This window comes from Ursus americanus, chromosome 21, assembly GCF_024610735.1.
Source record: "Ursus americanus isolate L20-20 chromosome 21, mUrsAme1.1.p, whole genome shotgun sequence".
Classification (NCBI taxonomy): domain Eukaryota; kingdom Metazoa; phylum Chordata; class Mammalia; order Carnivora; family Ursidae; genus Ursus; species Ursus americanus.
In genome coordinates this window covers 58,086,112-58,349,775 of record NC_142147.1, presented here as the reverse complement: position 1 = coordinate 58,349,775, position 263,664 = coordinate 58,086,112, and the positions used below count along the sequence as shown (strand labels likewise).

Genomic DNA, 263,664 nt, shown 5'->3' with positions numbered 1-263,664 from the left:
CTTTGGGACCATGAAAGTCTTGTTAGGCCCAGCGAATTGGGGCAGGTCGGCATCAGCCTCCACACCTGCACCCCCAGGCCCTGGCTGATGTAGGAAAGACATTAGGGTTCAAAGCTGATGGCCAAGAAAGAATTCTTGAGATGTCTTTGGTGCAAAAGGTGGTTTTATTAAAGTGCAGGGACAGGACCCGTGGGCAGAAAGAGCTGTACTGGGGTCATGAGGAGTGGCTGATTATGTATTTTCAAGTTGGGAAGGGGTTAGGGGTAGTGTAAGTCTCTAAGGAATTTGGAAACAAGGTTTCCAGGACCTTGAGGGGGCTAGCTATTGTTGGGAAAAGTCATTTATTACCGTCTAATAAAACCTGAGTCATGAGACCCTTCAGGTGTCTTATCGGTGGGCCATATTCTTGGGGGATGATTGCCAACATGTATCTTGCGGGGTAGAGATAAAGGAAGTTTCCGAAGGAATTTTTATATGTTAAAGTAGACTTACAGGATCCTGGGTGTCGGGCTAGGATTGCCTTTTGCCCTTCGCAAAGTATTAACATGGAGGCAGTTGAGTCCCTAGAGGAATGTCACTCTGCCTGTTTCAAGGACTTGTCAGTGGGTTATAGATAGTAAGGAAATTTAATAATTTTTCTTCTGCCTTTCCCTCATCATTGGGCTCCCCCAGCGACTCCTAGACCCTGCAGGGCTTGCTGCAGCCAGCCACCCAGGGCAGTTCCGGGGAAGGTACCGCACAACCTGCACTCCCAGGCCCTAACCCCTACCCCCCACCCCAGTCATCTCCCTCTCACACTGCAGGGCTTGCTAGGCCCAGTGGCAGGCCATGGCAACTGCACACACCCACACCCCACGGGCCCTGACCACCCCTAGTGTCTTCTGGACCCTGCAAGGCTTGCTGGAGCTGGTGGGCCAGGGCAAAGCCAGGGCTGGTCTGAGTCAGGCACCACACACACCACACCATGCCGGACCAGGTGACCCCAGGAGTATCCAGAACCTCACCAGGCTTTCTGGGCGGGGTGGCCTGGGCCAGGTCCAGGGCAGGTCTGGGTCAAGACCCAGACACCCTGACTCTGCAGGCCTAGGTCAGGCATAACATCTCCTGGACCCTGCAGGAATTGCTGGGCTGAGTGACTGGGGCAGGTCAGGGTCAGGCCCCACAGCCCAGCACATGCTGGCCTCGCTCACCCCCAGATCGTGGGGGACTAGGTGGGCCCAGAGGCTGGGGACTGAATCAGGTGAGGCCGCTACATTAGCACTACGCCAGCCCTCACCACCCCAGTGTCTTCTGGGACCTGCAGGGCTGGCTGGGCCTGGAAAATGGGGGAAGGTCCAAGTCAGGCCCCACAACAGAGCATAGCATTATGCTGGCCCTGGCCCTCTAGCTTCTCCTGGCTATGGCAGGGCTTTCTGGAGCTTATGGACCGAGATCAGTCTGGGTCAGGCCGCACAAACCCAGTACCATGCCAGCCCTGGTCCTCCGACATCTCCTGGAACCTTTAGCACTGGCTGGGTCTGGAGGTTCGGGGCTGCTCTGGGTAAGGACCCAAATGTCCCACACCTAGAGGCCCTAGCCAGCCTGGCATCTCCTGGAATCTGCAGGGCTTGCTGGACCTGGTCTGGGGTAGATCCTGTCAGCTGCGATCACTGCGCTTCCTGCTGGCCCTGCAAGGTCCTCCTTCCACAGCACAGCAGCCAGGCCCGGGTGTCCCTGAGTTCTGTGCTCACCTGCACCTCATCTGTACCTGGTCCATCTGTTCTTGGAGCGGTCTGGGAGGCCACCTTAGGGCACATGTGGCCCTGCAGGAGCCAGGGCTGGTGGGGAACAGCAGGGTGGCGGGCTAGTGGGGTTCTGCTCAGGAAACGGGAGTCTGAGGGGCCAGGAGCACCCTTTCTAGGAAGTGAGTACAGGGGACATCTCCCACACCCTGCAGGGCACAGGGACGGAGTTCGGCATTTACAGTGTTGGCAGGTGACGGAGTCAAGTGTGGACGATTCAGGGACAGGCTCAGAGCAGGACGCTCAGTCTGCCCATGCCTGGAAAGCAGGACAGAGATGGGGCTCTTCAGAGAGGATGGGCAAGAGCAGCCACATGGCTGGGGCAGAGGGGGCGTGGGAGACACAGGATCGCAAGCCGGCGAAGGCTGATCTGTGTAGGCCTAGAGGGGTTTGGACTCTACTGGGGGGTAATGAGGAGGCTGAGGAAGGGAGTGCATGGCCCCAGTTCCTGGCACCAGAACTGCACTATGACTTTTGTGGGTCCTTTCCTCCTTTAAAAAAAAAATTTTTTTTTTAAAGATTTTATTTATTTATTCGACAGAGATAGAGACAGCCAGCGAGAGAGGGAACACAAGCAGGGGGAGTGGGAGAGGAAGAAGCAGGCTCATAGCGGAGGAGCCTGATGTGGGGCTCGATCCCATAACGCCGGGATCACGCCCTGAGCCGAAGGCAGACGCTTAACCTCTGTGCCACCCAGGCGCCCCCCCAAAAAATTTTTTTAAATTTATTTTTAAAGATTTTATTTATTTATTTTTGGGGGGAGAGAGACAATGCAAACATGAGCGGGGGGGGGGGAAGCGCAGAGGGAGAAGCAGACTCCCCACTGAGCCGGGAGCCTGATGCAGGGCTCGATCCCAGGACCTTGAGATCATGACCTGAGCTGATGACAGATAAGCTTAGCTGACTGAGCCACCCAGGCGCCCCCCTCCGCATGACTTGCCTGGAGGTGGGAGATAGGCTCAGGGAGTCAGATCATCCCTTTGCAAGTCCTGAGGAGACCCACTGGCTGTCTGAGGGGAGGTTGTGGAGGGGGGAGGTGAGCACCTACGTTCTTTATGTAGATGCCTCAGAAAGACTGATGGCCCCACTGAACACAGTGTTACCAGTCCTGCCACCATCAGACCCACTGGGGGGCATATTTCATTTGCTGAATCTGTGGGTGCCTCCCCAATCTGACTTCATGGTAACCAAGGTGTTTTTCTGGTGAAAGGAGCCTTGTCTTCTTGCGTGTGTGGGAAGGACACTGGGACTGCTTGCCTGGGCTGCTCCCGGACACAGACTGGTCACTGACAACACCCTCTGCTCACCCATCCTCTGCTTGCAGCACAACTTCCAGGATCCAGCCAGATCCCCCGAGAGGGACACCCCCCCACTACTGTTTTGAGCGCAGCCCCTGTCCTTACAGTTTGTAGACCAAAGAGGTGAGGACTGGCAGAGGCTGAATTCAGAGAGGCCAGCAATGCACCTCTAGCCTCCAGATTCCTGGCCTGTTGGCTTCTGTGGAACTGTTGGGCTATAAAGGATGGAGAGATGCAGGTCTCCTCTGGATATGGTCCAATGAATCCTCACCTAGCAAAGACCCATGCGCCTGGGCCCCAGATGGAGAAACAGAGTGTGGCCTGCCCCCAAAAGCCTGTGGTACCTCTCTTCATCATTGTCTCTCCCCAGCACTGCCGTCTTGACTTCAGTTGATGTTGATGGGTTTTGCCTGTTTTTTTAACTCCTGTAAGTGGAATCGCACAGTGAATGTTCTTTTTTGTCTCATGTTTCCCTACACGTGACGTTTGTGAGATTCGTCCTGATGGTCGTGTGTGGCTGTGGCTCTCTGGGTCTCGCGCCTGGTAGGATCCCGTGTGCGGGCATATCACGACTTCTGTTCAGGGGCAGTAATGAACAGTGCTGCTGTGAACGTCGCTGTCCGTGTCTCTTGGGGACAAGCAAGTGCATTTCTGTCAGGCATGGCATCATCATGCCACGGCGGGAGGGGCACCTGCGTGGCTTTGGTAGACTACACGTGTTGGCAACCCTGACTACTCTCTGTGTTAGCTTCCTGTTTGCTGCCGTAACAAATTACCACAATCTTAGTGGCTTCAAACCACACACATTTATTATCTCACAGTTTCTATTGGTCAAGAGTCTGTGTACAGCACGCCTCAGCTGGGTCCTCTGCTTAGGGTCTTGCAGGCTAAAATGAGGGTGTCTGGAGGGCTGTGTCTTTGCTGATGGCTCTAGGGGAAGAATCTGCTTCCCAGTTCCTTCGGGTTCTTGGTAGAATTCAGCTCCTTGTAGTTGTAGGATCGAGGACCCCACTTCCTCTGGGTTGTCAGTCAGAAGGTCATTTCTAGCTTCTAGAGACTGTCCCATTCTCTGCCTCAGGAACTCCCTCCGCTGTCAAAGTCAACAGTGCTTCAGATCTCTCCCACCTTTTTCAGTCATGTTTCTCTGCTCTCTCTTTCTTCCTTCTTTTCCCACGTTTAAGGGCTCATGCGATAGCTTTGAATTCATCTGGACTGTCCAGGATAATCTCCCCATCTCAAAATCCTTAATTGAATTACATCTGAGAAGTCTCTCTTGCCATGTGAGGTAACAGATTCACAAGTTCTAAGGATTGGGGTCTGGACGTTTTTGGGGGAAAGCGGCATTATTCTGCCTCCTCCCATGCCCGTTCTCACCAGACATTTTGGGGGGAGTGTGGTGCCCTTTCATTGTGGTTCAGAATAGTGATTTAAAGTAATCTTCTAAGGAAGAGTGGCAGGACTGGTAAGCATTGCCATATTAGTCAGCTGGGGCCACCATAACAAAGTACCACAGACTGAGGGACTCACACAACAGAGATTTACTTTCTTACATTTCTGGAGGCTGGAAGATCAAGGTGTCAGCAGAGTTGGTTTCTTCTGAGGCCTCTCTCCTTTGCTTGTAGATGGCCACCTTCTCCCTGTGTCCTCACGTGGTCATCCCTCTGTGTGTACCTGTGTCCTAAACTCCTCTTCATGTAAGGACACCAGTCACATTGGATTAGGGCCCACCCTGATAACCTCATTTTATCCTAATTACCTTTCTAAAGGCCGTGTCTCCAAATATAGACACATTCTGAGGTACTGGGGGTTAGGAGCTCAACATACAAAATTGGGGGGAACCCAATTCAGCCCCAGACTACTGCTAGTAAGAACGGTTACTGCTACTGCTTAAAAAAAATTAACCATAAAAAATTAACCATTTAAAAAAACCCATAAAAAGGTATTTAGGGTGTGCATTTTCCCTTATGCCTCAGAGGCTGATGTGGCCCATCTGGACACTGGTGACTGCAAATAATTCACGAGTCAGTCAATGAAGGGTCAAATGTATAACATGGTGAGTATAGTTGATAACACTGTATAGCTGAAATTTCCCAAGACAGTAGAACTTAAATGTTCTTACAAAAAAAGAAAAAAGAAAAGGGAAAAAAAAGGAAAAAAAAAGAAAGAAAAAAAAAAGAAAATACGTGTGGGGATGGATATGTTAATTAACTCAGTGGGTGGAACCCTTTCACAATGTATATGTGTATCAAATCATCACGATGTACACTTCAAATATCTTAAATTTAATTTGTCAACTATTCTTCAGTAAAGCTAAAAGAAAGAAGAATAAATGAGTGAATTGATAAATGGGATATGTGGAATGGTCATGGGATCCCTCCTCTGTGTATCTGGCTTCTCTTTGGCCTTCCTGGCCAGGGGTTTGCTTGATGCCTTTGATGAGACCAAGTTCTTCACCTTCAGCATGCTGCTTTTCTGCAGCATCTGGAAGGCCTTCTCGCCCCTGTACCACAGCACCCGGGGAAGGCCACTGTGCCTGTGGGGATCTTGTCCATCCTGGCCCCAACTGCAGGGCTGCTGGCTGGCATCTTCATTCCCAAGTGCTGCATCATCCTGTGGAAACCCGAACAGAATGTTCTAGCCTGGTTAAGGCATGGATGCTGGGCTCAGTGGAAAAGGCACGGTGAGGAACCCCGGAGCGAGCATCTCCCAGGTCCAGGCCACAGAGCCTCATGAGCCTCAGAAGTCAGTCCTCACTGAAGACGCTGGTACCACAGGATTTGGGCTCATTATTTTTCCGTGGCTGGAAAGAAGCAATCGAGAGATGAAGTACATAGAGCAAAACATGAATGACTGCTAGATCAAGATGATGGGTATGGGGATGGTCATGGACTATTCTCTCTGTAGGCATTGCTCAAGATCCTCACAAATAAAAGGGCTTCAGGGCACCCAGCCGGCTCCGTCGGAAGAGCATGTGACTCTTGATCTCAGGGATGTGAGTTTGCGCTCCATGTTAGGTGTAGAGATTACTTAAATAAATAAACTTAAATAAACAAATAAACTCAAAAAATAAAAATAAAAAACTTTGGAAAAGGCCCATGATGCAATAGCAACAACAACAACAACAACAACACTATTGAAGATAACAAGTACTGGTGAGGAAGTTGAAGCCCTCGTCCACGGTTGGTGGGAATGTAAAATGGAAAACAGTCTGACAGTTCTCCAGAAGGTTAAACATAGAATGACCATATGACCCGGTAATTCCACTCTTAGATAGATACACAAGGGCAATGAAAATATATGTCTATGGAAAAACTTGTGCACAAACGTTAAAAGCAGCCAAAAAATGGAAACAACTCAAATGCCCTTCAACTGACGAGTGGACAGAATATGCCATATCAATGCAATGGAATGTGATTTGGGAATGCGGAATTAAGTTACTGAAACTACGACATGGATGAACCTTGAAATATTATTCTGAGTGCAAGAAGCCTGTCACAAAAGAGCATATATTGTGTGCCTTCATTTATATGAAATGTCCAAAATAGGCTAATGCTTAGATACAGACAGTCAGTGGTGGTTGCCTTGGGCTGGGGGAGGATGGATTGGTAGGTGAAGGGTCAGAAGTGTGGTGCTTTTGGAGGGGAAGAAATATTCTAACGCTGATTTTCGTGAGGTTGCACAAATATGTAAATATGCTAAAAATCACTGAATTCTACACTGTAAATATGTATGTGAATGATATGTGCATTCATGGTATGTGAATGATAATTCGATAAAGCTGTTACCAAAAAACAAGAAAGGAAATTAATATGTTACAAAGCATAGCTCTTTGTTATATCCTGCTTTAAAAAAAAAGACTATTTTTATTTTTTAAAAAGATGTATTTATTGGGACGCCTGGGTGGCTCAGGTTATGATCTCAGGGTCCTAGGATTGAGCCCCACATCCGGCTCCCTGCTCAGCTGTTTCTCCCTCTCCTCCACACTCATGCTCTCTGTTGCTATCTCTGTCTCTCTCAAATTTTTTTTTTAAGATTTTATTTATTCATTTATTTGACAGAGATAGAGACAGCCAGCGAGAGAGGGAACACAAGCAGGGGGAGTGGGAGAGGAAGAAGCAGGCTCATAGCGGAGGAGCCTGATGTGGGGCTCGATCCCATAACGCCGGGATCATGCCCTGAGCCGAAGGCAGACGCCCAACCGCTGTGCCACCCAGGCGCCCCTCAAATAAATTTTTTAAAAATTTATTTATTTGAGAGAGAGAAAAAGAGAGAGAGTGAGTGCGAGTGGGGGTAGGGGCAGAGGGAGAGGGAAAGAGAGAAACACAAGCAGACTCCCCGCTGAGCCTGGAGCTAGAATCAGACTCCATCTCACAACCCTGAGGTCGACCTGAGCCAAAACCAAGAGTCAGTGGCTTAACCGACTGAGCCACTCAGGCATCCCTCAAACTACTTAAAACCGTGGAGATAATTTTAAGTTGGAAGACTGAATATTCATTAGTGCGAAAGTTGTTGTTTTCTCTAAAATTTTGATAATGGAATTTTAATTGTTAGAAAATGGTCCTTATCTTTACATTACATATCATAGTTAAAATAGGACACCAAAACACTGTTTGAGATTTGCTTTCAAATGACACAAAATGGCAGAGTGGCTGGGGAGTGGGGTGGAGACTGTCACGGGTTTTTGGGGTGCCTGGGTGGTGCAATCGCTTAACGTGGCCCTCATGGTTTCAGCTCACGTCGTGATCTCAGGGTCTTGTGATAGAGCCCCCAGTTGGGCTCCCGCTCCGTGTGGATGCTTGGGATTCTCTCTCTCCCTCTCCATTTGACCTTCCCCTCGTTCGCTCTTTCTTTCTCCAAAATAAACAAATAAATATTTTTTAAAAAGAGAGGTTTTGAAAATTCCTTAAAGAACCACCAAGAAGAGCATAGAGAACATGGATTGGTGAATCTGCCCTGTGTAGAAAATGGCTGTGACGTGAAAAGTGCGTGGAAAACAGCTTCCACAAGATGGGCCAGGGCTCAGATTGGCCTGGAAGAAATGCCCACCTCGACTTCACACATGCCAGCCGGGAGAGCCGAGTGCCGGTCTGTCTACAAGAAAAGGTGACCCAAGGCTCTGTCTGCACCTCCCTTCCGAAACCTAGGTTTCGCTCTCAGAAGTTTGACAATTCCAGTTGTCCCGAACAGGAAAGTTTCTCCACATTTTAGTTCTCCAAACAGAGAACAAAACCACCTCCAGGATTTTCTCATTTTCCGTTATTGTCAAGGAAACATAAACGGGGTGAAAATCTCGGTTATGACAACATCGTGTTTTAGGTAAGACCAAACATTCCATTTTATGGAAGAAGTATCTGATGATTTATGAGGGATGCCTGCCTTCATTACCTACCCGATGAACGGAAACACCGGGGCACCGACATAACATTTGAATACATGTCTTTGTCTCACATAAAAAGGACATCAAGACACTTCTTTTTACTTCGTCCCCAAGAAGGTGTATTTGTGAAGACAAAGTCTTTGACAGCTGGAGCTGAGGGCTGGCGGCCCCCAGACACTCCCAACCCCGCGCTGCCACAGAGCCTTCTGAGAGCTGTAGTCTAAGCCTGAGGGCAGGACCAGGCTAGGGAGTGAGACTATGGACTACAACTCCCAGAAGGCCACGCTCCTGGGTGACACCTACTTTCCGGCATCGCCCGCAAGTTCCTTCCTCGGGAGGAGGACCCGCCCCGCGGAGCCTCTGGGAGATGTAGTACAGGCCCAGGGTGTCCACGTCCGCCATCTGGTGGACAAAGCTAGTGTAACTATAAATTCCCTATAATTTTGGAATTCTCCGGCTTCTTGGGACTCTCCGGAGCCGCCGATTGAGCGCTTCTGGAGTTTGGGAACCTGACCAACGGTAGCTTCCGGGAATTACGGTTAGAGAAATCTGTTTCATTGCCGACTGGGCCCGACCGGGGAGCCTAAACTCCTAGGCCGGGAAGGCCCCGTTCCCCAGCCCAGGCCCAGTCATGCATGCCCATTGGGCGGACACCGCCACCGCCGCGCCTTCTGGGAAACGTAGTCTGACTCTCTGGGCGCGGAGTTGTGTCGACGGCTGGACTAGGGCTAGGGCTCCCGCGGCAGAACTACAACTCCCGGAATGCCGTTGCGGCGAGGTCCGGCGCGCCGGGTCCCGGGCCGAGTACTCCCATTGGTCAGGGGCTGCAGCGCGGGGTTTTCTGGTCGTGGTAGTTTCGCCTCGCCACGGCGCCGACGTCGCGCTGAGAGGCTGCGAGGCTGCGCTGGGCGGACCGCTCGGGTTTCTTCCGTGGTGTGGGGCCTCCCCGAGCGGTCTATCCGGAGCCCCCAGCCAGTGGGCGCCGGAGGGAGCGGGTGGGGCTGCCGGTGGCTGCTTGAGGACCTCGGAGTCGGAAGAAGCGATGGCCGCGGGGCCCCTGGCAGACCACCCCCCGGTGAGTGGCCGCGCGCCCACCCTTTGCGGGCGGGGTCTGGACCCTGCTTTCGAGGCTTGGGTGGGAGTTGGTGCCCCAGCCCGTCGTTCTGAACGAACGAGGCGGAAAACCTCAGTAATCCTGAAGTCCTGAGGTATATCCGCGAAGTCCCGTAACCCGTAGAGATGGAAACAAAACCTCCCAGCAAGAAAGTTACAGACCCAGATTCCAGATGGCTTTAGCTACCACACATTTAAGGGACAAACTGTATCTGTCTTTCCATCATCTGGAATGATTGTCTAAAAGAGAGAACATCTCTCAGTTCGTTTTTATGAAGCCACCATAACCATGATTCCAAGACGTGTAAACTCTGAGCTCAGGGTCCTCATTTGAAAAAACAAAAACCACCCCAGGAAGTGGGAACTGCTTCCTGAGACTCTTGTGAGGATTAAGAAAATTTCCATTAGGTAAAGTGCTCACTTAATAAGTACAGCGCCCAGCGTGGAAAGAGAACCCTTGGCAAACGTTAGCATTTTTATCAGCAAATATTAACGTTATCATTTTTATGTACCTGGTGGTATAAAAAAAAGGAAGGGGAACCCTAAAGGGAACTGTTCATTTGGTCTTGTAGAAGATCACAAGTTGATCAAGAAATGGGTGAGATATGTAGGGGGTAAACGTTTTAGTATAATGGGGGCTCACCTCTGAAATGGCTGATGCAGACACCTGATGCCCGGCAGGAAGGCTCAGGTATATCCCTCAGAAGCCAGAACGCTTTCAGGACATCTCCTGTACACCTGGGTGCATCTTCACATTCCCACATAGCCCCTCCCTGCTGTCTGGGAACTTTGCAGGGGTAAGGGTCGTGGCTCAGCAGACATGTGGGTGACATTTCAGGGGCAGGTAACCTTCGATGATGTGGCAGTGGACTTCACCCAGGAGGAGTGGGGCCTGCTGGGCCCTGCCCAGCGGACTCTGTACCATGACGTGATGCTGGAGACCTTAAGACACCTGGTCACTGTGGGTGAGGCTGTTCCCCATGTCAACTTCTATTTGCCTGGGGTCTTGGCAGAGTGGGTTTGATTTAGCTGGGAGTGTGAGTCACTGGGGGATTTCTCCTCATCAGACCTCACAGCCTGAGAGACTGCCTGGTTCATTTTGTAGAGCATGTGACTCTTGATCTTGGGATTGTGAGTTCAAGCCCCATGTTGGGCATAGAGCTTACTTAAAAATAAATAAAACAAAATGTTGTCACAAAATGCATATGAAAAAAACCCAAACCTCACAGCTTGATCACTCATTTACACAGGACCTTGGAACCCCACGCCAGATATTGTTGCCCACCTGGAACTCAGAATAGACCAATGGATGATGGGCAGAGGGCTCACCCAAGATTCCTGCCTAGGTGAGATGGGGAAATTTTCTTTACAGTCAGTGTTTATTTATATGTTCCTTCATATCTTCCTTTTCTAGTGCTTTTCATTACCTTTGGCATTTCCATAAATCCATCTGGGATCATTTTCCTTTTCTTAGAGTTCCCTTTATCATTTCTTTTAGAATGACAAAATGCCCTCATTTTGTATTTGCCTGAAAATGTCTTTATTTCATCTTCATTTTGGAAAGATACTGTAAACAGAGAATTTTAGGTTGTCAGGTTTTTTGTTTTTTGTTCTTTTTCTTTTTCTCAGCACTTTAAAGACACCACACAGTTGTCTTCTAGACTCCATGGTTTCTGTTGAGAAGTCAGCCTCCATCTTATTATTGTTACTTTGAAGAAAATGGGTATTTTTTTATTTTTTTGCCAACAATACTTTATTTTATTTTATTTATTTATTTTTTAAAGATTTTATTTATTTATTTGACAGAGATAGAGGCAGCCAGCGAGAGAGGGAACACAAGGAGGGGGAGTGGGAGAGGAAGAAGCAGGCTCATAGCGGAGGAGCCTGATGTGGGGCTCGATCCCATAACGCCGGGATCACGCCCTGAGCCGAAGGCAGACGATTAACCGCTGTGCCACCCAGGAGCCCCAACAATGGTTTAACTTGTTTTCCTTTTCTCTGGCTTTTTGAGGCAGAAGCTTAGGTCATTGATTTTAATGCTTTTTTCCTTTCTAATGTTTGCATTTATAGCTTTACATTTTCCTTCAAGTCTTATTTCAGCCGCCTCCTGCACTTTTTCACATGTATTTTCATTATTGTTCAGTTCATTATTCTTTTTGTTTTCCAAATGTCTTGAACTGAATTGTAATGAAAACACAACATATGAAAGTGATTTCTTCTTTGATTTGTGAAGTAAATTGTTCAATTTCTAAATATGAGGGGATTTCTGTTATTGATGTCTAGATTATTTCCATTGTGGTTGAAGAACATACTCTGTATGAATTCAGTCCTTTTAAATTTATTGAGAAATGTTTTTACGATACAGCATGTGGTCTTTTTGGTGAATGTGTATTCTGCTACTGTTGGGTGTGGTGTTTGATAAAGATCTGTCATCACTTTAAAGTCTTGAATCCTTCTAGACTTCTGTCATTCTGGCCTGCTGGATGAGGCTCCCACTTGTGTTTCAGTTCTCTCTGAAAGGCAAGCACCGTTTACCAACTGTTGTTTAGAGAGCAGAGAGGGTTTAACAGGGAACAAATGAATGAAATCAGAACTGATGGTTTAGTTCTTACATCTCTGGGTATGGTGCTTTAAGCCCACACTGCCTGTGAACTTTCACCTTTTTGGGGGTGAGTCTTTAATATGTACCCAGTGAAAAGTTACATTTTAAAAGTGGGAATTGAGTCTCATGTATATCTTCCCCCCAGAGACCATCATTTAGAATGGTTTTACTAGCTTTATTTATAACATTGAAGTATGTAATGAAGTGCTAAGAAGTTTGATATCAGATGTCAAAATCATAAGATTTTCTCTACAGATTGTTGCCCTTGAACACTAAACACCTAGGATGGTACCTTTGACCAGTCTAGATAAACTCTCTGTTCTTATCTCTTCGAATGTGTCCTCTGCTGCTTTGATCTCTCATGTAACTCCAGCTACACATTAGTCCTTTTGTCAGATGTTCTGTTTTAAAATTCTTTTCTTTCCCTTTGTATCATCATATAATTTCTGCTTTCCTACCTTTGAATTCACAGATTCTTCTTCCATGTCCAGTCTGCTGTTAAGTCTATTCATGGTTTATTTCAGCTACTGTATTTTTATTTAATTCCAGAATGGGATTTTCACTTGGTTCTTTTTTCAAATTTTCCATGAAATTCTGTGTTTTGATAGGTTGGTTTTTTTTCTCTAGTCAGTGTAAGTGAAATTTTATTGAGGCCCCAGGGCCATGGGGCTTGGGCAGGAGGCCACCCTGCAAAGAAAGGAAGAGCTGATGGAGGGGCTTTATTGACCTTTTTCTGGGGGTGCAGATGGTTGGTTTGGCCACACGTCTGGTGGGAGCACAACACTCACTGCAGTTGTATTTCTGGGCAAGCTGGCAGAGGGAGGGCTGGGTGATGCCACCTCCAGGCCAAGCGCCAAGTGCTGGGTCTCTTCCTGGATATTGTAGTCTGAGAGAGTGCAGCCATCCTCCAGCTGTTTGCCCCCCAAAACAGACACTGCTGGTCAGGTGGGATGCCCTCATTGTCTTGGCTTTGACATTCTCAGTGGCATCACTGGGCTTGAGTTTGAGGGTAATGGCCTTGCTTGTCAGGGTCTCCATGAAGATCTACTTCTCTGTGTTTGCTGCTTGGCCACCAAGTTGAAGAGAAAGAGCCATAATGGTTACTTTTAAATCTTTTCCTGCTACTTCTAATGTTTGGTATATCTGTTTCCGTTGACTATTTTTTTCTTGATTATGAGTCACATTTTCCTATTCCTTTACATGTCTAGTCAGTTTTTGTCTACTGGTGCAGATGCTGCAGATGAGGCATTGGAGAGACTATGGATTCTTATCTTCTACTAAGAGTATGAGGTTTTTTTCCTGATAGGCAGTTAAATTACTACAAATCACCCTAATCCTGATGAGCCTCAGTTTTAGGATTTATTAAGGTGATATAACTTCGGTTTTGCTTTAATCCTTGGATGTAGTCCTTATCCTTAGGGCATGGTGTTTCCTCCTAAGGTACAACTTTCTAGAGTCTCACCTGAATGCCTCAGGTGCTTACTGGGTCAGAGCTAATGTCTCCCAACACTGGGTGACTTCTGAAACCTCTGCTCAGCCCTGTAACAGCTGTTCTTTGTCAGGTTTTAGCCTTCTGTGCATTTGCAGCTGGACTCCAGTCAAGGACTCAAGGAGGAACCCTCTGTAGGTTTCCAGACCCCTTTTTGCTCTGCATGACCTTGCAAAGCCCTCCTCACCTTCAATTCCGTAGCCTCCGCCCATGTCAGAAACATAAGGCCTACCCCCCCGATGGGGGCAGGCTGCTAGGGAGCATGATCAGGTACCCTGTTTGTCCACCTCACAGACACGTCCCAAGCATCCCCGGTGCTCCAGGGATGTGCTGATCACTCTTTTTTGTTTGTCTGTCTGTGGAGTCCTCTTGTTCTCTGTGTACAATTTGGGCACTGGAGACACACTGTGAACGGGACGGGCAAGGTTCCCACCACTGTGGAGCCTAAAGCCTCTAGTGTATAATGTCTGGGGAGGGGCAGACAATAAAGAACAAAAAGAACAAGGTGATGTTGACTAATGCTAAACAGTGGTATGAGGGAAATAAAATAGGACAGTGAGGTGGAAAGTGATGAGGGACCCATGCAGGCTGGGAGGTTGGGAAGGGTCTCTCAGAGGAGGTGACCTGGGACTTGAGAACTGCATGATGAAAAGGGGAAGGGTTGCTGAAGCTGAAGACTTTGGAGACCAAAGGAAGGTCCTCAAGCAGAGGAACTCTGTGCTGTTGGTGGAAATGGTCTTGCTTAGGGAGAACTAAAGAAACCCAGAATGAGAAGGATCGAGGATAACTGAGGTAGTCTGACCCAGCTTCTGGATGCTTTGGAAGACTGGATCAAAAGAAGTGTTCTTGGTGTCATGAAACTGGTTTGTTGGGAAGGTTAATTTGGTATTGATTACAGGCAGAAAAGACGTTAAGTGGAGAAATGGATCCGAATTCTGGGATGTCCAAGCATAAATGACAGGCAGCTGTCCTGAACATCTTATCTCCAGGAATGTCTGCCTGTTCCATGACCTGTCTCCTAATGGTGTCCCCTCTGCCTGTTGTGCTGATCACTCTTTAGGTTGGTCAGTCTTCCTGTGGGTTCTTTGTGTTCTGTGTGTACCCTCCGCGGCTTCTCTTCTCAAAGTTCCGTCTTTTTTTTTTTTTTTGGTTGGTACTTTAAAACGTCTACACATGATGTGCACATCTTGTTGCTTTTATCTCAACATTCTCACACTAGGAGTTTTCTTCTGAGCACCCAAATTATTTTTAATTTCCTTCTAGAATGGGAGAAGAGACCTAAAAGCCAGCAGTTGCCACCAACAGAGGCCTTTTCTGGGAAGAAGTTACCCAGCAGCATGAACCTGACAAGATCCGCAGTGGATGATTGCTGGTGTTCTACCATAGCAGACGACTGGGAATCCGGGGATGAGTCAGAGAAGCAGGAGATGCACGGTCACAGTTTGGGGCCAGTGGAACATAAACAAGGGCAAGTAGTGACCCGGGATGGGGATTGGGGAAATGCTGAGGTGGTGGGAGAATGCAGCTTCAATTCAGACTTTGTTTCTTCACAGAGATTTCTTGTCAAAGAATATTTCCATCAAATTGACTCAATTCAAAGCTTACAGCATAATTTTATTTTAAAAAATCCTCAGGAAATCTTGGTAGGGAAGAAACCTTGTAAAGGCAATCCATGTGGAAAAGCCTTGGAAAAACTGTCTAAGTTGAACGAGCATGGAAAATATACCAACCAGAGCATACACCTTTCTACACATGAGATAATTAATGTAGGAGAGAAAGTCTATGGATGTAAAGAAACTGGAGATTTTTTTACCTATAGTTCACCCCTCTCTCAGGCCATGAGAACTCATACTAAGGAGAAACCCTATGAATGTAATGAATGTGGGAAAGCCTTTAAGAAACTTTCATCTCTTTCTTACCATCTGAGAAATCATGATAGAGAGAGAGCCTATGAATGTAATGAATGTGGGAAGTCTTTCTGGCAGAGCCTTCACCTCATTTTACACCAGAGAACTCACACTGGTGAGAAACCTTATGAATGTAATAAATGTGGAAAATCTTTTAGCCAAAATTCTCACCTTAATGTACACCGGAGAATTCATACTGGAGAGAAACCCTATAAATGTGATGAATGTGGAAAATCCTTCAGTGGAAGGTCTAATCTTAATGTGCATAAGAGAACACATACTGGAGAAAAACCCTATACGTGTACTGAATGTGGGAAAGCCTTTAGTGATCGCTCCTCGTATACACAACACGAAAGGACGCACACTGGAGAGAAACCATACAAATGTGATGAATGTGGAAAAGCCTTTAGTCACAGCTCTCACCTTACAGTTCACAAGAGAATCCATACTGGTGAGAAGCCATATAAATGTAATGAATGTGGGAAAACTTTCAGTTTTCATTTATCCTTCACTCAACATAAGAGAACACACACTGGAGAGAAACCATATAAATGTCATCGATGTGGGAAAGCTTTCAATCAAGGTTCTAATTTTATTGGGCACCAAAGAACTCATACCAGAGAGAAAAAACTACATATTTCATTTTAATATATAAAAACTGTACACATACATTTACATTTTGTGGTTTTTTGACGCATTTCCAGAGAAGGGCTGAATATGCGTAGCATTTGGTACCTAGGAAAATTTTTTAATTAGTGTGATCAAAACTCTCTTTGGTAACATTAATTAATGTGATTGCCCAGTGTGGGAAGGGCTATTGCCCAGAAGTCAAAATAGGTTGATGATATTTGACTGAATGACTGATGAACCATTCCAAAGAGCCAGAGTGCCATTATTTGCTTCATTGTTCTCCCAGTGCTAGAAAATTAGGCTGCTTCTAGTTTGTTTCAGGAATTCATTATAAACTATAATTAGGAACACTGTGTAGAAACATGGAAAATGCCTATAATACAGTTGACCCTTGAACAACACAGTTTTAAACTGTGCACGTCCACTTATACGTGGATTTTTTCAATAAATATAGTACAGTATTGTAAATTTATAATTCTTCCTTATGATTTTCTTTTCTCTAGCTTACTTTATTATAGGAATACAGTATATAATATATAAAATATGTGTTTATCAACTGACTTTTTATTCTCAGTAAGATTGCCAGTCAACAGGAGGCTATTGGTCAAGTTCTTGGAGAGTCAGGGCATCAGCACTCCCAACCCCCACATTGTTCAAGGGTCAACTGTAGTGAAATGTGAACTGTTGTGACTGCGTTGCCCTATATATGCGTTTGGAGAAGGGCTTAGAAGAAAACAGAGATGAACATAGCTAATCAATAAAAGTCGTTGGATACCGTGTGGCTTTCCTTTTCTTTTTATATTCAAAACTTTCCTTTTCTTTTTATGTTCAAAACAATGTTATGGGGCGCCTGGTGGCTCAGTTGGTTGAGCATCCACGACTCTTGGTTTCGGTCAGGTCATGATCTCAGGGTCATGAGATCGAGCCCTGTGTCGGGTCCCACAAGATTCTCTCCCTCTCCTTCTGCCCCTCCCTCTGCTCACACGTTCTCTTTCTTTCCCAAATAAATAAGTCTTTTTTTAAAAAACTGCTACAGTTTTACAGTAAATAAAAAGACAAAGAGGAGTGGGGCACCTGGGTGGCACAGTCAGTTAAAGCGTCGACGCTCAGCTTTGGCTTGGGTCGTGATCTCAGGGTTGTGAGATTGAGTCCCAGGACGGGCTCTGCACTGATACACAACTGTTCCAGAACATGTAGAAAGCTGAATATTTACCTCTCTTGTGATACCGGTTTGTTGAAACTCAAAGAAAGAACAATTAAAGGCCAATATCTCTCAGGACTATTAATGCAAAATTTCCAGATCAGATCCTGCCAGTAAAGACAGTATAGCTAGTACATTTGAATTCAGGAACATTCACTCCAGGAATCAGCCTACTGAGTATTAGGAAATATATAACTGTAATACCCCATTTTTAATCAATCAATGGAGAAACCCAGTCATCTCAATGATTAATGAGGAAGAAGTTGATAAAATTTAATATTTAAAGATGAAGGGGAAAAAACCTGGTTAACAGGAAAAAAATATTTTTATTGTATGATATCAGACTGAAATGGTGACACTACCACTGAGGTTGGCAAACTATGGCCCACAGGCCAAATCTGGCCCATGTGTTTTTGTAAATAGTCTTATTGGAACACAGCCACACCCACTCATTCCCATATGTCTGTGGCTGCTTTAACACTGACGTGGAACTGAGTAGTTGTGTAAGAGATTGCATCGCCTGAAAAGGCAAAATATTTACCAGAAAAGCCTTGCCAGTCCCAGATGTAGAGCCATCTCCATTCCATTCAGGGAGCACCAAGGCAAGGTTGCTCACTAGTCCTTTGTATGAACAGGAAATTCACAGAAGGAATACAAATGGACAATAAATACATTAAAAAAGTACATGAGTTCATCAGTCATCAAAGAGATGCAAATAAAAATGATGAAAATTAATACTGAGCAGCTGTTATGAGGTGGGCAGTACCCCAAGCATGCAGTCTACATTATCTCATTTAATACAAAGATCCTGGTGAGGCAAGTTCTATTATTTCCATATTATAGATGCAGAAAACACAGTCTAGAGAGGCTAACTGGAAGGTAAAGATGGACAAAGATTTAAAAAGACTATGTTGGAGGGGCGCCTGGGTAGCGCAGTCGTTAAGCGTCTGCCTTCGGCTCAGCGTCATCCCGGCGTTCTGGGATCGAGTCCCACATCGCGCTCCTCCTCTGGGAGCCTGCTTCTTCCTCTCCCACTCCCCCTGCTGTGTTCCCTCTCTCGCTGGCTGTCGCTCTGTCACATAAATAAATAAAATCTTAAAAAAATAAAAAATAAAAAGACTAAGTTGGAGGGGCGCCTGGGTGGCTCAGCCGGTTCAGTGTCCTTTTTTTTTTTTCCCCAAGATTTTATTTATTAGAGAGAGCATGGGAGAAAGAGCATGAACAGAGAGATCAGGAGCAGGGAGATCAGCAGAGGGAGAGGGAGAAGCAGGCTCCCTGCTCAGCAGGGAGCCCAATATGGGGCCCGATCCCAGGACCCTGACATCATAACCTGAGCTGAAGGCAGATGCTTAACCGACTGAGCCACCCAGGGGCCCCAGTGTCTGACTCTTGATTTTGGCTCAGGTCATGATCTCAGGGTTGTGAGATCAAGTCCCATGTTGGGCTCTATGCTCAGTGCAGAGTCGGCTTGAGATTCTCTTCTCCCACTGCTCCCACCCCCGCTCATGTTCTCTGTCTCTGTCACTCTAATAAATAAATTAAATCTTCAAAAAAAAAATAGTATGAAATTGGGGTGTCTGCCTAGCTCAGTCAGTAGAGCATGGGACTCTTGATCTTGGGGTCATGAGTTCAAACCCCGTGTTGGGGATAGAGTTTACTTAAGGAAAAAAAAAAGGAAACTAAAAAAGTAGTAGGAATTGGATTCTGTTATTCAGCACGCATGGATGCTTCCACAGGTGCACCCTCTTTGTAGGACAGTTAGGTTGGAAGCGTCCAAACGCAAAGTGTGTTCATGAGTTGATTCAGCAATCTCACCTTTGCAATTTATCCATGGCAATAACTACGATGAGATTATAGTCATATATTTTGTGCATTTTTGTGTCTGTTGCTTTCCCTTAGCAAAAAATTTTTGAGACTTATCTATGTCATTACATGGATCGGTAATTTTTTTTTTATTGCTGGGTAGTATTTATTCCATTGGATGAATATAGCACAATTTACCCATTCTCAGATTGATGGAAATCTGGAATGTTCCCAGTTTTTGGTTACTATGAGTAAAGGTGCTATGAACATTCTTATCAAGGTTGTTTTGTTTTTATGGGTATATGCTTTCATTTCTCTTGGAGAAATTCCTAGAGGTGACATGGCTGAGTTATGGAATAGATGTATGCTCAGCTTTTTAAGAAACTGTCAGTTCTATAAAGTGGTTGAAATACTTTATGCATGTACTGGCCATGTATTAGAATTCCTGCTGTTCCACATCCTCACCAAATTCTGGCATTGTCTTTTTCATTTTGGCCATTCTAGTGAGTGAGGGTTTTTTATTTATATGTTTATGTATTTATGTATGTATGTATTTATTTTTAAAGATTTTATTTATTTATTTATTTGACAGACAGTGAGAGAGGGAACACCAGCAAGGGGAGTGTGAGAGGGAGAAGCAGAATTCCCGCTGAGCAGGGAGCCCGATGTGGGGCTCGATCCCAGGACCCTGGGATCATGACCTGAGCTGAAGGCAGATGCTTAATGGCTAAGCCACCCAGGCACTCCAGGGTTGTTCTTTTTTTTTTTTTTTTTTAAAGATTTATTTATTTTAGAGAGAGCACATGAGCAGGGGGGTAGGAGAGGCAGAGGGGGAGAAAGAGAGAGGTGTCCCCTCAGATTCCCCACAGAGTGCAGAGGCAGTTGCAGGGCTCAATCCCACAACCCTGAGATTATGACTTGAGCCAAAACCAAGAGTCGCTCAACTGAGTGAGCCACCCAGGGCCCCTCTAGTGAGTGTTCAGTGATATCTCATTCTGGTGTGATGACTAATGGCAGTTAACACTTTTTCATGTGCTTATTGGCTGCTTGGCATTGTTTAGTCAAGCCTCTTGCCCGTTTTTTGTTAGGCTGTTTGTCTTTATTATTGAGTTGTAGGAGTTGTGTATATATTCTGGATACAAATCCTTTGTTAAATGTATATGTTGCAATATTTTATAAACAAAATTTTAGCAAATGGAATCCAATAACATAATAATAAAATAATAGAAATTTAAAAAGTCATGACCAAGTGGGTTTATCTAAAAAATGCACGGTTGGTTTAACCAAAATCAATAAATGTACTTAAGTGTATTAAGAAGCTAAAAAAAAGTATATGATTATCTCAATACATGCAGAAAAAAACTGACAAAATCCAATAGTCATTCCTGATTTAAAAAACAAACAACTCTCACCAAACCTGGAATAGAAGGCAATGTCCTCAACCTGACAAGGGACATCTACATCCAGAGCTAATATCATACTTACTGGTAAAAAACTGAATGCTTTACCCCTAAGATTAGAACAAGGCAAGGATGTCTGATCTCATCACTTCTATTCAACATTGTAATGGAGGTTCTGGCCAAGGCAGTTGGCAAGAAAATGGAATAAAATAAATCTAGATTGGGAAAGACATTTTATTTTTATTTTTAAAGAAAGATTTATACATTTGAGAGCGAGAGAGAATGATTTGACTCGGGAGAGGGAGAATCTCAAGCCAACCCCCACTGAGTGCGGAGCCCAGTGAGGGGCTCGATCCCAGGACTCCCGAGATCACGACCTGAGCAGAAATCAAGAGCCAGACACTCAACTGACTGAGCCATCCAGTTGTCCCGGAAAAGACATTTTAAACAATCCTTCTTTGCTTCAAAAGATACCATAAAGTAGGGGCGCCTGGGTGGCACAGCGGTTAAGCGTCTGCCTTCGGCTCAGGGCGTGATCCTGGAGTTCTGGGATCGAGCCCCACGTCAGGCTCTTCCGCTATGAGCCTGCTTCTTCCTCTCCCACTCCCCCTGCTTGTGTTCCCTCTCTCGCTGGCTGTCTCTCTCTCTGTCAAATAAATAAATAAAATCTAAAAAAAAAAAAAAAAAAAAGATACCATAAAGTAAAAGGTAAGTCACAACTTGGAAAGGATACATTCCTAATAAAAGATTAATGTCAAATTTCTGTGAAGAACTTTTATAAACCAGTAAGAAAAAGACTACCTGAGAGAAAAATGTATGAAGTAAGAAGTTAATTCAAAGAGAGAACACACAAATGGCTAACACTGTGAAAAGATTTTGAATCTCACCAATAAGAGAAGAGCAAACATCTCACAATGAAATACCATTTTCTACCCATGAATTGGCAAAAATGTAAAAAGCTGACATTAACAAGCATTGGTGAGTATGTGGAGCAAGTGGAACTCCTAACCGTTGCTTGGGGGCGTATGAAAAGGTGCAATCGTTTTGGAAACATCTATCAGTGTTGGATATAAATATTCATTGCTATGGCCCGTCAGTACCCTGCGTCTGTCCATAAGGAGACCTGTATATGAGTGCTTTCACAGGGTTTCACTGAATTCCTTAGAACTTTATTATATTTTACATGTTTTTCTTAAAAGAAAAATGAGCAGACCTTTACCATTAAATCCCTGGGATGAGAAAAATTGCAGGCTGAATGCTGTGCTGGTGGCAGAAGCAGCAAGGAAGAGCTGTGAGAGGGGAAGCTTCTGCATGGCCACTGACGCAGAGAGGCATGCTGACTTCCATGTGGAGGTCTCACGGTCCCACAGAATGTTGAACTTAATAACTCCTGGGCTCCTAGCTGGTGACTATGAGTTAATCCTACGATTTGAGAGCATAGGTAACTTCAAGTCTAAATTGCACTAGTTATTTTACTATTGGTGATCCTATGGTTGTACGCTCATAAAAGGTCTTCTTTGTTCCAAGAAATGTGCCCTGGACTCCCCTTCCTTTACCTTTCATTCTCATCATCCGGCTGTGAGGAAATGGAACCAGCCAGAGCCCTTCAGGTGGCATGGGGTGACCACTCTTTAGGCATCTCCCAGAGGAAAGGCATGCCCCAGGAGAACCTGGATTCTCCTACTACTCTGATCTCTTCCCATTCAGAAGCCTGTGGCAGCTCAGAAATAGCTCAGACCCCCATAGTAGGGGCATCCAAGATGGCTGTGCTGCCCAGCCTTTGCCACCTCATAACATGGAGAGAACGGAGCGCCACACAGCACACTGGGGTAAATGGAGTGGGAGAGGGCTTGGGTCAGAGAAAGTAGTACCCTCCCACACCTATAACCCATTCTCTACCCAAAAAGGCCCTTGGTGAACAGCTGTGCCTTGAGGAGCCTGCCTTGCTCTGGGTATTACAGGCTGGACTGCAGCTCATGAAACAAAACCTTCAATCTACTACCTGTTGCCTCTACTTTTAAAATACTAACCTCTGCAACCGGACACTGATCACTCTGATCTAAGCGCCCATCATTTCCCACCTCGATTACTGCATTGGTTTCAGGGGTCACCCTGCTCCTTCCCTCACCCTCTTAGTCTATTCTCCACACAGAAACCTAAGTGACCTTTTGGTGAGGTCCGAACTCATCAGTGCTCTGCTCGAACCATGCGAAAACTTTCCATTTCACTCGAAGCCAGAGTCAGAGCCATCACGATGCCCATAAGGCTGTCTGCAATCAGGCCCCTCACTGCCCCTCTCTGACCAATGTGCTGTTCCCCCAACTGAGCAGTCTAAACTAGGGTGGACAAATGCACAGGCAAGATGAATCAGGAACAAGAAGGAAAAGGTGTGGAGCCAGGGAAGGTCGGGGTGAGGGTCACCTCAAACTCAGGTGGGAAGGAAGTTCCAAAAGGCTGTCGATGGGCTTGGGGATTCCAGGTTCAGCTAGAGCTGGAGGCTGGGAGTTGTGACTCAGGAATCCTTCCTGAGCTGGGTGAGGAGCCCTTTCGTCATCCTGGTCCATGCTCTTGAATAGTGGTTTGAATAACAGCCGCCAGGCAGAAATTTCATTTACCACGTTCCCTGCTCTAGTCTTAAACGGCTTGCAATAAATGCTCACTCCAGGAAATATTACAACATAGGTCGATGGCGATTTAGGCTCCCATAAAGCTTCGCCATCTAGAAAGAGATCTGGGAACAATTCCTTATGTTCTAAACTCTAGGGCTTCATACATATGCGAGGAGAAGCTTCAAACTAGCCTCCTCATCTAGAAAGGGAGATCAGAACAGGCACTTCCTTAGAGTATTGTAAATGTTAAATGAAAGGACCCCTTGAAAGCGTTCAGATCTGCGTATGGGACGCAGAAAACGATGAGACTTGGTCAAGTTCGCATCGCTAACGGCAGTTACCGTGAGCCCCCATTTCACAGATAGGCAAACTAAGGCTCACGGGGTCGCGACCTACCCAGGCCTTCCGGAGTTGAGCGGTGGCGGAGAGGGTGGTCTAGGCCCGGGACAGCACCTTCCGGCTCGCCGGGGGCTGGGATACTAGTCGCCCAAGTCCCGGACGCCGCGGGGGCGGGACTCGAGGCGGAGTTGCTCCCGGTACTTGCCATGGCGACGCTTCCGGACCAGCCGGAAGCGTACTGCCCGGAACTACAACTCCCAGGAGCCCGTGCGGCGCGTCCTGGTTGACGCCGGGGGAGCGGTCGCCATTGTCCGCCGCCGAGGTGAGGCGGTCGCCCAGGCGGTGGTCGTGTTGCCGCTACAGCCACCGAGGACTAGGAGGGTCGGGAAAACGAGCGGGAAGACGCGGCGCCTGCCAACGGGGTCGGCGCGGCACCACAACGGGTCCCGCGCCTGCCCTTTTCGCGCTGGCTTCGCGCCCCGGTTTCCCTTGGTTCTCCCACCCTCCTGCCTCCCGCCTCCGGGCTCGCGGCCGCGCTGGGCCGGCTGGGCGGGCCCGGGGGAACCCTGCACGTCGGGCCTGGCGCCGGATCGCGGCGGCCGGCCCGGCACGCCTTTGTCTCCCCCGCCGCGCGCGAGGATCCCAAGTGCACCGCTGGGCCGAACCTTGGAGCGGAACAAAGCCGGACGCCCCCGGCCGAGCGACCCCGAGCTTGTTAAGTCGCTTGCCGAGAGCGGCGGGGACGGGCTCGCAGGGGTGGGAGGCCGGGAGCCGCGAACCAGGTAAGGCCGTCCGCTCGCTGGTACGGGCTCCTGAGCATCACATCCGCCCCGGGGGTTGCAGAGGAAATCGGGCGGGAGGCCAGGCAGCCGGTGATGAGGACGCCTCTGACGCCGTTAATGGGAATGAACACCTTTCTTTCCCCAGCGAGTGTTTCTCGTCTCCGCGGGTTCACCGGAGGCGCAGAAGGACGGCGTCGAACGTGGGAGGGGAACAGGCCTCGGTTCCTTTAAGCTTGCAGTGACGGCTGACTTTGTTAAGTTGCAAACAACGGTGCAGAATAGTTTGCCTACTTTGAGTTTTGGCACAGATCCCGGTGTTCCTGGGGCCCAGTAGGCGTCCTGGTGCTTTATACACACTCTCAGGAATCCGCAGAGCTCTGCCAGTTGGCCTTGGAACCCTCAGGGAGGTCTCGGGACTTGCACAAAGACTTGGAACTTAGGGAGTTTGTGGTCTGGGCTCCACACCAGGAAACAGACAGGTTGGGCCTGGTAGGTTTCTTGCTTCCCTCCCTCCTTTCCTTTTAGATAAAATTTGCATAACATAAAATTAACCATTTTAGACTACGATTCAGTGGTTTTTGTTGTATATTTACAGAGTTGTGAAATAAAAAAACTATCTAATTGCAGAACATTTTCATCACCTCCCAAAAGAAATCCCTGCGCCCGTTAAGCGGTCAGTTGGCATTCCTCCCTCCCCGCCAGCTCTAGGCAGCCGCTGTTTTACTGGGCGGTGCCAGTAGATTTTACAGTAATTTTTTAAATCACTGAAAAGTTACCTTGAAGCTGTCACTGGCTGTTTCAGGAGCCATTGACAAATTTCCACGCTGTCATCCTGGATTGTGCTCTTTTTTCAGCTGATTCAACTCACTCTTCATTCTTTTGTTTTTGACATGTAAATTGTTTTCTTACAATGCTCCCCAGAAGTCTTCTCTTGCTTCTGTGGATGGGCTGCCTTTGTTTCCTGTGGATCTTCTCCAGAGAAAGGACCACTTTTGTGTTTTCCATTTTTGTCATTAGGTTTGTACTGCAATTGCATTGCGTGAGTCACCAGAATCCCGTGCACCTGGGCAGGCACCTGGTCGATTGATCCTGTGGGATGGCAGCCATCAACCCGTGGGCTTCGTGGGGTGAGTCCAAATTCTGTTTCTTCTGGGCTGCCTCAGCAGCAGTCTGCTGCAGCCAAGGGTCAAAGCTGGGCAAGGGCTGAGGGTTTTGGGGGATTGGAGGGGGTCTCTTGGTCTTGGATAGAACTAGAACTGAGTGACATTTAAAAAGAAAAAACAAGTTGGTTGTTGGTGGAAAGGGAAACTTGTTGGTGTAATTTTTGTATATCTTATAGTCCTAAAATGTCTCATTAGTTCTAAGAGATTTTCTGGTGATTTGTGGGATTTCTTAGGCAGCCATACATCCAGTCAATTTCTCTACCACTGCCATATTTTACCTTTATTTTTGTTTCTGGTTTTTATAGCATTGGCATGTAATTTAAGAACAGTGTTGAATAGTGTGATGTCAGTGGTACACTATCTTTTGTGAGGTTTCATATACCTATCAATAAAGACATCGAAGGAGTGTCTTACTACTTACATTTTTACAAAATTAGGTAATGTTAAACATTTTATCAGGTATCTCCTTAGCTGTTTAAGGGTTTCTGTTAATTGTTCTGTGGTTACATCACATCAAATTTTCTGATAGTGATTTACCTATGCATTTCTGGTATAAATCTAACTTATTATGGTTGGAATTTGTCACATGCCCTTGGGCTCTGTTTATGGAACTTTGTTACACCATTAGTGAGGCAGATGGGCTTTTCCCATTTTGTTGCCTTTAGTCACTAGGATTGTTGTCAGTGCCTTTCCTTTACTTGTCCTAACCTGATCTGGTGCAGGTGTCCTTACAGACCAGTCCTGGGAAATGGCGGCTGTTGACCCATGGGCCTCCTGGGGTGAGTCAAGAGCCTGTGTCCCCATTGGCCATGTTGGCTGCTATGTCCTGGCTTCTCCCAGCACTGACCTTCCTTGGCCAGGAATCAGAGCTGGGGAGCCAGGTGGGGGTTTAGGGCATGGGGGTTTTGGGGGACTCTGGTCCACATCTGTCTCTGTGCAGAGCTGGAACAGGGAAGGATCAGAACATGCCACTGGGAGATAAAGTGATGGTGACACTTCCAGGACAGAGTGCATGAGAATAAATGTGTGGCCATTTGTGGCTCAGGCCCAGAAAGGATGGGAATGGCACTACTTCTCAGAGATAGTACCTCAGACCAAAGGAGGGCAGTGCAGGGTTCATGTTTAGGCACATTCCTAATCTTCTCTGAGCCCCATTTCCTTCAACTATAAAAGTAGAAGGTGAGTCTTTTCCTTTGCCCAACAGAGAGGGCCAGGAACTGGCTCTCCCTGAGCCTGCCCCCCAAGGAGGAAGGACTCATGTGGGCATACTTCTGGCAGGGAGAGCTGCCTCCGTGACTTTGTTTTCCTCCCCAGCTCTGTGTCCTCAGGACTCGGCCTGGCATGTGGAAGAAAACTCTGAAGAGGAGAAGAGGGCCACTGGGCTTCCGACAGCCCAGATCCAGGTGAGGTGGGCTTCTGCTTTTTCCAGAAGGGCTGTCCTGTTCCCTAAGGTGTCTGGGCTGTCCCCCGCCATCTTAGTCTTTGTGTTCCTCACTTTATAACAGCTAGAGTTTGGGTAGAGAAGGAATCAGCCAGAAGTTTATTGCTTTCTGAGCATTCAGGAAGAATTTAAACAGTTTTCTATGATTTGGAGCCACATTATTAACCAGGCTATTCACATTCCTGAGCCCCAGCTGTGCTTTATGTTGTTTTGGGGGGTGGGGGCAACCCCTTTGACTGGCAGCGCCTCCTTCCTCCTCCCACTGTACCTCATGTATTCAGTGCCTGATTCAATTTGATGCTGTCCTGTGAGCGCTGTGCTTGCTGGGAGGGGAACATGGACAAGTTCAAGCCTTGGTCCTGAGGAATTCTCAGTCCCTTATTTTCCAAGATGGTTCACTCAGCTACGAGACCTCATGGCCTGCTGGTGCTGTACATGTGGTTCAGGACATGAGCCTGAGATGCTTAGGGAGGCCCCAAGCCTTAGAGGAGCCGAGGCCAGCTAATGCCTTGGGAAGTGGGTTGGTCTGCATAGAGTCATTGGGGCACAGAGCAGCTGGAGTCCTTCTGCTGTGTGGAGAGAGGCTGCCCGGGAGACATGACACACTTGCATCAAAAGGTGAAAGGGGTTCATCAACCTGGTAAGCAGGGGTCTGGCCTTTTATGGCACCACTGGTGTGTGTTGGGTGTGGGGTCAGGGGTACTGCATGACCAGCAACTGGGTGAAGGCTGACCCCAATTAGAATTTAGGACGGAAAGGCTAGGATGAACTCTACCGGGCCCTGAATGCCTGCTGCAGAGCCAGGGCTCCATCCTGGCCGTAATAAAGAGCCTCATTAAGTGTTGGGAGCAGGAGGCGCCAGTGTCTAAAATGTGGCTGGAAGGATGTCCCTGGCAGGAGTGTGGGGAGAAAGGGGGCTGTGGGAAGCAGGCTTGCATTTCAAGTGACAGTATGACCACGGCCTAGAAGACCTTAGAGGTGTAAGAGAGTCAAAACATTAGAACTTTGTGACTGTAAGGGCGTAAGGATGGCTCCTGAGAGAAATAGGTCAGCAGAGTTGATAGGGAAAGGTGGCAGGAAGTAGGATAGCAGAGTAGATGATATTGGAAAGATGTCATCTCCCTTATCTCCTGCCCAGCCTCTTCATTAGAGGCAGCCACTTACAAACAAACTTTTTTATAACAACATTATTAAAGTATTATTCAAATACCATAGGTTCACCCTTTTAAAGTGTATAGTTCTGTGATTTTTCATATATTCACAGAATTGGACAACTATTACCAATATCTACTTCTAGATCATTTTCATCACCCCTGAAAGAAATCCTGTACCCATTAGTAGTCACTCCCTGTTCCCACCACCCTCAACCCCTGGCAACTACTAATTTACTTTCTTTATCTATTTATTTGTGTATTCTGGACATTTGACATAAAAGGTATCATACAGTATATGGCCTTTCATGTCCGGTTTCTGTTTTTAAGGATCTTTTATATTGTAGTACATATCAACATTTTATTTCTTTTTATGATTCAGAGGCAGCCATTTTTAACTTACTGTTTTTGGTTCCTTAGGGTTATCTCCATATTTCTAAAGGAGAGATTTTCATCCTGATTCATGAATTTTATATTTACCCTTTTGACTCCCTACTATGAAAGATGAAGAAAAATAGTTTCATTACTATATTTAGATTTTTCTTTTCTAGTTAAAATAATGGATCAAGCAAATATGAGATACTGAGATATAAAAATATTAATATAATTTCAACTTTATGCCATCCCCCAAATTAAAAAAAATTGTAATGGAATCTCCCACAGTTTCAAAGCTGACTGGCGAAGTGCATCACAAGCTTGCTGCTCCCACATGGCAGCATGCTGTCCCGGGGAGGCAGACGGGCCTGAACCACGTCATGCAGAGTGGTGGTTGTCTGGCATCAGAACGTGGGTGACTGTGATGTTCACTGCTGCTATGATATGTAGTCCTTTTTAGATTCTGTAACAGAATCAGCAGTGAGGCTAGGCTGAAAGATGGGCCCCGAATCAGTCACTTGGTAACAGAAGTTAGTTGTAATAAAATGCTGTGAAGAAGCCTTAATAACCACTGGGCTGCACTCTGCTGTTAAGTTATGTGAGGGTTTCTGAGAATTATTAGGGTTAATGCTGAGAAAATAAAGTGGAGAATTAAAATGACAACACCCTCCAATGTCTGAAGAGTTGTGATTTCTGAGAACATGCTCCTGGCCCCTCCCCACACTCACTTCGGATTTTTCCCTGTGGGAAACTCAAGACTTGAATCGTGAGTTTCGTATTAAGCGAGGTCTTCAGGAACGCTAACAGGAGCTCCGTATCCCTCTATTGTTCCTTCCAAACTAAATACTTAAATAAAGCATTCACCTGGTGAAAACGTCAAATGCTGTCATCCCTTGTTATCTGAATAGTCCATTTTGGGGAACATATTGGATAGTGAAGTTTCAACTAGTGGGAGCCCAGATCCCATTATTTTGAAGAACAGGGAAAATAATAATATCCCATCTAAAAAAAACTCCAGCCAGCCTCCTCAAATATGGAAACTCTCAAACCCCTGTGTAACAATCCATCAGTGCTTTCTGCATGATAAACATGCATGTAAACAACAATAATCTATACTCTGCACTCATCTCTGGTTGTCTTGAGGACGTGCACGTAGTTGTTTTCCTTCCCTGCAAAGATCTTGCGATAGAATATTAATGAAATTCTGAAGATGCCAAAGAACCCATCTGAATTTCCCCAGATTCCATGAATGGGCCATCCGTCCATGCTTTCAGATAATGCAGGAGCTGAGACCCATCTCAGCACCCTTGGCATCTTCCCTCAAACCCTCCCATGGTTTAGATGTGCGGCTGGTTAGCAGATGCCATAAAGTGCTTTAGAGAGCCCCGGTAAGTGCTCGTACGTATGTACAAGGTGAAATGTGCAAGAATGATTACAGGAAATTTGGGTGAGACATTTTCAAGTCATCCTAGCAGGTGTTTGTAAAGTACGAGTTCAGGTAAGGGTTACCTGGGAATGGAACAGCTCACTCCTTCCTGTCCTAGCTTCTAGGGTCCCTCTTGTCCCCACAGCTGGTGAGCCTGGGTCCTGACTTCCCCATCTCTTCTTTCTGTTTCACATCCAGTCTTGGTTTTGCATTTTCGGCATCTTCAAGGCCTCCATGAACTGCGGGCCCCAACGTGGAGACATTCAGCTGGGGGTGTTTTTTTCTTCCTGTTTGGCAGTCCATGATTCCTTCCACTTTGGTAACATCTACAAATCTGGAAATACTTTTTTTTTTTTTTTTTAAGATTTTATTTATTTATTTGACAGAGATAGAGACAGCCAGCGAGAGAGGGAACACAAGCAGGGGGAGTGGGAGAGGAAGAAGCAGGCTCGTAGCGGAGGAGCCTGATGTGGGGCTCGATCCCATAACGCCGAGATCACGCCCTGAGCCGAAGGCAGGACGCTTAACCGCTCTGCCACCCAGGCGCCCCTGGAAATACTTTTTTGTTTAAAGTTTTGTTTGGACAAATCCCATAATTATAGAAAAGTATGAAAAGTAATCAAACATGGTCTCCATTACTCTGAACAATTAATGTTTTGTCATACTTGCTTAGTTTTCTTTTTACACAGTGTCCTGTCACATTCTCTTCCCATGCTTATGCAGAATAACTGCTTATGGTGTGTATGCAGCTAATTTATTTTCATACTCATACATAGATAATCTATTTCTATAGATACACATAGATAGTAATATTCTGTTCTTTAAAGATTTTTTTAAGTCCTCTCTGTACCCAACGTGGGGCTCAAACTCACAGCTCTGGGATCAGGAGTCTCATGCTCTATTGACTGAGTCAGCCAGGTGCCCCTGTTCTATTTTTTTTTAAAGCAGTCTTTTCCTACCTGTAGTTTTTCTGCACCTTTCTTTGCTTATTGAAGGCCAACTCTAAGGTCCATCCATGTGATAGATAAGTTCATTCCTTTTGCCCTCTGTTCATCCTTTTCATGCATGGGCTTAGAAGTTCCCTGCCCCCGCCATTTTTGCTATTCCAGGAAAAGCCGTGTGAACATTCTTGTAATTTCACTTTGTGCACACATATATTTGTTAATGTAGACATATTCCTAGAAGCAGAATTACGTTTAGTTTTAGGGTGCTTATGTGTTTTCAAGATGACTGTTGCTGCCACGTGGCTGTTTGAAGGTACAAAGCCTCTTGTCACCGCTCTGGAAGAGTGCCTGTTACCTTTCATTTTTGCTGCCACTTGGCACTGGCAGGTCTTATAGTTCTTGCTTATCTCAAGACCAAAAAGGTATATTGTATTACTTTGCATTTCCTTGATTGCTAGTGAGATTGAGTATCTTTTCGTACCGTTACTGATCATCTATATTTCTTCTCTTTCTCATTCCTGGATTTGTGTAGTCTCTGACCTGTTGATGTGTAGGCATTTTACATGCATTCTGGATGCCGATTCTTTACCTTACATGAATTGTCTTTTCCCAGTCTGTAGCTTGTCTTCACTTTGTGGTGTCTTACCAGTCAGATGTTTTCCAGGATATTTTTGTCAAACATATCTGTTTTTGTTTATGGCTAGTATGTTTATGTCTTGTTTTAAGAACTCTTGTATTAAAAAAAACAAACAAAAAAAACCTGTCCTATTCCTTTATATTTGTTCTGTTTCTGAGGCCTTCTATTACGTGGTGGGCCGTCCGAAGCTAGTGCTGTGTCTTTATGTTCAGTGAATCCTTGTTCTTTCAGAGCCCCTCTGGTATCGTCCTGTCCTGTTTTATAGTGAAGTCTCCAATCAGAGAAATGGAATTGCAGTTCACTGAAAGTTGGGTGTAGCTGCTGCCTGTATTCTGTTCTCCTTTTGGCCCCTGAGTTCGGTCTTTCCTATGCTGCACAGGTTCCTCATGTATCCAGGACTCCTCCGGTCTTGTGTTTGCCAGGAAAGAGTGGTGAGGCTATCTTTGAGCATCCTGCTTTGCTGTGGCTGAGCAGGTCTGGTTCCTGATTTGCCTCCCTTTGTATGTGTGTGTCTGTGTTATCTGCCTCCCGACAAGTCGCACTCTAAGCTCCGTGGTCCTGGTTGGGCCAGGACCATCAAGTTGGTTTTGCTTCTGGTTTCCTGGGTATGCAGCTGGCTGTCAGGTCACAGACCTCCCTACCCTGTCCCCTGTGGAAGATACCTCAACTCCGGGGTTGCTGCTCATGGAAGCAGCCTTAGAACCTCATACATTCTTGTGTGTGGGAAGGATCTAGGCAGTGTTGCCCAAGTGTAGGTGCAGGGTAGTTGGTGGTCATGCTGCCCACAAGGTTGAGTGGCCAATTGGGAGGTGGGACAACTGGCAAAGCTCTCCTGAATACAGACTCACCTCATCACCTGTTTTCAGCCTGGCTCTCACTCTGCCTTCAATGTATCATTTAAGCTCAGGGCCCAAAGCCTCTCTTGGGAACTTCTTCCACTGTAGCCCCTTAATAACCTGTAGGGCTGTTTCCTTGGTCTGCCACACTTTTATCTGTTCCCCATCTTGCAGCAATGTGTGGAACATCACTAATGGCCTCTTCTGGATATTTCCCATTCTTACAAAACTGGGGGATTTTTAAACCGTAAGGTGGAATCTGGATCTTGTGTTAGTTCCTATTACCATTGTAACAAATTACTCCAAACTTAATGGCTTAGAACAATATACATTTATTCTCTTGTTCTAGAGGCCAGAAGTCTAAAAGGGATCTGTAGGCTCTTGGCAATTGGCCAGCTCCATCTTCCCATTGATTCCTCTTCTTTGGCATATATTATCTCTTCTCCCCTTCAGATGTCAATAAATGATAACATTTTTCAAAGACAGAAAAAAAGGCAGGGGGAGGGGTCTGTAGGGCTGTGTTCCCTTTGGAAGGTCCAGGGGAGAATCTGTTTCCTTGCTTTATCCAGCTTCTGGAGGTGACCTGCATTTCTTGGCTCACGGTCCCCACCTCTGTCTTCACCGTGCATCACTCCAGCCTCTGCCTCCGACGTCCCATCTCCTGAGTTGACTCAGAGCCTCCTCCCTCCTTCACTTATAGGGACCTTTGTGATTACACTGAGCCCACCTGGATGATCCCAGATAATCTCCCCAAATCAAAATCCTTAACGTAATCACATCTCTGCAAAGTCCCTTTGTCATATTAAGATAACAGTCATAGGTTCTGGGGTTCAGGATGTGAACATCTCTCGGTGGAGGGCATTATTACAAACACCCGTGTTCAGTAACAACAGCCATCAGCCTTCAGTTTTCTGCCTTCTCATCTATCCTGACGCTTTTTGAAAACTGGACTATCTTTCAGCAAATCTGAGCAGTTCTGTCATTTTGCTTATAAACACGTGTATATTTCTAAAAGATACATAATTTTTAGAAAATAATGCCTTTATCACTACCTTTATCACACCCAATAAAATTAACAGTAATTCCTTATTATTCGCTAATATCCAGGCAGTGTTCAGTTTTTTCCACTTGTCCCCAGGATACCTTTTACGGTTGGTTTGTTCAAATGAGAATCCAAAAAAGGACCACACACTATGTGTGCTTCATATGCTGAAGAAACTAGGTCACTTGTCGTGTTGGTTTGTCTGATTTTGCTCTCTTGATGTCATTGGGTGAGTTCCTCTTCCCTTTGTCTCCTGTAAACTGATGATTGGACTGGAGGGCTCGGTAGATTCAGGTCCCAGATTTTGGGCAAGAGTACATCATTGGTGGTGCTGAGTCCTTCCTACTGTGTTGCATTAGTGGCACAGGATGTCTCGTGCTCCCGTTTTCGGATGATGTGATGTATTAGGCTAACAATAGCTGCCTCTCCATTAGTCTTCATGTTATTTAGGCATGTTCCCTGTCTGCCTTTCATGTGTGATTTAGCGGTCGTCATTGATGATTGTCAACGTCCACTATTTGATGAAAGGTTGCAGAATTACTCCCTGATAATTTCAGTCCTTCAGTGTCTGTTAGATATAGTTCTTCTGTTCCTTTTTAAATTTGTGCACCGGGATTCCTTTAGGGTCTTGGGAGGGGTGGTTAGCTTGGTGGTTGACTTGTGGCTCAGTTCACCAGCTTGATAACTGCCAGGGCGTGGCTTTGAACCTTGTGAAGTGTAGGTGAACTTGGAAGCCATCAAGTAGATGCCACCCTCTGGGGAGATGAGGTAGTATGAGGGGAGCACAGCAGGAGCATCCTGGTCAGAAAGCCTGGCCTCCCAGCTGTTGCCCTGGGTGTGATTGCTCTGTGAGACGACACTGAGCTTATGATTTCAGCTCATTTAGGCTTTGTGCACGTCTCTGTCCAAATGTTACAGTTAAAAAGTTTGTTACGTGAAACATAAAAGCATCACCCATCAAGGAAACTGAGGCCTAGGCAGGTCTGTAGAAGAAAACCAAGGTATTGGCCCTGATGAGTCCAAGGTTAGGCATAGTTTCACTGAGAGAGGTTGTGCTCAGCAGTTTTATGTGCATTGTGGAGTAATGGAATCACTGCAGCAGAATCAGTTCTGTGTTTTAAGCCAAGCATCGTATGAAGGTGGAAGGGGAGCAGTTGAGACTGACAGTAAAAGTTGATACGCTGAAGACCCAGTCACAACAGCCGACCCTGATCAGAGATAACAAGCTCAGTTTGTGAGCCTTGACTAGCAGGAGCAGAAAGGCAGGCCATGGGAAAGGCAATGGTAGAGGCTCACAGGACACTCAGTGGAAATTCACGGACACAGAGGTAGATCAGAAAGCCAGTTTCCAGATGGAAAGGAGGACCTAGAAGCTGTCAGGGCCTGTGGGGATTCTAACATACTACCCATGATGGACAGCTCACTCCCGCTACCACCACAAGGGAGGGCATACTCCATTGTACCCTGGACTTGCCAAGATAACTGAAGCTCACGTTGATTTGCTTAAGAGCCCTGTGAGGGGGCGCCTGGGTGGCTCAGTCCTGGTATCAAGTCCTGTGTCAGGCTCCCTGCTAAGTGGGGAGTCTGCTTCTCTCTTTCCCCCTTCCTCCCCCCCCACCCCCGCCCCATTCGTGCTCCTTCACTTGCACACGTGCATGCGCGCTCGCTCTCTCTCAAATAAATAAAATCTTAAAAAGAGAGCACTGTGAGGGATTTGTTCGTTGCAGAAGTCAAACTTAGGTTATAATTTATCTTCCTCTCTAGAGCATTCCTGCTTCTATTTTTCCTGAAAAGCTCAGTTGGAACATTTTAAAACTCAAGTGCTTTTTTTTTTTTTTTAGAAGATTTTATTTATCTGACAGAGAGCACAACCAGGGGCAGTAACAGAGGGAGAGGGAGAAGCAGACTCCCCTCTCGGGGAAGCCCGACGCAGGACTTGATCCCAGGATCCCGGGATTATGACCGGAGCTGAAGGCAGAGGCTTAACTGAGCCACCAGGTGCCCCAAAACTCAGGTGCTTTTTGACGGCGGCTGGAGCTGATTCATTTTGGCCTGGGCTGCTCTGCTCAAACCTGTCTCACTCTTAGCTCCAGTCCTTGGGACAGAGAAGACCTGGGAATGGAATCCTCCCAGTAGTGGCCAGGAAGACGGCCTGTGAATATTTCGATCATCCATCCAGGTCCTAGACCCACATGCTGAGCAGACTCCAACCCAGTGCTTGTAGTCTGCTTTCTTCCTGGTCCTGGCCTTAAGTATCTTCATCTCCAGAGAAGAAGGCAGGCATTGCCCTGGTGGGAATCCCATCCGTACTGGCCAGTATTACTAGAATTGGGTAAGAGCCTTAGGAGAGGCCTGCTCATCTTTGTTGTGGTTATTATGGGGCCACATACCTTAAGAGTACATTGCAAATACAGGGCCCTTGGGTGGCTCCCAGTGGGACCTAACCCAAATCAGTTATAGTACTGAATATATCCAGGACAGTTCCTCTGTATCCTGTCTCTTCCCCAGTGCAGTCAGCCTCACTGCATCCCCAGAGACCACAGGAGGGTGTGGCAGCAGGCTGAGGAGGAACGTCTGTACTCTTTTAGGAACCAGTGACCTTCAAGGATGTGGCTGTGGACTTCACCCAAGAGGAGTGGGGACAGCTGGACCCTGTTCAGAGGACCCTCTACCGTGATGTGATGCTGGAGACCTATGGGCATCTGCTGTCTGTGGGTAAGGTGGAGCTGCCTGAGTAAATAAAGCTGTTTCCATTGCAATACTTTTTTTTTTTTTAAGCTTTTATTTATTCATTTGACAGAGAGTGAGCACAAGCAGGGGTGGTGGCAGGCAGTGGGAGATGGAGAAGCAGAAGAAAGGGGCAGCAGAGAATATGAGAAGTATCAGGAGAGTAGATGGCTGAGCAGGGAGCCCAATGCGGGACTTGATCCCAGGACCCTGGGATCATGACCTGAGCCAAAGGCAGATGCTTAACTGATTGAGCCACCCAGGCGCCCTCATTGCAATACTTTCTGCTACTCTGTGTTTAAAAGCTCACAGGATGTAACTGTGGTAATGAATATTAACTAGGATTATTATTATTTCACAATGTATACAAATATTGAATCATGTATACCTGAAACTGATATTATGTAATATGTCAATTATTTCTCAATTTACAAAGAAATTAGCAATGCTTAACACCACCACCACCAACCGATAACACTCTTTGGTAAATCTTAAAAAAAAAAAAAAGACCTCATGGGTATCTCAGAAGGACTGAGATGATCTTGAGCCTGATGTTCAAGGACTAATTCCTAATGCCTATAAAGCATGAAGTGGGAGAGACTGTGTTTATTCTGCCCGAGTGAGAACTCGGGGAAGAATAGGCAAGGGCAGTTTACAAAGCTATGTTTTTCCTCCATGCATAGGGAATCAGATTGCCAAGCCGGAGGTCATCTCTCTGTTGGAGCAAGGAGAGGAGCCATGGTCAGTGGAACAAGCATATCCTCAAAGCACTTGTCCAGGTGAGAGCAGGCCCAAGGGGGAGCAAGGAACTTTCCTCCAAGCCCTCCTTTGTTTGGAAAATGGGCTGAGGCCACGATGAGGTACCTTTCTCAGACGTTCACAGTTCCCTCCAAGGAGCTTTATCCCATGCATTGACTTTTTTGCAGCTGTTGATTCAGAGCAAAGGTGGCCACCTTATTAAGAAGGTAACAGTTTTTATGCGCTGTAGTTTCCCTTCCTTGCCATCCGCTCTCCTGATAATTCTCATGTCCTCTGCTGCCCCTGTCTTGGTGATTTCTCATTCACTTACCTGCTTTTTAAGTTGCTCTCCTTTCCTTTATTGCCAAACTCGTAGCGAGGAGCCACAGACTCTTCTTCTTCTTCTTTTTTTTAAAGGTTTTTATATAGGTAATCTAGTCACATGACTCAAAAAACCCAGAGCTACATAAAAGGAGTAAGCTGAAAAATCTCATTTACTTTTGCTGCTGTTATCTATATTATTCTTCTCACACCCCCTACACACACAGGGCACACACAAAGGTAACCACTTTTTTACTATAAAGTTCTGAGCTATTTTCTTAGTGGTTGCCCTGGGGATTATAATTAACATCTGAATTTATAACTCTGTAGTTTGGAATAATACCATTAATTTTAGAGTGTACAAAAACTTTTCTTCTGTATATCTCCATTCTCCCCCTTTTATGCTGTTATTGTCACAAATTACATGTATATATCATGTGTCCATCAACATAGACTTATAGTTATTGCTTTGTTTTTGTCTTTTAAATAAGATGGGAAAAAAGTTACAAACAAAAAATGCATTTGTAACGTCTAGTTATATTTACCTATGTAGTTACCTTTATTGGTGCCCTATATTTTGACTTACTGTCTAGTGTCCTTTCATTTCAACATAAAGGACTCCCATTTCTTTTAGGGCAGGTTTGCTAGCCACAGACTCTCTCAGATGATGTTTATCTGGGAGTGCTTTCCTTTCCTCTTCATTTTGGAAGGAAGGTTTTGCCAGATACAGAATTCTTAGTTTACAGGGTTTTTTTTTTTTCTAGTCTCCTTGGTTTTTGAAGAGGAATAAACTGTTAATCATAGGAGAATCCCTTGTATGTGAAGAGTTTCTTCTCTCTTCCTGCTTTCAGGATCCTCTCTTTGGCTTTTAATAGTTTAATTATGATGGGTGTTCTAGATTCCCAGGAATATATTAGAACTTTGCAAAGCCCTGTGAACCTCTTATTCCACAGCTTTTTAAGAATCTTTTTGGTTTTGTGTATTGTTTGCCTCAGCTATTTTCCGTCATCTCAGGCAGTAGTGACTTTTTTAATACATTGCCTGTTTAACAAATACCTGCTCCTTAGAGGCTTCTAGCCCCTGACAACCTTTCAAGGGAGGTCTTCCAGGAACCACCAAATAGGTCAAATAATGACTGTTCTTTGGGAATGAGGCTTTGGGAAACCTCCACCTTCATTCTGTTTCCTCTAGTACCAGAAATATGGACTGTAATTTTCCAAGGTTGCTACTGAGCTGGGGAGCCAGAGATGGGACTAGGGTAACTTACAATGCCACAAAGCTCACTGTTATAAAAATTCAGCTGTTTTTCTTGAATAAACTCTTCCCTTGGCTTCTTCAAGACTTTGGTTAATTTATAGAATTCTGAGGAAATTGATTCTGACAGTTTTTGCCAGTGTTGTTGCTCTTAGGGAATGGCGAAATTTCAGAGGCCCTTATTTTGCCATTTTTACTGACATCTTGCCCCAGATAATCAGTTTTAATAATTTCTATTGTATTTTTCCAGTTTTTTAATGCAACTACAAGCATATAGGGATATGATTATTTTCACCTTTACAAAAGTAGATTATGTATCTTGGTGTTTTCAATTTAACAGTGTGCCGTAGCCTGCTCTTAAGTCCTGAAGGTGGATGTCTTCCCATCCATTCTAATGAACTGGGGTTTTTTTTGAGTCTCATCAGTTGCCCCCATTCAGATCCGAAACCTTCCATCAAGGGTTCATGAATTCTGGTAGCTTTCACTCTGCTATTCTTGGCGCCGACTATTCTGAGTTACTGTCCTGAGCCACCATCCTGAGCCCGGTGGTTCCACCACCTCCATCCTCACACTTCTACCATCTTGAAACCACCTCAAATATCTCCTTAATCTCAGTAAATCAGGAATCTCATCTCTTCCTTATAGATGATGTTTCCCCCTCTTCTTGATGCGTATCCCTGGCACCAGCCTTCTGTGAGTCCCCTAAGCTGGAAATTGAGAAGTCATCCTGACTTCCCACTCTTTCCTCTCTAAGAAGTAATCTCTCTTCTACCTCCTACGATTTGCTGCCTCTGCAGTGTCAGCCAGCTTCTACCAACATCACTCTCAGATTCCTTACAAAATTCCAGCTCAAGTTAATAAGTAAATTCTTTTTTTTTTTTTTTTAAGATTTTATTTATTTCTTCGACAGAGATAGAGACAGCCAGCGAGAGAGGGAACACAAGCAGGGGGAGTGGGAGAGGAAGAAGCAGGCTCATAGCGGAGGAGCCTGATGTGGGGCTCGATCCCATAACGCCGGGATCACTCCCTGAGCCGAAGGCAGACGCTTAACCGCTGTGCCACCCAGGCGCCCCTAATGAGTAAATTCTTATTAGTTACCTCAGATGTTATTTCTAGATTTATCTCCTTGAAATCTTCCATTATGAGGTCTCTGTCAGTAAATCTATAGTGATTAGAGTAGCTTTTTAAATAACTGACTAGATTTCAAGACTGTCCAATTTTTTCCTATTACTTTTCTCATTTTCTGACTAGCTCATGCCGTATAAGAGCAGGCTGTCTGTATTCAAATGAGGCTTGAAGACCAAGTTATGTCATTTCTCTTGTGTGAAACCTTCCTGGGTTGTTTCTGTTAGTGCTGATCTCCTTTTCCAGCCTCCCACCCACCCAGCTTCTACGTCTCTCCAGTCTCTCAATAATGCACTGTGTGTATTGTCCATAACTGTTTGGTATGTCCTCTCATCACAGAGATTCTAACTTTCAGGTTAGACTATACTTGTTGTTTTGTCTCTGGTTCTGGATGCTCAGGCCACAAGTGCAGAATATAAAGTTGGACAAGAATTGTTCATTTGGTCAGCTACCATTTCTTAAAGTTTCTTTTGGAAGAATTCAAAAGCTATATGATGATCATTCCCTAACTTCTAGGAGCTAAGCTTGAAATTGGTAATAAATGCCAGTTCCTGAGCAGAGTAGAGCCCCTTTTGTAATGGACTAGGATAGTAAAAGGAAGGAAATGGTGTATAGGGAAGAGAGAAGAAAAACCTAGAGAAAGAGGACAAGGGTCTAGGTTGTGTCAGGTGTCTGTGACTTTAGACCCTGTGGTAGGGTGAATAATGACAACCCCACCACTCCTACCCGCAAAAAGATGTCCACATTTTAAACTTATGAATATGGTACTTCGTATGGCAAAAGCACTTCTCAGATGTGAGTACATTTGGAGATGGAGAGATTATCTTGTATTATCTGAGTGGGCCCATGGTAATCGTAAGGTCCTTGTAAGAGTGAGGCGGGAGTGTCAGAGACACAGAAAGAAGATGTGATGATGGAAACAGAAGATAGAATGATGGGCTTTGAAGATGGAGGAAGGAGCTGTAAGCCAAAGAATGCAGGCAGCGTCTAAAAGCAGGAAAAGGCAATGATGAGGATTCTCTCCTAGAGCTTTTAGAGGGAAGCTACCCTGATTTTAGCCCAGTAGAAGCCATTTTGGACTTTTGACTTCCAGAGCTGTAAAGTAATAAGGTTGTGTTATTTTAGGCTGCAACATGTGTGGTAATTCGTTATAGCAACAATAGGAAACTAATACAAACTCCTTCAGTTGGAGGACTGTTACCTCAGCAATGATGATGGGTGGCTTTCTTATATTGAATTTCCCAAACATTTCACCGGATTCACAATCTCCTGGAACCATTAGAAACAGCCTCTAAGGATAGCACAGAGTCAGCATTTAAGTACAGATTATATCAGGCTATACCTCCCTTGTCTTCGTTGTAATATGTTGCCTTTCAAGTCTGTCTCTTGTGTCATTCCCCTACAAATGATTCTGTAGTTATTAGAAGAGTTGTAACTGTAGGAGTATCCTTAAAGCATGGTGATTTTTGAGCTGATGAATTTTGACTGAACTGAATAGGAAACAATATGATAGTTTATTATCATAGATAACATCCTTGCTTAAAACTTTTGTTGGTGGTACTTTCTCTTAACCCCACCCCCTCCTTTTGCGGGGGGCAGGTGTCAAAATAAGGGAGGAGTCAGGATATTATAACACAGAAATGAATTAGGACACTTTAATCATTTAAACATTAGTTAAAGGCCTGGATACTTATTTATTTTTTAAGCAAGTTATTTCTTATTTTTTCAACATGATAGTATTCATTGTGTCCTTTGTCAGGGATCCCCCAGACTATCCTTAGGTTCAGTGATTCCCTAGAAGTACTCAGAGAACTCAAAAATCATTATATTCAGAGTAATGGTTTATTACAGTGAAAGGATACAAAGCAACATCAGCAAAGGGAAAAGGCCCATGAAGCACGTCCGGAGAAAACCAAGTGCAAGCTTTCAGTAGTCATTTTCCAGTGGAGTTGCAAAGGACACATTTACTTCCTTCAGCAGTGAGTTGTGACAACATGTCTGAAGTGTCATCTACTTGAGAAGCTTGCTTGAGCCTAGGAGTGCCGGGTGTTTGCTGGGGATTGAACATGTGGGTATAAAATGCCTGCATAACTGACAGCAGTCACTGAAGCTCCAGGTCCCCGGAAGGACAGCAGGTGTTCACCAAAAATGACATTTGTACAAACTATTTAGAGATATTGAGACGGTGTGCTCCAAGACCTCAAGCATGCAAAACACTCTTAGACCATTCTGAGATCTCAGTTCCTGGTAGTTGGCCAAAGGCTAGTCATGAAACAGGCCTCTGTGGGATTGTGTAGAGTGTGAACAACTCAGGCACGCAGTTAACTTTTTTTTTTTTTAAGTTTTTATTTATTAGAGAGAGACAGAGCTAGTGAGAGAGAGCAGGAGTGGGGATGAGAGGGAGAAGCAGGTTCCCTGCTGACCAGGGAGCCCAACGAGGGGCTCGATCCCAGAACCCTGAGATCATGACCTGAGGCAAAAGCAGGTGCTTCACTGACCTGGTCACCCAGGTGCCCCATGCAGTTAACTCTTTACCACAAGGTCTTCCTTTCCATGGGAAAATACCCCTAAATGGCTTTTACTGGCATCTAGTACACACTTACTCTGGTTAACATTCTTTTTTTTGTTTACTTTTTACTATTCTCTTCCCTATTACAGTCTTTCTTTGTGTGTTACCAATCTATTTGAAAATAAGTCCACGTTTGCCTTTTCAATTATATGGACAGTAAATCTCACGTTTTCCATTCTGTTTTTAGAAGTTTTTTCTCTGTGTTCTCATGGCTTTTTTTCTGATTATTTCAGAGTGGATGAGAAATCTTGAAAGCAAAGCATTGATCCCAACACAAAGCATTTTTGAGGAAGAACAATCCCATAGCGTGAAGTTGGAAAGATACATATGGGATGATCCTTGGTTCTCCAGGTTAGAAGTCTTGGGATGTAAAGACCAATTAGAAATGTATCACATGAACCAGAGTACAGCTATGAGGCAAATGGTCTTCATGCAAAAGCAAGTACTGTCTCAAAGAGGTTCTGAATTCTGTGGACTTGGAGCAGAGTATAGCCAGAACTTAAACTTTGTTCCATCGCAGAGAGTTTCTCAAATAGAACATTTCTATAAGCCTGATACAAATGGTGAAAGCTGGCGGTGTAACTCAGCCATAATGTATGCAGATAAGATTACCTGTGGAGATCACGGTTATGACAAAGCCTTCCACCAGTCCATACAACCTATTCAGCCTGAAAGGATGCAAACTGGAGATAATCTTCTTAGATGTACTGATGCTGTTAAATCTTTCAATCATATACTACATTTTGGTGATCATAAGGGAATGCATACAGGAGAAAGACTCTATGAATATAAGGAATGCCATCAAATCTTTAACCAGAGCCCATCATTTAATGAACATCCACGACTTCATATTGGAGAAAACCAGTATGATTACAAAGAATATGAGAATATCTTTTATTTCTCATCATTTATGGAACATCAAAAAATTGGTACTGTAGAGAAAGCGTATAAATACAATGAATGGGAGAAAGTCTTCGGGTATGACTCATTCCTTACTCAGCATACAAGCACTTACACCTCAGAGAAACCCTATGAATATAATGAATGTGGGACATCTTTCATCTGGAGCTCTTACCTTATCCAGCATAAGAAAACTCATACTGGAGAGAAACCCTATGAATGTGATAAATGTGGAAAAGTGTTTAGGAATCGCTCAGCCCTTACTAAACATGAACGGACTCACACTGGAATAAAGCCCTACGAATGTAATAAATGTGGAAAAGCCTTCAGCTGGAATTCTCATCTAATTGTACATAAAAGAATTCATACGGGAGAGAAACCTTATGTGTGTAATGAATGTGGGAAATCTTTCAACTGGAACTCCCATCTTATTGGACATCAGAGAACTCATACCGGAGAGAAACCTTTTGAATGTACTGAATGTGGGAAATCTTTTAGCTGGAGCTCCCATCTTATTGCCCATATGAGAATGCATACTGGAGAGAAGCCCTTTAAATGTGATGAATGTGAAAAAGCCTTCAGGGATTACTCAGCCCTTAGTAAACATGAAAGAACTCACTCTGGAGCAAAACCATATAAATGTACAGAATGTGGAAAATCCTTCAGCTGGAGCTCCCATCTTATTGCCCATCAGAGAACTCACACAGGAGAGAAACCCTATAACTGTCAGGAATGTGGCAAAGCATTCAGAGAACGCTCAGCCCTCACTAAACATGAAATAATTCATTCTGGAATCAAGCCTTATGAATGTAATAAATGTGGAAAATCCTGCAGCCAGATGGCTCACCTTGTTAGACATCAAAGGACTCATACTGGAGAAAAGCCCTATGAGTGTAATAAATGTGGAAAATCCTTCAGCCAGAGCTGTCACCTTGTTGCTCATCGGAGAATTCACACTGGTGAGAAACCCTATAAATGTAATCAGTGTGAAAGATCTTTTAACTGTAGCTCTCACCTTATTGCACACCGGAGAACTCATACTGGAGAGAAACCATATAGATGTAATGAATGTGGGAAAGCATTTAATGAGAGTTCTTCCCTCATTGTACATCTCAGAAACCATACTGGAGAAAAACCCTACAAATGTAATCATTGTGAGAAAGCTTTCTGTAAGAATTCTTCTCTTATAATTCATCAGAGAATGCATAGTGGAGAGAAACGCTTTATATGCAATGACTGTGGAAAAGCCTTTAGTGGTCACTCAGCCCTGCTTCAACATCAGAGGAATCATAGTGAAGAGAAACTGTGAATTGAATTGATAGATTTTTCTTTTATTGTACATTTGGTAATGCAGCGAAAAAGGAAAAAAAAAAACCTATAAATCAAGAGGGGAAATTTTTTAGTAAGAATTCAGGAAGACTTATTATTCAATAGAAAATAACTTCTTAGAAGAAACCTATGAATGAAAAGACTGGAAAAAGCTTTCAGCAGTTATGTAGCCTTTATTTAATGTCAGATAATTACAGTGATGAAAACTCCAAACTCCCCTAGTGGTCCACCAGGAATGCTACTTAAGGAACATGAATGTAGGGAATGAGACAACTTTTCGTAAGAGATCTCAACTATTTTTGGATCAAAGTGCATTGTTAAGGGGAAAAGCTCATTCTGGGAAAAGTTTTTCAACTTAAAATACACTGTTTTGCATCAAGCTGGAATGATGGATGGGAAGCTTTATAGTAACATCTTGTGCATAATTGTGGAAATACAGATTTTGCTGTTATAAAGGGAGGAGGTGGGTGCCCTTTAAGGAACAGAATATCAAATACTAAATCTGAATTTAAGAAAAAAAATGTGTTGAATGGGATATTTACTGTTGATCAAGATTAACCTTAGAAGAGATTAGTAAATGAGATTACTAATGATGGAAAGATTGTTACCTAGAAGTATGAGACTGATGTTGGAACAAGAGGTGACAGTTTATGTCCCAGTGTGTTAGTGTCCATAGTTTACTCATGATTGCATTGTTGGACAATTCATTTGTAATTTGTTTTAGGCAATCACTATAAGTTATAACTGTGGACACTGCATCAATATACATAATGTGAAGGAATGAAAAGGACACAAAATCGTACATACATAGCTATTATAACATCTAAAAAATGTATATGGGTAAAGACTGGAAGGACCCATGGAGAAATTAACCTGGTTAATTTAAGATTTTTTTAAAGTTTTACAAACACAGCACTTACCACGTGCTAGGCTTTGTTTTAAATGCTTTTGAAATATTAACTTGTTCAGTCTCCTTAATTCTATGAGATAGGTACCATTATTATCCCAGTTTTATAAATGGAGAAACGGGCAGAGATGTTGAGAAACCTACCTAAGGACACACAGCTATTAAGAAATGGAACTGAGATTGTTTGGCTCCAGAGTCATGTTTTTAACTATATGTTATGCTGCCTCTCCAGTGATTTTTTTTCCCCTAATTTTTTTCTTTTGTTCAGTTTTCCAATGTAGATATTTAATAATAAAAATCCAGAAATTCCAAAACAATGAGAAATAAAGTTACCTGGCTCTCTGTCCTGAATGATTTCTGGCAACATGAGAGCTAAACTCCCTTTGGAATATGAAATCTGAATTGGACATTCAGAATCACTGCATTTTCTGGGACCTGGGTTCCCTAAGATTTCACTACCCACAACCCTGAGGATTACAGCACAACAATGGCTGGAAGACTCACTGGAGGTTTGGGCAATGCTGAGGAATGCCCCTTGATGTGTTTAGAATGGCCCTTATGGGACAGAGCAAGAGACACTACTGCACATGGGAGCACTATTTCTCAAGGTCTCCCTCAAATTCAGTTTGTGCTTTCTTCTCTAGCTGAGAAGATTGCTTGATAGTAGGGGGGCTTCAAAGGGAAGGGAGCTCACCAATTCATCAGAGTGAACAAGTCTCTCTGCTCCTAGTGAAAGGGAGGCAAGATGGATAAGAGGATTTAGGTGACTTCTCTCCAATGCATAAATATTTCCTGTATTTCCCTAAAGAAGGGCTATAATTAGAGGGCAACAATTCTTGGATATGTTTCAAGGGTATTGGTTAGAAATCTAGGATACAAAAGGTTCATCTAGTTCTTGCAGGGCCCATGACTTCCCATTGGTTGAGAAGGTGGTCTACTGGTGTGGGGAGGCTGTGTTCACCATCTGACTCCTGTAGCTGGAACTCACATAGGTGTGTAACATCTGATTCCTTACCTTTCAGGGCTTAATGCATAGTGGCCACCCAATAAATGTTGCAGGAGTAAATAAACTGAACGGATTTCTCATGTGATTTGTGCAAAGACCTTTAGAGAGAATAGAATTAGCAACATCTCTGTAAGAGAAAGCGGTATGTATCGAGTCATATTGTCACTATATGGATATAGTATTCTAATAGCCGATGTAATACACTTTGAGCAAATCCAGTTTCTCTGATTTAGGGACTCTAAAGGATCTCATAATTCATACACAAGATTATACAAGCATCCTGACAAATTTTTCTTTATTACCCAGTTTAAGATCCTTTAAAACAAATTTCTAAAAGTGCCTCTTGTGGCCCAGCCCACCTCACAAGTCAAGAGAAAGTCCCAGACTTCTGCTTCCTCCTGGAAGGATCCTCCACATTCCTACCACCTGTCATACAGCCTTATGTGCACAGTGTGCCTTGGATGTTCAGGACTCCCAGGCCCCCTCACGTCCCTTATTCTAACCCATATATGGCTCAGTTCATTGCCCTTCGGGCCCCATCTTCAACTCCTCACCAACTCTGGAACCTTCTGGGCCCAGGTGGAACTCTTACTCGGCCATGAGCTCTCCCTTTTCACCTCCTGCTGTGATTGAAGCTTGCGTCTCCTATGCACAGTGTCTCTTATGATGGCTCCAGGGGTGGCTCCTTTCCCTCCCACTTCTCTCATTTGCTGCTTCTGGATCGTTCCTCCCTTCTCTCTAAGACTTACCTTTGACTCTTGGGACGTGAGACCATCACTCCTGCTTCCCTTCATTGCAGTCATCTAATGGGTCACTCATCCACATATTAACAATTTCAGCACCTGCCTTACTGCATCTAGAACCACTTCCATCATAATACTTCCTGTATTGTCCATCATCCATCTCAATGGTCTTCTCAAGTGCTGACCTCAGTTCTTTGACCCCTCTGCTCATGGTTTTGTTAACCACTAGGACTATTCCATTACTAGTGACTGGAACACCTCCACCTTCTGTTTCTTAAGCTGGTTGGCTATTTAGTATCAAGCTTCCAGCAATCCCCTGACTTAACCTTGCCTCATGCTCACTGCCAGCAGATGACTTTGCCCCCTATTTCCCTGAGAGAACAAGCAATCAGCAGAAGCGTGCCATAACATCTACCTACCTTCCACAGCGTCCATGCTCTCCCACAGGTACCTATATACAAACTGACTGGGTTGGCTCCAGAGCCTGTCTCCGTACTAGTCAAGGGAATTGCTCCAGCAAAGTTTCCCCTATCTCATGTATCATCAGGTTTTCCCTATGTACTGAATTATTCCCACCAACATGCAAACATGCTTTAAAAAAAAAAAAGGAAAACCTCTCAATACCACATTCCCTTCTAGCTCCTGCATAATTTCTGTGTTTTGTTGTGGAAAGCAAAATTTTTCAAGAGTCTCTACTTTCCATTCTTTCTCGAACCCTCTCCAAAGCTACCTCACTGCCAGATGACCTCCACATTGCTAAACCTAGTGGTCAATTCTGTTTTTTCTCCCTTGAAATAGTAGCATTATCAATAATGGATCATTTCCTCCTTAAAACATGTTTTTCAGCAGGCTTTCCAGAGTTCCCTCCTGATTCTGGCCTTCATTTCAGGCCCCCTTGGCTGTTTTCTCTCCACTTCCCTTACCTCTTATTGTCAGGGTGCCCTGTTTTCTACCGGTTTACACCTCTGATGGTCTCATCCAGTCTTGAGGCTTCAAACACCACTGGTATGCTGAGGACTTTATTTTGGGGGCTGCAATTTGATGAGTGTTGAAAATGTATACACCCTTGTAACCACTACTACAATCAAAACAGAGTGTTTTCACTTTTCCAGAAAGTTCCTTCATGTCTCTACAGTTCATCTCCACCCATCCTCCCTCCCCCAAGCCCTCGGCAACCACCTATCTGCTCTGTCACTACATATTAGAATTGTCTTTTAGACTTTCACATAAATGGAATCACACCGTAGTCTATTCATATACTTACCTTTGTGTCTGGATTTTTTTGCTCAACAAAAGGGTTTTTTTTTTTTTGGAGGCTCACCCATGTTGTAGCATATATCGGTAGTTTACTCCTTTTTTTTTTTTTTTTTTTTTTTTTTTTTTTTTTTGCTGAATAGCATTCCATTATGTGGGTGTGCTACCATTACTTATCCTATTCACCTGTTGATGAACGTTAAGTTGTCTCCAGGTCTTGGCTATTGTAAATATAGCTGCTATAGACATTCTTCTACAAGGCTTTTGTTTATGCAAGTTTTCATTTATCTTGGGTAAAAACCTAGGAGTGGAAGAGCTGAGTTTTGTGTTAAGTATATGTTTAACTTAATAAGAAACTGTCTGAGACTTTTAATCTGATGTCTTGAATGTTTAACATTCTGGGAAATTTATGTCTTTTTATCATATCCATTTTTTAAATTTTTATTTATTTTTATTTTTTTTGTTTTTATATACTTCTTAAAAGATTTATTTATTTATGTATTTGACAGAGAGAGAGGCAGCCAGAGAGGGAACACAAGCAGGGGGAGTGAGAGAGGGAGAAGCAGGCTTCCTGCTGAGCAGGGAGCCCCAAGTGGGGCATGATCCCAGGACCCTGGGATCATGACCTAAGGCAGACGCTTAATGACTGAGCCACTCAGTCGCCCCATGATATCCATTTTTTTTTAAAAGAACGAGAACATTTTTGCACAAGGAGGGTATTAACATAGGGAGAAGAAAATAGGGATTGCGAAGAGCATCACAAGAGATGAGAGGTCAGTTTTTAAAAGCCTATGATATGCTTAAATCTGAGACCAATGAATAAAGCCTTACTTTTGTTTCAGTGACAAATGGTAACAGAAATGAAAGAAGCAGAATGATGATCGTGAGGCTTGCACAAGGATTGGTAAATACAGAGAACAACAAGGAATGATCCAGGCCAGTCTACCACATTCAGGCTCTTTCTGCCTGGATTTCTGTTAAACTTCCTTGATTCAGACCTTTCTGGAGCACCTGGGTGGCTCAGTTGGTCAAGCATTTGCATTTGGCTCAGGTCATAATCTCAGGGTCCTGAGATTGAGCCCCATGTTGGACTCCCCGCTCAGTGGTTAAGTCTGCTTCTCTCTTCCCGTTTGTACTTTTTCTCTTGTTCTTTGTCTCTCAAAGAAATATAATTTAAAAAATATGTTATGGGGTGCCTGGGAGGGTCAGTTGATTAAGCATCGAGCCCCTCATCAGCGGGGAGTCTTCTTCTCCTTTTGCCTCTTATCCCGCTCCTGCTCTCTCTCTCAAATAAATAAAAAATCTTTTAAAAAATCTTATTTAAAAAAAGACTCTTCTACCACATAGCGCACAGTGGGCTTTGTTTTTCTGGACTTACACTGTTCTTTTTATACATCTTTTATATGTCCTTGACGGTTATATAGAGGCACAGTCATTTATACCCACTCATGTCACTAATCCACCAGGTGCTCTGCTCACCAGCTCTAGGCCACTTCTTTGGAAAGCAATCAAGTATTCCCAGACAAATCCATCTTCTGATTCTATGCCTCTGTATTTCCTTTCTAAGCTTTTAATATTTCTTTATTTCTCTCTTTTTTATTTTCCTTGTTTACCAGGGAGTAACTGCCCCCCTTCTCATTTATGACTAAAAGAAGAAAGAACTAGGAGGCAATAAAGAATCCCACAGATTGTAAAATTTGACAAATGTTTTAGTTCTTTCCAAGGTCAAATCCTATGTTTCTGATTTTATCTTGAGTAACCTTGCATATACATGGTGTTATGTCTCTAGTAAAAACAAGGTAAACCCTGATAGTAATTGTAATAGTTATTATTAGCATAGACCAATATACAAATATGAAATTTTGTAATATGTAATAGTACAGTAAAAGAATTTTGAGTGACATATTCTTGGACATGTGCTAAACACTTATGGAAATTTATGTCTTTATTTTTTAATATTTTATCCTTTTGATTTAAAATGTTCCTCATTTAGGACTCCTGTTATTCAAATGTTAGCATGCTTATGTCTGTTGTCCATTTCCTTAGCCTTTCTTTTATGTTCTCTACTTTTCCTTCCTTTTTTCAGGACATTTCCTCAGTTTGCTCTTCCAGTTTGCTAATTTCTTTATCAGCTGCCCATTTTGCTATTTATTTCCTCTACATGTCTTCATTTCAACAATTGTTTTACATACTTAATATTTGGTTCTTTTTTATGTGTTAATATTCTCATTTCCTATTGCTAATGCCATGCCTTATCTCTTTAAATGTATTTGATAGACTAATTTAAAATTTTGGTCCATCTGTTCTAATATATCTGCTTCTCATGGAATCTGTAATGCAGTGTGTGTTTTCTCTTGGAATTGTTATGCTCAGAAAATTGCTTATTACTTTGGCCAGTAAGTGTATTTCTTTGGGGGTCATTGGTTATTCCATCAGTTGTTCTGTGTACATGTGACGGGATCAGACTGGTCCCTATAAATAGTTCAGGGGTGGGGGGAATGGATCCTGGGAGCAGAGGTTGAGGCATCAGAAAGCTAGTCAACGTTTCCTTACCTCACAAGATAACTCTTTGGAATGTGATTCGCTATCCCCAAGCTTTGAGGAGGCAGGGTGGAGAAGCACTTGCCCGAGGTAATGTGGTCTTTGCCTGTTTCTCAGCTACTCATAAGCACATGCTACTGCTTTGCCTTGATTCTACTCCTCAGGGAGCCTGCCAGAGGTTAGGTTTACTGCAGCTGTGGGCACAGGCACTGTTCCAAGGCAAAGGCAGGGAAAAAGCAAGAGCAAACTCCAGAAGTTCCTTTTGTTTTATTCTCACAGCTCAGCTATCTGTCTCCTGCTCTAGCCACCCAGCCCAGCATACTAGTTCAAATCAGGTATCAGTCCGGGTCTTTCTAGCAGTTTGATATCTCTCATCTTTTGCCTCTTAAGTTATTCCTGGGTTTATCTCAGGTAGGTGCCTGTGGGGCATGTAGGGACTAGAATTGGAATCCCAGTTGTGAATCTTTGAATGGATTGTCTCAACATGAGGTCTGTGGAAAGATACTGGAGACCACGTCCCATTATACCTTCTGTTACTCTCTCAACTTCTCCATAGGAGCAGCACACAGCACAGCACAGGCAAGTCCAAGGCCAAGATGTTCTGTTTAAAATGGCAGAGCCCCCCCCCCCTCCATTCTTGATTTCCTTACCCTGCTCTACTCTTCTAGTCTAAATATTCATAACATCTGTCAAGTTCAAGCACGCTGTAAAACCAACTTGTTATGTTTCTTTTTATTGCCTGTATCACTCGTAACAAGATACAAACTCCAATAGGTCATGGTTTTTCACTTGTTCAGTGTTCAATACCCAGGACCTGGAACAGTGTCTGGCACACAGCAAGTTCTCAACAAATGTCTGTTGAATGAAAGGCCAAACCAGCATTACGGTTCTTTCCAAACTCAACTCTCTAAACACCCTCCCATGTTATTATGACAATAAGAGCGTCCTAACAGAGTCCAGGGAAGACAACCCAGGCCAAAGGGAAGAACTTGGGGGTGTGGATTTATTAGAGCATATAGAGGGAATAATGGGTGAGATTGAGTTGGATTTTGAGTAACTGGAAGAATAAACCTCACTGCTTAAGAACTTCCTGGGTACTGTACTTGCCCTGGTCTATTTACTGGATGTTATAATTGTCCAGTGTACTAGTAAACCAGCTGGACTGGGAGGCTGTGAGCTTATTCCTTTGGAACTTGGTGAAAACGGGCAGGGACTGCCATGTGGCTCAATGGATTTTCCAGTGCTTTAGCACTGTCAGGGAGTACAAAGACCCCAGAGGGCAGGGAGGAGATCTTTCACATGCATTATATGTAAATGTATGTAAGCAAGTCTTTTAAGGTCGTGATATAAATAGCCCAGTTAAAAACACCCTAACTCTGGACATCCTTATTTCCAATACATTGATACCCAAAACCATGTGTGAAAGCCGTGTTTCTGTATTGGAAGGATATTCTAGGGGCTTTGGGAACCCCCAAGCAGCTTTAAAGGAAGGAGAGAATGATTTTGTATTTACAAAGCCCCCTCTGGGTACTGTGTGGGGGTAACGGACTAATGGAGACAACAGTATGACAGGAAGGCAAGCGTGAGGGCTGCGGTGGCTCCAACCAACGTGGGCAGAGGCTGTGGAGAGAAGCGATGAAATACTTCCACCTGCGTATTCACACAAGGACCTCAAAGCGCGATAAACACAAACCAACCACATCGTGGTGAAAGTACTGAAGGCCAAGAGAAGCTCAAAAGCAGCCAAAGATCGCGGTCATGGCCAAGAAGCTTGGATCCGATTTATATTACTGGCAATAATAATTTGAACTCTCAACCTTACGCAAACCGCCAAGGCAACCGGAGGACAACAGGAGTAGGGAGAAGCCGCAGGGGACCCTATCCTTGTAAGTAGGGCCTGGGTGAGCTTCGCGCATGCTGGTTGGTTCAGCCTCCAGGCATGGCACCGAGTAGGCAGATGGTGGAGCTGAAGACCGAGAGAGCTCCAGAGAGACAACCCGACAGACTGCACGCGCGTTCCCCTCACACCCGGAGCCGGCAGCTGAACAGTCGGCGGGGTCGCTTGGCCACTGGAGCAGAATCTCCTGGCCTGACCTGCAGCAACCGCTTTACGGCCGGGTCTCCTGCAGACCCCGCTCCAGCCTCCTCGCGGCTCCCGGAACCGCCCCTGCCTTTCCCGCCTAGACGTTGCGCTCTCTCGACCCGTCGCCCTCCTCTGCCACGAGAGGGATTCGGGCGCCGACCCCCGACTCCCAGTTCACTTTGGGACAGGGCGCGGGGCGCAGGTGCCCAGAAGGCGCCTGGCAACAAGGGTATCCCTGGTGCCGCCGTCTGCTCCCACAGGAGCAGAGTGGGCGCTGCCTGCGGCCGCAGATTTTTGGTTACCTAGGAGACACGGCGGGGCCGCGCGGCCTTCTGGGACGTGTAGTCCACCAGGTCAGGCTCTGGAGGCTCGAACTACAACGCCCGGAAGGCACAGCGCCCTGCTCCGCCCCTGAAGTGCGCGGTGAACTCCCAGGGCTGCAGGAGTTATAACCTGGTGGCGTGAAAAGGTCTCTGGCTGTTGGGCCGCGCTCAAAACTGCCAGATGGGGCCCTCGACATCCCTGCGAGGACTAGCCGGGGGGCGGTTTGCAAATATTGGAACAACAGGTGTGTTTATATACCAGCCGCAGATGGGGTATGTAAAGGGGGAATTCCGTTTTTGAAAATTGCGTTTTAATGTTGAGGGGAAAATGAAAAGAACTGAAACCTATGGCAATAAATTTACATATATTGTCGAGAGGTATTAATGAAAATGTGAATGATTAAGAGATACAAGTGCTTCTTGCATGAGTAGATCCAGTATTGTAGAAATGTGAGTTTTCACTAAATCTGCAAACTTAAGAACATCCAAACTAATTATCCAAAATAATAGCTTTTAAAAAGGAATGAGTTATCAAGCCATGGAAAAACATGGAAGAACCTCAAATACATATTACTAAGTGAAAGAAGCCGATCTGAAAAGGCTTCATGCTATATGATTCCAACTATATGACATTTTGGAAAAGGCAAAATTATGGAAACAGTAAAGATTGGTGATTGCCAGGAAGAGGTTGGAGGGAGAGATGAATAGGTGGTGGAGTATAAAGGATTTTTTTTTTTTTAAGATTTTATTTATTTATTTAACAGAGATAGCCAGCGAGAGAGGGAACACAAGCAGGGGGAGTGGGAGAGGAAGAAGCAGGCTCATAGTGGAGGAGCCTGATGTGGGGCTCGATCCCATAACACCGGGATCACGCCCTGAGCCGAAGGCAGGCGCCTAACCGCTGTGCCACCCAGGCGCCCCGTATAAAGGATTTTTAGGGCGGTGCAGCTATGCTGTATAATACTAAAAGGCTGAATACATGTCATGATATATTTGTCAAAACCCATAGAATTATAACACCAGAAGTGAACTGCACCCCATGAGGGGCTGCTCAGCGTGGGCACCTAGAGACGGAGCTCAGCCAAGCAGGTGGGGAGCACAAGGGTGAGTATCCATGGGAAAGTACCTTTATTGGGGGTCAGGATGGAGTACACAAGAATAGGTGGGAAAGGATGTCACTGATACATTTGAATGTTGATAGATTACATTTAGGGGAGGGCAAAGGGGAACTTGTGGCAGGGACCAGTCTTATCACTTAGGTGACATGGTCACCTGGGTGGGGTGTTTACAGCCCTTTTGTGTGGGTGTTGAGGCAGCAGAAAAATATAAAGTTTTAAAATTCACAATACAACAAAATGGGTGAAGGGGGTAAAAAGGTATAAACTTCTAGTTATAAAATAAATAAGTCATGGGGATGTAATGTACGGCATAGTGATGAAAGTTAATATTGTATTGCATATTTAATGCTATAGTTGCTAAAAAAGTGGATCTTAAAGTTCCCATCACAAGAAAAAAAATTTTTGTTAACTGTATGATGATAGATGTTAACTAGACTTATTGTGGTGATCATTTTGCAATATCTGCAAATATCAAGTCATTGTACACCTGAACTAATACAACGTTATGTCAATTAGAACTCAGAAAATTACAATACGATCTACTTTGTGGTGTCCCAATATCATTAACGATACTAATTGGGATAGACAACGCTTGCCACCTGGGTTAAAGGTGATTGGGATTGCTTGACTTAGCCACCAAAGGCAAACTTTGATAAAGGGAAAAACTAGGAAGAGTCCTATTAGGCATATGACAAGGGTCTGGGACCCAGTTCTCAACCAGGCACCCCACTTTGTGGGAGAAAGCCAAGAGAACATGTTGGGCACTCTGGATTTAAGGGAATCTGTTGGAAGGTTTTGGTTATGTTATGAAAGACTTTTATCTCTTGGCCTAATCTTTATAGCTTGGCCTGATCGACACATCTGTCAGTATCATTAACCCAGAGTGGTATTCTGATGGATGGTACGATTCATCCAGCTGGGCTGGGTGCATGGAATATATGAGCCAATTCAAGAACAAGTCTTGAAGAGCCAGGTATTCAGAGACCTAAGAGAAAGGAGTGGGCAAGGCAGCAGTAACCATTGGGAAGTTGATATTCTAAAAATCAACTCCAGAGAAAGCAGTGTCCATGGGGATCCTGACAGTTCAAAATCAGTGCCCATAGGGAAATTGGCAGTCCAAAAACCAGTCCAAAGGGGCACCTGGGTGACTCAGTCAGTTAAGCATCCAACTCTTGATCTTGGCTCGGGTCTTGATCTCAGGGTCATGAGTTCAGACCACGTGTTGGGCTCCACGCTGGGCATGGAACCTCCCTAACAGCAGCAACAACAACAACAACAACAAACTCCAAAGAGACACAGCAGATGAACTTGTTCAGATGGATCTGAACGGCAATTCTGAGATTGTAGGACTTATAGAAAGAGAATGGGAGCCAAGTTCTTATATGGATCATCCCCCAGGCATAGCTGGATGGAAGGAAGACAGGAATGGGAATTAGGGTGTTGTGAGAATAAAGTAAGAAGCTGGCGATAGTCCACTGCATGGTATATCTAGAGGGTCTTAGCCTTGTCATCTCACAAACAGTCAGAAAGGATAGCTGGGAGACGGGGTACCTGGGCGGCGTAGTTGGTTAAGCATCTGACTTTTGGTTTCCACTCAGGTTGTGATTGCAGGGTCATGAGTGATTTCAGCCCAAGTTGGGCTACGTGCTTAGCAGTGACTGCTTAAGACTCTTCCTCCCTTTTCTTCTGCCCCTCCCCCTCCTCTCTAAAATAAATTAATAAATCGAAAGAAAGGAAAGAAAGAGAGAGAGAAAGAAAGAAAGAAAAGAAAGAAAGAAAGAAAAAGAAAGACAGGATAACTGGCCTTTGGGTACAGTGCAGGTGGAGCTAGTTTCTAATCCCAGGGGGCTTTACAAGCATCGTGTAAGATCTGGTCAGCTATTGTTATTGGTAGGGGTGACTCAAAGCCTGCCTTGGGTATTTTGAGAACTACTGGATGTACAAAGGACAAGTACAAGGGACCACCTTCTTCTATGCTATCTATTTTTAATTCCATTTCCACATTTTGAGATGATTCAATTAATCTCCTTTAAAAAAAACTTCTGGAGGGAGCCAAAGGGGTCTAGGGTTCTGAACAGCACCCAGAGGGTGGAGGTGTACTGAATTGCTTTTTTGCAAATACTCTCCTATATTACGACAAGAACTAATAATGTTGAGTGCCAGCACTATTTTTGAGCTTTGCGTGGATTACATTATTCAGATATTGCTGTAACCCTGTGAGGTAGGTGCTGTTTCTTTCTCCTATTTTTACAGAAGAGGAAACTGAAACCCAAAGGGCTTAAGTAACCTGATCAAGCAGAAATGTCAAGAAAGCCAGAGACTAGGACTAGAATGCGGGCTTCTGACTACAGAGCCCTACTGTGTTCTCTGTTTGCCTCTTATGTGTCCCATTGAATTATAATTGATCTTTGCTGCCTCCTCACTGGTCTGTACACTCCCTAAGGGCAGGGCCCCGGCTTTATTATCTATGCCCACAGATGATCATCCTTCTCCCACGCCCCATCCCGTTAGTATCCCCATTGGTTGACTTGGTTCCGTGGAGGAAGTCCACGTGGCAACGTGAGCTGACCTCACACTGGCGGCTCCAAGTCAGAACCCAAACATTCTGTAGGGAGCAGAGTTTCTTAGTTCTGCATAAATATAGGGCAGATACTGCACTATAGCTAATATATCCTTTCATCCATATGATAAAAGACTAACAGTTTTGGAGTGATGGACAAGATTCAAAGTTCTTTCACCTTTCTAGTTTTGTTTTTAATGGAATGCCCACTTCTTTTATGCTTGCCTTATGGAGGTGAGTTCCAACCAGCTGAACTAGCAACAGACTAAATGGGTAGCTTCAAACACTGTTTTTACTTGGTTCAGGGGAAATAAAAAGGGTTAATTACATTTCACTGCTACAAGTTTTCTTTTCAAGGCTACAAACAGTCACAAACATCCACAAATGTCACTAAGCAGGAAGGTGTTTTCTCAAGACTCAGAGGTAAGTCTTTCGTTGAAATGAGAACTATAGTCTGGGGTCCTCCTAGTTACTATATGAATGTGTCTTTTCTTGTGTATTTGTTAGTAGCATGCTCCATACAATAATATAATTAGATAAACATTGCTTGGAAATTAGTCTGATGTTATTCTCTCTCTGTAAGCTGTGCTTTCTTTTTAGGGATTACTGTGCTTCTCTTTCATTTCACTTAGCACACACAGAAACTCTGACTGCCTCAGGATCATTTGAATGTGTCTGTATGACTTAATTGTAATTTGGGGCACGTTTTGGCGGTAGACCACAGGAATCCAGATACAGATGCGTTGCAAGTGTAAAATGTTCTTTATAATCATCTGTCTTCTATGCTTTGATCTAAAATCTGTTTATCTCAAAACAGAGAAACTGACCCTGACAATTGGTGAAGTCAGGCAGTAACTCTTCGTGAAGATGTGTGGTACTTATAAACAGTCTCTATTCTGTACAAGGGAAATACGATCTGCACAATATAATAGCATCTAATTTCCGTAGGAGGAAAGGATATTGCCGTGGGGCCCTCCCTGGCACTGGCTGTCTGACCTTCTGATGATAGCACAGGCCCCTTCAAATCTGTCAGGTCCTCAACCAGCTCATGTGACTGCAAAAACAGACCGGAAGCCAAATGTGTTATGTTCTTAACACCATATTCGTGAAAGGAAACACTGGATGCAAACAGAACAAATTGCAAATCAAGCCACATATTTCTATGAGGCATTGTAATACATTTATTCACAGCATTTTCCTTCTTAGCTGTTAAGTCCCCTTGTCTAATACCAAGTTATCTCTTTATTTTCTTTAATCTGTTAAACTTGTCTCTTCTGTCTAATCCCTTTGAACGGCCTTCTAGCTCCAAGACCTACCACGCGCAAGCAATTCCCAGGGCATAATGGTAAGTCAAGGGATCTGGGAGGGTGGCTGGGATTCAGGACATTCCCAAAGCTGTCGTGGTGTATGGCTCCCGAGGGCACCCCACAGTGGTCATCACTAGTCTGTACAGCCCTTTCTGCAAATTAGAAAATGGAGTGCCCTCTGGATGGTTGGTTTAGTCATGATGCTACTCAGAGCAGATTAGAAAATAGCACAGATGTCAAAGCATCAGAGAAATACAGAAAATCTTAAAAACAATTAATACATGTAGCCATCCCAAATACATTATTAATTTTTCTAAAGCTCAGCTATGAATATCTCACTTGCCTGTTTACCCCCCTACCGCCAAAGCCCAGAGATTGAATTCTTGCCAAGGTATCAGGACACCTGCATTCTGATCTTTACTTTGAAACTAACTTGGGTTATGAGCTTGCATTAGAGGTTTGCTGAGACCTCTGCTGCGCCTGAGCTTTGGGTCCCAAGTGCAGGTTCCAATATGGAGATAGAGGACAGAATTGTTTTAGATCATTGCAAGACTCCCAATTTTCTCTGTAATCCTCAGTTCTTGGTTATATGGAAAGATGTCTAACTCATAATAAGGGAAATACTCATTGCAGATTTCAGCTATCATGTTGAAAGTGGACAAAATGTTTCATTAAAAAAACTGGTAAAGGAGTTGGGAAATATAATCGCTCGCTTTTTTATTTTATTTTTTTAAGTAGGCTCCACGCCCAGTGTGGAGCCCAACGCAGGGCTTCAACTCACAACCCTGAGATCAAGACCTGAGCCGAAATCGAGTCAGACTCTTAACCGACTGAGTCACCCAGGTGCCCCTAATCTCACATTTTTTAAATTGAAGTATAATTAACGTATAATATCCTACTAGTTTCAAGTGTATATAATCTCATATCTTGTGTGTAGGCGAGGAATGAGAGCAACTTCTATAGAGGGCAATTGGCAATGCTTATAAATACAAAAAGGACGTATTTATTTTTGGGCTCGGAGTATTGAAATATACCTGGAATTTATTTTAATCAGGTATGATAAGACATACAGACACAGAAATGATTGTTCATGAAGGAAGCACGTTATACTCACAGATCCCTAGAAGCAGGAAGCAGGGGGACAAGAGGAAAGAGCATGGCCCAGAGTCTTTATTGGTGTTTTCATGGGAAGGAATGGGTGAAGTGGGGTAGTTACACAGAGAAGTGGATAGTTGGAATGACTTTAATGGGCTCTGGGCTATCGGAGTGGTTCCTACTTGTCCAGCACCTGGCCCTGGGATGATTTAGGGCAGAGGGAACATTGGCTTGGTGTGTGAGAGTTAGCTGGGGCTGTGGGCTCTGGATTGGTTGGTTTATGTCAAAGGCATGCTTGCAGGGGAGTTGTCCACGAACTGTTGGAAATAGCTAACCCTAGAAGGGACAGTCTGTCCAGGATCAAAACCTCAAATGGGAGAGCATCGAAAATACAGAAAATAGGAAAGCCTGGCTGGCTCAGTTGGTGGAGCATGCAACTCTTGGTCTCGGGGTTGTGAGTTTGAGCCCCATGTTGGGTGCAGAGATTACTTAAAAATAAAATACCTTTACAAAATACAGAAAATAAAAAATATCGTCCATACACCCAGAAATTTCATTTCTAGGAAACTTTATTAAATAATATGTTTCTCGGGGTGCCTGGGTGGTGCAGTTGGTTAAGCATCTGACTCTTGGTTTCGGCTCAGGTTGTGATCTCAGGGTCTTGAGATCCGAGCCCTGCTTTGGGCTCTGCACTCAGCAGGCAGCCTGCTGGAGATTCTCTCTCTCCCTCTACCCCTACCGCTTGTGCTCTTTCTTTCTCCTTCTAAGATAAATAAATAAATCTTGAAAAAAAATATGTTTCTCATTTCCCTAACCCACCTACTTTCCTGTTCTGCTTGGTGACGTTCGCATTTATTTTCTTGCTCTGCAAACCTCCCAACATGTTTACCTCAGCCTCACCCTCAGGGGATAACCTTGTTTCCTCCATCACTGGCAAAATACAAGCAGTCAAAAGAGAGTATCTGCATCCTCCTCCCCATCTACCTGCAATTGCACCCTTCTTCTCTGCCTTCCTTCCTTTCCAGGCCAAGGATGGCCCCAGCTGGCGCGCCAGCATCCGTGTCCACCAACTGGCACAGGCACAGTCGGCAATTCTCTCCTCATTTCCTGTAGTATCACAATTTTAAGTGTCACTCCCATTCTCCTATGAATGTGCTGTCAATTCTCCCATCTTAGAAAGCAAAACCCATCTCTTGATCCCTTAGCCCTTCTGGGAGCTGCCCCCATGTCTCCCCTCTCCAAAACCAAGTTCCTCAAAAGAGTTTTTAAAACTCACTATCTCTTAGGGGCGCCTGCGTGGCTCAGTCGTTAAGCGTCTGCCTTTGGCTCAGGGCGTGATCCCAGGGTCCTGGGATCAAGCACCTCATCGAACTCCATGCTCTGCTGGAAGCCTGCTTCTTCCTCTCCCTCTCCCCCTGCTTGTGTTTCCTCGCTGGCTGTCTCTCTCTCTGTCAAATAAATAAATAAACATCTAAAAAAAAATAAAATAAAACTCACTTTCTCCAATTCCTTCCCTTCTGTTCTCTTGAACTGTTTCAGTCACTGTTGTCGCCACCACATCACTAGCACTGCCTTCATCGATTTCTCCAATGACCTTCCCGTGGCCAAACCCAGCGGCCAGTTTTTAGTACTCACTATATTGAAACCATCTGTAATCCATTTTTTCTCCTTGCCCCAGTATTTCATTGTGAAAACCTGAAAGCTTACAGAAGGGTAGAGAAAACTGTAGAGTGAACACCCATATTCCCCATGCCTGCTGTCTACAATTAAGTATTTTACACCGCTAGCCTTTTCGTAGTCCAAGTTCTTTTTGTCATGCTCGCCTGACCTTTCATTGATAGGTGAACCTCAGGGCATTTTTAGTTCACTTGCTGAACTCTTTCTGTGACAGAGAGTGAGGGAAAGCCAAGTGCAGGACGAAGAGTAATCACCTCAATTTGTCAGATTTTCCAAGTGGCTGAATAATGTACTTGCTTTGCCAGTTGCTCTTTTGTTCAATTTGTGTGAATGATAACTCTGGTTATTATTATTTTTTAATTTCAGGTAATAGGAAGGGTGATACACCTAACCCTATTAAGAACAACCGGAGTTTTATAGCACATTCAACACCCATGAACACCGACACCTGGAATGCAGGTTCGTGGAATGGCATTCTCAATTTCTCTCTAACACCCTTTCAGCACCACACTGCACACCCTGAAACCATCAGTGCGACACCTGAATCATCAAACTAAAGCCACTCTCCTTTCAGCTACAGGATGGCAGGTGCTGCTAGACTGAGTCAGGGATCCTGTATTTCTACAAAGTAAAAGAGGGTTTTGACAAAGGGCAAGAAGCAGAGGAAGCAAATGGAGTTAGGGATGACTTTATGTGGGAATTCAAATTATATTTGTTCACACAGGCTGTGCAATCTAGCCTCCATATTTTTAAAAATTAAGGATGCTATTTTTTAATGCTATTTTTTCTGATTTTGTCTCCCTTCCCCCTTTGAAATAACAATATGATTAACAAATATATTAACTGATAGACACAAGTGAAATGAAATTTTATGAGAACTTTTCTTTCCACTTTCAGCACTGATTTCACATAGACCTGCTCTTGTTCAAGTAATTGTAATTGCGTGTGTAGCCTTTACCATTGCCCTCATATGTGGAATCGCTATTTTCTATGTGATATAGTAAGTATATACTAAGTAACATTTACCATCCTCAACTAAGACATAACAAACTAACTAGATTATTATTTAGTAATGATAATGATGATGATGATGATTCTTATAATCACTAAATTAGTATATATAGTCATTCTAAATCTCCACACCAGTGGTTTTCAGAATATGGACTGTACTCATGTTGGGTCAAAATGTAAATGAAAAAAAAGAAATAGGACAGAATACAATTTTGTAGACTAGAAAATATTAAAAAGCATTACATTTGTTAATGTAAATGCTGATTTTTGACTTTTCAGACAGATAAATACACAGTTATGAGGTAAAATGTATTTCCTATTGTGGATCGTGGTCAAAAATGTTTGAAAGCCACTGTCTGAGATGCTGGCATCCTCCCAAAATGTAGTGTTCTAAAGTGATCTTGAGGCATCTGAATCAGCAAAGAAGCAGTCAAACTCTCAGTCTTTGCAGATGACCTGATACTGTATGTGGAAAACCCAAAAGACTCCACCCCAAAATTGCTAGAACTCATACAGAAATTCAGTAAAGTGGCAGGACATAAAATCAATTTGCAAAAATCAGTTGCATTTCTATACACTAACAATGAGACAGAAGAAAGAGAAATTAAGGAGTCGATCCCATTTACAACCGCACCCAAAACCGTAAGATATCTAGGAATAAACCTAACCAAAGAGGCAAAGGATCTGTACTCAGAAAACTATAGAATGCTCATGAAAGAAATTGAGGAAGACACAAAGAAATGGAAAAATGTCCCATGCTCATGGATTGGAAGAACAAATATTGTTAACAGGTCTATGCTACCTAGAGCAATCTACACATTTAATGCAATCCCTATCAAAATACCATCAACTTTTTTCACAGAACTGGAAAAAATAATCCTAAAATTTTTATGGAACCAGAAGAGACCCCGAATAGCCAAAGGAACGTTGAAAAAGAAAACCAAAGCTGGTGGCATCACAATTCCGGACTTCAAGCTCTATTACAAAGTTGTAATCATCAAGACAGTATGGTACTGGCACAAAAACAGACATATAGATCAATGGAACAGAATAGAGAACCCAGAAATGGACCCTCAACTCTATGGTCGACTAATCTTCGACAAAGCAAGAAAGAATATCCAATGGAAAAAAGACAGTCCCTTCAATAAATGGTGTTGGAAAAACTGGACAGCCACTTGCAGAAGAATGAAACTGAACCATTTCCTTCCACCATACAGAAAAATAGACTCAAAATGGATGAAAGACCTCAATGTGAGACAGGAATCCATCAAAATCCTTGAGGAGAACACAAGCAGCAACCTCTTCAACCTCGGCTGCACCAACTTCCGGCTAGACACATCTTCAAAGGCATGGGAAACAAAGGCAAAAATGAACTGGTGGGACTTCATCAAGATAAAAATCTTTTGCACAGCAAACAGTCAACAAAACCAAAAGACAGCCGACAGAATGGGAGGAGATATTTGCAAATGACATATCAGATAAAGGGCTTCAGAATCTATAAGGAACTTATCAAACTCAATACCCAAAGAACAAATAATCTAATCGAGAAATGGGCAGAAGACAAGAACAGGCATTTCTCCAAAGAAGACATCCAAATGGCCAACAGACACATGAAAAAGTGCTCAACATTACTCTACATCAGGGAAATAGAAATCAAAATCACAGAGAGATACCACCTCACACCAGTTAGAATGCTAAAATTAACAAATCAGGAACGACAGATGTTGGCGAGGATTCGGAGAAAGGGGAGCCCTCCTACACTGTTGGTGGGAATGCAAGCTGGTGTAGCCGCTGTGGAAAACAGTATGGAGGTTCCTCAAAAAGTTGGAAGTAGAGCTACCCTACAACCCAGCAATTGCACTACTGGGTATTTACCCCAAAGATGCTCATGTAGTGATCCGAAGGGGCACCTGCACCCCAATGTTTATAGCAGTGATGTCCCCAATAGCCAAACTGGAAAGAGTCCAGATGTCCATCGACAGATGAATGGATACAGAAGATGTGGTATGTAGATACAATGGAATATCACACAGCCATAAAAAATGAAATCTTGCCATTCACAAGGACGTGGATGGAACTAGAGGGTATTATGCTAAGCGAAATAAGTCAATCGGAGAAAGACAATTATCATATGATCTCACTGATATGTGTAATTTAAGAAATAAGGCAGAGAATCATAGGGGAAGAGAGGAAAAAATGAAACAAGACAAAACCAGAGAGGGAGACAAACCATAAGAGACTCTTAGGAAACAAACTGAGGGTTACTAGAGGGGAAGAGGGGAGGATGGGGTAACTGGGTGATAGACATTGGGGAAAGTTATGTGTTATAATGAGCACTGGGTGTTATATAAGACTGATGAATCACAGACCTGTACCCTTGAAACAAATAATATGTTATATGTTAATTAATTCAAATTTTTTTAAAAAGTGAACTTGATACTTTGGCAGGAATCTTAGTGCAAAGCAGAAAATTGTGACTGCTCTCTTTTCACTAGACACTGTTATTATCTGGGAAAACTGTAGCATTGGGGAAGATACTTCATCTTGTTTGCACAAATAACTGTGGTCAAGCTCTTTCAAATGATATGATCATATGTTGAATTAGTATTAGACAGAAGTGCAGACTGTGACATCATGCTACTCTGACCAGAATGCTATACTGATTTCTTCTCCAGGATTCAGTGCCAGGATTCTGTTATATCCCATCAGAAACAGCTTGAGGAAGTAATAAATTATTTGCTCTATTGGACTTGAGTATAAACACAAAGCATATGTTGCCACATATGGGATGTTTTTTAAGGTAGCCATTTTAGGACCACCTTCAAGTATGTCCAATGAAGGCAAATAAGATTAAAGGTAGGGGCGCCTGGGTGGCACAGCGGTTAAGCGTCTGTCTTCGGCTCAGGGTGTGATCCCGGCGTTCTGGGATCGAGCCCCATGTCAGGCTCCTTTGCTATGTGCCTGCTTCTTCCTGCCTTCCTGTCATACTGTTGTCTCCATTAGTCCGTTACCCCCACACAGTACCCAGAGGGGGCTTTGTAAATACAAAATCATTCTCTCCTTCCTGGTTAAAGCTGCTTGGGGGTTCCCAAAGCCCCTAGAATATCCTTCCAATACAGAAACGCGGCTTTCACACATGGTTTTGGGTATCAATGTATTGGAAATGAGAATGTCCAGAGTTAGAGTGTTTGTAACTGGGCTATTTATATCATGACCTTAAAAGACTTGCTTACATACATTTACATATAATGCATGTGAAAGATCTCCTCCCTGCCATTTAAAAATACATAAAAACATGGGGCACCTGGGTGGCACATTTGCTTGGGCCTTCGACTCATGGTTTTGGCTGGGGTCGTAATCTTGGGGTCATGGGATCAAGCCCTGCCGGGAGCTCCACACTCAGTGTGGAGTCTGCTTGGGGCTCTCCCTCTGTCTCCCTCTGCCCTTCCTCACTCCACCCCCTCTCTGAAATAAATAAATAAATCTTAAAAAATGTTTTTAAAGATTTTATTTATCTGAGAGAGAGAGAGAGAGCAAGAGAGAACACAAGCAGGCGGGGGGTGGGCAGAGGGAGAGGGAGAAGCAGACTCCCCACTAAGCAGGGAACCTGACAAGGGGTCAATCCCAGGACCCATGAGAACATGACCTGAACCAAAGGCAGATGCTGCATCGAGCCACCCAGGCACCCCTAAATGAATAAATCTTTTTAAAAATACATAAAAGCATGTATATAGGGATTCACCTTTTTCTTTTGACTCAGGTTCCCATATGGTTCATTACAGCACTGTTGGATCCTATGTTTATTTGAAATTGTGATATTTGGTTTACCATGGATTTTTCCCATTCATTTCAGCTTGGTAAAATATTGAGCTAAAATATTTATCATTACTGAATTTTTTTGGTATGCCCTTAAATTTTGCAATTGTAATCAAGACATTGGGACAAGACCAGGATTTGGGTAATTACTGTTAATAATGTTTAGGATCAGGCCAGTTCTTCCTAATTACATACATCAACCAGTTGAGAAGGTATGTATGTTAGGGAAAAGGAAAGCATTCTGTTACCCCTTTTCACATCAAACAGAGATAGCTGCTTAAAAATCCACTTCCAGGGCTGCATCTGGGGTGGGGTGAGCAAGGCACTCATCTCAGGTGCAAAATTTAAGAGGGTGCCCAAAAACTCAGTCATCAAGATGAATAATATTTTAATGCAGTGTTTTATAAAATCTAAATTTATTTCAAAAAATATCCACGATGAACAAAATACCAACATTTTACATACAGGATCAGTAACAGTGTTGGGCCAAGCCATATCAGAGAGTGAGCAAAAGGAAGAATCAGTAATACCTATATGGACTTTATTTAAAATATTGATACTTTGTTAATCATAGATTTCTTGGCATTCATTTTTCTTTTGTAAAATGTTGCATTAAGGGGCACCTGGGTGGCTCAGTCGTTAGGCGTCTGCCTTCGGCTCAGGGCGTGATCCTGGAGTTCTGGGATTGAGCCCCATGTCGGGCTCTTCCACTGGGAGCCTGCTTCTTCCTCTCCCACTCCCCCTGCTTGTGTTCCCTCTCTCGCTGGCTGTCTCTATCTCTGTCAAATGAATAAATAAAATCTTAAAAAAAATAAAATAAAATTGCATTAAGATATTATTTAGCTTAAAAAGAAGATATTATTATACTATTTTGAGTTCCTTATTCACCTCACCTAGTCGTGGCCCTGAGCCACATTTGGCATTGTTACTCCTCTTCTGCCATCAGCACACACTAGAGATCAATCTGTTTTTTGCCTTCCTCCCCTGCCTACCACCATGTATCAGTGACTGCTTTTCAGTTAAAAGTCACAGGATTAATGATTTCCCATGAAAATTGTGCTCTCAAATTCATCTACATTTATTCTCCAGTCGGCTGGTCCAGGCTGAGGAAAGACAGCAACTGGTGTGGCTTTATAACAATGTCAGGATACCATTCCTGGGAGACGACGTCAATGACCAGGACTCTGAGGAAGACAGCCTGGATGAGTCCACCTGCCTACTTCCAGAGAATGAGAAGGAGCTGGAAAAGTTCATTCACTCAGGTAAATGACCAGTTTATCTTGTCAGATGTGAAGTCACATGAAAGCTGAGCTGGCCATGATGGTGTGGTTTTCAAAGGCAAAGCTAAGAGGGATTTAATGGAGTTTGAGGTAATAAAGGTGAATATTTACAGCCACATCTACAGAAATAAACTGTTCTCATCAAATTATACAGAGGGGCGAACAGCCATGAGTTGCTTGGAATTGTGGGGCAATTCCAAGGACCAAAAACAGAGTTCAGGCAACAAAACTTTCCCCAGACTAAACACTTCCCTTAAACACACTTAGCAGTGAGGCATTATTCCTGAGTCTAGAACACAGATAGACAGATGTCCCTCTTGCCCAGTCTGCCTCCATCTGATGTGGGAACGGCCCACAGAACAAACCCTTGTATGAGAGATGCTCACCATACCTGCAAACCTTTGTGAGGGGAAGGCAGCATATGTGTTCATATAAACCTGATTTTGTAGAAGTTCTGAGATACCCACTTAAAAAAAATTGTAGAGCAAAAATATGTAGAGTGCAGTGTCTGATTCGACCATATCAGTCTTCTCTCGTATGGATTCTCCTTTCACCCCCAGACACAGACAGTCAGAGACAGGCTGGAAGGCCGGGAGTACAGTGATCAGTGATGCTTACTGACGCAAATGCCCTTGTTTACCCTTAGGAAATACTTTTTCAATGTCTTTTCCTTATGTTAAAGTATTGTGTTTCTGCATTCTTTTTTTTTAAAGTTTCTATTTAAATCCATTTAGTTAACATACAGTGTAATATTAGTTTCAGATGTACCGTATTAGTGATTCATCACTTCCATACATCACCCAGTGCTCATCACAAGTGCCCTTCTTAATCCCCATCAGCTTCTTCTCCGCATCCCTCCACCCACCTCCCTTCTGGTAGCCATCACTTTATTCTTTATGGTTAAGAGTCTGTTTCTTGGATTGCCTCTCTCTTTTTTCCCCTTTGCTCATTTGTTTCTTAAATTACACATATGAGTGAAATCATCTGGTATTTGTCTTTCTCTGACTGACTTAATTCATTTAGCGTAATATTCTCTAGCTCCAACCATGTCATTGCTAATGGCAAGATTTCATTCTTTTTTATGGCTGAGTAATATTCCATCGTGTATATACGCCACATCTTCTTTATCCATTCATCAGCTGACATTCTTTTTTTTTAAACTGAGCATTTATAAAGCTTGTATATAAGAAGTGGGAAAATAATTTTATTTTGAGGGGGTAAATAATTTTAAAATTCAACTTTCACCATCTTTTTCAGACAAATAACATTTATTATATCTTGAAAATTCTACTGTTTGTACCTTTATTTTTCCATACTTTCCCCCTCACCTCTTTTGTCTCTATTCCTCATTTATTAGTATCTCAATAACATTATATCTATATTTTAGTTATTAGATCCAAAAGAAGAAAGCATATGGAAAACAGGAGCTTGAAGAAAGAACAAATTTTATTAACGGAAGCAAAAATAGGGAATTCAATGGACAGTATATTCTCAGAGGATCTGTGAGAGCAAACGAAAGAGAAGCAGGACACGCTAGCCAGCGTGGAGCCAGCAGTTGCCGGGACAACCCATGACTGGGGACTTTAGTATGACTTACTCCTGGAGAGCTCTGTTCAGAGCACTCTAAGGAAGAAAACTAGAAGCATATAACAAAAAATAAATCCATATGTGCAATGATTCTGGCTTCTTAGGTCTCATAGTCCATTAGTTATTATAACTTAATTGGAAAAGAAAAAAATTCAACTTCGTGAATACCAAAGAGAGACTTAGGATTTTTTCTCTTTAAAACTTTATTTATTTATTTATTTATTTATTTATTTATTTATTTATTTATATTTTTTAGGGTTTTCTTTCCTTGCTCCTAACGAAAAGCACAAATAATTTCTTTGGGCAGTCTCTCAGACGAAACTAAGGAATTGCTTTCATGATACAAAAGTTTTCCGGGGATATTATCTATCAATTCCAGTACCTTGTCTCCATTTTCCTCACAAGGAAGCTGAGAATATCAAAATAGATATGACACTGGATTAAGATGCAATCATCCCTGTTTTTAAGGAGCTGAGACCTGGTGAGGAAAAAGGGCCTGCAGACAAGGAGCTGTAAAGCATGGCCAGTTGTGGTGGATGCTATAAGCTGGGAGCTGCTGAGAGCTATGGAAATACAGGAGTCAAGGCTGAATCCAAATGGATCAGTGCTTTGGAAAACGGTCTGATGGTTCCTCAGAAAGTTAAATACAGAGTCACTACATGTGACTAGCAATTCCACTCTTAGGGTTAGGTCCGAGAGAACTGAAAACACACATACACAGAAAAACCTGCACATAAATGTTCACAGCAGCATTACTCATAAGAGCAAAAAGGTGGAAACAACCCAGCTGTCCATCAACTGACAAAAAGATAAGTAAAATGGGGGTCTCTCCATACAATGGAATATTCTTCAGCCATAAGAAAGAAATACCAATACATCTACAGCATAGAAAAACCTTGAAAACATTATGCAAAATGAAATAAGTTAGATGCAAAGGGCATGGATTTTCTGATTTCATTTATCCAAAATGCCCCAAATAATCAAATCCATAGAGGCAGAAAGTAGATAAGTGGTTCCAGGAACTGGGTGAGGGGAGAAAGGGAAGGACTGCTGATGGGTGTGGGGTTTCTTTTTGGGGTAATGAAAATGTTTAAAAATTAGATAGTTGTGATGGTTCTACAACCTGGTGAATATACTAAAAAAAGAAAAAAACACCACGGGATCATACTCTTTAAAAGAGTAAATGTTCTGGTATGTGAAATAGATCTCAAACAAACCGTTAAAAAAAAAAAAGATCCTGTCTAATTTAAGCCAGACCCAGGCTTCCTGACTCTTCCTTTCAGTTTCCATCTTTCCTAAATTAAAAAAATTATAACAACAACAACAAAAATTATAATAGCATGACAAAGGAATAGGGGGGTATATACTAGAAATTGGGACAGTCCAAAGTATCTTTCAGCCAACAGTTTGCCCCTGCCTGGGTGGTGCAGCCAGGAAATAGTTATGTGTGGGATGGGTGGCCCAGGCAACAGCAGGGCAGAGCTGGCCAGTGCGCTGCATGGACTCACAGCCCCCAGATCCTGCATGGGCCTTCAGTGTCCCTCACTGCAACTTCGTATCCTTGGGCAAGACATACACCCAGCCCCTCTGAGATAAAATCCTGTTAGGGAGAAAGACTGCTATCTTAGTCAGCTCAGGCTGCCCTAAAAAAAAAAAAAATGCTATTGACGAGGTGGCTTAAACAACAAATATTTGTTTCCCACTGTCCTAGAAGCTAGAAGTCCAAGATCAAGGTGCTAGCATGGTTGAGGTCTCCTGCAGGCCCTATTCCTGGTTTCCTCACATGGTGGAGAGAGAGGGAGAGAAGAAACAAGCTGTCTCCTGTTTCTGATTATAAGGGCACTGGTCCCATTCATGAGGGTTCCACCCTCATGGCCTGATTATTTCCCCAAGGCCTCACCTCCAAATGCCATCACTTTGGGGATTAGGGCTTCAGTGTGGAAGATGGGGGAGTCACAAAGAGTCTATAGCAATTGCTTTTTTAAAAAATTCTTTTAAAAGATTTTATTTATTTCAGAGAGAGAGGGCATGTGCAAGCATCAGTGGTGGTGGGGGGGGGAGGGGGAGAGGGAGAAGCGGACTTCCTGCCAAGCCAGGAGCCTGATGTGGGGCTTGATCCTGGGACCCGGAGATCATGACCTGAGCCGAAGGCAGATGCTCAACTGACTGAGCCCCCCAGGCATCCCATATTTTACCATTTGTATACTTCATTGCTTCAGAATATATTTGAAAGCTTACATTCCTATTGCTATCTGGTGCCACGTCCCCCATAATCAAGGATCGAAATATACACATGACCCTTTAAATGAGCTCTATATTCTGTTCTGTTACACTTTTTACCTAAATTCTATGCCCCTATAACAATATCACAGTGCTTTTTACTGCTCTTTCAGAGAAATTACTACAGATTTATTTAGATTATCTTTGTATATGATCATTTGCCATATGATTTTTAAAAAGATTATATACTTACCTATTTTAGAGAGAAAGCGTGCACATGGGGGGAGGGGCAGACGGAGAGGGAGAGAGAGACTCTTAAGCAGACTCAGAGCTGAGCGCAGAGCCCAACAGGGAGGCCCAATCGCATGACCTTGAGATCACAACCACAGCCAAAACCAAGAGTCAGACACTCAGCGGACTGAGCCACCCAGGTGCTCCCCATATAATTTTTTTTTTTAAGATTTTTTATTTATTTATTTAACACAGATAGAGACAGCCAGCGAGAGAGGGAACACAAGCAGGGGGAGTGGGAGAGGAAGAAGCAGGCTCATAGCAGAGGAGCCTGATGTGGGGCTCGATCCCATAACGCCGGGATCACGCCCTGAGCCAAAGGCAGACGCCCAACCGCTGTGCCGCCCAGGCACCCCTGTAACCATGATTTTTCTAAATGGATTTAGAATTACATGCTCTTAATTATTTGATCTTATATTTGCATTTTTTCTCTTGGGATGAAAACTTTGGTTCTCAATAGCATTGACATTTGAAAATAGCAGTGCCATTTGTTTACTAATAATGTGATCATAGAAAACAGTTTGAATATTTTCTTTCTTTTTTTTTTCTTTAGATATAATCCACTAGTGATGTAGAGTCAGTTGTTTATATTTTTAAATCTAATGAGTCTCTCTCTCGGTGTGGAAATGTCACTAACTTTCCAAGTACTCAGAGTATTAAAAAATATTACTTTTGTTTTAATGTTGTTGATTAAATACTATTTTTAATTAGATGAAATGTTTACATTTGTTGAAATGTCAAAGCAATAACATAACATTAATTCAAATAATTGTAGTGTCACCATGATCATGTCTGCTCTTATATGAAAATATGTCAATAACTATTTCCTGTCTTATTTATTAAAAAAATAGATGTATGTTTAAATTCCTCTGCATTTTTTAAACAGACTTTCTTTTTTGGAACAGTTTAGGTTCACACAAAATTGAGCAGAAATTGAGATTTTTTTGCTACACCCCTTCACCTGCACATTCTTGTCTCCCCCATTATCCATATCCACCACAAGAATGCTACATTGTTACAGTTAATAAACCTACACTGACGCATCATTATCATCCAGACCTCAGCTTCTGTTTATTTCTTGATAATTCTGTCTGCTCTAAATGTTCTCCTGAGCTCTCCCGACATGCTGGTATTGCTTAACGTTCTCAAGAATGAAAAAGATTCACACTTTGGAGATGAAACCTTCAGAATGACCATTTTAGTCCTGTGCTAAGTTTCTGTTCTCAGACATTTTTGCTAAGACTTCTCTGAGGTCTTACCTTTTTTCACCACCCATGATGTTTCATCAAGCTATTTGTGCCACCACTTTTGAATCACTACTAAATCTTTAGTTCTTTGTGATTTGCATTTTACAACTTCTGAGTTAATATCAATTACCATGGATGTCAGTCCCTGCAATCACAAAAAAAATAATAATTTCCCAGCAAAGAGATGAAATCACGGATTTAAGATATTCCCAGTGTCTCAGTGTTCGGAGCAACCTTTATGTATGTGTTCCACGTTTGAAAACTGCAGCCATTGCTCTGTACCAAACATCATGGTTTTTTGGTTCTCTTTTTGACATTGATATCAGATTCCTAAAGGAATTGAATATATGTCAGAATATAAAGGGAAAGAGGGGTGCCTAGCTGGCTCAGTCAGTAGAGTATGCAACTCTTGATCTTGAGGTCATGTGTTTGAGCCCCATATTGGGGGAGTAGAGTTTACTTAAAAAAATAATAATAAAGTGAGGGTTTTCAACACATGGAAGTGTTGTTCAATGAATTGTACACGATTAACTCCAAAGGCAGGAGAGACGTTTTCTGTGGGAACTACAGAGGTCCATTTTTGTACTTCTACTTCAGGGTGGCCCAGCATCCCTCCTCTATCTTTCTTGTCCTGGCACTATCAGGATTATTTTTTCTCTTGTTCCTGACCAAATATACACAAAGGTGACCGACAAAAATGATTCTAAAGCTTCAGAGCGACGTAGTTGAGCTGCAGTGGGTACTGTTCATTACCGTTAAACAAAATTCAACTGAGTAAATTTTTTCAAAATCTTACTGCCTTTGCTTGGCAATTTATGAATTGGGGAGCATCCAATCTAGCAGATAGTAAAGAGCCCTGAGAGCTGTACAAAATGAACGATTTGTATACGCTTATTTGTATACTCTGAGAAGAGAGCAGGAACAGAGAAGTCATACTAGGCATTTGCTGATTGATGTGGGAAACAAAGGCAGAAGAAAAATGTCCTTACTACTTAACAGCCCACTGACAAGTTCCTTGAAACAGGCAAAGTGGCCATCCTCTGGGAGCTCAGCTGCCTTGATGTTGACACTTTGCTAAGACCAAAAGGCCATCTTATCTTGACTCCTTCAGATCCTGTGAGTCTGCTTTAAACATACAGGAATTCCTTTGGAAACTTTCTTTATCTTTACCCCCACCCCCAAGATGTATGTTAGCAATCATACTCCAAGCATATGGCCCACTGATAGACATCTGAAGGGTCTTATGACTAAGTTTTTAAACAGTAATAAGTGACCTTTTCCTAACAATGGCTAGCCCCCTCAGGGTCCTGGAAACCTTGTTTCCAAAATACCTTGGAGGTTTGTGCTATCCATAACCCCCTCCCAGTTTGAAAGTATATAATCGCCCACCCCTCACAACCCCAGTGCAGCTCCTTCTGCCCACTGGTCCTGCCCCTGTGCTTTAATAAAACCGTCTTTTTGCACTGAAGGTGTTCAAGAGTTCTTTCTTGACCTTTTGCTCCAAATCCCATTTCCAGACTGATTGTTTAAGGCAAGGTTACTTTCCTTAAATGGAGCAAAGAAAAGTCTTGGAGTGGGGTCAGGTAATGTGCAGGACAGGCAAGTGCTAATTGGTTGACCTAAGTGTCTGGTAAAGGTAAACATAGAAATTTAGTTATATTTTGGTTTGCGGACATGGGGCTTAGCATGAGTGACGTCATTTTGGGTGCAGCTGGATTACTTTAACGTTAGATTCAGATTCCAGTGAACGCATTTTGTGTCTGAATGGCTCTATGGAATTATATATACATTTGGATTTGTAACCTTTTAGAGCATCTAGCAATATTTTTAGCCATTAGAACATGCTGAGCTTCTGGGAATCATAAATCCTGTCTCCAAACACTTGGCTGATTAGTTGTAAACAGTACTCCACAGAAATCCGGTATAGCCCGTTTGGTAAGGTGCAAAGCTTCTCCTCTGCTCTTTAACCAGTAGTCAGCCTCTCCAAGTTCCTGGTGACTTCCTCCAACGGATCAGAATTCGGTTAGGAACCAACCTGCTCGGGCGCCTGTGTATCCAAGGAACTAGATTACCCAGAATGCTCAGCGCGGAGCGGCAGCGACGGTGCCCAGTGAAATCTCAGGAAATAGGCGGTTCCGTGGGAGGCATGACTCGTAGGGGCGGGACTTCCTGTGTTCTCCTCTCGGCGGTCTTTTTGACTGCTGTGGGAGGGGGTTTCTGTGGTGATGTCCTGCGGAGCGCCGGCTGGGGACTGAGGTGACTAACGGAGAAGGCACGAGGGGACGCACTATCCTCGTCGCACACACTTGAGTCCGGGTGTCCGCTCCTGGTCGCGCTGCTGGCCCACCGACAAGGTAAACGTTCGTCCCCTCGCCCTCCCCGAAGTCCCCGCACCCAGACCCGAGAGGCCCGAGCGCGGAACGCCTGCTCGCGTCCCTGGGCCCTAGGCCCTTGTGTCCGGGACAGGGAGGCGCCGGCGGGCGGGGGCCCGTGTGTGAGCGCCGGCGTGCTGGCTGCGGGAGCGGGCTCCGGGCTGAGGGGCCGGCTGGGGCAGAGGCTGGAGGGGGCCTGAGACGGGAGGATTCTGCCCTCAGAGAGCGTGAGGTGGAGTCACGCCCAGACTGGTTAGCCAAGGTGAGGTGTGGTACCTTCAGGTGAGGACTCTAGACTCCAAGGAGAGTTTTGGCCCAAAGAGGGACACGATCTCCATTAGGGTTTCGAAACTCCCCCAAGGAGTTCAAAGGAAGAGCAGATTGGAAGAGGGTGATGAGTTCACTGAGGTCACTGCTGGTAAGAGGAGATACTGAGCACTGAGGCCCAGGAGTGAGACAGCTAGCCTTAGGTCACCTGGCACCGGGGCTAGGAAAGGCAACAGAGAGGCATGGATCATTTCTCTAAGACCTGCCTCTTTGCACATGTTCCCATGAGTGCAGAAGCTCTTATGGAACCCACACAGATGGTCCTAGGCCCCCACCCCATGTTTTCTGGATTGTGGTGTTGTGGGACGCTTAGTGCTATTCCTCCAGTCCTCGAGTCTGGGGACACTGGAGAAGTCCCAAGCCCAGGGTCCTAAGTCTATTGCAGGCAGTATATAGGGGTATTCCCATTACTGGGACCTGATGTGAACAGGTGTGGTAAGTGAATCTAGGAGCTGCTACCAGGATGTGCGTATGCTTAGAGGTAAAACTGATCAGAATGGGGAAGTGATATCAAGATCTTAACTGACTCCATCTGGGTGCAGAGTCAACAGTCGACTTGAGAGAGGGGGAAGGAAGATCAGGGTGAAGCTACTATCATAGGCTAGGTGAGAGTTCATGGACAGAGTTGTGACTTATGAGTTGTGGTTGGAATGTGGCTGCCTGTTTTAAAGGGTAAGTAGATTTTCTAATGTGGAGGGTGAGGGAATGAAACAGAATAATCAGTGATGACCCTAGGGTGTTTGGTCTTAGCAACTGTGGGGATGAAAGTTGCATCATTTGAGATGAGCTACTTGGTAATGGGTATAATATTTCCTGGGGATATAAGGAGGTTTGTTTTGACCATGTTAAGAGTCTAAGATATGTCAGAGACCACAAAATGGAGCCCTAAAATGGGCAACTGGACACACAGGTTGAGAAATCTGGGAAGGAATTCAGATTGGATACATCTAAAATGAGGTAGATATTTTGAAGACCAAGGTGAGTGAGCTGTGGTCACATTTAAGAGAGGCAAACTTCAGGTTATGGTGACAATGCTATTAGGAGGTAAGGAAGGAGAGGGGGGAGCTAAGAACTGGGTCTTTTGCTTGGGTACCAGGGTGATGGTGTTGGGTTTCATATCTACAGGTAAGGGAGATAAGTGACCATGAAGGCAGAGTCTATCAGACAGGATAGTCTGGCAGGTGGTGAAGGCTTCCAAGGGAAAAGTGGACATGAGATGGAGGCAGAGGCAAGGGGTAACCGAGGCAAATTATACTCAGTCTGGAACAGGTGCTTATTTGGACTTTATGGACTCACCAAGATTTTGTTATGATTCTGGTGGAGCCTGGTCTGTTTTCATTCAGCCTGGTATACGGTGAGGAGCAAATGTGGTCATCAGTGGGAATCACTAGGCCTGAGGGGGTTGGTCAGTGGGGCTGGCTTGGAACGGGGATTGGATGGATAGAGGAAAGTTGTATTTGCTGAGGGCACAGCAAGTGCAGCAGAAGTGGAATAGGACCTTGAATGTCTGAGATCCACACTTGTTTCTGAGTGACTAAGTCTGAGGCAAGGTATGTAGCTAGACTGTCAGAATGATTTGGGGCTGCCATTGCTAATGCAAACCATGGGAAGTCTATTGTAATATTGGATCCTGTTTGAATTTGTCTAGCATACTCTGAGTCAGAGGTCATCCTGTGGTGGGAACAGTTGCTATGACAATCTTTCGTGCTTCTAGAGCAACATGATCTTGTTCTCTTGTTCACGGGGGTATTGCATCTTGCTCAGCACTGGTGAGGGATATCTGTTCCCAAGTCCAGCAGTGGAGCCACAGGCCCTGATGTCCTGAATTCCTTAGGGTAGTGTCACTGGTTTTAAGATTATAGGGGCACTCATACTTGTTACAGAAACACTGGATTTCTGTGAAGTAGAGGGAGAGACTGCAACAAATTGGTTGAAATGCACTCTTTATTTAAGGGTGTCCACAATGTTTAGTCACTGTGGCTATGAAGGATGAGCAGGCACACAAATTCTCAGGACCTCCAGAACTGTACATCTTGTGTGTCTGAGGCTTGTCAGAGAAAATAATCTAAAGGTTTTGTGGATTTCTGTAGCCTCTCTGGGCTTTTCACCTAAAGACCACTGCAGTACAAGTAGATGATGAGCATGAGGAGGAGGGAAATCTTTTAGTTTAGCTCTGTGGCCTTTGTGACCAGCCTGCATTCCTGTTGAATCTGGTGGAAATGGCCTTCATTGCTCACCAGTATTTGTTACTGCTGAGGCAAGGTGCCCCTTCCGGGGTGTGCAGAGACAAATGGAGTCAATACATGTTGCCAAGCTTGATTTTTCCAAAAACAGAAGAAATTCCAGATTTTTATTGGGAATCACGATTTAAAGCTTTAAGAAAGTACAAATGATGGGCAATAAACTGTATATATTTAAATCGTAAAACTTCGTAAGCTTTGATATTAGTATAGACTACTGAAACCTTTATTACGATCGTGATAATGAACCTATTCATCACCCCCATATTTACTTCATGCCCTTTTATAATCTCTTTTCTTCTGCTCTCCAGTTAGCTATTGATTTAGCTTCCTTTACAGTAGAGTTAATTTTTTTCTAAGAATTTATATCATTGAAGTCATAAAGTGTTTACTGTTTTTCCTGTGGGTACCCTCATGCAGTATATTCATTTTTAGATTCATTATTGTTGCTTATATGAGTAGTTCATGCTTTTTATATTGCTGAAAAAGATAGTGTTCTGTGGATATACCATTAAGTGTTTATTTGTTAATCTGCTTATGGATATTTGAGTTGTTTCCAGTTTTTGGCTGTTGCAAATAATACTGCTACATAGATTTTAATGCAGTTTTTCATATGCATGTTATTTAGGTTGTGTTAATATCTTGGGTTCCAATACCTGAATCACAGGGTAGATGAATGTATAACTTTTTAAGAAACCTCAAACTGTGATCTATAATGGTTTTTCCCTTATGTATTCCTACCAGCAGTGTATGAGTTGAAGTTTTTCCATATCCTAACCAATAGTGGGTATGGTTAGTCTTCTAAAATTTTAACCCTTTTGAATAAACGTGTAGCGGTATCTCACTGTGATTTTAGTTGCATTTCTCTGCTATTTCACCATGGTGAGCATTTTTTTTTTCCCATTTATTTGCCACCTCTATGTCTTCTTTGGTAAAACATCTATTCATACCTTTTGCTTTTGTTTTGTTTTGCTGTTTTGTGTAATCTCTGCCCCCAACATGGGGCTTGAACTCACAACCCCAAGATCAAGAGTCACATGCTCCACCAGCCTGCCAGGCATTCCCATCTCTTGTTTATGTTTTAAAGGAATTTTGGCTATTTCTCTTTCTGTTTAACAAATAAGAGAGTGAAACAACAAAATTTATGTTAAAAATTTCATTCTTCAGTGATGTGACTTGTTTGCTGTCAGCCATTATCATTTTTGAATAGCAGGAGAATATTTCCAAAATGTTCTTTGTGCTGTACACAACACAGTGACCGCATATAGCATGTACTTTTAAGTTTTATCTGCATTACTAATATGTTCTCCATCACTTTCTTAGGTATAGATATTCAATACAATAAATCAAGCCGTGATTTGTAGTGTTTGCTTTTTCAGTTTTCCTGGTGTAAATACTACCAGCATGACCAATTTAAAACTGTCAGTGGAAAGGGCAGTTGGGAAAATGGAATTGGGGAGAGGTGCCAGTAGCACAGTTGTATTCTATGTCTACCATATGATAGAATAGCTGCAATTAACACAAGAACATACAAATAATAAAAAGTAGTGTAATGATTAGGAAGTCAGAAGTTTTTATATTTGATTTTAAAACAGGGTAGGTATATTGACTTAAACTGCATGTAATTAAAATGTATATTTTTATCTTTGGATTCATGCTTACACCCTGAAACCAAAAGTTTCCTCCTGCCTTTTAAAATTCATCCTTCTCAACATAGAAAATTACTGATACAATGACATAGTCTATCTTTTGTTATGGCTACTTTCAAATATATGCAAGGGCACCTGGCAGGCTCAGAGCATGCAATCTTGATCTCGGTTTGGCTATGAGTTCAAGCCACAAGTTGGGTGTACAGTGTACATTAAAACACACACACACACACACACACACACACACACAGGAAAAGACAAATGTTATGAAGCCAGATGAACCCTTCTCCAGTTTTCCACCATTATTTATCACTTCATGGCTGTTCTTGTTTTATCTATCCCTGTGTACACAAGTGGGTTAGTTTACATATATTTCCAGACATTGTTATCATTTAATGCATAATCTCTTCAGAACGCATTTTAGAAATGTTAGGTCTCCTTTATAACCCAATAGTTACCAAAATATAAATATTTTGTCGATGTTCGGTTGTCTCAAAATGTGTTTGTTTTTTCTTTTTGTTTTTTAAAGATTTTATTCATTCGACAGAGAGAGAACAAGCAGTGGGAGCAGTAGAAGGAGAGGGAGAAGCAGGCTCCCCGCCGACCAGGGAGTCCAATGTGGGGCTCGATCCTAGGACCCTGGAATCATGACCTAGGCCGAAGGCAGACACTTAACCATCTGAGCCACCCAGGTGCTCCTAAAATGTGTTTAAGTCAGATTAATTGCAATCAGAATCTAAAATACATCCTTACAGCTTTCAGTAGCTGTGTCTCATAAGTCTCTTAGCATGCAAGTTCTGCTTACCTTTTTGAATTCTTATTTATCTGTTGATGTTGCTGGGTCATTTGTTCATTACAATTTGGTATGTTCTAGGTGTGGTCGATGGAGTGTGCTTATCACGGCTTATGGAGTCAGTTGGACACCATCCAACTGATCACCCTCGCCCATAATCTGCTCACTAGATAGCGATGAGGTGGGTGATGGGGTTCGTCACTGTAGACATGTGTGATGGTGACTTTTGGGGATATAAAGCAGAACCTTCTCCCACCCACAGATCCTCTCCACAGAAAGAGTAGAGACAGAAAACACTATTAGCGAATAAGCATATTAAACCAGATGAGACATGCATCACATGCCATTTACTATGAAACTGCAAAGACTAAAAAAATACCTCACTTCCCCATATAGCCAAACAGACACAACCCGTTACATACATGTTTTTATGGTAAACAATAGTCCTCAAGAAAGACAACTTGACGGCACTATTTGCCGTGCAGAGTTTCTTCTACCTTGACAATTGAGGCGACTTTCTGTGTTAGCTTATTGGGAAAGGAATTGAGGAAAACAAACCTCATCCTAATAACAGGAGGTGGTTTTGTAAGTTGGAGCAAGGTGTCCACTAAGAGGAGGCTTCCACTCTCCCAGGGTAGGGGATTATCAGAAACTAATAGTCCCTAAGGAGCTGTCTTCCTTGATGTTTTCATTTTGAAGGTATGGCTTCTGGGTTCTTGAGAAAGACATTTCTGGGTCCTAAAGCTGGAGAAGAGTGGGTGGAAAGCACTATTTAGGGACGCCTGGGTGGCTCAGTTGGTTAAGCGTCTGCCTTCAGCTCGGGTCATGATCCCAGGGTCCTGGGATCAAGTCCCACATTGGGTTCCCTGCTCAGGGGGGAGCCTGCCTCTCCCTCTGCCTGCAGCTCTCCCTGCTTGTGCTCTCAATCTGATAAATAAAATAAAATAAAATAAAATAAAAACAATAAAATAAAATAAAGGCCTATCTGGTCTTGAAAGGCATGCATTTTAAAGAGATTAGCATAATACCCTCTAGTTCCAGCCATGTCATTGTGAATGGCAAGATTTCTTTTTTTGATGGCTGCGTAATATTCCACTGTATGTATACACCACATCTTCTTTATCCATTCATCTGTTGATGGACATCTGGGCTTTTCCATAGTTTGGCTATTATGGACATTGCTGCTATAAACATTGGGGTGCAGGTGCCCCTTCAGATCACTACATTTGTATCTTTGGGGTAAATACCCAGGAGTGAATTGGGTCATAGGGCAGCTCTATTTTCAACTTCGAAAAAACATTTGAACAATATTCTGGAATGACTCCTGAGAATTTTCAGAATCATCCAAGTGATTCACTCTCACATTCAGCCTTTCTAGAAGGTCTGGGTTAAGAGCTGGCTTTACTAGTAGAGCAATATGACTTAGGATGGTCAACATTACCTACTAATGCCCTTGTTTCCCTCATGGATCAACTTTCTAAGGCTTTGCGAAAGAAAGAAAAGGAAAAAGCAGCTAAAGTTATGAATTTACAATTAAGACAGCTGAATGGTCCCACAAAAATGCCTTTCCAAAAACTCACTCAAAAGCAAAATGACTGTCTATTATTGTAAAATAACCTGGACATTTCAAATTAGACTGTCACAAATTTAAGTGGGACATCAAACAGCATAATAATAATAATAATAATAATAATAATAATAATAAAGAATAAGGATGCTCCAAGGGAAATGAGGACATCTCCTTCCTCCTCACTGATAACTTTAGAAGTTGACATCACTGTTGGAGGGAAAACTTCAAAAGCCCTACTACATCTTGGGGCTATATTATCTGTTCCCAGCTTACCTTTTTCCATTGCTCTCTCCCTTGGAGTAAAAATTCATTTTTACAAAATTAATTTGGTAGGGGTTTCAGGGGCACCTGGCTGGCTTAGTTGGTACAGCTTATGACTCTTGACCTCCTGGTTGTGAGTTTGAGCCCTACTCTGGGTGTAGAGATTAAAAAAAAAATTGTGGTGGTTTCACATCTGCCAGTTTGAGTATTTAAAAGAGAATCAATGATTTTACAGTTAGGAAATATTACAGGAAATTGTGTCTTTTTGCTGACCAGTTTTGCTCCAATTCATCTTAAAGGGTAAGATCTTTTAGAAACATATAATGCTCATATCACCTTTTCTCTAAAAAGGCAAAATGTTTTTGGGTTTAGAAGATATACATGAAGACCACAATTTGGTCTGAAAACCTAGTGATTATAAAACAAGTAGTCCAAACAAACCAACAGGAAGATAACCATTTATTATTACAAATCCTGAAAGAATTATAGTCCTCTCCTTCTGATATTGAGAAAAGTAAATCAACTCGTTTTAAGGTCACAGTTGATAACATTAAATCATTACCTAATATTCAACAGTATCCACTGAAATCAGAAGCATTAAGTGGAATAGGACCAATTATCCAGTATACCTAGAAAAGGGGCTCATAATTCCTTGTACTAGCCCTTGTAACACACCTATTTTACCAGTAAAAAGGCCAGTTGGAATAGGTTGGAGAGTCATTCAAGACCTGACAGCTATAAATAATATTGTGGTGCCTCAACATCCGGTGGTTCCAAATCCACATACTTTGCTCTCCTCAGTGCCAGCCAATATGCATTACTTTTCAGTGTGTAGCGCCTTCTACACGATTTCCTGTAGACGAAGGTAGTCAGTATCTTTTTTGCTTTTACATGGGAAGGCTGACCACATACATGGACAGTCATACCTCAAGGTTATGCTGAGAGTCCTACTTTCTTTTCTCATAGTCTCAGGGCTGATCTAGCTGATGTTGAATTCCCTAATGGTCCTACCTTAATTCAATGTGTAGATGACATGCTTCTGTGTTACAAAGCTAAATTAGACTCCCAAAAGGACACTATTAAAGCAATTGGCTGCTAAGGGACATAAAGTCCCTCCCCTTCCCCCTTCCTTTTCCTTTCTTTCCCTTCCTTTTAAAGGGCCTCTATTAGGGAAAACTTTTCAAAAAGTATTCCTTTAATGGGGCACCTGGGTGGCACAGTCAGTTGAGCGTCTGGCTCTGGTCATGATCTCAGGGTCGTGAATTTGCTTGCGTTTCTCTCTCCCTCTCCCCCTCCCACCTTTGTGCTCTCTCTCTCTCTAAAATAAATAAATCTTAAAAAAAAAGAGAAGAATTTCCTAACTCATATTTAACCCATGTTATATATAACACTCAACAGATTGACTATTGTGTCTCTACAAACCTTGATGATAATGTATTAAGAAAGGTTTCCAGGGGGCGCCTGGGTGGCACAGCGGTTAAGCGTCTGCCTTCGGCTCAGGGCGTGATCCCGGCGATCTGGGATCGAGCCCCACATCAGGCTCTTCCGCTATGAGCCTGCTTCTTCCTCTCCCACTCCCCCTGCTTGTGTTCCCTCTCTCACTGGCTGTCTCTATCTCTGTCAAATAAATAAATAAAATCTTAAAAAAATTAAAAAAAAAAAAAAAGCATTTAAAAAAAAAAAAAAAAAGGAAGGTTTCCAGGTACAATGGAAGAATCTTAGCAGCTTGTCTAAGATGCCAAAATATCCAGTATACTCACGAACCATATTTTTGTGGATGGAATGGTCTAAGATAAGAAAAAACATTGAGTATCTATCAAAGATGGTACATTAGGAGTAACATGATTGCATTCAGCCACCTCATAACTCTAACTTTGGCATACAGCCCAGGTGATTATGGGAAGCCTTATGGCATACTCAGACTAATTTACACTAGTTCTTACTACTATTCACTTAACACTTATCTGGGGAAACCCACAGTTTTGGATTCAAAATATTTATCCTAATTATTACTAAGGCTGTTAGTTTACAATGGAAACAACACATCTGGTGGATGAATCAACATAAGCCCCAAAGAAATAAGGGTATTGTATGATCAGACCCGGGTATGCTCAGTCAGGCCAAGTTTGCCTTTAATGAAGAAAGACATGCCAAAGAGAAAAACACTTGTACAAAAAGGAAAATTAAGATTTTTTTTTTTTCAGGAAGAAAGTAAAGGATGGAAATCTGCTTGGCCCAATAATCGAGCATTAATAAAACGGCTAAATCAAACTCCATATATTATGACCCAAAATGCTCATATCCCACAATGGGAAAGAGCATGTACTTTAATCCTACAAAGACTCCTCGACACCCTAATCCAAATGGAATCAGAGGTAGCCATGGGTTATTGGCATTCTTTATTAACTGCAGAAACCCCAAATTTACATTTATGGAAATTATATAGCTCTCCTAATGTACAGAAAATCATTAAAGACTCCTTTAACTTAGATAAATGTTTAATTACTGCCTTGGTACCCAAATTTATGGCCAGCCAGTCTTATGGCATTGTTCAGTTAGTGGGAATGAGGCATGTAGAATAGGGAAATGTTGGTTAACTGGAAAAGGAAGAAGGATAAGAAAGAGTGTGACCACTCTCTAGCTAGCTCTGGTTTCTTATGCCCACAAGCATCCTGTCATTGCTCAAGCCCATGGCCTGCATGTGCATACGGACCCACTTAGCTTGGAAATGACTGAGAATGAACCCTCCATTGCGGGCACTAGAGGACTCCTACCAGATCTTGATTATATATGGAGTATCCACAACAGAAAAAGCAGACTGCACCTGCAATTAATAACTAGCATAGAGCATGCACAATGGTATGCGGAGTTCTCAGAAATCCCTGCTTAATCCCCAGAACCCCACATGAATATTCTCTGCCCAAATTATGCCTCTTCATAAAAAGCAGAACCCCGCATCTATCCTGCACAATTCAGATCCTCTATCTGCCTGTGCCTGCACTCCCCCTCCCTTCAAGTGTGTTCTTTTGCTTTGCAATAGCTGTTTCTGCGATACTTTACTCTGGTTCTTGAATTCTTTCATGCAGGGAAGTCAAGAACCTGGCACCTACTGGTGGTTGAGGTCTCAGGGCCAAGAACTCCCCCGGTATCCAGCATCAGGAAAAGGAACTATTATAAATACCACCAGGATTCTTCCAGATGGAGGAAGATAAGCCTTATTAGCCAGTGATTTTTTAAAAAAAAAATATTTATTTATTTGAGAGAGAACACAAACGGGGGGGCAGCAGGCAGAGAGAGAGAGGGAGAAGCAGGCTCCCCAGTGAGCAGGGAGCCTGATGTGGGGCTCAGTCTCAGTCCCCTGAGATCATGACCTGAGCCAAAGGCAGCCGCTTAACCACTGAGCCACCCTGGTGCCCCTAGTGAGTGATTCTTACGGATTCCAGTATCTATTGACATCTGTGAATTCATGCAAAATACGTGGTTATGCCCTAAACAATAGTGGTATCTCCTGAATTTGGTCCATCTTGGCCTATGTAGCTACACCTATACAAACTAACACCTGGAAATGGGAAAAATAAGATTTTGTTGGGAAGGTTCACAAAACAACTTTCTAATGCTTGATTTATTTTGTAACCATAGGACTTTTCATCATAACTCTATTGGTATGTGGTGTAATACTAGCTTTGCAACTCAAATTAGAATTGCCTAATGTTAACAAAAATTATGCTAATGTTGATACTGATGACCAAATGTTTTGAGAGTCAGAGTAACAACCATCACAAGATGTAATATCTATGGAAGCTGGTTGGCCAGAGAAATCATTACATATAATAACAAAACTTAATTGCCATTTCCATTTTATTTTTATTTTCTTTAAAGATTTATGAGAGAGAGTGAGCATGCATGCCTGCGCAGAGGGGAGGGTCGGAAGAAGAGGGAGAGAGACACTCAAGCAGACCCCCTGCTGAGCACAGAGCCTCATGTGGGGCTTGATCTCACAACCCTGAGATCATGACCTGAGCTGAAATCCAGATTCGGATGCTTAGGCGACTGAGGCACCCAGGCACCCAAAACAATTCTTTTCTTATATTGCAGTTCTTTCTGATCAGTTTGTGTTAACACAGGCTAGACCAGATCTAGATCTAGCCTCTCCTAAAGCCTTCATCTGTCACACAGGGCGCTCCAGATACACTTGGATCTCCAGGCTGTGTTGCAGTATCATCACATACTGGTCACATTTGATTCTTGAAATGTTTGATTCCAGACTGTGGAGCTGTGTGCTTGGAAAACACACTGTATGTGTTTCCAGGAATGTCATGTAAAAAGACAAATACAAATGAAGAGTCTTAATTCTCTCTGTTGAAAATGAGGTGTTTCTACTCCCCTCCCTGTTCTCATTGACCTTAGAAAACGTGTAATTCTCCATCTCTTTTTTGACAGATAGGTCTCTCCTTTTTTTTTTTTTTTCACCTTTATGAACAGGAATGTCTTTCTCAAATATCCGGGATCCACCTCTTAAAATAAAAACATATTGAGAGCTTTCTTTTTGAAAAGCATATATCAAAGGAGATGGCACAGGCCCTGTGGCAAGGTTAGGAGCCTCTTCTTGGTGGATACCTTGTTCCAGTTTACAAAACTACATCCCATCGTAAACATATGAGATATCTGGGGGCGCCTGGGTGGCACAGCAGTTAAGTGTCTGCCTTCGGCTCAGGGCGTGATCCCGGCGTTATGGGATCGAGCCCCACATCAGGCTCCTCTGCTCTGAGCCTGCTTCTTCCTCTCCCAGTCCCCCTGCTTGTGTTCCCTCTCTCGCTGGCTGTCTCTATCTCTGTCGAATAAATAAATAAAATCTTTAAAAAAAAAAGATATGAGATATCTGTTTTACCTCTTAGTAAACGCAGTTAGCTAAAACAGTCAACCCCATTTGGGAAGAACCATGGGTGATAAGTGGTACCATCCAATTCTCTTTTTTGACTAGCTGGTTTTTGGTTCTTTGTTTTTTTTCAGGGCTAATTTCCTTACTTTTAGACTAGACCTACTTTTGATGCTTTTAAGAAATGAGATGGAAATTTCAGAAACTAAGAGATAAACCTGTCAAAGGGTTATTCTGCCTCTTTACTCTGTCCAAACCATATTTAAAATTATTCAAATATAAACAATATAGTTTCAGTCTTGGGCAGCTATGGAAGTGTGATGCTGGACTCTCCCTTCATGCAGGATCCTGCTGTAAGGAGTGTAGTTGGCCAACAGCCCCCAGCTACTCTCCCCTGGGGATCCACTGTAGTATTCCAGAAACTACTGGGTGGGCTGCTCTCAGCCAGTGAATAAGCATGGTGTGAATATTAGAGATGACGGCTAGTTATTGTTTATCTTCAAAATGTGTATGTAACGGGATGTAATTGCTTAGCTAAATAAGGGGTTTGTCGGGGCGCCTGGGTGGCTCAGTGATTAAGTGTCTGCCTTTGGCTCAGGGCTTGATCCCAGGGTCTTGGGATCGAGCCCCGCATCGGTCTCCCTGGTCTGCTGGGAACCTGCTTCTTCCTCTCCCACTCCCCCTGCTTGTGTTCCCTTTCTCGATGGCTATCTCTCTCTCTGTCAAATAAATAAATAATCTTAGAAAAAAAATTAGGGGTTTTTCTGCCTTTGCAATTCTGTAAAACATTGCCCATGATGTGCATATGATTTTTATTTAATGCTTATTCAGCCTTGAAGTGTTTTCTGTCTCTCCTGTGTCTGGAGAATATCTGTAGGTGGGAGAAGATTCTGTTTTATGTCCCCAACAGTCACCATCACATATGTCTGCAGAGGCAAACCTCATGACCTGTCTCAATACTATCTAGTTGGACAGTGTCAGAGACTCAACAAGTCTTATCTAGAAAGTGGCAACTCTAATGAGCAAATGTCTCAGCAAATTCAATGAACAAATGAGTAAGGGTAAGTCAGACATAGATAGGGGCTAATAGACACAACTACAGAAAGTAGTCAAGATACATTTTGCTCCTGGTTGCAGTAAATCTGCCTTAAGCACATTTTGAGAATACTGATTGGTAATGTAATTGCCATACTTTAAAGTGTTTTTATTTTGTGTGATAGTTATTTGGGTCATGAAGAAGCCCTCAAATTTTAAAAATGCAGTCTGAAGAGATTTTATATTAAAAGGTATGTCAGAGATTAAAAGTGTAAAAGTACACCCACTAGGGGCACTTGGTTGGCTCAGTTGGTAAAGCATGTGACTCATAATCTTGGGGTCATGAGTTCAAGCCCCATGTTGGGCATAGAGGTTTCTTTAAAAAATTTATAAGTACACCCACTAGTGTCCATGGGGTAAATGAAACAAGAGTGGCCATGAAGTGATAAGTAATGGTGGAGGATTGGAGAAGGGTCCATCTGGCTTCACAACATAGTCTTTTCCATTTTTGTAAAGACCAAAAAACAGCCATAACAAAAGATATGTTATTGTATCAGTAATTTTATATGTTGAGAAGTTAAAAAGAATAATAGGGGAGAAATGGGGGTAATAGGAAACATTTTTTTTTAAAGATTTTATTTATTTATTTGCGCTACCCAGGCGCCCCGGTAATAGGAAACTTTTGGTATCAGGTATAAGCATGTAGCAAAATATTAAAATGTACATTTGAAATATGTGCAGCTTTTTAAATGCAGTTGTACTGAAATGAAAGTGCTTAAAAAGGTATAAAAACTTCCACCTTCCTAGTCACTCCGCTACATTTTTTTCTGTGTTCTTGAGGTTACTTGTGGCTACTGGATTGCTATGGTGGAAATAAAATATATTGGTGGAACTCTGAACTCCATGTTCAGTGATGTCACACTGGCAGTTTTAAGTCGGCTATGCTGGGAATATTCATATTGGGGAAATTGCAAACACTACAGATCATGGCTTGATTTATTTTATTGTTGAATATCTAGACTTAAGTGATAGAGAATATGTTAATGCGGGTTAAACTATAAAGTATATGCTGTATGTGGCCACTGCATTGTGTACAGCACAAGAAGATTTAGGAAATAGTCTTCTGGTATTTAAAAAGAATTATTTCTTACTGCAAAAAAGCCACATCACTAAAGAACAAATAAAGTTCTGAATAAGTCTTTGTTGTTTCATTATCTTATTTGTAAAGGCAAATGCATCTTAAAAACTTGGCAAAAGTATGAAAAGACATTTTTACCAAAAGAGACATACAGTTGGCAAAGAAACAAATGAAAAAATGCCCAACATCAAAAAATATCTGAGAACTGCAATTTAAGGGGGGCCTGGGTGTCTCAGTTTAGCATCTGCCTTTGGCTCAGGCCGTGATCCCAGGGTCCTGGGATTGAGCCAGTCTTCTCCCTCTCCCCCCTGCTCGTGCTCTCTCCTGCTCTCTCTCAAATAAATAAAATCTTTGTTAAAAAAAAAAAAGAAAAGAAAGAAAGGAAAAAAAAAAGAAAAGCAATTTAAAACCACAGTGAGATACTGCTATACAATTATTAGAAGAGTTAAAGGTTTAAAAAGATTAACCATACCCACTACTGCCAAGTATATGGCAGAATTGGCGGTCCCAAACACTGCTGTCAGGAATTCAAAAGGAAACAAACATTTTAGATCGCAGTATGGAGTTCATTAAAAAGTTATATATCCATTAGCCGTGTAACTTAGACATTTCACTCCAAAGTATTGAGAAGAAAAATGAAACATATCCATATGATTTAAACCTCTGTAGCAGTTTTACTTGCAATATCAAAAACTGGAAACAATTCATACAGATAAATGAGTAAACAAATAGTAATATATCTACAGAACATCAGTACTCAGCAATATAAAAAGAATGAACTACTCATATAAGCATCATTGATGAATCTAAAAAAAAAAAATGTCACTGAAGGCACCCTAAGGGAAAAAATAAATACCTAATGACCTTAAGTATATGAAGTTCCAGACAATGCAAACTAATGTATTCCAATGAATGGTAAATCAATATTTGGCTACAGGGCACAGTGACACCATTAAAGAATGTGAGGTAAACATGGGGGTGATGGATAACTTCATTATAAACATGATGATGGGGGCACCTGGGTGGCTCAGACAGTGAAGCGTCTGGCTCTGGATTTTGCCTCAGGTCGTGATCTCAGGGTCCTAAGATTGAGCCCTGCATCGGGCTCCACGCTGAGTGTGAAGCCTGCTTAAGATATTCTCTCTCCCTCTTCCCCTCACCTGTTCGTGCTTTCTCTTTCTCAAAAAAACCCCAAAAAACCATGATGATGGTTTCAAGCCTTTATATAAATGTCAAAACTTATCAAATTGTATGTTAAATATATGTATACCTTATTAAAAATTTAAAAATATAATTCAAAGTAAAAAATTTGAATTTCCTGGGGCGCCTGGGTGGCACAGCGGTTAAGCGTCTGCCTTCGGCTCAGGGCGTGATCCCGGCGTTGTGGGATCGAGCCCCACATCAGGCTCCTCCGCCGTGAGCCTGCTTCTTCCTCTCCCACTCCCCCTGCTTGTGTTCCCTGTCTCGCTGCCTGTCTCTATCTCTGTCAAATAAATAAATAAAATCTTTAAAAAAAATTTTGAATTTCCTGTTTTTAGGAAATCCCCTACATTGACTTTACCATATCTCCTTATGCTCTGGGAAGGGCTCCTTGCCTCAGTGGTCAAAAATTAAGTGCATAATGAAGACTTTCCACCAGATTCAATAGGAATACTGGCTGGGTCATAAGGTTCCCATAATTTGAAGAAGATATCCCTTCTCTGGGTCCTCATTTTTTTCTCTGCACAGAAATGGCCTTGAGGACAGTCAAGAGAGGCTACAAGAATCCACAAAACTTTGATTATTTTATCTCATGCCTAATGCTTTATGATTCATAGTTCAGGTCTAGGAATTTTTGTAGCTACTAATACTTGACAGCCACAGTGATTGGAACATTGTGGGTACTCGTTTAAAAGTGGCACATTCTGAGCAGTTTATTAGTCTCCTGCTGCTGTTAATCTCGTGGGTTTTTGTTGTTGTTCTGTTTTGTTTCTTTAGTAATCTCAATACCCTGGGGCTCAAACTCAAGACCCTGAGATCCCGAGTCACATGCTTTTGTGACTGAGCCAGCTCGGTGCCCCTAATCTAGTGTTTCTGTGGCAATTATAATTTCCCCTTCAGTCTTACAACCATCAGGGCCCATAGCCCCATTGCAGGACCTGGGAGGTTTTCCTCACCAGTGCTGACCACAAGGCAACATCCCCTGTGAATAAGAATTTCATGGTGCTCTCAGAAGCACCAAAATGTCATGAGAACTGCTCCCTTCTGAGGTTGACCTTGGAACCCAGAAAATACTACATCATTTAAACTACAAATTGGGACCCGACTGCCTGTAGTCTTTCATTGGAGGCCTTGGGCAGCAATGCAAACAAGGGCAAAACTGGAGAACTACTCTCTGCCATCACACTGTCCCCTCAGAGGCACACAAAGCTTGGTATCCCAACAAAACAACTTTACAAAGTTGTTTGTAAAACGCAACTGTTTTTCAAATCATCCCATAGAGTGAACAGAACACCTAGATTAAAGGTGGTGTAACCACTAAGGCCTCTATCATCAATCATACAAAGCAGAGCATAGGGAGGCAAGTTTCTCCTGGATTGGCGACTTGATGGCTGGGAAGTTCCATCACAGCAATCACTTCAAACCAATACCCCTGGAAAAAGACCATACTATCAAGTCAAGAGCATAGCCCACTGGACCAAAAATGGGACAGGTACAAGGCATAGCACATCAAAGAGAAAAAAGAAAGGAGTATTCAGACTTCTTAGTAATCTCTGCTGTGAATGGAAAACACCAAGGTTCCCTTGCCTGAACTCACTGGATTGGATGAATGCTGAACTACGGGCGCCTGCCAGGTAGTAGAGGTAAAATGGCTTCTTCTGCAGAAATTACCAGTGGCATAAATCTGGAAGGGCCATGGGCAGGTTAAAAAATGCAATGCAGCTCCAACATACTTGGTATTTTTATATATGTTTGAATGAGGTTCAGTTCAGACAGCATCATCATTAGGGGTCTCCCCAAGTTTTGATATATGGAACAAGTAAATTGTATATCCCTGCAAATGAAAGATATTTTTACCTATGTTAAATTCGTGGTATCCAAAGAGTGAAGGCTTTGGGCTTCTGGCTGTCTCACATTCATTGTATTCGTAAGACCTTGATGCAGTGTGAACTCTCATGTTTCATGAGGCTGGAGTTTTTAGTAGGGGATTTCCCACATACAGTGCACTCTTTTCTTCAGAGTAAGCATTTTGGTATTTTAAGAGCCTGAGCTGTAGTTCTAGAATTGCACGCATTCCTCAACTTATATGGTCATTTTCCAGTGTGAATTTTCTGATGTGTGGTGAGGGTAGAGCTTTGGCTAAAGGATTTCCCACATTCCCCACACTCATAAGGCTTTTCTCCAGTGTGAACTCTCTGGTGTGTAATGAAATTAGACATATATCTAAATGATTTCTCACATTCACTGCACCGATAAGCCTTTTCCCTAGTGTGAATTCTCTGGTGTTGAAGGAGCACAAAATTTTGACGAAATGATTTCCCACAATCACTGCATTCATAAGGACTTTCTCTGGTGTGAGCTTTCTGATGTGTGATGAGGTTGGATATATGTCTAAATGATTTCTCACATTCATTGCACTGATAAGGTTTTTCTCCAGTGTGAACCTTCCTGATGTTGATGGAGCACCACATTTTGGCAAAATAATTTCCCACATTCACTGCATTCGTAAGGCCTTTTCCCAGTGTGAACTCTGATGCTGAAGGAGTGCAGAGCTTTTCTTAAAGGATTTCCCACACTGACTGCATTCATAAGGCCTTTCTCCAGTGTGAACTCTCTGATGTGTAATGAGGTTGAACATATATCTAAAGGATTTCCCACATTCACTACATTCATAAGGCCTTTCTGCAGTGTGAACTCTCCTGTGTTGAAGGAGTGCAGAGCTTTGGCAGAAAGATTTCCTACACTGACTGCACTCATAAGGCCTTACTTCAGTGTGAATTCTCTGATGTTGAATGAGATTACAGTTTTGGCTAAAAGATTTCCCACATTCACTGCACATATAACATCTTTCTCCAGGGTAGACTGTCTGATGCTGAACGAATGTGTATTTGCAGCTGAAGGTTTTTGTGCAGTCTCCCCTGTTGTAATGAGTATTTTTCCTTGGAAAGGCATCCCCACACTTGGTTCCACTATTTGACTTCTCCCTGGTGTGTGTGGCCTGTTGATGATGAAATTCTGAGTTGTCCAGGAAGTCTTTCCCAACCTCCCCAAGGGTGAAGGGCTTCCCTGACACACAGGATTTGCAGTTGTTCACAAATAAGGCTCTCCTTACATCTCTTCTCAATAGTTTCTCTCCAGTGCCCTGCTTTTGGTGCTGATAAAGGTTTGCTCTGAAATAAAATAGTTTCTCACATGCCCCATACATGCATAATTTCTGCCTGGGATGTGTTCCCTGGTGCGCAGCCAAAAGAAAAATGTCACTCAAGCTCAAGTCACACATCTCATAGGGGTTGGCCTTCAGGAAGAAAGACCTGCATTGACAGTCCTGATCTGTGATCCCCCTCGAACTGAAATATGCTGCTCAGAAAGTGCTTGCTCATCCTCTGCTCCATCCCAGCAACCTAAAAGCAGAGAAATGCTGGTGAAGTACATGTTGACTTTGTGTAGGGACACAGCACTATTACAAATGTATGTCTGACAAACCCAAGAATGCGTCCATGGGATTATCTGTAGGACGAGGGGTTGGGTTCACACTGAGGATGGGGCTGCTTAGCAGTATTGGCCAATTGAAGATGACAGAATGGGGGAGGTCACAAGATGAAGGGCAAAATCATGGGATGTGACACAAAGAGAACAGGCGGGATCTACACCTCATTCCTCTGCAAACAACTTTCAGCAGCAATTGGTGGCATGAGTGCTATGTTGAATGTTATGTCCAGGCCCTTGAAAATCCAACTGCAACAGAGTTGCTGTTGTTCAGAGATTGAGAATGTGCCTACCTCATGACACAAATGTATAGGCCAGTGTCTACAACACTGCAGAGGACCAGTGTGCAAAAGCACTGAGATGTGGAGTCCAGAGAGGTGAGGATTATCCCTGAGCAGAAGAGACAAGTAGTAGGGGCGCCTGGGTGGCACAGAGCTTAAGCGTCTGCCTTCGGCTCAGGGCGTGATCCCGGCGTTGTGGGATCGAGCCCCACATCAGGCTCCTCCGCTATGAGCCTGCTTCTTCCTCTCCTACTCCCCCTGCTTGTGTTCCCTCTCTCACTGGCTGTCTCTATCTCTGTCAAATAAATAAATAAAATCTTAAAAAAAAAAAAAAAAGAAGTGACAAGTAGTAGAGTTGACAAAGTGTGTTAAGTGTGAAGAATGGGTAAAAACGGGCAAAAATGAGGTGTGGGTGCCACTGTGACTGGCACCAAAAGATAAGCAAATAGGTCTCTGGTATGATTTGTACACAGCCCTGGTATCATGCCCTCCCCCAGGTGCCACTTCTTAGGACCAGGCTATGTTTGAGTTTGTCTTGCTTCAGTTGGATTCCTTTCCATCCTGTGAACCTCTCCATACTCCTTAATGAGCAACTACACAGAGCTTGGATGATTCAAATACTAAGGTAAAGACAGGACAGATAAGCAGCTCTCACTGGCCAAAAATAACTCAGCACATGAAGGGAAACTAAATATTACAAAAAGAACCTGAAGAATAGCCCATGGTCCACATAAATAATGAACCAAGTCAACAATCACAATTTCTGGCACAAGGAAGAATGAAGAAATGTTAGCTAGTGGAATGAAGTAGAACCAAGGTACCTTGGACCTGGAAAATTCACCTGGTGATGGAGAGGGCAAGCAAGATGGAATCCATGACTACAAGTCTTCTGATTCTGGATCCATCCCTTCCAGGCTAGGAGTAACAGGTGTTGGGCCTACTCAAGGAAGGAGAGGACAGTGTTCACCAACCACAGCACCTATTCAGAGAACTGGGGAAGGAAGCAGTGCCCAGAGTCCTGATGTGAAAAGGTCTGACATGCCAATGGATAAAGGGGAAGAGCAGAGACTAGTTCATGGCACAGGGGTACATTTGAGGGCCTTACCCAGTGAGACCACAAGTTCCAAGTTCTCCAGCATCACATCATGGTACAGGTGTCTCTGAGCCTCAGTAAGGAGACTCCATTCTTCCCAGAAATACACAGCCACATCCTCAAAGGTCACACTGACCTGTCATGATTGGGAGAAATGAAACCGCAAATAGCCACTTTCTCGAAGACCTATAGGCCACCCTCGCACGTGGCTATACCATGCCCATCCTCCCAGTTCCTCAACTCAGAGTAGAAACTATGTGGTGCTAATGGTGCTGTTGTCTCCTTATGGGGGCCATTAATTATTAGGCCCAGCCATCAGCAATAAGAAGCAGGTAGGCAAACAGATATCTAAACTGTGAACCTGGCACAGAGGCATTCAACACCCCTGCCAGGCAATTTTCCTGGTATGGCCAAGGTCATGTACGCCCCCAATACCAGGACCCTGGGGCCCTCAGACATACCGTCTCTCCATGTCCACATCACTCTAGACTGCACATCCCTCACATCTCCTGTACCACCTCACCATCCCTCTGCTTAACAATCTGCCTGGCCTCCACACATGTTCAAGTATTTTGATCACCTCCTTTTCACTTCACTGGTGAGGGTGGGATTCCTATTTACAGTTATGGGAATGGCCAGACACACAAGAATAATGAACAGAGGTGACTAGCAGCATATTATTAACCGTACATTGTCACAGCCTGGGATAGGAGGCCACCACACACTACATAGGGCTACGTGGGGTTACACTCTGGAAAACACTGAACGACCAGCAGCTGTTGGATTCAAGTTTTGTACTGTCAAGAGGGTAGGTGCCCCCTGGTTCCTACAGGAGGATACAATTCTCTTTTCTGAATAACCAGAACGAGCAGAGAAGGAAGTGAAACCCACTACAAGGAGATAAGCAGGAACTACTCCTGGTCCCTTTTATAAAGAGGATTCGATTAGAAGACCTTATATGCAGGGCACCTGGGTGATTCAGTTAAGCATCCAACTCTTGATCTCAGCTCATGTCTTTTTTTTTTAATTAATTAATTAATTAATTAATTAATTTATTTGACAGAGAGAGAGAGACAGCCAGCGAGAGAGGGAACACAAGCAGGGGGAGTGGGAGAGGAAGAAGCAGGCTCATAGCGGAGGAGCCTGATGTGGGGCTCGATCCCACAACGCCGGGATCATGCCCTGAGCCGAAGGCAGACGCCCAACCGCTGTGCCACCCAGGCGCCCCTCAGCTCATGTCTTGATATTAGGGTTATGAGTTGAAGCCCAGCATCGGGCACCATGCTGGGTGTGGAGCCTACTGCAAACAACAAAACAAAACAAAACACAAAACAAAACAAAACAAAAAAACAACAAAAAATACAAAACCTTATCTGCAGGAGCATAGTGAATTGGGGAACTGGTGCTTAGGCCATTTGAGGTTGTCGTGGTCTCAACATGTGTTAAGGTAGCAAATAACATTGGGACTTAATTTCAGGCCTTATACCACATTTAGCAAACAGCATCCAGAGTGTGGTTGTCAAATTCATACAGGATCCAACAGTAACCTAGACTTCCCATGGCTCTTGTTAGTGATGCCAATGCCAAAGTCTTCATTGAAGGCCTCCCTGCTTGGCTCCATTCCTTGCCTCAGTGTTGGCAACAAGAATCATGTGTTGATTTCAGATAGCTACAACCCTCTTCCACTTCTGTACTGCACTCGCTGTTCCCTTACCAGTCAACATTCCTCTTCCTCTGTCCAGTTGAACTTCGTTCAAGGTCAGGCCATTGGTGGCCCACCTGAGGCCTATTGACTCTAACAGATGACAACATTTGCCCCTGATTTCATCGTCTAGATTGAATGAAACACGCCAGAGCACACCAAATTCGCCAAAAATTCCTGGAGAGGCCACAGAGCAGCAAATGAGCGCCAACTCCAACCTGACGGTCATCTTGCCTCAATTACTCCTAGGCCTTCCATGCCCATTTTTCCCTTGGGAGCCTTGGTCACCTGCCATACTATCCTGTCCCCAACACATCCTCCCTTCATGGCCAGAATTCAACAACTTTTCCTAAGCCACCACTCTGATCCATTAACCATCCCTTGGACTATGGCAATAGCCTCTGCTTTTCCCTTCCTCCTCCCATATCCCCAGTCTGTTCTGTACTCAACAACCTGTTAAGACCTTGGTAATATGGCCTCTTCCTCCTCTGATCCAAACCTCCCACCACCTCAAGATAGACAAACATCTTTTCAGGTAACCATTCTTAACCTGACTATTGTCCTTTGTTTTTTTTTTTTTTTTTTTTTTAATCTCATCTAAAAGAAAGGAGACCTGTGGTTTCCTGACCACCACCAACTCACTTTTACCTGTAAGCCTTTGGAAATCTTGGAACCAGTTCCCAGGAGAACCCTCCACACCTGTTTATACTGGTTGCCAGTAATGGGAATACCTCTACATAAAGTGGACATGGACATACCCCAGGGCTTGGGGTTTCAGCAAGGTACTGACTTAAGGACTGGATGAGGAATAGCAGCACTAAGTCCTCTGACACCACAATCCAGAGAAAATGGGGGTAGAGGCTGGGCCCTCCGATCTGTTTGGGTTCCATAAGAGCCGCAGTCACAGGAACATGTGCAAAGAGACAAGCTTTAGAGAAACAGGTTCATGGGGGGGGGGGTTCAATGGGTTCATGCTTCCCTGTATTCTTCCCTAGCCCTAGAGCTGGGTGACCTAAGGGTAACCGTCACACTCCTGGGCCACAGTGTCACCTCTTAACAGCAGTGACCTCAATGAACTCATCACCCTCCTCTAATCTACCCTTTCTTTGAACTCCTTGGGAGAGTTTTAATTTTTAAAAATTTATTTATTTGAGAGAGACAAAATGAGTGGGAGGGGAAGAGGGAGAAGAAGAAAGACTCTCAAGCTGACTCCGTGCTGAGCAGAGAGCCCCACTCAGGGCTCCATCTCATGACCCCAAGATCAGGGCCTGAGCCAAAACCAAGAGTCGGAGTCTTAACTAACTGTGCCACCCAGGCACTCCTCCTTGGGGAAGTTTTAAAACCCTAATGGAGAATGTGTCCCTCCTTTGGCCAAAACTTTCCTTGGTGTCTAGAGTCCTCACATAAAGGAACACACCTCGGCCAGCAGTTCCAGGTGTGACTCTCCCTCACGCTCTCTGTTCCCTGAGAGCATAATCCTCATGCCTCAAGCCCCCCTCTAGCCTCTGCACCAGCCAGCCCCTTAGCCTGGAGCCCACTCCTTCACACCAGCATGCCTAGCGCTCACACACGGGGGTGGGGGGTGCCCACTGGTGCCTACCTATGATGTGGGAAACAAAGGCAGAAGAAAAATTAATTTCCCTACTATCTACATACACCCCATTGATAAGTCCTTGAAATGGGCAGAATACAGTTCCTCTAGGAATTCAACTGCCTCAATGTTAATACCTTGCTAAGGGCAACAGGTAGCTTTAGCCCAACCCTAGGATCCTGTAAGTCTACACATAAAAATTCCTTTGTAAACTTCATCTCTACCCTCCCCCCCCGCCAAGATACACATTGGCAATCATCCCCTAAGTATATGAGCCACTGATATACATCTGAAGGGTCTCATGACTCAAGTTTTATTCGACAGTAAAATAACCCTTTCCCAACAATAGCTAGCCCCTTTAAGGTCCTGGAAACCTTGCTTCCAAAATTCCTTAGAGACTTACACTGCCTTGAACCCCCTCCCAACTGGAAAGTTCGTAATAGGCCATTCCTCACAACACAGTGCAGCTCTTTCTGCCCACGTGTCCTTTCCCCATGCTTTAATACAACCACCTTTTTGCACCAAAGACATCTCAAGAATTCATTCTTGGCCCCAGGTTTAAATCCTAACATCTTTCCTACATCACCTGTCCAGGACACCGGTGCCTGGGCGGCAGGGACTCAAGCAGGCGCCCCCTGGTCGGTCCTTTAGGGTCTGTGTAGGGGGAGAACTTGGGGGTACGATGGTTTACCTGAGCCAGGTCCCTGGGTGCCCCAGCCCCCATCGGACTGCGTGGACTGAGGGGACACCCAGGCTGGGATCCCTAACCCGTCCCGTCCCCCGCCCCGTGGGGGCAGCCTAGGCGGCAGTGGCGTTGCCCAACCGTGGATCCACCTCTCTGCCTTATGGACCGTTCCCTCTCGTTCTCACCCCTACATCCCTTGCGTGTGTAGACTGCACTGAAACAGACCCATGAGCAACCAAAACTACCGTCATGCGGAGGACACTGGAAGTCACGCCCTGACCGTTTGTGCTCAAAAGGAAACGCCTATTATCAATGCCTTCATTGGCTCAGCCACGCTGTGTTCGTGGCATGACTTGCCGGGAAATGTAGTTTTCCCAGTGCACCACCGAAGTTGCAAATTCCGCACCTGACTCCGGGAGAAAAGACCTAGATCGTCCTAAGGGGCACTGGGAAATGGCATGCCTCTGTCTAAAGGAAATTATGAAAATGGCTTGAAAAAGAAAAGCTATCCAACACTTACCTCCCTTTGGTGTATAGACTGCACTTCAGGGTAAAAAAGTAGGAAATTAGGAAATTTTCTTTAGATATGATTTCTAGGTAAGAAATGCATAAGTCCTGATAAAATTAGGTAGACTGTGGACCTGTCTCAAGAGCTTATGAAATAATGGATTTAACCAAAGATCAGGCAATTGCTTTAACCAAAAAACTTATAACAACACCTGACACAATAGATAATAGTCCAGTTGGCAAACCTGATAGTAGATAAAGAAACCTATTAACAGTTGGACCCACTGTGAAAAGTTAACAGCAGGAGTCAAAGACACTCAGACTTCAGAGCATTTGTTTGTGATACAATCAGAAGTCTCAACCCTGCCTATGGCGCACTGTGGCCAGAGTTAATCTGAATTTGACTGATGCCTGTGGTTCTAATTATACATTAATTGGAAGCAATGTGATGATGAGATAGGGAAGCTGAAGGGACCTGATAAAGGACTGCTTTTTGCTCCTTTTCCTGCTTCTGTTGTTGCTAGGACTTGCATCCCACTCTACACATGCCTTGTAGTACCTATAATGTAGGTCCTCCTTGTAAAGGTCAAGGAGTTAATGATTCCTTTGAGTCTTCCGGCACAATAGATAACATCTAAGGAGTGACTGGTCGGGGTCATCATGTGTTTTCCAAAACCATTAACTCCACACATTGACACCAAGACGCCTGGCTCCAGGGTATAACTGACTTAGGGAGGACACCTGAGCACTCATCCTTCTTTTGATCAGTTCCTGGACACCTAATACTACATGATAAATCATTATAGAGCATTCAGATGTCTCCTTAACTGTGCATTTCATTTCAATTTTTATAATATTTTATAATGAACAGAAGCCCTTCAATTTAATGTAGTTGAATTTATTTTGATGTATCTTTATGATGATGCGTTTTATATCTGCTTTGACAAAATCTGCTCTGTATATTTAACAAAGGGAATTTCTTCCATGATCTTCGTTTTTCTTTTTTCTTTTTTCTCTTAGGGAGAGAGAGAGAGAGAGAGAGAGAGAGAATGTGCAGGAGGTGCAGGGGCAGAGGGACAGAGAGAGAATCTTAAGCAGGCTCCACGCCCAGAGCGGAGCCTGATGTGGAGCTGTATCTCACGACCCTGAGATCATGACCTGAGCCAAAATCAAGAGTAAGATGCTTAGCTTCTGAGCCACCCAGGCATCCTACTTCCATGACCTTTTAAGAGCTGTAATTCTTGTTGTACCATAAAGCCTTATCCACCTGAAATTAATATTTGTGTGTGTTTTGAAGTGGAAGTCTAAATTAGTATTTTACCAATTGGGTATCCCATTGGTAATATGGGATAATATATTTAACAGCTACTATTTATTTATATTTACAGACAATATATTTAACAGCTACTATTAGGACAACTATATCCATAAGCATAAACAGAAGTTGAACCTTTGGAAGTCTTACACAATTGCAACAAATAGTGAATTTAACTTGATATCTGTGGTAGGTTGAAAAAGGCTCCCTTGTAGGGCAAAAGAAATTTTGCAGATGTGATTTTTTTTTCAGATGTGATTAAGATAAAAGTTTTTCGATGGGATGATAATTTGGGATGGATTAATCTGGGTGAGCTCTAAACATAATCACAAAGTTGGGGACAGAGGAACATTTGACTATGGAAGAGGAGAAGGCAATGTGATAAGGAAGGCAGGTTATTCTGATGCAAGGAATATGGACAGCCACCAGGAGCTGGAAAAGGCAAAGAAAAAAATCTCCCCTGGAACCACTCTGCCCACACCTTGATTTTAGTCTCATAAGATTCATTTCAGACTCCTGGCTTCCAGAACTGTGAGAGAATAAATTTCTGTTGTTTTAAAGCAATAAATTTGTTACAGCAGCAATAGGAAATATCTAATGCAAAAAAAGGTAAACCTCTTATTTGCCTGCAACAGGAAGCCGTATTTATAAGACACGGTCTCCACGAACAAAGGATGGAGCTAATCTTTTTTATTTTTTAAGATTTTATTTGTTTGAGAGAGAGAGAATGCATAAGCCGGCGGCAGGGGAGGGTTGGGGGGGGGGCTTGGCAGAGGGAGAGGGACAAGCCGACTTTGCACTGAGCTGGGAGCCTGACAGGGCTCAACCCCATGCCACTGAGATCGTGACCTGAGCTGAAGTCAAAAGCTCAACTGACTGAGCCACCCAGGCGTCCCATGATGGAGCTAGTCTTATGTAGGATATTAGGAAGTTTGGTATTTAGTGAATGCTGGACTTTCAGAAATGGGAGTGTTTAGGGCTGGACAGATTTTTGGCTCTGTTATCACTGGAGTACCTTCACTGTTCAGAAGCTCACTGTCAGAAACTTGGCCATTGGAGTGAGGCACTTAGCTGATTGGCTTTTGGCTAGGAGCCTGAGACTGTCCCTGCTTGGCTGTCTTTCTGGACTGGGATTTATAACTGGTTGATTGATTTTCAGAAGTTCAGTAAAGATACTAATTGTCTCGCTTTCAGAAATGTGCTACTGGGGGCGCCTGGGTGGCTCAGTTGTTAAGCGTCTGCCTTCGGCTCAGGGCGTGATCCCGGCGTTATGGGGTCGAGCCCCACATCAGGCTCCTCAGCTGGGAGCCTGCTTCTTCCTCTCCCACTCCCCCTGCCTGTGTTCCCTCTCTCGCTGGCTGTCTCTCTCTCTCTGTCAAATAAATAAATAAAATCTTTAAAAAAAAAAAAAAAGAAGGAGGGGCGCCTGGGTGGCACAGCGGTTAAGCGTCTGCCTTCGGCTCAGGGCGTGATCCCGGCGTTATGGGATTGAGCCCCGCATCAGGCTTCTCCCCTATGAGCCTGCTTCTTCCTCTCCCACTCCCCCTGCTTGTGTTCCCTCTCTCGCTGGCTGTCTCTATCTCCGTCAAATAAATAAATAAAATCTTAAAAAAAAAAAAAAAAAAAGAAATGTGCTACTGGAACAAGGCTGACTCCAGTGGGCTGATATTCAGAGCCATGTGTATTGATGCATAGGTATCTCAAATGAACTGTGAGTAGTTGTTAAAAGTCGTTTTGTTTAAAGGATGGTCTTTCCTTTCTTTTTTTAATAAAGATTTTATTTATTTGTTTGTTTGTTTATTTATTAGAGAGCATGTGTGAGAAAGTGCAGACGGTGGAAGGGGCAGAGGGAGTGGGAGAAACCCACGCCCCGCTGAGCAGGGAGCCCAACACCAGGCTCAAGCCCAGGACCCATGAGATCATGGCCTAAGCCAAAGGCAAATGCTTCACTGACTGAGCCACCCAGGTGCCCCACTTTTTCTTTTCTTGAATTTGAAAAATAAGAATTTCAAATTCTAAATGCCATCTATTGATCTTCCCTTAGCCTATCTTGCAGGACAAATCATAAGGAATTGTCTCTTCGTTTTTTGTTTTTTAAGTAAGCTCTGCACCCATTGTGGGCTTGAAATCATGATCCTGAGATCAAGAGTCACGTGCTCTACAGACTGAGCCAGGCAGGTGCTCCAGGAATTGTCTTGATCTTTATTTGTAGAGATATGATTTTCAACTAGTGTTGTCATTTATTTTAAGATTTTATTTATTTGTTTATTTATTTGACAGAGAGAGAGCACATGCAGGGAGAGCGGAAGGCAGAGGGAGAGGGAGAAGGAGGCTTCCTGCTGAGCAGATAGCCCAACGTGGGGCTCGATCCCAGGCCCCTGGGTTCATGACCTGAGCCGAAGGCAGATGCTTAACCGACTGAGCCACCCAGGCACCTCAATAGTGTTGTGACTTAACTGAGTGTAGTGTCAATTACAGTGGTGGGAAAATAGATCTAACTGCTGAATTTTGGTAGTTTATTGAGAAAAGCTGAATATAAAACACTTCAGGCATCCTGACAGTGTCAATGAAGAATGCAGAACAAAAATCATTAAAGGTAGGACATGTCCTATATCATAGAGAACTCCTGGAAACCCCTATCATGATGTGCCTCATGCAATTAAGACAGTGCCTAAAACCTAGTAGTTGCTCATTGAACATATATATGAGAGCATTGAATTTCCCTGACAACAAGTTTTGCTATTGATTTTTACCATTCTGACCTTGTCTAAATACCCTCTTTATCTCTTCCTCCAATTGCTCCATGTTTCCAGGAATGGAAAAAGAGAAGAAGCAGCAGGAGGACGGGGACAGGGAGGAGGAGCAGGAGGGCCTGTAGACAAAGCTTTGACTGTGGTCAAGATTCCAATACAGCTATGTGCTGAGCTTCATTCTTTCATTTCTCATACTTCAGGACTCAGAAATTTTTTCAATGATAATCTCAACTCTCTGCTGAAACCTACCTAAAATAACACGTGAGGGGCACCTGGGCGGCTCAGCCAGTTAAGCGTCTGCCTTCAGCTCAAGTCATGATTTTGGGGTCCTGGGAGTGAACCCTGCACTCAGCATGGAGTCGGCTTGTCCCTCTCCCTCTGTTCCTCCTCCTGCTCTCTCACTCTATCTCTCATATAAGTAAATAAAATCCTTTTTTTTTTTTAAAGTCAGGAACCCGCTTTGTGTTTGAGCAGCAATCTTTTTTTTTTTTTTTTTAAGATTTATTTATTTATTAGAGAAAGAGTGCTAGAGAGAAAGCACAAGTGGGGGGCAGATGGAGAGGGAGGAGCAGATTCCTCCTTAAGCAGGGAGCCTGATGCAGGGCTGGATCCCAGGACCCGGGGATCACCACCTAAGCCCAAGGCAGACACCCAACCAACTGAGCCATCCTGGCACCACAAATAAAATCTTTAATAAAAAAATAAAATAACACGACATGACCTCATGGTGTCTCAAACATTTGACAATGACAGACACTGTACAGGAGAAAATGGCATTCAAATGGTTGTGATCCTTTTCAGAGAGGTCTCAGATCTTAAAAGTAATTCTACCTATCTTAGGATATGGAATAAGAAATATTATCTGGGAAAAAAAGTGCCCCTTGCTGGGTTGATACAGTTACTGATTATACAAGCAGGAGAAAAGTTTGAGGAAATTTGTCCACTGACTTCATGGGTGCTCAACATCCTTTTTTTCCCTTCCACTCCATAGCCTTGTCTGGAGTCTTTTCTCTCTTGTCCCTAACCAGAACTGAAGTTTGCAAAACTGATCTTAAAACGCGTTCAATATGTTATTTAAAAACCAGCAAGGTAATTGTTATTAGCTCCCAGATACGAGTGGACTTAATGGTGGTGTGTGTCCATTTGATTTTGTAGCTTTGGGGAACATGTGAAATAGTACAATGTCTACAAACATATCTGTGATTGGTCCACAGTACACTTCACGAAATCTGGATGCGGGTCTCTAAGGAGGAGAGAAGTCCCACCGAATCCTCGAGGAGTAGGGCGTACCACTGACCACGCCCTTCGCCGTGGTCCCTTGCTTTTCCCAGGAACCTCCGCGCAGGGCCACTTACCGGTACCTATAGCTCATAAAGAACTACATTACCCAGAAGCTTAAGCGCCGCAGTCCAATGAAGGCCCAGGAGGGGGGCGTTTCCATGAGTGCGAAAGGCGGCTGGGCGGGACTTCCGGCATCCTCCTTGCATTGGCCAGGATCTACGCAAGCCGGAGCTTTTGATTGCTTGCTTAGGCCGGAGGTGGGCGGGGTGGGGGTCGTCTCCGTTTCACTGAGGCTAGTCGGAGGCTCGGTGTTGGCGGCGCGCACCGTGGCCCAGCGGCTGGGGCGAGACTTGGGACGGCCGTGTTTGCGTCTCCGACCTAGACCTGGACCTCTCCGGGCCCCCGCTCCTCCCACCGAATCCGATGGCGGCGGCCGCGCCCACGGACCCGGCTCAGGTAAACGCTCGTCCCCCCGCCCTCCCCACATCCAAACCCTAAAGGCTTGAGCCAGGCCCGGGTGCTCCGGACACGGAGGCGCCGGCGGGCGGGGTCCCGGTGAGTGAGGGGCCGGCTGGTGCAAAGGCTGGAGGGGCGCCTGAGGCGGGGGATTCTGACCTCAGGGGACAGAGAGCGTGAGGCGGCGGCACGCCTTTCCTGAGAAGTTGTACTCGCATTATGAGGACTCTGGGAGCTATAGGGGTTTTGAATAGAAGAAGGACTTGATATGAGTGGGGACTAAAAAGATAGCCACATTTTTCCGCAGAGCAAAACAGATTAGTTGGGGGCGTGGTATACGAATGTGGATTCTTGGAGACCATTAAGTAGGCTAGTGCAGCGGACTCCCAAAAATGTTCTGATGGTGGGTGAACCAGAGTAGTGCCAGAAGACAGGGAAGAAGTGGTCAGATTCTGGATAGATTTTAAAGATATAACCAACCGTAGTTACTGCTGCATCCCATGTGGGTGTGATTGAGAGTAAAGAGTGAAAAACCAAGTCTTTAATTTTTGCTCTTCCGTTTTTCATGGACGTCTTGAAAATGGAAATCGGGAAGTCGATGTAGGGAGGTTTCAGAGGGATAATAAGTTGAGTTTTGGACATGGTTGATTCTGAGATGTCTCGGGATAGAAGTGTCACATGGGGATCTGGGATGGAAGGTAGAGGGTTCAGGGAGAACCGGCTGAGTTGGAGATATCCACAGGGTGAGAATAGTGGTCTGGACTAGGTCAGGGCCTGGAGATCAGATTTAGGGGTAGCAGTTATTTTATTTTATTTTAATTTTTAAAGATTTTAAATCTCTACACCCAACATAGGGCTGGAGCTTACAACCCCAAGATCAAGAGCCCTGTGCTCCACTGACTGAGCCAGCCAGGTGCCCCATAAGTATGTTATTTTAAATGGCCCCTGGTGTGAAAGGGGAGGACTGTTGTGGGGCGGAGGGGGGGCGGTAGGGGAGAAAGCGTGGGCATTCCTGGCACTTCCCACCAGAAAGATGGAGTCCTGGCATTTGAAAGGATTCTGCCCAGTGTCTGCATGAAGAGAAGGCTGTAGGGCATGAGGATCCTGGTATGGGATGGTGACCCACCAAGGTCGGGGTGCTGTAAAATCGCTACTGTCTGATGACCTCACCTTCACTTTTGAACACCCTGGCCTAAGGGAAACACACGTTGAAAAGCTCCTCCAGTGCTAAGAGTGATTCCACTTCACTCAGTCTTAACAAGACAAAATACCTCAAATACCATATGATAGATTGTCCCAGCCTCTTTATGTTTTTGACTTAAATTTTCCATGGACAAACTCTTTGGGGGCATATTGCCTCACAGGAAGTTCCTACCAAAGCATTCCTCATATTATAAGTTGTTACAACATAAGAGGTGTTTCTGCTCACATGCCCTATATGTGATTTTTATGAGTGTAGTGGAAGCAAAACTGTAACCATCTTAGCTTGGATTCTTTTTCTTTTAATGGAAGTATAATTGACACACAAAGTTACATTAGTTTCAGCGTATAAGACAGGTTTACATATTATTGGCTGGGACTCAAGAAACTAACAAGAGAAAGATAGTTTATTGATGTATGCAACACAGATGGGAGAAACCTAAATCAAAAGTAACTCAAAATGGTGGCTCAGAATTCCAGTTGATAGAGCATTTTCAACAAAGAACAATAAGTTTATCGAGAAATGACAGGAAGAAAAGTTGTGTTAGATTTCCAAAGGTAGGAGACTGTGGGAAGGTAAACACATGGGAGGAAACTGATGTGTGATTTGTTTGCAGATTCCTTTGGTGCCAGTCTTTGGTCTGGTAAGGATCTATCTCCAGTAAATGGAGAATTTATATCCTGCTTTTGGGAAGAAAAGGGAGATTTTTTCTGTGTTTGCTGTTTCATGATTGTCTTCAGCTCAAAATAATTTTTTTGTCAGAGATTCATATTTTGGGATATAGATTCTGGTTTCCTTCTTGAACTGCAAAACAGCCAGTGAAAAAAGTTTGGAATATCTAAATTCCTAGATTATTCTCACTTTGTATCCCCTGTCAGATTGATTTCATGAGAGAATTAAGCATTTATGTCCTGAAGAATCCATTATAGTTAATGAGTTGATTTTTCTTCCATGCATTTAGACTGCTCCTAGGCATGTACCTTCCATGTTGTTGTTGCTGTTTTTAAGGTTTATTTATTTATTTGTCAGAGAGAGCGCACAAGCATGGTGAGCAGCAGGCAGAGGGAGAAGCAGGCTCCCCACTGAGCAAGGAGCCCAGGTGCGATTCAGTCCCAGGACCCTGGGATCTTGACCTGAGCCCAAGGTAGATGCTTAACTGAGCCACTCAGGCCTCCCCTTCCATGCTCCCCCCCCTCCATGGGGTTTTTAAGACAGTATTCACTGAAATTATTTTATGTAGGAACCAATTCTCTTATGGAGCCCTATTTGTGAAACTCTGTGTAAGATTATGACCACACCAATTCCAGTGTGTAGGGGTGGGTTTACCCCACACCAGGTCGCAATTCTCTGACCCACCTGGGTATCCTACAGTTCAGTTCAAATCTGACACTATTTACCGGGAAATACCATCAGATCTCACAGGTTAAGTGTTTAGTCCTGTAAGACTGTCTGCCCTTCCCCCTTCAGACACCAGTCACACATCCATGTTGTCACCTATGTTTCTGACCAACTGGCTATAGATTGGAGGTTCTAATGACGCCCCTCCTTGGTTTTGATTAATTTACTAGAGTGGCTCACAGAACTCAGGGAAACCTTTTACTTAATAGATTAATGATATATTATAAAAGAATATAATTCAGAAACAGCCATATGAAGAGATGCATAAGGCAAGGTATGGGGAAAGGGCACAGAGCTTCCATGCTCTTTCCTAATGCACTGCTCTCCCTGAATCTCTACTCATTCACCAACCAGAAGCTCTTTGAACCCTTTGGGGGTGGTTTTGGGGCTTTATGGAAGCTGTATTATATGGGCACGATTGATTAAATCATCAGCTGTTAGTGATTGATTGAACTCAGTCCCTAACCATTCAGCTCTCTCCAGAGGTCAGGGGGTAGGACTAATAGTTTCAACCCTCCAATCACATGGTTGATTCTCCTGGCAACCAACCCTCCTCCTTAAATGCCTTCCTAAAGTCACCTCATTAACAAAAGAAAAGACATCTTTTCCTCATCACTTAGGAAATACCAGCAGTTTTGGGAGCTCTGTGCCAGAAACAGGGACGAAGATCAAATATGTATTTCTTGTCACTATCTTGTATATCTTGTATATCTTGTCACAGTGTATGTCACTATCACACTGACCTAGTAAATAAATATATACCTATGTCCATTGAGAATTCAGAAAACTTTTAACCTGTATTTAATCTGATTTATTTTTGCCTTAGTGAATGTAAGTGTTTAAATGTTCAGTGATGTAAAACCAAGGTGAATGTCTTGTGAACGTTACATTCTTTTTTGAATATTGTATTCTTAATATCACCTGTATGCTTATTTTTTGTTTGATTTATCTCTTTCTGAGAGGATAGGCAAGAGCAAGTAATTTACACATTTGTACCCACAATTCTGTTCAGTTTTTTACTTTAAATGTTTTATATAGTGTAATTATAAAGAGAGATTGTCAGACTGTGTTAAATACATAGGCAAAGTCTGTGCAGTCTGTAATAAATGAGCCTTCATTACAAAAATAGAGAAAAGCTAAAAGGAATGGAATGAAATAAGACACAAATACTAATAAGAGGGTTGGAGTGATTATATTAATATAAGAAATTGTCAGCTTCAGAGAAAGTAGTATTACCAAAGATAACATAGGGACATTTAAAATATTAGATAAGTAATTTAATCAAGAAGATGTAAGAATGCTAAATGTATTTGTACATAAGAATAAGCCTTCAAAAACTCTTTAAAATTTTTATTTTTAATTTTCCTGAAGATTCATTTATTTATTTGAGAGATAAGTGAAAGAGAAACCACATACAAGTGGGAGGGGCGAGAGGGAGAGGGAGAGAGAATCTCAAGCAGACTCTGTGCTGAGTGCGGAGCCTGACATGGAGCTCGATACCTTGACCTCAAGGTCACAACCTGAGTGACTATAGGAGGGAGGGACACTGCAGGCACAGAGAAGGAAGAGGAGCAGACCCCACACCAGGTACCCTGGACACCAGGAACCCACAGTAGGAAAACTAATACCCATAATATTTGGCTTTGAAAACCAGAAAGGCTTAACTTCTTGAATTCTTAAAATCAGGAATGCTTAACACCTAAAACTTTAAAACTCAGTGGCCTTGGAGGGAGATAGGAAACAGTCCCTGACCTTAAAGAGACAGCATAAAAACAGCCCCACTGAGATACAGCATAGAAGCAGCAGCTTGAAAAATGCTTGATGGAAACTGAAAGGAGATTTATTTGCTTGTTTCAGAACATGTGCTGGAGGGGCAGGGATTTTAAGGAGACTTCTCCAAGAATAAAGGAGTTGTCAGATGCCATTTCCTTCCCCTGCACCCCTAGGCTAGATACATGGACACCTGCAGGAACTACCGCAGAATGAACTCTCTTCATTTACTTGCCACTGGCACACCCCACCGTCTCTAATCCAGCCTTACTGGAGTCCGTCCAAAGTGACTGTATGTCCCCTGCCATAGCAGACCAGTGAAAACCTTGCTAGTACCATGGGTGTCATGCTCTCCTGTGGACCCCACTCTGCAGGAGTTCTCCAGTGTGACTTCAGGTCCTCTCCCAGAAGCAGAACATCACGTACCTTGCTAACATGCTCGTGTTCTCCAGCAGACCTACCCCTCCAACACCCCTTCTGCAGCACTCTGTCAAAAGAGGCGCTACGAGCATGGCAGTGTGCAAGGAGTCTGGACAGGGGCCAGCACTACTGCAAAGTGACTTCAGTCCTGGGGAGAAGGGAAGATAACCACACACAACAGTTTGACTGCAGCCCCAGCACTGGGTTGGGAGCAGACATTGGGCTAATTGCAGGCTATGCCCACCAGCGAAGTCCTCTCAGGACAACACAGAGTGCCCTGCTGTTCAGTGTGACTGCAGCTCTGTCAAATGCCTGGTCTGACTCAACTCAAGCCCAGGGGTGGCCCCCGACTGCCCCATTAACAATACAGGTACCAAACCCTGCCCACAACAGGCAGAGCGCCATTGCAAATTACTGAACTGAAGGCAAAAGTGGCTCAGCCATAACAGTAGGGTGCACATAACACACATAGGGGACACCGCTGTAGCACCAGGTTCTGGTGAAAAGGCAACATTGCACTGCAGGACACTACAGAGCCTTTTCTTCATAAGGAATAAACGACCACTGAACCAGCCCTACAAGAAATGTTAAAAGGGACTCTTTAAGTGGAAAGGAAAGACTAAACAGGAGTAAGAAAAGTAGGAAGATCAAACACAGTAAAATTAAGTATATCTATAAAAATTGCTGAAGGGATTCACAAAAGGATGTAAAGTACAACACCACAGACTTAAAATGTGGGGTGGGGGAAGAGGATTAAAGAATGGGTTCACACTTGTGACTGTCAGCTTAATATAGACTGTTATATGCATAAGATATTATATACAAACCTAATGGAAACCACAAATCAAAAACCAGTAATAGATATGCAAAAAAAGGAAGGGGGGAGAAATCTGAGTATATCACTAAGGATAGCCAGAAAACAATGAGAGCAGAAAGCAAGGGAAGAAAGGAACAGAGAAGAACTGCAAAAATAATCACAAGACAAGTAACAAAATGGCAGTAAGTACATACCTATCAACAATTACTTTGAATGTAAATAGACCAAATGCTTCAGTCAAAAGACATAGGATGATGGAGTGGGTAAAAAAGCAAGACCCATCTATATACTGCCTACAAGAGACTTACTTATGACCCAAAAATACATGCAGATTGAAAGGGAAGGGATGGAAAAGCACTCATGATGTAAATGGAAATGAAAAGAAAGCCAGGGTACCAATACTTATGTCGGACAAAATAGGCTTTAAAACAAAGACTGTAATGAAACAAAGCAGGGCATTGTATAATTATAAAGAGAACAATCCAACAAGATATAATAATTTTAATTATTTATGAACCCAACATGTTAACACCCAAATACATAAAGCAGCCAATAGCAAACATGAAGGGAGTAATTGATAGTAATACAATAATAGTAGGGGACTTTAACACCCTAATTACATTGATGGACAGATCATCCAAACGGTCAGCAAGGAACCAGTGACTTTGAATGACATGTTGGACCAGATGTATCTAACATATATTCAGAACATCCCATCCTGAAACAACGGAATATACATTCTTCTCAAGTGCGTGTTGAACGCTATCCAGAATAGATGATGTTAGGCCACAAAGCAAGTCTCAACAAATTCAGAAAGTCATACCATGCATCTTTTCTGACCACAATGCTATGAAACTAGGAATAAACCACAAGAAAATATCTGTAAAGAACACAAATATGAGAACACAAATACAGAAAAAGTCTGTAAAGCCACAAATGAGTGGCTCAGATGGTTGAGCGTCTGCCTTCAGCTCAGGTCATGATCTCCAGGTCCTGGGAATGAGTCCCATGTCGGGCTCCCAGCTCAACGGGGAATCTGCTTCTTCCTTTCCCTCTGCCTCTCCCCCTGCTTGTGCTCTCTCTCTCAAATGAATAAATAAAATCTTAAAACAAAAACAAAAAACCCCACAAATACATGGAGGTTAAATAACATCCTACTAAGTGATGAATCAGTCAACCAAGAAATCAAAGAAGAAATAACAAAATACATGGAGACAAATGAAAATGAAAATGCAATGGTCCAAAATCTTTGGGATGCAGCAAAAGCTGTCCTAATTGGGAATTTTATAACAATACAGGCCTACCTCAAGCAGCAAGAAAAATCTCAAACAACCTAACCTTACACCTAAAGGAGCTAGAAAAAGAAGAACAAACAAAACCCCAAACCAGTATAAGGAAAGAAATGATAAAAATTAGAGCAGGAATACAATAGAAACTAAAAATACAACAGGTCAATGAAACCAGGAGCTGCTTTGAAAAGATGAACAGAACTGATAAACCTTTAGCCACACTCATCAAAAATTAAATTAAAAATTAAAAAGAGGGGTGCTTGGGTGGTTCAGTCAGTTGAGCATGTGCCTTCAGCTCAGGTCATGATCCCAGGGTCCTGGAATAGAGTTTCACCTCTGGCTCCCTGCTCACCAGGGAGTCTGCTTCTCTCGCTCCCTCTGGCCCTTCCCCCTGCTCGTGCTCTTTCTCTCTCTCAAATAAATAAAATATTCAAAAAAATTAAAAAGAGAGGACTCAAACAGAATAAAAAATGAAAGAGGAGAAATAACCAATGCCACAGAAATACAAAGATTATAGGAATATTATGTAACATTATATGCCAACAAATTGGATAATCTAGAGGAAATGGATAAATTACTAGAATCATATAACCTCCCAAAACTGAATCAGGAAGAAATAGAAAATTTGAACTCACTGATTACCAGCAATGAAATTGAATCAGTAATAAAAAATCTCCCAACAGGGGCGCCTGGGAGCCTCAGTCATTTAAACGTCTGCCTTCAGCTCGAGTCATGATCCTGGAATCCCAGGTTCGGGCCGCGTGTTGGGCTCCTTGCTCAGCAGGGAAGCCTGCCTCTCCCTCTCACTCTACCTGCTGTTCCCCCTGCTTGTGCTCTTTCTCTCCCTCTGTCAAATAAATAAATAAACATTTTTAAAAAATCTCCCAACAAACAAAAGTCTGGGGCCAGATGGCTTCACAGGTGAATTCTACCAAACATTGAAAGAAGAGTTAATACTTACTCTTCTTAAACTATTCAAAAAAATAGAAGAGGAAGGAAAGCTTCCAAATTCATTTTATGAGGCTAGTATTATTCTGGTACCCAAACCAGATAAAGACACTACAAAGAAAGAGAACTGCAGGCCAATATCTCTAAACATAGGTGCAAAATTTCTCAAGCAAATACTAGTAAACTGTATCCAACCAAACATTTAAAAAAATCATTCACTACAATCAAGTGGGACTTACTCCTGGGATGCAAGGCGGTTCAATATTCGCAAATCAATCAGTGTGATATAACAAGAGAAAGGATAAAAACCACATGGTCCTTTGAATAGATACAGAAAAAGCTTTTGACAAAATGCAACATCCACTCGATAAAAACCCTCAACAAAGTAGGTTTAGAGGAAATATACCTCAACATGATAAAGACCATATATGAAAAACCCATAGCTAACATAGTTAGTGTGAAAAACTGGCAGCTTTCCCCCTAAGATCAGGAGCAAGACAAGGATGTCACCACTTTTATTTAACGTATTACTGGAAGTCCTAACCAAAGCAATCAGACAACAAAAAGAAATGAAAGGCAGTCAAATTGGTAAGGAAGAAGTAAAACTTGCATTATTTGCAGAGGATATGATACTCTATATAGAAAACCCAGAAGGCTTGTCCAAAAAACTACTAGAATTGACAAATGAATTCACTAACGTCACAGGATACAAATCTATTACATTCTTATACACTAATAATGAAGTGCCATAAAGAGAAATTAAGAAAACAGTCCCATTTATAATTGCACCAAAAATAATAAAATGCCTAGGGATCTACTTAACCAAGGAGGTGAAAGACCTGTACTATGAAAACTATAAAACACTGATGAAAGTGAAGATGACTTGGGGCGCCTGGGTGGCACAGCGGTTAAGCGTTTGCCTTCGGCTCAGGGCGTGATCCCGGCGTTATGGGATCGAGCCCCACATCAGGCTCCTCCGCTATGAGCCTGCTTCTTCCTCTCCCATTCCCCCTGCTTGTGTTCCCTCTCTCGCTGACTGTCTCTATCTCTGTTGAATAAATAAATAAAATCTTAAAAAAAAAAAAAAAGAAAGTGAAGATGACTGAAACAAATAGGAAGATGTTCCATGCTCATGGGTTGGGAGAGTAAATATTGTTAAAATCTCCCTATTACCTAAAGCAATGTACACATTTAATGCAATCCCTGTTAAAATAACAACAGCATATTTCACAGAACTAAAACAAACAAACCTAAAATTTGTATGATACGGAACTACAAAAGACCCCGAGTAGCCAAAGCAATCTTGAGAAAGAAGAACAAAACTGGAGGTATCACGATCCCAGATTTCAAGATATACTACAGAGCTCTAGTAATCAAAACATTATGTTACTGGAGGAAAACAGACACATAGGTTAATAGAACAGAACAGAGAGCTCAGAAATAAACCCACTACTATATGGTCAATTAATCTTCAACAAAGGAAGCAAAAATATCTAAATAGAGGGGCGCCTGGGTAGCGCAGTCGTTAAGCATCTGCCTTCGGCTCAGGCCGTGATCCCGGCGTTCTGGGATCGAGTCCCGCATCAGGCTCCTCTGCTGGGAGCCTGCTTCTTCCTCTCCCACTCCCCTGCTGTGTTCCCTCTCTCGCTGGCTGTCTCTGTCACATAAATAAATAAAAAAAATCTTTTAAAAAAATCTAAATAGAAAGTCTCTTCAATAAATGGTGTTTGGAAAACTGGACAGCTATATGCAAAACAATGAAACTATCATTTTCCTACACCATACACTAAAATAAACTCAAAATGGGTGAAAGACCTAAACAGAAGACCTGAAACCATAAAAATCCTGGAACAGAACACAGGCAGTAATTTCTCTGATGGGTCATAGCAACATTTTTCTAGATATGTCTCCTAATGCAAGGGAAACAAAAGTAAAATATTGGGACTGCATCCAAATAAAAAGTTTTTGAAGAGCAGGGGAAATGATGAACCAAACAAAAAGACCACCTACTGAATGGGAGAAAATATTTAAAAATGGTATATCCAATAAAATATCCAATAAAAAATATAAATAATAATATATATATAAAGAACTAACACAACTCAACACCAGAAATCAATTAATTTAGTTAAAAAACGGGCAGAAGACATGAACAGATGTTTCTCCAAAAAAGACATCCAAATGGTCAACAGACCCATCAAAAGATGCTCAACATCACTCATCATCAGGGAAATGAAAATCAAAACCACAATGAGCTTTCACATCTGTCAGAGTGGCTAAATTCAAAAACACAAGAAACAACAAGTGTTGGTGAGGATGTGGAAGAAAAGGATCCCTTGTGCACCGTCGGTGGGAATGCAGCTGGCAAAGTGATAAATATATATCTCCAAAGGAATATTATTCAGCCATAAAATAGACTGAAACTTTGCCACACGTGATAATGTGTTTGGATCTTGAGGTATAATGCTAAATGATATTGGTCAGAGAAACACGAATGCCATATGATTTCAATCATATATGGAATTTAAGAAAGAAAACAGACAAATGTGAAAAAATGAAACAGGAAACAAGACTCTTAAATATAGAGAACAAATGTGATTACCAGATGGGAGGTGGGTGGGGGATGGGTGGAAAAGCTGAAGGGGATTAAGAGTACACTTATGATGGGTACTGAGTAATGTGTAGAATTGTTGAATCACTATATTGTCCACATGAAACTAATACAACACTTTGTTAATTGTACTGGAATTCAGAAAAAAAAAAAAGTTGAGAGAGGATATCTCCAATGTCTAAAATGGTGAAGGGATCAAAACGTAGTCCATACAAAGAAATAGTATTAATTGGAGCAAGAAATAAGACTCTAGGCGCGCCTGGGTGGCTCAGTCGTTAAGCGTCTGCCTTTGGTTCAGGGCGTGATCCCAGGGTCCTGGGATCGATCCCCGCATCAGGCTCCTCTGCTGGGAGCCTTCTTCTTCCTCTCCCATTCCCCCTGCTTGTGTTCCCCCTCTTGCTGGCTGGCTATCTCTCCGTGAAATAAATAAATAAAATCTTAATAAAGAAAGAAAGAAAGAAAGAGAGAGAGGGAGGGAGGGAGAGAGAGAGAGAGAGAAAGAAAGAAAGAAAGAAGCCTCTAGTCTAAGGGGGAACCCTTGGTGGCTATGAGACCTATGAAAAGATACAAACACATTTAAGTTTAGGAATTCATACCAAGTACAACTGTCTTTACCGAACACATAATAAAATGTAAAGACAATTCTAAGTCATCTGAAAATTTTACTAGAATTAATCTCACAAATATAGACACAAATAGCACTAAGACTATATTAATAATATTCAGCAGTGTATAAAATGTACTGTATACTATAACCAAGAGAGATGTATTCCAGTGATCCCAGGTTGCTTTAATATTAAAAAAACAAAGAATGTTATCTAACATATTAACAGCTTAATGAAGAAAAAGTATCAATTTGTGCAGAAAAATCACTAGCATGAGTGAATGTAACAGTGCTATGCGTAGGTTCTTTCCCTTGACGTATATGTATAAATACACATGTGGGAGGTAGATATAGATGTGAGTGAACTGTAGTCTATATGTCAGCAACGTGTAGAACACAACAATTGAATGATAAAATTTTTACAGATCAATTCTATGGCATCAAATAATAAAATTCTTAGGAATGAATATGATGAAATATGTTTAAGTTCTTTCATTAACATTCATTTCCAAATATTTTATTGAAAACTACAAAAGTTGTCTGAATATTACTGAAAACTTCATTGTTGAAACCTACAAACACTTCTGCTCAGAGAAATTAAATGTGTCCTAAATAAATGCTATTTTCCATAGAATTGGGTGGTTTCACTTTTTCTCCCCAGAAGTGTACAGTACCCTCCTTTGGTCTTCAGTGTTAAAGGATATTGTTCTATTGGACACAGAACCTGGTGAGCGTGAGTCAGTAATTCATCTGAGCTTCCATTGACTAGAGAGGTCCGTCTGAGGCCCAGTTTACCTCAGGACAATTGGAGAGGTTTGAGGGGTGAGTTAATGGTTCCCACAGGTGATGAGCACCTGGAACCTTCTGAATCAGGAGTGTAGGTTAAGAGGATGTGGGTGGTCAGGAGTCACTTTCCTCCATTGTGAAGGGTTTAAAGTAGTGTTGGGAGATTGACCAGAGGATAGCATGTAGTTCCGGGCAATAACCCCAACCCCCCCGTGTTTTAGATACTATTATTTCCCCCATGTCAGCAATGAGGAAATGGAGGCTTAGAGAGGTGAGGCTTCCTGTCCACGGAACCATAATCAGTAATGGGATTATTTGCTTCATACCCAGGTAGCTTCTCTCTAGAGCTCAGGCCCTGAAATCAGATGCCATCTGCTAGATTCCATTGCCAATTTGAACCCAAACACCATGTGATTGGTTATAATTCAAGTTTAGCATTTATGAATTTGAACATAAGATCTAGAAGAAATGTGCTACAGAATTTGAATTAATGTCCACCTTTGGCTACCATTTAGTCCAAAGGAAAAAAATATTTCCTGAATTGTAAATCTTGAATCATCTTGCTTAGAAAAACATCCTTTGTGTACTGGGCTACCTGAAATGTGTAACAGCATCAAAAATAATTTTGAATGTCACAGATTGTACACACGGTGCCATCCTGTAAAATTTTTAATCATTCCTGTTAAGTCTACTTGTTGGTCTGGGGTATGTGTATTTGCATTTTGATAGATACTGTCTTTAACTCTGCAAATAGGCAATCTGGACTCACCTTTCATCACATGGGTACATGAGAGCCTGTTTTGTGGTGATGAGGTTCGTATCCAGGACTAACTGTGCACCTTGCTCCATTTTTAGTGCTTTATAGATAACATCACCAAGATGTAGGTACCATTTTTTCTTGCCATTTTAGTGAATGGAGCGTTTGTGCGAGGATCATTTAAATAATCGTCACAGAGTTCTGCCAGGGAGGTTTTGTCTTCATTTTTCATTTTATATCATGGAGGTGAAATGGGACATATTCTCCTCATGCCCCAAATTAGGAGGGGTGAGGCGCACCTGGGTGGCTCAGTGGGTTAAGTGTCTGACTCTTGGTTTTGCCTCAGGTCGTGATCTCTGGGTCTTGGGATTGAGCCCTGGGTTGGGCTCCATGTTCAGTGGGGAGTCTGCTTGTGGATTCTCTCTTTTTCTCTCTCTCAAATAAATAAATAAATAAATAAATAAATAAATCTTTTAAAAAATTAGGAGGGGTGAGGCTGGGATATACAAATCCTGAACCTCCAAAATAGCCAGAGATAGTTTGTTCATGCTTAAGACATGGGCCACCTGCTGGAGACTTGAAGAGGAGGTGTGGAGTGCAAAATGTGGCTTGGGAACAACTGGCAGGCTCAGCATACCTTAGGCTTTCAATAAATGCTTCCTTTGCCTTTCACCTGCTGACCACCCTGGCTTCTTTTCTGAGCCCTGTGGAGTGGTGGTTACAACAATACCCAGAAGGCTTTGTGTCGTGAGGTGGCAGCTCCCAGCCAATGATGGCCTGGAGAGGGGGTCTTTTCCTGCCAGTGCTTCAGTCACAGCAGGACTCCTAAGAGTCATTGTCTTCGTGGTGGCCGTGTTGTTTTGTTTTGTTTGTTTGTTTTCAGAGAGGACTCTGTATTGGAAGGCAGGTGGGCCATCCTGGGAGACTTGCTCAAAGAGTTAAGGCAGGATTCCCACAGGCAGAGGGGACAGCCCACTGCTGGAAACTGTAGTTATTTTGAGATTATGGACCCCCCCCCCCCCCGGGGAAAGGGCAGGATACAAATTAAGTCAAATGGTGTGAAAACCTGTGTGCCAGAACTAGAGAGAATCTAAATTCTGTCTCCCTAGCATGACCAAAGCTGTATCGGGAATGTGCACAGAGGACCTTTGAGCTGTGGAAGAAAGTCATGGGCACTTATTGGATATGCTTAGCTGCAAAAATGATCCACTTTGGGCAACCCCAGGAGACCCCAGCAACTCTACAGCCTTTATCCCAACACATAGTCAGTAAAACAGTTGTGAGCTGCACTTAGCTGTGTAGCCAGCCTCGGCACCAGTTACCCAAACTGCTTCCAAATCTGTTCCCATCCTGGGAAGAAGGATTCAAGAAAGGGGTTTTAAAATATGTTACTTTTTCTAAAATCAATATCCTAATAACTTGGCTAATCCTGTGCAGCTGGTGGCACGGAGGCACCCTTCTGGCCCCTGGCCCTACAGGTCAGGTGCAAAGGCCAGTGGGCTGATACTGGCCAACCACACAAAAGTTAGTGATTAAGAGACAGCAGTGTCAAGGTATCGTCCTACCCCTACCCCCACCAGAGGTCACATGCTGGAAAAATTCCATCTTGACCACACTTTCTTATAGAACCTGATGTCCTCAGATTTAGGAGGGGGTCCTGAAATTTCTTGGTTGGCTCCAGGGATGGGTGATGCTGTTGATGTGAAGGCCACTGATGGCATTCAGAAAGACGAGGAAGGAGGTGGTGAACTTGCACCAAAACATCAGGGTGAAGCCAGTGGATCTAGAGGATCTTTTCTTGTCCTTGTGCTGTAAGATTAATAAACCCCTATGTGGTATGTTGGTTTCTAGGGGTATAGAGTGACTGAGGGGAGCACTAGCATCTCCATCTCCAGCCTTTGTGCTCCTGTTTTATCCACAGGCTTCAGTGAGGACTGCTGAGGTTATGGCTGTGTGCTCACCTTCCCCCAAATGGGATATGTCTTCCTTTATTCCATCCCTAAAATTGTGTCTGTGGGCCCTGAGGACATGGGCTCAATCCAAGCAAGCAGTTACGTGGAAAGATTCCCCAAGAGGACCCAGAGAAATAAACCCATCCTAGGCAGATGGAGGTGCTTGGAGGCGCGGCTGAGCTGTGTTCAACACACCACAGGTCTCATTCCTTTCTGGTAGAGACAGCAGAGGGACAGGATTCAAGCCTAAAATGGTCAGCTCAGCCTCTGTTCTGAGGGTGGTGGGAGCCATAGGGAATTTGGAGCGGTCGCAGCAGGTCCCCTCACTGTGGAGTGGAGAAGATCGTAGAGGGCTGGGGTGCTGGTGGAGGCGGTGTGGAAAAAAAAGAGCCCCCCCCCCCAAATGAGAACAAGCAAAAGCTGTTCAGAGCTTGCTGGCAGCATCACTTGCGTTTGGCTGAGGCTTGAAGACAGGCAAGGGAGCGGGAAAGCTGATTGGAAGCAGGTGCAAAAGTTAGGAAAGATGGCGGGTTTTTCTGAGTCTTGACCCTCTTGGTCCAGTTGCTGCAGTGGTTGTGGTTTGGCTTCTGCTAGTGGTTGCAGAGGTAGTGGGTCAGAAAACTTATGTATGTATGTTTGTATTCATTCATTCATTTATTTTTTAAATACTTTATTTATTTTAATATTTTTAGTTGAAGTACAGTGTTAAAGTACAGTTGACATACTAGTTTCAAGTGTACAGTATGGTATTAACCATAAAAATAAAACTGCCAGTTATTGTGCCAGCAAGAGATGGGTTTATTTGGGAATCGCAAGAGAACTGCAGTCTGGGCCAAGCAAGCTGTGGCAAAACTATAGGCAAGTCTCCCAAAGGAGAGGAATACGCTTATTAGGGGAAAGTGGGAAGTTGGGAACGTTCTTATAAACAAAATGTCCACCTAAGTAAACTGGGAGTTTGAGGTATAGTTGCTTCTCATTGGCTGGGCTGAGAGCTGTGATCCTCTCTCATTGGCTGTGCTGTTGGGGCGTGTGTGAAGAAAGCCTTTCCTCCTTGTGGGTTAGGATAGTAGTTCCATGCGCAAGATCTGTCTCTTCCCGTATTTGCAGATGACTGTCAGTGGTAGAGCATGTGAAAGGTCCCCTTCCCACACCTGCCAAGTCCATTTTAGTGAGGTTTCCCTGTATTAATTTTCACAATAGTGATTTTGACAGTTAAATACATTATGAAATGCTCAGCAAGATAAGTGTAGTCACCATACAAAATTATTACAATATTATTGACTATATTTCTTGTGTTATACTTTTCATCCTCATGACTTATTTCTTTTATAACTGGAAGAATTTTATATTTATATATGGTCACGCCACAGAACCAAGGAGGAGGCTATGACTATAGTGCCAGTGAGTATTGATGAGGTGTGTCGGAGTGATTGCTGTGAAGGAGGCAGAACAGCTTGTGTTTTCTGTTACTTTACTCGGGCCTGTTTTTTTTGCCGAAGTGCATCGTGAGAGGGAAGGTGGGGAGGCAGAGATGACTCAAAGTTGTGAACATGCTGCGGCCGCCAACTGAACCGGGGACGTCAGTTGTCAAGTGGATGTTCAGGGGATTAGGTGGAGATAAGAAGGGCACAGCATGTGTATAACAGATAAAATAATCACCTCCCAAAGCCGTCCATGTTCTAATCCCTTGAACCTCTGGATATGGTACCTCACATGGCAAAAGGGACTTTATGTGTGTAATTAAATTGAGTATATGGACAACATGGAGAGATTATCCAGTGGGCCCAGTGTAGTCGCAGGGGGATAGAGTCAAAGAAGATTTCAGGAAGTAGACAGAGGTCAGAGTGATAATAATTGCTGGCTTTGAAGATGGAGGAAGGGGCAGAGAGTCAAGGAATACACGATGTCTTCAGAAATTGGGAAAGGTGAGGAAACAGATTCTTTTGTAGAACTGCCCGAAGGAACACAATCCTGATGACATCTTGATTTTGTCCTAGTGAAGCCCATTTTGGATTTATAATCTTTACAACTGTAAGAAGAAAAATTTGTGTTGACTTAAGCCGCAAAGCCGGTAACGATTTGTTACAGCAGCTGTAGGAAACTAATCCAGTGTGCAGCAGAGAACTGGAAGAAGGCTGAGGGTACCTGAAATATGCATGTAGTCCTGGGTGCCTGAGTTTGAAGAAAAGGTCCAGATTGGGAGGCCTTCAAGCAGGAATGGGGGCTTTCCTTTGGCAGTTGGGGCCACTGGAGGTTTGGGGCGGGATAGGATCCTGGTTGTATTGCCAAGCGGTCTCTGCATGCTGTGTGCAGAGCGACATGGGAGGAGTCTGGTGTGCTGTCTGTGGTGTGGGTGAGAAGAGCTGTGGTGGGTAGCTGAAGCTGTGAGGGAGGGGTGGCCTGAGAAGTGATGTGCACAAGAGGCGTGAGTGGGAACTGATGGTCCTGCAGGCCCATTACTGGGGGCTTCCATGAGAACAGTGAGCCCACGCATGATTTAGGGTACCCCCGGGGGATTGGCTGGCAAGTGGGAAAGTGGGTGAGCATGACATTGTTGTGGGTAGAAAGAGTGGGGATACTCTGTTAAGAGACTTTTCCCGGACCTTGCTGGCCATGTCATTGCAGGTCTGTGTGATCTCTGAGGACGTGTTCGTGTGCTTCTCCCGGGAAGAATGGATGCTCCTTGATGATTCTCAGAGACTTTTATATCAGGATGTGATGCTGGAGAACTTTGCACTTTTAGCCTCACTGGGTAAGGTCTGCATGCCATTCCCATCTGCTTTCTCTTTTTCTCCAGGGGCTGCTCTGTCCTTCCCATGGTCAGATCATGGGCACTGCCTCCTTGCCAGGTTTCCTGGAGTAGGTGCTGTGGATGCCCGGTTTGCGATGTATGGAGTGTTCTTATCTCTGAGTCAGCTAGTCCTCAAGCCATGCAGCGAAGGGTTTGGGAGTCACAAGGTGTGGTTTGCCAGTGGATCCCATGGTCTTGGTCATTTGCGGGGCTGGTGAATCTGTCCAGAATTATGGCACCTCTGTGCCTAAGGTTCTGCTTCCTTTCTCTAGGGAACATTTTCTGGGGCTTAATTGTACCAGGAGTTACAGGCACTCACATAGTTCCTACTTATGGGGACCTGTGTGCAGTTCCTTCAAAACCTTCCTTCAAGGTTTTTTAAAAAAATGTTTAAAGATTTTATTTATTCATTTTAGACAGAGAGAGAACATGAGCAAGGTGAGGGGCAGAAGGAGAGGGAGAGGATCCCAAGCAGAGTCCACGCTGAGTGCAGAGCCCAGCTTGGGGCTCGATCCCATGACCCTGAGATCGTGACCTGAGCTGAAACCAAGAGTCAGACACTCAACCAACTGAGCCACCCAGGCACTCTCCCCCCTCCCCAAGGTTTTTGTTTTGTTTTGTTTTTAACTTAAAGAGTGTCATAGGATGCGTTGCTCTGGACAGTAGTGGCTGTTCACCTGTCCTGTGTCTCTCTTAGGAATTACATCCTCCAGATCACACTTAGTCACCCAACTGGAGCAAAGGGAAGATCCCCGGATGCCTGATCAGGTGGATACAACCCCAGCCACAGAAAGAGAGGCTCAGAAGGGACTTGGACCTGGTGAGTGCATGTGAGGGAAGGGCATGATATCAAGGTTGGGCTCAAAACTAGCAGTACTAACTTTTCACACCAGTGTTCGGCATCAAGCCTGGTGGCTCCACAGTATTTCTCCCCATCCTTCCCCATTCTTGACATTGCAGCTTATCTACTGTCGGACTTCTAGCCCCTTGCCATCTTCTATCTGCCCTGATCCCAGGCTACCCCCCTGCTGGGTCTGCATTGTTCTACAGAATTGGCCTACACTTAACGTGTCGGGAGATGCACACATACCCTTAAATAATCCTTGAGCACCAGCTGTACACTTGTAAGTGGATCTTCCTGGGCCTGCATGGGCCCTTCTGCACAGCACCCACCTGTCTGACAGCCAGATTTCTACTGGAAGCCATTTGGTGTACTCCATCCACATATCGTTGTCTTCAGGAGGCTCCCTTCATTCAGTGACCTTCAGAGACCCAGTTCTGCATTGCAACCCCTTCCTCAGCCTGTCCCTACCTCTCTTGTCCTGTGAACTGTCCCACTGAGGTACTCCCAGGTGTGTCGTACACACAATAACACTAGGGTCGCCCCTCCCCGGAAGCCTAACATGCATGTCAACAGTACTTCTCTGCTTTCAGGTTGTTGGTGTGCAGTGGAGGATGAGGCTACGTTCTCTGAGCAGAGTGTTTCTTTAGAAGGAGTGTCACAGGTCAGGACTCCGGTGGCAGGTCTGAAGCCCCAGCCATGTGACATATCTGGCTCAATATTGAAAGAAATCTTACACCTCACTGAATACCAGGGGGGAGAAGCCAGGCTGGAACCACACACGGGTGGGGCCTGTTGGAAGCACTTCTGGCTCAGTGCAAATGTCCATCAGCACCACGTTGCAGAGAAATCCTTCAGAAGAGATGAGGGCAGGGACTCTGTGAAAAGCTGCAGATTCTATGTGCCAGAAAAGACGTATTCATACAGTGAGCGTAGAATGGACTTTCCAGCCACCTCTGACCTTCTTCAGCACCAGGTCCCCCACATTAGGATGAAGCCCCACAAGACCCCCAGGCTTGGGGAAGCCCTTCGCCCTGGACAGCGGCATCACAAGTGCATTGAATGTGGGAAATTGTTTACCCGCAAAGACACACTTACTCGGCACCAGAGAATCCATACTGGCGAAAGGCCTTATGAGTGCAACAAATGTGGGAAATTCTTTAGTCAAAGCTGTGACCTTTTTAAACATGAGACCGTACACACTGGAGAAAGACCTTACGAGTGCAGCGAATGTGGGAAATTCTTTAGACAAATCTCTGGCCTGATTGAACACAGGCGAGTTCACACTGGTGAAAGACTCTATCAGTGCAGTAATTGTGGAAAATTCTTTAGTAGTAAGTCTAACCTCATTAGACACCAAGAAGTTCACACAGGAGCAAGGCCTTATGTATGTAGCACATGTGGGAAAGAGTTCAGCCGCAAACACACACTTGTTCTGCACCAGAGGACTCACACTGGAGAAAGGCCTTATGAGTGCAGTGAATGTGGGAAGGCCTTTAGCCAAAGTTCCCACCTTAATGTACACTGGAGAATTCATAGCAGTGATTACGAGTGCAGCAGGTGTGGGAAGGCCTTTAGCTGCATCTCTAAACTCATTCAGCACCAGAAAGTTCACTCTGGAGAAAATCCTTTTGAGTGCAGCAGATGTGGGAAAGCCTTTACCCAAAGGCCAAATCTTATTCGGCACTGGAAAGTTCATACTGGAGAACGGCCTTACGTGTGCAGCAAATGTGGGAAAGAGTTTAACCGCAAACACACACTTGTTCTCCACCAGAAGATTCATACTGGAGAAAAGCCTTAATACCACAGCAGATGTGGGAAATCCTTTAGCCAAGGGCCCCAACTTATTGTCCATTTGAGAATTCCTAGCAGTGATTATGAGCACAGCAGACATCGGAAAGCCTTTACCCAAGGACCAAACTTTATTCAGCACTGGAAAATCCATACTGGACAGAGGCCTCAGCAGTACAGGGAATGTGCTGTCTCCTTGTTCAGCCTAACAGCTCTCCCCAGAGTGAAGCTGTGAGGGTAGGCTTTGTGACGGAGCCATCATTCAGAAGTGGTACCTCACACATCTGAACATCTGTACTAAGGAGGTTCCTTGTGAGTGCCTGGTATGTCAGGTGCTGTCAGGAGCTGTGTTGCACATTGTAAATTGCCAAGTCCCTTTGCCAGTGGCAAAAGCTGTCCCACTATTACCATCTCTCAGAGTCCCACAGTGCGTGTTAGTCACTCCAGCACGCTTAGGCAGGCAGACCTGTGCTGTCTCCACAGTCCCTAGAAGGAGCCATGATTGGACTCTGTGGCCCATGGGGGGCCTTGTTTCCTCCCTTTTGTCTTGGTGAGGCATGGAAAAAATCACACAAGATGGGTTTTCCAGGTAACTTGCAAAGGTTTATCTTGATGGACTTTTTCGTCTTGTGTGATGCTCGTTGCGGATGTGTGCAATCTCAGCCTCCAGCCCTGGAATCACATGCCTCACATCACTCATGTTTATACAGTAATAAAGGGCTTATTCTTTGAGCTACTTTTATTTTTTTTTAAGATTTTGTTTATTTATTAGAGAGCCCGAGTGGGGTTGAGGGGGGTGGGCAGAGGGAGAGGGAGAAGCAGGCTCCCTGTTCACCTGATGTGGGGCTCGATCTCAGGGTCCCGGGATCATGACCTGAGCCAAAGGCAGATGCTTAACCAACCGAGCCACCCAGGTGCCCCTCTTTGAGCTACTTTTAATCTGGAGGGTTCTGCTCATTGTGTGGAGTGTGTTGAGGACACAGTTTTGTTCTGCCAACATAAAAGGATAAAGTTTGTGGGAATCCCCTCTTTTCCATGTCTCAGAGGGGACATGGTGAGGGCAGAGAAAAGCTCTCACTCCAGGTTTGGCCTAATTTGCATTGCTACCCAAGGTCCTCTAGGAAAGACTTAGGAGCTCTCTGAGCCCTGTCATGGCAACTTGGGTGTTAGTTTAATTTGTGGGTCCATAAGTAACTCTGTGGAGAGCTGGTTGTGACAACCTCCAGTGCATCTGGAAGCAGAATGAGTTTGGTCCCTTGTCCCTGTGGAATGTTTCATACCCCAAGCACTATTAAGAGGAGACTGGCCTCTGGTACCTGGCAAGGAGCCTGAGTTCAGAATTCAGTAGGAGGTGTCACTGGCTGGAAGACCTACAGGAGCCAGGTGGGAACTATAAGGGACGTAGAAACAACGTGTGATTAATACGGAGTTACAGAGATTGCAGCGACTAGAAGGATGCCCCACGAAAGGTACCTGCTCATAGTATTCCCATATTCTGGTGGAGCAGCATGAGAAGAGTACAGAAATTTTCAGGACTTCCAGAGCTGTTTCCTGTGGCCAAGATCACGTGTAGGACAAATAACCTAAATATTTTGTGGATTCCCTTAGACTCTAGATGCCTCAGGTTGGAACTGTTGCTGCGCCAGCAGGAAAATGGATTGAGGGAAGGGAGGTCTAGGATTCCAGGGATGTGGCTTTTGTGACTTATCCAATATTCTTTTTTTTTTTTTTTTAAGATTTTATTTATTTGTCAGAGAGAGCACAAGCAGGGGGAGTGGCAGGCAGAGGGAGAAGCAGGTTCCCTGCTGAGCAAGGAGTCTGATGAGGGACTCGATCCTAGGACCCTGGGATCACGACCTGAGCTGAAGGCAGACGCTCAACTGACTGAGTCACCCAGGCGTCCCGACTTACTCAGTGTTCTTGGTGACTCACAGAAACAGCTTTCCTGAGTTGCCAGTTTATGCTGCCAGAGGCGGGACTACTCCCAAGGCACGAGAGAGAGATGATGGAGTAAATAGGGTTGCCCATAGGATTTAATTTGTCTTTTTCCTATTTTCTTTTTTTTTTTTTAAAGATTTTATTTATTTTATTTGACAGAGAGACAGCCAGCGAGAAAGGGAACACAAGCAGGGGGAGTGGGAGAGGAAGAAGCAGGCTCATAGTGGAGGAGCCTGATGTGGGGCTCGATCCCATAACGCCGGGATCACGCCCTGAGCTGAAGGCAGACGCTTAACCGCTGTGCCACCCAGGCGCCCCTGTCTTTTTCCTATTTTCTTAAGGTAGACTATGTTATTTATTTGAGAACTCCCTTTTAATGTAGTCATTTTTTAAGTTTCCCTATAATTACTATGTTAGCAGAATTCCCCACATTTTGATACATTGTGCATTTGTTTCATCTAAGATAGAATTAGTTTAAAATTGGACTGAAAAAGTTCTAACTTTATTTCTAGGGACTTCTGAGTATCTATCTTTGACAATCTGCTAAGATAAGGGCCATGGGATTTATTATGTATTGTTTAATATCCAAAAATTTTCTGACCACACCTAGTCCCAGTTTGGTTGCTCATGGTTTCCAATTGACATAATGGTTAGATAGTCTGGCTTGACTGTGTTACCAGAAAGGCACAAAAACTCCTGCTGGAGTCTTCTGATTCTCTGGAAGCCAGGTTCTTCATTCACATATTTGTGGCTTAATCTGGGAGTGAATCACAAGAGTGTGTGAATAAGAATCTGGGAAACCGCGTGGATCTTTGACCCCCAATATGGCCCTGCATTTCTTTCTCTTGCTATGTTATATCCTTTGCTTTTAAGAAAACCTCATGTGAGTATGTTCTGTGGAGTCTTGCAAATATTTTCACTTACAATACTTGTGAAGTGTTTGTAGTTGGTGATGAGGATGGGATATTTAACATGACCCCTGATCATAATTTAAATAATAATGACTAAGAGGGGAGCGCCTGCCTGGCTCAGTTGGTAGAGCATGTGATTCTTGATCTCAGGATTGTGAGTTCAAGCGCTGCATTGAGTGTGGAGCCTACTTAAAAAAAAAAAAAAAAAAAAAGACTTACTGCACAGGAAGAAAGATGACAGAGGCTGATGAAGAAGGATTTTCGTTCACAGGCTGGTTTCCAGGCCACCCCTGGGTTGCGTATGCACAAGTGCCGCTCTCAGAAACCGGAGGAAAAACATAAGTGAGAACTGGAGTCTGTAGGTCCGTGCTAAATGGATCGCAAATCAAATACGAACTGAGGGGATGCCAGCCAAGAATGTGGTTCCTTGGCTGCCCCCCGCCTTTTCTGGCAAAGATAAAGGCATCCGAGAAGCAGCTAGAGGCTCTTAAAGCTGTAGATTACAGCCTGTGGTTCAGTATGATACCATACCTTCTATCGCTATCCCTCTGAGCCAGCTGATTGACATGATAAAAGGGGAGACGGTATGATGTGAGGCATGATGTTACGCATCTCTGTTCAGCTCTCTTGAGTGGGGTTTAATGCTGGGGGAAAGGTAAGGATGATTCAGAAGAAAGATAACTATAAATAAAAGAGATGGGAGAAATCTCAGAATAAATCAGATAAAAATGTTCAGGTGGTTGATTAAAAGTGATGTTTTTAAACTTTTTTTTTTAAGATTTTATTTATTTATTTGACAGGGAAAGAAAGAGAGGGAGAAGCAGGCTCCCTGCTGAGCAGAGAGCCCAATGTGGGTGTCCATCCCAGGACCCTGAGATCACGACCTGGGCCGAAGGCAGATGCTTAACCGACTGAGCCACCAAGGCACCCCAAAGAGTGACATCTTTAAAAAGGAGAAGGTAGATAGAATAGTTACTAAAATTTTGATGGATCACTAAGAAATTGGTAATCTGTTCAAAGAACTGGAACAAATTCAATTTATCTTAGTCACAATAAACTTCTAAAATATTAAGATTATAAAGAAGAGGCATAATCTCAGAACCTGTTCTTATTATAACCAGGCAGGGAAATGCAGAGGATTATGACTGAATGATGGGCAGGCCAGGGTCTCGTGACCTTCCAGCAGGGGCCCCAAGTCTACTTTCATTGGTATTGGTAACACGGCCTGAGGGCAGTAAAAAATACACAGTTGCTAGGCTTGATGATCTATGTGTTGTTATAACTTCCAATGAAAAGTGAGAGGGAACTATTACAGGACTGTGATGCTGTTGTAGAAGGCTTACAGGTGAAAGCATCGCCCACAAAGGAATTCTGGACAGAAACCATGTGTGGTTGTTGCCTCCCCCTGACCATAGTGCGTTACTGGAATGGATGTGATGTTATATAAATCTACTTAGTCCTTTTTTTTTTTTAAGTAAGCTCTACGTCCAACGTGGGACTTGAACTCAGGACCCCAAAGATCAAGAGTCACATTCTCTACTGACTGAGACAGCCAGGTGCCCCTAGTTAAGGATCTTCGATTTTTTTTTTAATTTAAAAAATATTCTAAAGCTTTTATTTATTTATTTATTTATTTATTTATTTATTTATTTATTTATTTATTTAAGTAATCTCTACACCCAACATGAGGGCTCAAACTCAGTACCCTGTCATCAAGAGTTGCATGCTCTTCCAACTGAGCCATCCAGGCACCCCGGGATCTTTTAGATGCAGCTGTGTTAGTGTTTACAAAATCCCAGTTAATGGTCTCATGGTATGTAAGAAAAGCTGATGGATCAGAGAGGTTAACTATAGATTTTGGAGGACTTGATAGTTTTAACCCCCACCCTGGACCCCAAATCATCAGCTGTATCTGATACGCTATCTGCAGTTGAAGTTATGCTACACGCTCAGAGATACCAGTATTTTGTTCTGGATTTGGCTAATGCCTTCTTTTCCAGTGGGAAGCCAAAGCATTCATTAGAGATAGACCCAGTATGCAGATACTGTGCCCTCACAAGAAGATTTCAATAATCTGGCTGACACTTGGCCCTTGATTTAAACTCCATTCCATGATGGTGTCTACTGTATGGGCAAAGGCCCCTTTTGGAGGGGAAGGCCAAGAAAAGACTACTCTAAATCTGACTTATTTTGTAATGATCTTTGTCTAATTCATAATTTAATTGTTATTTGGTGTAATACTGGTATAACTGATAAGATTAATTTAATGGATTCTAACAAAATCTGTGGTAATATGGATAGAGATTATAAAGCATATTGGGAAACTGAATTAAAACCTCTATGGATGCTCTCTCAACAGAATATGTTTGGTCAAAAGGGGGACTAGAATTAGTTAAAAATAATATAATTTCAGGGGCGCCTGGGTGGCTCAGTCGTTAAGCGCCTGCCTTCGGCTCAGGGCGTGTTCCCAGCGTTCTGGGATCGAGCCCCGCATCGGGCTCCCTGCTCCGCTGGGAGCCTGCTTCTTCCTCTTCCACTCCCCCTGCTTGTGTCCCCTCTCTCGCTGGCTGTCTCTCTCTGTCAAATAAATAAATAAAATCTTTAAAAATATATATATAATTTCAAATTTAATTAACCTGATACCTTTAATTAATTTATTACAATTTTTTAAAATTGAAATACAGTGTAATTAATGTACAGTGTTTTATTAGTGTTAGGTGTACAGCATATTGAACGATTCTGTACATTACTCAGTGTTCATCATGATGAGTGTACTCTTAATCCCGTTCACCTTTTTCACCCACCCCCCCTCCTCCCCTCTGGTAACCATCAGTGTGTTGACTATATTATTGTTTTGTTTCTTAAATTCCACATATGAGTGAAATCAGATGGTATTTGTCTTTCTCTGACTGACTTATTTCACTTAGCTTAACACCCTCTAGGTCCATCTGTGTTGTTGCAAATGGCAAGATTTCATTCTTTTAATGGGTGAGTAATATTTCATTGTGTATATATACCACATCTTCTTTATCCATTCATCTATCAATGGACAGATGTTGCTTCCATAATTTGGCTATTGTAAATATGCTGCAATAAACATAGGGTGCATATATCTTTTGAATTAGGGTTTTCCTATTCTCTAGGTAAATACCCGGTGGTGGAATTAAACTGGATCATATGGTAATTCTGTTTTTATACTGATACCTTTCTTAAAGTTCAAATCTTGGTGATGGAGAGGTAAAATAGTTACCAATCTTGTACATGATTACAAATACCTTTGTTGCTGGGATATTTTGTTTTTGAAATTTTCTTTAAACCAGTAGCCACACCTAGGGTGCCTGGTTGGCTCAGTTGGTTAAGCATCTGCCTTCAGCTCAGGTCACGATCCCAGGGTCCTGGAATCAAGCCCCGCGTTGGTCTCCCTGCTCAGTGGGGATTCTGTTTCTCCCTCTCCTCCCCCTCTTGCTATCTCTGTCACTATCTCTGTCTCACTCTCTCTCAAGTAAATAAAATCTTAAAAAACCCAATAGCCACACCTCATATGATGCACACATACTTAATATTTTGGCAGCTGTCTTTTTGCGGTGATGTAGGCAAAGGACTAAGAATGTGTGATTTATAATTAAAAACACTTAACCAAGAGGGGATAACTATGGAGGATAGAGATCATTTTATTCTTATCTCTGCGGACATCTGCATATCTAGTTTGACTCTTCACCAAGATAAAGGCAGTGGGAATACAACGTGCTCCTTAACGTCTTAAATTCTCCCAAGGTTGGTTTCTTTCCTGATGGCTTTCACCTGGCTCATGTCATGGAACCAGGGGGCCTTAAAGTTCCTGCTGAGAACTTATGCTTCCAGCTCTCCTAAAGTCAAGCTGCATCATCACACAGATCTAAGTGGTTCAATCCATACATGAGGCATGTCTGGTTGTGAATAAGGATCCTGAGGGTCTTCTGCCCAGATATGTCTTTAACCCTCAATGCTGGAATGCTCTTTATCCAACTGTATCCTATAGTCTGCATTTAAATAAAAGCCCCAAGGAGAGTGCTCTCAGAGCCTCACAATTCCAAAGATAGGTGTGATATCTCTATAGGTATGATCATAGTTAAAGAAATCAAAGTATATAGAAATTTATACGTGTGTACATCTCCTAGCCTCCCCCAACTCTGACAATCAATGACTTACCAGTAGTAGAGAACACAGCTGGTGCTCAATTGTTTATTTACAAATACCATTTTCTAATGAAAGGAACCAGAATCCTTGGAGAAGCTGATTCCAAGCTGGGACAGAAAAGGTGCAACATGTGCCTGAAAATATTCTTGCATTTGGAAACAAGGAAATTCTCAAAGAATAATTTTCACACACACACACACACACACACACACACACACACACACACACACACACAGGCTGTAGCTCAGGTATTCCCATCACCCAAATCTGGGCCAAATTTAGCATCAAATTAAATATTGGTAGTAATGAAAAACCATTGACTCTATTAAGAATCAGAGTCCAATTTCTTTCTCAGGCAGTGATTAATAAAAGGTCCCGGTTTCCTTCCTGCACTCCAAAACTAGAAAATGAAGCAAAATATATGATTCAGTTCAAGATGTCTCCAAAACTCCCCTCAGGTTCAGTATTTCACTAGAAGAATGCACAGAACTCAGCAATGTTGTTATGTTCATGGTTACAGTGTATTACAGCAAAAGATTCAGATTAAAACCAGCAGTAGAAGAAGGCGCATAGGGCAGGGTCTAGGAGAGACCAGGCACTGACCTTCTAGTTGTCCTGTCCAGTGGAGTCCTGTGGACGGTACTGATTTCCCTCAGCAACTACGTATGACAATACACATGGAGTGTTGCCTACCAGGGAAGCTCACGCAAACTTTGGTGTCCAGAATTTTCATCGAGGGTTGGTAATGCAGACAAGTCTGTCCTTGTTGCTGACCTTAGTCTCTAGCTCCTCTGGAGGTAGAGCTGATACCTGTGGGCCAAGTTACCACCCATGTGGTCATGTGATCATAGGATCCAGGAGCTCCACATGTGTTTCCAAAATTGGCCCTAGGGGAAAAGAGGCTACCTGCTTGTGAATACAAAGAGTACCTCCTTGGATTCCCCCGGTAGCATATTCCGGCACAAATCATTTCCATGTTATTAGGGAACACGTGGCACTGCCTTCCTTATTAGAGTGTTTCTCTAACATCACCTGAATCATTATGGGTATTTCAGGTGTCAGATTACTTTATGTTTTTCAGTCTTATAAGCAGTTTCAAATCCCAATAGCCAGCTAGTAATTGTATCTTAAATGGAAATTTTCTGGTCCAACATCCTAGCAGTTCCCCCTGGGTAGCATTCGGAGGCTTTTGCCATAGGTAGGCCCCAGTCTGGATTCCACATAAGTCTATCATAGAAAGAATCATAGAGCTATTGTATGCTCTCAGCAGCGCTCCAGCTTCTTCCATGCCATTCAAGTGCTAATCTCTTTGTCCACCAGCTATTTATCTTAACAACCTGTATGGGCTCAGGTAATCTTACTGGTACTCATTTGGCATGTGCAGCCTATATTGTTTGAAGGGCAAATTTACATGCTTCCATTTTATAGTACCAAATAAGGGAAGGTAGGAGTCATTGTTCCCACATGGATATTTCATTGTCCCAGCACCAATTATTGAAAAAAAATTCTGTACCTACTGCACTTCAGTATAGTCCCTTTCACAAGCAAATGGCGGTATAGGGATATTATTTTATTCTATTTCTCTATTTGTCTATCTGTGCCACAAGCTGTCGCAATCTGTGTAGTCTTACAATGAAATGGTGCGATCTGGTTGGGTAAAGCCTACTAATTTTTTCTTCTTCCAAATTGTCTTGACAGTTTTTGGCCTTTTGATGTCCCTGTAATTTTAGAGTCAGTTTGTCAATTTTCTTCTCTATCTTCCTCACGCATGCACACAGACACACACACAGAGACACACAACTTGTTGGATTTTCCTTGGGATTGTGCTGAATTTATAAAGCAATTTGGAAAGTCCTTGAAACCACCATGAAACATGTATATTACATTTTGAAGTGTTTGTTCAGAGTGTATTCCTCCCACTCTGGTGGGTTGTGTCTTATTAAGTTGTATTCTAAAAATTCTAAATTTCCTTGTGAAATTTTTGAACAAATCTATAATGTACAAATTTTAGGTCCATATTCACTCTGACACACTTCTCACCTATTCACATCTACCTCCCCAACTGGAAAGAACAAAGCAACACTGCTGCCAATTCCTGAAGGAAAAAAAAAAATCACTTTCCCGCAAGATGAGATCATTGGGTTCAGACAACCCTTTATTTCAGGGTTCAGATTCTCCCCTTGCATATTTGTTCCAGCTGAAAATGGCAATGTGTGTTTGGTACCAAAAATACTATCAGTTAAGTTGCACTATGTTTGGGATGATGTCAGACTCCTAAAAGGAATTAAGTACATCTGAGAATATGGAGTAAGAAATATATGGATAAAAGTGTTCCTCGATAGATGCAACACAATCACTATACAGGCAAGAGAAGTTTAGTGTGGAACCAGAGGCTGACCGCATCATAGAGCACTTCATTCGGGGTGGCCTACCATCCCTTGTCCTTCTTCAATGTCATGGACCTGTACGGGGTGTGAAAGAGGAAACCACAGGCCCCAAATGGAGTAGCTTCTGCTCCATCATGTCACCAGACCAGGGCATAATACCTAAGCCCAGTGCACTTTCAACCTCCCCCAGAAATGTAGTTTCCGAGCTCAGTCAGGGATTTTCTGGTCAGCACCAAAAAGGGAATTTACCACATCGATAGGCCCTCTCCATCCTCCAAAGAAAGATAAGGGATTTTCCTAATAAGACTCTTTTGTCCCCACAATAAGTTGACCTCATCTGACGTAATCCTTTTTTCTGTTTATGATATTCTTGTCCTACCTCTAAAAACCTTTCCTTTTTTGTAGCGCTTTGGAGCTGCCCTCGAATTGCTAGAATCTAGGATGCTGCCCAATTCACAAGGCGATGGATAAAGCTATCAGATTTTTACAATGTACCTTTACAATATACTGTTGTTTAACAGGGACTTTTTTGTATTCTTCCTAACCAAGTCCAAAACTGACTCTAATGTTTCAGGGTGCAAATATTTGAGGAGCAACAATATCTTTCCACCTATGCACAGACCCATTTCTTTCTGAAGTGCTGTACGAAATGATATGTCATTTACCTTAGTAAAAGGATTTGAGAACATCTAAAATAATGGATTTCTTTGGAAGCTGACTGACCTTCATGGAATCTAAAAGTATGGCTCTTCTCCGCCTTTAACAAGGAGCTAAGCCGGTCCCTCTGGGTAGAAGCAGCACCTTCCAGCAGCCCTCAGGGTGCCACGTGACCAAAGCTCAGGCACTCGCAGGTGGCGGGGGTTAGAGGACCCGGTTTCTGAGACCAATAGAGCTCTGCGAGCCACACCCCCCGGAAGAGCCTCGGTACCAGGACGCAGCGCTGGGCCAATGAGGTAACAGGACACGGCCTTCCTAGGCGAGCGCATCCGCTGGGGGCGGGACTTCCGCTCTCATCCCCCGCTGGCGGTCTTTAGCCTCAGGTTAGGTCTGTTTATCCTCTAAGGTTCCGTACCGCGGGTTTCGGACCGGGGTGACTGACGGTGAGGACGCGAGGGGAGGCGCTGTCCTCGCCGCACACCGTTGAGTACGGGTGTCCGTTCCCTTCCGGCCCCGCTGCCGGCCCACCGAATCCGATGGCGGCGGCCGCTCCCAGGGACCCGGCTCAGGTAAACGCTCGCTCCCCGCCCTCCCCGTCGTCCCCCCACGCAGACCCGAAAGGCCCGAGGCGGGGCACCTGCTCGCGTCCCTGCGGCCCAGGCCCCGGTGTCCGGCACAGGGAGGCGCCGGAGGGCGGGGGCCCGTGTGTGAGCGCCGGCGTGCTGGCTGCGGGACGGGCTCCGGGCTGAGGGGCCGGCTGGGGCAGAGGCTGGAGGCGGTCTGCGCCAGCAGCGGGGAACAGCACGTCTTCCTGCCTTCTGTCAGGAGCAAGATGCGGCGCGGCCAGTGAGGCCTGTCCCCTCGCTGCCTGAGCAGTCCGTGTCTCATGGCGGTAACGAGAGGTGGTCTAAGCCAGGTGTCAATAGGCTTTCCCTGGCCGCAGAGACGAGAACCCGCGGCGGGGGTGAGCGAGGAGGCAGGGAGCGCAGGAGGAGGGAGTTGCAGTGGTCGCTGGTATTGTCCACGGACTGCTGCCGTGTGCACCTTGGATGCTGGAGAACTGGTTGACTACTGGTCTGCTTTTTGAGAAGGTCTAAGGCAAATTGTAGGTGTTGCAGGTGGAAGGAGAATGGGGGGAGTGAGGGAAAACCCCAGGGCTGTTGGTCTGTGAACCTTAAAAATTGCTCTTTTACCCGCAGAAGTGGGTTTATATGGAAAGGAAAGTGAACTACAATTCGGAGCAAACAAGCTGAGCCAAAACAGTAGGCCAATGTGGAGAACAAAAGAAAGGTTGTCTTTTTAAAGGGGAAAGGGGTGAAGTTGGGAAGGCTGTTGTTATAAACTACAAGTCCACTGGAGTAAGGTGGGAGTTGTGGCTTCTCATTGGCTGAGCTGTTGCGTGGGGTGATAGGAAAGACTGGCTTTTTGGGTTTGGGGTAGTGAACTGGTATCCCATATAAGGTCAAGTCTGTTTCTCCTCTTTGGTCTGCAGTTATATGTGGTAGTGTTTCAGAGCTCCTCCCAAGCCTGCAACCTCCACATACCATTTTAATGAGATTTACCATTTTAGTGAGATTTACCATTGTTAATTTCACAGGTCCTAGCAGCCAAAGAGATGGAAGCTCCCATCATCCGGATGGAAGTTACCAGTAGATTGATTGTCCTTTGGGATACCTAAGTTGTTTTGACATTGCTTGCAATGTCTGATGTCTCAGAGAAGTGTGATTGATGGCATCAAGTGGGCAGCTGGACGGGAAATGTTGGGAAACTGGGGGAAAGATTCATGATGGAGAATTTGAAAAGTGATGGCTATTGTGTGGACCAGGGTGGAGATTTGGATCACATTTAGGTTGGGAATGTAGTGTATCCTGGCAATGCTACCAGTAGGTGAGAGGCTCCTAGTAAAGTGTGCTGAAGAGTGGTTTTCTTGCATAGCACATGGTTGGGGTTGCTGGACATTTCCAACACAGGTGAAATAGAATCATCTGGCAGATACATGGATAAGCCTTCCATGGGATGGTGGGACAAGAGATAGCTAGGACACCTAGGAGTAATTTTGCCATGATAACTGAAGTTGGGGCTGCTCTTTATTCAGTGGTGTACAGCTTTCCAGAATTTTGTGGTGAGTTTTTACCGTGCGTGGGGTGTTTCAAAGTCTTGTTGGTAATTAAGGTCTGGACAAATGCGGTCATTTGTGGTTCACTGTGCCTGGCAGGGAGACCTTTAGTGCTGGGGTTCTCACAAAGGTTCGGTGGAGAGTGGTGGGTTCTGATTGTTGAGGGACAGTATGGATGGCACAGAAGTAGAAGAGGGTCTGTGAGTATCCTAAGTTGACATGTGGTTTGGAGTATCTGTTAACGAAGCGAGGATTAGAGGCAGGTGAAGAAGGCTTCTCAGCAGCGTTTGAGGGTTTCCCTCAGTTGGGATTCGTGAGAGTACTGGGGTGGTAGTGGAACCTGTTTGAGTTTGTCAAACATCCTTTGGATGTCATGTGACAAGAATGTGAGTCAAGGGAGAATCCTTTGGTGTGGGGCAGGAAAGTGTGGGAGTTCATCTGTGGGGTCTGAAGACATGAGAGAGGTACAGTCTACAGAATCCCGTACACATGGAGAGGAAGTGGGAGCTAAGGGCCGCAGGGCTCTGGTATTGAAGACTTCCTGGTAAAGCAGGGCCTACAGTTGTCTGTTTTGAGGGCACAATCTGGGAGACTCCCCGGGAATATCGTGTCAGAGAGATGGGACCTTGCAGCCCAGACCTGGAGCTTAGATTGCATCTGTGTGTCCCCCTGCTTGTTACTGCTGAGGACTGAACACGGATTGATGGGAAGGTGAGAGGAGCATGGTGTTAGTGGCACCAGGACCTGGTATTTATTCTGAGGTGGGGAGCTGGGGTGGCAGGGGAGACTGGGGTGGTTGTGTTGGGGTTGGATTGTGGGTTATCATAGAATGTTCATGGTTCCAACTTTTCCTTTCATGGTAGTGTGGTGTGACCTTTGAGGACGTTGCCGTGTACTTCTCCTGGAAGGAATGGAGGCTTCTTGATGAGGCTCAGAGACGGCTGTACCACCGTGTGATGCTGGAGAACTTTACACTTATATCCTCACTGGGTAAGGGCCTCAGCCTCCCCTTGACCTAAAACAGACTCTGTATTCTGTGTCCCCCTTTTATTTTCCACAGTATGTTTGTCCTTCTGTCATGTGTTCTGTGGGCACTACTTGCTTCCCCAGCTCTGGGTAGTTGCTGTTGCTTATGTTGCCGCCTCTGAGTTGTTGGCGTGTCATTTTCTCAGCCCTAGAGCCCCAGCACCCTCTGTGCGGAACCCTGACACGTTAAGATGGGAGGTCAGTAGTCATGCAGTGAGGCTGATGGATTGCACCATGCTTGCCCTCTACCTGGATTGGGTCTGTGTGTCCAGACCATGCCTTTTCGATGGTCCAGGATGTGATCCCTTCCTTCAGCTGGCATTTCCTTGTGCCTGCCTGTGCCTCAATTTGCAGGTGTTGGCATGGCCACTATGTAGATACATCATGGGCTACTTCTCAAGACCTTCCTGTATGGTTCTTTTAGTAGTATTTTACATCTCTTCTTCCACCTTGCCCCCTTCCTTCTGCTTTGTTGAGGTATGATTGACAAATGAAATTATATTATTGAAAGTATATTACATGATGACTTGATATACAGTATGAAATTATTACGTAAATGAAAGTAATCAACACACCTATCAGTTGATATAATTACCTTTTTCTTGGTGGTGAGAAAGCTTAATATCCACTCTCTTACCAAATTTCAAGTATACAATACAGTATTAACAACTACTCAACATGCTGTACATTAGATCCTCAGAATTTACTCATCTTGTAAGTGAAAGTGTGTACCCCTGACCATCTTTCCATTTCCCCCAGTCCTGAGCTTCTGGTATTCTACTTTCTGTTTCTGATGTTTTTGTTTGTTTGTTTGTTTTCAAGAATATCCATAGATGTGATACCATACACTGTTTGTCTTTTCTGTGTGGTTTGACTTAGCATAGTATTTTCTAGATTCATCTATGTCATTCATGCAAGGGGCGGTTTTGCTTTCTTTTTTATGGCTGAATATTCCTGCATGTGTGTGTGTGCTAAATGTTCTTTGTCACTGGAAACACTCAGGCACACTTACTGATGTTTCCATATATTTGCTATTGTGAATAATACCTCAGTGGATATGTGTGTGGAGATACTTTATGGAGATACTGATTTTGTGTCCTTGGGATACATACCTGGAAATGGCAATGGTGGGACCATATGGTAGCTTTTTTGTTTGTTTGTTTAATTTAAATTTTGTAGGTTAACATACAGTGCGGTAATGGTTTCTGGAGTAGAATTCCATGATTCATCATGTACATACAGCACCCAGTGCTCATCATAGCAAGTGCCCTCTTTAATACCCATCACCCATTTAGCCCATCGCCGACCTGTCTCCCTCCATCAACTCTCAATTTGTTCTCTGTCGTTAAGAGGCACTTACAGTTTGTTTCCCTCTCTCCTTATTTCTGTTCCCCCCTCCCATATGTTCATCTCTTTTCTTTCCTAAATTCACATATGAGTGAGTGGGATCATATGGTATTTGTCTTTCTTTGATTGACTTATTGCACTTAGCGTAATATACTCTAGTTCCATCCACATAGTTGCAAATGGCAAGATTTCATTCTTTTTGAAGGCTGAATAATGTTCCTGTGTGTGTGTGTGTGTGTGTGTGTGTGTGTGTGTGTGTGTATACACATATACAAACCACATCTTCTTTATTCATTCATTGGGCTTTCTTCTTATTTGGTTATTGTTGATGCTGCTATAAACATTGGGGTGCATATATCCCTTCTTATCTGTTTTTTTGTATCTTTCGGGTAAATACCTAGTAGTGCAATTGCCGGATTGTAGGGTAGCTCTATTTTTAACTTTGTGAAGAGACTTCATAGTGTTCTCCAGAATGGCTGCACTATTTTGCATTTCTGCCAACAGTCCAGGAGTGTTCCCCGTTTTCCACATCCTCGCCAACACCTGTTGTTTCCTGTATTGTTTTTTTAAAACATTTTTTTAAAGATTTTATTTATTTGTTTGAAGGAGAAACAGAGATAGCGAGAGAGCAGGACCAGGGAGGAGAGGGAGAAGCAGGCTCCCCGCTGAGCAGGGAGCCTAATCCGGGGCTAGATCCCAGGACCCTGAGATCATGATCTGAGCTGAAGGCAGAGGCTTAACCTACTGAGCCACCCAGGCGCCCCTCCTGTGTTGTTAATTTTAACCATTCTCTCAGGTGTGAGATGGTATCTCATCATGGTTTTGATTTGTATTTCCCTGATGTTGAGTGATATTAAGCATATTTTCATACATCTCTTAGCCATCTGGATGTCTTCTTTGGAAATATGTGTATTCATGTCTTCTGCCCGATTCTTAATTGGATTATTTGTTTTGGTGTGTTGAGTTTGGTCAGAGTTCTTTGTAGGTTTTGGATACTAAGCCTTTATCAGATATGTTGTTTGCAAATATCTTTTTCCATTCTGTAGGCTGCCTTTTAGTTTTGTCAATTGTTTCCTTCGCTGCACAGAAGCTTTTTATCTTGGTGAAGTCCCAGTAGTTCATTTTTGCTTTTGTTTGCCTTGGGTCCGGCAACGTGTTTAATAAGTTGTTACAGCCAAGGTCTAAGAGATGTCTGCCTGTGTTCTCCTCTAGGATTTTGATGGTTTCCTATCTCACACTTAGGTCTTCACCCAACACCATTTGTTGAAGAGATTGTCTTTTTTCCATTGGATATTCTTTCCTTCTTTTGGGAGATTAGTTGACCATAGAGTTGTGGGTCCATTTCTGGGTTCTCTATTGATCTATGTGTCTGTTTTTGTGCCAGTACCATGCTGTCTCAATGACTACAGCTTTGTAATATAGCTTGAGATCTGGAATTGTGACGCCTCCAGTTTTGTATTTCTTTTCAGAATTGCTTTGGTTATTTAGGGAATTTTGTGGTTCCATCCAAATTTTAGGATTGTTTGTTCTAGTTTTGTGAAACGTGCTGGTGGTATTTTGATAGGTATTGCATTGAATTTGTAGATTGTTTTGAGTAGTAGAGACATTTTAACCATGTTTGTTCTTCCAGTCCATGAGCTTGGAATATTTTACATTGCTTTGTGTCCTCTTCAGTTTCTTTTCTTTTTCTTTCTTTCTTTCTTTCTTTCTTTCTTTCTTTCTTTCTTTCTTTCTTTTTTCTTTCTTTCTTTCTTTCTTTCTTTCTTTCTTTCTTTCTTTCTTCCTTCCTTCCTTCCTTCCTTCCTTCCTTCCTTCCTTCCTTCCTTTTTTTTTTTTTAAGATTTTATTTATTTATTTAACAGAGAGAGAGACAGCCGGCAAGAGAGGGAACACAAGCAGGGGGAGTGGGAGAGGAAGAAGCAGGCTCCCAGCAGAGGAGCCTGATGTGGGGCTCGATCCCAGAAAGCCGGGATCACGCCCTGGACCGAAGGCACAGACGCTTAATGACTGAGCCACCCAGGCGCCCCTCCTCTTCAGTTTCTTTCATGAGTGTCCTGTAGTTGATAGTTTTCAGAGTAAGATCTTTTACCTCTTTGGTTAGGTTTATTCCTGGGTATCTTATGGTTTTTGGTGCAATTGCAAATAGGGTTAATTCCTTGATTTCTTTTTCTGTTGCTTCGTTACTGGTGTATAGAAGTGCAACAGATTTCTACACATCGCTTTTGTATCCTGCAACTTTGCTGAATTCATGTATTGGTTCTAGCAATTTTTTGGTGGAATCTTCCAGGTTTTCTACAGAATATCATGTCTGCAAATCGTGAGATTTTGACTTCTTCCTTGCCAGTTGGGATGCCTTTTATTTCTTTTTGTTTTCTGATTGCTAAGGCTAAGACTTCCAGTACTATGTTTGATGCTAGTGAGAGTAGACATCCCTGTCTTGTTCCTGACTATAGAAGAAGAGCTCTCCGTTTTCCCCATTGAGGGTGATATTAGCTGTGGGTCTTTCATATATGGCCTTTTTGATGTTGATGTATGTTCCCTCCATCCCTACTTTGTTGAGGGTTTTTATCAAGAAAGGATGCTCTATTTTGTTAAATGCTTTTTCTGCATCTGTGGAGAGGACCATATAGTTCTTATCCTTTCTTTTACTCATGTGGTCTATCACGTTGATTTGAAGTTGTCAAACCACCCACGCAACCCAGGAAGAAATCCCACTTGATTTTGGTGAATAATTCTTTTAATGTACTGTTGGATTTGATTTGCTGGTGTTTTATTTTATTTTTTATTTATTTTTTAAAAGATATTTATTTATTTGAGAGAGAGAGAGAGCACACGCATGAGCAAGGGTAGGGACAGAGGCAGAGGGAGAAGCAGACTCTCCACCGAGCAGAGAGCCTGATGCAGGGCTCCATACCAGGATCCCCAGGATCACGACCTGAGCTGAAGGCAGACGTTTAACTGATGGAGCCATGCAGGCGCCCCTGATTTGCTAGTATTTTATTCAGAATGTTTGCATTCCTGTTCATCATGATACTAGCCTGTAATTCTCCTTTTTAGTGGGGTCTTTGTCTAATGTTGGTATGAGAGTAATGCTGGCTTTGTAGCATGAGTTTGGAAATTTTCCTTCCATTTCTATTTTTTGGAAAAGTTTGAGAAGAATAGGTATTAACTCTTCTTAAAATGTCCGGTAGAATTCCCATGGGTATCCATCCAGCCCTAGACTTTTGTTTGTTGGGAGATTTTTGATTACTGAGTCAATTTCTTTGTTGGTTATGGGTCTGTTCATATTTGCCATTTATTCCTGTTTTTTAATTTGGATAGTTTGTAGGATTACAGGTATTTGTCCATTTCTTCCAGGTTTCCCAGTTTGTTGACATATAATTTTTCATAGTATTCTCTTATAATTGTTGTATTTCTTCGGTGTTGGTTGTGATCTCTCCTCTCTCATTCATGATTTTATCTATTTGGGTCCCTTCTGTTTTCTTTTTGATAAGTCTGGCTAGGGGTTTATCAATTTTATTAATTCTTTCAAAGACCCAGTTTTTAGTTTCATTAATCCATTCTTTTTTTTTTTTTTTAAGATTTTATTTATTTATTTGACAGAGATAGAGACAGGCAGCGAAAGAGGGAACACAAGCAGGGGGAGTGGGAGAGGAAGAAGCAGGCTCATAGCGGAGGAGCCTGATGTGGGGCTCGATCCCATAACGCCGGGATCACGCCCTGAGCTGAAGGCAGGACGCTTAACTGCTGTGCCACCCAGGCGCCCCCATTAATCCATTCTTTTAGGGAGTTTTAGTTTGTTTGTTTCCCCCATTGTTAATTTCTGCTCCAATCTTTATTATTTCCCTTCTTCTGCTGGCTTTAGGCTTTGTTTGCTGTTCCTTTGCTAGCACCTTTAGGTGAAAGGTTACTTTGTGTATTTGAGACTTTTCTTGCTTCTTGAGGAGGACCTGTATTTGCAATATACTTCCCTCTTAATGACTGCCTTTGCTGCATCCCAGAGGTTTTGGACTGTCATGTTTTCATTTTCACATGTTTCCATGTATTTTTTCAAAATTTCTTCTTTAATATCCTGGTTGTCCCATTCATTCTTTAGTAGGATGTTCTTTGACCTCCGTGTATTTTGGTCTTTCCAAATTTTTTCTTGTCGTTGACTTCAAGTTTCATAACATTGTGGTTTGAATATATGCATGGTATGATACCAGTTTTTCGTAGCAGTTGAGGCCTGATTCGTGACCCAGTATATGATCTCTTCTGGAGAATGTTCCATGTACACTCGAAAAGAATGTGTATTCTGCTGCTTTAGGAGGAAATGTGAATATATCTGTTAAGTCCATCTGGTCCAATGTGTCATTAAGAGCCATTGTTTCCTTTTATATTATCTTAGATGATCTGCCCATTGCTGTAAGTGGGGTGTTAAAGTCCCCTACCATTATTGTGTTATTATGAATGAGTTTCTTTATGTTTATTATTAATTGATTTATGTATTTGGGTGCTCCTAAGCTGGGGACATAAGTACTTTCAGTTGTTAGATCTTGACGGATAGACCCCTTAATTGTGATGTAATGCCTTTCTTCATCTTTTGTTACAGCGTTTGGTATAAAATCTACTTTTTCCAAGTGTGAGTCTAAGTATGGGTACTCCAGCTTGCTTTCTTTTCTTTTCTTTTCTTTCTTTTTTTTTTTTTTTTGTTTGTTTGTTTGTTTTTAAGATTTTATTTATTCATTTGACAGAGAGGGAGAGAACATGAGCAGGGGGAGCAGCAGAGGGAGAGAGAGAAGCAGGCTCTCCACTGAGCAGGCGGCCTGATGTCGGGCTCAATTTTAGGACCCTGGCATCATGACCTGAGCCAAAGGCAGACAATCAACTGAGCCACCCAGGTGCCCTCCTCTGGCTTTGTTTTGACTTCCATTAGCATGATAGATGGTTCTCAATGCCTTTACTTTCAATCTGCAGGTGTCTTTAGGTCTAAAATGAGTCTCTTATAGGCAGGATATAGATGGATCTTGTTTTTTAAACCATACTGATACCTTACATCTTTTCATTGGAGCACTTAGTCCTTTTAAATTTAGAGTGATTATTGAATGATATGAATTTAGTGCCATGGTGTGATCTGTAGAGTTGGTGTTTCTGGTGATATTCTCTGGTCCTTTCTGGTCTTTGTTGCTTTTGGTCTTTTTTTCTTTTTTCCTCCACTCAAAGAATCCCCCTTAAAATTTCTTGTAGGGCTGGTTTAGTGGTTATGAACTCCTTTAGTTTTTGTTTGTCTGGGAAACTGTCTCTCCTTCTCTTCTAAATGAAAGCCTTGCTGGATAAAGAATTCTTGGCTGCATATTTTTCTCATTCAGCACATTGAATATTTCCTTCCGTGTCTTTCTGGCCTGCCAAATTTCAGTGGACAGATCTGCTGCAAACCTGATTTGTCTTCCCTTGTAGACTAAGGGCTTTTTTTTCCCTTTGCTGCATTCAGGATTCTTTCCTTGCCTGTGTATTTTGTGAATTTGACATATGATATGACTTGACGATGGTAGGCTTTTATTGAATTTATTTATTTTTTGTTTTATTTTTTATACAGATAGGTGGGCGGAGGGCAGAGGGAGAGAGAGAGAATCTTAAGCAGTCTCCATGCCCAACACAGAGCTCAGTGCAGGTCTAGATCTCACAACCCTGAGAGCATGACCTGAGCCTAAATCAAGAGTTGGATGCTTAGTCACCAAGGTGCCCTGGCTTTTAATTTAATGGGAGTTCTCTATGCTTGTTGGATTTTGATGTCTGTGTCCTTCCCCAGATTAGGGAAGTTTCCAGCTATAATTTGTTCGAATAACTTTTTCTTCAACTTCCGGGACTCCTATGATACAAGTGTAGTTGCTGATGAGTTCCCCAAGTCTAAGTTTGTGGTCCAATACCTTTCTTTCCCTCTTCTTTCCAGCCTCATTCTTTTCCATAATTTTATCTTCTGTATCACTGATTCATTCCTCTGATGTGTTCATCCTCATTTTAAGGCCTCCACTTGGGATTGCATCTTGGTTATAGCATTTTTCATTTTGGGCTGACTAGATTTTAGTTTTTTTATCTCTGCAGTAAGAATTTTCTAGTGTCTTCTATGCTTTTTTCAAGCCCAGCTGGTATCCTTATAATCGTTTTACGTTCTAGTTCAGACATCTTAGTTACATCTGTATTGATTAAATCACTGTCCATGAATACACTTCCATCTCTTGTTCTTTCTTTTGGGGTGAATTTCTCCATCTTGTCATTTTGTCCAGAAAAGAAAAGAAGAAAGAAAAAGGAAAAACAAAACAATAACAACAAAAAACTAGATTCTCTGGGGCGCCTGGGTGGCACAGCGGTTAAGCTTCTGCCTTCGGCTCAGGGCGTGATCCCGGCGTGATGGGATCGAGCCCCACATCAGGCTCCTCCACTATGAGCCTGCTTCTTCCTCTCCCACTCCCCCTGCTTGTGTTCCCTCTCTCGCTGGCTGTCTCTATCTCTGTCAAATAAATAAATAAATTCTTTAAAAAAAAAAAAACTAGATTCTGGGTGTGTTTTGATCTGCTTGTTAAAAGAATATAGATTCCAAATAAGAAAGAAAAAAGACTACAATGAGAGTAAAAAAATAAATAAAAAATGTATAAAGTAAATGTATAAAAATAGAAACGCAAAAAATTAATAAAAAGAATTGAAAAAGACGAAAGTAAAGGAAAAAATAATAAAAAAATAAAGAATAAAAGTACAAAGGAGGCTAGATGCTATTTTCCCCTAGAGCTAAAGTTTTGCAGCCCTCTATGATCTCAGCCCTCTGCTACTATCAGCCTTAAATTGTTCTTTTGTCTTGTTCTTTGAGATGTAAATTTGCTTATCTGAGACATTTTTCTTAATGTAGGCCTTTATTGCTCTAAATTTCCCTATTAGAACTGTTTTTGCTATATTCTATAAGCTTTGGTATTTTGTATTTGTTTTCTTTGTTTCAAGATAATATTTTTTTAATTGGGCCCATTGGGTTTTCATGATTGTGTTCTTTAATATCCACATATTTTTGAATTTTTGAGCTTTCCTCCTATTATTATTATTATTATTTAAAGATTTTATTTATTTATTTGACAGAGAGAGAGGCAGCGAGAGAGGGAACACAAGCAGTGGGAGTGGGAGAGGGAGAAGCAGACTCCCCACTGATCAGGGAGACCAGTGCAGTCTCGATCCCAGGACCCTGGGATCATGCCCTGAGCCGAAGGCAGATACTTAAAAGCTGAGCCACCCAGGCACCCCTCCTCCTATTATTTATTCCTGGTTTTATACTACTGTGGTCAGTAAACATAACTGATATTATTCCTCTTAAATTTGTTATGACTGGTTTTATGATTTACAAAATACAAATTTTCCTAAGGAATGTTCTGTATTCCCTTGAGCAGAGTTTGTATTCTACTGCAGTTGAATTGAATATTCTCTGTATATCTACTAGTCCATTTGATCTAAAGTACAGTTGAAATACAAAGTTTCTTTTCTGTCTGGATCATCTACCCATTGTTGATAGGGGAATATTAAAGTCCCCTCTTATTACAGTGTTGCTGTCTATCTGCCTTCGGATCGAATATCATAATATTTGCTTCCTGTATTTAGGTGCTCCGAAGTTTGGTCTTTGGTGCATTATACAGTTGCAATTGTTACATCCTCTCAATAAGTTAGCTCCTTTATTGTTATGTTATGATTTTGTCTCTAAGTCTATTTTGTCTGATAAAAGTATTGCTACTTCTGCTTGCTTTTTGTTTTGTTTTTGTTTATTTTTTTTTAAGATTTTATTTTATTTGACAGAGAGAGAGAAGGGAGAGCCTAAGCAGGGGAAGCACCAGTGGAAGAGGGAGAAGCAGGCTCCCCACGAAGCAGGGAGCCTGACACGGGGCTGTATTCCAGGACCCTGGGATCATAACCTGAGCCGAAGGCAGACGCATAACTGACTGAGTGACCCAGGCACCCCTCTGCTTGCTTTTTGTATTCCATTTGCAAGAAGTATCTTTTTTGCTCCCTTCACTTTCAGCCTATGTGTGTCCTTAATGCTGAAGTGAGTCTAATATCCACAGCATATAGTTGGGTCTTGTTTTTAGTTGTTGTCATTGTTTTGTTTTGTTTTGTTTTGTTTTGTTTTGTTTTGTTTTTAAATCCATTCTGCCACTCTGTCTCTGAATTGGAGACTTTTATGAGGACTTACTCTTGCTATCTTATTGTTTTTTGGATTTTTAGTAGTTCCTTCGTTCTTTCCTTTCTTGCTGTCTTCCTTTGTGATTTGATGATTATCTATAGTGGTATACTCTGGTTCTTTGCTCTTCTGTTCACATTAGGTTTTTGCTTTGTGGTTACCTTGAGGCTTACAGGAAACATCTTACATTTATTTATAACATTCTGTCTTAAGCTGATAACTTCATTTCAGCGGTATACAAAATTCTACCCCAACCCCCATTTTATGTTTTTGATATCCCTATTTACATCTTTTTATATTGTGTAATCATTAATAAATTATTGCAACTGATTATTTTTATTGCTTATGGTTTTTAACCTTTATATTAGAGTTAAGTGATTTAAATACTATCATATTACAGTATTAGCATCCTCTGGATTTTACTATGTACTTATTTTAGCAGTATGCTTTGTATTTTGATATGTTTTCATGTTACTACTTAGGTTCTTTGATTTCAGCTTGAAGAACTGTCTTTAGTCTTTCTCGTAAATAAGGTCTGAAGGTGCTGAACTACCTAATTATTTGTCTTTATCTCTTTATTGTTTCTGAAGGACAGCTTTGTTAAGTACAATATGTTTCCTTGGCTTCCCTCTCTGCCCCCACCCCAATTTTTTTAATCTAACTTTCCACTCTTTTCTGGCTCATAATGTTTCTTCTGAGAAATTTGCATATATCCTTGTGGGTGTTCCACTTTATAACATGAATTTCTTTTTCCCAGCTGCTTTTGAATTTTTTTCTTCATAATTGTTCCTTGACAGTTTTATTATGTGTTTCAGTGACATCATATTTGTGTAACTTGTATGGGGACAGTGAGCATCATGTACCTGGATGTCTCTGCTTCTCTCCCTAGATTTGGGAAGTTTTCAGCCATGATTTCCTTAGTTTTTGCTCTTGTCTTTCTCTCTCTTATTCTTCATGGACTTATTCCATGAATGTTGCTTCAAGTTCCATAATCCGTGTAGGCTTTCTTTATTTTTTCTTTTTTACTCCTCTGACTGGATAATGTAAAGACCTACCTTCAAATTCACAGATTCTGTTTCGCTTGACGAAGTTGGCTGTTGATGCTCTCTGTTGCATTTTTCATTTCATTGATTTTATTCAGCATTAGAGCTCCTGTTAGGTTCTCCCCTCCACCTTTTTGCATTTACTTATTTTTTAAATTTAAATTCAATTAATTAACATAGTGTATTACTAGTTTCAGAGGTAGAGTTCAGTGATTCAGTTCTACATGATACCTAGTGCTCATTACATCATGTGCCCTCCTTAAGGTCCATCACCCAATTGCCCCATCCCCCACCCCTCCCCCTCCAGTAACCCTCAGTTTGTTCCTGTGATTAAGAGTCTCTAATGGTTTGTCTCCCTCTCTGATTTCATCTTGTTTTATTGTTCCTTCCCTCCCCTATGATCCTGTTTTGTTTCTTAAATTACACACATCAGTGAGATCATATGATAATTGTCATTCTCTGATTTACTTATTTTGCTTATCGTAATACCCTCTAGCTCCATCCACGTCATTGCAAATGGCAAGATTTCTTTTTCTTTTTTTTGATGGCTGAGTAGTATTCGATTTTGTATGTGTGTGTTTATATATATCACATCTTCTGTATCCATTCGTCTGTCGATGGTCACCTGGGATCTTTCCATAGTGTGGCTATTGTGGACATTGCTGCTGTAAACATTGGGGTGCGGGTGCCCCTTCAGTTCACTACATTTGTATTTTTAGACTAAATGCCTAGTAGTGCAATTGCTGGGTCATAGGGTAGCCCTGTTTTCAACTTTTGAGGAACCTCCATACTGTTTCCCAGAGCGGCTGCACCAGCTTGCATTCCCACCAGCAGTGTAAGAGGGTTCCCCTTTCTCTGCATCCTCGCCAACATCTGTTGTTTCCTTACTTGTTAATTTGAGCCATTCTGACTGTTGTGAGGTGGTATCTCATGGTGGTTTTGATTTGTATTTCCCTGATGCTGAGTAAGGTTGAGTATTTTTTCATGTGTCTGTTGGCCATTTCGATGTCTTCTTTGGAGAAATGTCTGTTCCCGTCTTCTGCCCATTTCTTGATTGGGTCATTTATTCCTTGGGTGTTGAGTTTGATAAGTTCTTTATAGATCTTGGATACCAGCCCTTTATCTGATATGTCATTTGTAAATATCTTCTCCCATTCTGTCAGGTGTCTTTTGGTTTTGTCAACTGTTTCCTTTACTGTGCAAAAGCTTTTTATCTTGATGAAGTCCCAGTAGCTCATTTTTGCCTGTTTCCCTTGCCTTTAGAGATGTGTCTAGCAGGAAGTTGCTGCGGCTGAGGTCACAGAGGTTGCATTGCTGTCTGTGTTCTCTAAGATTTTGATGGATTCCTGTCTCACATTGAGGTCTTTCATCCATTTTGAGTCTATTGTATATGGTGTAAGGAAATGGTCTGGTTTCATTCTTCTGCATGTGGCTGTCCAATTTTCCAACACGATTTGTTGAAGAGACTGTCTTTGTTCCATCGGATATTCTTTCCTGCTTTGTCAAAGATTAGTTGACCATATAGTTGAGGTCCATTTCTGGGTTATCCTGTTCACTGATCTGTGTGTCTTGTTTTTGTGCCAGTATCATACTGTCTTGATGATGACAGCTTTGTAATAGAGCTTGAAGTCAGGCATTGTGATGGCCCCAGCTTTGGTTTTCTTTTTCAACATTCCCTTGGCTATTCGGGGTCTCTGCTGGGTTCATACAAATTTTAGGATTATTTGCTCTAGCTCTGTGAAAAAAGTTGATGGTATTTTGATAGGGATTGCATTGAATATATAGATTGCTCTAGGTAGCATAGACATTTTAACAATATTTGTTCTTCCAATCCATGAGCACGGAATGTTTTCCCATCGCTTTGTGTCTTCCTCCGTTTCTTTCATGAGTATTCTATAGTTTTCTGAGTACAGATCCTTTGCCTCTTTGGTTAGGTTTATTCCTAGGTATCCCCTTATGGTTTTGGGTGCAATTGTAAATGGGATCGACTCTCTTTCTCTTTCTTCTGACTCATTGTGATTTCTGTCCATTGATTGTATGTCCTGCCACTTTACTGAATTCCTGTATGAGTTCTAGCAATTTTGGGGAGTCTTTTGGGTTTTCCACATAGAGTATCATGTCATCTGCAAAGAGTGAGAGTTTGACTTTTTCTTTGCTGATTCGGATGCCTTTTATTTCTTTTTGTTGTCTGATTGCTGAGGCTAGGACTTCTAGTACTATGTTGAACAGTGGTGAGTGGGGACATCCCTGCCGTGTTCCTGACCTTAGGGGAAAAGCTCTCAGTTTTTCCCCATTAAGAATGATATTTGCTGAGGTCTTTTCATATATGGGTTTTATGATATCTAGGTGTGTTCCCTCTATCCCTACACTGTGAAGAGTTTTAATCAAGAAAGGATGCTTGCTGTACTTTGTCACATGCTTTTTCTGCATCTGTTGAGAGGATCATATGGTTTTCGTCCTTGCTTTTATTAGTGTAATGTATCACATTGATTGATTTGAGGATGTTGAACCACCTTTGCAGTCCAGAATGAATCTCACTTGGTCATGATGAACAATCCTTTTAACGTACTCTTGGATCCTATTGGCTAGTATCTTGGTGAGAATTTTTGCATCCATGTTCATCAGGGATATTGATGTCTGTAATTCTCCTTTTTGGTAGTGTCTTTATCTGGTTTGCGGATCAAGGTAATGCTGGCCTCATGCAGAGTCTGGAAGTTTTCCTTCCATTTCTGTTTTTTGAAACAGCTTCAGAAGAATAGGTATGTTAAATCTTCTTGAAATGTTTGGTGGAATTCCCCTGGGAAGTCATCCAGCCCTGGACTTTTGTTTGTTAGGAGATTTTTGATTCCTGCTTCAATTTCCTTGCTGGTTATGGGTCTGTTCAAGTTTTCTATTTCTTCCCATTTCAGTTTTGGTAGTTTATACATCTCTAGGAATGCATCCATTTCTTTGAGATTGCCTAATATCTTGGCATATAGTTGCTCATAGTATGTTTTTATAATTATTTATATTTTGTCGGTATTGGTTGTGATCTCTCCTCTTTCATTCAAGATTTTATTTATTTGGGTCGTTTCTCTTTTCTTTTTGATAAGTCTGGCCAGGGTTTATCAATCTTACTAATTTGTTTAAGGAACCATCTCCTAGTTTTGTGGATTTGTTCTATTCTTTCCATTTCTATTTCATTGATTTCTGCTCTGACCTTTATTAATTCTCTTCTCTTGCTGGGTTTAGGCTTTATTTGCTGTTCTTTCTCCAGGTCCTTTAGGTGTAAGGTTAGGTTGTGTATTTGAGACCTTTCTTGTTTCTTGAGAAACGCTTGTATTGCTATATACGTCCCTCTTAGGACTGCCTTTGCTACATTCCAAAGGTTTTGAATGGTTGTGTTTTCATTTCAATTTATTTCCATGAATTTTTTTTTTAAAGATTTTATTTATTTATGTGACAGAGAGACAGCCAGTGAGAGAGGGAACACAGCAGGGGAGTGGGAGAGGAAGAAGCAGGCTCCCAGCAGAGGAGCCTGATGTGGGACTCGATCCCGGAACGCCGGGATCCCTCCCTGAGCTGAAGGCAGCCACCTAACGACTGCGCTACCCAGGCGCCCCTCCATGAATTTTTTAAATTATTTTTTAATTTCCTGGTTGACTCATTCATTCTTTAGTAGGATGCTCTTTAGCCTCCATGTGTTTGAGTTCTTTCCAACTTTTCTCTTGTGATTGAGTTCAAATTTCAAAGCATTGTAGTCTGAAAATATGCAGGGAATGATTCCATCTTTTGGTACCAGTTGAGACATGATTTGTGACCCAGTATGTGATCGGTTCTGGAGAATGTTCCATGTGCACTCGAGAAGAATGTGTATTCTGTTGCTTTAGGGTGGAATGCTGAATATGTCTTTGAAGCCCATCTGGTCCAGTGTGTCATTCAAAGTCATTGTTTCCTTTTTGATCTTCTGCTTAGATAATCTGTCCATTGCAGTGAGTGGGGTGTTAAAGTCCCGTACTATTATTATATTATTATTAATGTGTTTCTTTAATTTTGTTATTAATTGGTTTGTATAATTGTCTGCTCCTATCTTGGGGGCATAAAATTTAGAATTGTTAGATCTTCTTGTTGGATAGACCTCTTAATTATGGTATAGTGTCCTTCCTCATCTCTTATTACAGTCTTTGGTTTAAAATTTTATTTGTCTGATATAAGGATTGCTACTCCACCTTTCTTTTGATGTCCATTAGCATGATAAATGGTTTTCCACCCCCTCACTTTCAATCTAGAGGTGTCTTTGGGTCTAGAATGAGTCTTTTGCAGACAGCATTTCGATGGGTCTTGCTTTTTTTTTTTTTTTTTTAAGATTTTATTTATTTATTTGGCAGAGAGACAGTGAGAGAGAGAACACAAGCAGGGGAGTGAGAGTAAGAAGCAGGCTTCCGCTGAGCAGGAAGCCCAATGTGGGGCTCGATCCCAGGACCCTGGGATCATGACCTGAGCTGAGGGCATGCTTAACGACTGAGCCACCCAAGCACCTGGGTCTTCCTTTTTTATCCAATCTGATACCCTGTGTCTTTTGATTGGGTCTTTTAGACCATTTACATTCAGAATAACTTTTGAAAGATAAGAGGTTAGTGCCATTTTATTGCCTGAATAGTCACAGTTTCTTTATATTTTCTCTGTTCCTTTTTGGTCTGTGTTCCTTTTGGGCTCTCTCTTCACTTAGGGGATCCCCTTTGATATTTCTTGCAGGGCTGGTTTAGTGACCACAAATTCTTTTAGTTTCTCTTTGTCCTGGAATCTCTTTATCTCTCCTTTTATTCTGAATGACAGCCTCGCTGGATAAAGTATTCTTGGCTGCCTATTTTTCTCATTTAGCACCCTGAATATATCATGCCAGTCCTTTCTGGCCTGCCAGGTTTCTGTGGATAGGTCTGCTGCCCTTCTAATGTTTTTACCCTTGTATGTTATGGACCTCTTGTCCCAAGATGCTTGCAGGATTTTTTCTGTGTCTCTGAGGTTTCCAAGCTTCACTATCTATATGTTGAAGTGTTGACCTATTTTTAATGATTTTGAGGGGTATTCTCTCTGTTTCCTGGACTTTGATGCCTGTTTTCTTCTCCAGATTAGAGAAGATCTCTGTTATAATTTCCTTAATATACCTTCTGCTCCTCCCCTCTCTCTTTCCTCTTCTGGGATTCCAATTATTCTAATATTATTTCACTTTATAGTATTACTTATCTCTCGAATTCTCCCCTCATAATCCAATAGTTGTTTATCTCTCTTTTTCTCAGCTTCTTTATTCTCCATCACTTTGTTTTCTATACCATTAATTTTCTCTTCTGCCTCATTTATCCTAGAAGTTAGAGCCTCCGTTTTTTTTTTTTTAAGATTGTATTTATTTGACACAGAGAGAGCAAGCACAAGCAGAAGGAGTGGCAGGCAGAGGGAGAGGGGGAAGCAGGCTCCCCCTGAGCAAGGAGCCCAACGTGGGGCTCGATCCCAGGACCCTGGGATCATGACCTGAGCCAGAGTCAGACGCTTAACCAACTGAGCTACCTACACACCCCTAGAATCTCCATTTTTTATTGCATCTCATTGATAGCCTTTTTGATTTCCACTTGACTAGATTTTAGTTCTTTTATTTCTCCAGAATGAGATTCTCTAGTGTCTTCTATGCTTTTTTCAAGCCCCACTAGTATCTCTATAATCGTTATTCTGAACTCTAGTTCCGCATCTTACTTATATCCATACTGAATAGGTCCCTGGCAGTCAATACTGCCTCTCGTTCTCTTTTTTGAGGTGATTTTTTCCATCTTGTCATTCTGTCCAGAGATGAATAGATGAATGAGAGAACAAAACACTAAAATGGCAACAACAATCCCTTAGAAATATGCAGTAAACAAATCAGAAGAGACCTGAAACAAAAAAAAAAATTTTTTTTAAAGTGAGAGAGAATATAATCAGGTGAACAGAACAGAGCAGTACACTGGATCCCATGTGTATTTTGATCTGTTTGTTAGAAAAGTAGATACCAAAAGTGTAAGGAATGAAAAACATGTATGTACAAAAATAAAATTAAATACAGTGAAAGGACAGAATGTAACTTTAAAAATGAAAGTTAAAAGACAAAAAAAAGAAAAAAGGAAAGAATATAAGCAGACGGGTGAACATCTACTATATCCTGGGTTTATTTTGATCTGTTAGAAGAAACTACATCCCAAAATCGTGAGGAAAGAAAAAATTACATATACAAAAATAATATTAAATACATTGAAGGAATAGAATGTAACTGTAAAGATGAAAATTTAAAAAGACTTTTAAAAAAAGAAAGAATATAATCAGACAGGTGAAGAGAACAGAGCAATACATTAGATTCTGTGTGTATTTTGGTGTGTTTGTTAGAAGAAACTGCATCCCAGAATTGTAAAGGAAGAAAAAAATATATATACGAAAATAAATACAGTGAAAGGATAGAATGTAACTCTAAAAATGAAAATTAAAAAAGACTTTAAAAAAAAGAGTTGATAAAATAGGAAATTGGTTTAAAAGGAAAAAGAAAAAAAATTAAAATTGACAGGCTAAGGAATCGTGAGAAAAAAAACCATGAATTCTATGTACTGTTTTCCCCTAGCCCTGGAGTTTTGCAGTTCTGTGTGATCGGTAAACTTGGTCTTAGCGGGAGGTTCTTGCTGAACTTCTGGGGGAGGGGCCTGTTGCGCTGATTCTCAGGTGCCTTTGCCGTGGGAGGAATTGCACCCCTCTTGTCAGGAAGCCCGGCTAAGTAAGAGGCTCTGGATTGCTCTATGTGGCTTTTGTTCCCTGAAGGCTTTCCCTGCAGCTTTAGAGGATGACAATGAAAGTGGCGGCCTCCCAATCTCCAGGCCAAGAGCCAAAACCTTGTGCCCCCCACTCCTCAGTGAACCCTCAGGGAAAAGCAGGCAATCACTCCTGGCTCCCTGGTCTGTGGCCGCACTCTGCTCACCCAGCCTGTGTTGCGACAAAGCATTTGTGGCCCTGCTTCAAGTCTCGAAACTTTGTAGACTCCTGCGGGGCACATGCGTGCCTCCCCAAGAGAGGAAGAGGGATCTTGCGGGGCTCTGCCGCTTGCTGGAGAGTGGTTGCTCCAAGCAGGAGAGTGGTTGCCCTACCGTGTCATGGTTCATGATTCACGGTTTATGGCAACACCGAGCTGAGACCCCACTTTCAGGCTCCCTGATTGTAGCCGGATTCCCCGCTCCAATGCCTGGGAACTCTTCCGCAGTCAGGCACCCCCATTCTTTCTGTGACCCTGGGTATCCTGAGACCACACTGTCCCACTTAGGACTCTACTGTGCTCGCCACCTGAGCTCCTTTCAGACAGGGATGTCCCTCGCTGGAATAGCCTTCTAAAAGTTCTGATTTTGCACTCTGTGGCTATATCACTTTCCAGTGGCTGGCTTCCAGAAGCTCCCTACCCCCATGGTTTATCTTCTGATATATCCCCTTGGATTCACTTCTCCACACCTCCTACCTTGCAGAAAGTGGTCGCTTTTCTATTTGTAGACATGCAGCAATCTTTTCTTAGATCTCCGGTTGAGTTCACAGGTATTCAGAATAATTTGATAGCTATCTAGCTGAATTCCTGGGACCAGACAAAAATAAGGTCTCCTACTCCTCTGCCATCTTGGACTTCCACTTTTCCCCCCATTTTTTTAATGGGACAATGTCACCATCTTATTTTAATGTAAACATTTAATACCAGAGATTAAGTTAATTTTTACCAACTCAGAATTTTTGCAAATATATGAACTTTCCATTTTATCGTATAGTTTATATCACACTACTTCAAAGCATTTCTCTACATGTATTCTCTCTCTTTTTTGAATATTTTATTTATTTGAGAGAAAGCACAAGCAGAGGGAGAGGGAGAAGCAGACTCTCCGCTGAGCGCAGAGTCCGATGCGGAGCTTGATCCCAGGACCCCAGTATCAATAATCTGAGCCGAAGTCAGACACTTAACCCACTGAGCCACCCACGTGCCCCTGCATGTATTCGAAAACAGCTCCTCTGGAATGATTTCCATCACCAGTAACATAAATATACAAGGGACCTTGATTCTAAACAAACAACATCTCTAACTTAAATGAGTCATCAGATAATTGCAGTTGTTAATATCCAAAGGACACTTTGTTGAAATGTTTCTTCTGATCCAACAGTTACAAATTTGAATCTTCAGAAAACAAGGGTGGTACAAGAGTAAAATAAACTAAACTTCTGCAATTTAAGCCTCCCATAACCCTAATCCTTTGACAGAAGCAAAGCAAAGCATCTTTGCTGCAAATTAAATGGGTCTCCAGTATTTCCATCTAGTTGATCTTTCAGAGCTAGACACCTATGACATAAAATAAATACCTATACCATCTTGGTTCTGGTTGGTTTAATTATGCCCGAAGAGTTTAATACCCACTCATCCAGGTCCAACAGTGGAAGGTCACATAAGTCGCTCTGGTAATTGGTGAGAAGAGACTGTAAAAGCACAGGTTGATTGTGCTGGTGCAGCCCTGTGGGAAGTTTTCTAACATAAAGAATGAGTAGAACAGTTCCGCTCTGAAGACCAGTTCATTAAGGGTAGTTTATATAGAAGGACAGAAACATTCTTCTCTCCCACACGTTATCTGCCATTCTACTTCTTAGAAGGTAGGTGGTACTAAGAGGATTTAGTGTTGTACAAGTATACATTATGATCTCGTACTGCTCCATTTCCTCATAGTTTGATGTCTTCCCAGCTGCCTGTGGTCTCATTGGGAGACTCGTCAGTGATTGGGTGGACTGTTACCAACTATTAATTGGTTCAGTTGTCATTGCTTATATCTGACCCTCCTTTTGGAGAGTGGGCACACCATGAACTCTCCTGTATTGCTAGTATGAAGTGTGGCGTGATTCTCCACCCTGTTGTTCCTCTCTGCCAATCTCTGTGAGCTCCGTGGAGGCCGGCACCTGTGGGCACCTGGATGAGGGTGTGCCTGGAACATACAACTGTCAGATGAGTCTGCTGTTCACTCCACTCAGACTCACCTGGCCACCAGTGACTACACCTCACTGCGTCCTTGGCCAGCCCATTTTGTTCCTTTTTATGATTTCTCTATCTTTGTTGAACAGCTCTTTTGTTTACTGTATCTTCTTTTGTTGAATCGTCTACCTGTAGCTCACTAAGCTTTGTTAAAACAATTATTTTGAATTTCGTCTGATAGATCACCTATCTCATTTCCATGGGTATGTTTTCTGATGAATTACTATATTCCTTTGATGGTGTTATGTTTCCTTGATTTTTTGTTTCTTACATCCTTGCATTGATGTTTGCATATTTGATGGTGTGGTCACTTCTTCCAGACTTTGTGGTACCTTTGGTTGAGAGAGTCCTTCACCTACAGGTGCGTGCAAAGGTGTCAGCTTCATGGGGTGTGGCTGTTCTGGATCTGGGGAAGGGCCAATGATAAACTCTCTGGGCAGCTCTGTCACCTGTCAGCATCAGCGAAGGCATCAGGCAGAGATGGCAGGATGGGCAAGGCTGCGGTATCCAAAGCAGTGGGGAAAACTGAGGAACGCCTGATGGCTTTTTTCCATGGAGAGTATTGTGGCAGAGTTGAGGTCGGTGCTGAGTCCAACTCATGGGCACCCTGTGGGTGGTGGCAGCGGCACTGGGGTCTGGTGTGCGGGCACTTTCAGAGTGACAGCAGTTTTGGGCCCTGGGATACCGATTACACCTCAGTGGTGTTAGTTTGCTTTGTGAGTTGCAGCCACACCCTGAACAGCCATGAAGTTTGTGTCTGTGTGTGCATGGATACACAGTGGCTCTGAGGTCCTGGCATCTGACTAGCCTATCTGGAGGGTATTTCCATTCCCTTGAGGCATAGGTGGACTTGATGTAGCTGGGGGTCAGGGTCTGGAATGCAGGCACACATAGGCACAGATCTGGGGCCCAGGACATGCACAGGGCTGAGGGGCAGTTGCAGTCCTTGTCCTGGAGCTGCACAACAGCAGCTCCTGGGGGTGGGGTGCAGGACACAGTAGCTTTATATTCACTGGGTCCATGATAGTGATGCGTGTTGGTTAACTCGGTGGCAAAAGCTGCCAGTGTCCCCTGTGGAGCAGGCAGCTGGAGCGTGCTGAGCAGGGACTGCAGTAGTGACTAATGAGATAGGTCCAGCCCTTACTTCTGACCCATCCCCACATCTCTCCTAATAGTCTCCAGCTGTCCTTTCTGCGTGCTTGTGCTCTCCTTTATGCTCCACTGTGTAGTAATTGGTCTTAATTGGATTTTTGAGCCCTCTGAAGCTAATGTCATTCATGGACAGCTCTTGAAGTCATTTTTGTTGGGGTAAAGGATGGTATCCTCTGTTCTACCATCCTGCTGACATCAGTCACATAGGATGTTTGTCTGGGTCCTTTGTACCCTGAGTAACTCTGGGACAGTGCTGGCCATCCATTTGACCGGTTTTCCTCCAGTATTTCTTTCCTTTCCTTACTTTCCTTTTCCTTTCTCTTTCCCTTTCCTTGCCCTTTCCTTTCCTTTTCAAGGAGCCCAACACAGGGCTTGAACTCAGGACCCTGAGATCAAGACCTGAGCTGTGATAAAGGGTCGGATGCCCAACTGGTGGAGCCACTAGGGCGCCCTTTCCTTTAGTGTTTCTATCCTCCTGGTACTCTGTAGTTGCTCAGGAGGGCTTACAGAGAAGAGTCCTTTGTGTATCATAGCATGGACATGCTCCAGAAGTGACCACGTGGGCTTACAGGGGCCCTGTTTCTTGTGCATGGCAGCTGGAAAGGTGTGATTCTCAGGACTGTGTTCAGATCATACTGGGCACCTTTGTTCAACCAGTTTGATGTGATTGCCGATGGCGACAATCCGTTTCTGTCTTTCCTCCTTCACTCTTGATAATTTGTGGACTTCTGGGTTCTACTCCTTTGTTAATTACGTGACTTGCAGTGTAGGGGTAATCGGTGCTTTTCAGGCCTCTACATCTCACCCATTTCTCTCACCGCTCTTTCTGTGTACTCTAGCATTCACACTTGCCCAGTTTGCCAGGAGATGTTGACATATACTTAAACTGACCTTGAACAGCAGCAAATTTCGTGTGATTGGATTTTCCCACAGCCTTCTACTCAGCCAAGAAACAGGCCAACACAAAGTTGTGGGCAGAGAACAAGTTGTAGACCCTGGCTCTCTTCCTTGTGTCATACCATAGTGTTTTGTCCTTCTAGAGTGCTCTCCGTAATACTTTGACCAGTTGGGCCCAGTTACGCATAGCGGCCACTCCTTCAGTTGAATTCCATCTCCTTTGTGTGGAAAAGCACGCTGTACACTCCTGCCTAGATGAATCGGGTGCATGCGTGTGATGGGCTCAGCCCCTCGCGATAGTGAACACGAATTTCACCAGCGTTTCTTTGCCTTCAGGTTGCTGCTGTGGAGCAGAGGGTGAGGAGGCACCCTTTGCACAGAGCACTACTGTAGGCGCGTCACAGGCCGGGACGCCCGCGGCAGCTCTGTCTTCCCGGAAGACCCACCCCTGTGAGCTGTGTGGTCCAGTCTTGAGAGACATTTTCCACTTGGCTGAGCACCAGGGAAAAGGAAACAGCCAGAAACTGTTGAGGTGTGGGGCGTGTGGGAAACCATTTTATTGCAGTGCAAAGTCTCAGCAGCAGCAGGAGGAGCACACAGAAGAGAAACCATTTAGATGCAGTGTCAATAGGGCCTCTGTGGTGAAGAGCCGGGGATTCCATGATTCAGGAAAGCCCTTTACCCGTGGAGAGGTTCAGAAGGACCTCCAGCCTGGCTTGGGACATCTAGAGCAAGAGGCCACCTATACTGGGGAGAAGCTAAAGGAAATCACCCAGTTAGGGACAACTTTACAAAGCAGAAAAAGTCATGGTACTTGGGGAGAATGCAAGAATACCTTTGGTCCCAAACACATACATATTCAGGACCAGGGTGTCCACTTTGGAAGACAGTCCTTTGTGTGCAGTGAATGTGGGAAATCTTTTAGCACTCTTACTACTCTCCATTATCACCACAGAGTTCACACAGGAGAAAGGCCTTATGAGTGCAGTGAGTGTGGCAAATCCTTTACCCGAAGACATAGACTCAATATGCACCTAAAGGTACACTCAGGTGAAAGGCCTTATGAGTGTAATGAATGTGGGAAATCTTTTATTTGTAGGTATGAACTCCATTATCATCAGAGAAGTCACTCTGGAGAAAAACCTTTTGAGTGCAGTGAATGTGGGAGATCTTTTACCTATCGCTCTGCCCTCAGTTATCACCAGAGATCCCACAGAGGAGAAAAACCTTTTGAGTGCAGTGAATGTGGGAAATCTTTTACTTCTAGCTCTGCACTCAGGTATCATCACAGAGGTCACACAGGAGAAAGGCCTTATGAGTGCAGTGAATGTGGGAAATCCTTTAGACAAAAACATTCCCTCTCAATACACCAGAGAATTCATAGTAGAGGAAACCCTTACAAATGCAACAAATGTGGGAAGTCTTTTTCTTGTAGTTCCAGCTTCCATTATCATGAGAGAGTTCACACAGGAGAAAGGCCTTATGAATGCAGTGAGTGTGGAAAGTCTTTTATAAGTAGTACTGCCCTCCATTATCATCACAGGGTTCACACTGGAGAAAGGCCTCATGAATGCAGTGAATGTGGGAAATCTTTTAGCACTCATAGTGCTCTTCAGTATCATCGCAGGGTTCACACAGGAGAAAGGCCTCATGAGTGTAGTGAATGTGGCAAATCCTTTACCCGAAGAAATAGCCTCAATATGCACCTAAAGGTTCATTCAAGTGAAAGGTTTTATGAGTGTAATGAATGTGGGAAGTCCTTTATTTGTAGGTATGAACTCCAGTATCATCAGAGAAGTCACTCTGGAGAAAAACCTTTTGAGTGCAGTGAATGTGGGAGATCTTTTACCTCTCGCTCTGCCCTCAGTTATCACCAGAGATCCCACAGAGGAGAAAGGCCTTATGAATGCAGTGAATGTGGGAAATCTTTTACTTCTAGCTCTGCACTCAGGTATCATCACAGAGGTCACACAGGAGAAAGGCCTTATGAGTGCAGTGAATGTGGGAAATCCTTTAGACAAAAACATTCCCTCTCAATACACCAGAGAATTCATAATGGAGGAAGCCCTTACAAATGCAACAAATGTGGGAAATCTTTTACTTTTAGTTCCAGCTTCCATTATCATCAGAAAATTCACACAGGAGAAAGGCCTTATGAATGCAGTGAGTGTGGAAAGTCTTTTATAAGTAGTACTGCCCTCCATTATCATCACAGAGTTCACACTGGAGAAAGGCCTCATGAATGCAGTGAATGTGGGAAATCTTTTATCACTCGTACTGCTCTCTCTTATCATCACAGGGTTCACACTGGAGAACGACCTTATGAGTGCAGTAAATGTGGGAAGTCTTTTAGGGGAAAATCTAACCTCTCTCAGCATTGGAGAGTTCACACTAGAGAAAGGCATGGTTGTATAATGAATATGCAATTTCCATATTCAGTGTAATGCCACTGGTGGAAACTCTTTGAGGAGCCATTTGTCTGATTTGAATCTTTTATAGTGGGGAGATTCCTTATAATTTATGTTGAAGTATGTGTGGCTATGTTGCATTTTCTAAATTGTCCAGAGATCTCTCTAGATTTATGTAACTGACAGTTCTGTGACCCTTTCACCTCTGCTGACTGGTAGGTCCACACAGTGCGCATCAGTCTCCACCCCGGTGCACTCAGAGAACCTGACCCCTGTTCTCTTGAATTGGAGCAGATTAGCAGTAACCTGTGGTCTTAGGGGTCAGCTTCCCCTTCTCCTTGAATACCTTCAGGGCATGGACCTAAATCAGTGATGACCCAGAGAACATCATGAATTTGGCTGGCAGCTTACAGAGAATGACTACCTTTTTCAGGAACACGTTGGTCTCGTGTGATACTTGTGATGAGTTTTTCCAGCTTCCAAGTGACAAACTGGAGAACTGTCTGCTCCACATTGATTTGGCTAACATGATATTCAAGGCCTCTTTAAGTCCTCTTTAATCTTGAATGTTCTACTTACTGTGTGGGGTAGTTTATAAAAAGATTTGGGCTCACCAGGCATCAAAGGGTGAACTTTTTAAGAGTCTCAAATTATCTGTGCCTGAGGAGGGAGAGGATGATGGCAGGAAATAGCTTGCCAGTTTTATTTTGTTTTGTTTTTTAAGTAAACTCGATGTCCAGCTTGGGGCTCAAAGTCAAAACCCTGCCATCAAGAATCACAAGCTCTACTGATTGAGCCAGCCAGGTGTCCCAGTAGCCTCCCAGTTTGGACTAAATTTGCACTGCTGCCTCACAGCCTCCTAGGAAAAACTGTGGGGCTTTCTGGTTTTCACTTGAGGCCTGGATGACGTGTGTTTTAGGGGCCTCAGTGATGACCCCCAGGAGGGGGCAGGTGTGGGACTCTTAGTGCTTGTGAAAGCAACATGAGTTTTTTCCCGTACTCAAAGGAGGTATCACAGGGATGTCAGCACTGTTGAGGGGATCTTTTCCCATGTTTACAAGTAGCCATGAGCTCTGATGTCCACAATTCACTGGGCGAGGATCACTGGTTGTAATACCGTAGGGGTTAAGGAAAAGCATAATTGGTACAGAAACGCTGGCTTAATAGAAAGGGGAGGAGACTGCAGCCAACTGGATGGAACGTGCCTCTTCTACAAATGCATCTGGACAAGTTTCTGTGACAGAGACTCCGCAGGATCAGTGTGTACACAAATCTCAGGAGGTCTAGGCATGTTTATCTAATGTAGCTGAAGTCATTGTCAAATAAAATAATTGAAAGATATTGGCGATTCCTTTAGCCCCTCAGTGTTTTCCACCTCAAGGCCATTACTGCACAGAGAGGAAAACAAAATATTAAAAGGGGCGGGGGGAATCTATAGTTTGTTGATGTGGCACTTAAGACCCAGGCGGTGTTCCAGTTAACTCCAGGGGAGATGTCCTTCATTGCTCCCTATATTTGCAGATGGAGGTAAGACTAACGCCCAGAGGACATGGGAACAGGTGGTACTGTCAGTTTAGGGTTGCCAAACCTATTTTTATTTTGAGCCAATTTTTAAAATTGTATAAAGGTTTAATTTACAGATGCTAATAAGCTGCATATAATTAAGAGTGTACAATTTGTAAGTTTTGACAAGGATATGAATCTCTGACCCCATCATAATCCTGATAATGACCAGATATGTCATGGTATATGTACCTCCTGCCCTTTTATAATCTCTCCTTACCCTACCCACCTCTCCAGGTAACCATCGCACTTTGTTTTACAATGGAAACCATCATTTTTATTTATATGTTTGGAATCAAACTGTTTACTCTTTTTTTTCCCCTGATTTCCTTTGTGTTTCATAATTACTTTGACTTTCATCAGTGACATTATACAAGTAGCTTACTTTTCTGTCTAGATAACACCCTTATGTTTGCATATACCGCTGTTACTTTATTCATCTTTTTTTGGGCTTTTAGGTTATTTCTAGATTTTTGCCTATTGAAAATAAAGCAGGGGCGCCTGGGTGGCACAGCGGTTAAGCAGCTGCCTTCGGCTCAGGGCGTGATCCCGGCGTTATGGGATCGAGCCCCACATCAGGCTCCTCCGCTATGAGCCTGCTTCTTCCTCTCCTATTCCCCCTGCTTGTGTTCCCTCTCTCGCTGGCTGTCTCTATCTCTGTCGAATAAATAAATAAAATCTTTAAAAAAAAAAAAAGGAAAGAAAAGAAAGCAGTCACAAACATTTGTTGTCAGTACTGTATGCTGTTTTTATTTTTGTCAGTAACTTAATGTTCAATACCTGAGTCACAAGGCAGATGAATATTAACTTTTGAAAAAACGGCTGTGCTGCGATCAAAATGACCGTCCGCGTTTGCATCAGCAATGGATGAAAGTCCACTTCTCCCACATCCCTGCCAGTACGTGACGTGGCCATTCTTTAATTTCAGCCCAGGTAGTAAGTGTGTAGGACAACCTCATGGTAGTTTTAATCGCATTTCCTGAAGGGTTCATGATTTTGAGCATTTTTTATGTCTTATTTGCCAATTGCAAATCTTCTTTTGTATTTCTTTTCCATTAACATCATTTGCCTATTTTCTTGTGAGTTACAGTGATTTTCCTGTTCATTTACAAATAAGACACTAAAACAACAAAGACATGTCTAAAAGAAAACCACAGGCCCCAAATAGAGTCACTTTGCTACCACTACATCACCAAACCGGGGCTTATTAGCTAACCTGATTGTAGTTTCACTTTTCCTCAGCCTAAAGTTTCCTGGTTATGCTCGTGATGTCATCCATCTAATAAGTCCCCATTGTCCCCCAAAAGGAGGTGGCTTTGACCAAATAATCTTTTTATCTTTTTTTGTTTTCATGTCGTCCTTGTCCTGCCTTTAAAACCCTTCTGCCCCTTTGAGCCCCTTTCTATTTGTTAGATGGGGTGCTGTCCAATTCATAAATTGTTCAATAGAGATAATTTGATCTTTGAATTTACTCAGTTGAGTATTGTTTTTTATTTTATTAATTTAATGTAAATTCAATTAGACAACATAGAGTGCATCATTAGTTTTAGATGTAGTTGTTCAAGAGTATTGTTTTTCAGTAGACATATTGGAGTTGTCCTGGATTTTACATAGGTTGATCATTTTTCTATACGGAGTACTTGTTTCTAAATACTAGAAGGCTATTCATTATTTTTCCACAGATTTTGCACATGTCATGACCAAAAACACCATATGTGCTTAAGTTTAGGGTGCAAATCCAGCCCCACTTTAGTATTTGCCTATTTACAAACGGTAAATTCTCCCATTATGAGAGCGGGACATGCTCAGAGAAGGCGCTGAACAGCCATTTGGATGTTTGGTGGAAAACTAAACTTTGGCGTGTGCAGGAGATTTTACAAGGCCAGGCAGACAGCAGCTGTCGGGCCTGTGAGCTGCCTTGAGGTCTGCAGGAGCCTCCCAGGCAGGAGACCTTAATCCTGACAGGCCAGAGGGGAGGGACGTCCCTGAACACACTACTGGTGACTGAAAATCTGGCTGGTCTCACGTTAGAAGTGACAAAGGTTGTCAGGTACACCCACTCAGTTCAGAGTCACTTCCTCCTATCCCACCCAGTACATTGGAAGAAATTCTCACCGTGGAACGCCAGCCTCCAAGTGATTTAATTTCTTCTCTTTCTGTATCAGTTGACTGCTGGTCCCCAAAGTGTCGACATTCCATGCATCTCACCAGGGCTCTGGGATGTGTTTCCGGACAGCTGTCTCAGGAGAAGCCAGCTGGGCAGGGGAAGGGGGCGGGGGTGCGGCCTCCCCCCTGGTCAGGAAGGACGGACTGGGAGCCGGGTGGAGCGGGGCCTCTCCCGGGAAAGACAGGGATTTCCGCGCCCTGGGCGGGGCCTCACCCAGAACATCCGTGTCAGTGCTGGCCTCCCTCTCCACCCGAAGAGTGGGAGTGGAGGCCCTGTAGGACCTCTGCGAGAAGGAAGAGGTTCCCTAGGTCAGGCGTGTGGGAACCTGCGGAGGCCTTTCCCATCCCGGGGACACACACGGGATCATGGTCTCACCTCGGAGGATATGCTAGGAAGGGGTCTGCGGGGGGCCTGGTGCCGGGTGGGAGGGCAGGGGTCGTGCAGAGACAGAGGAAACACCTGGAAGTTCTTGAGGACCCGTACTTCGCTGGAAAGGAAGTTCCCACCATCAGTCCTTAAGCCAGTGCCCTGTCCAGAGCTCTGGCCATCCTTGCCCCTCAGAGACACAGCACAGTCCTCAGGTGAGTCCCCCCCATTCCTCCCTCATGCACCACTGTGACTGCTCCGGCACCTCCTGGCGGTGACGGGGTGTAGAAGTCTGGAATAAACCGCAGATTATGTTACGGGAGAAACCTCAGGCCCAAGTTGGTCAACAAATTATGACTTTGTTGTACTGTGCGGGCACAGGGGTGCGAGAGCACCTGCCCTGAGTGTCCCAAACGTACTAGGGGAGGTCCCTCCCCAGTGACAAAATCCAGAGGTAGAAAAACAAGCGGGACAAAGAAAGGAATCTTAGCGAGGACAACGGAGGGAAGACAGTGGACTGACCTCTCAAAGACTGACTCCAAAGTGCTGAAAACACTTCAGGGTTTATAGAAGGAAAATGGGGGGCAAAGGGGGGGGTACATGCAGGTGGGCAGTGAAAGCCAAAATAGATCATTGTGCACTGGAAGCCACCTAGCCACCTGCTTCGTTTGCTCAGAACTGCAAATCAGGGGCACCTGGGTGGCTTAGTTGTTTAAGCGCCTGCCTTTGACTGGGGTCATGATCCCAGGATCCTGGGATGGAGCCCCTCAAATGAATAAATAAAATCTTAAAAAAAAAAACAAAACTGCAAATCAACAAAGAGGCCCGTAGATGCAGGTGGCTCCAATGTCCTACCACTGACGTAAGCAAACCGAAACCTAACCTGGAGCAAAATCTTCTAAATGCCCCAATGGTGAAAACTAAAAACACCCAATCACACAAAGCCGTCTACGTTGGTCTCTGTGCCCTACTTAAAACACACATATGCAAACACACACACAAAACAGTCAACTAGTTTTCCAAATAAGACAATTCCTTAACCAATAGCCAATCACATAACTTATTGCTTTGCTTCCCCTTTCGGTCTACAAAAGCCTTGACCTAATTTGGTTTGGTGCTATCTGAATGGATTTGGTGTTTGTTCAAATAAGCTCTTGGAAATTTACATGTAGTTCCACTTCATCTTTTAAGAGAGCTAATGAAAATAAAAACCCGAAGGACTCATCCTTGCTCAGTAGTGCTCTTGCTAACGAGGGCTTCCTTTCTGTCCAGTGGATTATTACACCTGGACCCCTCTTCTCACAAAATCATCTTTCCTTGTTTCCATTGTACCTACCTCATTCTAACACAGAGTATAATTTAGTAATTCTGTTTTCCTGTTTCCTGTGTTTTCCTTGAACATAATACAAAGCAATTGAAGGCAGGGCTGTTTGTCTTGTGCCTGAATTTCTCCCATGTATCTACCAAAGTTCTGAGAAACCAGTATGTACTCAATGCACATTCCTTAGAACACTGAATAAACATGATATTTTTTTTTAAAGGTTTTATTTATTTGAGCAGTGGGGAGAGGGAAGAAGCAGACTCCCCACTGAGCAGGGAACCTGACACAGGGCTTGGTCCCAGACCCCAGGATAATGACCCGAGCCAAACGCAGACACTTAACTGACTGAGCCACCCAGGCACCCCTAAACACGACATATAAATTTCCCTATCACTTCAACCATTCTAGGTATTGTAAATTTCCTCAAGTCTCTCCAATGTGGTGTGAAAAGTAGTAAAGGAAACCACATTAAAATGGAGCTCTAATGGGGTGCCTGGGTGAGTCATTCCTTTAAGCATTTGACTCTTGGTTTTGGCTCAGGTCATGAACTCAGGGTCATGAGATCTAGCCCCACATTGGGCTCCATCCTCAGCAGGGAGTCCGCTTGAGAGTCTATCCCTTTGCCCCTCCTCCACTCCTCCTCTCTCTCATGCGCAAATAAATAAAATCTAAAAAAATAAAATGGGGCATTCACAAAGGGAGGAATGGATAATCAGCAAGAAAAAAGAATATTATTATTATTTTTTAAGATTTTTATTTACTTATTTGACGGAAAGAGACAGCCAGCGAGAGAGGGAACACAAGCAGGGGGAGTGGGAGAGGAAGAAGCAGGCCCCCAGATCCCAGAGCACCGGGACCACGCCCTGAGCCGAAGGCAGACGCTTAACGACTGCGCCACCCAGGCGCCCCAAAAGAATATTATTTTTATCTTGACAAGGGAGGACGGTTTCTCAGTAGGAATTTAATCTCCTGCTTTTAACAAAAAGGATGATCTCTTCTTGCCCCAGCAACCACACACTAACCAGGGCCATGCAGCCAATGAAACACTGTCACAACTAGGAACTCTTCTTCTTCAATAAACTTAATATTGAGAGCAAACCTCCCACTCTCCTCTTAAACCCTAATAAAAGCTGACTTTCCTTCTATCTCTTCAGACTTGCTTGTGCTTTGCCATGGTGTGATTATCCCCAGTTGAAATTCCTCTGTGATTCCTGAATAAACTCAGTTTACTAGTAAAATAACTGGCTATTTACTTTTAAGGATGACAGTAGCATTCCTCAATGTTTTCAAGTATGAAAAAGTCACATTTTGGAGATAAAAGCCTCACAATGACCAACCATGTTGGTCTAGCACAGTCACAGGCTCTGTTTGATTCTATAGTTTCTGACTTAAGGCTTCTTCTAAAGTACTCTGAGATCATAATTGTTTCTTAGCTTTTACCAATGTGTAGGGAGATGGAATGTGGCTTTCCCGATAGCTTTTTCTGCCACTGTCTTTAAATAGCTCAAAAAACGTTATGAACTGCTTTCTGAAATGTGCATTTCATGACTATTTTTCTGAGCTAACTTCAATTCCTAAAGCAATACTACTGCCACTGCCTGAAGAAAGAAGAATGACTTCCCAGCAAGAACATGAGATCACTGGGTTCAGATAACCCTTTATTTCAGGGTTCAGAATCTCCCGTTGCACACTTGTTCCAAACGAAAATGGCAACGTGTTCGGTACCAAAAACAGAATCTGTTAAGTTGCACTATGTTTGGGATGATATCAGACTCCTAAAAGGAATTGAGTACATAGAAATACATGGATAGAAGTGTTCCTCGCTCAGTCTGTTAAGCATCTGCCTTCAGCTCAGGTCATGATCCCAGGACGGATGGTGATCCCACATCAGGCTCCTTGCTCAGCAAGGGCCTACTTCTCCCTCTGCCTGCCCCTCCCCCTACTTGTGCACACTCTCTCTGACAAATAGAATCTTAAAAAAAAAAAGTGTTCCTCAATAGATGGGACACAATCATTATACAGGCAAGAGAGGTTTAGTGTAGAACCAGAGGCTGACCTCGTCACTTACCACTTCATTCGGGGTGGCCTCCCATCCCTGTCCTTCAATGTCACAGACCTGTAAGGGGTGTGAAGGAGGAAAACACAAGCCCCAAATGGAGTCACTTCTGGGAGGCCATGTCACCAAACCAGGGCATAATAACTAAGATCAAAGCACTTTCAACCTCCCCCCAGAAATTTAGTTTCCAAGCTTAGGGATTTCTGATCAGTACAAAAAAGGTAATTTGCCACATCGATGGGCCCTCTCCATCCCCCAAAGAAAAGATGAGGGATTCTCCTAATATGACTCTCGTCCCCACAAGAAGGTGACTTCGTCTGACATAATCCCTTTATCTGTTTATGACGTTCTTGTCTTACCTTTAAAAACTTTCTCTCTAGCACTTTGGAGCTGCCCTCTCCTTGCTATATGGGGTGCTGCCCAATCCAAAAATCAATGAACAAAGCCATCAGACCTTTACAATTGACTGGGCTAAATTTTTGTTGTTTAACAGGGACTTTCTTGTATTCTTCCTAACCAAGTCCAAAACGGACTCTAATGTTTCCGAGTGCAAGCATTTCATGAGCAACAACATCTTTCTAGCTATGCACAGGCCCATTTCTTTCTGAAGTGCTATTTAAAATAATACTTTTCTAGTTTGGAAACCAACCGTCACAGAGTCTGAAACTGCGGCTCTTCTCCGCCTTTAACAAGGAGCTAAGCCGGCCCCTCTGGGTAGGAGCAGCACCTTCCAGCAGCCCTCAAGGTGCCACGTACCAAAACTTAGGCGCTCCAGGGTGGAGGAGGTTGGAGGACCCCGTTTCTGAGACCAATAGAGCTCTGCGAGCCACACCCCCCGGAAGAGCCTCGGTACCAGGACGCAGCGCGGAGCCAATGAGGGAACAGGACACGGCATTGCTAAGCGAGCGCATCCCCCGGGGGCGGGACTTCCGGCTTGATTTCCCCCCTCCACACACCCCCAGATATATTTGCTTTTTCGGAGGGTCTGTTTACCTCCTAAGGTTCCGGATCGCGGTGACTGATGGTGAGGACGCGAGGGGAAGCGCTGTCCTCGCTACACACCGTTGAGTCCGGGTGTCCGTTCCCCTCTGGCCCCGCTGCCGGCCCACCGAGTCCGATGGCGGCGGCCGCGCCCAGGGACCCGGCTCAGGTAAACGCTCGTCCCCCGCCCTCCCCGCCGTCCCCCCACGCAGACCCGAAAGGCCCGAGGCGGGTCGCCTGCTCGCGTCCCTGCGGCCCAGGCCCTGTGTCCGGGACAGGGAGGCGCCGGAGGGCGGGGGCCCGTGTGTGAGCGCCGGCGTGCTGGCTGAGGGACGGGCTCCGGGCTGAGGGGCCGGCTGGGGCAGAGGCTGGAGGCGGTCTGCACCCCCAGCGGGGAACAGCACGTCTCCCTGCCTTGTGTCAGCAGCAAGGTGCGGCGCGGCCAGCGAGGCCTGTCCCCTCGCTGCCTGAGCAGTCCGTGTCTCATGGCGGTAACGAGAGGTGGTCTAAGCCAGGTGTCAATAGGCTTTCCCTGGCCGCAGAGACGAGAACCCGCGGCGGGGGTGAGCGAGGAGGCAGGGAGCGCAGGAGGAGGGAGTTGCAGTGGTCGCTGGTATTGTCCACGGACTGCTGCCATGTGCACCTTGGATGCTGGAGAACTGATTGATTACTGGTCTACTTTCTGAGAAGGTCTAAGGCAAATTGTAGGCGTTGCAGGTGGGAGGAGAATGGGGGGAGTGAGGGAAAACCCCAGGGCTTTTGGTCTGTGAACCTTAAAAATAAAATAAAATCTGGCAGTAATTTTACGCGCACAAATGGATTTATATGGGAACGGAAGAGAAGTGCAATTTGGAATAAAGAAGCTGAGTCAAAGTAGTAGGCCAGTGTGGAGAACAAAAGAAAGGTAGTTTTTTTAAGGGAAAAGGGGAGAAGTTGCGAAGGCTGTTATAAACTCCCAAGTGCACTGGAGTAAGCTGGAAGTTCGAAGTATAGTGGCTTCTCATTGGCTGAGCTGTTGTGTGGGGTGATAGGAAAGACTGGCTTTTTGGGTTTGGGGTAGTGAAATAGTATCCCATATAAGTTCAAGTCCATTTTTCTGTTGGGTCTGCATTTGATCGCCGTGATAATGTCTGAGAGTTCCCCCCAGTGCAACCTCCGACTCCAATTTAGTGAGGTTTCCCATCATAAATTTTCACAAGTTCTAGCAGCTGAAGAGTTGGAAACTCCCATCAACCTGGTGGAAGTTATCAGTAAGTTGCTTATCCTTGGTGTCCTAACTTGTTTTGACACTGTTACGCGACTTAAGATGTTTCAGAGAAGTGCGAGTGAAGGCGTCAAGTGGGCAGCTGGACAGGACGTTTTGGGAAACTGGGGGAAAGATTCATGATGGAGAGTTTGAAAAGTGATGGCTATTGTGTGGGCCAGGGTGGACATTTGGATCACGTTTATGAAGGGAATGCAGAGTTCAGTGGCAATGCTACTAGTAGGTCAGAGGATCCTAGAAAAACGTGAAGAGTGGTTCTCTTCCGTAGCACATGATTGAGGCTGCTGGGCATTGTGAACACAGGTGAAGGAGAGAGAATGATCTGGCAGATACATGTTCAGGGCTTCCATGGGTTGATGGAACAAGAGATAGCTGAGGACAACTAGGAGTTTTGTGGGGGTTTGTTTGTTTGTTTGTTTGTTTGTTTAAGTAGGCTTCATTCCCACTGTGGAGCCCAACACCAGTCTTGAACTCAAGACTCTGAGATCAAGAATCAGATGCTGAGCCCAGTGAGCCACCCAGGCAGCCTCTCCTATGAGCATTTGAGAGTTTGGGGCTGCTCTCTATTCAGTGTTACAGGGCTTCACCAGAATTTTGTGGTCAGTTTTTATGGTGTCTGGAGTGTTTCACAGGTTTCCTGCTGGGAAAGGTCTGGGGAAATACAGTCATTTCTGCTTACTGTGCCTGGCAGGGAGACCTTTAGGGCTGGGGTTTTCACAAAGGTTCAGTGGAGAGTGGTGGGTCCTGATTGTTGAGGGACAGTATGGGTGGCACAGAAGTAGAAGAGGGTCCATGAGTATCCTCAGTGGACATGTGGTTGGGAGTGTCTGTTATTGAAGGGAGGATTAGAGGCAGGTCAGGAGGACTTCTTAGAAGCATTTGAGGCTTTCCTTCAGTTGGAATCCATGAGAGTACTGGGGTGGTACTGGAACCTGTTTGAATTTTCAAACATCCTTTAGGTGTCATGTGATAAGTACAAGTGTGAGTCAAGGGAGAATCCTTTGGTGTGGGACAGGAAAGTGTGGGAGTTCATCTGTGGGGTCTGAACACATGAGAGAGGTACAGTCTACAGAATCCTGTACACATGGAGAGGGAGTGTGAGCTAAGGGCCTCAGGGCCCTGGTATTGAAGGCTTTCTGGCAGGGGCACTTGGGTGGCGCAGTCATTAAGCGTCTGCCTTAGGCTCAGGGCATGATCCCAGTGTTCAGGAATCAATCCCCACATCAGGCTTCTCTGCTAGGAGCCTGCTTCTTCCTTTCCCACTCCTCCTGCTTGTGTTCCTTCTCTTGCTGGCTGTCTCTCTCTGTCAAATAAACAAACAAAATCTTTTAAAAAATAAATAAATAAAGGCTTTCTGGCAGAGCAGGGCCTATAATTGGCTGTCTTGAGGGCACAGTCTGGGAGACTCCCTGGGAATATCATGGGGTAGGAATGGGACCTTGCAGGCCAAACCGAGAGCTTAGATTGCATCTGTGTGTCCCCCTGCCTGTTACTGCTGTGGACTGAACACAGTGATTGATGGGAAGGTGAGAGGAGAGCAGCATTAGAGGCACCGGGACCTGGTATTTATTCTGAGGTGGGGAGACTGGGTGGATGTGTGGGGGTTGGATTGTGGGTTGTCAGAAATAATGCTCAGGCTGCCAACTTTTCCTTTCATGGTAGTGTGGTGTGACCTTTGAGGACGTTGCTGTGTACTTCTCCTGGAAGGAATGGAAGTTTCTTGATGAGGCTCAGAGACGGCTGTACCACCATGTGATGCTGGAGAACTTTACCCTTATATCCTCACTGGGTAAGTCCCTCACGGTTCCCATTGACCTGGACTAGACTCTGTATTCCACGTCCCCCTTTCATTTTCCAGGGGATGGTTTATTCTTTTCTCGTATGGACTGTGGGCACTGCTTGCTTCCCCAGCTTTCTGGGGAGTTGCTTTTGTCGCTAGCCCTGAGTTGTTGGTGTGCCCTTTTCTTAGCCCTGCAGCCCCAGCACCCTCCATGTGGAACCCTGATAGGGTAAGATTGGAGGTCAGTAGTCATGCAGTGAGGCCGATGGAATGCACTTTGCTTGCCCTCTTCCTGGCTGGGTCCGTGTGTTCAGATCCTTGCCATTTCTGTGGCCCGGGTTTTGAACCCTTTGTGTAGGTGACATTTCCTTGTGCCTTGCTGTGCCTGAAATTGCAGGCAGTGGCATGTTTACTACTTAAGTGGACCATGGATTACTTCTCAAGACTGTCCTGTATGGTTCTTTTAGTAGTGTTTACATCTCTTCTACCTGCCCCACCATGAGCTTTGTTGAGGTATGATTGACCCATAAAATTATATTATTGAAATTATATTACATGATAATTTGATATACATTATGAGACTAGTATAATTTCTTCTTAGATTTATTTATTTATTTGGGAGAGAGTTAGAGCGAGAGAGTTTGTGTGCACGTGCCCACGAGCGGAGAAGAGGGGAAAGCAAGAGAGAAACCCAAGCTGACTCTGTGCTGAGAGTGGAGCCTGAGGCGGGGCCTCAGTATCATAGCCTGAGCCGAAACCAAGAGTTGGATGCTGAAACCACTATGCCACCCAGGCACCCCTACTTTATAAAATTATTGACAAAATGAAATTACAACACACTATCACTTGACATATTTACCTGTTTTGTTGGTGGTGGTTCAAAGACATAATATCTACCCTGTTAGCAAATTTCCAGTGTAGAATACAATATTAACAACTCTGATCAACCTGCTATACATTAGATTGTCAAAACTTACTCCTCTTATAAATGTTAGTGTGTACCCCTCCGACATCTCCCCAGTTCCTTCAGGCCTTAGCTTCTGGCTTTCTACTTTCTGTATCTATGACTTTGATTTATTTCTTTTTTAAGGAATACTCGTGTAAGTGATACCATACAAGGTTCGTATTGTGCTGTGTGGCTGATTTGACTCTGCATAATGTTTTCCAGGTTCGTCTGTGGGAAGTGGCAGTGTTGCCTTCTTTTTTATGGCTGAATATTCCTGCACGTGTACATGTGTGTACTAATTGTTCTTTGTCTCTTTATTTATTCATTTAAATACAATTTATTTTTTTATTTTGTTTTTTTACATAGACTCCATAGCCAGTGTGAGGCTTGAACTCACCACCCTGAGATCAGTCGTTGGCTGCTCTACCAACTTAGCCAGTCAGGCGTCCCTGCTTTGTCACTTGAAACGCTCATACGCACTAGTGATGTTTCTATATATTTGCTGTGTGAATAATACTGCACTGGATATTCATGTTTAGATACTTTGTGGAGATACTGATTTTGTTTCCTTGGGATGCATCCCTAGAAATGGCAGTGGTGGACTATATGGTAGTTGTATTTTCAATTTTTGGTAGGTTTCATTAATATTTTCCATACTGAATCCCCTACTTATATTCCCAGCAGCAGTATTCAAATATTATTTTTTTCTGCACATCCTGACCAACGTGTTACCTCTTGTCTTTTTGGTAAGAACCATTTTAATAGGTACAAGGTGATATCTTGTGGTTTTGGATTATTTGTTTTGTTTTATTTTTAAGATTTTTAAAAATTTATTTGAGAAAGAGAAACCATGAAGGGGAGGGAGAGGGAGAAGCAGAGTCCCAGCTGAGCAGGGAGCCTGACATGGGACTCGATCCCAGGACCCTGAGATCATGACCTGAGCCGAACACAGTTGCTTAACCGACTGAGCCATCCCTGTGGTTTTGGTTTTCATCTCCCGGAGGATTCGTGATTGTGAGCACGTGTTAGTCACTTGTACATCCTTTTCACTGTCTTGCGTGTTTCATTGGCTCTTGCTACTTTTCAGTTTCGTATGGTGGTACTTGTTAGTTTTTGCTTTTGTTGTATATGCTTTAGATGTCCTATTCAAAAACTCATTGGCAGGAATAAGATTAAGGAGTCTTTTCCCTGTGTTTTTTCTAGGAGTTTTAGGGTTAAAGGTCATATGTTTAAGTATTTACTCAATTTCAACTTCATTTCCATGTGTACTATAGGATGGAGATCAAGTTTCATTGTTTTTTTCATTTGGACATTTAGATTTCACAGCAGTATTTTATTATTAATTATTTTTTAAAGATTTATTTATTTATTTTAGAGCAAGCGGGCAGGGCTGAGGGAGAGGGAGAATGAATCCAAAGCAGACGCCACACTGAGCGTGGAGTCCAGTGCCAGATCCATCTCAAAACTGTTAGTTCATGGCCTGAGCTGAAACCAAGAGTCAGGCACTCAACAGTCTGAGCCACCCTGGTGCCCTTCACAACAGTATTTAAACATTTATTTATATATTTTAGGAGAGACAGAGACAGTGGCGGAGAGGGGCAAAGGGAGAGGGAGATAGACAGTCCCAAGCAGGCTCTAAGCTGAAAGATGTGGGGATTTCTCTCATGACCCTGAGATCATGACCTTAGCTGAAACCAGGAGTCGAAGCTTAACCAAATATGACCCTTGGGCTCCCCTAGATTTCACAACATTATTAAAGAGATTATTCTTCCCAGGTATAGATTTTTGGCATAATTGTCAAAGATCAGTTGACTATATATATGTACGTTTACTTCTGGAATTTTTATTCTGTTCCCTTGGACTGTTTTTAAGCCAGTGCCCTTTTATTTTGAATACTATAGCTTTGTAACCTAGTTTGAAACCAGAAATATGCTGCCTTCAGCTTTGACCTTCTTTCTGAAGATGGCTTACGCTTTACGCTTTGGTCGACTTGGTGGCAGTGGTGCCAGTGTCCCCTGTGAAGCGAGCAGCTGGAGTCCCTGCCGAGCATGGACTGCAGTAGCACATGCCCTGTGGCTGATATATTCTCAGCCATTACTTCTTACCCGCCCCACATGTCTCTGCTAACAGTCTGCAGCCGTCTTTTCTCTGTGCTTGTGCCCTATTTAGGCTCCACTGTGTCCTACTCAGTCTTAATGGCACTGTTGAGCTCTCTGAGGTAATGCTCTTCATAGACAGCAGTTAAATTGAGTTTTTGGGGGGGGAAGGATGGTATCTCCTCTTCTACCATCCTGCTGACAGCAGTTACATACCATGTTTTTCTGTGTCTCAAGTGTCCTGATAGCTCTGGGACAGTTTGTTTTTCCTTCAGTATTTCTGTCCTCCTGGTATCTTGTAGTTGCTCAGGAAGGCTTACGATGAGGGGTCCTTTGTGTATCATGGCATGGACATGCTCCAGGTGTGCTCACATGGGCCCTGTTTCTGGCGAATAAAAGCTGGGGAAGGTGTGATATCAGACCTATGTTGAGGTCATACCAGGTACCTTTTGTTTGTTCTCCTGGAGCTTGGTGTGATTGCTGATGGCCACACCACATCTCTGTCTTTCCTTCTTCACTGTTGACAATTTGTGGATTCTGGTTTCTACTCCATTGGTAATTCCGTGACCTTGAATATAGACGTAATCACTGCTTCTCGGGCCTCCGTATCTCATCTCTTACTCTCACTGCTCTTTCTGTGTACTCCAGCATTCACCCCCAAACGTTTTACCATGAGATATTCACATGTTCGTTCGTTCTTTCTTTCTCTTTCTTTTCTTTCTTTTTTTTCTTTTCTTTCTTTCCTAAAAGATTTTATGTATTTATTTAAGAGAGAGGGAACGAGCAAGGGAATTGGCAGGGAGAGATTAGGAGAACCAGGCTCCCCTCTGAACAGGGACCCTGATGGGAGGCATGATCCCAGGACCTCAGGATCATACCTGAGCTGAAGGCAGATGCTTAAACGACTGACCCACCCATGTGCGCCATTCACATGTCCTTAAGCTTGACATTGAACAGCAACAAATTTATTGTGATTGCATTTTCCTGCAGCCTTTTACTTAGGCAAATATCACCAGCAGAACTGGTCCTACACTAACTTGTGAGAAGAGAAGTAAGGTTTAGACCCTGGCTCTCTTCCTTGTGTCATACCCTAGGTTTTTGTCCTTGTAGTGTGCTCAAAACCATACCTTGACTTTTGGGGCCCAGTTACGCACAGCAGCCACTCCTTCAGTTGAATTCCATCTCCTTTGTGTGGAAAAGCACGCCGTACACTCCTGCCTAGATGAATCGGGTGCATGCGTGTGATGGGCTCAGCCCCTTGCGATAGTCAACACGAATTTCACCAGCGTTTCTTTGCCTTCAGGTTGCTGCTGTGGAGCAGAGGGTGAGGAGGCACCCTTTGCACAGAGCACTTCTGTAGGCGCGTCACAGGCCGGGACGCCCACGGCACCTGTGTCTTCCCGGAAGACCCACCCCTGTGAGATGTGTGGTCCAGTCTTGAGAGACATTTTCCACTTGGCTGAGCACCGGGGAAAAGGAAACAGCCAGAAACTGTTGAGGTGTGGGGCATGTGGGAAACGATTTTATTGCAGTGCAAAGTCTCAGCCGCAGCAGGAACAGCACCTGGGAGCAAAACCCTGCAGAAACCGTGTGGACAGGGCCTCTGTGGTGAAGAGCCGGGGATTCCATGGTTCAGGAAATCCCTTTAACTGTGGAGAAGTTCAGAAGGACTTCCTCTCTGGCTCGAGGCATCTGCACCAAGAGGCCACTCACCCTAGGGAGAAGACAGACACGATCACCCAGTGCAGGACAACTTTACAAAGCAGGAAAAGTCATCATCCTTGGGGAGAATGTAAGAAAGCCTTTGGTCCCAAACACACAGATACTCAGGACCAGGGTGTCCACTTTGGAAGACAGTCCTTTGTGTGCAGTGAATGTGGGAAAACATTCAGGTACAAATCCTTATTTGCTATACACCAGAGATACCATACTGGAGAAAGACATTATGAGTTTGGCAAATACAGAAAAGCACTTTGGCAAAGGTCAGCCCGCAGTCAACATGCAAGGGCTCAGAGTGGATCCAGGCAGTACAAGTGCAGCAAATGTGGGAAATCCCTAGGCCACAAATCTGTCCTCATTCACCCCCAGAGATGGCACAATGGACTTAAGAGTTATGTTTGCAGTGGATGTGCAAAATCTGTTAGCTGTAGCTCAGTGTTGATTACCCATCGGGTTCAGCCTGGGGAAAGGTTTTATAAGTGTCGTGGCTGTGCAAAATCTTTTCCCTCTATGTCTGCCCTCTGTTATCATCAGAGATCTCACACATTCTTAAGACCATATGAGTGCAGTGATTGCGGGAAATCTTTTACCACTAGTTCTGTCCTCCATGCTCACCAGAGAGTTCACACTGCAGAAAGGCCTTATGAGTGCAGTGAATGCGGCAAGTCCTTTGTCCGAAGGTATAGCCTCAAAGTACACATAAAGGTTCACTCAGGTGAAAGGCCTTATAAGTGTAATGAATGTGAGAAATCTTTTAAGTGGAAGTCAACATTGATTAAACACCAGAAAATTCATACAGGAGAAAGGCCTTATGAGTGCGGTGAATGTGGGAAAACTTTTATCTATAGGACTCACCTCCGTTATCATCACAGAATTCACAGTGGAGAAAGGCCTTACGAATGCAGTGAATGTGGCAAGTCCTTTGTCCGAAGAAACATCCTCAAAGTACACATAAAGGTTCACTCAGGTGAAAAGCCTTATAAGTGTAATGTATGTGGGAAATCTTTGAAGTGTAAGTCAACATTGATTAAACACCAGAGAATTCACACAGGAGAAAGGCCTTATGAGTGCAGTGAATGTGGGAAAACATTTGCCACTAGTTCTGTCCTTCATTCTCACCAGAGAGTTCACACTGGAGAAAGGCCTTATGAGTGCAGTGAATGTGGGAAATCTTTTACCACTAGGTCTGTCCTCCGTGATCATCAGAGAGTTCACACAGGAGAAAGGCCTTATGAGTGCAGTGAATGTGGGAAATCTTTTACCGCTAATTCGGCCCTCCATTATCACCAGAGAGTTCACACTGGAGAGAGACCTTATGAATGCAGTGAATGTGGCAAGTCCTTTGTCCGAAGAAATAGCCTGAGTGTGCACCTGAAGGTTCACTCAGGTGAAAAGCCTTATAAGTGTAATGAATGTGGGAAATCTTTGAAGTGTAAGTCAACATTCGTTGAACACCAGAGAATTCACACAGGAGACCGGCCTCATGAGTGCCGTGATTGTGGGAAATCTTTTACTTCTAGATCTGCCCTCCGTTCTCACCAGAGAGTTCACACTGGAGAACGGCCTTATGAATGCAGTGACTGTGGGAAATCTTTTACCACTACTTCTCACCTTCGTTCTCACAAAAGGGTTCACAATACTGAAAGGCCCTATGAATGCAGTGAATGTGGCAAGTCCTTTTCCCGAAGAAATAGTCTCAATGTACACATCAAGGTTCACTCAGGTGAAAGGCCTTACAAATGTAATGTATGTGGGAAATCTTTGAATTATAAGTCGACGTTCATTCAACATCAGAGAATTCACACAGGAGAAAAGCCTTATCTGTGCAGTGAATGTGGGAAATCTTTTAGTTATAGCCGCGCCCTCCGGTATCATCGTCAGAGTCACCTTGCAGTAAGTCCTTATGACTGTAGTGATTGTGGGAAATCTTTTACTTGTAGTTCTTATCTCCGTGATCACCAGAGAGTTCACACTGGAGAACGGCCCTATAAGTGCAGTGAATGTGGGAAGTCTTTCACTTCTCGTTCCCTCCTCCGTTCTCATCAGAGAGTTCACACTGGAAAAAGGCCTTATGAGTGCAGTGAATGTGGCAAGTCCTTCTTCCAAAGAAATACCCTGAATGTACACATAAAGGTTCACTCAGGTGAAAAGCCTTATAAATGTAATGAATGTGGGAAATTGTTGAAGTACAAATCGACATTCGTTCAACACCAGAGAATTCACACAGGAGAAAGGCCTTATGCTTGCAGTGAATGTGGGAAGTCTTTTTTCAGTTACGGTGCTCTCAGTTATCATCACAGAGTTCACATTGGGGAAAAACCTTAGGAGTACTGGAGATGTCGAAAATCTTTCAGCTAAATTTCTAATCTCATTCAGCGTTAGAAAGTACACAGTATATAAAGTCTTCATGGGTGATAACATGAACTAAATGGTTCTGTTCACTAATGTTGATAGGTTGACTCCCTGTCCTCTAACGCAATAGGAGTAGCAGGTGGTGTCTCTGGGAGGTAACTGATATTAGAATGGGTCGTGTGTGTGGATTCCTAATGACTGGTTTCAAAGTCTTAGAAGTATTCTGAGACAGCTTGCTTCCCCTATCAATCATGTGAGGACCCTTTGAGAAGATCTATAAATCAGGAAGCTGGTCATCACCAGACACAAAACCAGAGCATATGGGGAATCTTGAGGGAGATATCCTGCCTCCAGAAGTGAGAAATTTCTGTTGCTTACAAGCCACCCAGGTTATTATATTTTGTTAGAGCAGCCTGAGCTAAGACACGTGAAGAATGTGGGTAATGTTTTGGGCAAAGATACCGTTTCATAAAAATCAGAATTCACCTTGGACCATGACCACATTGAGGGAGGTGAGGGACACCTTTAGCCAGACATCTGTCTTCATTCCACACTTAAGAGTTCACACTGCAGGGGGCGCCTGGGTGGCACAGTGGTTAAGCGTCTGCCTTCGGCTCAGGGCGTGATCCCAGCGTGCTGGGATCGACTCCCACATCAGGCTTCTCCGCTAGGAGCCTGCTTCTCCCTCTCCCACTCCCCCTGCTTATGTTCCCTCTCTCGCTGGCTGTCTCTGTCAAATAAATAAAATCTTTAAAAAAAAAAAAAAAGCTCACACTGCAGAACGACTTTAAATAGGAGAGAAGATGATCCATCCTTCCTTAGTGTAATTATGCTGAGAAGAACCTTCTGAGGCAGCCACCTTCCTGAATTGAGCTTTGTTCACCTTCATGTCCACAGTGGAGTGACTTGTCATAAGTTCCAGCTATTTGGGGAAAGTTCAGAAGTTGTATTGTGTGTTCTGATGTGTCAAAGTAATTGCTGGAAGTCACTGCCAGATTCTGTGACAGAAGTCATTTCACCTCTGGCACCTGGATGGTCCCAATAATGAATATCTGTCACACCCAGCTTAATGATGCTGACCACTTTGCTTTGTCCTTTGCTGGTGGAAATTATGGGTACTGCTCATATCTCATTGCCTTCTCAGTTAGTACATGGATGTGACCCCGTGTTGACCCTTGTACCTCTTGATGGTGTTTTGCAGAGAATGACTAAATCTTTTGGGGACATTGTTGGTCTCCTGTGGATTGTGATAAATCTTTGCAGCTTGTGAGTCAGCAACACAGGAATTGGGTGCTATGTGTTGGCTCTGGTTTATGCATTGCTAAATGCCTTTTTTGTTCAATTACCATTAGTCTTAGGTGTTAAATTCACTCTAAGGGGTTGCTTGAAATTAGAATTGGGCTCAGCCAGACTTAGGAGTGAACAGATCTCATTGCAATCCAAACTTACTGTGTTTTGGAGAGGATAATTGCAAATAAATAATACATAGGTCAGTTCTAGTCTCCAGCTTGGGCCTTAATTTGTATTAAAACTCAAGACCTTTCTTATGGGCTGAACTCTGTGCCCAACATTCGTATGTTAAAGTTGTAACCGCCGGTACCTCACAGTGTGACTGTAGTTAGACATAGCATCCTTAAAGAGATCATGAAGGTGAAGTGGGTTATTAGGATGGGCTGTTATGCAGTATGGCTGGCTTCGTGATAAGAAGAGAGAAAGATACCGGCACACACAGATGACCATGTGAAGACAGGGAATCCCCATCTCTAAGCCAAGGAGAGAGGTCTGAGAAGAAACTAACCCTGCTGACACGTTATGTCCAATTTCTAGAGTCCAGATTTGTGGGAAAATAAATACCTCTTGTCTGATCACCCAATGTGTACTTATATCAGTTCTAACTAATTCAGCTTCCTACGATCCATATCTGGCTTTTATGGTCTGGATGCCAACAAGTTTTGTGTGCTGAGAGGTCACCCTGAAGAGGGAGCAGTTGAGACCATCTCCAGTGCTTGTGGAAACAACAACAATATTTTGCTTGTCCACAGCTGATAGCACAGGATGCCAGGCACTGTTAGTGGAATCTCTACCTCAGGTCCTTCAAAGGAGCCATGTGACCTGATGTGCAGTATTCACTTGTAACACCACAGGGGCGGGGGAACTGTAATTGGTAATCTAGGAGATTGGGTAATTAGGGAGTAGAGGAGACATCGGCCACCTATGTGGTGTGTATCCACAGATGTTGTAGTGACTGGGAAGTATCAATGTGCACAGAAATTCTGCACTTTTAGACACACATTGTTAAAATAATCCAAAAGTCACTAATTCTTCTATCCTCTGTGGTGCTTACATGTCAAGGCCACTGTGGTAAAGGCAGGAAAAAGATAAAGACAAGGGAGAATTGATCGTCCAGGGATGTAGCTTTAGTGACCCCGCCCGGCCAGCATTCTTGTTGGTGTCCTAAAGGACTATGGCAGACGCCTGTTCTGAAAAACCATCCGCCCAGGTTGTCTCCCAGGTACTGCCCAGGTCTAGGGCGAAAAATGCAGATCTTTCTGGAGGTGACGGTGCAGAGTCCTACTCCTATTCATGGTTGCTCAAGATCTGTTCTGTCCCAAAGTCCTTGAATAAACCATTTCTCCTCAAGGTGGACTTCTCAGCCTTTTTCTTTGGTCTGAAGGCTTGGAGGTTGTGCATGTATGTGCATTTCAACAGTACTGTTTCTCCTCTGGATGTATACACGATTGATCTCTTCATCTGGAGCATGTGTGTTATTTCCAGTGTTTCCCTTTCACAAACGATTCCCTCTATATATTTTCATTGTAATTCCTTATGAGGATAGAGGTTTCATTTCTCTTCTGCTAAAAATCAAAGCACCATGGTAGGCACAGGTAGGTGAGTGTTAACACTTTCATGAATCAAGGGCCAAAATGGGGTCTGAAGTGTTCACTACTGCATTCCCTCCGGTTACGTATGAGAGTTCCAGTGTTTTCATCCCTTCTAGTACTTGAGAGGGTCAGTGTTCCATGTCAGCCCTTTTAATACATGTGTAGTGCTATGTCGTAATCGCATTTCCTACGGCTTTCTGCCTTCCAGCATTGTTTAATGTGTTATCTTTATCACCTATATGTCTTCTTTGGTACAATTTCTGTTTACATCATTTGCTTATATTCTTTCATATGAGTTATGACTACTTCCCTTTTTAGTTAAAAATAAGCCATGTACACAACAAGATAAATGTTTGAATTTTTCTCTGGTGTCATGGTAGTACTGAAAGCCTGCTTCTTCATTAAGTACCTCAGATTTTTGTCGCTTACCCACTGTCATGGAGCAAAACACCCTACATGTTTAAGTCTAGGGTACATTCATTCCACTGTCATAATTTTCTTAATTTCAGGCCTTCAGAAAAACAAAAGTCCATCCCCACTTTGTAGTGTTTGCCAATTTCCAGGGTGTAAATTCTCCCATTGTGAGAGCAGGTTATTTTCAGAAAAGGTTCTGACTAATTGTATTGGGTGTTTGGTGGAAAACCACTCACTGTGGGGGCTGTGTGCTGGCTGGAGTTCTTCAGGAGCCTCATAGGCAAGAGACCTTAATCCTGACAGGCCAGAGGGGAGGGACCTCCCTGAACATCCTGACTGGTGACTGAAAATCTGGCTGGTCTCACGTTAGAAGTGACAAAGGTTGTCAGGTACACCCACTCAGTTCAGAGTCGCTTCCTCCTATCCCACCCAGTACATTGGAAGAAATTCTCACTGTGGAACGCCAGCCTCCGAAGTGATTTAATTTCTTCTCTTTCTGTAAATTGACTGCTAGTCCCCAAAAGGTTGACACTCCCTACATCTCACCACTGCTCTGGGATGTGTTTCCAGACAGCTGTCTCAGGTAAGTCTGCTGTGCCCAGGGAGGGGGTGGGGGTGCTGGGCCACTTCCGGCCTCCTGCTGGCAGGGAAGGACTGGGAGCCAGGTGGGGTGGGGCCTCCCCCAGAAAAGGGGATTCACTCCTGGGTGGGGCCTCACCCAGAAGATCAAGGGTCAATCCAGGCCTCCCTCTCTACCCGAAGAAGGGCCTCTACTAGAAGTAAGAGGGTCCCTAGGTCAGGTGTGTGGCAACCTGTGCAGGCCTCACACACACACACACACACACACACACACACACACACACACACACGGCGGGATCATGGTCTCATCTACAAGGACATGTCAGGAAGGGGCCTGCAAGGGGGGCTGGTGCAGGGTGGTAGGTTAGGGTCAGAGACAGAGGAGACACCTGGAAGTTGCTGGAAGGACCCTCTGGGTTGAGTACCTGTACTTCACTGGAGATGAAGTTCCCACCATCAGTCCTGAAGGCAGTTCCATGCCCAGAACTCTGACCATTATTTCCCCTCAGGGACACAGCACAGTCCAGAGGTGAGTCCTCCATTCCTCCCACCAGCACCATCTTTACCGCTCTGGCGCAGATGGGTGTAAAAGTCTGGACTAAACTCAGCGGATCAGGTTGTCCACAGTTACCTTGTGGGGGGGGGGAACCTCAGTTTCAGGTTTTTCAACAAATTATGACTTTGGGGCATCTGGGTGGCTCTCACCCCTTAGGCTCTGGTCTCAATCTTGGTGTCCTGGAATCGAGCTCCGCTTTGGGCTCCCTGCTCTTTGGAAGTCGTCTTCTCCCTCTCCTGCTGGCCCTCCCCCCACTTGTGCTCGCTCTCTCTCTCAAATAAATAAATAAAATATTTTTTAAAACACCCAAAAAACAAATTATGACTTTGTTGTATTGTTGGAACACAGGGGTGCAAGAGCACCTTGCCTGGGGGTTCCAAACAGACTTGGTTTGGCCACTCCCCGGTGACAAAATCCGAAGACAGAGAAAAGAGTGGTGGTAACAAGACAGGAATCTCAGGGAGCCCAACACAGAGAAGACAGTGGCCTAAGCTCCCAAAGATTGTCTCCAAGGTGCTGAGAACACTTCCGGGTTTATAGAAGGAAAACCTGGGGCCAAGGTAGGCGGCTACATGCAAATAGGCAGTGAAAGTGAAACAGATCATTGTCCAGGAGTCAATCATGGTTGGGGACTTGCTGGCTCAGGGCAATTCTTAGTGCTTGAGGGGGTAGTTTTTGGTTCCCATCAGGGGATGCCTTGCCAGCAGGGTCTTCCATTTGAGTCAAGAGACAAGCTGGAAAGAAGGAGCCACCTGGAAAGTTTGAGCTCAAAATGGGACAGCTGAGGTCCTTCAGTACTAAGAAAAGTAGTAGGTATGGGTGAAGCCAAGTCAGGCCCTTGGGTGACCTAGTAATGTTAAATAAGCACCCTCAGCATGATTGATTAACTTTTCTGTTTATAGACCATGCATTCTCTCCTAGAAAGAGCTGAGGACTTCTGAATCCCACAAACCAAAACAGACCCTCTTGTACAACCCCCAGGTTCTAAGGAACCAGAACCCCTTGCACAACCTCCCAACACCGTGAATACATCTATAGCTAGCACCATTGAGTCTGCGTGTAGTCAAGAAGTGTTAAGGACTGCTATTATCTCTTTACTGGTTAGCTGCCCTAAACTCTTTTAAAAACCGCTGGGTGACGGGGCGCCTGGGTGGCACAGTGGTTAAGCGTCTGCCTTCGGCTCAGGGCGTGATCCCGGCGTTGTGGGATCGAGCCCCACGTCAGGCTCCTCCGCTAGGAGCCTGCTTCTTCCTCTCCCACTCCCCCTGCTTGTGTTCCCTCTCTCGCTGGCTGTCTCTATCTCTGTCTAATAAATAAATAAAATCTTAAAAAAAAAAAAAAACCCGCTGGGTGAGGGGCGCCTGGGTAGCTCAGTCGGTTAAGCTTCTGCCTTTGGCTCAGGTCATGATCCCAGCATCCTGGAATAGAGCCCCATATCGGGCTCCCTGCTCAGTGGAGATCCTGCTGCTCGCTCTCCCTCTGCTATCTCTGCTTGTGCTCACTTGCACTCTCTCTCTCTGCTAAATAAATAAATAAATAACCTAAAAAAAAAAAAAGCCTTGGGTGAGGCAGAAACCTTGGAGTTGGCCTTTGTGTGAGAGTCCACCTTCTTCCCAGGTGGCCAGCCTTCCAAATAAAGCTCATTTTCCTTTCCAATCAGTACTTCTCTGTTGAGTACTGACTTTTGGAGTGCTGGGCAGCCGAAATTGGGATTTCGTAACATAGGAACATATTTGAACACAGGCACAGACACAGAGCAAACCATCCATATGCCAAAGGATTTCTAAAAGGATATGGGGCATCCAAGTCGTTCTGTTGGTTAAGTGTGTGCTTTTGGCTCAGGTCATGATCTCAGGGTCCTGGGATCAAGCCCCACATCTGGCTCCCTGCTCATCGGGAATCTGCTTCTCCCTCTGCCCCACCCCCCACTCGTGCTCTGTTTCAAATAAATAAAATCTTTTTAAAAAAAAATAAAATAAATTATATATGGGGCACCTGTGTGTCTCAGTCGGATAAGAGCCCACCTCTTGATTTTGGCTCAGCTGTTGATCTCTAGGGATTGTGAGATCAAGCTCAGCATTGGGCTCCATCCTCACTTTGGGGTCTGCTTGAGCTTCTCCCACTTCCTATACATCTGACCCTTCCCCCGCTCACCCTCGCTCTCTTTAAATAAATAAATAAATAAATAAATAAATAAATAAATAAATAAAATCTTAAAGTGTACCATACTGCAAATATTGTTTTTCTGGACCAGGTACAGTGGTTAAAGGTTTTTCACTTTTTATGTTCATAAAGGTGCACTAATCCACTAATAAAGTACAGAAAATCAGACATTCTAGACATTACCTTTTTAAAAAAAGATTTTGTGTATTTATTTGAGAGAGGGAGATAGAGAGCAAGCACAGGGAACGGAGGGCAGAGGGAGAGGGACAGGCAGATTCCCCCATGAACAGGGAGCCTGATGCAGGGCTCAATCCCAGGACCCCAAGATCATGCATGACCTGAGCTGAAGTCGGATGTGTAACCAACTGAGCCATTCAGGCACTCCTTTAGACATTACTTTTTTAATGGATGAAGCAAACGTACATTCATAAATTATGCAGCTTATATTCTGAAATCTTGCAACTATATATAGAGGAGATTTGTGTCAATCACAAGAATATCAGGTGCCTGCCTTCAGAACACAAGGAGAGCATGGAACGTTCAACTGTGTGTCTCTCTTACCAAGAGATGTCTTAACAAACTGACTCCTGGGCTACCGCTATAGTGTCTGAGTGAATAGGTCTGGGATGTGGGCTGAGAATGAGCATTTTTAATGAGCTGAGGTAAAGCTAATGGAGAGGTCAGTTCAGAGATGAAACTGGAAAACAGGTTTTTTTAGGGAAGGCCAGGCTGCCTCCCTCCAGACTCCAGGACAAGGAGTCTGTAGACCTACAGACTGTGATGAGCAGCAGAGCAAAGGGTTCTCATGGACACCGCTGAGTGTCTCTGCAATGAGCCAAGCAGGGTAAAGGCTTAAGGGGCTGGAGTCCCAGGGTTTCAACTGCAGAAGAGTCCACGGAAGCCACCTAGCCACCTGCCTCTTTTGCGTGGAACTGCAAATCGACAAAGAGGCCACTTCATGCCTGTGGCTCCGGTGTCCTACCAGCTACGTAGGCAACTGAAACCCAACATTTATAAATGCCTCAATGGTAAGAAATCAAAACATAAAAACATCCAATCACACACAGCGAACTATGCTGGACTTCACCCTGAGCATGGAGCCTAGTTAAAATTTAAAAATAAATAAATAAATAAAATAAAATTTTAAAAAAGCAAGGGGCCCACAGGTGGCTAATTCGGTTAAGTGTATGACTCTTGATTTTGGTAGAGGTCATGAGCTCAGGGTCTTAAGAGCTATCCTGCATTAGGCATGGAGCCTGGTTAAGATGCTCTCTCTTCCTCTCCCTTTGCTCCTCTCCCCCTGCCTCGTGGGCTCTCTAAAAACAAAAACAAAAAAACAAAACCAGAGCCAATTCATGTTTCCCAAATAAGACAATTGCTTAAACTATAGCCAATCATATAATTTCTTTGGTTGTTTCACTTTTTGGTCTCCCCCCCCCCTTTTTTTAAGTTTTTATTTATTTATTTGGCAGAGAGAGACAGCAAGCAGAAGCAGGGGGAGTGGGGCAGGCAGAGGGAGAGGGAGAAGCAGGCTTCCCATTGAGCAGGGAGCCTGATGCGGGGGCTCCATGCAGGGGCTCAATCCCAGGCCCCTGGGATCATGACCTGAGCCAAAGGCAGCCACTTAACCCACTGAGCCACCCAGGCGCCTCATGGTCTTCCTTTTTAGATTAGCCTTTTCCCTAGTTTGGTTTGTTGTTGCCTGAATGGTTTTGGTGTTTGCTCAAATAAGCTCTTCTAAATTTTCACGTAGCTCACTTCATCTTTTAACAGAACCGATAAAAATGAAAACCCACAGGACTCATGCTTGCTCATGGTACTCTTATTAATGAGGGCTTCCTTTCTGCCCAGTGGATTATTACACCAAGTACTCTCTTCTCACAAAATCACCTCCCCTTGTTTATATTCCACCTGCCACATTTTAACATTGAATGTAAACTTGGAATTTGTTTTCATGTTTCCTGTGTTTTCCGTGCACATAATACAAGGCATTTGAAGGCAGGACTACTTGTCTTGTGCCTCCATTTCTCCCATGCATCTACCAGAAGTTCCTAAAGAAACAGTATGTGGTCAATGGACATTTGTGAGAACAATGAATACACATGACATATCAATTTCTTTTCATTTTAATTCTTATGGGTACCCTAAATGTCCTCTTTACTTCTCTCTCCAAGGTAGTCTGAAAATTAGTAAAGGAAACCGAATTTAAAATGAAAGCTTTCTGGGGTGGGGGATGGGGGTAACTGGGTGATGGACATTAAAAAGGAGGGCACGTGATGTAATGAACACTGGGTGTTATATAAGACTGATGAATCACTGAACTCTAATACTGAAACTAATAATACACTACATGTTAATTGAATTTAAATTTAGAAAAATAAAAATAAAATGAAGGAAAATGAAGCTCTCACAGAGGTAGGAATGGTTAATTTGCAGGAAGAAGGAAGATTATTTTTACCTTGACAAGGGAGGAAACTTTCACAATAGAAATTTAATCCTCCTGTTTTTAACAAGAAGAAGAATGAATGCTCCTTGCCCCAGAAACCACACACTAACCAGGGCATAGAGCCAATGAAAAACTGTCACAACTGGAAACTCTTGTTCTTCGATGAACTTTTATTGAAAGCAAACCTCCCCGGTCTTCTCCTAAAACCTAATAAAAGATGACTTTCCTTCTGTTTCTTCAGACTTTCCTGTGATTGGCCCTAGTATACTTTTCCTAGTTGAAATTCCTCTGTTAATTCCTGAATAAACTCAGTTTGCTAGTAAATTAGGTGGGTATTTATTTTTAAGGATGACGGTAGCATTGGTCAATGTTTTCAGGAATAAAAAAAGTTACATTTTGGAGATAAAAGCCCTCACAATGACCAAGCATATTGGTCTAGCAGAGTCACATGCTCAAGTTCATTAGATCTTTTCTCAGACTTCTTAGAGCCTTCTCTAAAAGTGCTTTGAAGTCGGGGTTCCTGAGTGGCTTAGTTGTTAAGCATCTACCTTCAGCTCAGGTCATGCTTCCAGTGTCCTGGGATCAAAATCTGCATTGGGCTCCCTGCCTCCTGTTCCCTCTTTCCCTGTCTCTGTCAAATAAATAAATAAAATCTTAAAAAAAATAAATAAAAGTTCTCTGAGGTCATAATGTTTTCTTAGCCCTTTATGTGTAGGGAGATGGAATGTGGGTTTCCCCATAGCTATTTCTACCATTATCTTTAAATAACTGGATAAAGGTTAGAAACTGCTTTCTAAAATGTGCATTTCACCAGTTTTCTGAGATAATTTCAATTCCTAAAGTGACACTACTGCCAGTGCCTGAAGAAAGAAGAATCACTTCCCCGCAAGAAGATGGGATCATTGGGTTCAGATAACCCTTTATTTCAGGGTTCAGATTCTCCCTTTGCACACTTGCTCCAACTGAAAATGGCACCATGTTTTCGGTACCAAAAATAGCATCGGTTTAGTTGCACTATGGGATGATGTTAGATTCCTAAAAGGGATTAAGTACATCTGAGAATATAGGGTAAGAAATATACGGATAAAAGTGTTCCTTCATAGATGGGATGCAATCATTATACAGGCAAGAGAGGTTTAGTGTGGAACCCCAGGGTGACCGTGTCACTGGCCACATCATTCAGGATGGCCTACCATCCCTTGTCCTTCTTCCCTGGCATGGGATGCGATGGAATGGGACCTGTATGGGATGTAAAAATGAAACCACAGGCCCCCAATGGAGTCACTTCTGCTAGGCCGATTCACCAAAGCAGGGCATTATACGGAAGCTCATTGCACTTACCTCCCCAGAAATTCAGTTTTCACTGCACAGTCAGGAATATGCTGGTCAGCACCAAAGGTTAATCTACATGGATGGGCCCTCTCCACACCGCAAAGAAATGAGTCTTTTGTCCCTACATAACATGACCTCATCTGATATAATCTTTTTTTCTGTTTATGATGTTTTTGTCCAACCTTTAAAAACGTTTACTTTCTCTAGCGCTTTGGAGCTGTCCTCTACTTGCTAGATGGGGGGGCTAGCCAATTCACAGATCGATGAGTAAAGCCAAAAGCCCTTTAGAATGTACTGTGTTGATTTTTTATTAATTAACAGGAAGTTTTCTAAGTTCATAACAAACTACGAAACTAACGCGCTTCCGGGAGCAAGCAGTTAATGCACAACAACTCTCCAGGTACACAGAGACTCATTTTTTTCAGAAGTGCTTCAAGGAATGATTTGTCATTTACCTCAGCTAAGGGATTTGTGAGTATCAAATAATAGTTTTCTCCTTTTAAGGATGACTGGCCTTCATGGAATCTGAAAGTATGGCTCTTCTCCGCACTTAACAAGGAACTAAGCCGGTCCCTCTGGTACAAGCAGCACTTTTCAGCAGCCCTCAGGGCGCCACGTATCAAAGCTCAGGAACTCCGGGGTGGAGGACCCCTTTCTGAGACCGCTGGAGCTCGGGGAGCCACATCCCCCGGACGGGCCTCCGTACCCAGGACACAGCGAGGAGCCAATGCGGGAACAGGACACGGCATTGCTAAGAGAGCGCATCCCCCGGGGGCGGGACTTCCGGCCGATTGCGGCGTTCGCCTTCTTTTTCCGTTTGTTTATCTGCAATGGTGGGGAACGCGATTTCGGAAATGTGACTAATCGGGAACGTGACGGGAGGGTCTTCCCTCCAAGGCAGACACTGAGTTCCGAGGATCAGCGACGTCTCCCGACGGGCGGCGCACCGGGGCCTAGACAAAGACTGATGATTCGTGTGTCCGCTCCCCTCCCTCAGCTCCCGGCCTCGCTCCGCCCACCGAGTCCGATGGCTGCGGCCGCGCCCCGGGACCCGGCTCAGGTAAACGCTCGCCTCCCCGCCCTCCCCGCCGTCCCCCGACCCAGACCCGAGGGGCCCGAGCGCGGGGCGCCTGCTCGCGTCCCTGCGGCCCAGGCCACGGTGTCGGGGACAGGGAGGCGCCGGCGGGCGGGGGCCCGTGTGTGAGCGCCGGCGTGCTGGCTGCAGGAGCGGGCTCGGGGCTGAGGGGCCGGCTGGGGCAGAGGCTGGAGGCGGTCTGCGCCCCCAGCGGGGAACAGCACGTCTCCCGGCCTTGTGTCAGGAGCAAGGTGCGGCGCGGCCAGCGAGGCCTGTCCCCTCGCTGCCTGAGCAGTCCGTGTCTCATGGCGGTAACGAGAGGTGGTCTAAGCCAGGTGTCAATAGGCTTTCCCTGGCCGCAGAGACGAGAACCCGCGGCGGGGGTGAGCGAGGAGGCAGGGAGCGCAGGAGGGAGTTGCAAAGTGGATGTTATTTACTTATTTTTTAAAAGCTATTTTATTTATTTGACCTGGAGAGAGTATGCGCGCGTCGGGGGGTAGGAGAGGTAGAGAATCCCAGCCGACGCCGGCTGAGAGAGGAGACCAACTCGGGCTACATGCGGTGATCCTCACCTGAACCAAAACCCAAGGGTGGGGCCCTCAAGGGACTGAGTCACCGGGGCGCTTCAGTGTTAGAGTTGGAGTAGAATGACCACTGTGGCTGTTGGAGAATTGGTTGAATTATGGTCCATTTTTGAGAAGAGCTAAACCAAATTGTGGGTGTTGCAGATGACAAGAGAAAGGGGGGAGTCAGGGAAAACCCCAGGGCTTTTGGTGTCTGAACCTTAAACGTGAAACAAAAACAGGCAGTTATTTTACCCACAAAAAATGGGTTTATTTGGGAATGAAAGAAACTGCAATTCAGAACACACAAGCTTAGGCCAAACAGTAGGACAGGAGTACAAAGGAGAGGTAGGATTTTTTAAGGGGAAGAGGGCAAAGTTTTGAAGGCTGTTACAGACTCCAAGTCCATTGGAGTAAACTGGGAGTTCGAAGAACGGTGGCTTCCCATTGGGTGAGCTGTTGGGTGGGGTGATCAGGAAAGCCTGTCTTTTTGGGTCAGGGGTAGTGAGGTACTGTGGCAGTATAAGGTCAAGTCCGTCTGTTCCTCGTGGAACTGCAGTTCATCATGGTACTAGTGTCTGAGCAGTCTCCCAGCTGCAACCTCTGCCTCCATGTCGGTGAGGTTTCCCATTCTCAGTTTTCACAGGTCCTAGCAGCCAAAGAGATGGAAGCTCCCATCATCCGGATGGAAGTTATCAGTAGGTTGATTGTGCATGGGGATACCTAAGTTGTTTTGACATTGTTCACGATCTCTGACGTTTCAGAGAAGTGTGGGTGATAGCAGAAGGTGGGCAGCTGGACAGGAAATTTTGGAAAACTGGGGGAAAGATTCAGGATGGAGAGTTAGAAAAACGATGGCTATTGTGTAGACCAGGGTGGAGATTTGGATCACATTTAGGAAGGGAATGCAGAGTATCGTGGCAATGCTATTAGTAGGTCGGAGGGTCTCGATAAAGTGTGCTCGAGTGGTTCTCTTGTTCAGCACCTGGTTGGATTGGCTGGGCATTGCCAACACAGGTGGTGAAGGAGAAAGAATGATCTGGCAGATACATGGACAAGCCTTGCATGGAATGATGGGACAAGAGATAGCTAGGACACCTAGGAGGTGGTTGTTTCCCCGCCCCCCCCAGTAGTCTCCACACCCAGTGTAGAGTCTAACATGGGGCTTGAACTCAGGATGCTGATCAAAACCTGAGCTAAGAGCAGGAGTCAGACCCTTAACCCACTGAGGCATGCCGGTGCCCCCTACCCAGGAGCATTTGAGAGTCTGGGGATGCTCTTTATTCGGTGGTGTAGGGTTTGAACAGAAATTTGGGCTGAGTTTTTATAGTGTTTGGAGTGTTTCAAAGTCTTGCTGCTGGAATAGGTCTGGGGCAGTTGTCATTTGTGATTCACTGTGCTGGGCAAGGAGACCTTTCACGCTGGGGTTTTCACAAAGGTTCAGTGGAAAGTGGTGCCTTCTGATTGTTGAGGGACAGTATGGGCAGCACAGATATAGAAGAGGGTCCGTGAGTGTCGTAAGTGAACAATGCTTGGGAGTGTCTGTTACGGAAGGGAGAATTACAGGGAGGTGAGGAGGGCTTCTAAGTAGCATTTGAGGCTTTCCCTCAATTGGGATCCATGAAAGTACTGGGACTGGAACCTGTTTGAGTTTGTCAAACATCCCTTGGGTGTCATGTGACAAGTACAAGTGTGAGTCAAGGGAGAATCCTTCGGTGTGGAGCAGGAAGGTGTGGAGTTCATCTGTGGGGTCTGTAGACGAGAGAGAGGTACAGTCTACAGAATCCTGTACACATGGAGAGGAAGTGTGAGCTAAGGGCCTCAGAGCCCTGGTATTGAAGGCTTTCTGGCAGAGCAGGGCCTATAATTGTCTGTCTTGAGGGCACAGTCTGGGAGACTCCCCGGGAATATCATGGGGTAGGAATGGGACCTTGCAGGCCAAACCGAGAGCTTAGATTGCATCTGTGTGTCCCCCTGCCTGTTACTGCTGTGGACTGAACACAGTGGTTGATGGGAAGGTGAGAGGAGAGCAGCATTAGAGGCACGGGGACCTGGTATTTATTCTGAGGTGGGGAGCTGGGGTGGCGGGAGAGACCGGGTGGATGTGTGGGGGTTGGATTGTGGGTTGTCAGAAATAATGCTCAGGCTGTCAACTTTTCCTTTCATGGTAGTGTGGCGTGACCTTTGAGGACGTTGCCGTGTACTTCTCCTGGAAGGAATGGAGGCTTCTTGATGAGGCTCAGAGACGGCTGTACCACCATGTGATGCTGGAGAACTTTACCCTTATATCCTCGCTGGGTAAGTCCCTCACTGTTCCCATTGACCTGGACTAGACTCTGTATTCGGCGTCCCCCTCCTCCATTTTCCAGGGGATGGTTTGTCTTTCTCTCGTGTGGACTGTGGGCACTGCTCGCTTCCCCAGCTTTCTGGGTAGTCGATGTTGTCGCTAACTGATTTGTTGGTGTGTCCTTTTCTCAGGCCTGCAGCCCCAGCACCCTCCATGCGTAGCCTTGATAGGGTAAGATTGGAGGTCAGTAGTCATGCAGTGAGGCTGATGGAGTGCACCTTGCTTGCCCTCTTCTTGGCTTGGTCCGTGTGTTCAGATCCTTGCCATTTCTGTGGCCCGGGGTTGAACCCTTCATGTAGGTGACGTTTCCTTGTGCCTTGCTGTGCATTGTCATGTTTACTACTTAAGTGGACCATGGGTTACTTCTCAAGACTGTCCTGTATGGTTCTTTTTGTAGTGTTTACATCTTTACCACCTGCCCCCCTCCCATGCGCTTTGTTGAGGTATGATTGACAAATAAAATTATATTATTGAAATTAGAGTGCATAACGATTTGATACACATTAGCAAATTTTTTTTAGATTTATTTATTTATTTGAGAGAGAGGGAGCGCGCGCAAGCCAAGGGGAAGAGGAGAGGGAGAGAGAAACCCATGGTGACTCTGCCCTGAGCTCGGATCCTGAGGCAGGGGTTGGTCTCTCCACCCAGACATCAAGACATGGGCCGAAACCAAGAGTTGAACGCTTAACTGACTGGCCACCCAGGTGCCCTTACATATGAAATTATTGACAAAATGAACCCATTGAACACGACATCGCTTGACATAATTACGTTTTTTGTTAGTGGTGGTTCGAAAGCTTAGTATCTACTCCAATAGCAAATTTCAAGCGTACGATAGAATATTATCAACTGCAGTCAACATGCTGTATATTAGATCCTCAGGACTTACCTTGTAAATGTTAGTGTGTACCCCTGACCAGCAGCTCCCCATTTCCCTCAGTTTATAGCTTCTGGCATTCTACTTTCTGTTTCTCTAAGTTTGACTGACTTCTTGTCTTAATAAGTATCCACATAAGTGGGTTTGTACCCTGTATCCACGTACAGGGTTTGTGTTTTGCTGTGTGGCTCATTTGACTTAGCATGGTGTTTCTCAGATTCGTCTGTTTCGTGGTCATTGTAGTGTTGCCTTCGTGTTTATGGCTGAATATTCCTGCATGTTGTGTGTGTACTAAATGTTCTTTGTCACTGTATTTATTTATTTCTCTATTTAGTTACAGTTTGTTTTTTTATTCTCTCTCTCTCTCTCTTTTCATATAGAGTCCGTACCCAGTATGGGGCTTAAATCCACTACCCTGAGATCAAGACTTGCATGCTCTGTGGACTGAGTAGGCCACGTGCCCCCCGTTTGTCAGTATAAACACTCACAGACTTACTGATGTTTCCGTGTATTGGCTATGTGAGCAATACTGCAGCGGATACTCATGTTCAGATACGTTGTGGAGATACTGATTCGTTTCCTTCGGATACATACTAGAAATGGCCGTGGTGGACTATATGGTAGTTTTATTTTCAGTTTTTGGTGGGTCTCCTAATATTTTCCATAGTGAATTCCCCGCTTACATTCCCAGCAGCAGTATTCACATGTTATTTTTTTCTGCACATCCTGACCAACCTGTTGCCTCTTGTCCTTTGGTAATAGCCATTGTAACAGGTAGGAGGTGATATCTTGTGGTTTTGGTTTTCATCTCCCGGAGGATTCGTGATTGTGAGCACATGTTAGTCACTTGTACATCCTTTTCACTGTCTCGCGTGTTTCATCGCCTCTGGCGCAACTTTTCAATGGGGTATGGTGGTATTTGTTAGTTTTTGCTTTTGTTGTGTATGCTTTAGATGTCCTTTTCAAAAAATCACTGTCAGGAGTAAGGTTAAGGAGGCTTTTCCCTGTGTTTTTCTAGGAATTTCAGGGTTTGAGATCGTATCTCTAAGTCATTAGTCAATTTTAAGTTCATTTCCTTCAGTGCTGGAAGATAGGGATCCAGGATCCCTGGTTTTTCATTTGGATATTGAGTTCACAGCAGCATGAAAGAGGTTATTCTTTCCCCAGTGTTGATTCTTGGCCTCATTGTCAAAGATTAGTCGTCCATACATGTGTAGCTTTGCTTCTGGGCTCTTTATTCCATTCCACTGGTCTGTTTCTATGCCAGTACCCTATTGTTTTAAAAACTATAGCTTTGTAGTTTAGTTTGAAATGACAGGTGTGCTGCCTTCAGCTTGATCTTCTTTCTCAAATTGCTTTGGCTTCAGACATTGGTTAACTTGATGGCAAAAGATGCCAGTGTCCTCTGTGGAGCAGGAAGCTGGAGGCTCTGCTGAGCGGGGACTGCAGTCGCACCCACCCTGTGGCTGGCGGAGATAGCCCCAGCCCTTATTTCCCACCCATCACATACGGCTCTGCCAGTGGAGTCTCCAGCCGACTTTTCTGTGTGCTTGTGCCCTCTTTTATGGTCTGCTGTGTTCTAGTCAGTGTTAATGGGCCCTTGAGCACTTCCAGGCTAAGCCACTCATAGACAGCTGTAGAATTGATTTCTTTTGTTGGGGTGAGGGATGATTTCTGCTTTTCTACCATCCTGCTGACATCAGTCACATAGGATGTTTTTCTTTGTTGTGTCCTGAGTCGCTGTAGGACAGTGCTGGCGATTCACTTGGCCTGTTTTCCTACAGTATTGGTATCGTCCTGGTACCCTGTAGTTGCTCAGGAGGGCTTACAGGGAAGAGTCCTTTGTGTATCATAGCATGGACATGCTCCAGAAGTAACCAGGTGATCTCATGGGGAGCCTGTTTCTGGTGGACGGCAGCTGGGAAAGGTGTGGTATCGCACTGTGTTGAGATCATACTGGGCACCTTTGTTTTTTCAACCTGAGTTTGGTCCCATTGCTATGGCCACACCCCACTTCTGTCTTTCCTTCTTTACTGTTGACAGTTTGTGGACTTCTGAATTCTACTGTTTGGTGGTTCCATGATACCCAGTTTAGGGGTAATAAATGCTTCTCAAATCTCCACATCTTGCCAATATCTCTCACTGCTTTTTCCGAGTAGTCCGACATTCACTCCTGAAAGTTTTACCATGAGCTATTCACATGCCCTTAAACTACCTTGAACAAAAGCAAATTTCTAGGGATTGGATATTCCCGCAGCCTCTCCTGAGCCTAATATCAATAGCAGAAATGGTCCTACACAAACCTTTGGTCAGAGAACAAGTTGTAGACCCTGGTTCTCTTCCTTGTGTCATGGCCTAGGTTTTTGTCCTTCTAGAGTGCTCTCCACAATACTTGACCAGTTGGACCCAGTAAAGCACGGCGACCACTCCTTCAGTTGAATTCCATCTCCTTTGTGTGGAAAAGCATGTTGTACACTCCTGCCTAGATGAATCGGGTGCATGCGTGTGATGGGCTCAGCCCCTCGCGATAGTGAACACGAATTTCACCAGCGTTTCTTTGCCTTCAGGTTGCTGCTGTGGAGCAGAGGGTGAGGAGGCACCCTTTGCACAGAGCACTACTGTAGGCTCGTCACAGGCCGGGACGCCCACGGCAGCTGTGTCTTCCCGGAAGACCCACCCCTGTGAGCTGTGTGGTCCAGTCTTGAGAGACATTTTCCACTTGGCTGAGCACCAGGGAAAAGAAAACAGCCAGAAACTGTTGAGGTGTGGGGCGTGTGGGAAACGATTTTATTGCAGTGCAAAGTCTCAGCCGCAGCAGGAACAGCACCTGGGAGCAAAACCCTGCAGAAGCCGTGTGGACAGGGCCTCTGTGGTGAAGAGCTGGGGATTCCATGGTTCAGGAAAGCCCTTTACCTGTGGAGAAGTTCAGAAGGACTTCCTCTCTGGCTCCGGGCATCTGCAGCCAGAGGTCACTCACACTGAGGAGAAGCCAAATGAAATCTTCCAGTGCAGGAAAAGTCTTGATACTTGGGGAAAATGTAAGAATGCCTTTGGTCCCAAACACACAGATACTCAGGACCAGGGTGTCCACTTTGGAAGACAGTCCTTTGTGTGCAGTGAATGTGGGAAAACTTTCAGGTACAAATCCTTATTTGCTATACACCAGAGATACCATACTGGAGAAAGATACGAGTTTGGCCAATGTGGAAAATCCCTTAGGCAACGATCAACCCTGAATGAACGTGGAAAGAGTCACAGTGGATCCAGGCAGTACACGTGCAGCAAATGTGGGAAATCCTTAGGCCACAAATCTGTCTTTATTCATCCCCAGCGATCGCACAATGGAGTGAAGAGATATTTTTGCAGTAGATGCGCAAAATCTGTTAGCTGTAGCTCAGTGTTGATTGCCCATAGGGTTCAACCTGGGGAAAGGTTTTATAAGTGTCGTGGCTGTGCAAAATCTTTTCCCTCTATGTCTACCCTCCGTTATCATCAGAGATCTCACACAGAGGAAAGACCTTATGAGTGCAGTGATTGTGGGAAATGTTTTACGAGTAGTTCTGTCCTCCGTTCTCACCAGAGACTTCACACTGGAGAAAGGCCTTATGAGTGCAGTGAATGTGGCAAGTCCTTTCTCCGAAGAAATAGCCTCAAAGTACACCTAAAGCTTCACTCAGGTGAAAGGCCTTATAAGTGTAACGAGTGTGGGAAGTCTTTGAAATGTAAGTCAGGATTCGTCAAGCACCAGAGAATTCACACAGGAGAAAGGCCTTACGAATGCAGTGAATGTGGCAAGTCCTTTCTCCGAAGAAATACTCTGAATGTACACATAAAGGTTCACTCAGGTGAAAGACCTTACAAGTGTAACGAATGTGGGAAATCATTTAAGTTTAAGTCAACATTCATTAAACACCAGAGAATTCACACAGGAGAGAGGCCTTATGAGTGCAGTGAATGTGGGAAATCCTTTATCTCTAGGACTGACCTACGGTATCATCAGAGAATTCACACAGGAGAGAGACCTTACCAGTGTAGCGAATGTGGCAAGTCCTTTGTCCGAAGAAATATCCTCAAGGTACACAGAAAGGTTCACTCAGGTGAAAGGCCTTATAAATGTAATGAATGTGGGAAATCTTTGAAGTGTAAGTCATCACTGATTAAACACCAGAGAATTCATACAGGAGAAAGGCCTTATGAGTGCAGTGAATGTGGGAAGTCTTTTATCACTAGTTCTGTGCTTCATTCTCACCAGAGAGTTCACACTGGAGAAAGGCCTTATGAGTGCAGTGAATGTGGGAAAACTTTTACGACTAGTTCTGTCCTCCGTGATCACCAGAGACTTCATACTGGAGAAAGGCCTTATGAGTGCAGTGAATGTGGGAAATCTTTTACCACAAGTTCTGCCCTCCATTATCACCACAGAGTTCACAGTGGAGAGAGACCTTATGAATGCAGTGAATGTGGCAAGTCCTTTGTCCGAAGAAATAGCCTGAGTGTGCACCTGAAGGTTCACTCAGGTGAAAAGCCTTATAAGTGTAATGAGTGTGGGAAATCATTGAAGTGTAAGTCAACATTCATTCAACACCAGAGAATTCACACAGGAGAAAGACCTTATGAGTGCAGCGAATGTGGGAAATCTTTTTCTGCTACTTCTGTCCTTCGTTCTCACCAGAGAGTACACACGGGAGAAAGGCCTTATGAATGCAGTGAATGTGGAAAATCTTTTACCTCTAGTTCTGCCCTCCGTTCTCACCGAAGAGTGCATACTGGAGAAAGGCCTTATGAGTGTAGTGAATGTGGCAAGTTCTTCCTCCACAGAAATAGCCTCAATGTACACGTCAAGGTTCACTCAGGTGAAAGACCCTATAAATGTAATGAATGTGGGAAATCTTTGAACTATAAGTCAACGTTCATTCAACACCAGAGAATTCACACAGGAGAAAAGCCTTATCTGTGCAGTGAATGTGGGAAGTCTTTTAGTCATAGCTGTGCCCTCCGGTATCATCGTCAGAGTCACCTTGGAATAAGTCCTTATGATTGTAGTGAATGTGGGAAATCTTTTACCACTAGTTCTGTCCTCCGTGATCACCAGAGACTTCACACTGGAGAAAGGCCTTATGAGTGCAGTCAGTGTGGGAAATCTTTCACCGCTCGTTCTGTCCTTCGTTCTCATCAGAGAGTTCACTCTCGGGAAAGACCTTATGAATGCAGTGAATGTGGCAAGTCCTTCGTCAGAAGAAATAGCCTCAATGTACATGTAAAGGTTCACTCTGGTGAAAAGCCTTATAAGTGTAATGAATGTGGGAAATCTTGGAAGTGTAAGTCGACATTCATAAAACACCAGAGACTTCATACAGGAGAAAGGTCTTTTGCTTGCAGTGAATGTGGGAAATCTTTTTTCAGTCATGGTGCTCTCAGTTATCATCACAAAGTTCACAGTGGCAACAGGCCTTAGGGGTGCTGTTGTTGTGGGGAATCTTTCAGCTAAATCTTCAGTCTCCTTCAACCTGAGGAAATACACAATAGAGTCCTTATGGGCAATATTAGGAACTGAATGTTTATGTTCATTAAAATTGACATGTTCAATCCCTATGCTGTAATGCAGTAGGAGTAGCAGGTGATGTCTTGGGAGATGATTCAAAGTTAGTTTCATAAAAATCTGAATTAACCTTGGAGCGAGGCCTCATGAGTAGGTGAATGACACAATTCCTTTAGCCAGTTATCTGTATGCATTCCACACTTGAGAGTTCACACTGCAGAAAGAGTTAAAATAACGTAGAAGGTAATATTTCTTTCTTTAGTGTATTTACACTGGAGAAGGATCTTTTTGAGGCAGCCAACTTCCTGAATTGAACTTTGTTCACCTGAGTGTCTAGAGTGGAGTTACTTTCCATAAGTTCAGCCTTTTGGGAAAAATTCAGAAGGTGTGTATCATGTTCTGATGTGTCTGAAGTTATTGCTAGAAGTCACTGCCAGAATCCATGGCAGAAGTCATTTCATCTCTGCCACCCGGATGGCCTCAGTAACTTATATCAGTCACCACCCAATATGCTTAATGATGCTGACCTCTCCTTTGTTATGTGCTGATGGAAATTACGGGTAATTGAACCTCTTCATTTCTGATTTTGGTCATGTGTGTGACCCAGTGTTGACCGTTAGTACCTGATCTATGTTCTGGGGGGTTACTTGCACAAGAAGACTAAATCTCTTAGGGATTTGTTGGTCTTACAATGCTTCTGATCAATCTTTGCAGCTTCCAAGTCAGTAACAGGAATTGAATGCCACTTTTGCTCTGGTTTATGCATTAATATGTTTTTTTAAATTTAATTATCTGTAATCTTAGGTGTTGTGTTCACTGTAAGGAGTGGTTTGAAAGCAGAATTGGGCTCTGCCCACACGTAGGAGTGAACAGATTTCATTGCATTCCAAATTTATTGTGTCCCAGAGAGGGTAATAACCTCCATACGTACAACATTACTCTTCTCCAGCCTGGGCCTTAATTTGCATTAACTCTAAAACCTAACTGATGGGCTGAATGTGCACCCACAATTCATATTCTGAAGTTATAACCCCCAGAGCCTCACACTGTGGCTATAGTTAGACATAACATCTTCAAAGAGATTGTGAAGTTGAAATGGGTTATTAGGAGGGACTATTAGGCAATGTGGCTGGCTTCATGATAAGAAGAGACGAGGGTACAAGCACACATGGATGACTGTGAAGACTGGGAATCTTCATCTACAAGCCAAGGAGGGAGACCTGAGAAGAAATTAACCCTGCTGACATCTTATGTCCAATTTCTAGACTCCAGATTTGTGGGAAAATAAATTTCTGTTGTCTAATCACCTAGTTTGTGTACCGTGTTATATCACTTCTAGCTAATACAGCCTCCTAGGATCCATATCTGGCTTTTGTGGTCTGGATGCCAACAAGTTTTGTGTGCTGAGAGGTCACCCTGAAGAGGGAGCAGTTGAGACCATCTCCAGTGCTTGTGGAAACAACAACAATATTTTGCTTGTCCACAGCTGATAGCACAGGATGCCAGGCACTGTTAGTGGAATCTCTACCTCAGGTCCTTCAAAGGAGCCATGTGGCCTGATGTTCAGTATTCACTTGTAACACCACAGGGGCGGGGGAACTGTAATTGGTAATCTAGGAGATTGGGTAATTAGGGAGTAGAGGAGACATCGGCCACCTATGTGGTGTGTATCCACAGATGTTGTAGTGACTGGGAAGTATCAATGTGCACAGAAATTCTGTGCTTTTAGAGACACATTGTCAAAATAATCCAAAAGTCTCTGAATTCTTCTATCCTCTGTGTTGCTTACATGCCAAGGCCATTGTGGTGCAGGCCAGAAAAGGACAAAAACAGATTTCATAGTCCAGGGATGTAACTGTGACCCTGCTTAGCCAGCATTCTTCTTAGTATCATATACAGCTATGGCAGACACCTGTTCTGAACCATCCTCCTCCCAGCTTGTCTCCCAGGTACACCCCAGCCTCTAGGGCTATAAAAGCAGGAGTTGCGGTGGTGTTGTGGAGTCCTACTTCTGTTAAGGTTGCCCAAGTCTTGCTTCTGTTCAGAAGTCCTTAAATAACCCATTCCTTGAGATGCCTGGGTGGCTCAGTTGGTTAAGCGTCTGCCTTTGGCTCAGGTCATGATCCCAGGGTCCTGGGATCTAATCCTGCTTTGTGCTCCTTGCTCAGTGGGGAGCCTGCTTCTCCCTCTGCCTGCTTTGCTCTCTGTTTCTCTGACAAATTGATAAATAAAATCTTTTAAAAAAAATTAAACCGGGGCGCCTGGGTGGCACAGCGGTTAAGCGTCTGCCTTTGGATCAGGGCGTGATCCCGGCGTTATGGGATCGAGCCCCACATCAGGCTCTTCCGCTATGAGCCTGCTTCTTCCTCTCCCACTCCCCCTGCTTGTGTTCCCTCTCTCGCTGGCTGTCTCTATCTCTGTCGAATGAATAAATAAATAAAATCTTTAAAAAAAAATAAAATTAAAAAATAAAAAAAATTTAAACCATTCTTCCTCAAGCTGGACTTCTCACCCTTTTTTTTTTAAGATTTTATTTATTTATTTATTAGCGTGGGCTGGGGGAGGGGCAGAGGGAGAAGCAGACTCCCTGCTGAGCAGGGAGCCTGATGTTGGCCTCTATCCCAGCACCCTGAGATCACAACCTGGGCTGAAAGCAGATGCTTAACTGACTGAGCCACCCAGACACCCCTCTCACCTTTTTACTTTCGTCATTCAGCTCTGAGGTCGTTTTTACATATATGTCCCTTTCAGTCAACAGTACTGTTTTCTGGATGTATACCACGATTGATCTCTTCATCTGTTCGGAGCACTTGGGTTATTGCCAGTGTTTCACTTTCACAGAGGAATCCCTCTATATAGTTTCATTATAATTCCTTATGAATTATAGGTTTAACAGAGGAGGTGAGTGTTAACATTTTCATGAAAGGGCCAAAATGGCATCTAAACTGTTCACCATTGCATTCCCACCAGGCATATGTGAGAGTTGCAGTATCTTCAGTCCTTGACAATACTTGATAGGACCAGCCTTTAATGTCAGCCCTTTTAATACATGTGTAGTGCTATGCTTTCATCATTGTTTCATGTGTTTCTTTACCACCTGTGTGTCTTTTGTGGTACATTTTCTTTTTTTTTTTTTTCTTTAAAGATTTTATTTATTTATTTGACAGAGATAGAGACAGCCAGCGAGAGAGGGAACACAAGCAGGGCGAGTGGGAGAGGAAGAAGCAGGCTCCCAGGGAAGGAGCCTGATGTGAGGCTCAATCCCAGGACCCTGGGATCACGCCCTGAGCCAAAGGCAGCCGCTTAACCGCTGTGCCACCTAGGCGCCCCATGTGGTACATTTTCTGTTCGTATCATTTGCCTATTTTCTTTGATGTGAATAATGGCTAGTTCCCTTTTCAATTACAAATAAGACACGCATACAACAAAGGTACACGTTGGAATTTTCCTCATTTGCACACGGTGTGACATTTTTCTCTATGGTGTCATGGTAATACTAAAAGGCTATTACTTCATTAACTACCTCAGATTTTTGTGGCCTACCCATTGTCATGGACCAAAACACCTCACATGTTTAAGTCTAGGGTACATTCATTCATTCCATTATGTCATCATTTTCTTAAGTCCAGGCATTCAGAAAAACAAAAATCCATCCCTGCTCTGTAGTGTTTGCCAGTTTCCAGAGTGTAAATTCTCCCATTGTGAGAGTGGGATATTCTCAGAAAAGGTGCTGAATAACTATATATGGGTGTTTGGTGGAAAACCGTTCACTGTGGGAGCTGTGAGCTGGCTGGAGGTCTGCAGGAGCCCCAAAGGCAGGAGACTAATCCCAACAGGCCAGAGGGGAGGGACATCCCTGAACACCCTGATGAGTGACTAAAAATCTGTCTGGCCTCACCCTGATAGTGACAACGTTGTTAGGCACACCCACCAGGTTCAGAGTTGCTTTCTCCCATCCCACCCAGTACATTGAAAGAACTCACCCTGGAGTGCCATCCTCCATGTGATTTCCTTCTCTCTCTCTCTTTAAGATTTTATTTTATTTTATTTCATTTATTTATTTATTTATTTATTTATTTATTTATTTGACAGCACAAGTGGGGGCAGTGGCAGAGGGAGAAGCAGGGACTCTGCTGAGCAGGGATCCAGATGGGGGTCTAGATCTCAAGGCCCTGTGATCATACCTGAGCCAAAGGCAGACACTTAACCAACTGAGCCACCAGTCTCCTTCCTTTTCTTTTTTTAATAGTTGACTGCTGGTCCCCAAAGGAGTCTACATTCTGTGCATCTCACCACAGCCTTGGGCTGTGTTTCCAGACAGCTGTCTCAGGGGAAGCCTGCTGGGCCTGGGGAGGGGGTGAATGCTGGGGTCATTTCTGGCCACTTCCTATCCTGAAAGGACTGGGAGCCAGGTAGGGCAGAGCCTGTCTCAGAATAGATCTGGGATCAGTGTTGGTGCAGTTTTTGATGTTACTTCTAGGTGGTGACTTTGGCCTTTCATTTGAACTATCCCTTTTGACCTGATCCACTTTCAGCCTCCATGCCAAGGGGCAGCCCTTCCACTCAAGGGCTTGCATGTCAGAAAGATCCTTTGTAGTTTCAGGCTGGGAGATGCACAGGAAGGTCAGGTTTCCCAGTTCAACCTGAAGCTGCCACCTGGGCTCTGACAGGTCTCAGCTCCTCTCACCTAGAGCTTAGTGGCTGCCGCAGGGAGCCATATCACTTATGGTGCACTAGTTCTGGGACTCTAGAAGTTTGGCACTGACTATTGCCAGCTGTGCAAGAGAGGGGAGGAGAGGGAGACAGCCAGTGTAAATCTCTTTAAGACTGCCTTTAATGCGTGGGCTGTAATGCCAATGGGTTAAAATAAATTCATTTAAGTTACTAGTGTTTTTATTTTTCAAGAAAAGAAGGAAGGAAAGAAAAGGAAGAAAGGGAGGGACGAAGAAAGTAAAAAGAAGAAGTAAGGGAGAGAAAAGGAGAGAGGAAGGGAGGGAGGGAGAGAGAAAAAAGAAAAGAGGAAGGAAGGGGAAAAAAGGAAAGGGAGGGAAAGAAAGGAAGAGGAAAGAAAGGAAGAGGAGAGAAAGGGAGGGAAGGGAGGGAGAAAGAGAAAGGGGAGAGGAGAGGGAAGGAAGAAAAAAGAAGAAAAGGGAAGAGGAGAGGAAGAGAGAAAGGAAGAAAAAAAGGGAAGAGAGAGGAAAGGAGAGGAAGAAAGGGGGAAAAAGGAAGGCCAGAAGGGGTACATCTTCACTCACAATGAAGAGTATACCCAGGTCTGGTGCTAGTATTGGAACTGCAGAGGCCTTTTCTTCTCCGGACTCTAGTGTGAGCACGATGGCATCTTGGGGAGTCAGTGAGAAAGGGGCTGAGCATGTGGAGATCGGGGTAGGGTCTCCCGAGGACCTTGGCACCAGACAGGAGGGCAGGGGTGGCTCAGGGACAGAGAAGATACCTGGAGGGAGTCAGCATCCTGGGTAGAAGATTTAGGAAGGAGCCTCTGGGCTGAGTTACCATACTTCCTCTGGAGCCTGTGTTCCCACTGCTGATCCTTAAGGCATTGCCTTAAGGACCATTCTAGACCTGGTAGGCCCCTCAGGGACTCAGCACAGTACACGGGTGAGTCCTTCCTTCCTCCAACAGCAGCATGGCCACTCTGGTGCCTCCTAGCGGTGATGGGGTGTAGAAATCTGGACTAAATTCGGTGGATTAGATTGTCCATGATAATCTTAAGGGAAAAAAACCTGAGAGCCGGTTGGTCAACAAATTATTGAAGCGGTAGAGCGAGGTTCTTGTCTCACAGAATCGAAGAATGGATCTTGTGGACGAGGGAGAGTGAGTAAAGTGATAGAAGTTTATTAAGCAAGAATACAGAAAAAGTTCTCAGGAGTGAGAGGGGTCCCAGCAGGGTTGCCACTAAGGGCTTTTAGGGTTGGTCTTTCGTAGAAAGCCAACCGGAGAACTTAAATCTTTTTGACTTCTCTACTGGCAGCACCTCTGATTAAGGACTACTGATAACATCTTTAGTGGCTTACTTCTTTTAGGGTTTGGTTATTTTCTGTTGATCACAGGAGACTGTCAGAAGTAAGACTTCTCCCTCAGATACCTGGGGCGGGGTGGTCTGGAATGTTCCCTTAACTCTGGTTTCCTTACACCTCCACATTTTGTGGATTTCTGTGAGCCTGATCATGGAGCCCCCTATCTATATATCCCTACCAAGCACCACCTGTCCCATACTGATTATGACTTTGTTGTACTGTCGGGGCACAGGGATGCAAGAGCACCTAACCTGAGGGTCCCAAACAAACTAGGTTTGGCTGCTCCCTAGTGACAAAATCCAAAGGCAGGGGGCGCCTGGGTGCCGCAGTCGTTAAGTGTCTGCCTTCAGCTCAGGGCGTGATCCCGGTGTTGTGGGATCGAGGCCCGCATCAGGCTCCTCCGCTGGGAGCCTGCTTCTTCCTCTCCCACTCCCCCTGCCTGCGTTCCCTCTCTCGCTGGCTGTCTGTCTCTCTGTCAGATAAATAAATAAAATCTTAAAAAAAAAAAAAATCCAAAGGCAGAGGAAGAGGTGGTGGTGAACAGGGAAGGAATCTCTCTCAGCAAGGCCAATGCAGAGAAGACACTAGACTAACCTCTCAAAGAATACTCCAAAGAGACAAAAGTAGTTTCAGGTTTACATAAGGAAAATATCGGCCAAGGGTGGGTGGCTACAAGCAGGTAGGCAGTGAAAGTCAAATAGATCATTGTCCGGGAGTCAATCATGGGTAGGGTCTTGGTGGCTCAGGGCAATCCTAAGTGCTTGAGGGGGTAGTTTTGTTTCCTATCAGGGGATGTTTTGCCATCGAGGTCTTCCATCTGAGTCAATAGACGAGGTGAAAAGAATCCAACTAGAAAGTTTGAGGTCAAAATAGGGGCAGCCAAGGTCCTCTTTAAGTACTAAGAAAAACAGTACGTATGGGTAGAGGCACCCTGGGCCCTTGGGCCAACCTAGTAATCTTAAGGTTAAAGAAGCACCCTTAGCTTCTATGATTTATTAACCTTTCTCTGTTCATCTATAGGTCATGTTTTCTCTCCTAGAAAGAGCTGAGCATTCTGCATGACACAAAACAGAACAGACCCTCTTGCATGACCCCTAGGCACTAAGGAACCAGACCCCTTGTACAACCTCCCAGTGCTGTGATAGCATCTATAGCTAATACCGTAGAGTCTGCATGTAGTCAAGAAGTGTTAAGGACTACTGTACGCCCTTTACTGGTTAACTGCCCCAAACTCCTCTAAAAACCCCTGGGTGGGGCACCTGGGTGGCTCAGTTGGTTAAGCGTCTGCCTTCAGCTCAGTTCATGATCCCAGGGTCCTGCGATGAGCCCAGCATCAGGCTCCCTGCTCAGTGGGGAGCCTGTTTCTCTCTCTCTCCCTCTGCCTCTCCCCCAGCTTGTTTTCTCTCTTTCTCTCTTGCTTACTCTCTCTCAAATAAATAAAATCTTTAAAAAATAAAAAATAAAACCCCTGGGTGAGGCAGATACTTTGGAGTTGGCCTTTGTACAATGGCCCGCCTTCTCTCCACGTGGCTGGTCTCCTGATTAAAGCTCATATATCTTTCCAGTCAGTACTTGTCTCTTGAGTATCATTTTTGGAGCAGTGTGCAAACAAACTTGGGTTTTGATAACATAGGAAAATATTTGAACACAGAGCCCCTCATACACACACAGCAACTCTTCCATGTGCCAAAGCAATTTTAAAAGGATACCATACTGCAAATAATTGCTTTTCTGCACGAGGTAGAGTTGATGTGAAATGTTGGGGTGAGGGGCACCTGGTGGCTCAGTCAGTTAAGGATCTGCCTTAATGGGATGGAGCCCCGCATCCATCTCCTTGCTCAATGAGGAGCCTGCTTCTCCCTCTGCCTGCTTCTCCCTCTTCCTGCCGCTCCCCTTGCTTGTGCTCTCTGTCAAATAAATAAAATATTGAAAAGAAAAGAAAAGAAAAGAGAAGAGAAGAAACGGGGTGAGGGATCACACCGTCAGGAAAAAATTCTTGAGATGTCTCCATGAGACAAAGGTGGGTTATTAAAGCGCAGGCACGGGACCTGTGGTCAGAGCTGCACTGGGATTGTGAGAGGTGACTGATTATGTTATTTCCAGTTGGGAGGGAGTAGGGATAGTGGCTGCACGGATGGTAGTTGTTGTCAGGTCAAGGTCATCTACTAAAACCTTAATTGAGACCCTTCAGATGTGTATCTGTGGGCTATTTGTTTAGAGAATAATTGCTCTTGTATACCTGGGGGGGGGGATGGGTAGAACTAAAGGAAGCTTCCAAAGGGATATGCATATGGTAAATAGACTTACAGGATCCTGGAGTTCTGGCTAAGGTCAAGCTAAGGTTGTCTTTTTCCTTTAGAAAATACTGAAATTGAGTGAGTGGAGTTCCTGGAAGAAGGTCACCCTGCCTGTCCCAAGTACTTGTCAGTGGGGTGTAAGTTGTAAGGAACTTTAATTTTTTCTCTTTTTCTTTGTTCACATCAGAGTGATTAGTGGCTTTTTATTTTCTGTGTTCACAAAGGAGTAGTATCTGTTAATAAACAATAGAAAATCCGATGTTCTAGACTTTCCTTTTTTAATGAAGGAAACGAGTGTGTGCTGATAAATTTTGCTGCCTAGGTTATGAGATCCTGCCGCTGTCGAGCAGATTGGTGTGAATCAGAAGAGTATCAGGTGCCCTGTCCACAGGAAGCACAGCGAGCAGATGCAATGTTTTACTGTGTATCTATCTCACCCGAGGCTTCTTAAAACACTCAATTCTGTGGCTACCCCCAAAGTCCCTGAGTCAGTAGGTCTGTCTTGTGGGCTGAGAATGAGCATTTCTCATGAGTTGGGATGAAACTGATGGAGAGGTCAGTGCAGAGATGAAACCATGAAAACAGGTTCTTTAGGGAAGGCCAGGCTGCCTCCCTCCAGACTCCAGTAGAGGGAGGCTGTAGACCTTCGGACTGTGATGAGCAGCAGAGTGAAAGGTTCTCATGGACACCCACTGAGTGTCACTGTGGTGAGCCAAGCACGCTAAAGGCTTAAAGGGCTGGAGTCCCAGGGTCTCCACTGTGGAAGACCCCACTCAAAGTCACTCTCCACCTGCTTTTTTTGCTTCCAACTGAAATCAACAAGCAGGACATTAGACCCACGAGGCTCCAATGCCCTACCACCTACATAGGCAAACTGAAACCTAACCTCCAGCAAATTCTTTTAAAAGTCTCAAGGGTAAGACATGGAACCAAAGAATCCCAAACAGTGATTCACCCAATCACAAACAGCTACCTAGGCTTTCCCAAATAAGGCAATTCCTTAAGCCATAGCCAATCATATAACTTGTTTGCTTTGCTTCCATTTTTTTGTTGGCAAAAGCTCTTCCCCTCCTTCAGTTTTCATGTTTGCTGAAATAAGCTCTTTGAAATTTAAATGAAACTCACTTTGTCTTTAACAGAATTAATAAAAATTAAAACTGGCAGGACTCATTCTTGTTCAGTGGTGCTCTTATAAGGAGCGCTTCCTTACAGCCCAGTGCGATAGTCCATCCAATCCCCTTTTCGCAAAATCACCTCGCCTTGTTCCATTGCTCCTGCTACAATCTAATATGCAATATAACTTAGTATTTCTGCTTTCGTGGTTCCTGTGTTTTCCTGAACCTAAAAAAACACCACGTGAAGGCAGGATTGCTTGCCTTATGCCTGTATTTCCCCCATGCATCTACCAAAGTTCCTGAAAACCCCAATGCATATTTGGTAGAAGAGTGAATAAACATGACATTTCAATTTTCCTGTCATTTTGATGAGGTTGTGGAATCTAGGTGAGGTTCAGTGGGGTGGAGTCCGCAGCCGACGACCAAGAAAGAATTCTTGAGGCGTCTTTGGTGCAAAATTGGTAGTTTATTACAGCACGGGGACAGGACCCTTGGGCAGAAAGAGCTGCTGCCCTGGGTTGTGAGGGGTGGCTGATTATATACTTTGGGGTTGGGGGAGGTAAGGAAACAGGGAGGTTGAGAAAATACTTTCATATATTAAAGAAGATTCACAGGATACCAGAGGCCTTGCCATTGTCAAGTTAAGGTTGTTTTCCCCTCTAGCAAGGTGTTAACATTAAGATGGTTGGGAACTTCTTGGAGGCTGCAGATTATAAGGACATTTAATTGTATCTACCTTCCCTTCCAGAAGCTAGGTTATTGGTAGAAATGCTTCGTTCTTTGGTACCCTAAATGTCCTCTTTTAAATCTCTCTAAAGTAGTGTGAAGATCGGAAGAGAGAACTCATTGCAAATGGATTAAGGAAGCACAGGGTACACACTGGTAGGAACTGCAGATCAGCAGGAGGAAGGAAGATAATTTTTATCTTGACAAACGAGGGCACTTTCCTGGGGAGGATTTTAATCTCCTGCTTTTAACAGAAGAAAGGATGGCCCCTCCTTGCCCAGTCAAGGACACACTAACCTTGGTATGCAGCCAATGAAACACTGCCATGACTCAATCTCCTGTGTTTCAAGGACACTTTATTCAAAGTTATCCTTCTCAATCTTCTAAGACCTAATAAAAACTGACTTTCCTTTGTCTCTTTGAATTGTCCTGGTTTGCCATAGTGTGCTTATCCCAAGTTGAAATTCCAGTGTTATTCCAGAATAAACTCAGTGTGCTTGTAAAAAAACAAAACAAAACAAAAACCCTGGCTTTTTATTGTTAAGGTTGATAGTAGCAAGCTCAATGTTTTCAGGAATGAAAAAAATCACATTTTGGAGATGAAAGCCTCACAGTGTCAGGCACATTGGTCTAGAACAGTGAATGATCTGTTTGATTCTATCTTTTCTCAGATTTGCTAAACCTTCTCCTAAAAGGTCTATGAACCTATAACTGTTTTTTTAGCCTTTAGTGATGTGTAGGGAGATGGAATATGGATTTCCCCATAGCTATTTCTGCCACTGTCTTTAAACATCTGAAATGTGCATTTCACCACAGTTTTCTGAGATAACTTCAATTCCTAAAGCAACACTACTGCCAATTCCTGAAGAAAGAAGGGTCACTTCCTAGCAAGAAGATGAGCTCATTGGGTTCAGATAATCCTTTATTTCAGGGTTCAGATTCTCCCTTTGCACACATGTTCCAACTGAAAATGGCAATGTGTTTGGAACAAAAACCAGCATCGGTTAAGTTGCTCTGTGTTTGAGGTGATATCAGACTCTTAAAAGGAAATTAGTATATCTGCAAATATGAAGTAAGAAATATGTGGACAAAAGTGTTCCTTCATAGATGGGACACAATCACTCTACAGGCAAGAGAGGTTTAGTGTGGAACCAGAGGCTGACCTCATCATTGTCCCCATAATCTAGGTGGCCTACCATCCCTCCTCCCGTCCTCTATTTATGTCACCACGCTGCATAGGGTGTGAAAAAGGAAACCAGGGACCCCAAACAGAGTCACTTCCCTAGGCCATGTCACAAAACCAGGGCATAATACCTAAGTTCATTGCACTTTCAACCTCCCCCAGAAATTCAGTTTCCACTGCTCAGTCAGGATTTTTCTGGTCAGCACCAAAAAGGTAATAGGCCACATTGATGGGCCCTGTCACCCAAAAGGTGAGGCATTCCCCTAATAAGATTCTTGTCCCGACAATAAGCTGACCTCACCTGACACTATCATTTTTTCTGCTTATGATATTCCTGTCCTACCTTTAAAAACCTTTCCCTTTCTGTAGCACTTTGGAGCTGCCTTCTGCTTGCTAGATGGGATACTGCCCAATTCAAATCACTGAATAAAACCAACAGACCTTTACAGTGTGATTGGTTGAATATTTGGTTGCTTAAAAGGAACTAATCTATAGTTCCCAACCAGTACTACTGAAACTTAGGAAACTGACCCTAATGTTTCAGGATGCAAACATTTGAGGAACAGCAACATCTTTGCAGCTATATAAGATCTCATTTATTTCTGAACTTCTGTACGGAAAAGTTTAACTATTTCAGTAAAAGGATTTGGGAGCATCTAAAATAGTCTTCTCCTTTGGAAGCAGAGAGTCATAGAGTTTGAAATTAGGGCTCTTCTCCAGCTTTAAGGAGCAAAGCCGGTTCCCCTGGGTGCCAACAGTTCTTTACACCAAACCTCAGGATGCCAAGTGAACAAAGCCCACGTACTCCAGGGCGCAGGACCCCCTGAGGGCGACTGCCAGAGCTCTAGGAGTCACATCACCGGGAAGAGCCTCCGCCCCCAGAACACAGCGCGGAGCCAATGAGGGAACAAGACGCGGCATTTCTAAAGGAGCGCGTCCTGTGGGGGCGCGACTACGGCCTCAAGCCCCGTAGGTACTTTTGCTACCTGTTGCGTTGGTTTATCGCTACGGTTCCAGAGAGGATTCAGGATTTGGGTGACTGATCGCAAAGACGGGGCGGGGGGGGGGGGGCGCTGTCCTCGCCGCACACCGTTGAGTACGGGTGTCCGTTCCCTTCCGGCCCCGCTGCCGGCCCACCGAATCCGATGGCGGCGGCCGCTCCCAGGGACCCGGCTCAGGTAAACGCTCGCCTCCCCGCCCTCCCCGCCGTCCCCCCACGCAGACCCGAAAGGCCCGAGGCGGGGCGCCTGCTCGCGTCCCTGCGGCCCAGGCCCCGTTGTCCGGCACAGGGAGGCGCCGGCGGGCGGGGGCCCGTGTGTGAGCGCCGGCGTGCTGGCTGCGGGACGGGCTCCGGGCTGAGGGGCCGGCTGGGGCAGAGGCTGGAGGCGGTCTGCGCCCCCAGCGGGGAACAGCACGTCTCCCGGCCTTGTGTCAGGAGCAAGGTGCGGCGCGGCCAGCGAGGCCTGTCCCCTCGCTGCCTGAGCAGTCCGTGTCTCATGGCGGTAACGAGAGGTGGTCTAAGCCAGGTGTCAATAGGCTTTCCCCAGCCGCAGAGACGAGAACCCGCGGCGGGGGTGAGCGAGGAGGCAGGGAGCGCAGGAGGAGGGAGTTGCAAAGTGGATGTTATTTACTTATTTTTTAAAAGCTATTTTATTTATTTGACCTGGAGAGAGTACGCGCGCGTCGGGGGGTAGGAGAGGTAGAGAATCCCAGCCGACGCCGGCTGAGAGAGGAGACCAACTCGGGCTACATGCGGTGATCCTCACCTGAACCAAACCCAAGGGTGGGGCCCTCAAGGGACTGAGTCACCGGGGCGCTTCAGTGTTAGAGTTGGAGTAGAATGACCACTGTGGCTGTTGGAGAATTGGTTGAATTATGGTCCATTTTTGAGAAGAGCTAAACCAAATTGTGGGTGTTGCAGATGACAAGAGAAAGGGGGGAGTCAGGGAAAACCTCAGGGCTTTTGGTGTCTGAACCTTAAACGTGAAACAAAAACGGGCAGTTATTTTACCCACAAAAAATGGGTTTATTTGGGAATGAAAGAAACTGCAATTCAGAACACACAAGCTTAGGCCAAACAGTAGGACAGGAGTACAAAGGAGAGGTAGGATTTCTTAAGGGGAAGAGGGCAAAGTTTTGAAGGCTGTTACAGACTCCAAGTCCATTGGAGTAAACTGGGAGTTCGAAGAACCGTGGCTTCCCATTGGGTGAGCTGTTGGGTGGGGTGATCAGGAAAGCCTGTCTTTTTGGGTCAGGGGTAGTGAGGTACTGTGGCAGTATAAGGTCAAGTCCGTCTGTTCCTCGTGGAACTGCAGTTCATCATGGTACTAGTGTCTGAGCAGTCTCCCAGCTGCAACCTCTGCCTCCATTTCGGTGAGGTTTCCCATTCTCAGTTTTCACAGGTCCTAGCAGCCAAAGAGATGGAAGCTCCCATCATCCGGATGGAAGTTATCAGTAGGTTGATTGTGCATGGGGATACCTAAGTTGTTTTGACATTGTTCACGATCTCTGACGTTTCAGAGAAGTGTGGGTGATAGCAGAAGGTGGGCAGCTGGACAGGAAATTTTGGAAAACTGGGGGAAAGATTCAGGATGGAGAGTTAGAAAAACAATGGCTATTGTGTAGACCAGGGTGGAGATTTGGATCACATTTAGGAAGGGAATGCAGAGTATCGTGGCAATGCTATTAGTAGGTCGGAGGGTCTCGATAAAGTGTGCTCGAGTGGTTCTCTTGTTCAGCACCTGGTTGGATTGGCTGGGCATTGCCAACACAGGTGGTGAAGGAGAAAGAATGATCTGGCAGATACATGGACAAGCCTTGCATGGAATGATGGGACAAGAGATAGCTAGGACACCTAGGAGGTGGTTGTTTCCCCGCCCCCCCCAGTAGTCTCCACACCCAGTGTAGAGTCTAACATGGGGCTTGAACTCAGGATGCTGATCAAAACCTGAGCTAAGAGCAGGAGTCAGACCCTTAACCCACTGAGGCATGCCGGTGCTCCCTGCCCAGGAGCATTTGAGAGTCTGGGGATGCTCTTTATTCGGTGGTGTAGGGTTTGAACAGAAATTTGGGCTGAGTTTTTATAGTGTTTGGAGTGTTTCAAAGTCTTGCTGCTGGAATAGGTCTGGGGCAGTTGTCATTTGTGATTCACTGTGCTGGGCAAGGAGACCTTTCACGCTGGGGTTTTCACAAAGGTTCAGTGGAAAGTGGTACCTTCTGATTGTTGAGGGACAGTATGGACAGCACAGATATAGAAGAGGGTCCGTGAGTGTCGTAAGTGAACAGTGCTTGGGAGTGTCTGTTACGGAAGGGAGAATTACAGGGAGGTGAGGAGGGCTTCTAAGTAGCATTTGAGGCTTTCCCTCAATTGGGATCCATGAAAGTACTGGGACTGGAACCTGTTTGAGTTTGTCAAACATCCCTTGGGTGTCATGTGACAAGTACAAGTGTGAGTCAAGGGAGAATCCTTCGGTGTGGAGCAGGAAGGTGTGGAGTTCATCTGTGGGGTCTGAAGACGTGAGAGAGGTACAGTCTACAGAATCCCGTACACATGGAGAGGAAGTGTGAGCTAAGGGCCTCAGAGCCCTGGTATTGAAGGCTTTCTGGCAGAGCAGGGCCTATAATTGTCCGTCTTGAGGGCACAGTCTGGGAGACTCCCCGGGAATATCATGGGGTAGGAATGGGACCTTGCAGGCCAAACCGAGAGCTTAGATTGCATCTGTGTGTCCCCCTGCCTGTTACTGCTGTGGACTGAACACAGTGGTTGATGGGAAGGTGAGAGGAGAGCAGCATTAGAGGCACGGGGACCTGGTATTTATTCTGAGGTGGGGAGCTGGGGTGGCAGGGGAGACTGGGTGGATGTGTGGGGGTTGGATTGTGGGTTGTCAGAAATAATGCTCAGGCTGCCAACTTTTCCTTTCATGGTAGTGTGGTGTGACCTTTGAGGACGTTGCCGTGTACTTCTCCTGGAAGGAATGGAGGCTTCTTGATGAGGCTCAGAGACAGCTGTACCACCATGTGATGCTGGAGAACTTTACCCTTATATCCTCGCTGGGTAAGTCCCTCACGGTTCCCATTGACCTGGACTAGACTCTGTATTCGGCGTCCCCCTCCTCCATTTTCCAGGGGATGGTTTGTCTTTCTCTCGTGTGGACTGTGGGCACTGCTCGCTTCCCCAGCTTTCTGGGTAGTCGATGTTGTCGCTAACTGATTTGTTGGTGTGTCCTTTTCTCAGGCCTGCAGCCCCAGCACCCTCCATGCGTAGCCTTGATAGGGTAAGATTGGAGGTCAGTAGTCATGCAGTGAGGCTGATGGAGTGCACCTTGCTTGCCCTCTTCTTGGCTTGGTCCGTGTGTTCAGATCCTTGCCATTTCTGTGGCCCGGGTTTTGAACCCTTCATGTAGGTGACGTTTCCTTGTGCCTTGCTGTGCATTGTCATGTTTACTACTTAAGTGGACCATGGGTTACTTCTCAAGACTGTCCTGTATGGTTCTTTTTGTAGTGTTTACATCTTTACCACCTGCCCCCCTCCCATGAGCTTTGTTGAGGTATGATTGACAAATAAAATTATATTATTGAAATTAGAGTGCATAACGATTTGATACACATTAGGAAACTTTTTTTAGATTTATTTATTTATTTGAGAGAGAGAGAGCGTGCGCAAGCCAAGGGGAAGAGGAGAGGGAGAGAGAAACCCATGGTGACTCTGCCCTGAGCTCGGATCCTGAGGCAGGGGTTGGTCTCTCCACCCAGACATCAAGACATGGGCCGAAACCAAGAGTTGAACGCTTAACTGACTGGCCACCCAGGTGCCCTTACATATGAAATTATTGACAAAATGAACCCATTGAACACGACATCGCTTGACATAATTACGTTTTTTGTTAGTGGTGGTTCGAAAGCTTAGTATCTACTCCAATAGCAAATTTCAAGCGTACGATAGAATATTATCAACTGCAGTCAACATGCTGTATATTAGATCCTCAGGACTTACCTTGTAAATGTTAGTGTGTACCCCTGACCAGCAGCTCCCCATTTCCCTCAGTTTATAGCTTCTGGCATTCTACTTTCTGTTTCTCTAAGTTTGACTGACTTCTTGTCTTAATAAGTATCCACATAAGTGGGTTTGTACCCTGTATCCACGTACAGGGTTTGTGTTTTGCTGTGTGGCTCATTTGACTTAGCATGGTGTTTCTCAGATTCGTCTGTTTCGTGGTCATTGTAGTGTTGCCTTCGTGTTTATGGCTGAATATTCCTGCATGTTGTGTGTGTACTAAATGTTCTTTGTCACTGTATTTATTTATTTCTCTATTTAGTTACAGTTTGTTTTTTTATTCTCTCTCTCTCTCTCTTTTCATATAGAGTCCGTACCCAGTATGGGGCTTAAATCCACTACCCTGAGATCAAGACTTGCATGCTCTGTGGACTGAGTAGGCCACGTGCCCCCCGTTTGTCAGTATAAACACTCACAGACTTACTGATGTTTCCGTGTATTGGCTATGTGAGCAATACTGCAGCGGATACTCATGTTCAGATACGTTGTGGAGATACTGATTCGTTTCCTTCGGATACATACTAGAAATGGCCGTGGTGGACTATATGGTAGTTTTATTTTCAGTTTTTGGTGGGTCTCCTAATATTTTCCATAGTGAATTCCCCGCTTACATTCCCAGCAGCAGTATTCACATGTTATTTTTTTCTGCACATCCTGACCAACCTGTTGCCTCTTGTCCTTTGGTAATAGCCATTGTAACAGGTAGGAGGTGATATCTTGTGGTTTTGGTTTTCATCTCCCGGAGGATTCGTGATTGTGAGCACGTGTTAGTCACTTGTACATCCTTTTCACTGTCTCGCGTGTTTCATCGCCTCTGGCGCAACTTTTCAATGGGGTATGGTGGTATTTGTTAGTTTTTGCTTTTGTTGTGTATGCTTTAGATGTCCTTTTCAAAAAATCACTGTCAGGAGTAAGGTTAAGGAGGCTTTTCCCTGTGTTTTTCTAGGAATTTCAGGGTTTGAGATCGTATCTCTAAGTCATTAGTCAATTTTAAGTTCATTTCCTTCAGTGCTGGAAGATAGGGATCCAGGATCCCTGGTTTTTCATTTGGATATTGAGTTCACAGCAGCATGAAAGAGGTTATTCTTTCCCCAGTGTTGATTCTTGGCCTCATTGTCAAAGATTAGTCGTCCATACATGTGTAGCTTTGCTTCTGGGCTCTTTATTCCATTCCACTGGTCTGTTTCTATGCCAGTACCCTATTGTTTTAAAAACTATAGCTTTGTAGTTTAGTTTGAAATGACAGGTGTGCTGCCTTCAGCTTGATCTTCTTTCTCAAATTGCTTTGGCTTCAGACACTGGTTAACTTGATGGCAGAAGATGCCGGTGTCCTCTGTGGAGCAGGAAGCTGGAGGCTCTGCTGAGCGGGGACTGCAGTCGCACCCACCCTGTGGCTGGCGGAGATAGCCCCAGCCCTTATTTCCCACCCATCACACACGGCTCTGCCAGTGGAGTCTCCAGCCGACTTTTCTGTGTGCTTGTGCCCTCTTTTATGGTCTGCTGTGTTCTAGTCAGTGTTAATGGGCCCTTGAGCACTTCCAGGCTAAGCCACTCATAGACAGCTGTAGAATTGATTTCTTTTGTTGGGGTGAGGGATGATTTCTGCTTTTCTACCATCCTGCTGACATCAGTCACATAGGATGTTTTTCTTTGTTGTGTCCTGAGTCGCTGTAGGACAGTGCTGGCGGTTCACTTGGCCTGTTTTCCTACAGTATTGGTATCGTCCTGGTACCCTGTAGTTGCTCAGGAGGGCTTACAGGGAAGAGTCCTTTGTGTATCATAGCATGGACATGCTCCAGAAGTAACCAGGTGATCTCATGGGGAGCCTGTTTCTGGTGGACGGCAGCTGGGAAAGGTGTGGTATCGCACTGTGTTGAGATCATACTGGGCACCTTTGTTTTTTCAACCTGAGTTTGGTCCCATTGCTATGGCCACACCCCACTTCTGTCTTTCCTTCTTTACTGTTGACAGTTTGTGGACTTCTGAATTCTACTGTTTGGTGGTTCCATGATACCCAGTTTAGGGGTAATAAATGCTTCTCGAATCTCCACATCTTGCCAATATCTCTCACTGCTTTTTCCGAGTAGTCCGACATTCACTCCTGAAAGTTTTACCATGAGCTATTCACATGCCCTTAAACTACCTTGAACAAAAGCAAATTTCTAGGGATTGGATATTCCCGCAGCCTCTCCTGAGCCTAATATCAATAGCAGAAATGGTCCTACACAAACCTTTGGTCAGAGAACAAGTTGTAGACCCTGGTTCTCTTCCTTGTGTCATACCCTAGGTTTTTGTCCTTCTAGAGTGCTCTCCACAATACTTGACCAGTTGGACCCAGTAAAGCACGGCGACCACTCCTTCAAATGAATTCCATCTCCTTTGTGTGGAAAAGCATGCTGTACACTCCTGCCTAGATGAATCGGGTGCATGCGTGTGATGGGCTCAGCCCCTCGCGATAGTGAACACGAATTTCACCAGCGTTTCTTTGCCTTCAGGTTGCTGCTGTGGAGCAGAGGATGCGGAGGCACCCTTTGCACAGAGCACTACTGTAGGCGCGTCACAGGCCGGGACGCCCACGGCACCTGTGTCTTCCCGGAAGACCCACCCCTGTGAGATGTGTGGTCCAGTCTTGAGAGACATTTTCCACTTGGCTGAGCACCAGGGAAAAGGAAACAGCCAGAAACTGTTGAGATGTGGGGCATGTGGCAAACCATTTTATTTCAGTGCAAAGTCTCAGCAGCAGCAGGAACAGCACCTGGGAGCAAAACCCTGCAGAAGCTGTGTGGACGGGGCCTCTGTTGTGAAGAGCTGGGGATTCCATGGTTCAGGAAAGCCCTTTACCTGTGCAGAAATTCAGAAGGACTTCCTCTCTGGCTCCGGGCATCTGCAGGCAGAGGTCACTCATACTGGGGAGAAGCCAAATGAAATCTTCCAGTGCAGGAAAAGTCATCATCCTTGGGGAGAATGTAAGAACATCTTTTGTCCCAAACACACAGATACTCAGGACCAGGGTGTCCACATTGGAAGACAGTCCGTTGTGTGCAGTGAATGTGGGAAAACATTCAGGTACAAATCCTTATTTGCTATACACCAGAGATATCATACTGGAGAAAGATACGAGTTTGGCCAATGTGGAAAATCCCGTAGACAAAGATCAACCCCGAATGAACATGGAAAGAGTCACAGTGGATCCAGGCAGCCCACGTGCAGCAGATGTGGGAAATCGTTAGGTCGGAAATCTGTCCTCATTCACCCCCAGAGATGGCACAGTGGAGGGAAGAGTTATGTTTGCAGTGGATGTGCAAAATCTGTTAGATGTAGCTCAGAGATGATTACCCATAGGGCTGATCCTGGGGAAAGGTCTTACAAGTGTCGTGCCTGTGCAAAATCCTTTCCCTCTAAGACTGCCCTCTCTTCTCATCAGAGATCTCATGGAGGAGAAAGATGGTATGAGTGCAATGAATGTGGGAAATCTTGTACTAGTAATTCTGCCCTCCGTTCTCACCAGAGACTTCACACTGGAGAAAGGCCTTATGAGTGCTATGAGTGTGGGAAATCTTACACTACTAATGAGGCCCTCCGTTATCACCGGAGAGTTCACACTGGAGAAAAGCCTTATAAGTGCCATGAATGTGGCAAATCCTTTAGGAGTAGTTCTGCCCTTGCTTGTCACCGGAGCATTCACACTGGTGAAAAGCCTTATAAGTGCAATGAATGTGGGAAATCTTGTAGTACTAGTTCTGCTCTCCGTTGTCACCAGAGAGTTCACACTGGAGAAAGGCCTTATGAATGCTCTGAATGTGGGAAATCTTTTACTGCCAGTTCTACCCTCCGTTACCACCGGAGAGTTCACACTGGAGAAAGACCTTATGAGTGTAATCAATGTGGGAAATCATTTACTGTTAGTTGTGGCCTCCGTTCGCACCAGAGTGTTCACACTGGAGAAAGGCCTTAAGGTGCCCTGGATGTGGGATATCTTCTATAACTCCTAATGGTTTTAGATATCATAAGAGTCTTCACACTGCAGGAAGGGTTTAAAATAGCGTGGAAGGTGATACTTCTTTGATCAGTATAGTTCAGGCCGCATGACAACCTCTGTGAGGCAGCCACGTACCTGAATTGAACTTGATTCAGCTGAATGTCCTCAATGGAGTGATTTCGCATAAGTTCCCCCTATTTTTGGAAAATTTCAGAACCTGCACTGTGCTTTCGCTGTGCACGCAGTCATTGCAAGATGGAAGTCACTGTGTCTGTGGCAGATGTCCTTTCACCTCTGCCACCTCGTAGTTCCCAATAATGTGTGTAAGTCACCACCCCACCATGGTTAATGATGCAGACCTGTCTGCTTTTTCATTTGTTCATCTAAATTATGGGTAACTGGAACTCCTCATTCTGTTCTACGTTACGGCACAGTGAGTGATGTGAGTTCTGGGTGGTGACTGGCACAGGAAGGCCAAATCCAGTGGGGATGTTGTCGGTCTCATGATGCTTTGATGACTGCAGCTTCCAAGTCACCACACAGGACTTGAGTGCCACGTGTTGCTCTGATTTATGCATTTAGTAAATGCCGTCTTTGTTTAATTACCTTTAGTCTTAGACATTGTGTGCACTCTTTAAGGGGTGGCTTGAAAGCTGGACTGTGCTCTCCCACCATGAAGGAAAGAGCAGGTTACATTGCATCCCAGATTTGCTCTGTCTCTGAGAGGATAATCGCAAATAAATAATATTGACATACATAGATTCATAAATACTCTAGCTTGTGTGTGAATTTGCATTATAACCCAAGACCATTGTGATGGGCTGAATTGTATACCCAAAATCTGTTATTTTGACGTTATAACCCCCAGTACCTCACAGTGTGACTATAGTTAGACACAGCATCTTTAAAGCGATACAAAGTTGAAATGGGTTATTAGGATGGACTCCTATGAAGTATGGCTGGCTTCAAGATGAGAAGAGATGAGGATACAAGGACACAGAGATGACCATGTGAAGACAAGGAATCCCCACTACAAGCCAAGGAGAGAGGCCTCAGAAGAGAGTATCCCTGTTGACACCTTATCTTCAATTTCGAGACTCGAGATTCGTGGAAAAATAATTTTCTGTCGTCTGATCACCCATTGTGTGGTACTGTGTTATGGCAGTTCTAGCTAATACAGTCTTCTGGGATCCATATCTGGGTTTTGTGGTGTTGATGCCAGCATGTTTTGTGTGCTCAGAGGTCACCTTGAAGAGGGAGCAGTTGAGATCATCTCCAGCGCATGTGGAAACAACAGGAGTATTTGCTTGTCCTCAGCTGACAGCACGGGATCCCAGGCACTGCTGAGTGGAATCTCTATCCCAGATCCTTCAAAGGAACCGTGTGATCTGGTATACAGTATTCACTTGTAACACCACAGGGGCGGGGCAACTGTAATTGGTAATCTAGGAGATTGGGTAATTAGGTACTTAGAGGACTGCCGCGTCAGGCCCCTAATGGAGTGTAAGTCTTATAAAAGTTTATCCATAGATGTTGTACTGATTTGCTGGCAGGGTCAGTGTGCACAGAAATTCTCCACTTTCAGACACATGTATCCTGTATAACAGGTCATTATAAAATAATCCAAACGTCCCTGAATTCCCATATCCTCTCCGGTGCATATATGTGAAGACCGTTATGCTGCCCACAGGTAAAAGGCAGGAGAGAATTCATAGTTTCCAGATGTAGCTTTAGTGACCCCGCCCGGCCAGCATTCTTGTTGGTGTCCTAAAGGACTATGGCAGACGCCTGTTCTGAAACATCCTCGTCCCAGGTTGTCTCCCAGGTCGTCTCCAGGCCTAGGGTGAAAAACACAGGTCTTTCTGGAGGTGGTGGTGCAGAGTCCTACTCCTATTCACGGTTGCTCAAGATCTGTCCCAAAGTCCTTGAAAAAACCATTTCTCCTCAAGGTGGACTTCTCAGCCTTTTTCTTCGGTCTGAAGTGTTGGAGTTTGTGCATGTATGTCCCTTTCATTCAGTGGTACTGTTTCCTTCTCTGGATGTATACCAATCTCTTCATCTGTTTGGAGCACGTGATTATTTCCTGTGTTCCCTTTTCACAAACGATTCCCTCTATATATTTTCATTATAATTCCTTATGAGGATAGAGGTTTCATTTCTCTTCTGCTAAAAATCAAAGCACCATGGTAGGCACAGGTAGGTGAGTGTTAACACTTTCATGAATCAAGGGCCAAAATGGGGTCTGAAGTGTTCACTACTGCATTCCCTCCGGTTACGTATGAGTTCCAGTATTTTCATCCCTTCTAGTACTTGAGAGGGTCAGTGTTCCATGTCAGCCCTTTTAATACATGTGTAGTGCTATGTCGTAATCGCATTTCCTACGGCTTTCTGCCTTCCAGCATTGTTTAATGTGTTATCTTTATCACCTATATGTCTTCTTTGGTACAATTTCTGTTTACATTTGCCCGTTTTCTTTCATACGAGTTATGACTAGTTCCTTTTCATTTACAAATAAGACATGTATACTAACAGATATGCGATGGAATTTCCTCATTTGCACATGGTGTGATGTCTCAATGGAGTCTCAGTAATTCTGGAATTCTATTTCTTCTTCATTTTTTCTCAGATTTTTTGTGTCCCGCAAAATGTAATGGCCCAAAATACCTTCCTTGTTTAGTTGTTCAGTGCATTCCTACCGTTACGTAATGCCCTTCTAAAGTCCAGGCGTTCAGAAATAGAAAAATGCATCCCCGCTTTGTAGTGCTTGCCAATTTCCAAAGTATAACTTCTCCCATTACAAGAGCGGGATATGCTCAGAGAAGGTGTTGAACAACTACTTGGGTGTTTGGGGGAAAACTAAACTTTGGCCTGTGTAGGCGGGAGACTTCACAACACCTGGCAGACAACAGCTGTGGGGCTGTGAGCTGGCTGGAGGTCTGCAGGAGCCTCACAGGCAGACTAATCTCGTCCGTCCAGAGAGGAGGGACGTCCCTGAACACCCTGACTGGTGACTGAAAATCTGGGTGGTCTCAGCGTAGTAGTGACAAGGTTGTCTTGTACACCCGCCCAGGTCAGAGTTGCTTCCTCCGATCCCACCCAGTACCTTGGAAGGACTTTCCCTCTTACGTGATTACCTCCAAATGATTAAATTCCTTCTCTTTCTGGTCCACAAAGGAGTCTATGTTCCGTGCGGCTCACCACCTCTGTGGGCTGTGTTTGCGGACAGCTGACCGGGGAAGACTGTGAAGGAACACTAGGGCCACTTCTGGCTGCCCCCTTACCTTGAAGGATTGGGAGACAGGTGAAGCAAGGCCTTACCTAGAAGGTTGGGCTCAGTACTGGCCTTCCTCTCCACTGGAAGGACGGTTGTCTAGGCAGAGTAGGGCCTCTACCGGAGGCATAGGGTCCCCAGGTCAGGCACGTTAGTTTGGGAATTGGCTGAAGCCTTTTTTGCCTTGTCCCCAGGTGAGATCAACCTCCCTCTCAACCGGGAGGATCAGCCAAGAAGAGGCCTACAGGGGGACCACGGTGCTGGGTGGGAGGGCAAGTGTGCAGGGACAGGGGAGCACCTGCAGGAGGGTGACACACCTGGAGGCAATTCAGGAAGGACCCTCTGTGCGGAGTCCATTACTTCCTCTGGGGCTGATGTTCCCACGTGTGGATCCCTAAGGTAATGCCCTGCCCAGAGCTCCAGCCATTCTTGTCCAGGTATGAGACGCAGCACAGTCCAGAGGTGAGTCCTGAATTCCTCCCACGTGCACCAACATGACCACTGGTGCCTTCTGATACCGATGGGGTGTCGAAGTCTGGACTAAACTCAGCAGATTAGGTTGTCCACGATTCTCTTCAGGGGAAAAGACGTCAACAAATTATGGTTGGTCAACAAAGACGACTTTGTTGTAGTGTTGGGGCACAGGGGTGCAAGAGCACCTAGTCTGGGGGCCCCAGACAGACTTGGTTTGGCCACTCCATGGTGACTAAATCCAAAGGCAGAGAAAGGAGTGGTGCTAAACAAGAAAGGAATCTCAGGGAACCCAACACAGAGAAGACAATGGCCTAAGCTCTCAAAGATTGTCTCCAAAGTGCTAAGAACACTTCCAGGTTTAGAGAGGGGAAAACCTGGGGGTAAGGTGAGTGGCTACATGCAGGTAGGCAGTGAAAGTCAAATAGATCATTGTCCTGGAGTCAGTCATTGGTGGGGACTTGCTGGCCTAGGGCAACCCTTAGAGTTTGAGGGGGTACTTATTGGTTCCCATCAGGGGATGCCTTGCCAGCAGGGTCTTCCAACTGAGTCAAGAGGCAAGCTGAAAAGAAGAACCCAACTAGAAAGTTTGAGGTCAACATGGGGGCAGGCGAGGTCCCCTTTCAGTGCTAAGTAAAGCAGTGTGTATGGGTGAAGTCACCTCGGGCCCTCCAGCCAACCTCGTAATCCTGAAGGCTTAACAAGCGCCCTATTTGCCTCCATGATTGATTAACCTTTCTGTGTTCATCTGTAGGTCATGCTTTCTCTCCTAGAAAGAGCTGAGCATTCTGCATGCCACAAAACAGAACAGACCCTTTTGCACGACCCCTAGGCATTATGGAACCAGACCCCCCTGTACAGTCTCCCAGCGCTGTGGGAACATCTGTAGCCGCACCACTGAGTGTGCATGTAGTCGAGAAATGTTTCAGACCTTGTACTCCCTTTATTGGTTAACTACCTTAAGCTTTTTATTTTTTTTAAAGATCATTATTTACTTGACAGAGAGCACAGGTAGGCAGAGTGGCAGGCAGAGGGAGAGGCAGTAGCAGGCTCTCTACTGAGAGATCATGACCTGATCTCCTGGGATCATGACCTGAGGTGAAAGCAGCCGCTGAAGCTGCTGAGCGCGCGCCTGCCCGAAGCTTTTTAAACACCCAAGGGTGAGGCAGAAACCTTGGAGTTGGCCTCTGTACAAGAGTCCACCTTCTCCCGCCTCCTGATTAAAACTCATATTCCTTTCCAGTAAACATTTTCTCTGTTCATAAAAGAGTAGTCATCCCTTAATAAGAGAAAAGTAGACATTTTAGACATTACTTTTTTAAGGAAGGAAATAAATGTGTGCTGGTACGTTTTGCAGCCTAGGTTATGAAATCCTGTACCGGTCGAGGAAATTCTTGTGAATCACAAGACTATCAGGTGCCCTGTCCACAGGAACCACAGGAAGGAGATGGAATGTTTTACTGTGTGTCTATCTCATCCGGAAGCTTGTTTTAAAAAGGGGGGGATTGTTTAATTACCCCCCAAAAGTCTGAGTCAAAAGGTCTCAGTTGTGGGCAGAGAATCACCATTTCTAATGAGATGTTGATAGGGTCAGTGCACAGAAAACAAGTTTTTAGGGATGCCTGGGTGGTTCAGTCGTTAAGCGTCTGCCTTCGGCTCAGGGCATGATCCCGGGGTCCTGGGATCGAGCCTTGCATGGGGCTCTCTGCTCTGCTGCGAGCCTGCTTCTTCCTTTCCCACTACCCCTGCTTGTGTTATCTCTCTCACTGGCTGTCTCTCTCTGTCAAAAAAAGTTTTTAGGGAAGACGAAACTGTCTCCCTCCAGGCTCCAGTACAGGGAGACTGTAAATGTACAGACTGTAATGAGCAGCAGAGTGAAGGGTTCCAGTTGCACACATGCTGAGTGCCTCTGCAGTGATCCAAGCCTTATGGGACTGGAGTTCCAGGCTCTCGACTACTGAAGGGTTCCAGTTGCACATATGCTCAGTGCCTCTGCAGTGATCCAAGCCTTATGGGGCTGGAGTTCCAGGCTCTCGACTGCTGAAGACTCCACAGAAGCCACCTAGCCAGCTCCTTCTTTTGCTTCCAAGTCTACATCCAGAAGGAGTCTGTTAGACGCAGGTGGTTCCCTGCGCTAGCCACCTACAAAAGCGAACAGACACCAAACCTAGAGCGAATTCTTGTAAAAACCTCCAGGGTAAGAAATGGCAATGGAACCTAAGAACACCCAATCACAAACAGAGAAGTAGGCTTTCTGAAATGGGCAATTCCTTATGTTCTAGACAATCATATAACTTCTTTGCTTGGATTCTTGTTTTTTGTCTACAAAAGCTTTACCCCTAGTTTCGTTTGGTGCTGCCTGAATGGATTTGCTGTTTCCTCAAATAAGCTCTTTGGGAAAAAAAAATTATTTTTGGTGCCAAAAAGGTGATTTTATTAAAGCATGGGGAAAGGACAGGTGGGGAGAAAGAGCTACCTTTTGGAAATTTTAATGTAGATCACTTTATCCTTTAACAGAACTGATAAAAATAAAGACCCAAATGACTCATCTTTGCTCAGTGGTGTTCTTATGGACAAGGGTTTTCTTTGCACCCGGTGTAAATACTATATGGAGTCCCCTCGTCTTATAAACTCCCCTAGCCTTGTTCCCATTACACCTGCCACATTCTAACACCGACTTCGTATTTCTGCATTCATGTTTCCTGTCCTTCCTTGAACATACTAAAAGCCACACGAAGGCAGGAGCGCTTCTTTTGTGCTTGCATGTCTCCCATACACCAATCCAAAGTTCCTGAAAACTCAGTATGAACTCAATGCACGTTGGGTAGAACAGTGAATAAATATGACATTTGCATTCTCCTTTCGGTTTAACTTTTCCGGTTGCTCTAAATGTCCCCTTTACTTCTCCCTCCAAAGTACTGTGAAAATTAGTAAAGGAAGCCCCATTTAAAATGGAGTCACTTGGCCCTGAATGGGGAGCTCCCTCACAGGTAGGACATGTATAATCAGCAGGAGGAAGGAAGATACTTTTTATCTTTTTTTTTTTTTTTTAAGATTTTATTTATTTATTTGACAGAGAGATAGCCAGCGAGAGAGGGAACACAAGCAGGGAGCGTGGGAAAGGGAGAAGCAGGCTCCCAGCAGAGCAGGGAGCCCAATGCGGGGCTCCATCCCAGGATCCTGGGATTGGGCCCTGAGCTGAAGGCAGACCCTTAACGACTGAGCCACCCAGGCGCCCCGATACTTTTTATCTTGATAAGGGAGGATGCTTTCTTGGTAGGACTGTAATCTTCTTTTAAGGAAAGAAGGGATGATCTCTCCTGTCCCAGCAAGGACACACTAACCTTGGCATGCAGGCAATGAAACACTGCCAGGACCTCAAACGCTTTTCTTGAATGACCTTTTCTTGAAAGCCACCCTCTCTAAACTCCTTCTAAGACCTAATAAAAGCTGACTTTCCCTTTTTCTCTTCAGACTTGCTTGTGGTTGGCCACGGTGTACTTATCCCGAGTTGAGATTCCTCTGTTCCTGAAGAAACTCGGTTTGCTAGTAAAATAACTGGCTATTTATACTTAAGGTTGGCAGTAGTATGCCTCAGAGTTTTCAAGAATGACAGAAGTCACATTGTGATGATAAAAAGCTTCACCAAGTCCAGGCACGTTGGTCCAGCACGGTGACCCGCTCTGTGTGATTCCATCTTTTCCTGGTCTTGTGAAGCCCTCTCCTAAGAGGTCTCCGAGGTGATGCCTGTCTTTTAGTTTTTACTGACGTGTAGGGAGACCTAAGCGCGGAAGCCCAGGGCGGAGGACCCCTTTCTGAGACCGCCAGAGCTCCGGAAGCCACACCCCCCGGAAGAGCCTGGCCTCTGAGGGCGCCGTGCAGCGCAGAGCCAATGAGGGAAGGGGACACGGCCTTCCTAGCCGAGCGCATCCGCTGGGGGCGGGACTTCCGCTCTCATCCCCCGCTGGCGGTCTTTTAGCCTCAGGTTAGGTCCTTTTATCCGCTAAGGTTCCTGACCGCGGGTTCCGGCCCGGGGTGACTGACGGTGAGGACGCGAGGGGAGGCGCTGTCCTCGCCGCACACCGTTGAGTCCGGGTGTCCGTTCCCTTCCGGCCCCGCTGCCGGCCCACCGAGTCCGATGGCGGCGGCCGCGCCCAGGGACCCGGCTCAGGTAAACGCTCGCCTCCCCGCCCTCCCCGCCGTCCCCCCACGCAGACGCGAAAGGCCCGGAGCGGGGCGCCTGCTCGCGTCCCTGCGGCCCAGGCCCCGGTGTCCGGGACAGGGAGGCGCCGGCGGGCGGGGGCCCGTGTGTGAGCGCCGGCGTGCTGGCTGCGGGAGCGGGCTCGGGGCTGAGGGGCCGGCTGGGGCAGAGGCTGGAGGCGGTCTGCGCCCCCAGCGGGGAACAGCACGTCTCCCGGCCTTGTGTCAGGAGCAAGGTGCGGCGCGGCCAGCGAGGCCTGTCCCCTCGCTGCCTGAGCAGTCCGTGTGTCATGGCGGTAACGAGAGGTGGTCTAAGCCAGGTGTCAATAGGTTTTCCCCGGCCGCAGAGACGAGAACCCGCGGCGGGGGTGAGCGAGGAGGCAGGGAGCGCAGGAGGAGGGAGTTGCAGTGGTCGCTCGTATTGTCCACGGACTGCTGCCTTGTGCACCTTGGATGCTGGAGAACTGGTTGACTACTGGTCTACCTTCTGAGAAGGTCTAAGGCAAATTGTAGGTGTTGCAGGTGGGAGGAGAATGGGGGGAGTGAGGGAAAACCCCAGGAGTTTTGGTCTGTGAACCTTAAAAATTGCTCTTTTACCCTCAGAAGTGGGTTTATATGGAAAGGAAAGTGAACTACAATTCGGAGTAACCAAGCTGAGCCAAAACAGTAGGCCAATGTGGAGAACAAAAGAAGGGTAGTCTTTTTAAAGGGGAAAGGGGCAAAGTTGGGAAGGCTGTTGTTATAAACTGCGAGTCCACTGGAGTAAGATGGGAGTTGTGGCTTCTCATTGGCTGAGCTGTTGCTTGGGATGATCAGGAAATCGTGTATTTTGGCTCTGTGCTAGTGAAGTAGTATCCCCACATAAGGTCAAGTCTGTCTCTTCCTCTGTGGTCTGCAGTTGGTCACTGTGGCAGTGCCTGAGAGCTCCCTATGCTGCAACCTCCCAAGTCCATAGTAGTGAAGGTTCCAGTTGTTAATTTTCACAGTTCCTAGCAGCTGAAGGGATGGAAACTCCCGTTACCTGGATTGAGGGTAATGTGGGTTGATTTTCCTTGGGGATGTCCTACATTGTGTTGACATTGTTTACAGCCTCAGATGTGTCAGAAAAGCGTGAGTCATGGAATGAACTAGGAAGCTGGACAGCAACGTTTGGGAAATTAAGGGAAAGTTTCAAGATGGAGGGTTTGAAAAGTGATGGCTGTTGTGTGGACCAGGGCGGAGATTTGGATCACAGTTAGGAAGGGAATGCAGAGTGTAGTGGCAGTGCTGCTAGTAGGTCTCAAGGATGTGCTCAAGAATGGTTCCCTTGCACAGCCCGTGGTGTGGTTGATGGGCATTGTTGACATGGGAGAAAGAGAGAGAAAGATCTGGCAGATGATGTCCAGGGTTCCTTGGGGTGATTGGAAGAGATGGCTGAGGACATCTAAGATTGAGACAAGGTGACAGTGAGGTTGGGGGCTGCTCTGTATTCCGTGTTCTAGGGCTTCACCGGAATTTTGTGGTCAGCTTTTATGGTGTCTGGAGTGTTTCAGAGTCTTCCTGCTAGAAAAGCTCTGGGTCAAATGTTATTTGTGGTTTGCTGTGCCTGGCAGGGAGATCTTTAGGACTGGGGTTTTCACAAGTTTCAGTGGAGGATGGTTGGTTCCTGATTGTGTAGGGACAGCATGGGCAGCAGGGAAGTAGAAGAGGGTCTACGAGTATTCTGTGTTGACTGTGGTTGTGAGTGTCTGTTACTGAAGCGAGGATTAGAGGCAAATAAGGAGGGCTTCTCAGTAGCATTTGCGGCTTTCCCTCAGTGGGGATCCAGGAGAATACTGGGGTGATTCTGGAACCTGCTTGAGTTTGTCAAATATCCTTTGGGTGTCATGTGACAAGTACAAGTGTGAGACAAGGGAGAATCCTTGGGTGGCGCAGGAAGGTGTGGGAGTTCATCCTGGGGTCTGAAGACGTGAGAGCGGTACAGTCTACAGAATCCTGTACACATGGAGAGAAAGCGTGAGCTAAGGGCCTCAGGGCTCTGGTATTGAAGGCTTCCTGGGAAAGCAGGGCCTATAATTGTCTGCCTTGAGGGCACAATCTGGGAGACTCCCCGGGAATATCGTGTCAGAGGGATGGGACCTTGCAGGCCAAAGCCAGAGTCTCGATTGCGTCTGCGTGTCCCCGTGCCTCTGTTTGCTGTGGACTGAGCACAGTGAGTGATGGGAAGGTGAAAGGAGAGCAGCATTTGTGGCACCAGGACCTGGTATTTATTTTGAGGTGGGGAGACTGGGGTAGATGTGTGGGGGATTGGATTGTGGGTTCTCAGAATGTTCATGGTTTCATCTGTTCCTTTCATGAAAGGGTGGTGTGACCTTTGAGGACGTTGCCGTGTACTTCTCCTGGAAGGAATGGAGGCTTCTTGATGAGGCTCAGAGACGGCTGTACCACCATGTGATGCTGGAGAACTTTACGCTTATATCCTCACTGGGTAAGAGCCTCAGCCTCCCCTTTGACCTGGACTAGACTCTGTACTCCCGCTTCCCCCTCTCCATTGTCCAGGGTAGGTTTGTCCTTCTCTCGTGTGGACTGTGGGCACTGCTTGGTTCCCCAGCTTTCTGGGTAGTTGCTTTTTTTGCTAGCTCTCAGTGGTTGGTCTGCCCTTTTCTCTGCCCTGCAGGCCCCATATCCTTTGTGCTGAGCCCTGATCGGCTAAGATTAGAGGTCAGTGGTCATGCAGTGAGGCTGATGGATTGCACCTTGCTTGCCCTCTCCCTGGCTGGGTCCGTGTATCTAGATCCATGGCTTTTGGGTGGCGTAGGTGTTGACCCTTCCCTTAGATGATATTTCCTTGTGCCTGCCTCTGCCTGAAATTGGAGGCATTGGTCCTGTCACTACTTTAGTGGACCTTGGGCTACTTCACAAGAATGTGCTGTATGGATCTTTTTGTAATGTTTACCTCTCTTCTGCCTCCCCCTCTCCTTCAAGTTTGTGACAAGTGTTTGAGAAATCAAATTGTATTATTAAAAGTATTGCGTAATGATTTCATGTACTTAAACATTATGAAGTTATTACCAAAATGAAGTTAATCAACACAGCCATCACTTGGCATAGTTACTTTTTCTATTGGTGGTGGTGAGAAAGCTTAGTATCTACCCTCTTAGCAAATTTCAGCTCTGCAGTGCAGTATTAAGTGTAGACATGCTGTATGTTAGTTCCTCAGAAGTGTATCATCTTGTAAATGAAAATGTGTATCCCTGACCACCATCTGCCCTCCCCCTCATGTGCACACGCGCTCCCTCGGTCTCTCTCTCACAAATAAATAAGTTAAAAAAAAAAAAAAGGATATCCATGTAATTAGCATAATGTTTTCCAAGTTCATCCATGTTGTGGCAAGTGGCAGTGTTGCCTTTTATATGTCTGAGTTTTCCCGCACATATGTGTTTACTAAACGTTCTTTTTTTTGTGTGTTTTTTTTTAAGATTTATTTATTTGTCAGAGAGAGACAGAGAGCGCGCGCGCACACGCAGAAGCAGGGGGAGTGACAGGGAGAGGGAGAAGCAGGCTCCCCGCTGAGCTAGGAGCCCAATGTGGGACTAGATCCCAGGTCCCTGGGCTCATGACCTGAGCGGAACACACACACTTAACCCACTGAGCCATCTAGGCGTCCCATGTTTCCCAAATGTTCTTTGTCACATTACTATTTTGCTTAAGATTTTTAAGTTGTTTGTTTTTTTTGGTTTTGTTTTTGTTTTTTGTTTTGTTTTTTAGCGATCTCTACACCCCATGTGGGGCTAAAACGCACAACTCCGTGATCAAGTGTCTCATGCTCTACTTACTGTGCATGCCAGGGCCCCAAAATGTTCTTTGTGTCTTTAAACCCTGACGCACACCTAAAGATGTTGCTGTATATCGGGTATCATGAACAGTACTGCAGTGGATACGGAGGTGCAGATAGTTTGTGGAGATACTGATTTTGTTGCCTGGGGATACACACATAGCTAGAAGTGGCAGTGGTGGAATATATTGCAGTTCTGTTTTTAACTTTTTGTGTACCCTTCCTAATGTGTCCCATCATGACTTCCTAATGTGTATGCCCAGCAAAGGTATTCAGGGATTTGCTCTTTTCCACATCCTCACCAACTGGTCTTGTCTTTTTACTAGCCATTGTAATAAGTACAAGGTGATACCTTGTGTTGGTTTTCATTTCTCTGATGATCAGTGATTGTGAGCTCGTGTTGGGCCCTTGAACATCTCCTTTTCCCTCTTTTGTGTTTCTTTGGCTCTGCTGCAACTTTTTTTTTTTTTTTAAGATTGTATTCATTTATTTCAGAGAGAGAGAGCAGGATGGGGGGAGGGTCAGAGGGAGAAGCAGAGTCCCTGCTGAGCAGGGAGCCGGATGTGGGACTCCATCCTGGGACTCCAGGATCATGACCCAAGCTGAAGGCAGTCGCTTAACCAACTGAGCCACCCAGGCACCCCCTGCTGCAACTTTTAAATTTAGTATAGTCCTACTTGTTTGCTTTTGCTTTCGTTATATAAACTTTGGGTGTCCTGTTCAAAAAATCATTGCCAGCAGAAAGGTTGAAGAGGCTTTTCCCTCTGTTTTTGCTGGGAGTTTTAGGGTTCAGGTCATAGGTTTCAGTCTTCAGTCAATGATACGTGCGTTCCAAGGGGTGCTGTAAGATGGGGATCCACTCTTACTGTTTTTTCATTTGTGTACTGAGAGTTCACAGCAGTAGGAAAGAGGTTATTTTTTCCCCCAGTGTAGTTCTTGGCATAATTGTCAAAGAGTAGTCGACTGTGTATGTGTGGCTGTCCTTACAGGCTTTTCATTCCATTCCGTTGTTCTGTTTTGGATTGTATAGCTTTGTAATCTAGTTTGAAATCAGAAATGTGCTGCCTAAAGATTTGATCTTCTCTCTGAAGATTGCTTTGGCTTTAGGCTTTGGTTGACTTGGTGGCAAATAGTCCAGTGCCCTCTGTGGAGCAGGAAGCTGGAGGCTCTTCTGAGCAAGGACTGCAGTGGCACCCACCCTGTGGCTGGCGGAGATAGCCCCAGCCCTTATTTCCCACCCATCACCCACGGCTCTGCCAGTGGAGTCTCCAGCCGACTTTTCTGTGTGCTTGTGCCCTCTCTTATGCTCCTCTGTATACTAGTCTGTCTTAATTGGACTGTTGAGCCCTCCGAGACTAATGTCATTCATGGACAGCTGTTGCATTGATTTTCCTTGGGGCTTAGGGTGGTATCTCTGATTCTACCTTGCTGCTGATAACAGCCCCGTGGGACATTTTTCTGTGTCTGTTGTGTCCTGAGTAGCACTGAGTAACAGTGCTGGCGGTCCACTTGGCCTGTTTTCGTACAGTCTTTCTATCTTCCTGGTACCCCGAAGTTGCTCAGCTAGGGCTTACAGGGAGGAGTGCTTTGTGTATCAAAGCATGGCCATGCTCCAGACATGACCAGGTGCGCTCATAGGGAGCCTGTTTGTCATGAGTGGCAGCCGGCAACGGTGTGATATCCGACCTGTGTTAGGTCATACCGGGCACCTTTGTTTGTTCAGTCAGAGTTCGGTGCCATTGCCGATGGCCACACCCCGTTTCTGTCTTTCCTTCCTTGCTGTTGACATTTTTGTGTCAAGTGGATTCTACCTCTTTGGTAATTCCGTGAATGCCAGTACAGGGATAATCCTTGCATCTCAGGCACCCACATCCCACCTATTTCTGTCACTGCTCTTTCTGTGTACCTCAGTGTTCACCCCCAGACATTTTGAAATGAGATATTCACATGTCCTTAAACTCCCCTTGACTGAAGTCAGTTTCGTGATACTGGATTGTGCCGCAGCCTTTTACTCAGCCAGACACCAGTAGCAGAAACGCTTCTACACAAACCTTTGGGCTGAGAACAAGTTGTAGACCCTGGCTTGCTTTCTTGTGTCATACCCTAGGTTTTTGTCCTTCTAGGCTGCTCTCCATAATACTTTGACCAGTTGGGCCCAGTTACGCACAGCGGCCACTCCTTCAGTTGAATTCCATCTCCTTTGTGTGGAAAAGCACGCTGTACACTCCTGCCTAGATGAATCGGGTGCATGCGTGTGATGGGCTCAGCCCCTCGCGATAGTGAACACGAATTTCACCAGCGTTTCTTTGCCTTCAGGTTGCTGCTGTGGAGCAGAGGGTGAGGAGGCACCCTTTGCACAGAGCACTACTGTAGGCGCATCACAGGCCGGGACGCCCACGGCACCTGTGTCTTCCCGGAAGACCCACCCCTGTGAGCTGTGTGGTCCAGTCTTGAGAGACATTTTCCACTTGGCTGAGCACCAGGGAAAAGGAAACAGCCAGAAACTGTTGAGGTGTGGGGCATGTGGGAAACAATTTTATTTCAGTGCAAAGTCTCAGCCGCAGCAGGAACAGCACCTGGGAGCAAAACCCTGCAGAAGCTGTGTGGACGGGGCCTCTGTTGTGAAGAGCTGGGGATTCCATGGTTCAGGAAAGCCCTTTACCTGTGGAGAAGTTCAGAAGGACTTCCTCTCTGGCTCCGGGCATCTGCAGCCAGAGGCCACTCACACTGGGGAGAAGCCACACACGATCACCCAGTGCAGGACAACTTTACAAAGCAGGAAAAGTCATCATCCTTGGGGAGAATGTAAGAAAGCCTTTGGTCCCAAACACACAGATACTCAGGACCAGGGTGTCCACTTTGGAAGACAGTCCTTTGTGTGCAGTGAATGTGGGAAAATATTCAGGTACAAATCCTTATTTGCTATACACCAGAGATATCATACTGGAGAAAGATACGAGTTTGGGCAATGCGGAAAATCCCTTAGGCAAAGATCAACCCTGAATGAACATGGAAAGAGTCACAGTGGATCCAGGCAGCCCACGTGCAGCAGATGTGGGAAATCGTTAGGTCGGAAATCTGTCCTCATTCACCCCCAGAGATGGCACAGTGGAGGGAAGAGTTATGTTTGCAGTGGATGTGCAAAATCTGTTAGCTGTAGCTCAGAGATGATTACCCATAGGGTTGAACCTGGGGAAAGCTCTTACAAGTGTCGTGCCTGTGCAAAATCTTTTCCCTCTATGTCTACCCTCTGTTATCATCAGAGATCTCATGCAGGAGAAAGACGGTATGAGTGTAGTGAATGTGGGAAATCTTTTACCAGTAATTCTGCCCTCCGTTCTCACCAGAGAGTTCACACTGGACAAAAGCCTTATACATGCAATGAGTGTGGGAAATCTTTTGCTGGCAGTTCTGCCCTACGTTATCATCAAACAGTTCACAGTGGAGTAAGGCCTTACGAGTGCAGCGAATGTGGGAAATCTTTTGCTGGTAGTTTTATCTTACGTTATCACCAGAGAGTTCACACTGGAGAAAGGCCTTATGAGTGCAGTGAATGCGGAAAATCCTTTATCCGAAAAACTAGCCTCAGTGTACACATAAAGGTTCACTCAGGTGAACGGCCTTATGAGTGTAATGAATGTGGGAAGAATTTTACTGCCAGTTCTGCCCTCCGTCATCATCAGAGAGTTCACACTGGAGAACGTCCTTATGAGTGCTGTGAATGTGGGAAATCTTACACTGCTCGTTCTGCCCTCCGTTCACACCAGAGACTTCATACTGGGGAACGGCCTTATGAGTGCCGTGAATGTGGGAAATGTTTTACTTTCAGTTCTGCCCTATCTTCTCATCGGAGACTTCATACTGGACAAAGGCCTTATGAGTGCTGTGAATGTGGGAAATCTTACACTGCTAGTTCTACCCTCCGTTCTCACCAGAGACTTCACACTGGAGAACGGCCTTATGAGTGCCATGAATGTGGGAAATCTTTTACCAGTAGTTCTGCCCTCCGTTATCACCAGAGACTTCACACTGGACAAAAGCCCTATAAGTGCAGTGAATGTGGGAAATCTTTTATCACTAGTAATCAACATCGTGCTCACCAGAGAGTTCACAGTGGAGAGAGGCCTTATGAATGCAGCGAATGTGGCAAATCCTTTCCCCGTAAAGGTAGCCTCAGTGTACACAAAATGGTTCACTCAGGTGACCGGCCTTATGAGTGTAACGTATGTGGGAAATCATTTATTGCTAGTTCTGCCCTCCGTCGTCACCAGAGAGTTCACACTGGAGAAAGGCCTTATGAATGCCATGAATGTGGGAAATCATTTACTGCTAGTTCTGCCCTCCGTTACCACCAGAGACTTCACACTGGACAGAAGCCTTATCAGTGCAATCAATGTGGGAAATCTTTTATCACTAGTAATCAACATCGTACTCACCAGAGTGTTCACAGTGGAGAGAGGCCTTATGAATGCAGTGAATGTGGCAAATCCTTTCCTCGAAAAGATAGCCTCAGTGTACACAAAAAGGTTCACTCAGGTAAACGGCCTTATGAGTGTAATGAATGTGGGAAATCATTTACTGCTAGTTCTGCCCTCCACCGTCACCAGAGACTTCACACTGGAAAAAGGCCTTAGAGTGCCATGAATGTGGGAAATCTTTTTATCAGTCATAATGGTTTAGATATCATTACAGTCTACACAGTGCATGAAGGATTTAAAATAGCACTGTGAGGCAGCCACCTACCAGAATCCAACTTTGTTCACCTGAATATCCACAGTGGAGTGACTTCCCCTACGTTCCGGCTATTTTTGTCAAAATTCAGAACCTGCACTGTGCTTTCGCTGTGAATGTAGTCATTGCAAGATGGAAGTCACTGTTAGTGTCTGTGGCAGATGTCCTTTCACTTCTGCCATCTGGCAGTTCCCAATAATGTGCATAAGTCACCACCCCAACATGGTTAATGATGCAGACCTGTCTGCTTTTTCATTTGCTCATCTAAAGTGTGGGTAACTGGAACTCCTCGTTCTGTTCTATGTTATGGCATGGATGAGACCCAGTGTTGATCCACAGTGAGTGATCTGAGTTCTGGGTGGTGACTGGCACAGGAAGGCCAAATCCAATGGGGATGTTGTTGGTCTCGTGATGCTTTGATGACTCTGCAGCTTCCAAATCACCACACAGGACTTGAGTGCCACGTGTTGCTCTGATTTATGCATTAGTAAATGCCGTCTTTGTTTAATTACCTTTAGTCTTAGACATTGTGTGCACTCTAAGGGGTGGTTTCATTTTTTTTTTTTAAAGATTTTATTTATTTTACAGGCAGCGAGAGAGGGAACACAGGCAGGGGGAGTGGGAGAGGAAGAAGCAGGCTCCCAGCAGAGCAGCCTGTTGTGGGGCTCGATCCCAGAACACCGGGATCATGCCCTGAGCCGAAGGCAGAGGCTTAACGACTGCGCCACCCAGGCGCCCCTCTAAGGGGTGATTTCAAAGCAGGATTGTGCTTTCCCAGCATGAAGGAAAGAGCAGAGTGCATTGCATCCCAAACTTGCTGTGTCTCTGAGCTGATAATCGCAAATAAATAATATCGACGTACATATATATATATGAATACTCCAACTTGTGTGTGAATTTGCATTATAACCCAAGACCTTTGTGATGGACTGAATTGTTTACAGTCTCAGATGTGTCGGAAAAGCGTGAGTCATGGAATCAACTAGGGAGCTGGACAGCAACGTTTGGGAAATTGAGGGAAAGTTTCAAGATGGAGGGTTTGAAAAGTGATGGTTGTTGTGTGGACCAGGGCGGAGATTTGGATCACAGTTAGGAAGGGAATGCAGAGTGTAGTGGCAGTGCTGCTAGTAGGTCAAGTATCCTACTAGGATGTGCTCAGGAATGGTTCTCTTGCACAGCTCGTGGTGTGGTTGATGGGCATTGTTGACATGGGAGAAAGAGAGAGAAAGATCTGGCAGATGATGTCCAGGGTTCCTTGGGGTGATTGGAAGAGATGGCTGAGGGCATCTAAGATTGAGACAAGGTGACAGTGAGGTTGGGGGCTGCTCTGTATTCCGTGTTCTAGGGCTTCACCGGAATTTTGTGGTCAGCTTTTATGGTGTCTGGAGTGTTTCAGAGTCTTCCTGCTAGAAAAGCTCTGGGTCAAATGTTATTTGTGGTTTGCTGTGCCTGGCAGGGAGATCTTTAGGACTGGGGTTTTCACAAGTTTCAGTGGAGGATGGTTGGTTCCTGATTGTGTAGGGACAGCATGGGCAGCAGGGAAGTAGAAGAGGGTCTACGAGTATTCTGTGTTGACTGTGGTTGTGAGTGCCTGTTACTGAAGCGACGATTAGAGGCAAATAAGGAGGGCTTCTCAGTAGCATTTGCGGCTTTCCCTCAGTGGGGATCCAGGAGAATACTGGGGTGATTCTGGAACCTGCTTGAGTTTGTCAAATATCCTTTGGGTGTCATGTGACAAGTACAAGTGTGAGTAAAGGGAGAATTTGGTGTGGGGCAGGAAGGTGTGGGAGTTCATCCTGGGGTCTGAAGCCGTGAGAGCGGTACAGTCTACAGAATCCTGTACACATGGAGAGAAAGCGTGAGCTAAGGGCCTCAGAGCTCTGGTATTGAAGGCTTCCTGGGAAAGTAGGGCCTATAATTGTCTGCCTTGAGGGCACAGTCTGGGAGACTCCCTGGGAATATCGTGTCAGAGGGATGGGACCTTGCAGGCCAAACCCAGAGCTTCGATTGCGTCTCCATGTCCCCCTGCCTGTTACTGCTGTGGACTGAGCACAGTGATTGATGGGAGGTGAGAGGAGAGCAGCATTAGTGGCACCAGGACCTGGCATCTATTCTGAGGTACGGAGATGGGTAGATGTGTGGTGGATTGGATTATGGGTTCTCAGAGAGAGAATGTTCATGGTTTCATCTGTCCCTTTCATGACAGGGTGGTGTGACCTTTGAGGACATTGTTGTATACTTCCGTCCTCATTCATCCTCAGAGATGGCACAGTAGAGAAAACTGTTTGCAGTGGATGTGCAAAATGTCTTAACCGTAGCTCAGTGTTGATTACTAATAGGGTTCGTCCTGGAGAAAGGCCTTGTAAGTGTAGTGACTGTGCCAAATCATTTACCACTATGTCTGCCCCCCATTATCATTAGAGAGCTCAGAGTGGGGGAATACCTGATGTGTGCAGTGAATGTGGGAAGTCTTTTATCGCCAGGACTGGCATCTTTACTCACTAGAGTTTACATTGGAGAAAGGCCTTTTGTGTGCATGACTGTGGAAGGTACTTTTTCCAGAAAAGCAACCTCAAGATTTGCTGAGGTGAATGACCTTAGAAGTGTAATGGTTGTGGGAAATGTGTTATTTTTTAAAAGATTCATTTATTTGTTTTATAGAGGGAGAGAACACTGAAGGGTTGGGCAAATGGAGAGAATCTTCAAGCTGACTCCTGTTGAGCCTGGAGCCAGAATCGAGCTTGATTCCATGACCCAGGAGATCATGACCTGAGCCGAAACAAAGAGTTGGACACTTAACCAGTTGAGCCACCTAGGTGCCCCAAATGTGGGAAATCTTTTAAGTAGAGGGCAGCATTCATTCACTACTAGAGAATTCATGCAGGAGAAAGGCTTTTGAGTGCAATGAATGTGGAAAATCTCTTACTGGTCATACTACTTTTAATTATCATCAAAGAGTTTACACTGGAGAAAGGCCTTAGGAGTGCTGGGATGTGCAAAACCTTTCAGCCAAAGCTCCAGTCTCCTTAAAGCAAAAAGTACGTAGTTGATACGTCGTTAGGAGTGATATTATGAACTGAATCTGTTCACTAAAATTCATAGGTTAAATTCCTATACTTCAGTGCGATAGGATTAGGAGTTGAGGTGATGTCTTTGGGAGGGAATTGGAGTTAGAATGTGTCATGAGTGTGGAGCCCTCACGAATGGGATTATTGTCCTCATAAGAGTTCTGAGAGAGTTTGCTTCCTCTATCATGTAAGGACCATTTTTGAAGATAATCTATAAATCAGGATCTCACCAGACACAGAACTAGACCCTATAAGGAGTGTAACGCCAGATATCCAGCCCCCAGGACTGAGAAATAAATTTGTGTTTTTACAAGCCACCTAATTTATGATTTTTTAGGGCAGCCCGAGGGAAGACAAATGTGAAGAATATAGGTGATCGTTTGGCCAAAGATACGGTTTTAGAAAAATCAGAATTCACACTGGGATAAGGTGAATGACACCATTCCTTTATCCAGTCATCTCTATTCATTCCATATTGGAGAGTTGACATTGCAGAAAGGCTTTAAAATAACACAGAAGGTGATGTTTCCTTACTTTGTGTAATTCCAATGGGGGAGAACCTAGTGAGGCAGCCACTTTCCTGAATTGAACTTTGTTCACCTGAATGTCTACGGTGGAGTGACTTCCCATAAGTTCCAGCTATTTGGGGAAAATTTAGGAGGCATTGTGCTTTCTGATGTGTGCAGAGTCCTTGCTAGATTGAAGTCACTGACCGTTTCTGTAGCAGAAGTTTAACTTCTGCCACCTGGCAGTTCCCAATAATGTACATCAGTCACCATCCTAACATACTTAAGGATGCTGAGCTCTCTGGTTTGTCATTGTTGATGGAAATTATGGACAACTGGAACTTCTCATTCCCTTCTAAGTTAAGGCATGGATGTGACCCAGTATTTATCCACAGTATGTGATCTGAGTTCTGGGTGGTGTCTTGCAGAGAAAAACCAAATCTCTTAGGGATGTTGTTGGTCTTTTGGTGCCCAACTTGTCAGGTGGGGCCAGGGCCTTGCCCAGAAGGAGGGAATGGGGGTAGGATTCTGTACAGCAACTTGGTGAGGTCTTTTCCTTTGCAGACCCAAGTGTGAGTGTGGTCACATCTCAATTGGGACAGTAAGAAAGGGGTTGAGCCATGTGGGGAGCAGGGTAGAACATGCCGGTAGACCACCATGCTAGGTGGGAGGGCAGGGGTGGTTCATGGGGACTGGAGTAGACACCTGGGGGGAGCACGCCTGGGGATGCGATTTAGGCGGGACCCTATGGGCTGAGTTTCCTTTCTTCCTCTGGAGGCAGATTTCCCACTGTGGGTCCCTAAGGCAATGCCCTGCCTAGAGCTCCAGCTGCTCTTTCCCCAGATGTCCCCTGAGGGACACATCACAGACCATGTGGCCTGGAGACGATGGCATGTACAAATGGTATTCAGTCTTTGAGCCAGTTAGGGACTCAATCTCCATAGCAATTATGTTTCAAAATATATTGTTAAGAGATAAATTAATAACACGAAATGAACCATAGATCCAGAAAGCTTAGAGAACGCTAAGCAGGATAAATGCCAAAAAATACCCCAATGTAGGCATATTATTTTCAACTTCCTTGAAATCATAAAGTTTTGAAAGAAGCCTGAGGGAAAAAATACCTTAGCTCCAGAAGAACTAAGACTTACATCCATCCTCTCAGAAACCATGCAAGCAAAAAGGGAGAGGAGTTAAATATTTGAAGTTTTGAGAGAAAAACTGATCAGGCTAGAATTCTGTTCATTGCAAAATTATCCTTCAACAGTGCAGGGCAAATAGGCTTTCTAAAAGAAAAACTAGGGAATTTGTTGCCAATAAACCTGCCATCTTAGTCCATTTGGGGTGATATAACAAAATACTAGAGGCCAGGTAATTTATTATAAAGATAAACATTCATTTCTGACAGTTCTGCAGCCTGGAAGTCCAAGATCAAGGTGCCAGCCTGGGTGAGTTCTCTGGTCAAGATCCTTCTCCTGGTTCATAGTTTGCTTTTCTTTCTGTGTCCTTCCATGATTGAAGAAATTAGGGATCCTGGTGGAACCTTTTTTTTTTTTCCTTAAATTTTTTTTGAGAGGGTGTGTGCACTTGCAAACTGGGGGAGGGGCAGATGGAGAGGGAGAAGCAGCTCCCTGCTGAGCGGGGAGCCCAGTGTGGGACCTGGATCCCAGGACCCCGAGACCATGACCTGAGCCAAAGGCAGATGCTTAACTGACTGAGCCACCCAGGCGTGCCAGTGGAACCTCTTTCAGTAAACCCATTCATGAGGAGTCCAACCTCATGACCTAAGCACCTCCCAAAGCCCCATCTCTTAATAATATCACATTTTGGGGTTAGGATTTCATCATATGAATTTGTGGAAAGGGGGTGACAATGAGCTCCTCCATGCAAGAATTGTTAAAAGAACTTGTTTAGAGATAAGGAGAATGATATAGGTCAGAAATTTGGATCTACATAAAGGAAGATCATTGCAGGAGGAATAAGTAAAGGTCAAATAAAAAGTATTTTTCTTTATTATTTTAAAAGTTTGATTTATTAGAGTGGGGTGAGGGAGGCAGAGGGAGAGAGATTCTCAAGCAGACTCCCCTGCTTAGTTCTGAGCTTGATACGGGATTCGATTTCAGGACCCTGAGATCATGACCTGAGGTGACATCAAGAGTCAGATGTTTAACTAACTGAGCCAGCCAGGTGCCCCTATTGTTATTACTATTTTTAATGTTAAGTAGGCTCCACACTGAACATGAGGCTTGAACTCATGACCCTGAGTTTAAAAGTTGCATGCTCTCCTAACTGAGCCAAAGAGGTGCCCCAAGAGTGTTATTTTTTTTAATTCTTAATGTAACAGAACAATTTTTTTGCAGTAGTAACACCAACAATATATTCTGTTATTTATGATTATCTTAGTGTGTGTGTGCTCTTATCATGCTTTTGTATTCGTGGGATGTATGACATCAATGATACAAGGGACCGGAGGGAGAAATTGAGATTATTTTGTTATTACAAGGTACTCACATTATCCGTGAAGTGGTATAGTGTTTGAAAGGTATATTTGGATTAGTTGTCAGTGTTTATTGAAAACTCTAGGACAACTAATTAAAAAAGTAAAAAAAAAAAGTATAACTGATTTGCTAAGAAACAAAGAAACAGAATCATATAAAATGCTCAGTTAAAACCACAAAAAGCAGGAAAAGAGTGGAAGACAAAGTGGAACAACAAAAAAGGTGACAAATAGAAATTAGTAACAAATATGGTATATATTAATCTGACTATATCAGTAAAAAATCACTTTTTTAAAAAGATTTTATTTATTAGAGAGAGTGAGAGAGCACAAGATGTGGGAGGGTCAGAGGGAGAAGCAGAGATTGGGGCTCAATCCTGGGACTCCAGGATCATGACCTGAGCCAAAGGCCTACGCTTAACCAACTGAGCCACCCAGGCGCCCCTCAATAATCACCTTGAATGGCAAAAAACTAGTAAAAGATTTTCAGAGTGGGTCCCAAACCAAGATCCAACTATGTATTGTCTACAAAAGCTGTGCAGGGGGCGCCTGGGTGGCATAGCGGTTGGGCGTCTGCCTTCGGCTCAGGGCGTGATCCCGGCGGTCTGGGATCGAGCCCCACATCAGGCTCTTCTGCTATGAGCCTGCTTCTTCCTCTCCCACTCCCCCTGCTTGTGTTCCCTTTCTCACTGGCTGTCTCTATCTCTGTCGAATAAATAAATAAAAAATCTTTAAAAAAAAAAAAAAAAGCTGTGCAATAATTTTTACGGCTCTAAGTTTATAGTAATTTGTTACAGGAACAATAGAAAAGGACTAGAAGAACAGACATGCAAAGAAATGAAGTAATTGAGGGACGCCTGGGTGGCTCAGTCGGTTAAGCGTCTGCCTTTGGCTCAGCTCGTGATCTCAGGGTCCTGGGATCGAGTCCCACATCGGGCTCCCTGCTCAGTGGGGAGCCTGCTGCTCTCTCTGCCTGCTGCTCCCCCTGCTTGTACTCTATCTCTCTGTATGTCAAATAAATAAATAAAATCTTTAAAAAAAATGAAGTAATTGAAAAAGACATAGAGCAAGTCAATGAGGGCTCACTTCTTTATAAAGTTTCTCCCTGTGTGTGACATAGTAGGGTCAGTGTTGGTAAGTAAACTGCTTTATTTACTGTGACTTCATTGCTTAGCAGTACCCATTAACTGTCATCAGGCAAAAGTATAACTTTATATTGATATTTCATCATAAAATTATGCAGGTATGACTAGGTCAGAAATGACCTTAGAATTATAGAGTACAAAAGTCAGTTGGTCACCTGTTTAGCTAGTTGGAAAACATTCAGGTCATTGTGTTTAATGAAACACACCCTTTATCTGATTGTGAAAGTTCTGTGAATGGGAGGTATTGGAAGGATACAGCCCCATCACAGAATATTGCATGAAATTAACCCGATAAATATTTACAAGGTGTGTATAATTTTATAAATATGAGATCATACTCCAAAAATATGAAGGTTTGGAATTAAACAATCTTTTAAATTTCATCATTGGCTTAGAAATACACAAAGATCAGTGGAATAGAATAGAGAGCCCAGAAATAAACTTGTGCATATATGGGTTTGTCTATTTAGTTAGACAAAGGAGCCAAGAATGTACAATTCAGAAAGGATAGTCTCTTCAATAAATTATGTTGGCCAAACTGGGCAGTTACATGCAAAAGAATGAATCTGGGGTGCCTGGGTAGCGCAGTCGTTGGGCGTCTGCCTTCGGCTCAGGGCGTGATCCCGGCGTTCTGGGATCGAGTCCCGCATCGGGCTCCTCCGCTGGGAGCCTGCTTCTTCCTCTCCCGCTCCCCCTGCTTGTGTTCCCTCTCTCGCTGGCTGTCTCTCTCTGTCAAATAAATAAAAAATCTTAAAAAAAAAAAAAAAAAAGAATGAATCTGGACCCCAGCTTTATACCATAAATGAAAATCAGCTCAAAATGGATGAAAGATTTGAATGTATGACCTGAAACCATAAATCTCCTAGAAGAAAACATGTGGGTGATCTCCTTGCCATTGGTCCTGGTAATGATTTTTTTGGATTTGACACCAAATATACAGTCATGGCTACGCAAGTGCAAACATTTGTCAAAAGTCCATGAATTGTGTATTTAAAATGGGTACACTTTATTGTTTTTAAATTGTGCTTCAATGAAGTGAGAACTAGCTTGTTTAAATGGTCACTAGGATCAACAGCCTAGCCTTCTTGTACAAAAGGGGACCCAGAGAGGTCTTTCTTTCTTTCTTTCTTTCTTTCTTTCTTTCTTTCTTTCTTTTTTTTTTTTTTTTAGATTTTATTTATTTGACAGACAGCCAGTGAGAGAGGGAACACAAGCAGGGAGAGTGGGAGAGGAAGAAGCAGGTTTCCCAGCGGAGCAGGGAGCCCGATGAGGGGCTCATTCCAGTACCCTGGGATCATGCCCTGGGCCGAAGGCAGAAGATTAACACTTAACGACTGAGCCACTCAGGCGCCCCGAGGTATATCTTTCTGTGAGAGAATGGGGAAGGGACTTCCCCAATGTCATACAATTTATGTAAGACCTGAGGCCAGAATGCAGGTCGCCTGACACCCAAGCAGGATTTCTTACACACACACACACACACACACACACACACACACACACCCCGTCTTCCACGTAAAGACTGCATCTGACTTACCTGAATGAACATGGGCACATCCCTCCAAAGACAGGCTCTGGGTCAGGGGCCAAAAGGCAGCTGTCCACTTTCGCCTCCAGGTGACCATGATGCCTGAAGTGCTGGTTGACTTGTCCAGTAGTTTGTGTCTTGAGGATAAGCTCTGCCTGCCAGGGTGGGGAGGAAGGAAAGTAATCCCCCAGGATTCTTTTACCTGGCCCCAGGGCTGGTCTCTGATCACTCAGAGACAGAATCTTGAACATATTCAAGGATGTTGAGGTCTAAGGGGGGCACTGAAAAGAGAACAGTTCAAACATCTTCATTTCTAAAAGTTAGAATTTTTCTTTTCATTTGAATTATCAAGGAGAGAACCTTGCTTTTTTTTTTTTTTTTTTTTTTTTTAGATTTTATTTATTTGACAAAGAGAGCACAAGCAGGGGGAGCAGCCAAGGGAGAGGGAGAAGCAGGCTCCCTGGCTCCCTGCTGAGCAGAGAGCCAGATGCCGGACTCCATCCCAGGACCTTGGGATCATGATCTGGGCTGAAGGCAGAGTGTAGAGATTACTTAAATAAATAAATAAAATATTAAAAAAAAAAAAACCCACAAAACTCCAGTTTGTCTAAGTGTAAAGAAAGCTCCACTTGAAGGATTGGTTTTTCTTTACGCTTTTTTAAAAAAGTTTTTATTTATTTATTTATTTGAGATGGGGGAGGGGCGAGGGAGGGGGAGAAGCAGACTCCTGGATGAGCAGGGAATCCTATGCAGGGCTCAACGCTGGGCTTGATCCCAGGACCTTGGGATCACGGCCTGAGCTGAAGGAAGTCACTTAACCATCTGAGCCACCCAGGCGCCCCTGAAGGATTGGTTTTTGAAACTCTCAGAATCACTTTTCTTTTCCTCAAATGTGTTGTAGGTTCTAGCTGTGATAGAGTAACAGGGTCTGAGTGACACCCTGCACAGTGGAGAGCAGAATTATGTATCGGGTTAAGAGAGGAAGCAGAGCCCCAGAAGCAGGCTACTGCAATAGTCCAGGTGAACTGGTTGTTGAACCAGATGGTGGCTGTAGAAGTGATAGAAGGGATTGGATTCTGGGTCCATTTTTAAAGAAGGGCCAAGTAGACTTTTGGATATCGTAGGTGAGGGAGAGAAAGGAGGAGTCAAAAAGAGCCCCAGTCGTTTTGGTCCTAGCAGCCGAAGCAAAGGAAGCTCCATGAACTAGAATGGTGAAGTTGGTAGATGGTTAATTTTCATCGGGACTATCAGGAGTTTTGTTTGGCCCTGTTAAGAATCTATGATGTTTCAGAGAATGGTGAGTGAAGTCATTAAGTAGGCAGCTGGATACACAGGACTGGAAACCTGGGGAGCAGTTCAAGAAGCAGACATTCAAAAGTGGTGGCTATGGTGTGGACCAGGATAGAGCTTTGGATTAACATGGAGGAGGGGGAATTCATGTTATGGTGATGCTCTTAATAGGTTAGGAAGATGGTAAAGAGGACTGAGTCTGTTGCTCAGGCACATGGTTGAGGGTGGTGGGCACAGAAAGATGAAGGGAGGATTGTCTGGCAGGTGACCAAGGCTTCCATGGGATGCGTCATCATGAGACAGTTGTGGAGGCATGGGAGTAATTGAGACAAGAGGACACTGCCAGGTTCCTGCTTACTCACAACTGTACAGAATCAGCATAATTTTGTAGTGAGCTTTGGTGGGGTCTGGGGTTTTTCAGTCTTGCTGGTGGATAAGATCTGGAGCAAAGGTGGTCATCTGTGAGAGTCACTATACCTGGCAGAGGGACCAGTGGTGCTGGGATTTTAATGAAAATTTCTTAGAGAATAATGGATAGTGGCTGCTGAGGGGAGAGCAAGTGCAGCACAGAAGTGGAAGAGGGCATGGGTGTCTCAAACTCACATGGAGTTCTAAGTGGTTAATACTGCAGAAAGGTTCAGAGGTAGGCTGAGAGGCCTTCAAAGCAGCATTCAGGGCTTTCCTGGGCCGTGGGATCCATCAGAGGTCTCGTGTTGTGCTGGATCGTGTTTGAATTTGTCAAGCACTCTTTGGATGCCATGTGCCAAGCACCTGGGTGAGTCCAGGGAGATGCCTGTGGTGTGGGACAGGGGGAGGTGGTGGTGACGTTAAAATGTGACTTTGGTGTCTGGAGGTGTGAGAAAGTATGGTCCACAGAATGATGTGCATGTAGAAAGAAAGCGTGACCTGATGTCTCCAGGGCCTTGCTATTGGGAACTGAAGATGAAACTGTGAAGCCAGTTTTGGTTGTATCTGGGAGTCATGATCTTGGGGACCCCAGGGTTATTGCCTGGCAGGAGGGTTTGGGCCCTGAAGGCCAGCCCCACTCTTTAGATGGCATCTGCCTACCTGCCTGTTGGTGGTGAGGTGTGGGCAGAGTATTAATGTGACCACTAGGAGGGCATGGGCATCAGTGGGACCAGGGACTGCTATCTCCTCAGAGATGTGGATCTCTGGAGGAAGATGAGTTTGTATTGTGGGACCTCAGAGAGGCTACTCCTGATTTCATCTGTCCCTATCATGACAGGTGCTATGACATTTGAGGACATGCTTATATATTTGTGGGAGGAGTGGGGGTTCCTGGATGAGGTTCAGAGATGCCTGTACCACAATGTGAATCGGAAGAACTTTGCACTTTATCCTCATATCCTCACTGGGCAAGGCACTCATACCCTCCCCGGTGCCCTGATCTAGGCTTCACATCCCCCCTCTCCAACCCTGCTTTCCCCAGAGGGTGCTCTTCCTTCTCACATCAGGACTACGGACACTGCTTCCATCCCCAGTTCCCTGGGCAGGCCCTGTGGTTGATAGGACTGGATTGTTTGCACTGACCTCTTCCCTCCCCTACAGCCCCAACATCTGCTGCCCAGAAGCCTCACAGGGAAAGATTCAGCATCAGTACTCCTACAGTGAGCTGAAGGATCCTGCCTTGCTTGCGTTCTCCCTGGCTGGTGACTGTATTTATGTCCATGGCACGTCTGTACCTTAGGTTTTGCTTCCTTACTTCAGCTGACATCTCCTTGTGCTGGCTTGTGCCAGGAATTACTTGTATTCTCATGGCTGCTGCTATCTGGACCATGAGCTGTTTTTCAAGCCTCCCACTCACTTCTCTTTATAGTGTTTAGATCTCTTTTCTGTGGTCTGTTGTGTGCTGACCTGCCCTGGCCCAGTACTAGCCACTCATCTGGCATTTTTTCCCCCATAGTTGCTCAACTAGGACCTGGAAGAGTTCTTTCTGCATCACAGGTTGGACATGACCCAAGCCACAGCAGGTTGGGCTCAGAGGGGGCCTGGACCTGGTAGATGGCAGCTGGGGGGAGTGTGTTGTCACTTCAGATCACACCAGCACCCTGTCTTGTTCAACCAGGGTTTTGGTGCCATTGCCAGTGGCCGCACCCCAGTCCGTCTCTCCCTCCCTCCCTCCCTCCCTCCCTCCCTCCCTCCCTCCCTCCCTTCCTTCCTTCCTTCCTTCCTTCCTTCCTTCCTTCCTTCCTTCCTTCCTTCCAAGATTTTATTTATTTGTCAGAGAGAGAGTAGAAGCAGGGGAAGCAGCAGGCAGAGGGAGAGAAGCAGTCTTCCTGCTGAGCAAGGAGCCCAATATGGAACTTGATGGATCATGACCTGAGCCTAAGGCAGAGCTTAACCGACTGAGCCACCCAGGCATCCTCTATCTTTCCATTGTTGGTATTTTGCTGACTTGTTGAAGCCTAGGGAAAATCTCCCCCTTCTGTTTTCTGCATCCTACCCATCCCTCTCACCACTCCTTCTGAAGTGCTCTGCAACATTGGCCTGCACATGTTGTGTCCTGAGGTGTACACGTATCCTGATACTGGCCTTGAACTCCCACTTGTTTGTTGCAATTGGATTGTCCTGGGCTTTCACACACCTCTGCATAGCTTTAAATGCCACCAGCAGACAAGTTCCTGCTGAAAGCCTTTGGTGGAAGAAGAAATTGTACATCTGCCTTGCTTCCCTGTGCCACACACCCTGTCCTTGTGTCCTCCTGGTGAGGCCGCTACCAGTATGTGACCTTATGGGTCCAGTAATGCACAGTAGCCACTTCTGCAACCAGAACCCCACTCCATTTCTTGAAAAGCATCCCCAGGGCTTATTTCTGGTTGCATTTCAATTGAGTAATTCAATTGGTTGTAATTCAGTGAATCAGTGTAGACATATTCCTCCAGTAAAATCAACACATACTGCACTGTCACTTCTTTGCTTTCGGGTTATTGGTGTGTAGCAGAGAGCAAAGAGGTACTTTCTGAACAGTGTTTCTCTAGGAGCAGCACAGATCAGGACTCCCATGTCAGGTCCCTTCATCTAGAAAACCCCCCCTTGTGATATGTGTATCCATATCTTGAAGCACACTTTACAGTTGGCTGAGCACCATGGAAAACATCGTGGATAGAAACTGTATACAAGAAGGCAGCATGTACCAAACAGTTTTATTTCAGTGCATACCCTCAGTGTCACCAGGATCAGCATACTGGTGAAAAACCTCAGAAGCAACACGGAAAGGGCCTCATGTGAGAAGAGCTGCAAGTTCCAGGTGTTAAGGAAGCCCTTTACCTGTGAGGAGGTTAGAAAGGACTTACTGGCCACTCCGAGCTATTTCTACAAGAAGGAGAGGCCGAACAAAACCATCAAATGTGGGTTGGCAGAAAAAGTCATCACAACTGGGGAGAATGCAAGAAAGCCTTCAGCTACACAGGCACACTTGCTCAGAACCAGGTGTCTACACTGAAGAAAAGCCTTCGAGTGTAGTAAATATAGGAAATCTTTTAGCGATAGTTCCACCTTCAATTATCAATGCAGAGTTCACACTGGAGAAAGACCTTAGTTGTGGAGGGAACGTACAATCTCCTTGTTTGGTGTAACAAAATGGATCAAAGCCTCTGTGAGGAGCCATCTGCCTGATTTGAATCTCATACATCTAAACCTCCATAGAGGGAGGATCCCCCACAAATATCATTTATGTAGGAAACGTGTGGCTATGTTGCACTTTCTAGCTATAGTTCAGGTACCGCTCCATAGCGGGGTGCCTAAGAGATTCCTCCTAGGCACCCCGTTATAGTTCCAGTACTGCTCTATAGCAGAGGAATCTCTTAGGCACCCCGTTGTAAATCGAGATTTCTTATACACATATTTATAGGTGAAATATTGATATATATAGGTGAGTATAAAATATGTCTTATACACCCATATTTAAAAGATGTCTTAATCGAGATTTGTTTTATGCAAAATAAGTATGAAGTATTGACTTATATAGGTGTGTATAAAATATTTCTTATACACACTTTGAAAAATAATTCTTATACACACATATTACAAAAGATTTTTTACAGAGATTTCTTATACACACATTTATATATGACGTTGATATATACAGGTGTGTATACATTATTTCTTATACACGCATATTCTAAAATATTTCTTACACACACATATTATAAAAGATTTCTTAATCGCGATTTCTTTTACGCACCCATTAATATACAGTGTTCATATATATAGGTGTGTATAAAATATTTTTTACACACACATGGCATAAAAGTTTCCTGAAGGGACATTTCTTTTTTTTTTTTTTAAGATGTTTTAATTTATTTATTCGACAGAGATAGAGACAAGCCAGCGAGAGAGGGAACACAAGCAGGGGGAGTGGGAGAGGGAGAAGCAGGCTTCCCGCTGAGCAGGGAGCCCGATGTGGGGCTCGATCCCAGGACCCCGGGATCATGACCTGAGCCAAAGGCAGATGCCCAGCGACTGAGCCACCCAGGCGCCCCCATGGACACATTTCTTAAACGCCTGCCTCTTCAGCACAGGTTCTCATGGCTGGAGAAGTGCTTGCAACCTACACAGGGAAGTGGAGTGTGTCCCAGTCCCTCACTGGCCCCAACCTCTCATCTCCATGTTCTCTGGATTGTGGTGTCCTGATGCTCTTCATGCCATTCCTCCCTCCTTGAGTCTGGTGATCCTGGAGAACCCCTAAGCCCAGGGTTCTAAGGCCATGTCAGGGGTTATATGCAGGCATTCCCTTTTCTGGTAACCATTTGTAAACAGCTTTGGAAGGTTAACCCAGGAGTGGGTACCAGGATGTGCAAGTGCCTTGAGGTAAAACTGAAGTCAGGAATGTTCAAAAACCACAGGTCTCCTTTCTTTCAGGTAGAAATAAATAGCAAATGGATAGGTGTCCTGTCAGGTGACTGCCTGAGGTGTTGGGTGTGTATTCTAGAAGTAATAAAAGGTTTCGATCACAGGAAAGAGGTGATGTTACCGAGGTCTTAAGAGGCTTCATCTGGCTTCACAGTGAAAAACAGACTGTGGGCTTGAGAGAGCACAAGGACAATCATTGTGCAGGCTACTGCCATAGTCCAGGTGAGGGTTAATGGACCAGGGTTGTTGCTTAGGAAATGGTTATATTCTGGCTGTGTGTTTTTAAAAAGGGGCAACTAGACTTTCTGATGTGGACAGTGAGGGAATGAAAGAGATAATCAGTGATGATCTCAGAGCTTTTGGTCTTAGTAGCCGTAGGAATGGAAGCTGTATCAGTGTGTTACCGGACTCTGGTCCTTGGACACGGCAACGGTAGAAACAGGCTGGACCTACAATTTAAAAACAGACCAGGCTTTATTGGGGACAACAGCTGCAATGGAAGGGAGACACAGTCACAACAAAGGTGTCAAACTGGCTCTCCGAACAATAGCCAGGGAAAGTTTTAAAGGTCCAGGGGTGGAGGAAGAGTGATGTCTGTCTAAGCACGTAGGGGTGAGGAAGTACAAGGAATTGGGTGTGCAGGTGCAGTTGACAGAACATGCTTCTTCATACATTGGGTGTTTCATTTGCAGTTGTCTCCACCTCGGGGAGTGATTTATAGCATTGTAATGAGGTCAAGGTTACTGTTGGTCACTTCCTGGCCCATCTGCACACACGAGTCCGGGGTTAAGCTCAAACTGGTCTGGTTTTGGCCACCAGAGGCCAGAGCTCTTTGACCAGGCAGTTTTTGCTTGAGGGGTGGTGTTGGTTTCTCTCCTGGGATTCTATGCCTCTTGGGTCTTTTGCCTGAGTTAGGAGATAAGCTAGAAAGAGGCACCTAAGGAAAAATGTGGGACAAAGGCTGGTGGATACAGGCAGGTGAGAAGTAAAGGTCAGGTCTTGGGATCTAGCTGGTGGGAAATTCGGATGAGCAAGTTGGTATTCACTGAGGATATTAGGAGCTTAGTTCTGACCATTTTAAGAGTCTGAGGTGTTTCACAAGTCACTGACTGGAGGCATCAAATGAACAACTAACATACAGGTCAGGAAATCTGGGGAGGGATTCAGGTTAGAGACATCCAAAATGTGGTAACCACATTGTGGACCGAGATGAGTAAGCAGTGGGTCACATTGAGGCAAACTTGAGGCAAAACTCTTTGGGGGCCAGTTGTGGAAAGTGGGGACCCAGGACTCTTGCTTGGATACCTGGCGATGGTATTAGTCTTCACAAATGTAGGTAAGTGGACATGAAGATTTGGTATATCAGACAGGATAGTCTGGTAGGTGTCCACAGCTTCCAGGGGAAGAGTGGCCTTCCGATGGATGCAGAGACAAGGGGTAATGGACGAAAGATGACACTCGGGCCAGAGCTGATACTTTCTAGCCACTTTTTAGACTTAATAAGATTTTGTGAGGACTTTGGTGGGGTGTGAAGTGTTTCATTCAGCCTGGTCAGGGGAAAATAGGGTCACCTGTGAGAATCACTAGGCCTGGGATGGGCAATTAATGGGGGTGGTCTTGGAATGACAGGGGGAGAGAGAAATTTTTTATTTGCTAAGGTGACAGCAAGTGCATCAAGGAAATAGAATGGAACTATGAATATCTGAGATCCGCACATGGTTCTGTGTGTCTAAGTCTGAGGCAAGGATCAGAGCCACAGGGTGAGGCCTTCATAAAATGATTTGGAGTAACACTGCTCTCGGGACCCAGGGGAAGTCAGTGGTCTTATGGGATCCTGTTTGAATTTGCCAAGAATACTGTGGATGCTATCTGCCAAAGTGTGGCATAAGGCCTAAACCCTACATGATGTGCTTTCTTGACATTTGGTGAGACCAACTGCTCAAATGGCCTGAGTGCAAGTTCTCCTCCCCACACTGCTTCATGGGATGATAGCTCCTAGCCCAACAACCCTTTTCATAAAGGGAACATGGTGCAATTCCTGCTCATCTCTTTGTAGCAGGCTTCAGTCCCCTACCAGCCCACAGGCTTATACAAACAAGCCAGTCACATCCTCCTGTGGGATTCAGAGTGCTCCCAACCTTTCATTCTGCAAGCATAGCATCTCATGGCCTCTGTTTGTTCACTCTTTTTCAGAATGCAGCTCCCATATGGGCCTTTATGCTGAGTGGTATCCTATAATCAGAGGTGTGAATTTCTGTGATAAATAAACTGCCGTCAGGCTCCTCTGTCCAGTCTCAGGTGTCATGTGTTTGGCCATCACCATAATCTAAGAGTCGGATTAAGTGGAAGCAGTAACATCTGGGTAGGTCAGGCAGGTGCTTATGAAGCGGGACAGTGATGTGGTGGCAGTCATGGTCATACAGCTGTGGGATATGGAGACTGAGGGATGTGCAGTCTCAAGAATGAGTCCTTGGAGAGGGAGCATTGTCAGATGGTCCCAGGGCCCTGCACTGATAATTACAAGGCAATGACCATACCAGGGGGATTGCTTGTCAGGAGGTCATGGATTCCTGTATGCCAGGCCCCAGCTTAGATATGTATTTGTCCACCTGTCTCTTGCTGGTGGTTGAACGCAGTGATCAATGGGACCATGAGGAGACAACAACACTGATGGTACCAGGGCCTGATTTCTCGTCTAAATTGGGAGGCTTGGGAGATAGATGGTAGGGTAGATGTGTTGGGGAAGGGATTGTGGTTCCTCAGAAGTAGACTGTTAGTGGTTTCATCTGTCATCATCATGGCAGGGCAGTGTGACCTTTCAAGATGTAGCTTATAGTTGTCCACACTATAAGCAAGAGAAGCAGACTTACTATCACTCTTACTGAATTTTGAATCAAAATATCCTGGAAGACTAATGATAGGAAATGTGAGCCTACAAATATATAAGGTTGATGAAATAAACAGTGTGATGTTCTCGAGGGAACTAAAACCCTAGAGACTGTACTTGGAACATTTGTTTTTCTTGCCCAGCAGGTAAAGCAGAATTGAGAGACCCACATGTCACTGTCAAATAGCATGAAGGGATGAATGTCAGGGAGTCTGAAGAGACCAGTGTAGAGGTGTTCATCAGACCATGTCGTAGGTTCATAATCAGGGCTATTCAAAAAGATAAAATGGAAGAAAGTAAAAGGAGACCAACGTATTCATCAGGATGAGATTGGCTTTTGTCCCATCAAGAATGGAGCTTGGGGCTTTGGTTTCACAGAAGGGTCTGGGGGAAAGGCCATGGCTATGAATGTGTTGGATTTGCTGCTTGTGTGGGAGTGACGGGGCGCCACTTGGTAGATGAGGCCAGAGCACATAACGTCAGTGGAGGACAACATGCATGTGTGCAGTGAGATAATATTTCTGGAATATCCAATGAACGGCACTATATATTTTTTCAGTAGTTTTTTTACTTGTTTCTTTTGGAGCCATTTGCTTTCATAGCAGTACATTTATGTAAGGGAGATGCAGGGTGCAGGAGGGGAAACAGAAGCAGTGACACTTTGGGAACATCAGTCTAAGTTTCATCCACTGCGAAGCATTGTGGCAAAGCTTAAGGTTCTGAAAGCTACTCAGAAAGCAGGTAGTGCTAAGAAAAACCTTCCGCCCTTTCTGTGAAAATAAAGACAGGTTAATATCCAACATCATTCCAGAAAATAAATTCCATTCAAAAGCTGCCATTGGCTGACAAATCTCATTAGAGAGAAGCTTTAGATAAGTTGGTTGAGTCTGTCAATAGCACCTTCTATGCAGTGAACAAAGTAAAATTATAAAGATAAATGAGTAAAGCATTTCCAAGGATCCCAGATCTAGTATGGTTGAGAAAGAAAATAACCGAATTTAAGTTAGAACAGTTTTATCAATTTAGAGGACTTGGGGGGGGGGTTGATTTTTCTTGAATCGGAGAAATATGCAAACTTTGAAATAAAATTGGCTTGAGGTGCTTGGCTGGCTCAGTCGGTGGAACATGGGACTCTTGATCTCAGGGTCATGAATTTGAGCCCCATGTTGTGTGTAAAGCTTACTTAAAAAAACCTATTGATTAATAAATAAAATAAAATTGGCTTATTCTCATTATACTCAGATGTGATTTTTCACATAACCCACTTTTTCAACTCAATTTAGTATAAACTTTAACATCAGGTCTTTCATACACACAAATTTATTTTTTGGAGTGCTTTTTTATAATAACAAAAAGATCGAAACCTATCTGATATTTGTCAGTGGAAGGTTGATTGAATAAATCATGATGCATACCAGGATGGAGCATTAGACAGTGTGGAGATGACGAGGAGGTTCTCTCAACTGCTGCAAATCAAGAACATAGCGCTAGGTGAAAAAGAGGAAGAGGAAGAAGGTGTCACAATATTTTGTGCAGGTAGCTTTATTTTTCTAAGAAGGGAAGGAAAGTTTATTTTTGTTTCTCTTCAGTGTCATTATGGGTTGATTGGGGGGATACTACAAGAACGTACTGAATATATTGATGGTAACTTGACAAAAATAGACAAAAGGAGGTACTATGTTTGTTTGGAATGTCATACAGAAAAAAGTAGCAATGGCTGCCTGTGAATAATTCTACCCAAATACCAAATCTAATTTTGATCCCACCCATTGATTAAGTGACAGTTTAAAGGAACAATGGAGCATTGAGGATTATATTAAAATACATTATGAGGAAGCAGTAAGCCAAATTAATATATATGAAATTCTATAAGATATAGGAGTCTTTTCACAAAATGTAATATGTTAAGATAAAAGGAACAGGATATCTGTAGAGTATAATAAAGTCTAGAGAATATATAAATATGATACAGTGGTCAGAAAAATATTTGAATGCTGATCCCAACAAACAACTCTGAATATTTAATCAACATATCAGAATTTGAATACTGTCTTGGTATTTGATCATTTTAAGCAACTATAACTTACATGTGATAAAGATATTGTATGTTAAATAAAATATTCTTTTATAGAAAATATTCTTTTATGAACATTCACCGAAGTGTTTAGAGGCACAATTATATGGCTTCTTAAATTATCCTTAACATGAATTGGCTTTGGAGGAAACTTGGGTGGGTTTATACATGAAATGAGTTTGGCAGTGGGTGGGTCCTGTGAAACTATGTTGTGGGTCCACATGATTCATTTATTAACCCTTTCTCTTTTGTAGATGTCTGAAAATTTGAAGTTCTAAAAATGTCATAATTTCAATAATTAACAAATTCAGATAAATGTTTTCCCCCTTTTTACTAAAACGATTCATTTTATTTTCTAGGGCACCATTCTTTATGTTGCATTGTTTAACCTTCAATTTTGAGAGAGTATTACAGTGACATCTTTTTCTATTACTCTGTTTCTCATCATTTTTCCTAAGCAAGGATCAACAATTTACATGGCTTCCACATTGGGAGGAGACGGCAGTGAAAGGAGTAGAGTCAGCCATGTGATGAGTAGAGCTTGCATGCTGAAGAAGAGAAGACCCTACTAAGTTGGCCATTATTTTGTATTTATGATCAATTTTTTTCTTTGTTAAGCAGGCAATCAAATCCAGATTATTATTTTTTAAATTAGATCTTGTTTTTTTAGGGCAGTTTTAGGTTCACAGCAAAATTGCCTGGAAGCCACAGAGGTTTCCCGTATACCCCTCCCCCCCCCATAAACACAGACCTCCCTACTCTCAACATCCTACATCAGAGTGGAATATTTTGTTACAATCAGTGAATCTGCACTGACACATCATTTTCACCCAAAGTCCACAGTTAACATTGGGGTTTTGACAAGTGTATGATGACATGTATCCACCATTACAGTATCATACCTAGTTTCACTGCCCCCCAAATCTGTGCTCTGCCTATTCAGTGGTCTGCCCCTAGCCCCTAGCAAACACCGATCCTTTTAATGTCTCTATAGTTCGACATTTTCCAGAATGTCATAGACTTGCAGTCATACAGTACGTACTCTCTTCAGATTGGCTTCTTTTACTTAGTGATATGCATTCAGGTTTCCTTCCTGCCTTTTCAGGATTTGATAACTTCTTTGCAGTGTTGAATAATATCCCATTGGATAGATGGATCATAGTTTATTCATAAATAAATATCTATCGTCAGGTTTTTATGTGGACATACGTTTTCCACTGCTTTAAGTAAATACCCAGGGGGCACAATGCCAGATTTTATGATAAGAATATGATTCGTTTTGTAAGAAACCAAACTGTCATCCAAAGTGGCTGTACCATTTTGCATTCCTACCAGCAATGAATGAGAGTTTCTCTTGCTCCATATCCATCAGTGTTTTGGATTTTGGCCATTTCTAATAGGTATGTAGTGATATCTCATTGTTTTATTTAGAAATTCCTAGTAACAAATGATGTCGACCATCTTTTGATATGTTTGTTTGCCATCCATGTATCGTCTTTGGTGAGGTATCTGTTCATGGTTATGTTAAAAAACACAACAACAACATAGTTTTATTAGCCACATTTAAGTTAACAGCAGCACCTAAACTGCCTAAAATTTGGCCACCTAAAATTTAGATGCTCTCAGAGAATTCAAGATTTTATTATTTGACAGAGAGAGAGAGTGAGAGAGGGAACACAAGCAGGGGGAGTGGGAGAGGGAGAAGCAGGCTTCCCGCTGAGCAGGGAGCCCGATGCAGGGCTCCATCCCAGGACCCTGGGATCATGACCTGAGCCAAAGGCAGACGCTTAATGACTGAGCCACCCAGGTGTCCCATCAGAGAATTCAAATTAGGATTCATCATAGCATCACTTCAAATCCATAATAATATTTTACTTGTTTAGATTAATAGTCAATAAATTATTAAATAACAATAAATTATTAATTGGAATTAGATTTAGGGACCATCAGACGTTTGGTATATTACAAATTAGTTACTGCAAATGTATGCTAACAAATAAAAAATATTTCTGGAGGCATGCCCAACAATTGATTACAGAACTTAACTCTTGCATTATAGAGGTTGGGGAGTGGAACAGGAGAAAGAGGAAATACCATTTATTGTATGTATATGCACATAAATCTGAAAATTTTCTAAACAAAAATATTTTATACATATTGAAAAAATAATAAGGAAAACCTTGATAAACAAAAAGTGTGTATGAAATTAATACATACAAATAATAAAAAATTCTAGGGGAATTATAATAAAGAGGAATTACAAAATGAATTTAAATAATCAGATATTTTATGTATTTATTTATTTATTTAAAGATTTTATTTGACAGAGAGAGAGACAGCCAGCAAAAGAGGGAACACAAGCAGGGGAGTGGGAGAGGAAGAAGCAGGCTTCCCAGCAGAGCGGGGAGCCCGACGTGGGGCTCCATCCCAGGACCCTGGGATCACGCCCTGAGCGGAAGGCAGATGCTTAACAACTGAGCCACCCAGGTGCCCCATCAGATATATCATTTAAATGGGAGTCAGGGTGTGCCTGTGTGGCTCAGTGGATTAAGGGGCTGCCTTCGGCTCAGGTCATGATATCGAGGTCCTGGGATCGATCCCTGTGTTGGGTTCCCTACTGAATGGGGAGTCTGCCTCTCCCTTTGCCCCTCCCCCCACTCATGCTCACGTGCTCTCTCTCACTCTGCTCTCTCTCAAATAAATAAAATCTTTTTAAAAAATGGGTGTCAGAACCACAAAATTTGGGTAAATCGTAGAGATCACAAAAGATCTTTGATTTCCGGACCAGTTGTGGTTACATGTCTCACCCCCATTAAGAACTGCAGTCATTTGAAAAAAAATCAAGCCTGTTTCCTGTCTTTTACCACACAGTTTCTGTGGAAGGACATTTAGGGACTAAATTGGCACATCTTATTTTTAGTGGGAGTGATGGGAGAATCCCCATCTCACAGCTCCGTGGTTTAAATTTTGGAGGTCAGGTGAGACTTAAGTTGTCACTGCTCACAGAATGAGTGGAGCAAACTTTAGAAATCCTAACAAACGTGGAGCAGATGCTGATGTTCAGGGACGATCAAAGCATTTTATATGTACCAGAGATACACTTAGACCCTAACACCATTATACACCTTCATTATTTCTGTCCTTTAAGCTTGGCAATGTTTCATTCATTCTTTCTTATAGCAAATGAGGTGTTTATTTTTTTAAAAAAAGATTTATTTATTTGAGAGAGAGCTGGGTGTGGGCCTGGGCAGAGGGAGAGGGAGAGAGAATCTCAAGCCAACTCCCTGCTGAGCATAGAGCCCAGCATAGGGCTTGATCTCAAGACCCCGAGATAATAACCGGAGCCAAAATCAAGAGTCGGATGCTTAACCGACTGAGCCACCCAGGTGCCCCTCAAATGAGGTGTTTATCATTCTAAATGAGAAGCACATCATCTGGTCTTAAGGGTTAAATTTCTTCAAGTTGACACACTCCTTACTTGCTGACTTGAGGCCCTTGATCTGTAACAGAACTAATTTACTTTGTTTGAGATTTGCAGACCACCAGCCTTGAGGAGTGGAGAACCAGAAATTTCCCAGGCCACAGAGGCCAACAAGTCTGTTTGAAGCCACCTCGGCTTTCTGATTAGCCTAGCAGGGTTTTGTTTGTTTGTTTGTTTGTTTGTTTAGCAAAATGTTTTATTTTAGGTCACAGAAATGATTTTACTGACCTCCCTTTGTGTATCTGTAGAACTTGCCTTTCTTTGCAGAAAGAACAGAGCACTTCTGCACATCGTGAAACAAGAGCTGCCCCCCCCCCAACTCCTGAGCGCTGAGATAACGTTTGTAACTGGCACCATCAGGTCTGCCTGTGACCAACAAATGTTGCAGGCCACAGCACTCCTTTTGCTGAACAACTAGCCTAAACCCCTTAAAAAAAAAACCTTGGGCAGGGCAGAAACCTCAGAATTGGCTTTTGGACAAGACGCCGCCTTCCCTTCCCAGGTTGCCAGGCTCCTGCACAAAACTCAAATTCCTTTCCAATCAAAACTTGTCTCTTGAGTAATGATCTTTCAGGTGACTGGCAGCTGAACTTAGGTTCAGTAACACTTTCTTTGTACTGATCCCAGAAATCTGCTATAGACATAAAATTACTGATGAGATAAAGTGCAACCTATTCCCCAGGACCAATAAGAAAGTACGTGGGGTATACAGTTTTGTACTGATCACAGAAAGTTTTTAAAGACTAATCATCAGGGTTCTCCAGAGCAAAAGAACCAATAACCAGACACACGGAGAGAGAGAGACAGAGACAGAGAGAGAGAGGAAATTTATATTCATTTTTTTCCTCAATAATACTGGCTTAATGGAGACATGAGAAAGGAAGAGAAATTTTTAAGGAATTGGCTTGCAAAAATGTGGAGGCTGGAAAGTCCAAGATCATTGGGGGGAAACTGGCAATCTGTAGATCCAGGGAATAACAGATGTTCAGTTCTAGTCTGAAGACAGTCTAGAGACAGAATCTCTCTGTGGAATTCGTGTCTGCGCCCCTGTCATCTGAAAATATATTGCATATTTTATCTATTACTTATTTTGCCTGAAGTTTATCTTTCCTGAAGATAACATTGCTTAATAGAGGCAGTCTCTTTGCCAGATACTTTTCCTTCTGATACTTCTCATTTACAAGAATAATGTTTGACAAACATTACATGCTTAACATGTATCTATTGAAGTAGTGAATAAAAGTATACCTACTTTGTCCATGTTCATTTTCAAGTGTCCATGTTCAAGTCTTCCCTACTTCTTTATTTTCTTCTTCATCCAGGCTGCAATGGTGCAGAGATACCAGAAATTTAAAATAATATTTTTTAGGTAAAACACTTCAGTTCACCAGAAACACACCCCAGTAAACCCATCTTTTGTCTTAGCCGTCTTCTTTCAATTATTACTTTGTCTTGCCTGTCATTTTTATCTAATGTTTTCCAGGCATTTTATTTTTTTATTTTTTTAAAAAGATTTTGTTCATTTGAGAGAGAGAGACAGAGATAGCGACAGAGAGCACGAGTAGGGAGGAGAGGGAGAAGCAGGTTCCCAGCTGAGCAGGGAGCCCAACATGGGGCTCGACCCAGGACCCTGTGATCATGACCTGAGCTGAAGGCAGACGCTTAACTGACTGAGCCACCCAGGTGCCCCTCCGGGCATTTTTAATGTGTTATGGCCTGGTAGTTTCTCTCTCAATAAATTATGTAATCACTTCTAATAGTTCTCAATAATATGATTATTTTACAAGTGTTTCTGAGATCATCTCAAGTCCCTAT

General features: G+C 44.2%; 8 protein-coding genes and 1 pseudogene across 16 annotated transcripts; 8 read left to right on the top strand and 1 right to left on the bottom strand.

The window, feature by feature from the left end:
- Positions 1 to 9,315: 9,315 nt before the first annotated feature.
- LOC148108343 (uncharacterized) lies at positions 9,316 to 16,974 on the top strand. Its single transcript, XM_087853313.1, has 4 exons — positions 9,316 to 9,531; positions 10,408 to 10,534; positions 10,820 to 10,915; positions 14,924 to 16,974. Exons 1-4 carry the CDS (start codon positions 9,499 to 9,501, stop codon positions 16,213 to 16,215), a joined length of 1,548 nt encoding a protein of 515 aa, XP_087709439.1. The 5' UTR covers positions 9,316 to 9,498; the 3' UTR covers positions 16,216 to 16,974.
- Positions 16,975 to 23,836: 6,862 nt separating this feature from the next.
- ZNF606 (zinc finger protein 606) lies at positions 23,837 to 46,291 on the top strand. Of its 3 annotated transcripts, none has more exons than XM_045772666.2 (7): positions 23,837 to 24,331; positions 25,349 to 25,458; positions 26,217 to 26,273; positions 26,809 to 26,897; positions 35,935 to 36,061; positions 36,757 to 36,852; positions 42,314 to 46,291. In XM_045772666.2, the coding sequence occupies exons 2-7, from the start codon at positions 25,428 to 25,430 to the stop codon at positions 44,287 to 44,289; spliced, it is 2,376 nt and encodes a 791-aa protein (XP_045628622.2). In that variant the 5' UTR covers positions 23,837 to 24,331; positions 25,349 to 25,427; the 3' UTR covers positions 44,290 to 46,291. The 3 variants fall into 3 exon arrangements, with proteins under 3 accessions (XP_045628622.2, XP_087709387.1, XP_045628631.2); XM_087853261.1 differs by having other exon boundaries at positions 24,477 to 25,458; XM_045772675.2 differs by having other exon boundaries at positions 23,837 to 24,820.
- Positions 46,292 to 53,138: 6,847 nt separating this feature from the next.
- On the top strand, positions 53,139 to 68,689 carry C21H19orf18 (chromosome 21 C19orf18 homolog). The gene is made up of 8 exons (XM_087853339.1): positions 53,139 to 53,411; positions 54,176 to 57,078; positions 57,202 to 57,267; positions 58,148 to 58,189; positions 61,290 to 61,382; positions 61,821 to 61,923; positions 66,840 to 67,012; positions 68,418 to 68,689. The coding sequence occupies exons 2-8, from the start codon at positions 56,997 to 56,999 to the stop codon at positions 68,534 to 68,536; spliced, it is 678 nt and encodes a 225-aa protein (XP_087709465.1). The 5' UTR covers positions 53,139 to 53,411; positions 54,176 to 56,996; the 3' UTR covers positions 68,537 to 68,689.
- A 23,063-nt stretch (positions 68,690 to 91,752) lies between these two features.
- Positions 91,753 to 96,317, bottom strand: LOC123777331 (uncharacterized; annotated as a pseudogene).
- Positions 96,318 to 104,740: 8,423 nt separating this feature from the next.
- ZNF671 (zinc finger protein 671) lies at positions 104,741 to 125,694 on the top strand. The gene is made up of 4 exons (XM_045773314.2): positions 104,741 to 104,986; positions 122,165 to 122,291; positions 123,028 to 123,150; positions 123,765 to 125,694. Exons 1-4 carry the CDS (start codon positions 104,954 to 104,956, stop codon positions 124,970 to 124,972), a joined length of 1,491 nt encoding a protein of 496 aa, XP_045629270.2. The 5' UTR covers positions 104,741 to 104,953; the 3' UTR covers positions 124,973 to 125,694.
- A 1,153-nt stretch (positions 125,695 to 126,847) lies between these two features.
- On the top strand, positions 126,848 to 163,573 carry LOC123776973 (uncharacterized). 3 transcript variants are annotated; one of them, XM_087853263.1, is made up of 3 exons: positions 126,848 to 135,414; positions 138,011 to 138,137; positions 160,171 to 163,573. In XM_087853263.1, the coding sequence occupies exons 2-3, from the start codon at positions 138,104 to 138,106 to the stop codon at positions 162,276 to 162,278; spliced, it is 2,142 nt and encodes a 713-aa protein (XP_087709389.1). In that variant the 5' UTR covers positions 126,848 to 135,414; positions 138,011 to 138,103; the 3' UTR covers positions 162,279 to 163,573. The 3 variants fall into 3 exon arrangements, with proteins under 3 accessions (XP_087709389.1, XP_045629324.2, XP_087709390.1); XM_045773368.2 differs by having other exon boundaries at positions 126,848 to 135,600; XM_087853264.1 differs by lacking the exon at positions 126,848 to 135,414 and adding an exon at positions 135,625 to 137,858.
- Positions 163,574 to 170,658: 7,085 nt separating this feature from the next.
- On the top strand, positions 170,659 to 183,493 carry LOC123776957 (uncharacterized). Of its 2 annotated transcripts, XM_087853256.1 has the most exons (4): positions 170,659 to 170,865; positions 173,623 to 173,749; positions 174,909 to 174,974; positions 178,086 to 183,493. In XM_087853256.1, exons 1-4 carry the CDS (start codon positions 170,737 to 170,739, stop codon positions 180,824 to 180,826), a joined length of 3,063 nt encoding a protein of 1,020 aa, XP_087709382.1. In that variant the 5' UTR covers positions 170,659 to 170,736; the 3' UTR covers positions 180,827 to 183,493. The 2 variants fall into 2 exon arrangements, with proteins under 2 accessions (XP_087709382.1, XP_045629304.1); XM_045773348.2 differs by lacking the exon at positions 174,909 to 174,974.
- An 8,529-nt stretch (positions 183,494 to 192,022) lies between these two features.
- LOC123776943 (uncharacterized) lies at positions 192,023 to 203,899 on the top strand. 3 transcript variants are annotated; one of them, XM_045773325.2, is made up of 3 exons: positions 192,023 to 192,285; positions 195,035 to 195,161; positions 198,655 to 203,898. In XM_045773325.2, the coding sequence occupies exons 1-3, from the start codon at positions 192,193 to 192,195 to the stop codon at positions 201,540 to 201,542; spliced, it is 3,108 nt and encodes a 1,035-aa protein (XP_045629281.2). In that variant the 5' UTR covers positions 192,023 to 192,192; the 3' UTR covers positions 201,543 to 203,898. The 3 variants fall into 3 exon arrangements, with proteins under 3 accessions (XP_045629281.2, XP_045629291.2, XP_087709381.1); XM_045773335.2 differs by lacking the exons at positions 192,023 to 192,285; positions 195,035 to 195,161 and adding an exon at positions 195,390 to 195,505 and having other exon boundaries at positions 198,655 to 203,899; XM_087853255.1 differs by lacking the exons at positions 192,023 to 192,285; positions 195,035 to 195,161 and adding an exon at positions 196,497 to 196,707 and having other exon boundaries at positions 198,655 to 203,899.
- Positions 203,900 to 214,022: 10,123 nt separating this feature from the next.
- Positions 214,023 to 245,321, top strand: LOC123776963 (uncharacterized). 2 transcript variants are annotated; one of them, XM_087853259.1, is made up of 4 exons: positions 214,023 to 214,160; positions 216,910 to 217,036; positions 220,531 to 221,936; positions 236,980 to 245,321. In XM_087853259.1, exons 1-4 carry the CDS (start codon positions 214,128 to 214,130, stop codon positions 238,402 to 238,404), a joined length of 2,991 nt encoding a protein of 996 aa, XP_087709385.1. In that variant the 5' UTR covers positions 214,023 to 214,127; the 3' UTR covers positions 238,405 to 245,321. The 2 variants fall into 2 exon arrangements, with proteins under 2 accessions (XP_087709385.1, XP_045629314.2); XM_045773358.2 differs by lacking the exons at positions 214,023 to 214,160; positions 216,910 to 217,036; positions 220,531 to 221,936 and adding exons at positions 229,705 to 229,927; positions 232,297 to 232,423 and having other exon boundaries at positions 236,087 to 245,321.
- The last annotated feature ends 18,343 nt before the right edge of the window (positions 245,322 to 263,664 follow it).

Excerpts from the sequence above, each read along its gene's own strand:
- LOC148108343 (XM_087853313.1), top strand. The coding sequence starts at position 9,499 with ATGGCCGCGGGGCCCCTGGCAGACCACCCCCCG. Across the intron at positions 10,535-10,819 it reads AAGACACCTGGTCACTGTGG|GACCTTGGAACCCCACGCCA; the intron begins GTGAGGCTGTTC and ends TCATTTACACAG. Across the intron at positions 10,916-14,923 it reads CACCCAAGATTCCTGCCTAG|AATGGGAGAAGAGACCTAAA; the intron begins GTGAGATGGGGA and ends ATTTCCTTCTAG.
- LOC123776973 (XM_045773368.2), top strand. The coding sequence starts at position 135,568 with ATGGCGGCGGCCGCTCCCAGGGACCCGGCTCAG. Across the intron at positions 135,601-138,010 it reads CTCCCAGGGACCCGGCTCAG|TGTGGTGTGACCTTTGAGGA; the intron begins GTAAACGCTCGC and ends CTTTCATGGTAG. Across the intron at positions 138,138-160,170 it reads TACACTTATATCCTCACTGG|GTTGCTGCTGTGGAGCAGAG; the intron begins GTAAGGGCCTCA and ends CTTTGCCTTCAG.
- C21H19orf18 (XM_087853339.1), top strand. The coding sequence starts at position 56,997 with ATGGACAAGATTCAAAGTTCTTTCACCTTTCTAGTTTTGTTTTTAATG. Across the intron at positions 57,268-58,147 it reads TGTTTTCTCAAGACTCAGAG|CTCCAAGACCTACCACGCGC; the intron begins GTAAGTCTTTCG and ends ACGGCCTTCTAG. Across the intron at positions 58,190-61,289 it reads GCAATTCCCAGGGCATAATG|GTAATAGGAAGGGTGATACA; the intron begins GTAAGTCAAGGG and ends TTTTAATTTCAG.
- ZNF671 (XM_045773314.2), top strand. The coding sequence starts at position 104,954 with ATGGCGGCGGCCGCGCCCACGGACCCGGCTCAG. Across the intron at positions 104,987-122,164 it reads CGCCCACGGACCCGGCTCAG|GTCTGTGTGATCTCTGAGGA; the intron begins GTAAACGCTCGT and ends ATGTCATTGCAG. Across the intron at positions 123,151-123,764 it reads TCAGAAGGGACTTGGACCTG|GTTGTTGGTGTGCAGTGGAG; the intron begins GTGAGTGCATGT and ends CTCTGCTTTCAG.
- LOC123776957 (XM_087853256.1), top strand. The coding sequence starts at position 170,737 with ATGGTGAGGACGCGAGGGGAAGCGCTGTCCTCGCTACACACCGTTGAG. Across the intron at positions 173,750-174,908 it reads TACCCTTATATCCTCACTGG|GTTCGTCTGTGGGAAGTGGC; the intron begins GTAAGTCCCTCA and ends AATGTTTTCCAG. Across the intron at positions 174,975-178,085 it reads ATATTCCTGCACGTGTACAT|GTTGCTGCTGTGGAGCAGAG; the intron begins GTGTGTACTAAT and ends CTTTGCCTTCAG.
- LOC123776963 (XM_087853259.1), top strand. The coding sequence starts at position 214,128 with ATGGCGGCGGCCGCTCCCAGGGACCCGGCTCAG. Across the intron at positions 214,161-216,909 it reads CTCCCAGGGACCCGGCTCAG|TGTGGTGTGACCTTTGAGGA; the intron begins GTAAACGCTCGC and ends CTTTCATGGTAG. Across the intron at positions 221,937-236,979 it reads AATGTGGGAAATCATTTACT|TGTCGTGCCTGTGCAAAATC; the intron begins GTTAGTTGTGGC and ends AGCTCTTACAAG.
- ZNF606 (XM_045772666.2), top strand. The coding sequence starts at position 25,428 with ATGGCAGCCATCAACCCGTGGGCTTCGTGGG. Across the intron at positions 26,274-26,808 it reads TGACCCATGGGCCTCCTGGG|CTCTGTGTCCTCAGGACTCG; the intron begins GTGAGTCAAGAG and ends TTTCCTCCCCAG. Across the intron at positions 26,898-35,934 it reads TTCCGACAGCCCAGATCCAG|GAACCAGTGACCTTCAAGGA; the intron begins GTGAGGTGGGCT and ends GTACTCTTTTAG.
- LOC123776943 (XM_045773325.2), top strand. The coding sequence starts at position 192,193 with ATGATTCGTGTGTCCGCTCCCCTCCCTCAGCTCCCGGCCTCGCTCCGC. Across the intron at positions 192,286-195,034 it reads CGCCCCGGGACCCGGCTCAG|TGTGGCGTGACCTTTGAGGA; the intron begins GTAAACGCTCGC and ends CTTTCATGGTAG. Across the intron at positions 195,162-198,654 it reads TACCCTTATATCCTCGCTGG|GTTGCTGCTGTGGAGCAGAG; the intron begins GTAAGTCCCTCA and ends CTTTGCCTTCAG.